The 288,358-nt window shown below is 41.5% G+C and overlaps 1 protein-coding gene across 2 annotated transcripts; it reads left to right on the plus strand.

The window, feature by feature from the left end:
- The first annotated feature begins 28,575 nt into the window (after positions 1-28,575).
- LOC134349062 (anosmin-1) lies at positions 28,576-237,146 on the plus strand. 2 transcript variants are annotated; one of them, XM_063052918.1, is made up of 14 exons: positions 28,576-28,861; positions 46,571-46,618; positions 159,092-159,154; positions 159,494-159,716; positions 179,411-179,595; positions 182,956-183,085; positions 196,487-196,692; positions 197,395-197,539; positions 213,537-213,692; positions 225,534-225,628; positions 226,196-226,367; positions 230,496-230,716; positions 235,765-235,906; positions 236,210-237,146. In XM_063052918.1, the coding sequence occupies exons 1-14, from the start codon at positions 28,676-28,678 to the stop codon at positions 236,260-236,262; spliced, it is 2,025 nt and encodes a 674-aa protein (XP_062908988.1). In that variant the 5' UTR covers positions 28,576-28,675; the 3' UTR covers positions 236,263-237,146. The 2 variants fall into 2 exon arrangements, with proteins under 2 accessions (XP_062908988.1, XP_062908987.1); XM_063052917.1 differs by lacking the exon at positions 236,210-237,146 and having other exon boundaries at positions 235,765-236,196.
- The last annotated feature ends 51,212 nt before the right edge of the window (positions 237,147-288,358 follow it).

The raw sequence follows: 288,358 nt of genomic DNA on the forward strand, positions 1-288,358 counted from the left end.
TCAAACTGATACTTGTCAGTAATCCCCTCTTGACGTCTAAAATCTCATCCAGCCTTGTAACCACCTGCTCCCCTGCACCCTCAGTTTCTTTGACATTTGGCTCTAGTCCTCCTGTCTTCTTGCTCCCCCATTGGCACCATGCCTTCAGCTGCCAAGGGACCACACTCAGGAATTCTTTCCTTAAACTCCTCAGCCTCTTTATGTCTATTTCTTTGAGAACTTTCCTTAAACTAACAGTGTGACCAAGTTCTTGATCTCCCTCTCTCATCCTGTTCTCTTGCTCGGCATCTGTTTTTCCTTAAACCGCTCTGTGAAGCACATTGAAATATTTTTCAATGTTAAATGCAATGTATAGCCAAGTCATTGTTTGTTGTTGTTATTATATTGAATTCATATATATAAAAGTGAAATTGAGACATATGGATTGGAAGTTCACTCTGACCTGTGAAGGAAAATGAGTAATGCAATATTTATAAGTGTGCACAGGCCAGCTTTAGTTCTGTGTTTTCCATTTTTTCTTAGGTGAAATGACTTGGGGCGCAACATGTTAAATGTTTGAGGGTGGGGAAGACAGAACAGAAATAAGACTGCAAAAATTGAAATCAGTGTTATGACACTTCACGTTAAATTGAGCTATTTGATGCAAGTGCCTGTAGTAGCTGCTAGATTGAGGCATAAATTGGATTCATCGTTATTTGGTCTGCTGGAAGAAATGAGAAGAACCCCCATCGGAAACCAGCAGAGCAGTTGACAGGAAATTGAAATGAAATGTGTATAAATGAAAATTAACAGATTAACTGCAGAGTTAGTGAGAAATTGAATCATCTCAAAAGAAGAGCCAGACCAGAGATTGCGTCAGGGGGAGACTCAGCATGACGCGTTCATTGCTGTTACCGCACTCAATTTTTTTCTATCGGAGAAAATATGGGATATTTAATCTTCTATCAAAGTTTGGTAAATGCATTGCTTGAGGATTGTTTATTAACTGTGTTGAGTGAATTTAAAGAATGTCTATAGGATGGAGGTAAAATTGCCTGTTCACCAGGTGATAACAAACTAATAAACATTTTAAAAAAGTATTTAATACATTCCTGCACATAGCTAACTGGATAACTCCTAGCCTGGCTTCTACTACTTAATGAGCTGCTGTTAATCTCTCTTTGTCATGCTAGATATTCCAAATTCTATATCAGTCACAGAGCTGAACCCCTGGCAAAGTTCTGGTCACTTAACAGGAGATTGTGTTCCACTCACAAATCCCATTCAGCTGATAATTGGCCACTATACCACTCAACCACATGCCCTGAAGTGTTTGCCTTTCATCTCATGTGGGGCTGGGGCTCTGTTCATCCCAAAGTGACTGTGAATTGTCTGTTGCTAACACACTAATGAAATTCCAGGTTTAAATATATAAAAAAAGATGTAGTTATGTATGCAAGTGCTATTTTGTTGTCATTTGGGAAGATATGATTCAGTTTGGGTGACTGCTTTTCTGAGTCAGTCTCTGCAGGTCAGCAGTACACTTCCTGGCTCTACCCCTACTGCACCTGCTCCGTCGACATCGCTTAGTCAGAGTCATAAACACAGGAGATTCTGCAGACGCTGGAAATCCAGAGCAACACACACAAAAACGCTGGAGGAACTCAGCAGGTCAGGCAACGTGTGTGGAGAGGGATAAACTGCCGACGTTTTGGGCCAAGACCCTTCATTGGGACAGGAAAGAGGGAGATGCCAGAATGAGAAGGTGGGAGGGAAGGGGGTGAGTACAAGCTAGAAGGTGATAGGTGAGGCCAGGTAGGTAGGATAGGGAGGAAAGAAGGAAGAAGCTGGGAGGTGATTGGTGGAAGGCAAAGAAGGAATCTGATAGGAGTGGAGAGTGGGCCATGGGAGAAAGGGAAGGAGGTGGTTTATTATCTCTGACATTGTCATGAAATTTGTTGTTTTGCAGCAGCATTACAGAGCAATACATAACAAATTACTGTAAGTTACAATAAGAAATATATTAAAAATAGATAAATAGTGCAAGGAGAGAGTAAAGTAGTGAGATAGTGTTGATGGGTTCATGGACCATTCAGAAATCTGATGGCAAAGGGGAAGAAGCTGTTCCTAAAATTTTGAGTATGCATCCTCAGGCTCCTGTACCTCCTGCCTGACGAAGGAGAAGCGGGCGTGTTCTGGATGTGAGCGTCCTTAATGATGGATGTCACCCTATCGAGGCAGCACCTTTTGAAGATGCCCTTGATGACGGAGAGGCTAGCGTTCATAATGGAGCTGGCTGCGTCTACAACTATCTGCAGCATTTTTTGATCCCATGCATGGGAGCCTCAGAATGTTCTCCATGGTGATCTGTAGAAGTATGCTAGTTGTTGGTGACATACCACATCTCCTCAAACTTATTAATTCTGTGCAGCACTCCCTGGTTGCAATGTGGTCAATGGGCTAATCCAACTCTTCACACTCAAGTCTCAACCTCTCTGATGCCCTCCTAGCCCCACCTCTTGCCAAATTGCAATTAATTTGAAATCCTGCATCTTCCCTGAGACAATGTGTACTCCCAGTTCTCTATCTTCTCCAAATACCTTATCTTCTGTGCTCCAATAAAACCAGTTTTAGAATTCTTGTTCTCCCTTTAAAATTGGCTCATTTCTCTGTCTCACTCTGTTTTATAACTTTAGTGCTCTGCCACGTTATCAGAGGGGCCACATTTCAGGAAGCTGGTTAACCTGCTCAGGTGAATGTTAAAGAAACCATGTCAGTTTTACTAGCGATGTAAACTGTGCTTCCTGTGTAAGGATAATAAGTAATCTTCAGTGAACCTATTCAAAAATAGAGTTTCTCATTGTTTAATAGACTGTCTATAGAGTTGTTATTTTATATTGTTGTACAACTACAGTATGTTTGCACACTTCTTTTTCAAAAACACTATATACTTTCTCTTTAAACGTTTATATATTCTGAGCCTGCACAGTTTCCCAGTTGTGTAATAGAAACTGCCGAACTTATTTCCATTAAGCTCGCTGTCGAAGCTTACATTGGTAACAAGGATGAAGGACCGGGGAACGCAGTTGTTCTCAGTGTGAACATTTTGTATGTGTGAGCACTACTTGCTCTTAATCATTTGATCAAAAATCCAATACGTAGGATTTCTTGCTGCTTTGTCTATGACTTTTAGCCCCACAGTTGCTAAGTAGACAATAAATTTCTGCACCTTATTCTGAATTTGTGCAAGTCAACTATTGTCAAAAACCTGTTTACCCAAGCAGCAATAATTTGTCATTCATTTCACTTATTCTATAGTTATATACCGTTAAAATGACAATGTCTATTTGTATCCTTAGGTCATTCAACACACAAATTCTGAACTATCCTCAGTCTTATCCTTAAAATGTTCTTTTTTCGGTTTGAAGGGGCAATGAGAGAAGTAGGAATGTTGGGTGATGTTAGAGAGAAAAGGCACTACTCTTACACTATTGTGGTGAAGAACTATATGATATTTATATTCAATGGCCAATGTCTACATTATGGCTAAAACTGTTTGGCTGGACATTTTACTCCACAACAAATCTGGTAAATGGGAGAATTGTTTTCTGCTGCACAGAACATGAAGCAAAAGAACAGAGAACACTCAGCACATAACAGGACCTTCAGCCACGAAGTCTACTGACTTTTAACCTACTCTAAGATCAATCTAATCCTTCCATCCTACATAGCACTCTACCTTTCTTTCACCCATGTCCCTATGAGGATCTTAAATGTCCCTGATGTATCTGCCTCTACCACTACGCCATCAGTGTGTTCCACGCACCTACCGCTCTCAGTGTAAAAAAAAAACTGACCTCCGAAATCCCCCCCCCCCACTTCTTTCTAATCATCTTAAAATACTACCCCTTTGTGTTCTAAACACTTGTTGGATTATTGTGTTTAGTTTTGATCACCACACCTCAGGATTGTGCTGGAGAGAAGACAGGGAAGATTCACCAGGACGTTGTCTGAACTAGAGCATTTTAGTTATGGAGAGAAATTGGATAGTTTGGGCTTGTTTCCCTGGAGCGAGGAATGCTGAGTGGTAACCTGTTAGATGTATATCAGATTATGTGAGGCAGTCATTTTATTTTTCCTGTGGTATGAACATCAAAAACAAAGGGGCATAGTTATATCATAAACACAACCAATTCTACAGATGCTGGAAATCCGGAGCGATGTACACAAAACACTCAGCAGGTCAGGGAGTATCTATGGAAAGGAATAAATAGTTGACATTTTGGGCTGAGTCCCCTTACTTTCCAGTTCTGTTGAAGGGTCCCGGCCCAAAACGTCAACTATTTATTCCTCTCCATAGATACTGCCTGACCTGCTGAGTTCCTTCAGCATGTGATATGTGTTGGGCATAGTTATCTGGTGAGAAGAAAGTGATCTGAGGGATAATATCTGGAACATGCTGCTGGAGAAGATGGTGGAGACAGATACAATTACTATTTTTAGGAGGCATTTAGACAGACATTTAAATAGGCAAGACAGAGAATGACATGGTCCTAATGCAGGGAAATGGGATTAGTGTAGACAGGTAAGGTGGTAGTGTAGATCCGGTGGCCTGAAAGATTAGTTTCTGTGCTATACGGTTCTATGATTTGGACTCTGTGCATGTGCCTGAGACAACTTGCCATAAAATGTGAATTTTCCGATCTAAATCAAGATATAAAATTGTAGGTAATTGAAGAATGCACAGCATAACATTGGTGTAAAGTGCTTGAAGAGGATATCAAATTTTCCTCACTGCAAAGTTATTGTTACTATGGGAAAACAGAGTGAGCGATGTCGAATGAACACAAGATACGTACTGCTCAGAATGGAATTAGAGGAGGAAATAAACACCAGGTCAGATCTTCACAGTCAAAACAGTAAACAGAAAACAATCAGGAATACCAGAGAGATAAACAGAGCTCAGAGCTGTGTTACTATTGTGGTTGCAATTACTCCCGTGAAGTCAAATGTCTTGCTTGAGGTTGGCAGTGTAAGTCAACTCAGGATTGTCAATCATGCACATCAGAATTCATCTGTTTGTGCAGCCTGTTGCAGCCATTGCTGAGATTAAAAACACATCTGATGGTTTGTGTCTGCTTTTGCTGTTCCCCGCACTCATCAGAACACTCAGCCGCAGATAGAAAATTCATAGTTCACACCGATGTACAAGTTGATGCAAGTGTATCTGTCATGGTGAATGAAAATTCATCCACCTTCTCTGATGTCCTATTTCATAATGAAATAGAGATGAAAGAAAAAATAATATTTCTAAGTAACGTGATGAGGGATGTACCGCATTATGTGCTATGCTGTGTTTACATTTTTCCTTTCTAAAAGCACGAGGATTTGTCCTCTTTTGGATTGCATATTGTTTTGACCTGGCTCAGGCGTGAACAACAATGGGAACAGTCATGTTTAGATGGCACTCAGCAGTGGTCTGGATAATTAATTATAGATACATACAAAGATCAAACGGTTACAATTTACATTGCTGTCTGTAGGGTCAATAGTTTGTGCTGGAGTTATTGTATTGAACTTTCCTTTATTGATCATCGCTGACAATGGATATTTTATTTTTATTTGGACATACAGCACAGAACAGGCCCTCCCGGCCCAACAAGATGCATCGCCTAGCAACCCATCCATTTAACCCTAGCCTGACCACAGAACAATTTACAATGGTCAATAACCCACTAACTGGCAGGTCTTTGGACTGTAGGAGGAAAGTGGAGCACCTGAGGAAACCCATGCACTCACAGGATAGACATACAAACTTCTTACAGAGCATGCTGGAACTGAACTCCAAACTCTGATGCCTCTAGCTGTGATAGCATTCTGCTAGCCTCTATACTACCATGCTGCCCAATCTTGTGTATAGTTTATATACCATAACTTAAAATTGTGTTTTAAAATAACTCATTTGTACAGATGAACAGTAACATGATAAAATAATGTATATAACAGGCATTCCACTTAGCATCTAAATCTCTGAACGCTGGCAAATCAATTCATAAGCACGATCCGTAGGTAACATGGTTGGAGGTTGCTTAATGTGTATAATCATTCAGTCTCCTAAAAGACGTTAGCAAAAATAATCGAAAGTACAATAGCACATTGTCTATAATTACAAGCAGAAACAAAAAAAGTGTGGAAATAATTCTTCCATTGTAAGATTTTAAGAAAGATTGCATTTACAGTTGAAGTCAGAAGTTTACATACACCTTAGCCAAATACATTTAAACTCAGTTTTTCACAATTCCTGACGCTTAATCCTAGAAACCATTCCCTGTAGTAGGTCAGTTAGGATCACTACTTTATTTTAAGAATGTGAAATGTCAGAATAATAGTAGAGAGAATGATTTATTTCAGCTTTTGTTTCTTTCATTTCATTTGTAGTGGGTTAGAAGTTTACATACACTTTGTTAGTATTTGGTAGCATTGCCTTTAAATTGTTTAAATTGGGTCAAACATTTTGGGTAGCCTTCCACAAGCTTGCTGGAAGTTGCTGGAATTTTGTTCCATTCCTCTAGACAGAAATGGTGTAACTGAGTCAGGTTTGTAGGCCTCCTCGCTCGCACACGCTTTTTCAGTTCTGCCCACAAATTTTCTATTGGTTTGAGGTCAGGGCTTTGTGATGGCCACTCCAATACCTTGACTTTGTTGTCCTTAAGCAATTTTGCCACAACTTTGGAGGTATGCTTGGGGTAATTGTCCATTTGGAAGACCCACTTGTGACCGAGCTTTAACTTCCTGGCTGATGTCTTGAGATATTGCTTCAATATATCCACATAATTTTCCTTCCTCATGATGCCATCTATTTTGTGAAGTGCACCAGTCCCTCCTGCAGCAAAGCACTCCCACAACATGATGCTGCCACCCCCATGCTTCACAGTTGGGATGGTGTTCTTCGGCTTACAAGCCTCACCCATTTTGCTCCAAACATAGCAATGGTCATTATGGTCAAACAGTTCAATTTTTGTTTCATCAGACCAGAGGACATTTCTCCAAAAAGTAAGATCTTTGTCCCCATGTGCACTTGCAAACTGTAGTCTGGCTTTTTTATGATGGTTTTGGAGCAGTGGTTTCTTCCTTGCTAAGTAGTCTTTCAGGTTATGTTGATATAGGACTCGTTTTACTGTGGATATAGATACTTGTCCATCTGTTTCCTCCAGCATCTTCACAAGGTCCTTTGCTGTCGTTCTGGGATTGATTTGCATTTTTCGCGCCAAAGTACATTCATCTCTAGGAGACAGAATGCGTCTCCTTCCTGAGCGGTATGACGGCTGTATGGTCCCATGGTGTTTATACTTGAGTACTATTGTTTGTACAGATGAATGTGGTACCTTCAGCCATTTGGAAATTACTCCCAAGGATGAACCAGGCTTGTGGAGGTCTACAATTTTTTTTTCTGAGGTCTTGGCTGATTTCTTTTGATTTGTTTGTAAACTTCTGACCCACTGGAATTGTGATATAGTCAATTAAAAGTGAAATAATCTGTCTGTAAACAATTGTTGGACAAATCACTCATGTCATGCACAAAATTGATGTCCTCAACGTCTTGCCAAAACTACAGTTTGCTAATATGAAATCTGTGGAGTGGTTAAACAATGAGTTTTAATGACTTCAATCTAAGTGTATGTAATCTTATGACTTCAACTATAGATACACTGTCAAGATTTGGCTTAACTTTAAGAATGCCTTAGAGGGGGTAAGGTGTAGATTCACTAGAATCCTTAAGGATAAATTATAAGAAAAAGTTACATAAATTTAGCTTGCATTCCCTTGAGCTTAAAGAGTTAGTTTAATGATGGTGTGTAAATTCACCCTCAGATGTCTATCCAACCCTGTTGGAGACTATTACAACCTGCCCAACTGAGCTGGCACAGTAGCAACAAAGAAATTAGGAGAAACTAATATCACCAGCCTTACCTCTCAACCCCCATCTTGTTCCTCCTCAGTAGATGGCTGGCCAGGAACCCATCCAACCCCTTGTGTTTTGAGGACAGGAATGACATAATTGCCTTCAGTTTTTTGGCTTTAGATGTACTGGCATTAGTAGAGTAGGAAGCATGAACAGGGAAGCTGGTTGGTGCACATGAGACATGGTCTGTTCCTTCCACTGGCCCTGCTGGGCCTCCACATGCCCACAATGAAGAGACTCAAGACACTGAAGTGTCGTCATTAAGGTTCATCTCAATTTTCAGTGGTTAAGTAAGTGAAGGTGTCACATCACTTCAAGGAGCTTTGGGACTATCCTTGTAGCATTTCCTCTGCTTCCTGGCCATCTCTTGTTGTCATGGAGCTCAGAGTAGAGTGTCTGTTTTTGGGCCATCATTCATGATTGCATTCCTGAGTGCAATGAGAGGCTCAGTGCTTGCGATATCGGCCTGGGAGGCAACATTAGTGTTGGTTTGCTTACCCAACCTTGCTGATGAGCCAGTCAGATCTGACACACAACCTTCCTCTCTAAGGCTGCGTCCACACTAGACTGGATAAATCCGTAACCGAAGCTTTTTCTCTTTGGTTTGACCCTCCGTCCACACTGAAATGGCATTTCCGTCCCCCAAAAATGGAGCTTTTCTAAAACGCGCTCCAGAGTGTTTAAATCTGAAAACGCCGGTTGGGCATTGTAGTGTGTATGGGGTAACCGGAGGTTTTAAAAGACCCGTTGTCCCTTTCATTGGTGAAGAGACTATGGGTGTAGGAAATGTTTCCAGGGTGACCTCTGTGGGAGTGGGGAGATGTTGGTGGGGCCACCCGGAGGTCTGTGTGTCCGTATGTGTAGCTATTGTAGTGGCTGTGAGGCTGGTATTGTGGCGGTGGAAAGTACTGGGGTGGGGGGGGGGGGGGAAGAGCCATCATATTCCTCATCATTGCAAATCCTTCCGCAACAAAGTTAGTCAGTTTTTTAATGTTCGTCGTCAGCTGGGTCATACTGTCCGTGAACTCCCTGTCGGTTGCCTCCTTACGCTCCAGTATTTGTTCTTTTATCTTTAAGTCCTCCTGTGTGAGAGCCAACAGCTGTCTGTCATTTGGCAAAGTTTTTTCTAGTCTGTAACTGGACAAACGTGCACCAAGTATACTGTTTCCTCTTCGCTTGTTTTCTGTAGATGTGTCCTGCGCATGCCCAGTAGGAGGAGATTCGCCCAAATACCCATTTTAATGTGGGCGGAGGTATTTTCAAAAACCCCTGCTGTGGATGCCGATCATTTTTACGCGAAACCGGCGTTTTCAAAATTATCCGGTCTAGTGTGGCCGTAGCCAAAATCAGAATAAAATTGAGCTGTTCTGTTCCAACTCTTCCAGCTCATTCACAGAGTAATTTCTCCCCCCTCCTCCGTCCCCATTCCTTCCCTACTCTCAATGCACATTAAGTTCACCCCTTTGAGAATATTTAGAAGCTCACTCCCATACCTGCTAAGACGTTATTCCAATTATAAATGCCCAGCTTTGCTAGTTACACCTTTACTGTTTGCCCGACCACATTCCCCTCCTGATTTCACCTGTTCTCTACATAATTTGCTTTCCCTTTTATTTGTGTCCCAGCCTGTCCCTGTCCTTTTCTATTCTATCCTTTTTGTCTTCTATGCCCCTCCTTCCTTCATTTTCCATCTTCTTGCCTGGCTCCAGATAGAAGGACATTGACCTACAATGTCAGTTTTGGATCCTTCTCCACACATGCTACTCGACTCGACTTACTGCGTATTTCTAGCATTTTGTGCTAATGCTCCATTAACCCAGAAACCACTTGATCTGAATCTTTCTCATGGTCACAACCACCCAAGTGCAACACCATAGCTAAATGAAGGCCACACTGAAGTAATGCTTTCATAGATGTAATTTTAAACATTATGATCAATGAAATACATACTTAATCTGAAAAATACTGAATTCAAATGGCACGATCATAAATGGCCAAACAGAAAATGATAATAACAAGATTTACTTGTTGCAATACTAAATATAAACTTACGACCAGCTGGCTAATAATTGCTTTTTAGACACAAATGTTTCCGTAGATGCTGGAAATCTTGAGCAACACACACAGAATTCTGAAGAAATTCAGATTGCCGAGTTCCTCAAGCATTTTATGTGAGTGGCTTCTATAAGTTTTACTTAACTGAGAATACTTAGTGAATGTAATTGACTGAAATAACAATGGCAACTTGTTGGGCTCATGGCATTCTGTGATCTGTGTACTTTCCATACATAGTGTAGTTATATCATTTATTCAGAATATTGTTGAAATTAGATTATATATTCTAAAAATATATAATTTGTGCAGGCAGTACTATGGAGTAAGATGCCATTTAAGTTTAACATAAGTTAATGCAGGAAGGATTTGCTACCCACATGCATGAATCTTTGCTTTTAATAGAAACATAGAAAACCTACAGAACAATACAGGCCCTTTGGCCCACAAAGTTGTGCCGAACATGTCCCTACCTTAGAAATTTCTAGGCTTACCTACAGCCCCCTATTTTTCTAAGCTCCATGTACCATGAGAAATTAATTTCTCAATTTTTAAAGTAATTGAATCTAGTTTCATTGCTTTTGATTGTTCAAATTTCAAAGTAAATTTATTATCGAAGTCTGTATTTGTCACCATATATTAACCTGAGAATTTCTTGTGCGTTTACACAGAGAAACACAACTGAATCAATGAAAATTTACACACAAAAATGGACAAACAACCAATGTTCAAAAGAAGACAAACTGCAAATACAGAAAAGAAAGCCAAATAAATAAATAAATAAATAAATAGATAGATAGATAGATAGGTAGATAGATAGATAGATAGATAGAATCGAGACCATGAGTTTTAGAGTCCTTGAAAGAGGGTCCATAGGTTGTTGAATCAGGTCAGTGTAGAGGTGAGTGAAATTTTCCATGCTGGTTTAGGAGGCTGATGGCTGAAATGTAATAATGTTCCAAAACCTGGTGGTGTGGGACCTAGGGTTCCTGTACCCCCTTCCCAATGGCAACAGTAAGAAGAGAGCATGGCCTGGATGGTGAGGGATAGTGTGATTTACTTAACACAAACCTTTCTATCTATTCATAAAATTGGTAAACTGCTTTATTATTGTCAAACGTATTGAGATAACGGTGAAAAGCTTGGTTTTGCATGCCACCCACACTGATCATTTCATCACGAGAGGGCAGCGAGGAAGTGCAAGGAGAAATAATAAACAAAATATACCGTTACAGCTATGGAGAAAGTGCAGGGCAGGCAGACAATTCGGGCACTGTTTGTAAGGAGTTTGTATGTTCTCCCCATGAACGTGTGGGTTTTCTCCGGGTGATCTGGCATCCGCGGTCCAAAGATGTAACAGTTAGTAGGTTAATTAGTCATTCTAAATTGTCCTGTGATTAGGCTGGTGTTAAATAGGTGTGTTGCTGGGCAGTGTGGCTCATTTAGAGGTGTGTTCCACATTGTATCTCTAAGTAAAATTAAATAAAAATAAAACAAATAAGGTGTAAGGCTACAAAGAGGTAGGTTGTGCTGTCAGGAGTCTGTCGTGTCTTACTATGGGACTGATCGATATTCTTATAACAGTGGGATAGAAGCTGTCCTTGAGCCTGGTGATATGTGCTTTCAGGCTTCTGTATCTTTTGTCTGATCGGAGGAGGGAGGAGAGACAATGATGTTAAAATAAGTTTCCTTTATAATGATATTTTAACAAGATGTGGATCTTTTTTGAAAAGCCATCATTAGTTGCCCAAACTGCCCTGGAGAGGTTATAATGAGCTGTTGCGCTAAACCACTGTATCTCTGAAGCTACCTAAATGGGCTATTGGAAAGGGAGGTTCTGGATTGAGAGCCAATGACGAGGAAAGAAGAGTCCTACGTTTCTTAGCTAGGGTGAGTAGAAACCTTCAACTGGAGGTGTTCCCATTACTTCCTGCCCTTGTTTAGCTGGTGGTAGTCATTTGTTTGAGGGATGCTATCAAAGAACTCTTGGGAACCAGCCGTAGTGATTTTTTTTTAAGATGATACAGACCACAGTCAGAGTGCAATGGGACTCGAAGGACATGTTTGAGGTGAGTCAGTCAAGATGGCTGCTTTATCCTGGAGGGTGTTGAGCCATCCTCACCTAGACAAATGAAGGGTATTCCTCACACTCTTGTGCCAGAAAAATGGCGGACAGCGTTCAGGGAATCAGAAAGTGACTCATTTGCCACACGATACACAACTTCAGACTTGCACGACTGCCACACTATTTATATGGCCAGTTCATTTAAATCTCTGGTGAATGACGGTTCCCCTGAATAATAATAATGGGAATATAGGTAATAGACACTCCCTTCCACGTAGACATTATGGAAGCGCAGCAGTTAGTGCAATGCTTTACAGTGGCAGCTGTAAGATTGAGGTTCGATTCCCGCTACCATCTGTACTTTCTCCCCGTGACCATGTGGGTTCCCTCCCATTTCCAAAGATGTACAGGTTAAAGTTAGTGTGTTGTGAGCATGCTGTGTTGGCATGGTGGCACTTGCAGGCTGCCCAACATAATCTTCATCGATTTGATTTGATGCAAATGACACATTTCACTGTATGTTTCGATGTACATGTGACAAATAAAGATAATCTCTCATCTATGAGGGTCATTAAATGGGATCTGTGCGGCCCAAATACTGCTTGCCACTTTTCAGTTCCTCCTTGAACGTTTCTATGTCTTGCTGCTTGCAGGCGTGTGATGTAATTTTTTCTGAGGTGTTACAAATTGAATGTTGATCCATTGTCAGCCAACGTTACCACTTCTAGCACAATGGAAAGAAGAGCATTGACAAGGCAGCTGAAGATGGATGGGCATAAGGCACTGTCCGGAGGAACTCTGACCGAGATCTCCTGGGGCTGGAATACCTGATGCCCAATAACCAGAACCTGTAAAGTACGACTCATGACACAATAGATTATATTCCCATTCACTTCAGCTGTACCAGGGGTCTCTGACACTTCAAGCCAGTTTTTATCTCAGTCTGCCTCTGAAATGCAGTGCTTTGGACAATGACTCTATTAATGACAACTTAAACAACATTAATGATGACAGGGAATGATTAACTGGCTAGGACTTGTTCTAGATTTTGGAGACAGGACCTACCCATACAGTTGTCGCCAGTATAGTAGCTTATTTTTGAGGCCAAGCTTCAGGCATCGGATGTTGTCTGATCCCGTAATCTGCAGGTACTCTTAGTTGATTGCACATAACAATCAGGAAGGATGTAATAAAGGAGAATAGGAATACAAGAGTAAGATCAGAACAGCGGAATGATTATAGCATGGAGGACAGCTATTCAGCCTGAGAAATCTGCATCTGGTCTATGTAAGAGCATTCTAGCAATCACTAGTTCCAATATTGTATTGAATACTGAAAAGCCGGGATAGAGTGGATGTGGTGAGGATGTATCCAATAGTGGGTGAGTCTAGAACCAGAGGGTCCAGCCTCAGAATAGAGGGATGCCCCTTTAGAACAGGGATGGGTCTTTCTTTCTTTTCTTTCTTTTTAAATCTTTTTATTGAGTAAGTATACAAAAAAGGTAAGCCATATAAACATTAATACAATGTTAAAGTATAATAAAATTCCAAAAGATAACAATACCAAAAAGAAAATACTACAAACAATGTAATTTAAACATAAGAAACCAAGATAACATAATAGTATACTAGATTTTATATATATCAATGGAAAAAAAAAGAAAAAAAAAACCCCCAAAAAAAAACCCACCGTGCAACTAACTAAAAGCAAAGCAAAGCAATGGGCTAACTTGAAACCAAACAGAGTTAAACTTAAAATCACGTCCTCAATCCCGACCTCCATTAAAACAGTGAAGAAAAAACAAGAAGGGTAAATATTACATTAAATGAAAATATCGAATAAAAGGTCCCCAAATCTGTTCAAATTTAAATGAAGAATCATAAAGGTTACTTCTAATTTTCTCCAGATTCAAACATAAAATCGTCTGAGAAAACCAAAAAAAGGTAGTTGGAGCATTAAGCTCTTTCCAATGTTGTAAAATACATCTTTTCGCCATTAAAGTAAGAAATGCAATCATTCTACGGGCTGAAGGGGAAAGATTACTAGAAATTTTAGGTAGTCCAAAGATAGCAGTAATAGGGTGAGGAGAGATATCTATATTTAATACCTTAGAAATAATATTGAAAATATCTCTCCAAAAAGTTTCCAAAGTAGGGCAAGACCAAAACATATGAGTTAAAGAGGCTATCTGCCCCGAACATCTATCACAGAAAGGATTAATATGCGAGTAAAAACGCGCTAACTTATCTTTGGACATATGTGCTCTATGAACCACTTTAAATTGAATTAGGGAATGTTTAGCACAAATAGAGGAAGTATTAACTAATTGTAAAATCTGCCCCCAATCATCCACAGAAATGGTAAGCCCCAATTCCTGTTCCCAATCTACCCTAATCTTATCAAATGGAGCTTTCCTAAGTTTCATAATAATATTATAAATCATAGCCGATGCACCTTTCTGACATGGATTAAGGTTAATTATCGAATCTAAAATATATATAGGAGGAAGCATTGGAAAGGAAGTAAGTATAGTACTTAGGAAATTTCTAACTTGTAAATATCTAAAAAAATGTATTCTTGATAAGTTATATTTATTAGATAATTGTTCAAAAGACATAAGGGAACCATCTAAAAATAAATCCAAAAACCGTAAAATACCCTTAGTCTTCCAAGTTTGAAAAGCGCGATCCGTAAAAGAGGGAGGAAAAAATATGTTACCTAAAATAGGAATCGCTAACCCGAATTGATTAAGATCAAAAAATTTTCTGAATTGAAACCAAATGCGCAAAGCATATTTAACTATCGGGTTAGAGACCTGCTTAAGACGTTTCGAATCAAAAGGAAGAGAGGAACCTAAAATAGAACCAAGTGTATAACCCTGAACAGATTGTAATTCCAATGCTACCCATTTAGGAATAAATAGTATGTCCCGGTCAAGTAACCAAAATTTCATATGTCGAATATTAATAGCCCAATAATAAAATCTAAAATTAGGTAATGCTAAACCTCCATCTCTCTTAGCTTTCTGTAAATGTATTTTACCCAGTCTCGGATTCTTATTCTGCCAAATAAATGAAGAAATTTTAGAGTCAACTTTATCAAAAAAAGATTTAGGAACGAAAATTGGTAATGCCTGAAACACATATAAAAATTTTGGCAAAAAAAACATCTTAACTGCATTAATACGACCAATCAAAGTTAAATATAAGGGAAACCATTTAGATGAAAGTTGAGTAATATGGTCTATTAATGGTAAAAAGTTAGTCTTAAATAAATCTTTATGTTTACAAGTAATTTTAATCCCAAGATATGAAAAGTAATTATTAATCAATTTAAATGGAAATTTATAATATAAGGGAAGATGTTTATTAATCGGAAAAAGTTCACTCTTACTAAGATTTAATTTATAACCTGAGAAAAGACCAAATTGTGCTAATAACTCTAAAACAGCAGGAATGGATCTCTCAGGATTAGAAATATATAAAAGTAAATCATCAGCATAGAGTGATAATTTATGGGACTTTAATCCCCGAGTTATCCCAGTAATATTTAAAGATTCTCGAATAGCAATTGCAAGAGGTTCTAATGCAATATCAAATAATAGGGGACTAAGAGGACAGCCTTGTCGAGTACCACGAAAGAGAGGAAAAAAAGGTGAGTTTAAGGAGTTAGTACGAACCGAGGCTACAGGGGAGTAATATAACAGTTTAATCCAGGATATAAATTTCAAGCTAAAATTAAACATTTCAAGCACCTTAAATAAATAAGGCCATTCTACTCTATCAAAAGCTTTCTCGGCATCTAAAGAAATAACACACTCAGGAACATTTTGTGAGGGAGTATAAACGATATTTAACAATGTACGAATATTATAAAAAGAGTAACGACCTTTAATAAAACCCGTTTGGTCTTCCGAAATAATAGAAGGAAGTACTTTTTCTAGTCTATTTGCTAATAACTTAGAAAAAACTTTAGAATCAACATTTAATAAAGATATTGGTCTATAAGATGCACATTGAGCAGGGTCTTTATCCTTCTTTAGTATTAAAGAAATTGATGCTCTATTAAAAGATTCCGGAAGTTTACCAAGTTTCAAAGAAGCCTCAAAAACCTTATAGAGCCAAGGAATCAATAAAGAAGCAAAACATTTATAAAATTCAACGGTAAACCCATCAGGGCCAGGAGCTTTCCCCAGATTCATAGAAAAAATAACATTCTTAATCTCATCCATTGTAATGGAAGTATCTAATAAAGAAGACATATCCTGTGAAATCAGAGGGAAGTCTAACTTATCTAAAAAATCATTCATATATTTAGAATCTCGAGGAGACTCTGATTGGTATAAAGAAGAATAAAAATCACAAAAGGTTTGATTAATCCCCACATGATCCAATATCAATCGATCATTTTGGTTATAAATCTGATTGATTTGAGATTTAACATAATTAGATTTCAATTGATTAGCCAGCAGCTTGCCAATTTTATCACTGTGAACATAAAAATCACTTCTTGTTTTCTTTAATTGGTTTACAATCGAGGACGAGAGTAGTAAACTGTGTTCCATCGGATGGGTCATTTCTTCAGCCAGACGGTGGTGAATCTGTGGAATTCATTGCCACAGATAACTATGGGAGGCCAATTCATTGGGTATATTTAAAGTGGAGGTTGATAGGTTCTTGATTAGTAAAGATGTCAAAAATTATGGGGAGAAGCAAAAGAATGGGGTTGAGAGAGATGATGGACCAGCCATAATGGAATTGTGGAGTAGACTCGATGGGCAGAATGGCCTAATTCTGTTCCTATGTCTTATGGTCTTTCACTCTCCGCATAACCCTATATATTCTTTCCTTTCAGGTATTATCCATCTTCCATTTGAATGGCATAATTGAATCTTCCTTCTCTACAACCCCCATTATTCATTCTATCCCCTTACTTCTTGCTGCCCTCATGTTACTTTTGGTTCTTTTGGTAGTGAACTTTATTCTATGTCTTTAAGCAGCACCTTTTCTTCAAATTGAAACAGTTTATCTGTTTTGTTAATTTTAGCTAACTATTTAAGACCTCCTTAACCTCTTCTGTTGCAAGGGAAACAATTTCTGCTTCTCCAGTCTACCCACATAACTAAAGCTCCTCACACCTGGAAACACTTTTTAGAACTATTCTGCATCTCAAATCATTCCTAAATTAGTAAAAACTCATCTTGACTTCCTCATGACTCACACCTGTTAATTATATCCTGCACATCCAATCAAGTTCATCATGACTCATAATCTCTCCCTTGTGGTTCTTAACCACTTTCTTAACCTGTTCCGTCTCTTTCAATGAACAGCGCAAAAAAAACCCTCTAAATTCTTGTGCTCTCAAGCTGCTATTATCTTTTCCTGTTTTTGGTAATGTGGTGAATTTCTTGATGCCACCTCTTACCTGTCAACTTTCCACCAATTACATAGACCATGCCTGCAAGTTTTTTCTGTCATCTGAAAACCTGGTGATTATACGCTGTACGTTGTTGTTTGTCCATCGTTAACGTCGATGAGGACCTCAACACCATTATGATGGTGTCAAGACGAGCGCTTGATTTGGATTTAAGTGAGGGAGAGTTGTGCAGCGTCAGCCTTACTCTCTCTTCCCAATTCCCATCTGGATCCAGTGGCAAGACAGAGTCGAGACGGCTGGAGATGGGACTAGGCGCAGTGGATGACTAGGATGTCTTCTGTGTCTTGTCCTGCTCTACACGTTCCATGACACTTGCAGAGACCACCTTCTTGATCGTTGGACCTTCCGTTGGTCTCGTCCGCTCAATCCGCCGGAGTCTGCCTTCACATGCTGGGATAGACAATTCCCTATCACACCAAGGGTTTGAGACCCGTCAGCTACCCTCACCTGGTTTAGCCGGCTTGTCGAAGCCGTTGCCTTGGGTGTGGCCGCTGTCGCATGCATACAGCTACGAGGAGACACAGGTGAGAGCTGAGTGCCAGGTGGGGACCAAAGATGGACTAACCGCCTTGAAAAGGACGCGACATGTTCCCCCACCAGAGGTGCTACCCCTCCCTAACACCCTGTATATTAATATATCAGAATCAGAATCAGGTTTAATATCACTGACATTGCCATGAAATGTGTTAACATTGCGGCAGCGGACAATGTAATAGATAACAACGGAGAAAAAACTGTGAATTACGGTAAGTGTGTATATATATATATATATATATATAAAAAGTTAAATTAAATAAGTCGTACAAAAATAGAAGTAAGAAAGTAGTGAGGTAGTGTTCATGGGTTCAATGTACAATCAGAAAACTGATGAGAGAGGGGAAGAAGCTGTTTCTGAATCATTGGTAATAGGGCATGACCTGGGTGATGGAGGTCTTTAATGACAGACACCACCTTTTTGAGGCACCGCTCCTTGAAGATGGTCTGAGATACTACAGAGGCCACTGCTCATGATGGAGCTGACTAAGTTTACAATTCTCTGCAGCTTACTTTGATCCTGTGCAGTAGCAACCCCTCCCATACCAGGGTTAGAATGCTCTCCACGGTACATCTGTAGAGATTTTTGAGTAGTTTTGGAGACATACCAATCTTCTCAAACTCCTGATGAAATATAGCTGCTTCTGTGCCTTTTTTGTAGTTGCATCGATATGTTGGGTCCAGGTTATATCCCCAGAGATATTGACACCCAGGAAGTATAAATTGCTCACTGTTTCCACTTCTAATCCCTCTGTGAAGAGTGGTGTATGTTTCCTTGTCTTACCCTTTCTGAAGTCTTCAATTAGTTGAGTGCAAAGTTGTTGCTATGACACCACTCAGCTAGCTGGTATATCTCACTACTCTACGCCCTCTTGTCATCATCTAATATTCTACCAACAATGGTTTTATTATCAGCAGATTTATAGATGGTGTTTGAGCTGTGCCTAGCCACACATTCATGGGTGTAGAGGGAGTAGTGCAGTGGGCTAGGTACATATCCCCGAGGTGCGCTAGTGTTGATTGTCAGCAAGGTGGAGATGTTGTTTCCAATCCAAACAGACTGTGGTCTACTGGTTAGGAAGCTGAGGATCCAGTTGCAGAGGGAGATACAGAGGTCCAGGTTCTGGAGCTTTTCGATCAGAACTGCAGAAATGATTGTGTTAAATGCTGAGCTGTAGTCAGTTAACAGCGTTCTAACATAGGTGTTTGTATTGTCCAGGTGATCCAAAGCCGTGTGAAGAGCCAATGAGATCACGTCCACCGTAGACCTATTGTGGCAATAAGCAAATTGCAGTGGGTGCAGGTCCTCGCTGAGACAAATTAATTCTAGCCACAACCAGCTTCTCAAAGCAGTACTGGAACAATAATTGTTTCCAATATATAGTGGAAAAAAACAATTGTTCCCGTTCTGAACCCAGGATAATTCCACTTTATACATCCTTCTACTCTGAAAATAGCCTTTCATTCACAGAGTTATAGTTATATAGCACTACAGCACAAAAGCAGGCCCATTGGCCCTTCCAGTACATGAAAACTGTTATTCTGCCTAGTTCCATCAACCAGCACCTGGACCATTGGCCTCCACACCTTTCCCATCCAAACTTCCTTTAAATGTTGCAGTTGAACCCACATCTACCACTTCTGCTGGCAGCTGTTTCTTCACTTTCACCACCCTCTGAGTGAAGATGTTTCCCCTCAGGTTCTCCTTAAGCATTTCACCTTTCACCCTTAACCCTTGTCCTCCGGTTCTTTTCTCAACAAACCTCAGTGGATAAAGCCTGATTCGTCAACCCTATCTATACCCCTCATAATTTTGTATACCTCTGAGAAATCTTTCTTCATTCCCCTACGCTCCGGGGAGTAAAGTCTCAACCTATTTAAACTTTCCCTATAACCCAGGTCTGCAAGTCCCAGCAACATCCTTGTAAACTTTCTCTTTCCATTGCTCATTTTCCTATTACTTAGCAAATGTTCATTCCACGCACCTACAACCCTTTTATTCCATGGACTTTATGATGACGAGTCTGCTTTCTAGTACTTCATCAAGCCTGTTTTGGAAGCCTGTGTGCACCACGTTCTTCTCTCTGTCACCTCATCAAAAACTTTATCAAATTAATAACATTTCATTTGCCTTTATCATTATCTCTAGTCAATCAACACTTGTTAAAGTAACTGTAATTCATTTCTTGATCAATGTTTCTGGAACTTCTTCCACCACTGAATTTAAACTGAATGGTTTGTAATTAGTATTTATTCGTATAACTATTTTGCCCCGAACCTATTGATGCTTGGGAGATTGTAGATAATCCTCTGAACTTCCTCTTCATATTCCCTCAGTAATTTCAACCAAGTGATTTATCTACCTTATTCACCTCAGCCAGTCTATCTAAATCTCAATTCCATTTTCCTTGCTCAAACTACAACAGCATTTTCTTCCTTGGTAAAGACTGATAAACACTCAAGTATTCATTTAATATTCAGTAATGTCCTTGATTTAAGAGCTGAGCCGAATAGGTAAAGTCAAGTACTGGCCGTATCAAGGCAGTGGAGCCTGAGCCTGTGGGTAAGGAATGACCCGAGGTTTGGACGATTTAGTTCCAGGCCAGTTTGAAATGATCAGGGTCAGAGGTTCAGCTCGCTGCTCTGTGGGGTTTGCTTGACTCTAAGGCTGTGCCCTGCATCTAATGGACTTCTGAATCAGCTGCAATGATGCCTGGCATGGTGAACCTCAGTTCTGAATGCTGTTTGTTTGCTTTATTGTTTGCACAATTTGATTTTTCTCTCTCTCTGCACATTAGGGGCCTGATGCTCTTCTTTTGCTTTTACTGGGTTCTACTGGGGTGCTTTGTTTCGTGGCTGCTTATAAGGAGACAAATCTCAGGTTGTGTAAAGTATATGTACTTTGAGAATAAAATGTACTTTGAACTATGCCAGTTTGAGTATCCTTTCTGTTTGGTCTCTGACCAGCTTGTCACTTTTTCCCTTAAAATATTTTAGATTCACTTTATGTTTCCTGCAAGTCTTTTCTTATGATCCTTTGTTTCACCACCCTTTGTACTTTCAGCAATTGGCCTCATTGTCACTTTTGTTAATATCTGTCAACTGCTCTTTATTTCTCAGTTCAATCATCCAGAGGCCCTGGCTTTAACTTCCTACTCATCTCCTTCATGAGAATGAGCCTATAGTGTCGCTGAAATATCTCCTCTTTAAGTCCTGCCATTGTTTAAATACACTTGACCTGGATCAGATCAGTCTTCAATACTTTTAAATTTGTCCCTTCTCCACTTATTTATTTTTGCATTTTGTTATGCTTGCTGCTTGACTGATAATTGCTCCGCTAGTGCTGACTTGTTTCTGAGAACCAGTCCAGCACTGCGATCTTCATTAATGAGCCAGAAATGCATTGTCCAAGAAAGTTCTCCTGAAAGCACATCAGAAACTCTTCCTTGCCTTTATGCTACAGTTATCCCAGATGGTATTTGGACAGTTAAAGCCCCCTATGATAATAACTCAATGGTTTTTGGAAATCTTTCTGTTTTCTCTCAGCACTTTCTCTCCAATATTATTCCCACTACAGAATCAGCATCAGGTTTTATATAACTGACATAGGTCATGACATTCGTTGTTCTGCTGTAGCAGTACTGTCCAATACATAATAAAAAAAACTACAAATTACAGTAAATATATAAATACATAACATAAAAAGAGAGCAAAAATTAAAATATATGAGATAGTGTATATGGGTTTATTGACCATTCAAAAATCTAATGGCAGAGGGCAGAGAATGGATCCAGTAATGTAATTGTGTCAGCTTGTTTCTTGACTGTAATCAGAATCCACATAGGGCTGTCTGCTGAATGTTTGCTGGACTCCTTCTTTTGCAGGAATGCTTCTGCTAGTTAAGGAGAATGAGCTGGTAGACAATATTCCAGGTGCAGTCTCACCAGGACTCTCTATAATTGGTATGAGACATCTTCCTTCTGCTCAAGAACTGCAGGCAGAGAGGTAATGGGTGACAGCTACTGTATACAGGCAAAAACAGGAACAAGCAGCTGGTTCTGGAGAGTCGAAAGGATAGAATCTGAATAGATTCTGTCCTTGATTATTCTAGGGTATCCTCATTCTCACTCTCTGGCACTGCAAAACTCTCCCTAATTAAAGTAAAAAAAAGGATGCTGCGAACTGAAATACAAATGGAAAATGCTGGAAACACTCAACACTCAAAAGAAACCTAAAGTCTAGAGCCTTCATCAAAACTGGAAAAAGAGAACAGCTAATGTTTCAAGGAACATTACTTTGTTGTTTAATTTCCCTCTTAATCATTACTGTTTCTTGCTTTTCCATCTTATCTTTTACACTGTGTACTCAGAAACATTTAAAACTCATTCCTATCCTTTTTTTTAACATTCCTATCTCTGTTACTGCCAAGACTTCATGGTAATTGGTCCTATAGTTCACTGACACTATTTAACATGTTTCTTGTGTTTACAGACACCGTAGACCTATCACAGACATTCTTGTTCTCTCCTTTGGTCTAGTCCTATCAAAATAAAACCTTTCTGTTTTTACTTCTCATGATACTTATCTCTCCCAATCACTCTTTCTTCCTCTCCTTTCCAAAATAAGCTTTCTGAGAGCACTTCCCATCTATACTAGTTTATATATGCATGCAAACACATGCATGAGGTTATTGATCCTAACTGCACTGAGAAGCAATCCATCCAGCTTGTACAGGTTCCACCACCTTCGTATTGGCTCCAATAATCAAGGAACTTAAACCCTCCCTTGTAACGATTAATTCAACTTTATATTTATCTGGGCTATCCATCGGTTTTAATTTCACAGTTTGTTGCACAGGAAGTAATTTGGAGATTACTACCTTTGGGGGCTTAGTTCTTAATTTCTTTCTTAACTCATTGAGATCAGCCTTCTTTCCTTTTCCTACTTTGTCTGTGGGACTGATTTGGACCAGAACCTCTAATTGTTAACCCTTCTTGTTAGAATCACCTGCACATGCTCAGTGAGATCCTTTGCCAAGACACTCCCTCATCAGTTCTCAGAAGTGAATACTGATAAGCCCCCAGGAGTCTCTTGAACAACTCATATCTGCACTTTAGGTGTGGTCTGTAGAACTGGGGGAGAGGCACAGTCTCAAATGAAGGGTTTGCCATTTGGGTCTGATGTGAATCTTTGGTATTCTCAAAGCTTCATTCAGCCAAATGAGATCTGCACAAAATCTGGTCCTTCAGCCCACTGAATCCATGCTGACTCAACCACTTGTTTAATCTAATCCTACACTAATCCTTTTTCTTTATTCTCCCTACTTTTTCATTAATTACCTTCAGATTCTATCATTTAACTACACACTAGGGCCAATTTACATTTGTTAAGTAGCTACAAAAGGAGGAAGAAGGTACAGGAGCCTCATGAGTCACTCCACCAGGTTCAGGAACAGCCATTAACCTATTATCAGCAGTTACCAGTGGAATTCCACAGGGGGCGGTGTTGGGACCGCTGCTTTTCACGTTGTATGTCAATGATTTGGACTATGGAATTAACGGATTTGTGGCTAAATTGGCTGATGATTCAAAGATAGGCGGAGGATCAGTTGAGGAAACAGAAAGCCTGCAGGAAGACTTAAATAGTTTAGGGGAATGGGGAAAGAAATGGCAAATGAAATACAATGTTGGAAAGTGTATGGTCATGCACTTTGGTGGAAGAAATAAATGGGCAGACTATTATTTAGTTGGGGAGAGAATTCAAAATGCTGAGATGCAAAGGGACTTGGAAGTCCTTGTGCAGGATGCCCTAAAGGTTAACCTTCAGGTTGAGTCGGTGGTGAAGAAGGCGAATGCAATGTTGGCATTCATTTCTAGAGGTATAGAATATAAGAGCAGGGATGCGATGTTGAGGCTCTATAAGGCACTTGTGAGACCACACTTGGAATATTGTGTGCAGTTTTGGGCTCCTTATTTTAGAAAGGATATGCTGACATTGGAGAGGGTCCAGAGAAGATTCACGAGCATGATTCCAGGAATGAAGGGTTAACATATGAGGAATGTCTGGCAGCTCCTGGGCTGTATTCCCTGGAGTTCAAGAGAATAAGAGGGGATCTCATAGAAACATTCCAAATGTTAAAAGGCCTGAATAGATTAGATACAGCGAAGTTATTTCCCATGGTAGGGGATTCTAGGACAAGAGGGCACAACTTCAGGATCGAAGAACGTTCATTTAGAACAAAGATGCGGAAAAATTACTTTAGTCAAAGGGTGGTAAATCTTTGGAATTTGTTGCCATGAGCGACTGTGGAGGCCAAGTCACAGGGTGCATTTAAGGAAGAGATAGATATGTTCTTGATTAACCAGGGCATCAAAGGGTATGGGGTGAAGACAGGGGACTGGAAGAATTGAATCAGCCCATGATTGAATGACGAAGCAGACTTGATGGGCTGAATGGCCTATTTCTGCTCCTATATCTTATGGTCTTACCCCTCAATCATCAGTCTCTTAAAGCAGAGGGGATAACTTCACTTAACTTCACTTATTCATCTCTGAACTGTTCCCACAACTTATGGACTCCCTTTCAAGAACTCTTCATGTCATGTTCCCTATTTATTGATAATGTATTTATTACTATTATTTCATTTTTCTTTCTTTCTGTATTTGCACAGTTTGTTGTTTTTTGTTCACTGGTTGTCCACCCTGTTGGTGCAGTCTTCCATTGATTCTATTGTGGATTTATTGAGTATTACCCACAAGAAAGTGAATCTCAGGGTTGTATACGGATACGTATACAGTGTGTACTTTGATAATAAATTTACTGTGAACTTTGAATGAACATGTCACTGGAGGAAACTAGAGCACCCAGAGGAATCCCATCATAGAGAGAATTACAAAGATGGCATCCAAAGTCAGGACTGAACTCATGCCTCAGTGAGGCAGTGGCTTATATTGTGCCATCCATTCTCAGCCCAGGAGAGGTGTAGAAGCTTCTTGCTCACAAATTAAGGCATCCGTTAGTCTATGGATCTGCGCCTGGAAAGTCTTCACTCTCCAGGGCACAGGCCTGGCCAAGGTTGTATGGAAGACCAGCAGCTGCCCATGCTGCAAGTCTCCCCTCTACACAACACCAATGTTGTCCAAGGGAAGGGCATTAGGACCCATACAGCTTGGCACCAGTGTCGTCACAGAGCAATGTGTGATTAAGTGCCTTGCTCAAGGACACGACATGTTGCCTCGGCTGGGGCTCGAACTCACGACCTTCTGGTCACTGGTCCAATGCCTTAACCACTTGGCCACATGCTCACAAAACTCGAGAGATTCACTTAATTATATATTTTCAAATACAAAGAAAACCTGGGAATATGGATTCATACATGAATATAGCACTGAGGTACAGTACTGTGCAAAAGTCTTAGGCACTTAGACTTTTTATTTGATTTTTAGATGGTATGGCCTCCACAGAGCCCTGATCCCAACATCACTGAGGCTGTCTGGGACTACCTGGAGAGAGAAAGAGAGACTGATGAGTCAAAATTTGAAATTTTTGTCTCAAACTGGAGGCAGTTTATCTGTAGAAGAGCTAGAGAGCGCCATATGAATGAATTTCTGCAGCCAACAGTGAGGCACAGTGAAGGTTCCCTGCTGGTTTGAGGCTGCATTTTTGCAAATGGATTTGGTGATCCGGTCAGAATTAATGGAATCCTTAATGCTGAGAAGTACAAGCAGATTCTCAACCATCACATGATACCATCATGGAAGCATCTGATCAGTCCCAACTTCATTCTGCAACAGGATAATGACCAAAAACACATGGCCAAGGTCATAAAGAACTATCTTCAGTGAAAAGAAGAACAAAGAGTTCTGCAACAGATGGTATGGTGGCCTCCACAGAGCCCTGATCGCAACATCAGCAAAGCTGTCTGGGATTATCTGGAGAGACAGAAGCAAGCGAGACAGCCAACGTCTGCAGAAGAACTGTGGCAAGTTCTCCAAGATGCTTGGAACAATCTAGCAGTCGATTTTCTTATAAAACAGCACAACCGTGTACCTAAGAGAATTGATGCAGTTTTAAAAGCCAAGAGTGGTCACACCAAGTATTGATTTGATTTAGCTTTTTACTGTTTATTGCTCTATAGTAATTTTTTGATATTTAGAAACTTCAGTATTATTGAAAGCATCGTCATTTTACAGAATTTTTCTACATGTGCCTAACACTTGCGCAGTACTGTAAATGATTAGCGATTAATAAGTAATTGGTTTAATATTGTCACATGTACTGAGATATATGAAGTGCTTTGAATGGCTGGTAATGACACGGTAAGAAAAATTCCATTCCTGCCACATTGAACAATTACCAATATGCTTACCAACAGAACCACTCTACGGCAGATGCCTTAGCATCAGTCCTGCACCTGGCCCTGACACACCTTGAAAATCAGGACACTTACGTCAGAATGTTATTTCTGGATTTCAGTTTGGCATTCAACACTACTGTCTCATGGAACTTTGTGAACAAACTCCTACTCTTTGATCTAAATGAACCACTGTGAACTAGGTGTTGCACTTTATTTTTTTATTTAGCAATTCAGTGAGCAGTAGGCCCTTGATTGGCAAAAGGGATATGAGAGGATCATGGGACAGGAGGCCCAGGGAGACGGAAAAGGGGGAGGGGGGGGAAAACCCAGAGGATGGGCAAGGGGTATAGTGGGAGGGACAGAGGGAGAAAAAGGAGAGTGAGAGAAAGAATGTTTATATAAATAAATAACGGATGGGCTACGAGGGGGAGGTGGGGCATTAGCGGAAGTTAGAGAAGTCAATGTTCATGCCATGAGGTTGGAGGCTACCCAGACGGAATATAAGCTGTTGTTCCTCCAACCTGAGTGTGGCTTCATCTTTACAGTAGAGGAGGCCGTGGATAGACATGTCAGAATGGGAATGGGATGTGGAATTAAAATGTGTGGCTACAAGAGGAGATGGTTGTCGACTTCAGGAACACTCACACCACTCACAATTCTCCTTACCTTGGCAGCACAGCAGTGGAAGCAAGAGCAGTTTCAAACTCCTGGGAGTGCATATCTTACACAACCTCTCTTGGTTCCATAACGTCGTGGCTATCCCTCGAGGTCAAGGACGATGGTCTTCATTCTGAAGAAGTGGCCCACAGAGTGAAGACGCCTGTGCGTGTATTTGTTTAATGTGTAATTGATGTTGCACTCCAAGAAGCACACGATAGTTCGGCACCTTCGGCAAGGTCTTAGGCACCTTGACTATATTTATGTGCTCAAGACTTTTGCACAGTACTATATTTATTGTGTTTTTTTTCTTATTGTCTGATTTTGTGCTGCATCGGATCCAAAGTAACAATTATTTTGTTCTCCTTTACTCTTGTGCACTGGAAATTATATTAAACAACCTTGAATAAAGTGAACAGCTTTTGCTTGGATGCAATCCAGATGCTCATTCCATACATAAATACATCAAGGTAGTACAAAAGGAAAAAGATAGAATGCAGAATAAAGTGTTAAAAATGCAGAACATAAATGGCTGGATTTTGGAACCAGTGCAGAGGTGAGTGGACATGAACAATAAAACTGGGACCTGTATCCCCATGTGGATGTTTGCAGGGAATGAACTAATCTGGTACAGGAAGCTTGTGAAGAAAAGGAGCAAAACAAGGTGACTGGGAGAGCGAAGTCTCACTGGAAGAAGAAACAGTAAGTATTTTTAGGTAGGACCAGACCAAAGGAGAGAGATGCGAGTTTGTGACAAGCCTACAGTGCATGCAATCATATTGTCTTATAGAAAGGAGGCACAGAGGCAAATGAGCAGCCATTATCTCATAGGCAAGGAGTGGAAAGTCTAACTCCTGCTTCTATTCTTAAGGTTTGCTGTTGTAATGAGGGATCATTGGTCGTTTGATATTATTCTTGCAATGCCCCCTGGGATAGCTTGTCACATTAAAGGCACAATGTAAATGAAATTTGTTGTTGCAGGAGCTTCTTGTGGAAACGTTGTGTGATCCATTCGATACTTTATCCCGATTCTTGCTGCCTGAAATGAATTATTTTCTATAATTTAATTACTTTAATTCAAATTGTAATTGAAGTTCCAGTTCCAGTTGTAACCATAGCCTGTCTTGAAGCTTGCTAATGCCCCAGGGATATGAGTTACAACCACCTCGGTTGATTACTAATAGTGGCTTTCTTAAAACTGGTGTATTTTTTGCTTCTCCACTTTTAAACACATTCTGCAGTGCATTCCTTGTGTGTATATGAGAGAGAGAGAGAGAGAGAGAGAGAGAGAGAGAGAGAGAGAGAGAGAGAGAGAGAGAGAGAGAGAGAGAGAGAGAGAGAGAGAGAGAGAGAGAGAGAGAGAGAGAGAGAGAGAGAGAGAGAGAAAGAAAAAAAGAAAAAAAGAAAAAGAAAACACACAACTGGGAGTCCGCTTTATGCCCGCCTCCTGCCTGTCATTCAGACTGCCCTAGGCTAATGGGAGCTTCGTGCCGCCTCCGGGAGGCGGTGACAGGAGTTTTGACTTCAGCCTGAGAAAGGGCTGTGAGCCTGGAGACTGAGAACTGCTCGCGTTCAGGACGGGCTCGTCCAGCAGCTGCAGAAACATCCACCCGGAGTGTTGCCCCGGCATCAGATGGCTCGATGCAGCGCACTGGCTACCCGTGTGGCACTGGCCCTGTGGATTACAGCCGGATGGAGCTGGGCAGGTCGCAAGCAAGAGGAATCGTTCGCCACCGACACTGTTTCCAAAGCTAGGTGTACTTCGCGTTGTCTGAGCCTGCACATCACTCGTCTCTCAGCTTTGTTCAAGAACTTTCAGGTAGATCAGACAACTCCCTCCCCTCTAACTCTTAGAGACAGCTACCCACACACACACACACACACACACACACACACACGACCATTGTTTTGGCTCTTGAGGCTTGAACACAACACGAAGTTTTGATGAGCTTTCGCAGTGAACGAGCAGAGTTCATTAGGTGCTGAAGACAGGTTCAGGTAAGATCGGAGATATCCAACAGAAGTACTAATTTTTGGCTTAAAATGAGTGAGTTTCATTTCACCTGCTCTTCCCAAGAATGATATGAGAACCTTGCACCGTTCGTTCATAAAACACAATCTCTACTTTTTGTGCTATGGAGTTGGATTACAGTTCGGCATTTGAAAGAGGTGAAAGTTAATGCTTCGTTCTACGTTGTAAGGCGCTAATATTGAGTATAATAGCATTTGTGGAAAAAAAAGAGGTTGAAGGTGCTTGTGTCAAACCACGTGAACCGACACAATGTCTGAGTTAGCTCTCTTTTTATACATTTTGGAGTCAAATTCAGAGATTTTGGACACTTGTAAATAAGCTGGCAAATGTATAATGAACGTAACTGTTAGGAATTCCATCAAAAAGGAAACATTATCACTTATTAAAACCGCACATCTCTGGAATTGGCATTTTATTTTATAATGCTACGCCGCGATTTTATTTCGCGTCCCAGGTCAGATTCGATTCGGAATGATTCCCATTCCGACGCATGTTGTCCAACCTTACCCAGTCTCACCATGGAGGTGAGTTCTGCCCTTCTTGGATGCGACGCTACAGCAAGGACAGTAGGTAGTTGCTGAAGTTATCCGTTTCAGTGACGGATGTCGCATCTGTCACCTTGTAACTGCGGTTTATTGAGAGCAAGGTGGTAGGTAACACAATGCGGAGGGTGGGGGTGTTGAGATCTCTAAGTGACCTGAAGCCGTCAGGGTCTCCGCTTTTAATCTCGTGTGTTTTTATTCCGACGTTCTGTAACTTGTGTCTCCCGCAAGCCTACAATGGGAATGGAAAATAGCAACAATGATGCCGGGCAGCGTCCAAGCAAGTCTGGCAGCATCTGCTCACAGGGGAAATACTTCAGACCAGTGAACCCTTAATAACGGAGGAGACATTATTAACAATCGTTTCAGATAATGCCGTACTGCCAAAAATAAGAAGTTATTTGTACCACTGCGATTGTAACAAAACTTTGACACAGAAGGCGGCAGAAAGTCGTCAGAGCGAAAACGGTGCCCGACTTGGACCCTGGCGAGAAGTTAGCAACCTGTAAAAATCTTAACTCAGCATGATCAATGAAAACACTCTGATTCGTTGCAGGGAAATTCCTAGGAATACTTCCATTCACGCTGCTGATATTGGGCGAGTTGATGGCGGGGTGGGGGGGGGGGATCACAATTGTAACTGGGGTGCACCAGTAAGATCACCGTTGTAAATCCTCCCCCGTCCCAACACACATGTCATATAACATCTATGCACACGGAAATCTAGGACTAATGAAATGGGCGCCGAAAATCTACAGCAGTGTGCGCCCTGTGGGACCTAAACATTATTCACTCGGTTGTGATAAAGCGAGTATGTTCTGCATTACAGCCCCAAATGTTATTCAGCGGAATGCAGAACATTGCGAGGTATAGTAGGCAGAAGAGCACGGGCTTCTCCGTTCTGCTTAGGGGCCGAAAGGAAGACTGGCCGTGGGCAATGTGCTGCCACTTCTATGTCGAGCTCTGTGGTATTAACTCACTGGTTTGCCTTTCCAAGGAATAACTTCACAGCGTGACGAGAGAGATAGTCAAAGATTTGGGAATAATGCAGCGTAGAAAAGGACCATCGTAGCCACAGCTCCCGTTTCTAATTACCTCTCCCCTTTTAAATGCCCCCTTATTTCTTAAACTTTTGAACTCGGCCTCCATCAAGACAGAAAATGTTGGAAGTACTCAGCAGGCCAGGCAGTGTCTGTGGGAGTAGAAATGGAGATGATGCTTCAGGAACTGATGTGTTTGGTTGCTGGTGTCAAAAATCAGCATTCATGTCCTAGGTACCGAGTGAGGTTAGAAGTGGCGATAAATTAGAGCTAAAATCAAATGAGGAGGCAGAGGGCAGAGGATTTGTTGGGACTTTACTCATTCTGTCCTCACAGAGTACAGTTGGGGGTGGGGGGTGGGGGGTGATAGCCTGGAGTGCTAACATGTTCCGACCAAGAACGTTTAAACTCAAGACTGACCCGCACTGACATGGACAAAGTTGAGCCAGGATGCAGCAACTCGCAAAGCTGTCCTGGTTTCAGAGTACCCTAGGTGGGAAGCTTTCAGATTAAACACCCTGAGGCTCCGTGACCCTGGACGGTTACTGTGGCTATTGAAGAGTCCGCTGCCATCCCCAACCCATCAAGCACTGACTCTCTAACCAAGCGAGCACGTTGTCGACTGCATGCCCAGCTGATTCATGTTTGCCCGCACGACAAGACCGAGCGCCTGTTTCTCCGCCCCCTCCTATTCGCACCACCAAGCTCTTCGCCCTTCCATTTCGCGATTCCCCGACCCATACCTTATCTTCCAATTTTTTTTCTCTTTCTTCATTTTAAACCATGCGAAAGCCTATGCAATTTTGGATGGACACTAAAACAACGAGGGAACGTCACGGGTATGTCATTTCACCTGTGGACGAAGTTGTTCATCTAACCAACATGATGGTGTATGCCACTGGTTTCTGACGCAGTCTTATGTGTTAATTTTACCTTGAAAGAAGTATTCTTCCACTGTGTGGGTTTGGACGATTATCAAGCGGGAGCGCAGGCTGGACTATACGCGTGTAATAAAGAGAAAGGTATTGGCGAAGATTGAGGAAGTAAGTTCCAAATATTCATCTATGGAGACTCGGGCATGTGAATGAGGGACGTTTTTGAGAGATGCATTGGAATATGCCCAATCCAATGAAAATTCCGCTGCATGTAAAAATCCAGCCAATACCAGACAAGGCCATGATAATAATTGCACAATTTGTCCTTTTAGTGAGGATAACCACAAAGGCTGCCCCAATTTGGGAGTAATTTGTTTTGAACTTTGGAGAGGGCTTTTGACTGGGTAGCTGTGGAGAAGATGTTTCCTCTTGTGGCAAAGTCTAGAATTAGTGTTCTCTGAAAACATAGATATATTTGGAATATAAATATATAGTTATATTTTTGCCCTCGGAAAGTCATCAGTGTTTAAGCTCTTTTTTTTCCACAACGGGCAATGGGAACAGAATCGTTGAACATTTTGAAAGGCAGAACTGGATAGATACTTGATAAGCAAGGGGATGAAGGGTTACTGGGGTAGATGGGAACACAGAGTTGAAGTCACAATCATATCAGCTGTAATCTTAGGGAATGACAGAGCTGGATGGGCTGAGTGGCCTACTCCTGTACATAATGAAAACACACAAAATGCTGGAGGAACTCAGCTGGCCAGGCAGCACCTATGGAAAAGAGTAAACAGTCGATGTTTCAGGCTGAGACCCTTCATCAGGACTGATGTTCCTGCACAAAATCCCTCCGTACAGTAAATGTCATTATCATGCAAAGGAATTTCAATTGACTGATTAAAAATACAAATGAATGTACTGAACACAACACACAGGAAGTTCTTTTGCAGTGAATCCACCAGAAGAATCTCTTCTAGTCCTCAGAGGGAACTTACCCTATTGGAGCTGTTCAGTCCAACAGCGGACAAAGTGTATTTGATTTTTTTGTGCTGTTTCCTGAAGAGGGAGCTAGATTATGATTGTAAAATTCAACAGTGTGTTTTTTTTAAAGACAGACCAACCATTGGATTCAGGATTCTTCCTAGGCTAGTGGGTTACTCTTGAAGATCACCAGAAGGAATGACACACTGTACACTGGCTTATTACCAAAAAAAGTGGAAGAGTGATCATTTTGCTTTTAGAAAGCAAAACTCAGGTATGGTAGGAACATCACTGTTATAATACAGGTCAAGTGGAAAAATGTTATATTCACAGTATCAAGATAAAGTATATACTAGTTGCAATTAAAGTTATATGGAAGTAATAAATTCTGCTCCTATAAAATATATTCAAAAGTATGTGCATTTTTACTCAAATGCACCCTACTGTAAACTGACATCACTTCTCAGTCAATGTGTTTTACTTTTTATTAAAACCCATTTTCTTGCATTTTTCTCACCCTTTTGTTAGTCTACAAACTAAGAAAAGGATGGGAAGGTGTGGAGGGCTGTGGTCCGTGGTCGTCTGCAGTTGATAGGCAGAGTAAGAATTCAGCATGGACTAGATGGACCAAAGGGCCTGTTTCTGTGCTGTAGTTCTCTATGATTCTAATCTATTTACCTGGGGGATTCGGCTGATATCTATTTAGGTGACCAGAGAATTCAGCACTGTCAGAGCAGCTGCCCCCTTCTATCCCTTTCTCTTTTTGGGTGAGTATAAATGACTCTAGGACTTAGCTTTACAAAATAGCAGAAGACTTTTCCCTGGAGTCCTCTCCTTTATTTATCATTCAGTTAACATCTTTAAAACAGATTGCTCATTCTACATTACTGGTTGTGGGATCCTGATGCAAAAAAAGTTAATTTTCTTTCTTTACACAGGAGCTAGATTTCAAAAAACATTTTATTAGTTGTAAATCTCCTTAGGATGCAAGATGCCACTTCAATGCATACTTTGTTTCCCCCACCTATATTATCTTATAAAAAGTATTCTTTTAAAGCACTCCACATTAACCTATAGAGCAAAGTGAATACAAGGGCCAGAAATCTAAATGCAAAATTAGGTAAGAGGTAGAAAATCACTATATTCCCATGCTTTCGGACAGAAGGTCCAAAGTGCAGTTATCCAGGTTTTGGTATCAGGACAAAGTGGAGTTCTCCAGGTTTTTGTACTGGGACAAAGTGGAGTTATGCAGGTTTTAGTACCAGGACAATTGTTGCTTTTCACATACGCTGTTCATGAACACATAGTGCAGAATTTTCAGATGACATAAAAGTTAAACCTATTAAGTAGTTAGAATGGTTGTAATAGACACAGGCAGGCTGATAGAATGCCAGATGAAACTCAGAAAGAAGATTATAAAGTAGAAATAGTGAGCAAGTGAACTAAATGGTATAATTTTGAAATTGATAGAAAAAATTGGGGAAGCTTCTGAAATAATCTTTGAAGGTAGAAAGCATGTTATTAAAACAAGTTAATAAAGTACATTATATTGTTGTCTTTATAAATGGAGATATATCCAGAAAGTAAAGTTAAACTGAAATAAAACCCCAAATGGGCATCACCATTTAGAAATTAAGGTTTTTGATCGGGAACAAAGGGATTTTGCTGAATGATTCTAGTGCTGAGGGCTCACTGATACATTGGAAAATCTTTATTTGTGAATCAGATAAAATGAACAAAAGGATTGAAAGTGGTTTCACAAGAGCAAACAAGGAAAACTTCTATTGGCTGAAGGTATGATAGCCAAAGAGTGGAAGATTGGCAAAATACAGAGGGGACATAAGGACAGACATCTTTATGGAATGAATTATTAGGATTTGGACTTCATTGCTTCACAGGGTTTTGGATACAGAGTATTAGGAGTTTTTAGATTAATATTTGAAGGAGAATCAAAATAATAGGGATATGTAGAAAAAGAAGGGAATAGGGCTAACTGGACTTCTCTGAGAGAGATGGTTCAGTCTTTGGACATCTTTCTTTCCCTGTACTATTTTATGATTCTGTTTTCTTTTTCCTGGACAACATTGGATGATGATCTGGCCATTAGTCTCTCAAACAACGTTATTCAATGTCCTCTGGTCATTATCTCAATGTTTCCCACTTGATATAATATGTCTAAAGAGTTTCTTCAAAAGTAACTAAAGTGGGTAAATTCCTGCAAAGTACTTTGGGGTCCATGTATGAGGAGAGTTATTTTGTGCCTATCTGGATTGAGGCCAGGTGCAAAGCATTTATCCACATCCCAGATAAAACCAGTTCATACCTCTCAGGTCAAGTCTAGGATCTTTCCAATCTATATACTGTGATACTGTAATTGGGTTTCTAATATAAAAAGACCTAGGATTTATCAACTATTTGATCATTTTATCATACCAAAGTATAATACCACGGTGGCATAGTTCTATTGGAGGTAGAGCTGCTGCCTCAAAGCTCTACTGACTCGCATTTGACCCTGACCTCCAGAGCTGTTTGTGAGGAGTTTGTATGTCCTTTTGGGACCTCATGGCTTCCTGCATCTGCTCGTTTCCTTCTATATCTCAAAGATGCATAGATTGGTAAGTTGGATGGCCACTGTAAATTGCCCTTAGTGCATAGATGAGTAGTAGAATTTAGATGGACGATAGGGATGTGGGAAAAATCAAATGTATTAATGTAAATGGGTGCTTGATGGTCAGTACAGTCTCGATGGGCCGAAGATCCTGTTTTTGTGCTGTATGCCTCAATAAGACCAATATTATTCAATTTTCAAACCATCTTAAGAAGTTGAAATCTATAATGTGGGTAACAAATAACAAAAAATAATATTGCTATTTCTTCCTCTGAAAATTGAACAGCTGCATCATAATTGAATACATATTGCGGTGAACCAACTTATTATCATTTGAATTAGAACATAGTGCTGTGTCAGTACTAAAGGTATTATGTAAGTAGGGGGCTAACTCCTATCTGTTAAAAGATATGAACTGAGCAACTTGTGTAGATTTATAGTGAAATGTTTTCTCATAATTTTCATTGATAGTGTAACTGGAATTGAAAAAATATAATCATTTAGTTATATTTTTAATTTAACTTTCAAGAAAGCAATGGTTGTGTAATGATTTGGACTGCAACTCTTCTAAGAGTGCAGTATTGATTTATTTTGATAAATGATCTGAACAATAGAATTTATCTTTGAGTGAGTTATGGGGTCTTCACCATTCATCAAATAAAAGCCAATTTCACACATGTGATGACCTATTGCCCTTCTGTGTGGTAGGTTGTAATATGTCTTTATGTTGTAGGAGGCGTTTTTAATTAGAATTTCTTAAGATTACCAAACCCCTTCAATGGTCATCGAATCTGTTCACCTTTAGATCTTCAAACTGATCCTTGAAGGTATAGTTGTTAATTTACAAGATAGGATAGATAAAACTTGAATTGGAAGCAATTAACTGAAGATATTTCAAATCATCCCTAATTCTCTTAATGTGTGATTTTCAATAGGACTCGTACATCTTTTTTTCCCATTACCTCTAAAATATATGTGCTCAATTTGAATTATTGGTCTTTGTGTGGAATTCTGGTTATGATTGCATGTAGCAGGCATGTAAATTAATTATTTTATTGGAAAATGTAGACTGATTTCAATGATGATCAAGTGACTTGCTTCATTACTTATGCAGAGAATTCTCCCTTCTAATCACATTATTAGATCAGTAAATAAATATTCTCCATACTTTCTATATTCATCATTTGTATACACACAAGCATACATATGCACACAATCACACTCTCTCACACACACACATTCACACTCACACTCACACACACACACAATTATTCCCTTTAAAGTTTTCCTCTTTTTTAAAATTTTCTACTTCTGTCTTCCTATTTTTTTTCTTTTTTTAAATTTGCGTTCTCTTTCTGCTGTATTTTTGACATTCCTGCCATCATTGTATCTTTGAGTGATGTAGCTTCAGTGTGTTCCTTTGGGAGATTTTGCCCTGCTCCTTATCTGTACCTTACGTTACAAACTTGGACATGGAACTAGTCTTTTAATGTGCTAATCAAAGCTGGGTAAAAGCAGCAATTAGAGACTGCGGTCCTTAGGTTGCTGTGTATCTTTTCAGTAGGAAGTCATTAATGGTAAAGTGGTATTTGTGGCAATGTCTCTTCCGACTTGTGTGAAAATATTTGTGGTGTAGCGCTCCCTAATTACCAGGGCCCTTTTAGAGACCTTGAATAATGATTCACAGTTCCTTCATAAAATGTTCAGCGCATCCCTGATTTATGAATAATTCAGAACTCTGCCATGAAGCCCTTTTTGTTTAAAAGTGGTAGAGAAGTTGAACCAGAAAACTGTGACAGCAGTGCTTGGGGCTGGAAGGTGCCATACAAGCTGTTGTATTCACGCTGCTTCACATTAAATAGTAGATCTTGTGGCTTAATGTAATCTTCTCCAAGGCCCTTCACATTTTAGAACAAATGTCTCACCACAGCGAAAGAAACACTACCGAATCATATCTGAGAAATGATTTTATATGATATTGTGGGAGCTAATTTGTGAATGAATGCATATAAACACAGTGATATAAAAAAGACTTGTCTCATGATTGATAAATGGCTACTTAAATGAGATTACCACTAATTAAATTATGGTCATTTATGTAGCTCTTTCTTTAATATTGGAGTGCCAAGGGTATTCATGTCAATTAATTAATCTAGGGAAATGAATTGCTAACACAAGGAAAATGGAACTGACAGCTCACGAAATGTGATGCATAAACAAGATAATCAAAGATTGCTGGTTAGGTCCACTAAATTGCTTCTCAGTTTTCTGTTTCCATTCTTTGTTTGCATGATCCGGCACATTCTTTCTTTTTTGTGGCAGTCTCATTATGTTGAAACCAAAGCCTTTTCACATTATTTGACACTGGCCTGTTCTCTCTCAAGAAATTAATGCAGCAGGCCTTTTTATTTTGATAATCTATTATCACATGAAGTCCAAATTTAGCACCAAATAAATTGTATATCCCTCCGGTCTTTTCAGCTTTGGTGACATCTAGGAGAATGGAACTCTGTCATAGAATCAGACGATCAGAGTCAGAGATGTAGTTCACGGAAACGGACCCTTCAGCCCAATCCATCTCTGCTGCTCCATCTTACTTGCCCATTTTAGATCTGTATTCCTCTATGCCTGTATGACTTTTTTCAAAAGGTATTCCTTCTTCCCTTCTTTTAATTGTTCTCATGTTTTTCTTTATGACACAGACAGGGAAGGTTCAGCTCATCAGGGCTATGCTGACACACAAAGTATAGTTTCAGTTCCACCTCTTATCTCCCTGCAACCAAGTTTCCATCACATGCCTATAAACTCTCTCTTAACTTTCCTGCCACCTTCTAAACTTGAAGAAAGTCAGAGGAGTGGACCAACCCATCAGCATGTTTCTGGGATGTCGGAGGAAGCTGGCGCACCCAGGAGACACTCACCTTACCACAGGACATATGAACCCCACAAACACAGAGTGCCCAGGGCCGGGATTGATCTCCTCAGCAACTCCACCTACTGCGCCACCTCCTTTTTCTTCTTTAGTGGACCTTCAAGATCATGGAAGACTTGCTTGCATGTTGGTTCTGTAGATTTTGAGCTGACTGAAGAGACCAACGTGGGGTACACAAAACAGACACACCAGAACACAAAATACTCTGCAGATGCTGGGGTCAAAGCAACATGCACAACACGCTGGAGGAACTCAGCAGGTTGAGCAGCATCCATGGAAATGAACAGTCAATGTTTTGGGCCGAGACATTGATTGTTCGTTTCCACGGATGCTGCCCGGCCTGCTGAGGCACACCAGAGACTGTAGACAGTGGAATCCGGAGTGATACTCAAGGTGCTGGAGGAGCTCAGCAGGTCAGACAGCATTTTATGGAGGACAATGGACAATTGACATTTCGGATCAGATCCTTCATCAGAAAGACCTCAGTGCAGAATGCCGACCATCCGTTATTCTGAATCGATGCTGCCTGACCCTCTGAAATTCCCCAGCATCATGTATGAGAACTATAAACTCTCCCACACAAAGGGCAGATGGAACCTTAGTGATGGACTGGTGTGTCGCTTGTGAGGTCCCTTCTGCTGCTTAGAGTGGGCTTCAATTAGGTTTCGCACCTGAACACTGACGACTGCATTTTACTTCTTGTTTTAATTTTAAAGTGTGATTCTTTAATTGGTGACGCCTAGAAGCAAATACTGTGTGTTTTCACTGTTGTATGTAGTTGTGTTACATTAGTGATCTGGTTGGATGAGCATCTGTACATGTGTAAAGGGGAATTTGGCACAGCAGATTGGATTTCTGTTTTTAGCTAAGTATGCAACACTTTTTCCCTCTAAAATAGCAGCTTGTTGTTATTATCCCTAGTCACCTCAAGTATGTGTTATGTTGCTTATCTTCAGGAGAGAAGGGAAGGCGATGCCTTATGTTGCAATTCTGCCCCTGTGGGAAACCTGGGTGTCCATAGTGCCTCATTCCATCCCTTTGAAAGCAGCAGGAAGCCAACCGGCTGGTTCGTAGTCAGCTGCACAAATACATGGAGCCTTCCAGCAATAAACGAGATCCTGACGGGAAACCTGGTGTGTGCAGGGGTGACATTTATGCTCTGCAACCTTCTCAAACTGCGTTCTTGTCATTTTCCTGTTGGCAAGTCATGAGGTAGCTAGATAAAAGCAAATGCTTTTTCAAAATAGAACCTCAATAACCATGAAAAAAGAATTGATATTATAATTGTGGCAATGTTACTTTAGTTTCAATAATTATTTGAATAAAATATAATAAGTGCTACCCTGACATTAAGGCTCGTTTAAACAAAGAAAATGTGTTCATCATCAGCCGACTTTGTTAGTTAAGATGTGACGAACTTAATGCACAGACTTTAAATTGTTTCTTTACACTTATCAGGACAAAACAAAACAAAACTTTCTTCACGGTGTTCATTGATGAGTTTTTTCTGAAGTATCAAGGAAAATCTATGGGCATGGTAAAGCATTTTCATCCTTGCCACCATCTGTCCTATGACTTCAGGAAGCAGGATGATCTAATTACTGATAGCTTGCTGTTTGTCTTTTAAAACAGTATTCATAGGGAATGTAATGAGAGTTTTAAAGCTAATTTCATTTGGTACCCTTAGGATTCACCCAAAAGGAAAGACGCTTGTCTTGTTTTCTGGGTTGAATTTGAACTCAGGTCTCAGGAGGTGAAAAGTACAAGTTTTCCAAAAGCCCTTTCATTTTTTTAAATTGGATTCTGCAGACACTCAAAGAATCATCTGTCATCCTCATTGTATTGCTAATGTAGTTTTCACAGTCTACTCACTACAGAAATATCATTTGTGGCAACAGGCTTCCAAGTATATTTGGAAAAAATACACAAATTTGTTTACAAAGCTGTTGTTATCTTAGTGATCCACCGATAATTAGAAATAAAAAAAATCAATTGCAAGTTTACCATATATCATCATCCATTAAGTATTTGTATAAGTATATAAATGATATCATTTCTGAGGTACAGCAGCCTGAAGACACATACTCAACATTTTGGGAACAGCTTCTTCCCCTCTACCATCAGATTTCTGAATGGATAGTGAACCAACCCATGAACACCATCTTACTGTTTTTGCTCTCTTTTTGCATTACTTAATTAATTTAATTTTTTATATATCTTATTATTATATACAGTTCTTTATGTCTTGCACTATACTGCTGCAGCAAAACAACAAATATCTGTGATATTAAATCTAATTCCGATTCTGACTCTTATTTACTCCATAGCAAAGATATCACGTTTAACTGGAAAGAGGTGCCAGAAGCCTTGAGAGGAACAGCATTGTCCCCTCTACCATCCATTTTCTGAACCTAGTAATTCCTCTTTTGCAATATGTATTTATTTTTGTAACTTATAGTATGTTTTTAATGTCTTGCACAATACTGCTATTGCAAAGCAACATATTTCACAATCTATGTTAGTGATAATAAACCTGATTTTGATCCAAATTCTGATTCTGCATCTTGATTTGTTTTTCTCCTGTCATCAAGGAGGCTGGCATTCTTTAAACAGTTTAAAGTGCAGGAAAGGGGACTTGGTTTTGGTGTAGCAGACACTGCAAGATTAATCGACAAATTAATTCAAGATCTTTTGAATTTTCAAAGCAGCCACATATATATATATAAATTTGCTTCCCTAAAGGAATGGAAATCTAAGTCACTAAGGTTAAACAGGAGCTGAGACACAAAATACTTAATGCTATCTCTAGTGCTTACTACCATTATGAGGGTGTTAATGGAGACCCCATTTCAATTTGAAGTACCTTTTTCTTTTCAATGTAACAAATATTAGCTTGTTTGAGGACATCTACTCCAATGTCTTTTGTTCTCTGTCCACTCTACAGTGTTTACCAAATACACATGATCAGATAAAGAAGTAACTTGCTTGCTTGCTGGAGGATGCTCTAATTGAGAGCTCTATGTGTATTTGATGTATGTTTAAAATTCTCTCTGTAAATTTGATCAATTGTTTAAAATTATGCTGCCACAAATTTTATGGTGTTAACTTCCTTCCCCTAAGCATCTAGAATCTTATAATTGACGAATCCTTTAGAAAGATTACATTTGGTTTGGGATAGTTTCATTAGAGTCATTTTTAAAAATTGCTGAGTCCTAAAGAAAGTAAGGTCTTTCCCAGATCTTAAAGAACATTCTATAATTTTTGATTTGTAATGTAAACCTAATTTTAAAATCATTTTGTACAAACACAATTCATTTTTATTGGCTGTTAATGAAAAGTTCGAGCCTTATTTGGATTAACAATTTTCATAAGCATTAGACAGACTAAGTCAACTGAAATATTACTTTTCACATTTTCAATTTATGAAACATAGCTGCTCTAATTATCTAACGTGGTGAGTCTGAGAGAATGGAAATGTTTTTGCACTGCTCTGCTGAATTATGTGAATGTAGCGAGATGTCACATTGATTTCAAAGCCCCTAGGCTAGACAAGGGAACAATTAGCTATGTTCACACTCTTCTGATTCCCCACCAGTGACCTCTCCTTAAGAGTGTGTGTGAATGTGCATGTGAGCATGAGTGAGGACAAGTTTGTGCTTGGCTATGATACTTTCCAAAGGCAGCATCACTGCCGAATCCCCTGTGTGACATGTCGGATCTCCAGAAGAGTTTACAGCATCTTAAGGTGAGAAGAGAAATAATTTGAAAAATTAAGTAAGACTATTACTTCTGTACTTAATATCTACTACAGTCATTGTGTCATACATTTGATGGAGAAATGTTTTATTTGTATGTCATATAGAAATCAATTTAGAATGGCAACATAATGACATATGTGACAGAAGTAATTTACCTTTAAGACAGAGAGAGCAGAAAAGCTGAAATCATTTATAATTAGAATTTGCTAGTGCTGATTTCATTGTAATCAATAGCGCTCAGCAAGAGAGCAGCTCCTATGATTTTTGACTTAATATTTGTTAACATATCTGCTGCTGTGAGACTGTTTGCCTTTTGTGCTCTACTTATGGAAACACCCTCCCTAAATATCCCACCTCCATCTTGCTTTAAGATGCTTCTTAAAACCTACCCATTTGCCAAAATAGACAGGAAATATTAATTATATTTTTCCAGTCCAAGTTTAAGGAAATCACATTTTGTTTGTGAGATTGTCAGTATCAAGGTAATTAGCCACAGATTATAGCATGGTAGATATTTAAATCGACATCTGTTCATGGTCAGAACTGGAAATGGAAGTTACACATTGCTCCCAGAGTTAACTGGTTGTAGGATTTTTACTGGAAGGCATTCAAGTATGCTTTAAACACAAAAGTCCTATTAACTAATGACTTCTATGTTGTTATCTACCAAATTGCCAATAAAGGGGCATTTATAGAAGCAAGTTTACCAAAATAAAATATAATAAAAATAGTAGCATTTCTTTTATTTCATGGCAAAAAATGTCAAAATACTTCAAATTGTAATGGCAGCATCTGTTGCTATGAGACTGTTTGTCTTCTGTGCTTTAATTTTGGAAACAATTATCCCAAAAGTTTCCCACTTCTGTCTTGTTGTAAGATGCTCCCTAAAACCTACCAATTTGCTAGAAATTTTGAACACTTGTCCTTCTCGGGCTCAGTGTCAACATTTACTTGTTAGCGCACCGTGAAGCCTTTTAGGGCATCTTTCCACATAAAAAAACTGTAAAATACAAATTGCTGTTTTGTAGTTAGCAGCACGTTCTGCTATCACTGAAACTGCAAGTGGCCTTTCAATTAATTAATAATAATGATTGTCTTATTCATTGAAGGAGTAATGTTGTCTGAGGATATGGATGAAAAGCTAGCTCTCCTTTTAATACTATTGAGAAGTCTGTGGTGTTCGTCTGAAACGTAAAACAAAAAGCTGGTCTCAACAAAAATTGAAGAATTTTTAAATATGCATTATATCCCCAACACTGCACTGGCTTATCAGTATATTTGAAATCAGATGCTCTACTAGTTAACTCAAGCAGGCAGCCCATTTTGTTATCATTCCACCTATCAAGAACAGTGCTTGAAATAGTCAGTAAATGCTCGATCTATGCATCGTATTTTGGCAGTCAGACACTTTGCACTGCCAGCTGTCACCCGCATGGGAACCACTACTTATGGCTTTTTAATAACTTTTGTCAAGTGTTAGTTGCTAGTTCGGTGAAAATAAAAACGCGAAACTGAATAAGAGTAACCTTCGCTCTTGTTTGGAATGATTATCGTGTTTATTATAATAACATGTTAGGAGGCTGTTCAGCTCATCGAATCTATACCAGCTCTCTGACCACCCCATCAATCCTGTTTCTCCATTTATATCTCTATCACATATACTCTTTCACATACCCATCAGCTCCACACTAATTCTCCTGCTATCCTACGACTTTTAGGGATAACTTACAGTAGCCAACTAATCTCCCAACCAGTATGTCTTGGGCTGATGGCATCATAGTCAGATATACCATGAAAATAAACCCTGTGGCCTATTGAGTCCATACTGATCATCAAGCATCAAATTTTACATTAATCATACTCTCTACCCCATTTTATTCTACCTGTATTCCCCGTTGATCAACTTCCCCTGATCCCAACTCTCATATACACACTGGAGCTAATTAATCCACCAATCCACACATTTTTGGGATGAGGGAAAAAGCCAGAGCACCTGTGGGAAACTCAAGCAGTTATTTGAAGAACACGTACTCTGCACAGATAATACTGGAGGTCAAAAGTGAACTTAGGACTCTAGTGCTATAAGACAGCAGCTTTAACTGTGCATTACCTTGTTGCTCTTGGCATAACATGACAGTCTGATCAAAGCAAAATAATCTAACTTGCGAAAACTTCCTTAGGTACAACTGGTGTGTATGCAGATGTAACATCTTTGACATTATTAATTCTGGCAGGGATCCCAATGACTTTCATCTACAGACATTCTGTTTGTCCCAGCTGCAGCAATAAAAGTTCGAAGTTGTTGGAGAAGACCATAAGATTATAAGACATAGGAGCAGAACTGGGCCATTTGACCCATCAAGTCTGCTCTGCCAATCGGCCATGGCTGATTTATTATCCCCTTCTCCACTCACACCCCCCTTTACATCAGCAACACAGCAGTGAAAACTGAGCAGTTTCGAACTCCTAAGAGTACACATCAAATACAACCTCTCATGGTTCCAGAACACGCCCGACACAATCAAGAAAGCTCACCAATGCCTCTACTTTTTGAGGAGGCTGAAGAGAGCTGGACAATGCACATCAGTCCTCATGTCCTTCTACAGATGTGCAGTAGAGAGCATCCTAGCATGCTGCGTCACTGCATGGTATGGAAACTGCACTGGAGCGGACAAGAAGGCTCTACAACAAGTAGTCAAAACTGCCCAATGTATCACCGGAACCAGCCTACCCACCATCAAGGACATACGTATGTACAGAAAGGTGCCAGAGAAGGGCCAGCAACATCATAAAGGATCCCATCCATCCTGCTCATAGACTGTTTGTCCCACTCCCATCAGGGAAGAGGCTACGTAGCATCCACACCAGGAGCACCAGACCCAAAAACCCAATACTCTCCCCAGGCAGCGAGGCTGATCAACACTTTCACCCATTAACCCACCCCACCAGCTCTATTATATCAGTAACAATGATTTTATTCTCCTTTACGCTTGTGTACTGGAAAGAACAATAACAATAGCAATCATGAATCTTGAATTCTCAACCCCATTCTCCTGACTTATCTTGCTCAAAGGGTTTCTTTACTCCCTGGGATGGGACCTAATGATAAGATTGCTTAGTTATAACTTCATGAATCATTTGCACTTCCTCTTTTTTTAATGTTTCTTTTTAGCTTTTCGTAACAGCGCTTTCTTGATTTAATGTGATAAATATCAAAATACACAAACCTATGTTCCACACAAGGCAATGTGAGCAATTAATGCAAATCTGTAATTTGGCTTAGTTAAGTTTTGTTATTGTGTTCCATAACTTTCTCTGGATAATTACACATCCCAAAGGAGTGATTGGAGTTAAGTAACGCTTCCTGAGAGAGCTGACTTTTTGCAATGTAAAGCAAAACATGTATAGAAGCGTATGAAAGGAATAGACGGAGAGAAATATGCAGAAGGAAAGAAAATACATGGCTAAAATCGCACAAAGTATTTCATAAGAAACTATTGGCCAGTTTTATAACTTTTGTGATTTGACTATTATTAAAATAATCTATGATATGGTTTTTAGAAAATGGAAGGGGTCATGTTGTATCAGATCTATTGACATGTTGACCATCAGTTTCGTATCCAATTGTAGGATGTTACTGTCCCTCTGTTTTGACACATTAAAACAAATGTCTGGTATTTTAGCTCTGTTGTACATTCAAAGCACAGTACTGTAATTGGATGTAAAAAATTGCATCATGAAATTTTTGCATATTCACAGTGCTTGTTCACGTCACCATATAGCAAATACGAAAATAAAATGTAATGTACCCACTGTTAGTTTTCAAAACTTTTAAGTTTGAGCTATCATTGTCAACTGTCATTCCTGTGGTATCTGCAGATGTTTAGAGCCTCTGCAGGCTTATTCATCGGTTTAGATAGGACACATTCTTGACTACTTGACACGACGGAGTCATCCAGCCAAAACTGAAAGTGTTTTAATCTGATATCTGTGTTTATGCACTTAATCTTCTGAACCACTGAGCAGTTGTCAGGCCTGGTGACTTTTCTCTCTGAATGTTGTCGCACTGTTTTTAGATAAACACTATTTTTCCTTCCCTTGTTTCACACAGTTGTTCTTTCTGTGTTGGTTGGTTTCGCATCTTCCTTCTGAGTGGAGGGAGGCTTGCCGAGGTTAATTATGTCACTCTCCCCCTCCTCTGCGGTCGCTGCTGCTCCGGCTTCAGACCAGCGACTTTGCTTTTTGCCGATCCCTGTGATTCAGCGAGAGCTGCAGACCACTTGTTGAAAAATTGCACGGGACATAATGTCATTGTTGAATGATATCAAAATTAAGGGTAATTTCTCACCTCTGTGCTCCTGATATGGAGCCTCACTCACCAGGATCACGTAATAAGGCCAATGGAAGGTCATAGGTCTCAATTTACAAGTGACAAAATTATGGGTTCTGCTTGTTCAATGTTTTGATATGTCCTTGAGGCAAGAACAACACGAAAGAGGAAAATTTACCCTGCAATGTCAATGTCTGCAGAACATTTAACTAGTACCTCCGACCTGCCACTAGCCTGCAGAACTGTTACAGGAATCATTACAAGAACCGTACTGAAACTATTGTCTGTCCTCTCTGTAGGAGACTGCCAATCTCGGGAGCAATTTTCTTCCTTTGCATACATTAAAATAATTACACAATAATAATCGTCTTTGATTTGAGATGCAAAGTAATGCAGGATTTAACAGTTTCTTCATTTTATTTTGCAGAACAATGGATCTTTGAACTGGTGCCAAAATCACAAGCAATGCTCAAAGGTGAGTACGTGAGAAACAAGAATTATAAAAGAGTGTATGATGTAAGTATTTTCCACATTAATTTTCACCTAGGTGAATACTAAATAGAGCACAGCACTCAAAGTAGGCCAATCTACAACTGAACCTTAACCATTTCTTCTGCTTCTCTCTTGTTGATGCTGGTTTTCCATCAACCACCATTAGCAGCCAAATCCTGAACAACCATTTAAGTGTGTGAGACAATGTAATGATTGCTGGCAAACTATCTGATTTTAGCAGAAAAATACAGTCAAGTCTACTGTTGCACTCACCCAGTACTTCTCAGCGGTCAGTGCTTTTCACCCGTGACTGAGAACCAGCGTGGTTTGCGAACCAGCTCCTCAGATCTCTGGAGGGACTCAAACCGGTCAGGCAGAATTTGTGTCAAGATTGAGGGTCTCGACCAGAAACGATGACTACCCATCTCCCTCTACAGATGTATCGCTGCTTGATCTGCTGAATTCCTCCAGCAGTTTTTGCTGCGGGTTTCAAAATCTGCAATCCTTTGTGTCTCCAGCTTTACACCAACTGAGGGTACTAATTGTGGTCAATCTGGACAACTAACCACATAGTCTGCTTCTGCAGCCCCATAACCATAACCTTTTGGTATTATTTTACATTAATCACTGCTAACTTTACTTTTTTATGTAATTCTTTATTTTTTAATATAATAATTGAATGTTGTTTTCCATTGCATGCCATACCAACACACCACAGCAAATTCCTGATAGATGTAAATGCATTTGGTGAATAAAGTTGGTCCTTGACATGTTAGGAGGTTACTTTTTGCTATTTTCAGGATGTATAAGGTATTGGTGGAAAAGAAGGGTGTTTTTTAATCAAATGATTGGAATTGATTTGCACAGCAGCAGAGACCTACATCAGCTATTCTGTGTCTGGCACTTCCTGAGTAAAGTGTTCATCACCTTTTGTCCTGATCCTAGCTGACTCTTTGACCCCAATAGATCACACAGCAACAAAGCCCATATCTTCCCGGTCAGGTTGTGTTCAAGATCCCTGGTGAGAGGGGACAATGTACCGGCAGTGCCCAAGGTCAGAATAACACTAGCAACTGCAGGCCTGGATTGTTCCTTTCACACTCATACAAAGGGCAGGATTGCCCTTCTCCAGCCCGAGAAGATTATTTAACTCAAAGCGATGAAGAACAAGTGAAGACGAGCTGTCAGCTTTGTATTCATATCTCTTGTGTAGCACAGCACATCAGTGACAGCCATTGCAAAGCGCTGATTGAAAAATTCACCTCTTCGATTTGAGGAGTTCCGGTACGCAAGTGTAAAGAATTTATCATTTCATTCCGCTTTCTACCCTGTATATTCAGATTATTTCCTTAATAGGTCTGTGCCTAGAAATTAGATTACAGAATATTATTACGTGACTGAACATGGTAGTGTGACAGTAATTCTGGGCGTTTTGCATCTGGTATTTCGATGTTTGCCATACTTTTGGTGTTAGGCAGGTATCAAGATTCCAGTGCAATTCCTGAGCACTGCCGGGAAATTACAAAATTTACCTGTAGTGAGTCCTATATTCCACCTTGGCCCCCATTCCACTTATACCAACTCCCCCCATCCCCTCCCGAACCAATCCACTGCTTTCCCTCTCAGCCCCCTGAGTTCCTGACCCTGTTATTCCTGAGAGGTCTGAAACCTTTGTTTTTATTCTAATCTTTCCCCCGACTCCCAGTAATGCTCCGCACCCATTTTGCCCACTTGTATGATTGTCAAGCCTACCCCGCATCCAAGGAGTCAGGCCTTCACTGGATTATTCCTCCATGTTGTTCATAGTCTCACGCGGCTCATTTCCATCCCCAGAAGTGCACAGTGTTCATTCATAGCAAGGCTTTGAGTTGGGCATCTGCAGAATCACTGGTATTTATGATTTGCCGCACCACTGAGAAGTCTCTTAGAGGTGTGCCTATCCTAAAGGAGTTTAAATCTTCTCTTCAATGGGAATTCAGTGAGATCCTCGCTCATAGCTCCGACCTCTCTGATTGCTGCTGCTCTCCAGCTGTTTGCACCTATCTCCTGCCAGCTTGTACTCCTTCCCCTCCTACCCTTCTTCTTATTCTGACTTCTGCCCTCTTCTTTTCCTGTACTGATGAGGGGTCTCACCCGAAACATCGACTATTTTTTCCTTCCCTCGATGCTGTCTGACTAGTTGAGTTCCTCTGGCATTTTGTATGTATTTATGGGGACTATTGACGTTTGCATTGGTGGGTCCACGACTACCTCAGCTGAAGGAGCTCTTCTGCTTCGATGGGCTACTACACCTGTTACGGCGCACTAGCGTTTGTTTCTTTGAAAATGAATAATTCATAAATACATATAATTATTTATTTATTGAGATACAGTGCAGAATAGGCCCTCCTGGTCCTTCAAGCTGAGCCACTGAGCAACCCCCTGATTTAACCGTAGCCCAATCATGGGACAATTTACAATGACCCATTAACCTCGTAACTGTAGCACCATTGGACTGTGGTGTGAAAGCACAGCATTCAGAAAAAAAAACATGCATTCCATGGGGAGGATGTACAGACTTCTTACAGAGGAAATCAGAATTGAACTCTGAACTCCAACGCTCCAAGCTGTAACAGTGTCTATATACCATATACTATAATTTCATAACATTTGCGGGCATGAGGTTCAAAAACACTTAAGGCTAAATAGAAAAGTGACTTGCTACCAGTCAGAAACTGAGCTTAACAGTTCCCTGTGTTCTGACACAAACAGACAAATTGGAGTAATAGATGCTTTTCCTATGGGTGTTATCCTGTCTAAATATTTTAACATTTTTGTATAACACTCTCTTTAGGTATAACAGCATGTAATTAAACTTCACTTGTTTGAAATTGTGCTGAAACTGTTGAGAGAGAATGAAGGCAGTTCTGTTTGTGGTTCTGGCAATTTGTTTTCTGGCATGATTTTTATTTGAAAGAATTTTACTCCCTCATTCATTACTTGTGATAGGGATCACATTAGGAAGTTCATTGTTAATTGAGAAATAGCGTACGGTTTACTCATTTCTTATATATCTGTACAGTTCTTTTTTTGCGGCATTTTACAGTTTTGAGCTAGAGGTCATAGTTTAAAGGTGAAAAGTGAAATATTTAAGGGGAACACAGGTGGTGTGAAGGTGGAACAAGCTGCCAGCAGAAGTGGTAGATGTGGGTTTGGTTGCAGCATTTAAGAGAAATGTGGACAAGTATATAGATTGGAGGGGTATGTAGGGCTACAGTTCAGGTACGGGTCGAAGGGGACTAGGCAGGATAACAGTTCGGGGTAGATGGGCCGAAGGGTGTATTTCTGTGCTGTAGTGCTCTATGGTATATATTCAAACATCTGGAATTTTATAGTTTGAATAATTCCCCCTAACAGGTTTTACTTTTAAAAAACCTTTGTGTGAATGCTGTTTTATTGTAGAATCTGTACTTTAGCGTGAAGCTACACTGACTGCCCACATCAGCTGCATCTATACCTCCACAGCCACCGTTCTGCTCTTTGAGCACTGCCAGAGCAGTTCACAGCAGGCACCACATGTTCCCAAAACTTGGAATGAATTAAGGCTGGTGAGGGGTCTGAAAACAGAGGGAAAGGTGGCAAAGTCCGGCCTTGAGGCAGTGGCTGTGGAGATTTGAGCTGAAGAATGTGAAGCCACAAACTGAGAGCACAGGAGGCTGATTGATCCAATTTAAATCAGTTGAAAGGAGGCCTATTAGAGTCAGAATCGGCTTTGTTACCATTGATATATGTCATGAAATTTGTTGATTTGTGGCAGCGGTACAGTGCAATACAAAAAAACATAAAAGGCATAATTTTTATGTCTTGTACTACACTACTGCCACAAAACAACAAATATTTTACACAAATAAATAAACAGTGCTATAGGCAGTGTTGATGTGTTCATGGACCATTCAGAAATCTGATGGCGGAAGGGAAGACGCTGTTTTTAAAAGTCTCCAGGCTCCTAGTCTCCTCCCCAATGACAGTAATGAGATGAAGGCATGTCCTTCATGATGGATGTTGCCTTCTTGAAAATGGCAGAGCTGACCCAAATGTTGCATGCTTACTCCTGCTCTTACTTCCTGTGTTTTCTTGTTCTTAAGAATGCAGATTCTTTGTAGGTTCGGAGTAATAGAACTCCAGGAATCCCAGGTGTTGAATGAGATGATACAAACCCGCTTGGGGGTTTTCAGGAAGGAAGATGTTGAATGTCAGCACGGAGGTGTAAACTGGCCAAGAAATGAGTAAGAAGATAATGATTATTGAGGAAAGTACATTGATAGAACAGAAAATTAGAGCATTATTTAAGAGGTGAGCAAATAACTAAAAAAAATGTAGAGCTGCAACATGGAACAGGCCCTTCTAGTCCAATGATAACCAGCCATCAACCCTCTAACACAAACATAATCACAGGGCAATTTACAAATACTTGCTAATTGGTACTAATTGGACTGTGGGAGAAAACTGGAGCTCATGGAGAAAGCCCGTTCAGTCACAGAGAGAGTATACAGCCTCCTTACTCCAAACTCCAGAACACCCTGAGCTGAAACAGTGTCGATCTGACTGCTATTCAACCATAGCGTGGCCAGTGTCAGTGAACCGCGTAATCTGGAAGGGTAGACGCACAAAATGTAGGCAAGGAACTGAGAATTATTGGAAGCAATTAGGAAAAAAAAATCTTATATAATGCCCTTTATATAATGGGAATGCAGTTACTGAAAAATCGTGGAGAATTTTAATGAGAGCGCATCTGAAAAGTTGAGTGCATGTTAATTACCTCAGAACTACAACAGAAACAAGTCATCCTCAAGCCTAATGGAATATCTAGAAAGGCTGAGATAGTTATACTATCTCTACCTAAGGACTCACATATTTGCCTTTGAATCCAGTCAGTGTATGCTCAGTGGCCACTTTATTAGGTACACCTGCTCATTACTGCAAATACCTAATCAGCCAGTCATGTGGTAGGAACTCAATGCGTAAGAGCATCCAGATGTAGTCAAGAGGTTTAGTTGTTGCTGGAACCAAATGTCGGAATGGGGGAGGAAATGTAATCTAAGTGACTGTGACTATTGACTGTTTCTTGGTGCCAGACAGAGTGGATAGAGTATCTCAGAATTACTAATCTTCTAGGAGTTTCACGCACAGCAGTTTCTGGAGTTTACAGAGAATGGTGCAAAAAAAACCTGTTACTTGCCATAGTGATAGACAAGGCTTATTTCATACTTTGTCATAGATGTAGTCGTAGAAGTAATTTAAAATGTAACATCTGATATAGCAGGTTTTTGTTGGGGAAGAGGTCTGTTGTAGTTCAGAGCATTACGAGATATTTGAGTTGTCTTTGATTAGAAATGTGTCCTGTGTTATTACTCACAATGTGTTCAACTTGACATAAAGTTTCGATCCACAAGTGAAGAACGGAAGTGCTGAATTCAGACATCTTTTTTAAAAAAATCCCAGAAGTGGATCATTATTCAGACTAATCTACAAATAATGTCTACTGCCTTAGTGGGCCAGAGATTGGTGAGCCATTTTGAAATTATCATTTATAGATTGTTGTGAACATAAACTGCAATTCTGATAAAAGTATCGGAAAGAACGAAGACTTAATTCTGATTCACTGAAGTTCCACTGGGAGTGAGATTATATGGTTATACACAGAGTGAAGTGTGATGCTATGATAAATGTGGGATTGGATTCAATAAGATGACCAACATAGATTCAAAAGATTGTTGGTCATATTAATCTATGTTATAAAGGCAGATGTGTCGAACAGTCTGTTCTTTATATTTCCTCAAGTCACCTGTTTTCTTTTGGCCACCAGTCACTTTGATTTGTTGATTTTTCTGGAATTCCTGATGAGAAAACTTCACTTTGATGTATAAAGACAGCTGAAAAGTGAAGTAATTAAAACGTCAACCTTCAGAAATGGGACATCTCTCAAATTGTACTTGCCTCAACATTTGTGGAGGTGTTTTCCAACTGTGATGGCACTTCTAATAACGGACTGACAAAACACCCAACAAGCAATTTAACACAGGGAATGTATGCCTGTTATGCCTAACTGCTAAATCATTGCATCAGTTTATTAATAGCTACAAATCGGTTATGTTCTATAGTATTCTCAATTATGCCCTTTATCACTTGTGTTTTATTATGCGGAGATAATAAATTTGCTTTAAGAATTTGCAGCCAGGAAGGTGTTGATTATTATTTACTGTGACTTGTATGTAAGAAGTCGTTATTTAATTCTATAAACTGAATTCAGGTTGCTGAAAGACTGCATCTTGAGGCTGAGGTTTCCACGTGAAGGGATCCTGTATTAAATACCTCCTGAGATTATCTTGAAGCATCACTGACTCTTCTAATTAGTTGAAAACAGAATGATTAACCAGATGTACGATGTGTTCTTGTATTTTTTTTTTGGAAATGTGTGCTTTAATAATCATCCTCGAACTAATTTATCACAGACTATGATAATTATCTACTCAACTTCTTAGTCCAATTTTTATATTGGAATCACACTCTGCAGATTAGTTAAGGATATATGAGGATTTTACTTTTTTTTATTATTTTGGATATTATTAACTAAATAATTTGCTGCTCCTCACTTATACTGTACTTTTCCAGCTTGACGAAATGAACCTAAACTTGTACGCAGGATATAGTTTCACTTGCCCTGCCTATGAACTATGACTTTGACCCTTTGGTAATCACCACCACCCTCTCCCTAATCACGTTTAATCAAAAAGCTTACCGGTTTTAAGTGTTGCAGCTGTACTCAAAGAAAGAGCCACAAGATTTTCTAATATTCATTGCATCTGATTGATCATTATGTTTTAAACTTGTTTGAAGAGGCTGAGTTATCTTTTGAGATTATATATAATGTTCTTGCAGTTTATGCTTGGTATTTAATAGCCATCATTAGAGCGCTAATTTTGGAAATCCTCCTAAATGCCTGCAGTCTTGCATACAAGTGACAGCTAGTAAGGAGCAGATTATTGAAGTACCATCAATTCCCTTTTTATCTTTTATCAAGCATTGGCATCACCTGCAAGTTAACTTGGTTCCGACAAACTTTGTCATACATCAGACAAGTCATTTATCTTAGAAACTTTATGCTCTAACTAGGCAGATGGATCGTTATGCTGAGAAACTGTTGGTAGTGTGAAATGGACTAAAGTATATTTAGTAAAAGGGCTACTGTTGGTCAACTCCAAGGTCTCCAATTTGTTTGGAATGCAAAGAAGCAAAAACACAGCCAAGCGAATCCATCAGTTATGGCTATGAAAGTCTGTCAGTGTTAATCCAGTCCAGGGGAGGATTCTGAATGACAGCTGCCCACTCTCAGTAACAAATGGGCAAATCACTGTCCATCTCTGCCTGTTATTTCTAGGGCAGAGGTGATTAACTGGCTTTCCATCACTGTCACATTCAAAAAAATAATTCATTTTGCAGGGAGAATTTGTAATGCACGATCCATCTGCCCAGATTTATTGACTAGATGAAATGTTTCTTATATTTGTGTTAAACATACTGACACTGAATATTTTAGAATATTTTTAAAATGGAAAATGAATATAAGCAATTTGAAAAATCATTGCTAGGCAACAACATGCAACATAAATTTTAGTTGAATAGCAGGATCATTGTTTAAAATGATTGAGTAGTACTTTTGCAGAATAGTTTATATGCAGGTGATATAAAGTTTAAGTTCTGACAGCCATTGACATATATGTTTATTTATGTATACATTTATGAATAAAATATGTTATTCACATGCTAATTCCCGCTATTATAGCCAAGGCAGCATCTTGTCATTACATAGAACAGTGATGGATGTGTTCACTCACTGACACAAAGACAGGTAGAGGAGGTGCAGTTAGAATACCTGAGGCTTTCCTGTATCCCTTAAAGTAAAGATCACTTTTATTTAATAATAAACTCCTAGGAATAGAATGTCCTCCTTTGAAATGTACACTAAGTTTTTCAATATTTGCACATTGGTCTTTTGAATATTTTCAGTGTCAAAGAGCTCAAACTGAATTATTACTAAATCATACTTTTTAACTTCAATTTCCTCCTTGAAAATTTCATTCTCATTGCCTTTGTCTAAACATCAGGCTGATTCAACCATTATATTTTAAACCTCTGGGTTCAAACTTTTAAGAAATATGAATAGAAATAGACATTTACATTGCCACTCACAATATCCTCCGTCTGAAAGCTGCTTTCCCACTTGAGTGGGGCGGCACGGTAATGTAGCAGTTAGCGTAATGCTATTAGAGTGCCAGAGACTCAGGTTCAACTCCTACCACTGTGTGTAAGGAGTTTATGTCCTCCCCCTGACCACATGTGTTTCCTCCCACAATCAAAAGTAATATGGATTAGTATTACTTTTATTGGTGTGCAGATGTAATTGTCTGGTATAGGCTCAATGGGCCAGAAGGATCTGTTACCTTGCTCTATCTCTAAATGAGATTTTAAAAATTGAAAAGTCCTTATATTGCTTTATTCTCTTATTGCCCCAAATTTATTCACTCTGATAAATAAACATACTGACTGACTAACCACCATTATCCTTCAGGGACAGAGAATTGTAAAGATTCACAGCCTCTGAGTAAAGAAATTTCTCTTCCTCTTGGCCTTAAGCAGCTAAGCACTTTTCCAGGCAGTGAGTTCCCACACGTTCCGACCGGAGAAAACACCCTTTCAACATTAGATCTACCAATCGTTCTCACCCTTCAGTGAGGTCGTCTCTCATTTTTTTTCTCTAGACTGCAATGACTGTCGACCCCTCTCAAATAAATTCCAAATCACAGGTCAACACTGTCATCTAGACCCAGAGAAAATACACTCAGAAGCCATTTTATTATTTTATTTATTTATTGAGATAGAGCAGGGGCCAGGTCCTTCTGGACCTTCGAGTCACGCTGCGTAGCAATCTCCTGATTTAACCCTATCCTAATTACGGGACTATTTACACAGACCATAGACCCACTGGTAAATCTTGGGACCATGGCAGGAAACTGGAGCACCCAGAAGAAACCCACGCAGTTACCGGGAGAACATACAAACTCCTTACAGACAGCGGCAGGAATTGAACCTGGGCCGCTGGTACTGTAAACCATTGCACTAACCTCTATGTTACTGTGCCATGGTACCTCCTGTACCTACCAAAGTGGCCACAGAGTGTGTATTCATGATCTGCTGGCTGCTGTAGCCCACCCACTTCAAGGGTCGAAGTGCTGTGCGATCAGAGATGCTCTTCTGCATGCCACTGTTGTAATAGTTTTTTGAGTTACTGTTGCCTTCCTGTCAGATTGGACCAATCTGGCCATTCTCTTCTGATCTCTCTCATTAACAAGGTGTTTTCACCCACAGAACTGCTGCTCAGTTTTTCACACCATTCTCTGTAAATGCTAGAGACTTTTGTGTGTGAAAGTCCTAAGAGATCACCTGTTTCTGAGATACTCAAACCACCCTGTCTGGCACCAACAAACACTCCATGGTCAAAGTTATGTAGGTCACATTTCTTCCCCGTTCTGATGTTTGGTCTGGACAACAACTGAACTTCTTGACCGTGCTGCATGTTTTTATACATTGAGTTGCTGCCAAATGATTGGCTGATTAGATATTTGCATTAACAAGCAGGTGTACTTAATAAAGTGGCCACGGTGTGCACACTGACTGGATGCAAATGCAAGTATGGGAGTCCTTGGGTACAGATTGCTTAACTATACTCAACTTTCCTAGATATTCCATTGGGCTTGAGGATGACTTGTTTCTGTTGTAGTTCTGAGGGGACTAACATACACTCAATATTTCAGTTGTGCTCTCAGCAAAATCCTCCACAATTTCAGTAACTGCATTCCCATCATATAAAGGACGTTTTTTTTTGTAATTCCTACAATTCTCGTTTACTTTCCTACATTTTGAGCATCTATCCTTCCAGATTACACTGTTCACCTACATAGGACACTACGGTTGTGTAGCAGTTAGTGCGAAGCTATTGTGCTCAGGGAATCCTGGAGTCTGTACGTTCTCCCTGTGACTGTACGGACTTTCTCCAGGAGCTCCCATTTTCTCCCACAGTCCAAAGATGTACCAATTTACCAATTAGCAGGCCATTGTAAATTGTCCTGTGAGTATGCCAGTGTTAAATAGGTGGGTTTCTGGTCGATGCTCATTGGGCCAGAAAGCCCCTTTCCATACTGTATCTCTAAATAAATAAAAATAAGTTTACTCACTTTCCAAAATTAATAACATTGTACTTTTCCTCAATAATCATTACCTTCTTGCTCATTACTTAGCCAGTCTACACCTCCATGCTGACATATAACATCTCCCTTCCGTATCGTTATACAGCTTGGAGGCAAATACTTCAACAAAAATGAAAACAGAATTCTTTAGCAGGCCGGCCTGCATCTGTGGGAAGAGAAGCACAGTTATCCTTCTAGGTCAGAGTCTGTTCATCAGAACAAATGTGATTAGCTGCTGGAAATAAGTTAACAACTTCACTAGTTTGATTTGCCTTGTCCATGTGGCGATTAGAATCCCAATGGTTATTGAGGGCAGATGGGGGAGGTGGAAGACATGATGGGTACAGCCAGATAAGCAAAGAGAAAAGAAGGGTAGATGGAGTCATATGGGGAAGGGGATGTGAGGATGACATGTATAGACAAATAAAGAAAGAGAAAAGAAAGGCAGATGTAGCCAGGTTGGTGTTGGTGGGGGTGGGGGGGTGGTTTAGAGACACAGGCTGGATAGTGATAAGTGGAAACACAAGGGGTTGCAAATCCAGCTCACTGCTTTTCCATTTGTACGCCTTCTCTAAATGTTAAGTACCCTAGAATATTTAGTTCTCAGTTTTGGTCACCAAACAACCAGATTTATGTTAAAGCTATCATTATCAACCTCATTTAAGCCATGAATTTATTTATCTCGTATTTTTTGTGTAATCAGGTAATGCATCTTTGATTTTAGTATCCTCTCATTTTTCTTTGATTTGCCAATAATTTCATTAAACTTAATTGTTCCTTTTGCACTTTGCTTTCCATTTTTCCAAATTGCCATTTTTCTGTGACAGATTTGTCCTTGTTAAGTCTGAGGTGGTATGCACAGGCACTTCACCAGGCCATTGATCCACACAGAGCAACACCTTGTCACAACAATGGTGCCAGTGTCCCTTGAACTGAAAGCCCTCAGCACTTCAAACTCACAGCTCTCTTATCCCCTCCACCCTCCTTGAAGCAAAATTGAGCACGTCTAAGGTAACAATTCAAAGGCAGTTGCCCATAAGGTACAATTAATGTTAACCCTGTCTTCATAGGTGTTGTATTTTGTAACTTCAAACCATTAAATTAATTCAGGAGAGTCTGACATGTGAATCTAACTTTGAGTTTGCTTTAAGGGAGGTATGCATGTATCACGTGGAAGGGTGATGACGTATGCAATCAATGTATTTTTACACATAACCTGTAATTAATTATGTAAATGAACAAGAATTCTTAATCGAACTATATATATATATATATACACACACACCAGAAATATTAAATACTCACCAATACAGACACTGAAAATAGGATCAGGATTGGGTCATTTGGCCTTTTGAACCTACTCTACTGTTCATCAAGTTCATGTTCGGCCAGAAACGTCGACTGTTTACACTTTTCCATAGATGCTGCCTGGCCTGCTGAGTTCCTCCAGCACTTTGTGTGCGTTGCTTGGATTTCCAGCATCTGCAGATTTTGTTGGGTTTGTACGGAATTAGTCTGCCTAATCTTTCCTAATATGCCAAACCCATCATCCCTGAAACTAGACTAATACATCTTTGCTGCACTCCCTTTAAGGCATGTATAACCATTTTTGGGGAAGTAAAGAAAAAATGAAAACAATACAACAGGCAGGGTCACATTAAGGCGCTGTGCAATGGAAGTAAGGCATCTTTACTCCTGAACTCAAATCCTCTCATCATAAAAGTCTTTCCAATTGCTTATTGCTCCTGCATATTGGCTTTCAGTGACTTGTATACCAAGATTCCCCCTCAATGTCTCCACTTAAAAAATACAGTATTTCTCTTTCTCTGGTTTGTGCATCACACCAGATAACTTCACATTTCACCTACCACGTTCTTGCCCACTCACTCAACATGCATGCATTCCTTGAACCCTCTTTACATCCTCCATCCTACTCACACTCCCATTGGTTTTACACTTAGTGGCCACTTTATTAGGTACCTGTTATATGTAATAAAGTGGCCACTCAGTGTATGTTCGTGATCTTCTGCTACTGTTGTACATCTGCTTCAAGGTTCGACATGTTGTGCATTCAGAGGTGCTCTTCTGCACACCACTGCAGGAATGCGTGGTTTTTTTGAGTTGTCACCTTCCTGTCAGTCTAGCTATTCTTTCTGTTCGTTCTCCTTAACAAGGTGTTTCCACCCTCAGAACTGCACTCTGCTTTTTGCACCATTCTCTGTATATGCTAGAGACTATTGTGCATGACAATCCCAGGAGATTAGCAGTTACTGAGATACTCTGGCACCAACAAACATTCCATGGTCAAAGTCAATACATCGTGTTTCTTCCCCACTCTGATGTTTGGTCTGAACTACAGCTGAACCTCTTGCCGCTCACTGGGTGTTTTCTTGTTTTCCACACCGTTCTCTGTAAACTCTAGAGACCGTTGTGTGTGAAAATCCCTAGAGATCAACAGCTTCTGAGATACTCAAACCACCTCATTGGGCACCAACAATCATTCCACAATCAAAGTCACTTAGATCATATCGCTTCCTCATGCTGATGCTTGCTCTTGATCATGTCTGTATGCTTGTATGCACTGAGATACTGCCATATTATTCATTTATTAGCTATTTGCATTAATGACCAGTAATTTCTTGTAAAAATAAGACAAAGTAGCAGTCATTAAAATACGTGTCTTTTCCCAGATATTACAATAGACAATAGACAATAGGTGCAGGAGTAGGCCATTCGGCCCTTTGAGCCAGCACCATCATTCACTGTGATCATGGCTGATCATCCACAATCAGTATCCAGCTCCTGCTTTATCCTGATAACCTTTGATTCCACTATCTTTAAGAGCTCTATCCATTTCTTTTTTGAAAACATCCAGAGACTTGGCCTCCACAGCCTTCTGGGGCAGAGCATTCCATATATCCACCACTCTCTGGGTGAAAAAGTTTTTCCTCAACTCCGTTCTAAATGGCCTACCCCTAATTCTTAAACTGTGGCCTCTGGTTCTGGACTCAACCATCAGCGGGAACATGCTTCCTGCCTCCAGCGTGTCCAATCCCTTAATAATCTTATATGTTTCAATAAGATCCCCTCTCAGCCTTCTAAATTCCAGAGTATACAAGCCCAGTCGCTCCAATCTTTCGACATATGACAGTCCCGCCATCCCAGGAATTAACCTTGTGAACTTACGCTGCACTCCCTCAATAGCAAGAATGTCCTTCCTCAAATTTGGAGACCAAAACTGTACACAGTACTCCAGGTGTGGTCTCACCAGGGCCCTGTACAGCTGCAGAAGGACCTCTTTGCTCTTATACTCAATTCCTCTTGTTATGAAGGCCAGCATGCCATTAGCTTTCTTCACTGCCTGCTGTACTTGCATGCTTGCTTTCAGTGACTGATGTACAAGAACACCTAGATCTCGTTGTGCTTCCCCTTTTCCTAACTTGACTCCATTTAGATAATAATCTGCCTTCCCGTTCTTACCACCAAAGTGGATAACCTCACATTTATCCACATTAAACTGCATCTGCCATGCATCTGCCCACTCACCCAGCCTGTCCAAGTCACCCTGCATTTCATAACATCCTCCTCACATTTCACACTGCCACCCAGCTTTGTGTCATCGGCAAATTTGCTAATGTTACTTTTAATTCCCTCATCTAAATCATTAATATATATTGTAAACAGCTGCAGTCCCAACACTGAACCCTGCAGTACCCCACTGGTCACCGCCTGCCATTCCGAAAGGGACCTGTTAATTGCTACTTTTTGTCCCGTTTCGCTACTCTTTGTTTCCTGTCAGCCAGCCAATTTTCAATCCATGTCAGTACTCTGCCCCCAATACCGTGTGCCCCATGTGCCCATTACTGTTTGGGTCTCTGGAAATGTGTAGATGGAATAGTTAGAATGATTGCCAAGAAAGCCATCCTGATTGTGAACTGCCTTGATTCTCCCTCCTGAACTGTTTAACTCTGAAAAAACAGAGTATTTCCAGGCAATTCAAGGATCCTGTTACAACATCACTCTGTCTCAGGTGTCTATTGAGTGAAAAGTGATTCAACATGATGAATTTGTATTGAGGTTCAAATGGAATGCTGGGACTGCATAGGCTGAGCTAGAATCCTTAATGATCAGAAGTTGAGGTGTTTTATTCTTTGAGGCAGAATTGGTGATCCTGACACAGTCTTCCAGGTCACTGTTGATAATTTCCCTTTTAACACGGCTTTTGATGAAGGGGAAGTCTCTTCCCCCTGGATTTGACATTGTTACAAGTCACTGGAAAGTAAGGTAATTCAGTTCTCTACGCTTTACGTCCAGTCCTGGTACTCTGAGCCTGAAACCTACGTACTACTAACCTGTAAAAGCCAAGACATGGCACAATGAATAAGCAGAAAATGCCATGTCTTTGTTCTTAAGAATCTGTACATAAATTGTCTGAATCTAAGTAAACTACTCAAAGAAACAAACAGCCAATATTCTTTGGGTCAATATTTAAATGGTTTGGCTTGGATAAACTGAGGTAAACTTGGTACATTAGAATCAAGTTTATCATCACTGACATACGACATGACATTTGTTGTTTTGTGGCAGCAGTAGAGTACAAAGACACAATATCTATACATTAAAATAAATATATAGTGCATGGGTTATAACAAAGCAGTGTTCATGGACACATACTTTATGGACTGTTCAGAAATTTGATGGCAGAGGGTAAGAAGATGTTGAGTGTGGGTCTAGACAAAATTCATTAAGGTTATTGGCCTAGGAGGCCTTCTGAAAATTAACCTTTCCTGTAACTGGTCTGACTGAGTCCCCGGCAATTTATATTTTTTCCTCAGTTGACTGTTAAGCCTTGCAGTTTGGGAGCCAAGCAGCATGAACATGATGTCAGCATTGTAATGAATTCCTGTCTTAAAAATATCCAGGTCTATTTTCAAAGACATCTTTTTTTTCCGAATAGACATCCAAACAAAAGTTAATCCCTCTTGACCAACCTTCCCCTTTAATTATTTTAAGTGTTTGCACATTTTACATCCTGTTAGCGTAAGAGAATGATTGCTCGTGCAACATCAATAAAATCAGTGTGATTAGGATTGTCCATTGTCATCCTTTCATTGAGTTTAATATATTACCTCTAGTGGCCTCGAAAGAACTGCTACAATCAAGGTTTTTATTTAGATTAGACTGGAGAGCGATTCATTTAATCACCGGTGGCCGAGTCAATGGCATAGATTAAAGCTGTAGCACCATTAATACCCTTTTAATATCTCTTCAGACATCACCTCAAACAGTCAAGGGATCTGTGAGCAAATTAGTTAACCGAGCAGCTGTTTCTGGATCACTTTGTGTTTACACTCCTCCAGAGACGTATCTTTACCCTCTGACCTGAACGGAAAGCAGAGAACTTGAGGCATCCATTAGCGAGTGCTTTGGAAAGAGCTTAGGTGCTGCTGGATGATTTAAAATTCCCATAGATTCCCCGGGGATCAAGTACAAAAATTGGGAAGGCTTTTTATTATTGAACCTGCCAAATGCGTGTCCCTCCCTCCCAGGCAGTTTTGATCAAATCTGTACCATTGCTGGAAAGGAGTCTAGCAATTTAACGGAGAGGTACCCATTGTTTTTTACAGAATGTGTTACTTTACGTTTAGTGTTCATATGATGTGGTTTATATTTTGCACTGTCACAAAACTGTGTACATACATCTATTGATGCTTCTGGAGACATCGTCAGTGATGTTCCTGGAATCATCGGGTGTTTCGGGTCTTACAACATCATACAGCCTCCTCCAGGTGACCCAGCCGGGGCTGATCAGACCCCAGCTTGTGTCCAGATGGCTAGCTACTTATGACTCCATGGCTCCCCTCTTTTGAGCCACAGCCATCTTGAGGCCCTCTCTGCCACATCGGTGGTACTGCGGATGGCTCTCCTCTTCCTCTCTCCCTCGATGCCCAAAATGCTGAAGGCCATGGCTTGCAGCTTCCTATCAACCCCTCCCTTCGCCGTTGTCTCCAGAATTTGGCTAACATCGTCATCAAACTGCTTCCACAGTGAAGTCATGTTAGCTGCAGGCCATTTGATCCGCCTCCTGTTAGACTTCATGTTCGAGGGATTAGTTTGCAACACTTGGAAGTTCCGGGCACTATGGGGTGACTCCGGGCCTGGCCCCTCCTTCGTCTCACCAATAATATTCCGGTATTAAACAAAGCAAAACTCCCTCCTCTGGGCTATCATATGGCTGAGGGTCAGATTAAAATCCTGACTTCAAATTCAGACTGCATTTACTTTCTGAATGCAACTTGGCATGCTTTCGTGATGTATATAGGCCACTCTTTAAAACTGAACTCTTCTCACTGCTGCCATCAAGAAGGACATACATGAGCCTAGGTCGCACACAATCAGGTTCAGGAACAGTTATTACCCTTCAACTATCAGGCCCCTGAACCAGTGTGGATAACTTCAATCACCTCAACACTGAACTGATTCCACAGTCTTCAAGGTTTCACTTTCAAGGTCTCTATGACTCACATTCTCAGTATTATTTATTTATTTACTATTTCTCTCTCTTTTTGCTTATTTGTTTGTCAGTCTCTGTGTGTAGTTTTTCATTGATTCTAGTGTATTTCTTTGTTCTACTGTGAATGCCTGCAGGAAAATAAATCTCAGGGTAGTATATGGTGGGTGACATGTATGTACTCTGATAATTAATTTATTTGAACTTTGAAATAGGACTGGAAAAGTTAGAAATTCACAGCTAGCACCATGTTGTTTAGGGTTTGCTGCACTAACAGCGAGGTCATTTTTTAGTTCTTTCATTAATATTATTAAGCTGTTTAAACCCCAACCCAGAGAGTAATACCATGGTTGAAAATTGAGAGAGACACACTGTTTAGCTGGCAGTTAAATATCAGCTCCATGTGAAGAAGTTCAGTATTTTTCCAGCTACTCGTCAGATGTCCTGCGTATACGTGACCGAGGGCCAATTTACTCCTGTGACAAAAATTGTAAATTGAAGTGGCAATTCGCAATACTTGATGCTAACTAGCCATGCTACTGTTTGTCCTCAGCAGTTTGTTTTTGACATGAGTTGTGAGATTCTAATTCCAGCCTTTAGAGTTGGCAACAACTGGTGCATTTGACCCCTTTTCACTTGTTCTAAAAAAAAGTTTGTTTATCTCCAGCAGAAGGGTATATTGCAAATGGTTCAACCCCCTCATCTGTGAAACACTAGATAATTATTCTCGTTAAATTCAACATGATTTTTTTTTACTTGCTTTCCACAAGCCCTAACCAACTCATCTCGATGAAGGTTGATGTCTTACTTGGGGTATTTCTTGTCAGATTGGCTCATATACGTAACTTCTCCTCAGGGACATAATATGACTCACAAACAAGAACAGGAACAGTTTGATGATTTGAGACACAGTTAGAGGAAGATGCCAAAGTGTAGCAGTTAGTGTAAAACTATGACAGCGGCAGCGAGCCGGGTTCAGTTTCACCCCTGTCTGTAAGGGGTTTGTACTTTCTCCCCATGACCATGCGGGTTTCCTCCGAGAGCTCCAGTTTCCTCCCACAGTCCAAAGATGCACAGGTCGGGGTTAGTGAGTTCTGGGACGCTATGTTGGCGCCAGAAGCATGGTGACTCGCAGACTGCCCAACGCAATCCCCGCTGATTTATTTTGACGCAAATTACGCACTTCACTGTATGTTTCAATGTACGTGTGACAAATAAAGATCTTTAAATCTCTACATGTTTAAGTAGAATGACCGAACTCACAGTCTATTCATTCCACAGATGTACAGTATATCCCATATGCTTCATTAGCATATTCAGATGTTTTCTGCAATTAATATAAAGCAGTAATAGAAAGCTTGAAATGTTGTTTTATGGTATTGGTATAATTTCTCCCTATTAATTCATCTCTTATACTTTTGTTGTCAAAACAATTTCATGCTTAAGATAGTTGTTGCCTCTATTTGTGCTGGATTTACTTTGAAACTGCTGGCAGAAGTTATTTGCCTTTGCAGTAGTTTAACGCAATTGGCAACATATGGCAGTCAGTGGTCAGGATCACCGTATTTGTTGACACTATGCACGGACAGTGATAGTTTGCAGATAGCAATTAGAACTACTTCCCTTGCTGATTAAAAGGAAAGAGGGTGTGAAAGAAGAGATAAACAGGATTACAATGTCTTTCAGCTCAGGAAATCTACACAGCATGGACTTGCTTTGCTGGGAGTGCACTAATGTGGTGGTTTTCTGCAGTCCATTTCACAAGTTGTTATGTGCTGTGAATTTTGTTAATCATTGGCACAAGTACAGATTTTCTACGCTGCACCATCTGTCATTTTGATGTGTAAGTATTTCCACATTTGATGTGAAGTTCGAGCCTCACACCCAGATTTTTTTCAGATTTGATATTTTCACCCAGGGCTTCAGATTTTTAGGACCATTAGGCTCTCTTCCAGGGAAGGTGGTACCTGTACAGAAAGGTTGCTTTGCACATGAACTGGAGGGGAAGTAATAGCTTAGTGGGAAGGTTTGCTAGTACTGCATGGGGTGGGGGTTTAAACTAGAGTTGCAAAGGGATGGGAACCAGAACACCAGAACATATAGTTGTGGAGAAAGATGCTGCTAAGCTTACATTCAAGGTCAGGAATCAGAAGCTCGAGTGTGGTGGGACTGATGTTCTGAGCTGTGCATGTTTCAATGCAAGGTGTACTGGAGGGAATACGGATAAGCTTAGGGCATGGATCAGTGCGTGAAATTATGAGACTTGGTTGCAGGGGGCCAGCCTGGCAGCTCAGTGTTTTGGGGTTCCGTTGTTTTAGATGTGATAGAACAGGAGTGATTAAAGGGGGAGGGGTGATATTACCAGTCAGGGAAAAGGTTACTGCAATACTCAGTCCAGCCAGACTGGAGAGCTCGTTTAGGGAGGCTTTATGGGTAGAATTAAGAAAAAAGAAAGGTATTACCTCATTAATGGGTTATATTATAGACCACCCAATAGTCCATGGAATTTAGAGGAGCAAATTTGTACGAGATCACAGGCTGTTGAAAGAAACATAAGGCAGTGATAGTAGGTGATTTTAACAATTGACAAATTGACTGGGACTCTCATGCTGATAAAGGGCTATAATCATAGAGTTCCCAACGAGAGAGAATGTGATACCATATCTCCTATTAGGGAATGAGATGGGGCAGGTCACAGAAGTCTGTGTGGGGGAACACGTTGCTTCCAGTGATCATATTGCCATTAGTTTCAATGTCATTATGGAAAAGGGTAGGTCTGGTCCTTGGGTTGAGATTCTGGGAAGTGTGGATGGCGATAGGTTGCTTTCTGGCAAAGGTGTACTTGGTAAATAGGAGGCCTTCAAAAGTGAAATTTCGAGAGCGCGAAGCTTGTATGTTCCTGTCAGAATAAAAGGCAAGGACAACAGTTTTATGTAACAATTTTTTTTCGAGAGATTGAGGCCCTGGTTAAGAAAAAGAAGGAGGTGCATAGCAGGTAATAGGCAGGCAGAAACAAATGAGGTAGAAACATAGAAAACCTACAGCACAATACAGGCTCTTTGGCCCACAGTGCTGTGCCGAACATGCACTTAATTTAGAAATTACCTAGGGTAATTACATAGCCCTCTATTTTTCTAAGCTCCATGTACCTATCCAGGAGTCTCTTAAAAGACCCTATTGTATCCACCTCCACCAATGTCGCCAGCAGCCCATTCCATGTACTCACCACTTTCTGTCTAAAAAAAAACTCACCCCTGACGTCTCCTCTGTACCTACTTCCAAGCACCTTAAAACTGTGCCCTCTCGCGTTAGCTATTTCAGCCCTGGGAAAAAGCCTCTGACTATCCAGAAGATCAATGCCTCTCATCATCTTGTACACCACTATCAGGTCACCTCTCATCCTCCGTCACTCCAAGGAGAAAAGGCCGAGTTCACTCAACCTATTCTCATAGGCACGCTCCCCAATCGAGGCAACATCCTTGTAAATCTCCTCTGCACCCTTTCCATAGTTTCCACATCCTTCCTGTAGTGAGGTGACCAGAACTGAGGAGGTACTTGAGGGGAATAAGAAATGCAAGAGAACACTTGAGAAGGAAATCAGGAGGGCTAAAAGAAAACATGAGGTTGTTCTTGCGGGCAAGGTGAAGGAGACTCCTAAGGGTGTTTGCAGATATATTAAGAGAAAAAGGATAGTGCGGGATAAAATTGGTCCTCTGGACGATCAGAATGGAATCTATGTGTGGGGCTGAAAGGGACGGAGATAAATCTAAATGAGTATTTTGCATCTGTATTTACTCGGAAGATGGACAAAGAGTCTATAGATTGAGACAATGTAGCTGCTAGGTCATAGACCCTATACAGATTAAAGAGGAGGGGGTACTTGATGTCTTGAGGCAAATTAGAGTGGATAAATCCCCAGGGTCTGGAATGATATTTCCTTGGATGCTGCGAGAGGCTAGTGCAGAAATTGCAGGGGCCCTAACAGAGATATTTTAAAAAACCTTAGACATGGGTGAGATGTAGGAGGATTGGAGGATAGCTAAAGTTGTTCTGCTGTTTAAGAAAGGCTCCAAGGGTAAGCCAGGAAATTATAGGCTGGTGAGCCTGACATCAGTAGTGGGAAAGTTATTGGAAGGTATTCTAAGTATCTGGATAGACTGGGACTGATTAGAGTTAGTCAACATGACTTTGTGCATGGTAAGTTGTATCTAACCAATCTTTAACAGAGTTTTGTGAGGAAGATACCAGGAAAGTTGAGGAAGGCAAGTAGTGGATATAGTCTACACAGACTTCAGCAAGGCTTTTGACAAGATCCTACATGGCAGGTTGGTCAAGAAGGTTCAATGGCTTGGCATTCAAGATGAGGTAATAAATTGGATTGGACATTAAGTTTGTGAGAGAAGCCAGAGAGCAGTTGTAGATTGTTGCCTCTCTGACTGGAGGCTTGCGAATAGTGTTGTGCCGCAGGGACTGGTGTTGGGTCTGTTGTTGTTTGTTGTCTATATTATAATCTGGATGATAATATAGAAAACTGGATCAGCAAATTTGTGGCTAACACCAAAACTGGAGGAGAGTGGACACCAAGGAAGACTATCAAAGCTTGAAGTGGGATCTGGACCAGCTGGAAAATAGACTGAAAAACAACAGATGGATCTTAATGCTGATAAGTGCAGAGCATTGCAATCAGGGTAGGTTTTACACAGTGAGTGGTAGGGCACTGAGGGGTGCAAAAGAGCAGAGGGACCTGGGAATACAGATCCACAGTTCCTTGAAAGTCATGTCACAAGTAAACAGGGTGGCAAAGGAAGCTTTTGGCACACTGGCCCTCATAAGTCAATGTATTGAGTACAGGAGATGGGATGTCATGTTGAAATTGTATAAGGTGCTGATGAGGCCTTGCCTGGAGTATTGTGTGCTGTTTCGGTCACCTACCTACAGGAAAGATATCAATAATATTGAAAGATTGCAGAGAACATTTACAAGGATGTTGCCAGGAATTGAGGACCTGCATTATACGTTAAGGTCGAATAGGTTGGGACTTTATTTCCTAGACCGTAGAAGATTGAGAGGAGATTTGATAGAGGTATACAAAATTATGCGGGGTATAGAAAAGGTAAAGGCAAGCAGGCTTTTTCCAGTGAGGTTGAGTGAGACTACAACCAGAGGCAATTGGTTAAGGGTGAAAGGTGAAATGGTTAAGGGGAATATGAGGGGGGACTTCTTCACTCAGAGGATGGTGGGAGCACCAGTGCAAGTGGAGGATGCGGGGTCAATGTCAACATTTAAAACAAAATTGGATAGGTACATGGTTGAGAAGGTTATGGTCTGGGTGTAGATCAATGGGTCTAGGTAGATTTATGGTTTGGTACAGACTAGATGGGCTGAAGGGCCTATTTCTGTGCTGTAGTATTCTATGATTCAATGGCTATGACCCACCATGAATGGTCATACATGTTTTTAAGCCTTTGCATCTTCTGCTTTGTAGAAGAGGGGAGGAAAAAGAATGTCTGGGGTGGGAGGAGTCATTGATTATGTTGGCTGCTTTTCCACGGCAGTGAGAAATGTAGGCGTACATAGTCCATGGAGAGGAGGTGGGTTTATGTGAGTTACAGAGTCATATAGCACAGGAACAAATCTTTTGGCCTATTGAGTCTGTACTGACTGTCATCCATCCCTTACACTCATCCAAAAGTTCAAAGTATATTTATTATCAATGTTTATATATGTCACCATACACAACCCTGAGATTCATTTTCTTGCAGGCATACTCAATAATTCCAATAAATATGTTAAATTAGTGAAAGACCACCCTAACAGGGTGTCAACCAGGGTGCAAAAAACAACAAACTGTACAAATACTGATAATAAATAAATAAGTAATAAATATAGAGAACATGAGATGAAGAGTCCTGTTTTATTTCCCCCACATTCCCATCATCTCTCCCAGATTCCCAATTTACTCTCTGGAGACAATTCCCATCATCTCTCCCAGCAGTACACTGCATACATATAGTGGATTCCAGTTAATTCAGACATATTGGGACTAATACATTTTGACCCAATTAAGTGGTTGCCCCAATTAGCCAAAGTTTCAAGGAAATAGGTAAAAAGGTATAAAAAAAGACAAACTACCATTTAACTGAGTAACAACTTGTGCATTTAAATGGAATACAGGACAAATTAGAACACTACCAATGTTACTACAGTAGTATAAAATGTTGTATTTGTTCCTGATAGTTACCGATGCAGGAATTCATCCAGTGTACTCATTCGTTAGATTGATTACAAATGACCAAAATCAGTGTAGACACCTAATATAGAAAATGGACTGATTTCATTTAATGCCATCGCGATTGTGTCCTCCAATTCCTCACTTTCATTGTTACATCAAAGGTTCAAAAGGCTCAGAAGTTCACTTTATTGTCGAAGTATGCATGTACTTACAACTCTAATATTTGTCTACTCCAGACAGCCATTAAATACCGAAAGACTAGGGGTGTTGATGAAAGGAAAGACACCAACTCCTCCCCAACCGGCATGAAAAGGAAAAGAAACAAAACTTGCAGACCCCAAAATTCCCCCTTGCTCGCAGCAAAAAACAGCGGCAAAAACAATCAGCGATCCTCTACACATAACAATCCCTGCCCCCCTCACTCGCAGGAAAGAACAGCAACAGTAGCACCAAATCCCCAACCCCCCCGCACACAAAAAATTAACATCACCCACCCACCAATCATCCACAAGAAAGAAAACATTGAAAAACTGAAGGAAACCCATATAAAATACAGTCCAATAATCAAATAAATCCCACGATATGGGAAACGTCTTTTCACTGCATGTGAGGAGAGCAGCGATATGAACTCAGCCCTTCCGTAAAGAGTGACCACCGACCGGGGTCCTAACACTGCCGATCCAGGGCTGAACGGTGCCCAGCCGGGTCTAAACGCTGCCAATCCAGTGCCAAACAGCGCCCATCCAGGGCCAATCGTGCCGATCCAGGCTGAACACCTCCTGGCTGAGGCCAATCGTGCCGATCTAGGCCAAACACTGCCCAGCTGGGGTCGATATTCAAGATGATTGTCAATAACTTCAAACTCTTCAAGGTTCCCAACTTGTTGAATTGGTGAAATGGTTTTATTTTCACGCCTAGCCATTTCTAGCACCTCCAGGCCTGAATGCTTGAAACCACAGAGAGCAAAATTGTTCTGAATTGTCTTGCTGCTTATTTCTCACCAACAGTCAGTGACAAAAATCACGCTTTTTTGAGCACAAGTGCTCGCAACTGATGCTATATAAAAACTGTTCACTCTAAGCACGGTGTAGTGTCTAACAGTCACGCAAGTGCACTGTTAAATTAACAGTGCAAAAGGAGAACAAAAAGAGTGAGGTAGTGTTCATGGGTTCATTGTCCATTCAGATGTCTGATGGCAGAGGGGAAGAATCTGTTGAATGTGTATCTTCAGACTCCTGTACCCATGATGGTAGCAATGAGAAGAGGGCACATCCTGGGTGGTGGGGTTCCATGATTTTGGATGCAGACTTAATGAGACATTGCCATTTGAAGATGTCCTTGTTGCTGGGGAAGGGGTAATAAGATAACTAGCTTTATATTGCCCTCTCCATTTTCTTGGTATGTCCAAAGCTCTTTACAATAAATTAGCGACATCTGATCTACTAACTGTTGTAATAGAGCAGCACAGCAAGCAATCTACACAAAGCAAAGATCCCCTAAACGAACAAGTTTTAAGTTAAGAAACTTAAAAATTATGATTCTTTTTTGCACACGTACAGAGAACCTTGGTTTAACATTTACACACTTTCAGAAGTGTAGCAGTCATTCAATATTGCATTAGAAATGTTTATGGAGTGGAACATGGACCCAAAGACTTTGGATTCAGAAGTATGAATACTTTCTCTGAACCACAACGTCCAGGATAAATACCTCATAGATTTTGCCATTAGATAGTTTGAAGACAATAGCTGTCATTGATGATGTACGTTAGCTGTTAAAATGTGACATGTGTAACGAGGCTTTTTACTATGGATTAATATCACTGCATCAATTGACACATAAAGTTTGTTAAAATTCAGAACTATTTGGATTTAAACCAGGTGAGCTCCTTCCAAACTGCTTATGAAAGTTCAAACCTTCTTGTTACAGATTCAAAGTGCAAACTATTTTTTAAAATCTGGAGTTCATCAGCCATTAGCATGCAGCTGCCTCACATAGGTATGTTTCATTGAAACTATCACATCATAAATTAGCTGCACTAAGTAACCTATTAAAATGACACTGCCTTCATAATGTGCAAGCCATGTATTCAATATCAGAAAACTACTGTAACTGATTTAGTTGCAACTGAGTTATTGTGAGCACAAGTTTAAATGGGACAGTAAATCAACCTGAGTACAGCTGCAATTGAACACAAATCTGAAACGTGCTCAGCTAGCAGCCGTTTCTGTAGAAATGAATCCATGTTTGAAGGCAAGTGACCAAATTGTCTCTCGTTAGAGGTTTGATGACCTCTCCTCTCTCACCACTTCCAAAATCACTTACTATAATTAATGAACTCTTGCATGGACCCCTCTTTCACTATGCTTCACAATTCCAAATTAAGCTCATCCAAATTTCTGGCAGCTCTTTAGTATCCTATACCATGCCCCCACCTATCTATCACTACTGTTGTCACAAGCCCAAATTTGGCACCTGAACACTTTGGGCTTAAAATTCTTTTCCTTGCTCATCTGCTTTCACCGTAATCTTTCCATGTCTTGTAGTCAACTATTGTTTTGTTAACGCAAACACGAGGAAACCTGCAGATGCTGGAATTTCAAGCAAAACACATAAAAGTTGCTGGTGAACACAGCAGGCCAGGCAGCATCTCTAGGAAGAGGTACAGTTGACGTTTCGGGCCGAGACCCTTCGTCAGGTCCTAAACACTGTCAGGGTCTCGGCCTGAAACGTCGACTGTACCTCTTCCTAGAGATGCTGCCTGGCCTGCTGCGTTCACCAGCAATTTTTATGTGTTTTACTGTTTTGTTAAGTCTTCCAATTCTACAGTCTCATACTTCCTGTGTGCCTCATCTCTCTGTGACACAGTTTTGGTTATTGTATCTTCAGCCATCTATCCTTTGCTTTAGAATTTACTTACATACTATAACAAAGAAGGAGACTACTTCGCTGATGAAGTCCATGTGAGATCTGAGGGGGGAGAAGCATCCCATTCCTCTCCATTATTTCCTTCTAGCCCTACAACTTATTCTTTCTCATATGCCCACCATGCCAGGACCACTGAACTCAAAAACAGTTACTCTCCCTGATCAAGACCTCCAACACATTAACCCACCCCACCACCACCCCTGTAACTACTGCAAACAAACCTAGCATCACTTTAAGTACATCCAATCCATCTATGTATATAACAGTTAGTTCTACATTGTGACTACAGACAATAGAAAATCTGCAAATGCTAGAAATCCGAGCAACATGCACAAAATGCTGGAGGAACTCAGCAGGCCAGGCAGCGTCAATGGAAAAAGTACAGTCGACTCTTCATTTCTGATGAAGGATCTTGGCCCAAAACATCGACTGTACTCTTTTCCATAGATGCTGCCTGGCCTACTGAGTTCCTTCAGCATTTTGTGTGATTATAGAATTGCTTTTATATTTGTATTTTAAAAACGCAAACACGAGGAAATCTGCAGATGCTGGAATTTCAAGCAACACACATAAAAGTTGCTGGTGAATGCAGCAGGCCAGGCAGCATCTCTAGGAAGAGGTACAGTCGACGTTTCTGGCAGAGACCATTCGTTAGGATGAAGGGTCTCGGCCCGAAACGTTGACTGTACCTTTTCCTAGAGATGCTGCCTGGCCTGCTGTGTTCACCAGCAACTTTTATGTGTGTTGCTTTATATTTTAATGTGTTTTTTTTGTTTTTTATTATTGTTTTCTTTATGTATATTATGTGTTTCTTTATGCTGCATCCGATTGGGAGTAACAATTATTTTGTTCTCCTTTCACACTTGTGCGCTGAAGAATGACAATAGACAAAGTTCACTCTTCTCCTCCCCTTTGAGTTTGCAACTCTCCAAGAATAAAGGTAATTCCAAGTAGCTGGTTAACCTACCAGCATGTCATAGGGATGGGGAAGGAACTAAAGGAAACACACAGACAGGGAGAATCTGCAAATTTCAGATGGATAGTACCCGACGTCAGGAGCTATGAGGTAGCAACACTCATAATTTACCACAGTTCTGCCCCAAACACTAACCCTAATTCTTCCACTCTATCTTAGCAACTGCCTTTTAAAACTAATTTCTAAGAACAGCATTAATATGGTTGTATTCTACGAAATTTCTGTAAGCAAATTAGGAGATGTTTCAATATTAGAAGTACAATATGAAAGTAAATAGTTTTTACATAGTGTGTTTCTTCCTAATAACTCCTCTGAGTAAACTAATTACAGACAGAACCAGGGTTACTTGACTTGACCAGCATCATCACTGCATTGTAACATTAATCTGAGTTCCCTGCTTCAGATTTGATGTCAGCTTCATTTCTTATGTGAAAGATTTATGTAGGTAAAGGGAGAGATTTGTCCAAAGAAGAAATAAGAGGTGTGGTGGGAGGTAAATGGGTTATTTGCCTTTAACGGGCACTTACCTAAATGAGATGCTTGTTAAGACTGAATTTTAAATTTAAATTGAATCTCAGAATTTCTGCAGTAGTCAATATATCTGAACTGACTTCAAAGGGTGATATCAAATTATAAGGTCTATTAGTATGTTTGTTGATAGTGCATCAGCAACTTGAAAGGCTCATTGGCACTTGTTTTAAATTGAAAGCAGTGAGAGCTTTGCTTCTCATAACTTTAACCCTTTGACGATCTAAATACCCATTTCTTTCTAATGAAGGAAAATACAATTTGTAAACCATCTGTAGAAAGTAGTTTAGTGAGACCTGTGCACTTGCACATTGACAGAATGTTCTATAATCAAAGGTAACTGATATAAAAAAACACAGAAATAACAAAAGAGAGAAAAAAACTGCAGAGTGGTGAAAATCAGAAATAAAAAGTGAAAACTTCGGGAGCATTCAGTTGGTTAGCCAGCGCCACCAGAGAGGAACAAAGTTTAATGTTCTGAACAAAGGTTGATTGGTGAAATCAGATTTAGTTGAAAAAAATCTTGCCAGAGGGAATTGGGTAAGGGAAAAAAAACTGTGGAGCAATGAGGAAAAAGCTGAGAGTGGGACAAATTGGATGATTTGCTTAAAGTGCAGAGAAGAGCACAATGGTCTAAAGGCCTCCTGCTCTGTTCTATGATTCTATATTTATGCAATTCCACGTGGTATGGAGCTCATGACATTCTCCAGGTTTACGGTGTAGTGGGATTCGATAGCGATATGTAACGTCATTGCTCACATTCTTTGGAAGCAATGAGCTCAATGTCATTTGGTGGGCTAAACTTGAGGAAATGTTACAGGAAAGGTGTCTATTTTATTTATAATTTGTTCATGAGAAATGGGCTTCACAGCTTTAGCCAGCATTCAATTGCCCTTCTCTGAATGCCCCTGAGAAGGTGGTGATATGTTACCTTCTTGAACCTCTGAAGTCTGTGAAACACTGTTAGGTAGAGAGTTCTGGGAGTTTGACCCAGTGAAGGAACAGCAATATATTTCCAAGACAAGATGCTGTGTTGTTTGGAGGGTAATTTACAGGTGATTGTGTTCTCCTGCATTTGTTGCTCGTAGATTTGGAAGGTGCTGCCTAAGGAGGCTTGATGAGTTGCTGCAGGGTACCCAGTAGATCGTACTATGTGTAGGTGGTGGAATGAATGAATGGTTGTGGATGAAGTGTCTATCAAGTGGGTTGCTATAGAACACATAACATAGAAAAGTACAGCACAGTACAGGCTTTTCGGCCCCCAATGTTGTGCCGACATTTTAACCTATTCCAATACCTATTTAGCACTTTTCTCCCAAATAGCCCTCCATTTTTATTTCATCCATGTGGTTCTCTAAGTGTCTCTTAAATGTCCCTATTGTATCTGCCTCAACCACCATCCCTGGCAGTGTGTTCCATTCTTTATGTAAAAAACCTATCTCTTACTTTCCCCCAATACTTTCCTCCAATCACATTAAAATATGTCCTCTTTTATTACCTCTGCTACCCTGGGAAAAAGGCACTGGTTTTCCACTCTGTCCATGCTCTTCTTATCAGCTTGTACACCTCAATCAAGTCACCTCTCATTCTCCTACACGCCAAAGAGAAAAACCCTAGCAAGTGCAATTTAACCAGCGTGTTATGGAGCTGAAACATTACCTCATGGCTCTTGAACTCAGGCTCCTGACTAATGAAGTCCAATACTCCGTTCACCTTCTTAAACACCCTATCAACTTGATTGGCAACTTTGAGGGATCTATGGACCAGGACCCCAAGATCCCTCTGTTCCTTCACACAGCCATTAAACCTTGTACTCTGCCTTCTAGTTGGACATTCCAAAGTGAATCACTTCACACTTTTCTGAATTGAACTTCATCCGCCACTTCTCAGCCCAGCTCACCATCCTATCAGTATCCCAATGTAACCTATGGCGACCTTCTACGCTATGCATAGTACCACCATCCTTCATGTTATCTGCAAATTTACTAACCCACCTTTCCGTTTCCTCATCTAAGTAATTTATAAAATGTCCAGTATTGTGTAGACCTTCTCGGAGATTAATGAAACTGTCCTCACCCAGGCAAGTTTTAGAGCATTCTGTCACAATATAATCCAATAATAGAATTTCAATATAAAATACAGCTTTTTGATCATGACTAGAATCATATTGCAAGTTATCTATATGATGAAAATTAGAATGATCTAATTACCTTCAGTGAGAATTACAAATATTTCTCACATTGTTTAAGAAAGCATGTCCTGAACGTTTCCCTTCTGAATTGAGTTTATGACTCCGGCATCTTATCTATCAACAGATCACGTCTTCTTTGTTTGTAACCACCATCTTTATCCCTCTGTTAAAACCACACTCCAAGTCTTTCTCACGTCCAAATTTGACAATGCGCCAAAGCTCCCTTGGCCAGAGTCTCACCCCCCCCCCCTTGTTACATCAATATCAAACGTTACACCAATATCCATCAACCATGTAATCACTGTCCAATACTGGCTGCTGGTTTTAAACCGCACACATTTAACTATGCATCTTGTGTTTAAATTGGTTAACGATGCAGCCATTCCCTGTCCCTGTAACCTTGACCAGGTCTACATCTCCCCTGCATATTCTACACCAGCCTCTTTTGCACATTTTCAATGTAAAACACTCTCAAAACCTCCTTTGCAGCAACTACGTTAAACCCATTAATGCTGTGTTTGGTTGTTTTACCATATTAAAATGATTTTCAAGTGCAAGATGTTACAACCTGTTAATGTACTCAAGCTATACTTGTTCTCATTGCATAATCTCCTAAAATTCTGTCATCAGCTCATGTATTTGTATCACATCTCTTGGCAATTACACAGAGTCTCACTAGGGAATTGGAAAAGCGTCTGTCTGCCTTTAGTTTTGGTGCATTTTCAGCATTGTTAATCCTAAAGATCTCTAGGGGAGACTCGTCTGTGCAATCATGCAGGACAACGTTCAAAGGCACCCTTAAGACCAGCATATTGAGGCATTAATTGTTCCTTGAAATTCACTTTATCTGCATCAGTGAATACAGTGTGTGGAGTTAGGAAAATACATGGAGTGACTCTTTTTTTATACAGCTCTTCCATTGACTTTTAATTTATCCAGTCAGAAGTCATTGCTTGAAAGAAGTCTATACTGATGGACCTGAGCAGGTTAATCAACTGTAAATTCCAGTCAAATGGCATGAAGCTGTTGATTAGCCAGTTCTGAAGTACCTGCCAAAACTTTTCACTTCCTTTTCCCTGCATTACCACCCAAGAGAAAACACAACTATGAAATTTGACGAAGAAAGCTAATTTAATAAATACTTTCAAAAATAATTATGATGTTTCTTAAAACTCCTTTCATATTCTTTTCAAAAGCTAGTCAAAGAAGGAAATTTCTTACAATATCACTACAAAGCAGATTTCTTTCTCAGTTATCTCCACATATCTCCACATTCTTTCAACTAGAAAGATGCCTGAGGGAGAGAGAAGCCAAACATGGTATGAACACCCATGGCCTCAGGAAGAGACAAAGCATCAGCTAAGGTTTCTGTATCTTTAGTTGTCTCCTGCTAGAAAGAAGGATTGAATGTGAGGTCAGATTTAGCAAAGAATTTGTCTGTCTAATATCGCTATCTACACTTACCTTGACATGATGTTCACTAAACTAGGTATCAATAGACCATTAACATAAATCAGTGCCTTCGGGATCAGAGAGGAGAGAAATAAATATCTCACTTTGCCCTGTGAACATTTTGTTTTTATCATATGAATCATTTAGACTCAATGTGATTTAATTTCTTCCATCTGATTCTTTTCTGGTAAATAGTTGACCTATTTTTCAATTCTTTCATTTTAAAAAGCAGCAGCGATTAAACAAATCAAACGAGAGCCTGCATACCAGAGGGAAAGTTTACACATAAATGATTGCCGCTGCAGGAATATTCCAAGGCATTTGGGAAGTAGGATTGCAGTACCTACTGGGTAGAATTATTGCAGTCTACTAAAAAAAGATTAATTTTTTAATGAAATTTCTTTTTCTGATGTTTTAATGAGAATTTTAAATGACACAACTCCTGTTAAAATAACAGAAATGGAATTTCATATGAACATGTTAACATTTATGAAACTGAATAATAATTTGACCTCTGTAATTTTATATATAATTGAAATAGTGTCAATAGTGATCGCATGACTATGTGAACAGTATTGAAAATGGCAGGATACTTTAAAGAGTTTCTTAAAGCTCCCTGACTTATCTCCTCTTCTCTCTTAAAGCCTGATTCTTTGACAAATCCACATTCACACCTTTATTCACCATTTTTATTCAGTGCCATTTTCCACATGGCTGATTCTGAAGTGCCTTGTGATGATTCCTATGTTCTAGGCACATCAACAATAAAACAAATGATGCCATTGATTACATAGAAGATTTTTTAAATCATATTATTATTCATTCACAGGATGCAGGCATTGTGCACTCTTGTTTTCCCTTTAAGAATGTAGCGATGAGCTCAATTCTTAACCGTTAAAGTTCAACGTAAATTTATTATTAAGTATGCATATGTCAGCATATACTACTCTTGCGATTCATTTTCTTGTAGATATTCACAGCAGAATATGACTGGGCATGACTTCAGGATTGAAGGGCGCCCTTTCAGAACAGAAATGCGAAAAAATTTTTTTAGTCAGAGGGTGGTGAATCTATGGAATTTGTTGCCACGGGCAGCAGTGGAGGCCAAGTCATTGGGTGTCTTTAAGGCAGAGATTGATAGGTATCTGAGTAGCCAGGGCATCAAAGGTTATGGTGAGAAGGCGGGGCAGTGGGACTAAATAGGATAAAATGGATCAGCTCATGATAAAATGGCGGAGCAGACTCGATGGGCCGAATGGCCTGCTTCTGCTCCTCTGTTTTATGGTCTTATGGTCTTAATAAAGAAATACAGTAGAATCAATGAAAAACTACACAGAAAAAGACTGATAAAAAACCAATGTGCAAAAAAAGATAAATTGTGAAAATACCCTGCTATTCTGTTTTCTAGGCATTGGGAATCACGGGTTTCAAAGTTAAGAAATGCTAACACTCCTCCCTACCCCTCAACTAGGGATGCTAACAGTGAAGCACTGAATCACTTACACTTCTTCCAACCCAATTGTGTTTCTGATTTTCCACCTTATATTTTACGCTGTAGTCTTCGAAGGCAGGTGGTGAAGATTTCACATGAATATTGGGAAGAAGGGATAAAGGGACTGTAGAAAAACTGGAGTTAAAGGAATGCAGAATTGAATAGTGGAGGTAAGATTGAAAGAGGTTGTGAGGTGAAGATTGAGGAGTTAATGGAAAGACTTAGAGCAAGAAGGAGATGAAAGGCCTATAAATTGTAGTATTTGGACAAGCTACAGTTAGTGAAGGTTGACATGCTGATGCCAGCTTTTCACCTTTAGAGTAAACGGAGGGTGGATGTTGAAGGTTTTTTTTGTGGTGAATGTACTCAGCTGGATGTTACAGAACAGAAACGGGTTGATGAGGAGGACCTGTTGTCTGGAGTTCAACTTACATCAAATACTCATGTTGGAAATGAGAAATAATAGCTGAGAATAAGATGAAATCTTCACCTTGGACGCAGAGTAAGTGGCAGGCCAAAGTCAATGATTTTGACAACTCTTTTTATGTTACACGCTTTGATGGTTTTACGTGTTGCTTAGAATGCCTTCATCCAGGTAAGAGTCATGTATGTTCACCTGCCGCTATTTTTTCTTCAATGGCCCTGGGCCACTTGTGGTTTTTATAATCATTTTCAGTGATCCAACCAGAAGTAACATCCATTAATATCATATAACCATATAACAATTACAGCATGGAAACAGGCCATGTCGGCCCTTCTAGTCCATGCCGAACGCTTACTCTCACCTAGTCCCACCGACCTGCACTCAGCCCATAAGCCTCCATTCCTTTCCTGTCCATATAGCTATCCAATTTTACTTTAAATGACAACATCAAACCTGTCTCTACCACTTCTGCTGGACTATCCCAGCATAAAGGTTTGTTAATGCTGCACGGGGGTGGGGTTTAAACTAGAGCTGCAGTGGGATGGGAACCAGAGCGCTAGAACAGTTAGTGGAGAGATTGTGGAGGCAGATGTTGATAAGACCTCAGACAAAGTTAGGAATCAAAAGGTTGAGCATGGTGCGACTAGTGTCCTGAGCTGCGTATATTTCAGTGAAGGAAGTATTGTGGGAAAGACGGATAATAGTGCTGAAGGTGAGGTAACTGGTTTGCAAACAGAGGCAATGTGTAGTAAGGAAAGGTTGTTGATAAGGCAAAATGGCAATCAATAGGATGAGTTGCAAAGTAAATGGCGGACAAAATTGAAAAGAATGAATACAGGATTGAAGGTGTTGTATTTGAATGCGTGCAGTATATGGAATAAGGTAAGTGAACTTGCAGCACAGTTGTAGAATGGCAAGTATGATGTAGGCATCGCTGAATCATGCATAATATAGCATCCAAGAAGCATATGTTTTAAGCTGAGGTACCTGGTCTTGCTTATAAAAATGTCATCTGCATTAAGATAGAGGAATGTTTGGAAAGGATGCCTGATGAGATGGTGTAGGTTATTGAAAGCTGTCTAAAATCGGACTTAACTGAGAAACTAGACGACCATTTTGTGTGAATGGGGTTGAGAGGTAAAGTGCGACTGAGGGCCTTGGCGTTCTAAAGGACCTAGTGAATCCAATTATCTATCCAAGTCCTCACTTGTAATCCAGCGCTGCACAATGCTGCAGCTGGAAGATCCACTTTCTCATAGCACCAGAGACCTGTGTTCAACTCTGACAATGAGTGCCGTCTGTATGGCTCTTGGGTGCTCTCCCTGTGACATTGTTGGTTTCCGTTGGGTGCTCTGTTTCCTCCCACATCCCAAGGGTGTGCAGGTTGGTGGATTAATTAAGCAGTGTCAACTGTCCGCAGTGAATGGTAGAGTTTGGGGGGGTGGGGGTGCAGACTGATGAGAAAGCGACTGGATTATGCAATGGGTAATTAGATTAGATTAGATTATGAAGACACGCAGTCCTCTTTTATTGTCATTTAGTAATGCCTGCATTAAGAAATGATACAATATTCCTCCGGTGTGATATCACAGAAACACAGGACAGATCAAGACTGAAAAACTAACAAAAACCACATAATTATAACATATAGTTACAACAGTGCAACAATACCATAACTTGATGAAGAACAGGCCATGGGCACAGTAAAAAAGTTTAAAGTCTCTCAAAAGTCCCACATCTCATGCAGACGGGAGAAGGAACAAAACTCTCCCTGCCATGCCTGACCACAGTCCGACTCTGAGTTGTCCGAAAACTTTGAGCTCCGATCAGCCCTCCAACTCTGAGTACTGAGCACCATCTCTGCCGAATGCTTCAACCCCAGCCTCGGTCGCCAGCAGCAGGCAAAGCCGGGGATTTTGGGGCCTTCGCTCCGGAGATTCTTGATAGCACAGTAGCAGCGGCAGCGAACCGGGCATTTCAGAAATTTCTCCAGATGTTCCTCTGTGCCTTCTCACGTCTGTCTCCATCAAATCAGAATTGTGCACAGCATCCTACTTACAAATACGATATCATTTCACTGGAGAGCTGCGGATGGTGAAATGATGGTGAGCACGGATTAGTAGGCTGAAGTGCTGCAGGACCCGATGACTCTTTCATCGGAATGGAATATGGTGAGCCTCTTCTTTTCTATGTATTACCAAAAACTGCTTGTTAACCCCACCCCAGCAAAGAAAGCTCCAAAAGATTCAAGAACACAAGACTGACAACATTAAGGGCAGCTAGGATGGTTTGTCATCACAAATTAAAGGACGCATTTTAAAGCAGCCTACTTAAATTGATCTAGTGATGGGCAGCAGTACCACTGGTGGGGTAGGTGATTGGAAGTGACCGTTGGAATCAGAAGAGGAAATGCTACAACTTTAGAGGTATCCAAAATTATAAGCTTCCCTGCTGCAGTTATGAAAAGATTGATTACTTTGGCAATACAGACATTTGTACTTTCTGTAATACAAGTGATTCTGCAGATGCTGGAAATCCAGAGCTACACACAAAATGCTGGTCAGCACTAAGTGGTCAGCAGGTCAGGCAGCAACCATGGGGGGGAATAAACAGTTGACGTTTCGGGCCGAGACCCTGCATCAAGAGTCAGATGCTGCCTGATTCTCTGAGCTCTTCCAGCATTTTGTGTATTGCTTTGTAGTTTCTGTACTTTTATTGGACTGAGGGCAAAGAGACACAGTGTTATCTTCACTTCACTCAACAGGTGGTGAATCACTGGAATTCTACATCCAAGATGGTTGTCAAGGTCCAGTCACGGAGATCAGTAGATTTTTAGATGTTAAATGTGTCAAGGGTTAGTGGGGGGTGAGGTAAAAGGTCAGGCACAAATGGTGGAGCAAACATAAAGGGCTCTCTGCTCCTTATGTTTCTTCTGTCAACTGCAGAAAAGATAGTTTTCTTTCTCTTTCAATTCAAGGTGACATTTTCATAGACAAGTTTTAGATTTAGGAAGTGACCACTCCTATCTAGGTTAGGAGTGCTACTTGTATTACCTTCAGCACTATTCCTTTTACCCCAGCCACAGATACTAGAACCAAATATTCTTATCTGGAACAAAACAACACAAAACAGCAATGCAAAATAACTTAAGCAGAGATCTCAATAAAAATGGGAACTGACTCAGCCTGCGCTCCTTTGCAGAGTGACGCACCAGTTCAGCTTCTGGGTGGTTTGAGTGCTGATCGGACGCTGTGTGAATCCCAGCAGGAAGACCTGGATCTGTTTACGCTTGTTAATTTTCATTTGGTCTTGGGTTTTATTGCTGGCTGATATCTGTGAGACTCATTATTCACACTCTGGGAGGTGGGCATGGATGTAGTCTGTGTTGGAACCCTGAAGACTAGAACAGAAAGCAGGACTACAGCTGAGAAGAATGCACTGTGGGGAAAATATAACCTGGAAATTGAAACAAAAATCATTCGTGTTTTTCTGAATCTGAGGAGGCAACTTGTTCCTTAGGATGAAAATAAAACGTGAGTGGAATCAAATCTGCGTGGATGTTGTTCAGAGAATAAAACAAACTTTTACCAAGTGTGTAATAAAGTAACGTTGTATATGATGCACTAGATATAAGAAATCAGCAAGCCACTCAGTTCAGTACGACCTTGACAATGTTGTGAACGAACAGAAAAGCTCCTTTATGAAAGAATTCCTGAATGCACACAAATGACCAGAGTTAATTTTGAAGGCATAATCACAGGACCCTATCATTGTTGTTGTTTATGGACAAAAAACTTTCTGTCACATGTTCCATTCTTGCAACGTGCAGAGATAAAGCACCAAAAGTGTTTTAACTTGCAGCTTCTGACAGAAGAAAACAAGTCAGAGCTGTGAGTGAACAGCTTCTGATGAAAGGCCCAACCTTTGCTCCGTTCAAATGCTAACTGTCTTTTGTGTTTCAAATTGATTTTGTTTGAGCTTCTGTCTTCATGAAAAATGCTGCGAATTAATTTACTGCAAGGATCCAAGAGTTCCTTGCAGGGTTGATAGTCCAAAACTGATCTCTGCAACTAACAGAGGTGAATAAATGCCTCCAGTCTCAAGAACATAGATATTTGTACACAAACAAATTACAATGTTTTGTGAAGTAGGCAATTTTCCAGATATTGTTAAAAACATGACAATAAAGGTTTCAATTATTCCACTTACATTGGTATCCAATATAGCTGCAAGAAGCCTTCTTCCAGGTGCCATTATGACATTGACAGGAGCTGACCCTTCCCAGTAGGGCAGGATGAAAGTTTATGGTTCAAACTGAGCTGGGGGACAGATGCCTGGCAAACACCAGTGGGGTGATAACCAGAGTTTAAAGATGTCATTATGCACTGGTGCCTCAGCTGCCTGTTAACAGCAAGGGTTCTGATAGCTCTATCAAAGCTATGTCACAGGGCTTGTTTAGACTGCCTTGTTTCCTACGTAACGCTGGCACTGTATCCATGATGGTGGTATGCTTCATTTACACTTCTGGCAGAGCTTACTATTGTAAATTTGGGAGTTCCAAACGGGGCTCAATGCTGGCCTTTCTTTATGGTGAGCTCCACAATAGCTTCAACTTCAGGAAATAAAAAGCTTCTCTCAGCTGCAAGAGATTTGAAGACTGAATGGTGCAGGGAAATCTTTTAACACTTGTTAAACTCCAGAGTCTGAGTGGAATAAACACTGTCTGATTCAATGGGAGACCTGGGATCAGCTCAGGCTATCTAGATTGCCTTGATTTTTTTTAAACCTGCCTCACATGTATTGAAATTCCTACCATCAAGTTACACTGACCACGTTATTCATGAGACAAACATTGTGCAGTATTCGCCATGCTTCAATAACCATTGATATCCAAATAACCAAAGATAGCTTCCTTTTTTATTTCCTTAAAACAAAACCAGCATTCGAACAGTTTGAGAAGGCTGAGGAACTTGTTTGTCTGTTTCAGAGCCAACTGCACTATTGTGGGTCTTGATTCACATAGAGGTCACAGAGCAAACAAAGGCTTTTGCTTCCCTAAACGTAGACTAGATGGACCTTCATGACTGTCCATTGGATGCAATGGTCAAAGTTACAAACACTTTTTAAATTCCAGCTACTGAATTTAATTTCCCCATTTGTCATACTGAGGTTTGAGCTAACATCTCAAACTCATTATCTAGAACCTAGGACTGGAAATGTACCAACTATGTTATAGTTTCCCATTCATCCATCAAGCCCGTATGGGAAACTAATGAAACCATGACTGCAGGAACACATGCCAGGATATTCTTGGTAATAATGCCAACAATGGGCCCTTTTACTGCTCATCCCTCCAACATCATTTGGTTGGTTTAAAATGGAAAACTGGCTTTATATTAGTATTGCACCTAATACTCACCAGACATTAAACAAAGTTAGAATCGCTTGATTTGTGCTGGCTGGTTTATTCAGTGGTTTCTTGGAACTGGTTTTGTGTTTTGAACTGTTAGATAATGGCATTCAGATGTTTTCGATGTCTGTTTGGATTAAAAAAGGGTTCTGCAGTGAAAAAAATTCCATTGCTGAAAAAGCAAATAGGTGTGCACAAACACATTTATTTATTTAGCAATACAGTGTGGAGTAGGCCCTTCCAGCCCTTTGAGCCACGTTGCCCCAGCAACCGCACAACCCTGATTATCCCTAACCTAAATACGGGACAATTTTCAATGACCAATTAACCTACTTGCTACATCTTTGGACTGTGGGCGGAAATTAGAACTCCTGGGGGAAAACCCATGCGTTCCATGGGGAGAATGTACAGGGACTCCTTACAGAATGGCGCAAGAATTGAACTCCCAAGTCCGGAACATCCTGAGCTGTAATCGTGTCGCACTAACTGCGATGCTACAGTGGCACCAAAGAACAACTCCTGATTCAAGCTATTCTTTAAATACGTACATTCGAGTTCAGCTTTCATCTGAATTTTGTGATAAAATTGCAGTATACTTTTAAATAACCAGCAGTTTGGAAATCCCGATACTTTTAGAGTGTGGTTCCTGACATGTCCAAATATGTCACAGCCAGTGAGTGATTTTGAATAGTAGTTACCATATTAGATAGATAGATAAATGGATACTCTATTGATCCCAAAGGAAATTACAGTGTCACAGTAGCTTTACAAGGGCACAGATATGCAAATATTAGAAGAGAAGAAAGAAAGAATACAAAGAAAAGTTATCTCAAACAGTCTACAGGAGGGGGTCATCATTTCTTGGTGATAGGTTGACTCATTATAGAGCCTAATTTCTGAGGGTAAGAATGACCTCATATAGCACCTACACCTGTCCCTACATCTCCTCTCTTGCCACCATTCAGGGCCCCAAACAGTCCTTCCAGGTGAGGCAACACTTCACTTGTGAGTCTGTGGGGGTCATCTATTGCATCCGGTGCTCCCGGTGCAGCCTCCTCTACATCGGTGAAACCCGACGCAGATTGGGGGACCGTTTCGTCGAGCACCTCCGCTCCGTCCGCTGCAACAGACAGGATCTCCCGGTTGCCACCCACTTCAACTCTGCTTCCCATTCCCATTCGGATATGTCCATACACGGTCTCCTCTACTGCCGTGAGGCTAAACTCAGGTTGGAGGAGCAACACCTCATATACCGTTTAGGTAGTCTCCAGCCCCTTAGTATGAACATAGAATTCTCCAACTTCCGGTAATTCCCTCCCCCTCCCTTCCCCTATCCCTATGTCACTCTGCCCCCTCCCCCAGCTGCCTATCACCTCCCTCATGGTTCCGCCTCCTTCTACTACCCATTGTGTTTTCCCCTATTCCTTCTTCGCCTTTCCTGCCTATCACCTCCCTGCTTCCCCCCCCACCCCGTTATCTTTCCCCTTACTGGTTTTTCACCTGGAACCTACCAGCCTTCTCCTTCCCACCCTCCCCCCACCTTCTCTATAGGGCCTCTGCCCCTTCCCTCTACAGTCCTGACGAAGGGTTCCGGCCCAAAACGTTGACTGATCGTTTCCATGGATGCTGCCCGACCTGCTGAGTTCCTCCAGCGTGTTATGAGTGTTGCACCTTTTGGAGTAGCACAGTTGTCTTAGTCTATTACTAAAAGTGCTCCTCTCTTCAGCCAAGGTGACATACAGAGGATAAGAATCGTTGTCCAGAACTGCCAGGATTTTCTGTGGGTCCTTTGTTCTATCGCAGGGTCCAGTGTGTCCAGTTTGACTCCAATAACGGAGCCAGCCTTTCTAATCAGTTCATTTGGCCTGTTGGTATCACCATTGCCCCAACACACCACTGCATAGAAGATTGTAGTGGCAACAACATACTGGTAGAACAAGTGAAGGACAAGCCTGCATATTCCAAAGGACTTCAATCTCCTCAGGATGTAGAGTAGACTCTGGCCCTTCTTGTACAAAGCCTCTATGTTGGTGCTCCGCGCAAGTCCGTCATCCAGTTGTACCCCCAGGTACTTGTAGAGGGTTCCTGTGAAGGGGCGTTTTGGATGCACTCAAACTCATGCATATACAGTATTTCAATTAGCACAAGCACATGCAGGAAATAATTTTTGAGTGAAGTGTTAGAGGAAGTATAGAATTAAGTGTGAAGTGAGGAATAGGTACCAAATTTGGAAAATCTTCAGAAAATTGCAGAAGACTTTGGAAAGTTGGTTCTTTGGTTGTTAACATAAAACATCCATGGAAGCAGGTGTTGGGAAGTGAGTTCACTTGGTAGGCAATCCTCTCAAAGGGAATTCTGAGAAACGAGATATGCAAACACTAGAGGTTGATTAGAGATAGTCAGCATGACTTTGTGCATTGAGATCATGTCTCATGAACTTGTTTTGAAGAAGTAACCAAAAATATTGATGAGGTTTATAGATGTAGTCTACATGGACTTCAGTAAGGCCTTTGATAAGGTTCTGTATGGTAGGCTGCAATGGGAAGATATAGTGCATAGGATCCAGGGTGTGCAGGCTAACCAAATACAGAACTGGTTTGATGCTCGGAAGCAGAAGGTTCCTACCATCAAGGTTACTTTTAAGACTGGAGTCACATGACTAGTGATGCTTCCCAGGGGTTGGAGATAGGCCCATTGCTATTTGTCATCTATATCAATGCTTTGGATGAGAATGTACAAGGCATCGTTAGTAAGTATGCAGATAACACTAAATTGGTCTTGCCATTGACAGTGAAGATAGTTATTGAGCAGCTGGGTAAGTGGAGCAAAGAATGAAAAATGTTCTTTAACATGAATAAGTGTGAAGTGATGCACTTTGGGAAGACAAATGAGGGTAGAACTTTCAAAGTGAATGGTAGGGGCCTGAGAAGTCTTACAGAATAGAGAGACCTCGTTTATGGTTCCCTAAAAGTGGTGTCACAGGCAGACCAGCTGGTTAAGAAGGCTTTTGGTACATTGGCTTTCAGTCAGGGCATCGAGTACAGAAGTTGAGATGTCACTTGCAGTTGTACAAGAATGTGTTGGGGTTCCATTTGGAGTATTAGGTTCAGTTTTGGTCACTTTGCTATAGGATAGATTCTATTAAGCTAGAAACAGAGCAGAAGAGATTGACAAAATTTCTGCTGGGATTCAAGGGACTGAGCTATGGAGAGAGGTTGAAGGGTTGTGACTTTTCTCATTGGAGTGTAGGAGAATGAGGAGTGATCTTATAGGGCAGCATAAAATTTTAAGGGTTATAGATCTTATTCCCCATGATGGGAGTATCAAGAATTAGAGGGCATAGGTTTATAATAAGAGGAGAGAGAAGGACAACATTTGCACCTGGAGTGATCAACACATGGAATAAGCCATGAAACGTTGTCAATGTACATTAACGATATTTAAAAGATACATTTATAAGAAAGGTTTAGAGTGATTATGGGCCAAACACAGGCAAACGGGATTAGATTAGATGGGAATCTTGGTTGGCATGGACCTGTTGTGTCGAAAAGCCCCTTTCAATGCTGCTTGAGTCTGAATGCAGTTAGTTCTCAAGACTATTTATAGCCTTTCATTTCAGGAATGGAAACCCAAAGTGGGACACGAGTCCACTGGTAAGCGATTAGTGTCAGTAACCCACCTGGAACACCCTGCAAAATCTAGGAATTCTAGATCAATCTTCACAACTAGAGAGGAATAAACTTTGATTACTCAATTTTTATGGAATCCTTTCAATTATTAATGATGAAATTATTGAATGTAGGGAGAAAATACTGTTTGGCTAATTGCCTAGATAAATTGAACTGCTTTTTAATTGGTCTGTGTAAACAAGGAGTTCAGAGTTTGGGCCAATAAGCATCAGGTGTGGAGCCAGGAGATGAAACCTTTCAGGATGCACCAAACCAACGCAGGAATGACAGAAATGTTGTGTTTCATTCTCTGCTTGATTAGAGGCTCAAGCATAAATACAGAAAAACTGGTCATTCCAATGGGGGAAACCAAAACACATGGGCAATCTTTATTTATAATTAGAAATATGTGATTTAGGAATGGAAATAGGAAATGCACTTACACTCATACGGTCATGGAAATCCTGACTGAAAAAAGTCGCGATGCCTTTTCTGTGAAATAAGACAATAAATCTTTGTTCTCCTCTGGAATTTTAGCCTGTTGAAGAAAATTAAGTGAATGATGAATGTTACTTTTATTTAGATTTCCATTCCTGTTGCAGTATATCAAGCAGTAGGAAGTCAAGGCAACTGGACTCGCTATGTTGTCCAGAAAGCATTTTGCCGCTCATCCCAGAGGCCTCTTCAGTTCTGATCCATGGTGGGTAGTTTTCCAGTTTATAAACTCTGTGCGTTGTTTAATGAGTGTTGTTCAGAATTGTAGAGGTAATGAGAGGGTCATTAGTCTTACCCTTGCATGAATGGAGGTGTGAACTGTTGTGGAGATGCTGGAGTAGAGATGTTAGGACTGCATTGTAAGTAGCTGATAGGTGGTGTTGTACCCCACTCCCTCTGAGCAGGAATGGGTTTCCAGCTTGATAAGAATGGCTTCTTTAACCCTCTTTCAAACCCCCATGGATCAGAACTGAAGAAGCCTCTCAGATGAGTGGTGAAATGTCTTCTGGACGACACAGCAAGTCCAGTTACCTTGACTTACCACTGCCTTATATACAATGACCTGGGTGACAGAGAACCTTCAAAGACATTTCTGTCACAGGTTTAACAGAGATAAAAAATCACTGCATTGCATTTGAACCAACAAGGCTGGTATTACAGAATAATAGAATATAATAATAGTTTATAATGTGCTGCGGACTGAACTAATGTACTGTAGGTGAGCTGAATGCCACTTTGAACAGGGTACAAATGATAACAATTAAAAGTTGGTGAATATTTCATTCTAGGAATTATTTTAATTTTTCTTTTTGACAGATTTTTTCCCTGTGCCAGTTTTTGTCTGTTGGATGTAGCAATATGACAGAGATAAAGGGAATAATAAACTTTTTACAGTACAACATTGGCTGCTATTCGGCAATATGGAAAACTGCCCAGGTATAAGTGGTCCACCAAAAAGCAGGATAAATCCAATTTTGTGAATTACCCAAATCAATCAATCATCCATCATCACCACAATGGTGGGCAGTGTCACCAACAGTGCATCAGGCAGTATGCACTCTCCAGTGGCTCGCTCGCTGAAGTAATTTTGGGTTTCACCAATAGCAGTTGATTCCATTATTGTTTCCACATCTCTTTGGTACAAATTTGAATTCCAGAGGCGAGATGGGAGTTAGTTACCATAACATCAATACATTATTTGACCAAGTGTGATGGCATATTGATACTGAAGTCAAAGAGTATCAAAGAGAAAGCACTCTGGTATCTAGAGCCATTCTTTGAACAATAGGTGGTGATCATAGATATCACACGACCATAGACCATATGATATAGGAGCAGAACATCACCATTCGGCCCATCAAGTCTGCTCTGCCATCTGGTTAGGCCTGATTTATTATTCCTCCCAACCCCATTTCCAGCTTTCTCCCAGTAACCTTTGATACCTTTACTGATCAAGGACCTGTCAACCTCCACTTTAAATATAACGAACAGTGCCCTTTGTAGCAATGAATTCCACAAGTTCACCATCCTCTGGTTAAAGAAATTTCAGAATTAATCATATAAGCCTCAATACATTGGTGTAAGAAATGTTCAGTGAAATGTCCTAGGCCCCACTGTCTTCAGGGCATCTTCAATGTCCTGCCTTTCTTCATAAGATGAGAAGTGAGGATATTTGCTCATGATTACAAAAGTGAATTGCATATCCTTGCTTGTACGCAGCCAGACCTAGAACACATTATAGCTTGGACTTACTTTTGGCAAGTAAAAATCGTGCTGTAAAATTGCAGGCAATGACCATCTATGACCTCAGATAGTTTAGCCTTACACCCTTGTTATCCCATAATATTCTGCACCATCTATATTCTGGGAATTACAATCACCCGGAAGTTCAACAGGACTGTCTACAGAAACGTGGAGGGTAGCTGAACAGTTGGGAGGCTGGTTGTCCTGTGACCAACTCCTGAAATTCTCTCTATTATTTACAAAGCTATATGATGCAATTCTCTCCATTTGTCTGGATGAATGCGGTTCAAAAGAAGTCAATACCATGCAGGACAAAGTAGCTAATTTGTTTGACACTTCATCAACCATCTGAAGCATTCATTTATTAGCAGAGCAGAGTGGAGGCACTGGTGTCACCATTCATAAAATGTCCAGCATTAATGCCTAGGCTTGTCCGACACCACATGCCAAACCCATAACCTCCTGCCTACAAGAAGGGGAGGGACAGCAGGCACACCACCTGCAGGTTCCCCTCCAAGTTACTCACTGTTTTCTAAAATGCATTGCTGTTCCTTCATCATCACTGGGTCAGGTGCTTGCATTTCCTACCCAACCGCACAGCGGGGGTAGTACCTCTGGGAGGGCTGCCACCGCCTTCTCAAAGGTTGTTAGGAACGCAGAATGAATGCTGGTCTTACCAGGATGACCTTGTCCTGCAAAATGAATAAATGATAAAGCATAGTGGAATCAGACACATTTCAAATGGCCCACACAGGTCACCACGGGAATTTGTTTTAGGATATCAGCAGGTCAGGCAGCATCAATGGAAGGGAATAAACAGGATTCTGATGAAGGGTCTCGGCCCAAAACATCGACTATAGATGCTGCCTGACCTGCTGAGATCCTCTACAAATTTGTATGTGTTGCTCTGGAATTCCAGCTGCTGCAGAATTTCTTGTGTTTATAATTTTAGGATATCATTCTAACATAGTCCCTTTTGTACATTGATCGCTTTATTTCACACCGTTACTCTCTGAAAATTGTCAATATCAGCCCAAATTTCTTTTAGTAATTACCAGATATCAAACACAGAGTACTTTGATTTAAACCAAGTCTTTCATGATTCCAGCTTGCCTCTGAGGGCTAGGCAGTCAATAAAGTGTAATCATTGCTGTAACAACAGGCAGACTATACATGGGAAGACCTCACCCCCACGACAGCTAATGCCAGAGGACATCCTTACAAGATGAGTTGAGGAATGTTTAGGGGAGACGTCAGAGGCAGGTTTTTGAAAGACTGTTAAGTGCTTCAAATGTACTGCTGGGGGGGTGGGTGATGGAGGTAGATCAGGGGCATTTAAGAGACTCTTAGATAGACAAATGGATGTAAGTAAAATAGAGGGTTATGGGTTCTGTAAGAGAAAGGGCTTAGATTGACTATGGAGTAGGCTTATTTGGATCAGCACTACCTCGTGGGCCAAAGATCCTGCACTACAGTATGTTGTACTGCTCTAAAAATTCTGTAAAGTTTTTTTTTCAATTACACCAGGAATCTCCAGTTTGATGTTGTTCAGTTCTTCTTAATTTAGCATAGGCAGAGTTTTTTTTAATAGCTGGAATTAACAGGAGGAATAAATACTTTCAATTTTCTTTTTGTTTGCTGATGGAGAGCTTGAAGAGGTATGAATTTCTTCCGAAGCTAATGGAACCGATCTTCATTGCCACTCTGACAAGTTTGTTCCCAGGGGTTGCCTTCTGCTGGGAGTCTGTCTCAGAGGCAACGTCCACACTGCGCCGGATAATTTTGAAAATGAAGCTTTTTCTCTTCGTTTTGACCCTCCGTCCACATTAAAATGGCGTTTTCATCCCCCGAAAACAGAGCTTTTCTAAAATACTCTCCAGAGTGTGTAAATTTGAAAACAATTGTTGCGCGTTTTAGTGTAGACACGGTAAACAGAGATATTTAAAAACGCTGTCATGACAACACCACAACAATGCTTTTTCTGCTTCTGCTTGGTACTGTGCAAGCACTGCCGGACGGCTGTTATAACGCGCAGTCGGTGCAAACGGCGTGAGAGTTAAATTGTAAAGTAAGCTTTTTTGATTAGATCCCCTAAATTGATTTGATTGAGTCTATCTTTAAAAATAGTAATGTCAGAAATACTGCGCAGGTCTGGCGGCAGAAGATTCCATTCTCTTGTTGATCTTGGGTAGAGGATGGCTTCATGTGTGTGTTGTTTACTTCATTGTCTACGTTAATAGTTTGTTTGGAATTAAACATCTCCACGTTCTCCACTGCTCTGCTGACTTTGTAGTCGTTTGTAACTTGCAGAAACAGCTCGACTTCATTGTCTGTCTAAACGAAGAAGTCCGGTCTGCTTTTTCCAGTGGAGGTTTTCTTTGTATTCCTCAAAGACATTGTTGAAAACTTTCTTTCGCTGTTGTTGTTGGTACTCTAGTTTTTGACCAATGGAAATAACACAACGCTGCCGCAGAAACGTAAATATTATATCGTTTCCTCTTCGCTTGTTTTCTGTAGATGTGTCTGCGCATGCCCAGTAGGAGTAGATTCACCCAAATATCTGTTTTAGTGTGGACAGAGATATTTTGAAAAACGCCTAGTGTGGGCGCTTGTTGTTTTTACTCGAAACTGGCATTTTCAAAATTATCCGGTCTAGTGTGGATGTAGCAGAATGCTCTAGTCTTAAAACAGGTAACCTCCCCCTCAAAGAATGGTGTTGACAGTGGGTGGGACTCCACCCTCAGACTTACTGATTGTGAAATGTCAATGTCATTCAGTGTTGGTAAATGTCTTTGACATTCATAAACATTAAACACCATTTGGAATCTATTAGAAACTAAAGAGCGCTTTTAAAGATAAAAAAATATTTTTGTTTAACATTGACTAAAACATGTTCATAATAAAAAGCAATGTGTAACAAATTCAAGTTAACTTAAGGGCATGGAAATTATACGGAACATAGAAGAGTATAGCACAATACGTGTCTTTCAGCCCATGAAGTTGTGCTATCCATTATAAACCCTATTCTACAATCAATCTAACCCTTCCCTCCTAGATAGCCCATAACCCTCCATTTTTCTTGCATATATATGCCTGTCTAAGAGTCTTTTAATTGTCTTTAATGTATCAGCCTCAACTGCCACATCAGCAGTGTGTTCCAGACACTTAACACTTACCGTGTAAGGTTGTGAAGGGACACACTCAAGGATTCAAAAACAGATTCTTCCTCTCTGCCGTCAGGTTTCTGAATGGTCCGTGAATACTCCCTCATTATTTTTGCACTAGTTACTGGATTTTCATATACATATTCAAATTGTAATTTATAGTATATTTTGTAAACATGAGATTCTGCAGTTGCTGGAAATTCTGAGCAACACACTCAAAATGTTGGAGGAACTCAGCAGATCAGGTACTATCTATGGAAATGAATAACAGTCGAGACCGTTCATCAGAAGTGGAAAGAAAGATACTACTACTGCAAAGCAACACATTTCACAGCATATGTCAGTTATAATAAAACTGACTCTGAAAATGAAACTTTAACAAAGGCCCCACTCTGTGCTCCCAGGAAACATACAGGATCTAACAGGACTATTTGAAGGAAGATCAGGTAGTTTCTGCTTGATATTCTGGGCATTATTTGTCCCTCAGTCAACATTAGTAATAGTGATTTTCTGTTTATCATGACAATGCTCTTTGTGGGGAGCATGTTGTATTTTCTATATTACATCAGAGGCTATACTTTGAAAGTACTTGCACTGGTTGTCCTTAAAGAAGATGTGAAAGACACACTGTAAGTGGAGGTCTTTCTTTCAAGATCAAAGGAGCAAATCTTTGACAAAAACTGAATGTGAATTGCTGCCAGTAGACCACAAATCATGAGTAACCAAGAGTGTATCCCCCCTACTGATTTCTTGAGTGCATTTTCTTTCACTTTTCACAATCTGAATGGACACTCAGCATGAGATTACAATAACTATTTTGAATGAATTGAGTTCTCTTTCCAGGAAAGCCAATTGCCTGAATGCAATGCAAGTTCTCACCTCTCACATCTTTACACTTTCAATTCCCTTAGTGTTTGCATTTGTGAAGACATCAGAATTGTGAGCACAATTGCAAGGATTTTGCAGTGCATTAAGGTACCTGAGGTTATGCGGATGACCCAAGGGTGTTTTAAAAGCTTTTGACTCATGATGATTTCACATGGAAACTCCAGTTATAATTGAAAAGATCCACTGCAAGAGTTCCTAGTGGGCCATGAAATGTAGCATTCTCCGGGTTCACATATCTGGTAATCATTGAGAATAATGATATACTTGACCTAGATTGCAGTGCAAGCATCCATATGTGGATTTTGATTGCGCAGCAGAATCTGATGTTATTTTATTGCAAATGAAATCACTCAGTTAAAAACACACCAGGTTTCATCAAAGTATATTATGTGATCCAAGGGGAAGGTGAAGCAATTTTGGCAAATGCTTTGAAGTAAACATTACTGTTTGGAAGATAATGAAGATAAGTTTGCATAGCTAAAGATGAATGACAGTGAAGTTCAAAAATGAACAAAATATGCAGAGAATGGGAAGCATGAGAAAATGGAGAAGTAGAAAGATATCAGGACACAGAACCCTTTGTTATTATTTTTATTTTTAGTGATGACACCAGAAGCACAGAAATGTGCTGTTTAAATTCAAACTTCAAAGTAAATTTAATATCAAAGTACTTGAATTTCATTTTTTGCAGGCATACGCAATAGAATAAAGAAATACTATAGAATTAATGAAAAATTACACACAAACACTGTGGAAATGACTTACCAGAATGGTTGCTGGGATGACGGATTCAGCTGCAGACATAAATTGGAGAAGTTCAGCTCTTTCTCATTGGAAGAGGATGCAAAAGATAGAACTATGAGGGATAAGAATTTTTAAGCTGAATTTGGTTATGGAATGGAAGTGACTGATTGGAGGCTGGTAAAAACAAGCTGGTATATGAGAAGGGATACTTTCAGTACTGTGCAAATATTTTAGGCATATATACAGTGCCCATAAAAAGTATTCCCCCTTCTCCCTGGAAGTTTTTGTGTTTTATTGTTTCACAACGTTGAATCACAGGAAATTTAAATTCACTTTTTTTAACACTGATCAACAGAAAAAAGAGACTCATTCATATCAAAGTGAAAACAGATCTCTACAAAGTGATCTAAATTAATCACAAATATAAAACACAAAATAATTGATTGCTTAAGTATTCAGCCCCTTGAATATGACACACCAAATCATCAATTGGTTTTGGAAGACATATAATTAGTTAAATGGAGATCACCTGTGTGCAGTCAACATGTTTTGATTGATTGTTGTGAAAATACACCTGTATCTGGAAGGTGTAACTGCTGGTGAGTCAGGATCCTGGCAAAAACTTCACCATGAAGACAAAAGAAGATTTCAAGCAACTCTGCAAAAAGGTTATTGAAAAGCACAAGTCGGAAGATGGAAATAAGAAAATTTCCAAGTCACTGAATATCCCTTGGAGTACAGATAAGTGAATCATTAAGAAATGGAAAGAACGTGGCGCAGCTGTAAATCTGCTTAGAGGAGGTCGTTCTCAAAAACTGAGAGACTATGCAAAAAGGGGACTAGTGAGGGAGGCCACCAGGAGATCTATGACAACTCTGGAGGAGTTAAAAGCTTCAGTGGTTGAGATGGGAGAGACTGCATATAAAAGTTTTGCTCAGGTGCTTCATTAGTCACAGCTTTATGGGAGAGTGGTAAAGAGAAAGCCACTGTTGAGAAAAAAAGCTCACAGGAAATCTCACTAGAGTTTGCCAGAAGGCATGTGGGGGACTCTGAAGTCAACTCGAAGAATGTTTTATGATCTGATGAAACCAGAATTGAGTTTTTGGCCATCAGACTAAATGCTATGTTTGGCATAAGCCAAACACCGCACATCATCAAAAACATACATTCCCCACCGTGAAGCATGGTGGCTGCATCATGCTGTGGGGATGCTTCACTGCAGCAGGCCTTGGAAGTCCTGTGAAGCTAGAAGGTAAAATGAATGCAGCAAAATACAGGGAAATCCTGGAGGAAAACCTGATGCAGTTTGTAGAAGAATTGCAATTTAGGAGAAAATTTGTTTTCCAGCAAGATGACCCCAAGCATAAAGCCAAAGCTATACAGGAGTGCCTTAAAAACAGCAAAGTTAATGTCCTGGAGTGTCAGAGTCCATACCTCAATCCAACTGAGAATTTGTGGCTGGATTTGAAAAGGGCTATTCACTCATGATCCCCATGCAATTTGACAGAGCTTGAGCAGTTTTGTAAAGAAGAATGGGGAAAAATTTGTAGTTTCCAGATGTGCAAAGCTGATGGAGACCTACCTGCCTATATCTGCTTTTATATCTGCTTTTATATCTATCTGTCTATCTAATTTATTTCTTTTTCTCTCTCTCTCAAATTTATTGTGAAAGTACATATATGTCACTATATAGTACCCTGAGATTATTTTTTTGCAGGCATTCACAGTAGAACAAAGAACTGCAAAAGAATCAGTGAAAAGCTGCATACAGACTGACAACCAATTTCTAAAAGACAATATATGCAAATACAAAATAATAATGATAATAATAAATAAATAATACTGAGAACATGAGTTGTAGAGTCCTTGAAAGTGAGTTCATAGGTTGTGGAATCAGTTTAGAATTGAGGTGAGTGAAGTTGTCCATAGTAGTTCAGGAACCTGATGGTTGAAGTGTAATTATCCCTGCCATTGTTGAAGCATGTTTCTACATGGACTATGTGAAATCTAATCAAGGTCAATTAGCCTTAACAGACTGGATACCTAGCCTAAACGGGAAGTGTCTGAGATCTGCTTGTAGCAATGGAGCTGTTCTCATGCTTGAGTCAATGCTTTATGTCATGGTGGCTCAGCTGGTTAACTCAGTTGCTTTGAGACACACATCATGAGCTCTCAACCTGAACTGCCACTCTGTATCATTTTTAGGAGATGTCGTATTGTCAGAAATACTCTTTTTTTAGGTATCAACTTAACAATTTGCCGTTGACGTTGATTACTGAAATCCCTGAATCCAGCCCAAAATTCTTTTCTCAATTAACACTGCCAGTATTGCATTAATTATTCATTCATCTTGTTTCTGCTCCTGGGACCATTGGAATTGCCTTGTGCCAAAAAGTAATTTATTTGTGATTTTTAAAAAAATATCTCATAGATGTAAAAAGACATTATGTGACTGTAAAAATAATAGATAAGTGTGTGCCTAATAATTGACGGGTGGCATTATGTTTTGTCCATTGTACAATCCAATAACCATGAATAATCAAAGACACTGCTACATGGATTGAGAAATATGTGATCTTCGTTCCAGATCCTCTATGTGTCACATTTGCTAAAGTACAGGGAAATGGGGCACCATCCCACTCTTCGATTATTTACCTCCTTCTTTTGCGCATTGACTGCTTGTCAGTCTTTATTCTTCATAAATTCTATGGTATTTCTGTAAATGCCTGCGAGAAAAAAATCTCAAGGTAGTATATGGTGACATATATGTACTTTGATAATATATTCAATTTGACTTTGACTGCCAGCCACCCTTCCACGAAGCTGGCAAACCCCAGTCTACCATACTAACACTCACCTGCGTCATAATACAGATGTGTCATCCCTGATCTTCCTCTCCAACTCAGGACTCAAGTTGGTGCTCATCCTCAGACCCTTACTTCACATGAGGTGAAAACCTCAGCTGATAATAGCTTTTCTTTATACATTTATACATCACTGCATAATTTTTGCAGCACCTTTGCAGAAGCCAAGGTAATCTTAGACTATAATCATTCCAGGGGAAAAGCTGGAAACCATAAGGAAAGAAAAACAACTCTGGGTATATCATTGATATAATACTGTGTGCTTTATGCAGACTAAAGGCTGGTATTTGAAATGGCAATTTAATGTCCTAGTGCTTCTGTCCATGGTGTTATTGCTCCATTGAGGAGACTTAACTTGGAAAATAAAGTGGAAAATTATGGCTGCTTGCACTTATCTGCTTGAAACCATTTTACGGATCTTTATACCGATTCAAACAGAATTGTTAAATATTGACACTGTTCCTTGAAATATTTTAAGATTTATGAATTGGCAACACATGACTGACAAAAATAGTCTCCTAAGCGTCAGAGGGTCACGTCACTCAGCAACCGCACTGCGCAGGCTGGTCTCTAATCCCCTTCAAGATTGACTCAGATACTTTTCATTAATTCAGTGAATTTGCTTGCTTAAATGATCATCCCAAAGGAATTAATTCCAGCAGTTAGCAGCGAATGATAGCAATAAATCACCATTAAAAATGTCTGGGCATTGGACAAAGTAGTGAAACCCGAGCCAGTGTTCATAAGATTTCCTGCAGGATTCAAAAGGACACACAGAAAATGGAATGAGATCATTGTATATAAAAATATTTGTTCGTACAATGACTGCAAGTATTTGAAGAGGCATTCTTGCACGGATGCACATATAAAAGTAGAACCAGGTGGTCAAGAAATATACCAAGTTCAATAAGCAGTCATGTGAAATTACGACAAAAATCTCTTTCTGATATTTAAAAAAAATTACATCATCTGTCATAAACAGTTTAAAGTCCCACTTGAGATAGATGGGAAAGGAATGCTTAGCTAGTATGTTATAAATTCCTATGATAATTTCAGATGGCATAACTTTCAGATGTATGAATAAAGATATGTAGTATTTTTGTCAAATACATTCAATTTTCACAAAAGCTAAGGTTATACAAAATCAGCAGTACATTGTTAGCATGAAATCACAGCTTTGAGTTAAAATGGAATTGGTACCAAATCATTTATCTCTGAACTGAATTATCAACTATCAGATAGTATTCTCAAATGTTTTCATTTCAGGACTGTTTCCCTAAGAATCCTCCTTTCTGGACTTCTGAAATTTATCCCTGTTACAAGCATTAAATGCCCAAACCAATATCAGCTTCACTTTATACTCTAGCTCAGCTGAAAAATTCAGGTCAATTTATCTCAGTGGATCTAAATTTCATACGTATAGTACAACATGTAGCCAGTGTAAAGCATGTTTACCCATGCAGCCAAGGACAATTGACTTAATTTTGGGATATAAACATTTCCCAAAGGCCTGCTACCTGCAGTCTGTTCAACACTTGGCCTTCCAACCCTCCTTTTCTTTCTTCCAATGGCTCACCGTACTCTCGTACTGCTGTATTCACCAGCATGTACCCTGCTGTGCCCTGTTTGGCCCATTGACCTCAGATACCTCTGCATCTGATCTTCCACTAATTTCTTTATGCCAGAACCTGGAACTCTCTCCCTGTGAATTTCCTTTCATTCAACCTGACTCCCTGTCATTAGAAAAATTACTTACTGAAAAAATATTAAAAGTTTGCTTTGCCAATATCTTTGACAAATACTTCAAAATATGTCATTACTTTTTATAACACTTTACTCCTTATTCTTTTACTGTTTCCATTTGTGTAACTCTGTTGTCATCGAATGATCTGTACAGATCACATGCTAAGCCAAGTTTTTCACTGTACCTTGGTATATGTGTCAATAATAAATCATTTTTCCAATTTTATGATGTAACTTAGATGCCCACCTGAAGTAAAGACCTATCATTTATCCACAAAAGTTAATATTTGTAACTCATCCAATTTAATATCAACTACTGGTCTCTGAAAATATAGTGAAATGGAGCTTCTGTCAGCAACTAAGGAGATGGATTGGCTTGAGTTTTTGACAAGACCTTTCACCAGCATTGAGGTTATGTTTTCATTTCAGATTTTTGATAATGTACTTCTTGTTGCCATCCATTTTTTGATTGGCTTCCAAATCCTAGAGAAGCTGAGGCAAAGAGCCAAATACACCGAGTCTCCTGAATTCCAAACACAGAGCCTTATTATCCTGAACTCTGGGTTGCAAGAAAATATAGAGTTGGAGCACTTTAGAAGTATGCACTGCATCTGTGCAGTAATATTGCCTTATTATATCACTGTCCTTATTACATACACCTAGTGGACACTTTATTAGGTACACCTGTACATCTGCTCATTAATGCAAATACCTAATCAGCCAGTCATGTGGCAGCATATCAATGCCTAAAAGCTTGCGGACACGGTCAAGAGGTTCAGATGTTGTTCAGACCAAACTTCGGAATGGGGAAGAAATATGATCCAAGTGACTTTGACTGTGGAATGATTGTTGGTGCCAGACAGATTGGTTTGAGTATCTCAGAAACTGCTGATCTCCTAGGAATTTCACAAACAATAGTCTCTAGAGTTTACAGAGAGTGGTGCGAAAAACAAAAGACATCCATTGAGTGGCAGTTCTGTGTGCCTTATTAATGAGAGAGAACAGAGGAGAATGATCAGACTGATTCAAGCTGACAGGAAGCCGAGAGTAACTCAAATAGCCGTGCATTCGAACAGTGGTATGCAGAAGAGCATCTCTGAACGCACAACACGGCGAAACGTGAAGTGGATGGGCTACAGCAGCAGAAGACCATGAACATACCGCCGGTGGCCACTTTATTAGGTACATGAGGTGCCAAATGAAGTGGCTAAGTGTATAAAATTTACAGCGATATTTGGTAATAGATGGTAATCTGGAAAATTAGGGATTTGTGTGTGGAAACAGGCATTAAAAATCATTGAGATGCATTTACTTCACTTCATCTGCTTTTGACGCGCTAGACGCAAGGTAGTATCGTGGTTAGCACAACAATCTATAGTACAGGTGACCTGGGTTCAATTCCTGCCACTGCTTGTAAGGAGTTTGTATGTTCTCCCTGTTCCTCCAGGTTTTCCAGTTCCCTCCCACAGTCCAAAGACCTACTGGTTGGTTGATTAATTGGACATTGTAAATTGTCCCATGATGAGGTCAGGATGAAGTCATGGGTTTGCTGTGCGATGCGGCTCAATAATTATGTATATCAGTAATTAAATATTTTGATGAACTAATTTTAATCTGCTGTCCAGTGACGCAACTAGGATTAATCAATTACATTTTCAGAATATTTTGTCTCTTCAACTGTGCTTCAGTTAAATTGGATTGTTCACATAGTAATGAACAAAGGACTGTTAAATCAGTAGTTAATCTGAACGAGCAGTCAAACATCCCCTCCTCAGTTTGTCCTTTGCAGGCTGAACTTCACAGAACGTTAAAACCTTTAAAAGTTAATAGTCTGTGATCAGAAACAATGAGCTCTCTCAGTCTGAAGAATGATGTATGCCCCTACTGCACCTGCCCAAGATGTACAGTAAACCCACATCTCTGCACATGCAGCATACCCATGTTGATTCTCGACATCTAAGATGTTGATTCATAGCAATTACGCTCCTGCATTTTAGGTTCAATCTGCTTGTTAGTCTCCTTTCAAGTGAAACATGAAATTTCCATCTGGTCTATCACAAACAGAGATTGTGTTGTAAATCAATCTACAGTTAAATATTAAATCTTTTATGCTTGAGAAACCCTAGCAGCTAACAGAAAACCTGGTATTCCATGCCTTGCATAGCCAATATTGTATTACTCTCAGAAAACACACAGCTTTTTGTCCTTACTATAACAACAAAGATAATGCTTTTGTAATATATATACACCAAATACAGGAATTCCAGGATTATAACAGTGGATTATTGAGGAATATCATTGAGATTGTCTGGAGTTTAATTATGTTTGATATAAACTTGGCATTGAGTTTCAGCAATAAGGTAAGATAATATTAGCTTTATTTGTCACGTGTACATTGAAACATCGAAACATACAGTGAAATGCATTGTTTTGCGTCAATGACCAACACAGTCTGAGGATGTGCTGGGGTAGTGCTCAAGTGTTGCCATTCTTCCAGCACAACGTAGCACGCTCACAGCTTACTGACCTGTACGACTTTGGAATGTGGGAGGAAGTCAGAACGCCCAGAGGAAACTCGCACGGTTATGGGGAGAATGTAGAAACTCTTTACAAACAGCGGTGGGAAATGAGTCCCATTTGCTGGCTCTCTAAAGCATTGTATGACCACTATGCTACTGTGCAGTTGTTTCTATGAAGCTGTAGTAATGATTGTGTGGCTGCTTGTCCTGTGGTGCCTATCAGGAGGAGGAAACGAATGGACAGCTAGTTGGCATTCCAGTAGTTACCTCAGGCACACTAACTTCTTAGAAACAGATTGACTGTCTCAAAATACAACAAAATATGATACATGATGAGCAATAACACATGTCTGTGAGGGATTTCATTACTCCAGCCCCATATAAGAGTTCAAAGAATAACTGGAAGTCACTGGAACAACCTAGCAAAGAGGCAGTAGATGTTGTAGCTTAGCACAACAGCTCTTGGTCACCTACCTACAGGAAAGATGTAAATAAGGTTGAAAGAGTGCGGAGAAAATTTACAAGGATGTTGCTGGGCCTGGAGGATCTGAGTTATGAGGAAAGATTGAATAGGTTAGGACTTTATTCTTTGGAATGTAGAAAAATGAGAGGAGATTTGATAGAGGTATACAACATTATGAGGGGTATAGATAGGGTAATTGCGAGCAAGCTTTTTCCAATGAGGTTGGGTGGCTCTCCAAGTAGAGGTCATGGATTAAGTGTGAAAGGTGAAAAGTTTAAGGGAAACGTGAGGGGAAACATTTTCACTCAGAGGGTTGTGAGAGAGTGGAGTGAGCTGCCAGCACAACTGGTGCATGGCAATTCGAATCCAATGTTCAAGGGAAGTTTGGATAGGTACATGGATGGTAGGGGTATGGAAGGTCAAGGCCTATGTGCAGGTCGATGGGATTTGGCAGTTTAAATGGTTCAGCATAGACTAGATGGGCTGAAGGGCCTGTTTCTATGCTATACTTTTCTATAACTTTATGACTCTTGCAATGACTTGTAATGATGCTGAGTGCCTAAGAGTGTAAAACTTCACACATTGAGCAATTGAACTTGCTAGTTAGAATTACTCTGAAAGTTGAAATAATTGTAGGGGAATTGTAGGGGAAGTCTAGGAATTGGAGTTTTAGCTATGGCTCTCTTTAATATAATGCCAATGAGTAGAGTTGCTTTTGCTGCAGGGAAATCTCACCTATTGTTGAGGGAAGGATACAGAAATTATGACTGGTTGGTTGGGAGTGCGAGAACAATTGGGAATGGTTCTTTGCATAGAACATTGAACATTACAGCACAGTACAAGCCCTTCGGCCCATGATATGGTACTGGCCTTTTAATCTACTCTGAGATCCCACATAGCCCTTCATTTTTCTATCATCAATGTGCCTATCTAAAAGTCTCTTAAATGTCCCTAATGTATCTGCTTCTATCAGCAACCCTGGTAGCATGTTCCATGCACCCACCACTCTCTGTATATAAAAAAAACATTTCAGTGACATCCCCTACTGTATTTTCCTCCAGTCACCTTAAAATTATGCTCTCTTGTGTTAGCCATGTCCACCCCGGGAAAAGGTTACTGGCTGCCCGCTCAATCAATGCATGTTGAAGAACTTGGAAGACCATTTTCAAGAGAGAGTTGGCTTCAACTAGAGCAGGTGATTGCGAACCCAGCAGTCTTGACTTATTTGTGCTTTGGATCCTATTACAAACAGAAGGCTGCTTGAAGTAAATACAAAGGAGGTTATACCTTTATTATAATTGTCAGTGATACCACAAATATACTGGATTTGTTTCTGATGAATACAATTCAATTTAGTACCTTCAACTGAACCTGTTTATATTATTTCTTGTCTGTTAAGCAGTACAAAGGAAGTGAGGGGCATGAGAGGTAAGGAGTGCTGAGGCTGAGATTGCATCAGCCATGATGGTGATGAACATTGGAGCAGACCTGATATATAATTAATATCAACCTCAGGGACTTCATTATTAATAAATCTAGCAAAAAAATTGTTCATCACTGATTATCAGAAAAACACCTAACAAAATTGATGGAGCCTCATGCATTTAGGGTTGGGCTCATAGATGAGTGAAGCCTTGGGGTCTGAGGAGGCTTGGGGCTCAGAAGGTTGTTCATTAGGCCAGGACTAGGAGTTTGACTGGGAAACTGATGCAGGGGTGAGGCTAAAGATTGGGGGAATTATTGGACAGGGAGGTTGCACGAGGAATTATCTCAGGAATCAATGGAGAGTTTTGGCAGTGAGGCTGGCTGAGGGGTCAGGCCATGAACTGGGGTGTGACACATTTATGGCAGAGAGATTAACAAGTGGGTTAGGCCTGGTTGACCGATTGTCGGTGTTGGTAGATCAGTAGTCGGGCAGGGTGGGATCAGCTGAGTGTTGCAAATTGGAGAATCTAGTGGTCACGGGAGGGGAAATGGGTTCTGAAGGAGAAACAGCTATGACCATTACTTCTGCACCAATTTGCCTACCAGCACAACAGGTCCCCTGCAGATGACATTTCATTGGCACTTCACTTAACCCTGGAACATCTGGGCAGCAGAGGCAAACATCAGGATGTTCTTTTTCAACTACAGCTTGGCAGTCAGTACTGTTATTCCCCCAAAACTAATCAATAAGCTTCAAAAGCTTGGCCTCAATCCTTCTCAGCTTACTCCTTTGCAGACCCCACTCAGTTCAGATTGGCTACAGCATTTCCTTAACAATCTCCATCACCACAGGTGCACTATGACTGTGTGGCTAAGCACAGCTCCAATGCCATATTTAAGTTTGCTGATGACACCACTGTCATTGGCCGAATTGAAGTTGGTGATGAATCAGCATATAGGAGGGAGATTGAAAATCTGATTGAGTGATGTCACAACAACAACCTCTCACCCAATGTCAGCAAGACCAGGGAGCTGGTTACTGACTTCAGGAGGAGGAAACCAGGTGCCCATGAGCCAGTGCTCATTGGGGTATCAGAGGTGGAGAGGGTTTTATCATTTCATCATCTCTTCACCATTTACACCTCGGACTTGAACTACTGCACAGAGTCTTGTCATCTTCAGAAGTTTTCGGATGACTCTGCCGTAGTTGGATGCATCAGCAAGGGAGATGAGGTTGAGAACAGGGCTACGGTAGGAAACTTTGTCACATGGTGTGAGCAGAATTATCTGCAATTTAATGTGAAAAAGACTAAGGAGCTGGTGGTAGACCTGAGGAGAGCTAAGGTACCGGTGACCCCTGTTTCCATCCAGGGGGTCAGTGTGGACATGGTGGAGGATTACAAATACCTGGGGATACGAATTGACAATAAACTGGACTGGTCAAAGAACACTGAGGCTGTCTACAAGAAGGATCAGAGCCGTCTCTATTTCCTGAGGAGACTGAGGTCCTTTAACATCTGCCGGACGATACTGAGGATGTTCTATGGGTCTGTGGTGGCCAGTGCTATCATGTTTGCTGTTGTGTGCTGGGGCAGCAGGCTGACGGTGGCAGACACCAACAGAATCAACAAACTCATTCGTAAGGCCAGTGATGTTGTGGGGATGGAACTGGACTCTCTCACGGTGGTGTCTGAAAAGAGGATGCTGTCTAAGTTGCATGCCATCTTGGTCAATGTCTCCCATCCACTACATAATGTACTGGGTGGGCACAGGAGTACATTCAGCCAGAGACTCATTCCACCGAGATGTAACACAGAGCGTCATAGGAAGTCATTCCTGCCTGTGGCCATCAAACTTTACAACTCCTCCCTTGGAGGGTCAGACACCCTGAGCCAATAGGCTGGTCCTGGACTTACTTCATAATTTACTGGCATAATTTACATATTACTATTTAACTATTTATGGTTCTATTACTATTTATCATTTATGGAGCAACAGTAATGAAAACCAATTTCCCCCGGGATTAATAAAGTATGACTATGACTATCATTTCAGGGGATCTGTCCTGGGCCCAGTATGTAAGTGTAATTACGAAGAAAGCATTGCAGCACCTCTACTTCCTTAGATGTTTGCAAAGATTTGGCATGATATCAAAAACTTTGACAAACTTCTATTGACGTGTGGGTGAGACAATATTGACTGGTGGCATCACGGTCTGGTATGGAAACACCAATGCTATTGAACAGAAAATACTATGAAAGTAGTGGCTATGGTCAAGTCAATCTTGGGTAAAGCCCTCCCCACCATTGAGTAAATCTATATGGAGCGCTGTCACAGGAAAGCAGAATCCATCATCAGGGACCCTCATTACCCAGGTCATGCTCTCTTCTTTTTGTTCCCATCAGGAAGAAGGTTAGGGAACCTCAGGAATGTCACCACCAGGTTCAGGAACAGTTATTAACACTCAGGCTCTTGAACCAGTGGGGATAACTTTACTCAACTTCATGCCTCATCATTGAACTATTCCCTCAACCTATCAACTCACTTCATCTCATGTTCTCAATATTTATTGCTTCCTTATTTATTATTATAATTTCCTTTTCCTTTTGTATGCGTACAGTTTGTAGTCTTTGGACATTGGTTGTTTGTCTGTCCTGTTGGGTACGGTCTGTCATTGATTCTATTATGGTTCTTGGAGTTACTGAGTATGCCTGCAAGAAAACGAATCTCAAGTTTGTACATGGTGACATACACTTACTTTGATAATAAATTTGCTTTGAACTTTGAACCCTACCTGATGTGGGCTTGCGTGGATTACATGGATGAGGAAATGCTAACATAATGATTAGCATTAATGAAGTTGACACAAAGATCAAAAATTAAAACTCTGGAAAAAGGTTTTTAGATAATTAAAGCACATCTTATTATGATTTTAATAAATGTACAGTGTGTATGAAGTACTCTTGGTCCAAATCCAAAAGGAAATCTCTGTACAGGTATGAACAAAGAGCCTTGAATAACTTATTCTCTAGGACTAATGTTCCAGGTTTCTCTTTGTTCCACTTCAGTAAGGCTACTGATGTGGTTGGAGAGAGGAAGCAAATGGAAAATCCAGGTGGAGTTACTATAAATTTTTGCCATTACTCTGATCTCAATTATCATCAGAGGAAATCCACAGTACTTCAGTGTTAAAAGAGGAAACCACCAATAATGTCACCTGGCAGTCAAATTGCTTTGTAACGTGATGCTCTATCTACTCTTCCACCCCACCCCCATGCACTGCAAAAAATAAACTGGATTCAATTGACAGTGAATCTATCATTAATCACCAGTATTGGTTTACTATTTCCATGGCGATTAATGCACAGAACAATGGCCATAATAGGGTTTATTATAAAAGCTCCATATAGACACCTTGGAGTCATTAAAAGGAAGTGATATTTACTACTACATGAATGTAACTTATTCTATCCTACCACTATGGTCTGTGCGCATTCCTGGTCTGAAATTGCCGCTTTAATAATGTAAAAGTTTAATTTTTCTTTGTTGTTAGAAGTGAAATGATTTTGTAAACTTAAAGGCCAAATTAATCTGATATTTACCAGCAGACACTTATAGGACAGCAACACACATCAAAGTTGCTGGTGAACGCAGCAGGCCAGGCAGCATCCGTAGGAAGAGGTGCAGTCGACGTTTCAGGCCGAGACCCTTCGTCAGGACTAACTGAAGGAAGAGTGAGTAAGGGATTTGAAAGTGGGAGGGGGAGGGGGAGATCCAAAATGATAGGAGAAGACAGGAGGGGGAGGGATAGAGCCAAGAGCTGGACAGGTGATAGGCAAAAGGGGATACGAGAGGATCATGGGACAGGAGGTCTGGGAAGAAAGATGGGGGGGGGGAACCCAAAGGATGGGCAAGAGGTATATTCAGAGGGACAGAGGGAGAAAAAGGAGAGTGAGAGAAAGAATGTGTGCATAAAAATAAGTAACAGATGGGGTACGAGGGGGAGGTGGGGCCTTAGCGGAAGTTAGAGAAGTCGATGTTCATGCCATCAGGTTGGAGGCTACCCAGACGGAACATAAGGTGTTGTTCCTCCAACCTGAGTGTGGCTTCATCTTTACAGTAGAGGAGGCCGTGGATAGACATGTCAGAATGGGAATGGGATGTGGAATTAAGATGTGTGGCCACTGGGAGATCCTGCTTTCTCTGGCGGACAGAGCGTAGATGTTCAGCAAAGCGGTCTCCCAGTCTGCGTCGGGTCTTGCCAATATATAAAAGGCCACATCGGGAGCACCGGACGCAGTATATCACCCCAGTCGACTCACAGGTGAAGTGTTGCCTCACCTGGAAGGACTGTCTGGGGCCCTGAATGGTGGTAAGAGAGGATGTGTAAGGGCATGTGTAGCACTTGTTCCGCTTACACGGATAAGTGCCAGGAGGGAGATCAGTGGGGAGGGATGGGGGGGACGAATGGACAAGTGAGTTGCGTAGGGAGTGATCCCTGCGGAATGCAGAGAGGGGAGGGAGGGAAAGATGTGCTTAGTGGTGGGATTCCGTTGGAGGTGGCGGAAGTTACGGAGAATAATATGTTGGACCCGGAGGCTGGTGGGGTGGTAGGTGAGGACCAGGGGAACCCTATTTCTAGTGAGGTGGCGGGAGGATGGAGTGAGAGCAGATGTACGTGAAATGGGGGAGATGCGTTTAAGAGCAGAGTTGATAGTGGTGGAAGGGAAGCCCCTTTCTTTAAAAAAGGAATACATCTCCCTCGTCCTAGAATGAAAAGCCTCATCCTGAGAGCAGATGCGGCGGAGACGGAGGAATTGCTAGAAGGGGATGGCGTTTTTGCAAGAGACAGGGTGAGAAGAGGAATAGTCCAGATAGTTGTGAGAGTCAGTAGGCTTATAGTAGACATCAGTGGATAAGCTGTCTCCAGGGATAGAGACAGAAAGATCTAGAAAGGGGAGGGAGGTGTCGGAAATGGACCAGGTAAACTTGAGGGCAGGGTGAAAGTTGGAGGCAAAGTTAATAAAGTCCCTCCTGGCACTTATCCGTGTAAGCGGAACAAGTGCTACACATGCCCTTACACTTCCTCCCTTACCACCATTCAGGGCCCCAAACAGTCCTTCCAGGTGAGGCAACACTTCACCTGTGAGTCGACTGGAGTGATATACTGCGTCCGGTGCTCCCGATGTGGCCTTTTATATATTGGTGAGACCCGACGCAGACTGGGAGACCGCTTTGCTGAACATCTACGCTCTGTCCGCCAGAGAAAGCAGGATCTCCCAGTGGCCACACATTTTAATTCCACATCCCATTCCCATTCTGACATGTCTATCCACGGCCTCCTCTACTGTAAAGATGAAGCCACACTCAGGTTGGAGGAACAACACCTTATATTCCGTCTGGGTAGCCTCCAACCTGATGGCATGAACATCGACTTCTCTAACTTCCGCTAAGGCCCCACCTCCCCCTCGTACCCCATCTGTTACTTATTTTTATGCACACATTCTTTCTCTCACTCTCCTTTTTCTCCCTCTGTCCCTCTGAATATACCTCTTGCCCATCCTCTGGGTCCACCCCCCTTGTCTTTCTTCCCGGACCTCCTGTCCCATGATCCTCTTGTGTCCCCTTTTGCCTATCACCTGTCCAGCTCTTGGCTCCATCCCTCCCCTTCCAACTTTCAAATCCCTTACTCACTCTTCCTTCAGTTAGTCCTGATGAAGGGTCTCGGCCTGAAACGCCGACTGCACCTCTTCCTACAGATGCTGCCTGGCCTGCTGCGTTCACCAGCAACTTTGATGTGTGTTGCTTGAATTTCCAGCATCTGCAGAATTCCTGTTGTTTACTTATAGGACAGGTTTGCTTTTGTTACAAAAAAAAAGTTTTGTTACTAATTTCACTGGCTAATTTTGAAATTAATTTAAACTTTAATTCTTGATATGTGGACTTCACTCTCATTTGTAATTACCCATGAAAAAAGGTGGGTTTTGTGGACATGACCTACCTAAGAGGTTCTGTTGTATAGAACTGAGTTGACGGGCAGAGTGGCCTAATTATGCCCCTATGCCTCATTATCTTATATGATGTGCTGTATTTGTCCACATATAATCTATTTTGTGCCTTGGTGAAGCTTCTGTGTTTCAAAATCAATATGGACTCAGTGGCCACTTTATTAGGTACATCTGTACACCTGCTTGTGAATACAGATATCTAATCAGCCAATCATGTGACAGCAATTCAATGCATAAAACCATACAGACATGGTCAAGAGGTTCAGTTTTTGTTCAGACCAAACATCAGAATGGGGAAGAAATGTGATCTAAGTGACTTGGACTATGGAATGATTGTTGGTGCCGGAAAGGGTGGTTTGAGAAGCCGCTAATCTGGGATTTTCATGCAGAGCAGTTTCTGAGTTTACAGAAAATGGTGCAAGATCCAAAAAACACCCAGTGAGTGGCAGCCCTGTGGGTGAAAACTCCTTGTTAATGCCAGAGGTCAGAGGAGAATGGCCAGACTGATTCAGGATGACAGGACGGCAACGGTAACTCGAATAACCACATATTACAATATGCGGAAGAGCATCTCTGAACTCTCAATATATTAAACCTTGAAGTGGATGGAGCACACCAGAGGTAGACCACAACCACACACTCAGGAGGTACTTCATAAAGTGGCTACTGAGTGTCCATGTAAATCTTTCCTCAAAAACTTTACTTAGCAAACCAGACACCTATTTCAGTTTGAACTGCTTTTATAATCATTGTAAATCTAGCTCCTTGGTTTGACTTGGGGAATAGTTCTGGCTTTAAATCGACTGCACAATAGTGCCTCTGCTTTCTTGCTGCATTTGAACTTTTATGATCCTTATCATTCATCTCCATTTGAGTAGTGAGCCCTACGACAGCCGTTGCAGTTATTACTGTTCATGATGAATATACTGTGGTTGCAATCCATGTTTTGGTGACTACAGATAGAACTGCAAAAGGCATGTAAGCCGAAGCTTAAACTCCATCTCCAACTCTTTCTCAGTTTCCTATTGAGATTTAATTAGTGTAAGATCAAAGGCGGCTTTTCTGAGATGAAGTGACTTTTTTGTGAATAGAGATATAGAAGGACCCTGGGTCAAAATGGGCACGGCAGTTGTGTACCACCTTGTCTTATGGTGCACTGATACCAGAGGATATCAAGTAGTAAGAAAATCTTTTATGAGTAATTAACTTGTGTTTTATAAACATCAAGGCTATTATTAGAACATTTCCCATATTTCAGATAAAGGCAGCAAAATTCCTGCTCAAAAACCACACACACATATTTGTTATTACGTTTCTAAGTTTGTGCAAGTGAATCTAACGTTTTTTCCAGTCTCTGGAGCAAGCCCAAAATTCATGACATTATCAGAAATCAACTTCAAGACATCACAGACCATTATCAATCTCTCCATAGTAATTTAGACCACACACAAAATAGAGAAATGTATTTTCTGAATGCAATACATGTGTGAAAATATAGGAATGAGAGAAGGCCACTCAGCCCATCAAGCCTGCTGTCATTCAACTTCAACTTTATAGTATTCCTGTTCTCCTCCCTCCCCCATGCTTATCAAAAATTCATTGAAGTCCACCACCTCTGAGATATCTTCAAAATCTAAAGTTCAAAAGCTCAAAGAAAATTTATTATCAAAATAGATATACAGTATGTCATGATATAAAACCCTGAGATTTATTTTCTTGTGGGCATTTACAGTAGATACAAAGAAACACCAAAGAATCAATGAAAAACCACACACAATAAGACAAACAACCCATGCAGAAGACAACAATGAGTGCAAGTACAAAAAGAAACATAAAACCAGATAATGACAATAAGTAAATACACAATAAATATCGAGAACATGAGATGAAGAGTCATTGAAAGTGAATCCATAGGTTGGGTGAGTGAAGTTATCACCGCTGGGGTGAGTGAAATTATCCTCTCTTGTTCAAGAACCTGATGGTTGAGGGGTGATAACTGTTCCTGAATCTGGTAGTGTGGGTCCTGAGGCTCCTGTATCTCCTTCCTGATGGCAGCAGTGAGAAGAGAGGATAGCAAGGATGGTGGGGTTCCTTGATAATGGATGCTGCTTTCCAGCGACACCACTGCTTGTAGCTGTGCTCAATGCTTTCCCCGTGATGGAGTGGACTGTATCCACTACTTCTAGTAGGCTTTTCTGTTCAGGGGCATTGGTGTTTCCATAGCAGGTCATGATGCAACCAGTCGATATATTCTCCACTGCACATCTGTGGAAGTTTGTCAGATTTTTAGATGACATTCTAAAAAGGCGATCTGCCATGCTTTCTTTGTAATGGCAATTACATGCTTGACCCAAGACGGATCCTCTGAAATGCTAACACCGAGGAATTTAAAGTTGCTGATCCTCTCTGACTCTGATTCCCTGTTGAGGTCTGGCTCATGAGCCTTTGGCTTCGTAAACACAAAATAATCTGCAGATGCTGGGGTCAAAGCAACATTCACAACATGCTGGATGAACTCAGCAGGTCGGGCAGCATCCGTGGAAATGATCAGTCAATGTTTCGGGCCGGAACCCTTTGTCAGGACTGTAGAGAGAAGGGGCAGGGGCCCTGTAAAGAAGGTGGGGGGAGGGTGGGAAGGAGAAGGCTGGTAGGTTCCAGGTGAAAAACCAGTAAGGGGAAAGATAAAGGTGTGGGGCAGGGGAGACAGGGAGGTGATAGGCAGGAAAGGTAAAGAAGGAATAGGGGAAAACACAATGGGTAGTAGAAGGAGGCGGAACCATGAGGGAGGTGATAGGCAGCTGGGGGAGGGGGCAGAGTGACATAGGGATAGGGGAAGGGAGGGGGAGGGAACTACCTGAAGTTGGAGAATTCTATGTTCATACCAAGGGGCTGGAGACTACCTAGACTGTATATGAGGTGTTGTTCCTCCAGCCTGAGTTTGGCCTCATTGTGGCAGTAGAGGAGGCCATGTATGGACATATCTGAATGGGACTGGGAAGCAGAGTAAAGTGGGTGGCTACTGGGAGATCCAGGCCTTTGGTTTCCTACTCCGGTAGTCAATAATCAGCTCCTTGGTCTTGCTAGCATTGGGTGAGAGGTTGTTGTTGTAGCACAACTCTGCCAGATTTTCAGTCTCCTTTCTATTTGTATGCTGATTTGTCACCACCATTGATTCGGCCAATGACAGTAGTGTTGTCAGCAAACTTAAATATGGCATTGGAGCTGTGCTTAGCCTCATAGTCATAAGTATAAATCATGCAGAGCAGAGGCCCAAGCGCACAGCCTTGTGGTTTACTTGTGCTGATGGAGATTGTGGAGGAGATGTTGTTGCCAATCCAGACTGATTGGGTCTGCAAGTGAGGAAATTGAGAATCGAGTTGCACGAGGAGGTATTGAGGTCTAGAACTTGAAGCTTATTGGTTAGTTTTGAGGGGATGATAGTACTGAATGCCGAGCTGTAGACAATGAAGAGCATCCTGATGTATGCATCTTTACTGTTCAGATGTTCCAGGGTTGTGTGAAGAGCCAGAGAAATGACATCTGCTGTGGACCTGTTGCTCCTGTAGGCAAACTGGAGTAGATCAAAGTCGCTGCTCAGGCAGGAGTTGATATGTTTCATCAGCAACCTCTCAAAGCACTTTGTCACAGTGGATGTAAGTGCTTCCTCCTCCTAAAACAGTTGCTTTTCCCTATCAAAGTTGACCAGAGTCTCCTCTATCTCATGCACATCTGCACCATCTCTTCTCTCAGTCAGAGCAAGCATAGAATTCTCCTTTGCCTCACCTTTATGCCAATAGCTTCCATATTCTATTGATGTCTGACCACCTTCAACGAGATTCTGGCCTAAGGCAATCATCCTCTTCCCTTCTGTTTCAGCACTCTTTTGGGCCTGTTCATTGTGTGACTCCTCAGTTTGCTCTTCTGCCTTTATCCCTCATTTCCTCTCTCACAACATTTTCCCATGCAACATCAGGAGATGCCACCCTTGTCCTGTTACTTTGATCCTTCTCATCACACAGGGACCCTAAGAGTCCTTCCTGGTGAATTAATGAGGTACTTGAACTTTCAATCAAGTCTATCGCAATCAATTGGGGAAGGAGAACAATGCAGAGAAAATTTACAAGACTGTTGCTGGGACTTGAGGACCTGAGTTATCGGGAAAGGTTGAATAGATTGGGATTTTATTCCCTGGTATGTAGGTGAGTACGGGTACATTTGATAGAGGTATACAAAATTATGAGGGTTTTAGATAGGGTAAATGCAAGCGGGCTTTTTCCACTGAGGTTGCAGGAGAACTGGAGGTCATCGGTTAAGGGCGAAAAGGTGAAATGCTTAAGGGGAATGTGAGGGGAGCTTTTTCACTCAGTGGGTAGTGAGAGTGTGGAATGAGCTGCCTGTGGAAGTGGTGAATGTGGGTTCGATTTTAATATTTAAGAGGAGATGGGCCTGAGGAGTTGTAAATAGGAGAAGATGAATAAAGATCTGAAATTGCCAGCGGAAAATTGGAGAAATTGTGAATCATGCAAATGTGAGATACAAGGACTGGTACTGCTGATTATCGGAAACTGTGTTAAGCCTAAAAAGCTGAATAAGCACATAGTGACTTTCTTATTTCAGATCTCTAGAAACTACACCATTTCACTTTAGGCACAGACATAAATAGACTAAGAAAAGAAATAGATGGAGCAGGAGCAAAATCTTTAACGCAAGGATTTAGAATGTAGTTTTCCATTGGAAGGATGTGGAACGCAGATTTGAAGTTGAATTTTGAAAAAGGATTGCTTAAGCACTTGAAAGAGGAAAAATACAGGATATGGAAAGAGAATGGGAATGCTGGATTCACTGAATTGTTCTTTGAACAAACATAGGTTCGTTGAGTTACATAGACCCCCCCATGTTGATAGTTTATACTCCTTGCCTATGGAACGTGTCGCGTCTAACACGATGCTATTACAGCTCAGGGTATCAGAGCTTGGAGTTCAATCCCAACACTGACTGCAAGAAGTTTGTATGTCCTTCCCATGAGCACACGGTTTCCTTAGATGCTCCGGTTTCCTCCCACGTTTCAAAGATGTACCGGTTAATAGGATAATTGGTCTTTGTAAATTGTTCTGTGATTCGGTTTGTGTTAATAAGTGGGTTGCTGGGCGGTGTGGCTTGTTGGGCCTGAAGGCACTGTATCTCCAAATAAATAAATAGATAAATAGATAAATGCCTGGCAGGCAAGTGTTGACAGTAGTTTATTAAGATCTCCCCTTACTTACCAGTAATAATCAGATACATTAACACAAACTTTGGGCTGACCATTTTTCCTAATTTCCTGTGTTTTTTATTCAAACAGTGTGGGCATTGACAATTATTATGTGATCACCTAGGACCTTAGGCACAAAGAAGTGAAAAGGGATCTGTAGCCAATCAGTGACTTTTAAAGTCAGGTCACATGGAACCAGTGAGCCTTACAGCAAAGGTGACTTTTTCTCACTCAGAGAGCAGCGCAACTCGAGAATTCCAGAGATTTTAAAGGATGGATTATTTAAAGGAGAAATAGATTCTTTTATGACAGATTATTGCAGACATCTCACCCTGCAAAAACTCATTTCAGGGAGGTAGCACCATCAATTTGCGGGAGACTCCTGGAACTTCCAGGAGAGGTGGGATGTCTGCAATAGAGTAGCTCCTTAGCAGCTAGCCAGCTAGTTTAAATAACGTTAGCTATACTAATGAACGAATGACACCTGTTAAACTCACCTCAACATGTCTTGTACAGTCTTAACCCATCATGGGCAATAGAAAAGTCACTGTTGCAAACAGTGCAGTGAGCAACACTGTCATTATTTTGACCCCTATTAGGCAGGGGTACACTTTAGTGTAGTCTGGGGTGACGTACTTTTTATATTTTCTTTTTTTGGAACACATCTGCCCTGGTGTGTTCGTTCTCTCTCTCTCTCTCTCTCTCTCTCGCTCTCTCGCACTCTCACTCTCTCGCACTCTCTCTCTCACTCTCAAAAAATTGATTTCCGTGATATCGTATATAATTTGCGGGCATCAGGGAGCCACTATTAATATGCGGGAGACTCCCGGAACTTCCGGGAGAGGTGGGATGTCTGTTATTGCATCAACTAGGTGAGCTGAAGAGCCTTTTTTTCTGTGCTGGAGTGTTTAATGACTCCATTAAGGAACTGGAAGCAATAGAAAATTGACACCAAAGAGGAGGAGAGGCCTGGGGCAGATCAATTGAATGGCGGGATAGACTTTAGAGTCCAAATTGCCTACTCTTGTCTTCTATGTTCTTATATTCTCACTTGGGCTACTATGCCTTGTCAGCTCTTTGAAAGGGCTATTCAATTTAGTCCCAAAACAAAGCATTCACTACCCAGTCCCCCAGTGATAGAAACTGTGAGGAAGTTAATGGGACTGTGGGAAGAATAGGTTATAGAAATGCATAGCAGAGACAGGAACTGATCTGTGAGCTTGACTAAGCTTGATGGGCTGAAATAGCATGCTTATGTGTTGTAAGAAAACATCAAATCTTGCTGATGCACTTTTCAAATACACTGCCAAATGCATTTTGAAACTACAAAGAAGAAATTATTCCATTATCTTTGCAGATTATAACAGCACTTTAGGTAAAAAGGCTTTCTTGTCAATTGTCCATCAGATTTTTTCCAGTTATGTTAAAGCTACAACCTCATTTGCCGGAGAAAGCAGTTTCTCCCTGAGTGAGAAGTTAAGGAAAATGCTCAGCAGGTCAGGTAGCATCTGTGGAAAGAGAAATAGTAATGTAGTTTCTGTATGCTTAGTCTTTAAAAATCTCATCATTTTGAATACCTCTGCTAATACTCATGTCAATCTTCACTTTGATAAGGAAATTCATCTCCCCCTCCATTACTGAAGTCTGTTTGGTAGCTGGGCCCCTTCAGCCTCATTTCCAGGCCTTCCACATTGTTGGCCTTCAGGACTGACACTTAACAATTTGTAAAGGTTATACTTACATTCCTTGTTTTGTTTTAATCCAACCTGTCATTTTGGGACTTTAGCCTAGTTGTCTGGCAATTTACTTATCCTTCTACATCTCTCCCCTCCTCCTTAGATCCAGGACAACAAAAGTGGTCTTTTCTTTATTGGGGTGAAGACACATATGGGTCCAAGATACCATTAGGGCTCATCAATTTGTTTGTATCCAGCAGAGAAATAGGGTTAATTGACCGCATAGCTCACTAACTTAGAAGTTAATGTGTGCTGAAAATTGGTTCAGGATTTGTATTCTGTGGGGATGGGGTTTGGAGGGGAGAAGGGATATATTCCCTGTCAAGAGCAAGGAAGGTAAATAATAATTTCTAGACATTGTTAAAACAAGATTGAGGTCCTGACGGCCTGAAACGTTGACTGCGCCTCTTCCTATAGATGCTGCCTGGCCTGCTGCGTTCACCAGCAACTTTGATGTGTGTTGCTTGAATTTCCAGCATCTGCAGAATTCCTGTTGTTTGAGACTAATATATTTTTTTAAAGCATTTCCATCGCATAGTACATAGAACAGAAGAGTACAGCACAGTACGACCCTTCTGCCTACAATGTTGTACTGACCCGTGCAAACCTACTTTATGATCCAGCCAATCCTTCCCTCCTACACAGCCCATAACCATCCATTTCTCTCTCACCCACGTCCCTTTCTAAGAGTCTCTTAAATGTCCCTAATGTATCAGCCTCTACCATCACCCCTGGCAGTGCGTTTCAGGCACTTACTTCAGTGAAAAAATCTACCTCTGACATCTCCACTAAACTTTCTTCCACTTGCCTTAAACATACGTGGGATACCTTTGAGCCAAGGACATGGCATAAAGCTTGGTGGTGTTGTGGATAGTGTAGAAAGTTATTGTAGGTTACAGCGGGATATAGGTAGTTTGTGGAATTGGACAGAGAAAACTATTCTGCATCCCGTCTGTATCCCATTGTAACTTTTTACAATGTTCCACACTATCCACAACATCAACAACCTTGGTGTCATGTCCTTGTTCATCATGTGATCTTTGCTGAAAGATATTCTATATATTAGAATAGATCAGAGTGACAAAGTCACCATATTATACACCATTAAAGAAAGGCCCTTCACTCCAGCAAGTCCATACCAACCATTAGGTATTTATTTTTACTTAGCCCATGTAGGCCTTGGTGATTCAATAAAGAACAGTGACTTTTTAAAATATTTTGAGAGTCCCGTCTACACTAACTTCTCAGGCAGTGCGTTCCAGATTGCAACCACCTTCTGTGTGGGAGAAAAAAAATTCTCAGGTCCCCTCTAATTCTTTTACTCCTCAGTTTAAACCTATACACTCTCTAGTTTTCAATGGCTTCATTAAGGGGAAAACATTGCTCAACATTCATCCTATTTATAAATCTCATAATTTTACATACATTCCCCCCCCCGCCCCCACCGCTTCATCTGGACAACAAGCTGAGCCTAACTGGCTTCTTACAGTTATTTTGCTAAGATTACTTCTGGCCTACAGTTGGACAATTGAGTTATTATTAATACAGTATACTGTACCTGGGTTATAGGGAAAGTTTGCCTAGGTTGCGACGTTATTCCCTGGAGCATTGGTGAATGAGGGGACATATGATAGAGGTATGCAAAGTTATGAGTGGTATACACAGGCTAAATGCAAGCAGGTTTTTCCACTGAGGTTGGATGAGACTAGACTTAGAGGTCCTGGGTTAAGGGTGTGTGGTAAACCATATATATATATGTTGTAACCGGGTTACCTGTCTGGACACGCCCCTCTGCTGACTGCTCCTGTGGCTCCTCCCACAGACCCCTGAATAAAGGCAATTGTGTCACTGCTCCTCCCTCAGTCCAGGGCAGATACTCAGCATGGACATTGGACTATTTACTGTTTCAGTATTTACTCTACTACCAGTCTTTTGGAGTAATTGATAGTGCATCAGGGTGAAAGGTTTAAAGGGAATATGAGGGGTTACTTCTTCACTCAGAGGGTGGTGAGTGTGTGGATCGGGCTGCCAGTGGAAGTGATGGATGTAGGTTTGATTTCAACATTTAAGAGAAATTTGGACAGGTACATGGATGGCAGAGTATGGAGGGCTATGGTCTGGGTGCAGGACAATGGGACTGGGCAGAATAATAATTTGGCATGGACTAGATGGGTTGAAGGGCCTGTTTCTGTGCTGTGGTATACCATGACTCTAATTACAAGCACAAGGTTACCTCACTATGACCATTAACTTCAAATTGATGTCTGGATCTGATATTTAAAACAACTAAAGTTTAGTGGCCTAAGGAGCTCATAAAACGCTATCGCAGTCTAACAATTGAACTATAGACCATAGTGTACTCTATATCTCAAACTGTGATCACAAGCAAATCACACAATATACATAGTAACACTCTATCTCAAAATAGTACATTTAACCCAGTCTTCAATTTACGATATTTTGCTTTACAAAACATTTTCCATAATGCATCCATGTTACCAACCAAGGAATGGCTGTGTCCAACTTACTATGATTTGCTGTCACTCATCGTATTGTTAGAAGCTGACAGCAGTGGAAACTCAAAACTTTTCATACAGGGATTACAAACCACAGAAAGTGTAATGTGACTTTACCCGAAAAGCTTTTCGTCTCTCATCCTGAAAATCTCACAGTATGAACCAAAAAGGCCAATAGTTCAGTTTTTTTTTGCGCAGAACTTTTTGTTACCCTTGCCTCCAGTGGGGAAGACAAAAAAATGTTTTCTTACTACCAGGCCAACAGTCATGCATTCTAAATGAAGACAGATACCATTATTGGTTCCATAAATAATGTATCAGTTTTGACTTTCCAGTTCTATCAGCTTCTAACAAGTTGATGAGTGACAGTGCAAATATTTTAACAAGTGTTTTGCATAAGGACCTAAGGAAAAAATATCATGCATTCTATTCCATTTTGAGTAAATTTTAATACATATTTAATAGCTTCAAAAGTGAAATTTTTTCATTGTGTTTGGCTTTGATGACCATATCCATATGAAGCATTGAATATACACTTTGTACTTTTGTGGGTGTGTGAATGGTGATTGCTTTGTATCCCAGCACTAACATAGTCGCTGAAAGTCATTAGGGGTGATCAAAAGGCATTCTCTCCCTTGACACCACTTACTGTAAGGATTCTCATTTCAAAGAAAACACTTATTTTCAGAACATTACTCATCAGCTTCAATGAGATTATATTTAGGTAATTATTCAGTGTCTTGTCTTAGTGGGTTTATAGATATCTTTGTAGTTTTTAAATTTGCATTAATTCCAACCTCATTCATCAAGCTGCAGTATTTAAACAATGCTTGTGTGTGTGTGTATGCTTTCAGAGGACAAGCTTCTAGTCGCCACTGTTTCACTCATTGAAACATGTAAGAAACTGAACATCTGTAAAATAAAGGTCGTTGCAGATGAATATAGATAGGTCAACCACTTGGACAAAAATTTGTTACGGGAAGAAAGGGGGCAAATTTTTTAAAAACTTTTTTTGATTCCAGTAAAATGGCAGCTTGCTGATACACAGCAGCTTTTACGGGGCCAACCAAAGGTGTTGCTGTCTTTTTTAAATACATTTTTTTACGATTGCAAGACCCTGCTGGACATTAAGAACTTCAAATACCGCAGGTCTATCCCATCAGCAAGTTGCCTGTTGGTGGAGAAGCTGGTCTTGGTGCGGACTGTGCTGCTGCCTGCGTCAGAGAGTCAGAGTCCGTGTGTGATGGCGGGGTGCAGTCTAACAGTGATGCATCATCTTGTGACCGCAAGGCCCTGTTGGACATCGGTAATGTGGTTTGCAGCAAGTCCGATTCACTGGTTTATTAGCGAAAGGTGGGAGGAGTTGCATGGCTTCAGTCGTAGAGAGGACTCAAACCACGGTGTTGCCTGCTTACGGCTGCCGAAGACAGAGAAGTCAGAGTTGGTGCACTCCACCGCATTGCCAGAGGCGGTGTGGCGTGGTGTCCGTGCAGAAGTTGGTGCCGCTCTCTGGTGCTTGCTTGACAGAAGACAAACTGTATTTTGTTTGACTGCAGACTGCACCATTCATGGACTCGGGGATTAGGACTATACTTTTTGCGTGACTGTATTTTACTGCTATCTTATATGTGTTGTATGTGCCTTGTGCCGTGTATGATTGTTGGTATTGTGTTTTGCACCTTGGCCTTGGAGTAATGCTGTTTTGTTTGGTTTTATTCATGAGTATTCATGTATGGTGGAATGACAATTAAACTTGAATATATATAGTGAAAGAGTTGGAATGTAATGTGACATCATACTTGGAGATTTGCCTCTGGTTTTGGTTTCCTTTTTTAAAGGAGGGATCTCTTTCTCTCAGGCAGTACTTCAGGGTCAAGGAAACTTGCTTTCACTCCAGTTCACTGAGCTCAGAACTTGCTGATGAGGACAATGTGGGATCCACAGACGGAGCGGGAATGATTGGATAAATAATGTATAGCTTGGGAGGTGACGTGTAGCTTCTGTGCATTCCCTTCAAATGGGAAAGGTCATTTGATAGGTCATGGCTCAGGTATACCTACAAGGCCACGACACCTTGCCATTTTTTGTTAAAACATTGAAGATAAATTTGAATTGTTTTATTTATCCTTCTGCTGTGACAGAATAGAATAACTTGTTTCAAGTGCCTGCTGATGAGTATGCAAAGAAATTAACGCAGACCACCTATTAAAGCCAGCTGAGTGTATTAGATCCTCAAAGCTGGGTATATTAGCTCAGAAGAGGGTACTGATGTTGTCCTATTTATCCTCCTAATGGAGAAGCTATATTATCTCCAGAGCCTTGTGGTGCCTAACGTGAGTTGTCTGTGACTTGGAGATGTGGGGAGGATGTGATCTCTGCTAGCTGGTAGACCATAAGCTTTGTGTCATGTTTGAGGTCTTGACCTTCAACACTCTCCCTCAGAAAGCAAAGATTGTATTGTCATAGTAGAGGTAAAGGCGAATTCCCATCATCATTGTCTACATTCGTTGAAAGCTGGATCCTGAGATGTGGAATTCCCCACTTTTCCAGGATGCTGTATGAATTATTATTGTAGTAGAGAGGCAGTATTGTGAAATAGAGGTCGAATGGTGGAGGACTTTTATTTTAAAGACTAACACATAGAAATTGCTGGAGAACTCAGCAGGCCATGCAGCATCAATAGAGAAGAATCAACAGTTGACATTTTGGGCTGAGTGCCTTCACCAGGTCTGGGAAGGAAAGGGGAAGAAGAGATAATATAATTGGGTGGGGTTACCAGTAATTTGCTGGTTATCATTAAAGCAAGTCTTTAAATTTAATTAATAATCTGGATTTTTTGAAGTTAACGGTTGTTAAGGTAAAATTGAACTCCAGGTGCCTGAGTGCAGTAACTGAACCGTTACACTACCATCACACCAGAGCACTACGGTTGAAGTACAATTATGAGTGCTAAGTTTGTAAAGCCCTTAAAAGAAAAGGGAGGTTTAACGTGTTTAACTTCTGTTCTTTTTATTGGGGAAATCGGAGACATTGCTGTTTTTTTTAGATGTTTGTTTTAAATTTATTGATGCTAATCTGGTGTGCTCCAGTCAAATTTCTAATCGTTTCTGGGAATGGTAGCACAGGTGGACTCTCAGATATTGCTTCTTCATTGTTTCCTGATGTGGACATTGACTCTTGCTCGTGTTTGGCCTCAAGGACAGGGAGATCTAATGCATGAATTGAAAAGTTATCATAATTCTCCAAGTCTTTTCTGCCAGAAGGGAGATAACTCGCTATGCAACTTAAACTTGCCTGCATGAAATAGAAATTGAGTTTCTTCCTTCAGCATTAATATTCAGTGCTGAGTGCACAACTTACAAAATAAAGGCACAAAGATATCCCTAGGCACTTCTGGCAATTAGGAAACTTTAATTGGACCAATTCAACTAAGAAGAAACATCAGCAATGCTAAATTTATATTAAACAATATTCACTGGAGCCCTTTACGTTGTTAATGTTTACTTATTGCTTCTATCATCGAGACTATATTCTCTGTCTCAATATCTTGCAAACAATTACAAAAGTTCTTTTTTAAATAGTTGAAGGAAAGCTGCTAGGGTAGTAGGACGCTTTACAGCAGGAGTCCCCAACCTTTTTTGCACTGCGGACCGGTTTAATATTGACAATATTCTTGCAGACTGGCCGACTGGGGGTGGGGTGGGTAGGGTTGCCAACGGACAACAGTAGCAGTCAAATATGTTGTGTTTACCCTAAGAAAGACTACAATCCCCTTCTTGTTTTTTTTCACTGTTTTTAATGGAGGTCGGGATTGAGGACGTGATTTTAAGTTTAACTCTGTTTGGTTTCAAGTTAGCCCATTGCTTCGCTTTGCTTTTAGTTAGTTGCACGGTGGGTTTTTTTTTGGGGTTTTTTTTTCTTTTTTTTCCATTGATATATATATAAAATTTAGTATACTATTATGTTATCTTGGTTTTTTATGTTTAAATTACATTGTTTGTAGTATTTTTTTTGGTATTGATACCTTCTAGAATTTTATTATATTTTAACATTGTATTAATGTTTATATGGTTTACCTTTTTGTATACTTATTCAATAAAAAGATTTAAAAAGAAAAGAAAGACTACAATGACCATGAAGCCTTGCGCGGGCACCAGTGCGCATGCGTGTATGTGCCGTTTTTTCCCCCTACAAATCATTTTTGGCGATTCTGTTCCGCTGGGGGGGGGGGAGGTGTTAATCACGACCACAATATAGATGATAAGTGGCTAATACAGTCAATTTTGTTTCTAAAAGGGTTTGTCTAATGAATTTAATATTAAGCACATAGCGCATATTTTCCTCGCATGAATATAGTGATAAGCCAATTATCAGGGGAGGACGGGAGCTTGAAGTAAGTGTTGAACGAGCTTCCAGTAGAAATGGCAGAGGCAGGTTCGATATTATCATTTAAAGAAAAATTGGATAGGCATATGGACAGGAAAGGAATGGAGGGTTATGGGCTGAGTGCAGGTCGGTGGGACTAGGTGAGAGTAAGCGTTCTGCATGGACTAGAAGGGCCGAGATGGCCTGTTTCCATGCTGTAATTGTTATATGGTTATATAAGTCACTTATAAATCAATAGCATCATAACAGTTTAAGTAACATTTGGATATTAAACACACAGCGCATATTTTCCCCAAAATCATTGCAACACACCAATATCGTTGAATCAGTGGGAGCCCTGGGTTGAATACTTGTTTCCCTGCAATGAGATGATCCTATCGAGGGGTGATGGGAGACAGCGATACTCGAAGGGGGTTCCTTATGTCCAGTCTACTCCGCAATTCATTGCAGAGATATGTTGGAAATGGAAGCAACGTTTTCAGTGCTTTTGTGGCTATCTCAGGATATTTAGCCTTGACTTTGATCCGGAATGCCAGCGGAGATGTTATGTCAACCATACTTTTCAGCCCGCCGTCATTTGCAAGCTTGAGGAATTGATCTCCTTCCTGCGCTAACACGGATGACCATGCATAATGACCTCGCGTGCGTTCAAACTCAACAGTGCGTGACAGGGAATGAGGAAAGGTGCAGCTGACCCATATCGCCAAATCATATCATTTCCTCGCGGCCCGGTAGCACATTGCTTTGTGACCCCAGTACCGGTCCGCGGCCCGGTGGTTGGGGACCGCTGCTTTACAGCACCAGTGATTTTGAATCAGTGCACAATTCCTGCCGCTGTTTGATAGAAGTTTGTACATTCCTAACCACACATTGCTCTAGTGTCTGTGCGAGGAGTGGCGCCCCACACGGACTTCCAACTTGCGCCTTGTAAGGCATGGAAATGCCCGCCACAGGCCTCTCATGGTCTGAGTTGGCGTTCCCCTCCCCTTGTACGTTCTCCCCCTAACTGCATGAGTTTCCTCTGAGGGCTTTGGTTTCCTCTGACATTCCAAAGATGCACGAGTTAGAGTTAGTAAGTTCTGCGCATGCTACGTTGGCATCAGAAGCATGGTGATACTTACGGGCTGTCTTCCAACACATCCTTGGACTGTGTTGGTCGTTGACACAAGGGACACGTTTCAATGTAAATGTGACAAATAAAGCTAATCTTTTAAGAATAAGGATCATTTAAATGTTTAATCCTTAGTTTTGGCTTCTAAAGCATGTATCAGCTTAGTGCTCTTTAAAGCCTTTGTTCTGAATAGTGGGCTTCAAGAAACATTGGCCAGAGGGAAAGAAAATAACAGAGTAATAAAGGTCAATCATAAATGCAACCCACTGTTCCAACTTGTTCTACACATTTTATAATACTAAATAGATACTGTATAAGCAAAGATAATTTACATAATAGAAAATGGCCATTTGTCCTAATTGGCACACTTCAGAATTTCTGCTGCAGGCAAACCTCCAGTCCCTTTCTCACTGGCTCACTGAATTAACAGACTGAGGCTTGTCTACTTTTGCAGGTGGACACAGAACATCCCTTGGTATTGAAGGAAGACAGGCAAGTCATCCCCAGTCTCCTAGCAATATTTATCCCCCCAACAAACTTCTAAAAGGGTCACTTTTGCATTGCTGTTTGTAGGAGTGTCTGTGCTCACATTGGCAGTCCACGTCACAGGTTATGACAGTGATTACATTTAAAAAGCACTTTATTGGCTGAAACATGACCCAGGATTTCCCCAAAAGGATGCAAAATCTGCATTTAAATCTCCCTTACAAACTGCAATTGTAAATTAGATGAAGCAGTTTGGAAACCTGGGTTCTTTGTTCTTAAAGTTCAGTCACATTTCAGTAATGAGCCCCAGAAGGAACTTTTGGCTCATTATTTAATTACTATCAGGAATTACAGGCAATTATTGATGTAAGTTTTCATGGCTTTGTTTGACTAACTTTATGTCAAGATGTTGCAGTTGAAATACCAAATTCAATAGATGTTAACTGCCACTAGTCTGGCATCATCTTGCATACTGTTATCATCATGGGCAGCACATCTCAATGCTATTGTGGCCATTTATTAATACAGCCCAATGAAAACACTATGGCAATGGCCCCTTTATTGGAAGCTTCATATGGATGTGCAAGTCATTTTACTTGGGAAGAGTACTACCTTAAACGGAGGAACGGGAATCAAATACAAGATCTTTACATGTTGCAGTTTTCAATTTCCTTCTGATTTTTCGGGGATGGTAACTCACAAGAACAATTTCCATTCACTGTTTAACAATGATCCACTGCAAATCGGTGAGCATGTTTGAGCTAGAATGTAGTGCAAATTAGGACACGGGCTTTGCATGACCCCCAGTTCACACAGAATATACATAGGACATAGAACAGTACTTGAATTTCATTTTGGGATCAAATATGATATGAAGCTTGCAAGCAGATTGTGAGAGAGGGATGCATGTATTGACAAAGGAACTGATTTTTAATTGAGGTCTGTAGACAGAAAATTTAGTTGTCCTAGTATTTAGTTAATACTGCTTCAGTATTAACATTGCACAAGAAATGTAGGTATTTCAGAATTGTAATTGTAAGGTAGAGCTATAGTTGGTGATGTTCTCATTTTGTGGATACAGGTTTTCTTTATTACCCTGTGGAAAAATTAGACTTAGTTTTGTGGCATAGTGGGCATTGCTGGGAAGTCCTACCCTAATTCCCATGTCTAACAGATCTAAAGATGGTGGTTCTGGGCTTATCTGTACCATTACAGTTCTTATGGGGTAGATATTCCTAATAGTCGTAGAACTTAGACAATTATGAAAAGAGCAGTGTTGTGTTTCCAAGTCACTAATGCAGCAAGTCACCAAAGTAAGCTTCATGTTGATTTGCCCCAAAGCGCTTCACTAACTGCACGATATGGTAACCAACGGGCCAGTTCTGTAAGGCATACACTTCCACATTAGATACAGACCCAGTGAACTGAAGGCAGGGACATAAGCAGCCCAGCAGATTGCTTCATTGTGTCTTTTAGCTTATTAAGGCAACAACGCCTGGAAGCCTGTGAGAAACACTCACCATCACATCTGTATTTCACCTTTATCAACCGCTTTGGGGAAAAAGCTTGCTGTCCAGGATGGCTTAGATTCTCAGACCACCTAATAATGCCTCAGCTGTATTTTGGGGTCATGTAAAGCTAGAACTGGTGTTGATAAACCTGGTTCTCTTACAGAAAAATATAAAGGTTCACTTTGTCGTATGTACATTGAACCATACAGTGAAACACATTTTACATCAAATCAAAACGAGCATTATGCTGAGCAGCCCACAAGTGTCGTTACACTTCTAGCACCAAAATAGTGTGCCCACAAATGATTAATCATAACCGTACATTTTTTTTGGAATGTGGGAGGAAACCGGAGCATCTACATAGAACATAGAATAGTACAGCACAGTACAGGCCCTTCGGCCCACAATGTTGTGCCGACCCTCAAACCCTGCCTCCCATATAACCCCCCACCTTAAATTCCTCCATATAACTGTCTAGTAGCCTCTTAAATTTCACTAGTGTATCTGCCTCCACCACTGACTCAGGCAGTGCATTCCACGCACCAACCACTCTCTGAGTAAAAAACCTTCCCCTAATATCCCCCTTGAACTTCCCACCCCTTACCTTAAGGCCATGTCCCCTTGTATTGAGCAGTGGTGCCCTGGGGAAGAGGCACTGGCTATCCACTCTATCTATTCCTCTTAATATCTTGTATACCTCTATCATGTCTTCTCTCATCCTCCTTCTCTCCAAAGCGTAAAGCCCTAGCTCCCTTAATCTCTGATCATAATGCATACTCTCCAAACCAGGCAGCATCCTGGTAAATCTCCTCTGTACCCTTTCCAATGCTTCCACATCCTTCCTATAGTGAGGCGACCAGAACTGGACGCCGTACTCCAAGTGTGGCCTAACCAGAGTTTTACAGAGCTGCATCATTACATCGTGACTCTTAAACTCTGTCCCTCGACTTATGAAAGCTAACACCCCATAAGCTTTCTTAATTACCCTATCCACCTGTGAGACAACTCTCAGGGATCTGTGGACACGTACCCCCAGATCCCTCGGCTCCTCCACACTACCAAGTATCCTGCCATTTACTTTGTACGCTGCCTTGGAGTTTGTCCTTCCAAAGTGTACCACCTCAGACTTCTCCGGATTAAACTCCATCTGCCACTTCTCAGCCCACTTCTGCATCCTATCAATGTCTCTCTGCAATCTTTGACAATCCTCTACACTATCTACAACACCACCAACCTTTGTGTCGTCTGCAAACTTGCCAACCCACCCTTCTATCCCCACATCCAGGTTGTTAATAAAAATCACGAAAAGTAGAGGTTCCAGAACAGATCCTTGTGGGATACCACTAGTCACAATCCTCCAATCTGAATGTACTCCCTCCACCACGACCCTCTGCCTTCTGCAGGCAAGCCAATTCTGAATCCACTTGGCTAAACTTCCCTGGATCCCATGCCTTCTGACTTTCTGAATAAGCCTACCGTGTGGAACCTGTCAAATGCCTTACTAAGATCCATATAGATCACATCCACTGCACTACCCTTATCTATATGCCTGGTCACCTCCTCAAAGAACTCTATCAGGCTTGTTAGACACGATCTGCCCTTCACAAAGCCATGCTGACTGTCCCTGATCAGACCATGATTCTCTAAATGCCCATAGATCCTATCTCTAAGAATCTTTTCCAACAGCTTTCCCACCACAGATGTAAGGCTCACTGGTCTATAATTACCCGGACTATCCCTACGACCTTTTTTGAACAAGGGGCAACATTCGCCTCCCTCCAATCCTCCGGTACCATTCCCGTGGACAACAAGGACATAAAGATCCTAGCCAGAGGCTCAGCAATCTCTTCCCTCACCTCATGGAGCAGCCTGGAATATTCCGTCAGGCCCCGGGGACTTATCCATCCTAATGTATTTTCACAACTCCAACACCTCCTCTCCCTTAATATCAACATGCTCCAGAACATCAACCTCACTCATATTGTCCTCACCATCATTACCTAGTACTAGATCTACTATGGCATTCCCCCTAGTCAGCCTGTCCATATACTGTGACAGGAATCCGTCCTGGACACACTTAACAAACTCTGCCCCATCAAAACCCTTGGAACTAATCAGGTGCCAATCAATATTGGGGAAGTTAAAGTCACCCATGATAACAACCCTGTTATTTTTGCACCTTTCCAAAATCTGCCTCCCAATCTGCTCCTCTGTATTTCTGCTGCTACTAGGGTGCCTATAGAATACCCCCAGTAGAGTAACTGCTCCCTTCCTGTTCCCGACTTCCATCCATACTGACTCAAAAGAGGATTCTGCTACATTACCCACCCTTTCTGTAGCTGTGAAGGTATCCCTGACCAGTAATGCCACCCCTCCTCCCCTTTCCACCCCCCCAATCCTTTTTAAAGCACTGAAATCCAGGAATATTGAGAATCCATTCCTACCCTGGTGCCGGCCAAGTCTCTGTAATGGCCACTACATCATAATTCCATGTATGTATCCAAGCTCTCAGTTCATCACCTTTGTTCCTGATGCTTCTTGCATTGAGGTACACGCATTTCAGCCCATCTACCTTCCTACCTTTACACCCTTTATTCTGCTTCTCTTTCCTCAAAGCCTCTCTGTATGTTAGATCTGGCTTTACTCCGTGCACCTCTTTCACTGCTCTATCGCTCTGGGTCCCGCCCCGCTTGCAAATTAGTTTAAACCCTCCCGAACCACGCTAGCAAACCTACCTGCAAGGATATTGCTCCCCCTCGAGTTCAGGTGCAACCCATCCAATCTGTATAGGTCCCACCTTCCCCAGAAGAGATCCCAATGATCCAAAAATCTAAAACCCTGCTCCCTGCACCAACTCCTCAGCCACGCATTCAACTGCCATCTCCTCCAATTCTTACCATCACCGTCACGTAGCACTGGCAGCAATCCTGAGAACGTCACCCTTGAGGTCCTGTTCTTCAGCCTTCTGCCTAGTTCCTGAAACTCACACTTCAGGACCTCATCCCTCTTCCTGCCTCTGTCGTTGGTACCAACATGTATCACGACTTCTGGTTGCTTTCCCTTTCGTACCAGGATGTCGTGCACCCGGTCAGAGACATCCCGGACCCTGGCACCCAGTTTGTATGTTAACCCTAGACCAGCATGTAGTGACGGAGATTGTACAAACACCTTACAGACCGTGGTGGGAATCGAACCTCAATCTTATAGCTGGCTGCTGGAAAGTGTTGCACTGACTGCTAAGCCACTGTGCTCCCTGTGGTACTCCCTAATGAGGGAAGGACCTAGGCAGGATAAGAGAGCTGATTTTTAATCATGGAAGTGCCCAGAATGTAGTGGATATAAATTGTGGGAGTACAGTCAGCCCTCCGTATCCGCAGGGGTTTGGTTCCGGGACCCCCCGCAGATACCAAATTCTGCGGATGCTCAAGTCCCATATATAAAATGGCGTAGTATTTGCATATAACCTATGCACATCCTCCTGTATACTTTAATTCATCTCTGGATTACTTTATAATACCTAATACAATGTAAATGCTATGTAAATAGTTGTTAAACCGTATTGTTTAGGGAATAATGGCAAGAAAAAAAGTCTGTACATGTTCAGTACAGAAACAACCATCGTAGCTCTTCTGGGAACACTGATGCTGCCTCGGCATCAGCCAGTGCCGATTCTCCCGTGATCTTTAAGTTCTTGAGGCTGTAGCGCTTTACATAGCTAGCCAGTCATCCCTTACTAGCCTTAAACTCCTTCCTCTCACTCGCAAGTGTGGCGCGTGGCCATGTGGTTGGGGCGTTGGACTAGCGATCTGAAGGTTGTGGGATTGAGTCTTGGCCAAGGCGGTGTGTTGTGTCCTTGAGCAAGGCACTTAACCACACACTGCTCCAGTCCACCCAGATGAAAATTAGTACCGCCAAAATGCTGGGGGTTAACCTCGCAATAGACTGGCGTCCTATCGGTGGGGGGGGGGGGGAGTCTCATACTCTCAGTCGGTTGACGCCATGGAAACCAGCATAAGCACTGGCCTGATGAGCCTATAAGGCTTGGGACAGACTTTAACTTTAACTTTTCTCGTTCACAACACAAGTAACAAACGAACGAAACATGAGGCGAACAATGCTCAAACAATGAGTAATACTTTTAATCATCTCTAGATTACACTACTTTACACTCCCTCTTAGCCTTTGATGAATTGCCTTGACCACTTAATTGCTTTTTAGTAGCCATCTTTTCACAGAAACAAAGGGTGCACACAACACAAGTAGCATCCGAACGAGACGCAAAGCGAACAATGCTCAAACAACGAGTGCTGGAGAGAGAACTTCCGTTTTTTTTTTCTCGATCCCGATCCGCGGTCGGTTGATTCCGCGGATGTGGAGGGCCGACGGTACTGATGATTGAAGTGCCCTTGCAGGAGAGAGAGAGTCTGTAACTCCACAGCTGGGCACTTCACGCTGGCATGGCCAACCCACTATTCTGCTTTACCACAACACTGCTGAAAATAATTCATCCCACGTTCCCACGTGAAGCCACCCACCACTGCATTTTACTGGAGGCACAGTGACACATGCTGACTGACTCCTAAATACTTTCGAGATCTCAGCAGTCCTCAGTCAAATGAAACAGCAGATGTTGGGCAATACGTGGGATCCTTCTAAATGCACCTCATTTCCATTCACCATAGTTTCACTTGCTATGCTGCTCAGAATGGAAGGCACCAGTGTTACAGTTTCCAGATTTTCACTCGAGTGGCAAAATATAATTGCATCCCCATGGGAAGTGTACTCAGAGACAGCTGCTCCTTCCATGCCATTGGTATCAGAGGAGGCACAGATGCCTGCTGCCACGATGTATCATTTAATCTGACCATCAAATTTAACGTACATAATGCACACCATTCAGGTTCTTTTCAGTGAGGTCACCTCTGCAATTTGTTGTGGTGTGAAATCCAGAGTGAATAGCCTCCTTTGGTTCGTACTCCTTGCTCAAACGGAATATATTGCTCTGGGGGAAAAAGGAGCAAATGGTGTGTTAGTTGTGGACATGTTCAGCGGCATGATAAACATGAACTGCATCCCGGTACGTTCCCAGTGAAATGTGTGGCATTAACAGATCCCCTAAAGTGTCCGGGCAAATTAGGTAAGCACTTGCTTTAGTCTCGAGGTGTAACTCTGCACAATGAAGCTACTGTTTTCTGTTTGACAGTCCGAATGAAGTCAAAATCAAAGTTAACATTTATTGTCAAAGTACGTATATGTTAGCTTGAGATTCATTTTCTTGCACGCATTTACAGGGAAATAAAGAAATACAATAGAATTTATAAAAAAATATATATATACACAAAGGCTGACATGCAACCAGTATGCAAAGTAAAACAAATTGGGGAAATAAAAAGAATAAATAATGCTGAGAATATGAGTTGTAGAGTCCTTGAAAGTGGGTCTGTAGGCTGTGGGATCAGTTCAGGTCTGTGGTGTGTGAAGATGCCTGAAACACTGCTTCAGGAACGTAATAGTTATTCCTGAACCTGGCTGTGTGGGCTCCTGTACCTCCTCCCCAACGGTAGTCGCAAGAAGAGAGCATGGCCTGGGTGGTGGGGGTCCTTGATGATGGATGCTTGTTTCCTGTGACAGCGCTCCTTGTACGTGTTCTCAATGACAGGAAGGATGGATTGGGCGGTGAGAAAGAAAACCCTTTCTGTAGGCTTTTCCATTCCTGAGCACCATACCGGACCACGATGCAACCAGTCAGGATGCTCTCCATTGTGTGCATTTATAGAAAATTGTCAAAGTTTGCATACAGAGGAAGTCTGAAGGGGTTGCATGCTGCTAGTCCAAAGTTTAGAAAGTACGGACGATATTATATGTTATCATATTTTGAACTCCAGGATGTTACAAACATATTTACCTTTTTAGAAGTAAAACAGAGGAGAAAATACATCCTTTGGAAATATTGGAGAGAGAATGTGCACTTGTCTCTGGAACAGCTGTAGATCTGAAAGGTTAACCTATAAAAGGCACACATCTATTCAAATTGCTGAAAAGAAAACGTAGCTCTTTGGATGTGTCGATACAACAGCCGGTGAAGTGATGAGAAAAGCAAAATATAGTCTAGAAGGGAAAAATCAACAAACTGCTGGACGAAGTCAGTGGGTTGAGCAAAATCTGTGGAGGAAAAGGCATGGACAACATTTTGTGTCAAGGATCCACATCAGGACTGAGTATGTAAGGGGATGATAACAAATATAATGACATCTATGGAAGGATGAGGCATAGGCTGATGGGTGATAGGTGGAACTAGATAAACTGGGGGCAGGGGTGATGGGCAGATGGAGATAGTAGGAGGAGGAGTAGAGGAAGGGTAGAGAACAAAGCTGGTAGATAGTGGTGGAATGAGCAAAGGGAAGTATGATAGGCAGTGGACCAGGTGGGCAAAGGTAAGAAAGGTGAACCAAAGGACAAGACACCTAGTTACACAGGTGACAAGCAGAGGGAACCAGGTGGGGGAGGGTGACAAGTTCTGCTGATGAGGCAGGGAGGGACAGAAAAAATGAACAAAGGTAGCAAGGGTGGGAAAGGAATATAGAAGAAGTTGATTACCTCAAACTGGAAAATGAAGATGCTCAAGAAGGGTCTCCGCCCGAAATGTCAATTATCTATTCATTTCCTTCGATGCTGCCTGACCTGCTGAGTTCCTACTTTGGATTTCCAGCATCTTCAGACTTTCTCGTGTTTATGAAGAATAAAATGTTCATGTTTGGGCTGCAAGTTGTAGGCTACCCAAGTGGAATATAAAGTGTTCTTCTAGTCTGCATTTGACCTCATGGTGGCAGTGGGCAAATCTGATTGGGATGGGAATGGAGAGTTGAAGTGACATGCTGCTGGAAACTCAAGATGGCTGTTCCTGACAGGGTTCTGGTGCTTTGCACAAATAATCTGATTCCAAGTGCTGAATCAAAGCCCAGTGCAGGGCAGAAATGCGAAGACTTTCAGGAGCTCACCACTTCTGGTGGATGTGTCAGAAAAAAATACCTCTTAGCACATCCTATTCATGAACCCCGCTGATGTGTATTTGGTATTTCAGTGATATTGGAGTGGTCTTGTGTATATGTTGGTTGAATAAGCATTCCTCTTCATTTAAATAATTTATTACCGGTTATATGTAAGAATATGTTAACTGCATACATTATCACACTACTACGTGATGCATGGGCACCTCACTTTAACTACACCCATATTTTTGGACTCTCCATATCTTTCTTTGAATTAATTTAATGTTTTGAAGTGACAAAACTTAACACTCGCCTCGCGTGTATGTTTGTGTATGTGTGTGTGTATGGGTGTATCTTTTTTCATACTTGTGTTAAGGTGTATTCGTGTGTGCATGACGTGTGTGTTAATATGTGTGAATTCACACATGAATGTGTGTTGATATGCACCTGAATGAGTGTATGGACAGTGATAGACCTCCATTATGACCGCTGTTCTCTTCTTCCAAAAACATGGCAAAAACAACCTCTTATTTTCTTATAAGCTAACAAAAATGACACCTATTAAAGAAATGGCACCCTCTGCTTGCAAAATAGGCAGGGTGGAAATATTATTTACGCGAAAGTAGCCTCATAAGTGTATACACTGTACTTAAATATAGCCTTTGAAATTCATGCAGAATTATATCTGTTCCACATCTGTCTAGGGTTAGTGCTTGAGTGGAATGCTTTTGGGACTGCGACTTGTACATTTGAAATTGTTTCCCGGAATAGGGGTGTAGTGAATTTAGCCATCAGCAAAATATTATCATGAAATAAAACAAGAACGTCCAGGAATTAACTTGTCGAAATAGTAGTCAACAAGACATCAAAACTGCCTGCCTCAGAGCAGCTGGGGTTCTGTCATTGCGGATGATATACATATTAACATTAGGACTGACATGTTCAATTCTGCTCTTATTAGCTGCTGTCAAAACAGTGGTGTCATGGAATAGAATCCACTGGTTTTGTTTTGGACCAGTGTTCTGTGTCTCATTCGAGAGCATACTCTGGCAACTGTTTGTATTGAATAGAAAATGGGACTAATAGACCACATTGATGTTCTTGCAATGTACAGCTTTGTGCAGATAACCACATCATTTCTGGAATGGATAATTTACAGATGCATATAATTGAAAAAAAATTAAAATTGATATTTCAATCAGGGAAGTAATAATCCAAGATCATTGTCAGTTCATGAGTTTGGATTACTTTATGAGCAGTCTGAAGGGGCTAGGCTCCTCTAGAACTGAGGCAGTTAGGGAGAGCTCCATTAACCCCACAAGAGCGCGACCTTTGTTGGAGAAACAATTTGTGCCTTGTGCACTTACTGCAGAACTGCCAATAACCCAGACATCAGATGCCCACTGCGTCCAGCAAAATGGCACCACCAGCTAGAGACAAGGGGCCTTCTATCTGGTATGCTCCCCTGGTCCCTCGTTCCAGTACCTTAGCCCAATTCAGTCTCTCTGTCCTCCTTTACACCTGATAGTTCTGCACACAGGAGGCGCAGGTGGATTCTGGTGCAGCAGGCAACTTTCTGTGCTGGACTCTATGCCTAAAGCTTGGACTCCCTGCCGAAATGATCTCTCATCCCTTCTGCATCATGCCCACTGATGGACGTCCCTTGGGGTCTGGGATGGTTAGAGCGTGCACACGGCTGGTATACGTGAGCATCAGAAAGCATCATGAGTGCATCCAGTTCCTCTTGATCGACTCACCCAACACTCCTCTCTCTCATCTTGGGTTACCCTTGGCTCTCTACTCACGACCTTCACTTTTCTCCTGGTCATCTGGTTCACCGCTGAGTTGAGGACCCACCTGCCTGCAACATCAGTTGGTCTCGCCCTGTAAATTTGTGGAGACAGAGGAAACCCTTGATCTCACCAAACTCCCACAGGAATGCCACAACTTAGCCATAGTTTTCAGTAAAAGCGAGGCCAGCACCCATGACTGCCTTGCAGGCACCAAACCTCCATGAGGTCCTCTATTCTCCCTCACCCCTCCTGGATTCTTTTTTGTCAAGAAGAACAATGGGAGTTTTCATCCCTGCACTGACTACCATGGTCTCAACAAAAGCAACATTAAGAACCACTGTCCTCTCCTCTTGATGGATTGTGCAATTCAAGAAGTCTGCAGGGCCCAAATAATCACCAAAATGGATCTTTGCACAGCCTGATCTGTATCCGCTGGGGGGATGAGTGGAAGATGTCCTTCATAACATCCACTGGTCATGACAAATACTTGCTGATGCCTTTTGATGTTTCAACAGTCCAGCCATTTCCTTAGCTTTCATCAATGAGATCCTCCAAGACATGCTACACTGGTATGTGTTTGTTTATCTCGATGACATACTCATCTTCTCCAAGGACCTTCAAGACCATGTCTGTCACATCTGATTAGTCCTTCAGTGTCTCCTCGAACACCATTTGAGAAATGCAGTTCCACACCCCAGTCATTTTCATAACACCATAAAACCATAAGACATAGGAGCAGAATTAGGCCATTCAGCCCATCGAGTCTGCTCCACCATTTCATCATGGCTGATCCCTCACTCAACTCCATACACCTGCCTTCTTGCCATATCTTCTGATGTCCTGACTGATCAGGAAACAATCAACCTGCCTTAAGTATACCCATGGAATTGGCCTCCACTGCAGTCTGTGGCAGAGCATTCCACAGATTCACTACTCTCTGGCTAAAAAATTTCCTCCTTACCTTTGTTCTAAAAGGTCACCTCTCAATTTTAGTTCTGGATACCCCCACCATTGGAAACATCTTCTCCACATCCGCCCTATCTAGTCCTTTCAATGTTCGGTAGGTTTCAATGAGATCCCCACATTCTTCTAAATTTCTTCCTGGGTTATGTCCTTTTATCCCAAGACCTAACCATTGACCCAGAGAGAGTGTGTGCCATCATTGAATAGCCCCGACCACACTCCATCAAACAGCTACAGTGTTTCTTGGGCTTCTCCATCTTCTACTGCCAGTACATCAGAAACTACAGTCGAGTTGCCACTTCTCTCATCTCCCTCATCAAGTCAGCTACCTCACGGATAACTTGATCTTCTGCTGTGGGTCACGCTTTTGAGGAGCTCAAGAGATGCTTCTCTACTGCTCCCATTCTCCGCCATTCCTCTGGACCTTAGCGGTTAGCACAATTCTATTACAGTACCAGTGACGTGGGCTTCTTTCCTGCCACTGTCTGTAAGGAGTTTGTACATTCTCCCCATGACAGTGAGGGTTTCCTCCAGTTGCTCTGGTCTCCTTCCGCATCCCAAGGATATATGGGTTTATAAGTCAATTGGTCACATGGGTGTAATCGGGCAACAAAGGCTCATTGGCCCAGAAGGGCCTATTATCGTGCTATATCTCTAAATAAAAATGAAAGTAAAGTCAAGCAGTGTTAAAGGTCACAAGAGACAGAGGAAAGCTTCCACATCTACTCATCCCTCCCAGATACTAGGCTTAGTTTGCTTCTTAGGTGATCCCAAGGTTTTTTCTCTACGATTCAGTCTGGGAAACCAGATATTCTTCATACAAACAAGGATTATCTGATACTCCTATTGAAGTTAACTTCGATTTGATCCCCTGCTTCTGTGTCCTTATCTAATGCTATTGTATTGTGAAGAAATAAATCCCACTTTTGCCAGTTCTTTGTCCTCTCAGAGAGCTGACTAGAGAGATCAGCCTTGTGGGTGTTCTCTACACAGTGTCCAGTGTTTGCAAATGTGCATGCTGCCAAGTTGAACCAAACCCAAAAAATGATGCAGCTGGTCAGCTGGCATCCGTGGAGAAAGAAGTACTAAAGTTCCAGGTCAATGATCTTTAATCCGAGTTCTAATGAAATGGCACCGGCCTGAAACATGAACTCCACTTCTTCCTCTGTAGCTGAGTATTTACAATATTTTCATTTTAATTCATATGTCTGTCTAAATTCATCAGACATGATGCTCAAGGACAACCTGGCCAGAAAACTGGACATTTGATGCATACTTCCTCAGATACTTTTCTTTGCTATTTTGATCTCCAATGTGATAATCTATTGGCTAATTTAGTGTTGGCTGGTTGCACATGTTGAGTTTGAGGTTCTCGACAAATATTAATTTACTACAACATCTTTCCCAACTCCAAGACTGATAATACTGTACTACAGTCTCAATATTCTCCTCACTTGACCTTTCCGCCTTTTCCACACCCTGCCGACAGTAAGTTATACTTTATCATTCTATATTGCCGTGTCTACATTCAATGTCACTCGCTGTTTTCTTTGGCTCATTTTATCTTATGTTTGGCTAATTCAGTAATTTTTATGCTGTCATCTGTAAATTGAGCTTTTGCATCCCAGTTATTGATGAGATGTAAATAAATGTGATCTGAATCCTGAGTCTTGGAGCAACCCTGTCAGCACTTTGCCAATATTATGTCCTGAGATAACCCCTCCAATCACTTCTTTACTTATTCTTTAACCAATCTCTTACGGACAGTATACTGTATCTGGGCTGAACTAATGCCATTTCACATGGAACTTTGTCATTCCTTTTTACTGTGGTTTTTCATTGTTTATGAATAGGAGATCCATAAAGAAATCTTATTTCCAATCTACAGATACATCAGTAGTGATCATTTTCTCTCCTTTAAGGTCGCAGATTCTTCATAAAATTTCTCACTAAGCTTTTTCTGCAGCCCCTGAGAAAAATGTTGTCCAATTTTCAGCATTTCATCAGTAGTGAGAGTAAGAGTTCGGCACGGACTAGAAGGGCCGAGATGGCCTGTTTCCGTGCTGTAATTGTTATATGGTTATTTATTGGTTTTAAAATGTTTCAGAAATTTACTAGACTTTTCAAGAATGTGATGAAGTGTTATTCAAAGCTTGTCTATAACTGGAGGAAGCTGTATTTGATACCAATTTATACTAATCCCACTTAGTTTCAGCAGGTGTGGCGTGTGGCCAAGTGGTTAGGGTGTTGGGCTCATGATCTGAAGGTCGTGGGTTTGAGTCTTGGCCAAGGCGGCGTGTTGTGTCCTTGAGCAAGGCACTTAACCACACACTGCTCCAGTCCACCCAGATGAAAATGGGTACCGGCAAATGCTGGGGGTTAACCTCGTGATAGACTGGCATCCTATCCGGGGGGGAGGTGGGTGAGTCTCTCACTCTCAGTCGCTTCACACCACAGAAACCGGCATAAGCACTGGCCTGATGGGTCACTAGGCTCGGGACAGACTTTAACCTTTAACTTAGGGTCAGCAACTTTAAATTCCTTGCTGTTATCATTTTGGAGGACCTGTTCTGGGCCAAGCACATAAGCACAATTCTGAAGAAAACATGGCAGAGACTAGTTACTTATGAGTTTGCAAAGATTCAGAATGACAGATTCGTAGGTTGAATGAAAGGTTTTGACGAATCAACATATAGGGGAGAGACTTAAAATCTGGCTGGGTGGTGCCATGGCAACAATGTCTTACTCAATGTCAGCAAGAGCAAAGAACTAATTATTGACTTCGGGAAAAGGAAACCGGAGGTCCACGAGTCAGTCCTCATTGGAGGATCAGAGTTAGAGAGGGTCAGCAACTTTAAATTGTTCAGTATGGCAATGCCTCTACTTCCTTAGGAGTTTATGAAGAGTCAGCATGACATCTAAGACTTTGAGAAATATCTATACCTGTTCGGTGGAGAGTATATTGACTGGCATTACATCCTGGTGTAGAAACACCAAGGTCCTTGAATGGAAAATCCTATAAAAAGTATGGATATGGCCCAGTCCATCATGGATAAAGCCCTCCCCACCTTTGAGCAGATCTACATGAAATGTTGTCACAGGAAAGCAGCATCCACCAGGTTCAGGAATTGTCATTACCCCTCAACCATCAGGATCTTGAACCAAAGGGTCAACTTCACTCAACTTCACTTGCCCCAATCACTGAAATGTTCCCACAACCTATGGACTCACTTTTAAGGACTCTTCATCGCATGTTCTCAATATTTGTTGCTTACTAATTTTTCTTTCTTTTTGTATTTGCACATTTGTGCCTTTTGCACACCAGTTGAATGCCAAGTTGATGCAGACTTTCATTCATTGTATTATGGTTATTATGCCCACAAGGAAGTGAATCTCAGGGTTGTGTATAAGTGACATAAATGTGCTTTGATAATAAATGTACTTTGAACTTTGAACTTACCAGTGTTTGGCCCAAAACCTACAATGGCTTGGCAGTTCAAAGGTTGTGACAGACTTTGTCTTCCGTATCCCCTGATCCTTCTTCAACCAGTGTGTCCCATATTCCTGTCACTAAGTATGTGTCAAAGTCAAAATCAAAGTAAATTTATTATCGAAGTACATCTTTGTCACCATATGCTATCGAGAGATTAATTTTCTTGCAGGCATTTACAGGAAAATAAAGAAATTCACTAGAATTTATAAAAACTATCCATAAACACAGATGGGCAAACAACCAATGTGCAAAAGAAGACGAATTGTGCAAATTATAAAAAATAATACTGACAACATGATTTGTGGAGTTCCTGAAAGTGAGTTTGTAGGTTGTGATGAGTTCAGTGTCAGAATGAGTGAAGTTATTCATGCTGGTTCAGGAGCCTGATGATTGAGGGGTTATAACTGTTCCTGAACCTGGTGGTGTGGAACCTGAGGCTCCTGTATCTCCTGCCTGATGGTAGTAGTGAGAAGAGAGCATGGACAAAACTCTTCAGATTCTTAACTCTGGCTTTGGACTTTGCCGCTAGTTTTAGGCATAGCTCTCACCATCGATCCTATACATATCTTTATAATTTTGTATGCCACATCAAGTCCCCTCTCAAGTTCCTCCTCTGTACATGGAAGTCCCACTGTTCCACAATATTTCTGAGGGCCTATCCTTCATTGTGTTTATCCTATCCTTCTTCATCCTACAAAAGTGGCCCTCATCAGGATTAAATTCCATCAGCCATTACTCTGCCAGATCACCATCATCCCTTAGCCTGAGACTATCCTCACTATCAACAAGGCTTTTGTTCTAGATATAACGTTCCTACATTATTTACTGCCTGTTGTAGAGAAATAGCAGTGACTCACATTACAACCTCAAAGAAAATTCTTAGTGAGGATGGTTTTGCTGCATACCAGAATGCTACTGTATATAGTTGGCATTGCAGAATTGAAGTGCAGCTCAATGTTTTGGGAAAGGCTGCCTTGCCTAGTGTAGCCCGAGGCAAATTTGTATATAAATACCGCATGTGCGTTGAAGTAGACTGAAATAATGACCAAGGTCGAAGAAAAGAAATCCCATAGGCAAAGATAACAATCAAGAGCCTTCATTAACATGCTTATAAATTAACCAAGTGTGTGGGGTAACTGCCACTTACTGACGCTGTTAGGCTACTGATCAAGTTACAACAGGAGCTACAGTTGACAAACTGGAGTTCAAGTTAAGGAACTCCTTTTTTTTCTTACCATTAGGCAGACATGGGATTGAAAATAACTTATTTCTATTAAGTTTTGTACTTCTGAGGTGACTGGTGAACCAGTGTTGGACCTGTGCTGTTACAGGTGGAGCAGAAGGTTCTTAACGATGCTGTTGGGCAGATTAACTTGGGAGGTGATGTGCTCTGTCCACTATATTTGCAAGGTTTGTGCAATGCTGTCAAAGCGATAACTTTGTGCCATTCCAAATGTTGAAACTGCATTCTGAGTAGTCATTTGGCCCAGTACATCACGGGTAAAGCCCACCCAACTATTGAGCACATCTATATGAAACAGTGACGTGGGAAAGCAGCATCCATCATCAAAGATCCTCACCACCCAGGCCATGCTCTTTTCTCGCTGCTGCCGTCAGGTAGAAGGTACAAGAGCCTCAGGACTCACATCACCAGGTTCAAGAACAGTTCCTACCCCTCAACCATCAGGCTCTTAAACAAATGAGGATAACTACACTCATTCTATTTCTAGTGTTACCACAAACAATGGTCTCACTTTAAAGACTCCTTATCTTCTTATTTCATACTCATTATTTATTGCTATTTATTTATATTTGCATTTGCACAGCTTGTTGTTCATTGATCCCGTTTACCTTTCCTGTTCATAGATTTGCTAAGTATGCCTGCAGGAAAAGACAATCTCTGGGTTGGATGTGATGACTCGTATGTACTCGGATAATAAATTTGACTTTGGACTTCTTATTTCTCTTTAATTAGTGCAGAGGTTAGACTTTTTTTTTAGGACTTTGAGAACATCTTTGAGTCATTTTTGCCATCCACCACACAATCTTTTGTGATAGAATTCAGAGTAAAATGCCTGGTTTGGGAGTCTGGTTTCTGGCTTGTGATGGATGTGACTATAGTCAGACAAGGATAATTAAAGCCTCAGTGCTGTTCATTTTGGCCTTGGGGGGGACGGTGACATTTGTTGTTTTATCCTGCATTGTCTAGAAACTGCAGCTTTCTAATGCCTGTTGAGTGTACTCGATTCTGGGACAGAGTCAATAGAGGTTGAATTGTTTCCCACTAACTTCACTTGGGGGTAAAGTGGAGTTCTCTCTGTAGTGGGAAAGACAGAAAAATGTTGGACAATGATGCAGCCTTGCTTGATACCAGTCTGTAATATGACTGTGGCTGTTGTGAAAGTGAACTCAGTGATTATGATTATGGCTCGTACACAATTATGTAGAGGAGATGGTTTGGAAATGAACTTTATGGACAGGGAAGCTTGTCTGATGGAGTGAAAAGTTGTCAGGAAGTCAAACAAAGGCCATGTATGGTGGTTGATGCCACTCCCGGCTTACCTGTTAGATATACATCACTGTGCAAAAGTCTTAGGCAGCCTAGACATTTCATATAGTTTCCGATGGTACGGCCTCCACAGAGACCTGATCTCAACATCATCGAGGCTGTCTGGGATTACCTGGAGAGAGAGAGAAGCAAATGAAACAGCCAAAGTCTGCAGAAGAACTGTGGCAAGTTCTCCAAGATGTTTGGAACAACCTTTTAGCAAATTTTCTTATAAAAGTGCATGACAGTGTAACTAAGAGAATTGCTGCAATTTTAAAGACAAAAGGTGGTCATACCAAATATTGATTTGATTTAGTTTTTTTTTACTGTTTACTGCTTTTGTAAATTTTTTGTTATTTAGAAATTTTTCATTATTTTTGAAAGCATCTTTGCTCTACAGAATTTTTTTACATGTGCGGAAGACTTTTGCATAGTACTATAGCTTGTAGTTAAGGAATTACCCTTCTTAGTGATTGTAGCAACTAAATGATTGATGTTCAGGGTGTAAGTATTGGCCATGACCTCAGAAACATTGGAAAGGCCAGCCGTTGAGGACATGTTCCATGGTTCAACTTCTGTGATGCAATCACTGTTGGGAACTTGATTTGAGTTTACACTGGTGTAAAAGGTAGTCACATTTTCCTGTGTGTGGTTAGTATCTGACTTATTTATTTGAGACACAACGCAGTATAGACCCCTCTGGCCCTTCAAGACATGCTGCCAGCAATGCCCCGATTTTATCCCAGCTTAATCACAGGATAATTTACAATGACCAATTAACTGACCAACCGGTACATCTTCGGACTGTGGGAGGAAACTGGAGCACCCAGAGGAAACACACGCAGTCATAGGGAGAATATATATACTTCTTACAGGAGGCAGCAGGAATTGAACACGGGTCATCTGTACTGTAAAGCATTGTAACCACTACACTCCCATGACATCCCCAAATGGAGGGCAGCCGAGGCACTTTTCCTGGAACCTATTCTATAAGATCTCTGTTTGTTCACCCTTCCTTCTTAGTACTGAACAAGGGGAATCATTGAAACATATTTTTTCCTAGCATCACAAAGACTCTGAAAATATTACTGTATTTAATAGAGTCACAATATCAGGCAATGCCGAAGATATTAATAGACATAGTCAATTACTTTGTTTAAAATAGAATGCCTGTAATTTAATTTATAGATCATCCATAACTTGAAATGTTTGTGTTAATGAGGTGTAAATGCATGAATTAGTGAGTGATTAAAAAAGAATAATCTCTGGGATTCTGATCGAGTTATAGAGAGTGGGCAATGATTGAATCTTACTTTTGATGAATGCACTTCAACTTGTATATAGGCTGTATAGTTTTGAAAGAATGATCAAGAATTTATAGTCTTTTGTATCATGGCAGATATCAGATGCAAGGTCACTGCATTCTTCTCGTGCACGATGATGTCTTCAGTGAAGGATTACATTAGCGATATTAACACTGCAGGACTAGCGCAACTCGATCAGGTGTGAATTAATGGGAAAAGGCATGACAGGGTGGCATAAATTTTACGATGTAGCACTTCGGGCATAGTGCTTCAGATGACAAGTGTGTGTAATAGGAGCTCAGGCATAGAGGTCAACATGTCTAATGCATTGCTCACTCAGTGGACACTTTATTAGATACACCTGTACACCTGCTCATTAAGTCAAGTTTATCATTTAACTATATACATGTATATAACGTATATAATGTATATAGAAATTAGCCAACCTTTCTCCGAACTAGGGTGTAAAGCACCGTTGTACACATAACACGTGACACACGATAATTTATGAAGGTAAGGATAAAACCTACTGATGAATCGCGCGTAAATAATGGACTAAAGTGCATAAATTAAATATTGTAATGTACAGAACAGATTAACCGGTGACACTTCGAAAGTGATGTGGCAGGGAGTTCAGAAGCCTAATGGCCAGGGGGAAGAAACTGTTTCTCATCCTGACCGTTCTTGTTTTTATGCATCGGAGTCTCCTGCCTGATGGTGGGAAGTCAAAGAGGATGCTGGATGGATGGGTGGGATCCTTAATAATAATAAGGACCCTGTGTATGCAGCATAGCTGATAAGCATCCCCAGATAGGTGGTAGGGAAATCCCTTTAACTTTTCAGTCGTTCTCACAGTCCTTTGTAGGGACGTCCGGACCAATGCTCCCATACCAGATGGAGATGCAACTTGCCAGGACACTCTCAATAGTGCTCCTGTAAAATGCAGTTAACATGGAAGGGGGTGGCGGAGTGGAGAGAAGTCTTGCATGCCTCAAAATCCTTAGGAAGTGGAGGTGCTGCTGTGTCTTCTTGTTCAGGGAGGTGATATTAAGGGACCAGGTGAGGGTCATCCGTGATGTAAACTCCCAGGAATTTGGTGCACTTAACTCTCTCTATGGAGAATCCATGTACTTACAGAAGGGGTAGTGCAATATTCACAGAAGGGGGTGGTTCACCTGCACCTTCCTGAAGTCCACAATGATTTCCTTGGTCTTCTCCATGTTCAGGCTTAGATTGTTCTTCTCACACCAATCCACCAGCTGCTCTACCTCCTCTCTGTACTCTGTCTTGTCATCGTTGTTGATGAGGCCAACCACTGTTGTGTCATCCGCAAACCTGATGACACAGTCTGAGCTGAGTCCTCTTCTCTTTCAATATTTTTATTAATTTATATATCTATAAGAATACAGAGTACAGGAAAAAAACGTGTCAATACATTGAGCTAAATTGCGTATAAAGTCTCCTTACCCTATATTCGTACAAGTCAATTAGTTCGTTACATTGAAAAATAATAATTTTATTATATTAAAAAAATCTAACCCACTATCAAGTCTGAAGCTGATTAGTAGAAAAAAAAAGAAAAAAGATTGTTGGTTATCATCTGTGCTTTAACAGCAAGTCAAAGGTTTTTAAAATAATTCAGAAAATGTCCCCACGATGTTTGGAAGTCTTGATTAGATTCAAAGATTGAAAATCTAATCTTCTCCAAATTTAAACATGACATGACATCACATAACCATTGGGCATGAATAGGAGGGGCCACATCTTTCCATTTAAGCAAATGTGTCCTTCTGGCCATTAGAGACATAAAAGCCAAAATGTGCAAATCAGATGGCTCCAAAATAATATCCTTTCCTCCAACAATACCAAATAAAGCAGTCAAAGGATTAGGCTTGAAATTTACTTTAAAAAGTATTGAAAAGGTTTGACATACTTCTTTCCAATATTTTCCAAGACTCGGTCATGTCCAAAACATATGAATGAGTGAAGCTTCTCCAACGGCTTTCTGAGAGGCGGGACTGCGCAGGCGTGTGACGTCGGACAGTGCAGCGCGGCAGATTTAAAAGGGCAGACATCCTGCTTCGGATTTGATTCGAAGAAGGAGTCTGAGAGTCTGAGTGGGAGTGCCGAGAAAGAGATTTTTAAATTTTCGTTATTTTTTTTCTCCAACGGCTTTCTGAGAGGCGGGACTGCGCAGGCGTGTGACGTCGGGCAGTGCAGCGCGGCAGATTTAAAAGGAACAGAGCCTCAGAGAGGGGGCAGCGTAGTTTGCGGGCAGCGGAGTGAGCCGGGAGCAGAGTGAAGACTTAAGGGCTTCGGCTCACCGGGCTTAGGCGGAAGCGGGCGAGGCGAGGAAGGTTTGACATTCATTTTCTGTTGCTATTTGAGGAGGGGGCATTATGACTGTGAGGGCAGTTTGCTGTTCTCGGTGTTGGATGTGGGAGGCCCTGGAGTCTCCAAGCCTCCCGGACGTCTACATCTGCGCCAAGTGCATCGAGATGCAGCTCCTAAGGGACCGCGTTACGGAACTGGAGCTGCAGCTCGATGACCTTCGTCTGGTCAGGGAGAGCGAGGAGGTGATAGAGAGGAGTGGAAGGCAGGTGGTCACGCCGGGGCCACGGGAGGCAGACAAGTGGGTCACGGTTAGGAGGGGGAAGGGGAAAAGGCAGGTGATGGGGAGTACCCCGGCGGCTGTGCCCCTTAACAACAGGTACTCCTGTTTGAGTACTGTTGGGGGGGACAGCTTACCCGGGGGAAGCGACAGTGGCCCTGCCTCCGGCACAGAGTCTGGCCCTGTAGCTCAGAAGGGTAGGGCAAGGAAGAGGAGGGCAGTTGTGATAGGGGACTCGATAGTAAGGGGGTCAGATAGGCGATTCTGTGGACGCAGTCCAGAGACTCGGATGGTAGTTTGCCTCCCTGGTGCCAGGGTCCGGGATATTTCTGATCGTGTCCAAGATATCCTGAAGTGGGAGGGTGAAGAGCCAGAGGTCCTGGTACATATCGGTACCAATGACATAGGTAGGAAAAGGGATGAGGTCCTGAAAGAAGAATATAGGGAGCTAGGAAGGGAGTTGAGAAAAAGGACCGCAAAGGTAGTAATCTCGGGATTACTGCCTGTGCCACGCGACAGTGAGAGTAGGAATGCGATGAGGTGGAGGATAAATGCGTGGCTGAGGGATTGGAGCAGGGGGCAGGGATTCAAGTTTTTGGATCATTGGGACCTCTTTTGGCGCAGGTGTGACCTGTACAAAAAGGACGGGTTACACTTAAATCCTAGGGGGACCAATATCCTGGCAGGGAGATTAGCGGGGGCTACTGAGGTGACTTTAAACTAGAATGGTTGGGGGGTGGGAATCAAATTAAAGCGGCTAGGTGTGAGGAGGTTAGTTCACAACAGAGGGATGGGAACCAGTGCAGAGAGACAGAGGGGTGTAAAGTGAGCGTAGAAGCAAAAAGTACAAAGGGGAAAAGTAAAAGTGGCAGGCCGACAAATCCAGGGCAAGCATTAAAAAGGGCTAAGAGAGTTGTAAAAGAGCGCCTGAAGGCTTTATGTGTCAATGCAAGGAGCATTCGTAATAAGGTGGATGAATTGAAAGTGCAGATTGTTATTAATGATTATGATATAGTTGGGATCACAGAGACATGGCTCCAGGGTGACCAGGGATGGGAGCTCAACGTTCAGGGATATTCAATATTCAGGAGGGATAGACATGAAGGAAGGGGAGGTGGGGTGGCGTTGCTGGTTAAAAAAGAGATTAACGCAATAGAAAGGAAGGACATAAGCCGGGAAGATGTGGAATCGATATGGGTAGAGCTGCGTAACACTAAGGGGCAGAAGACGCTGGTGGGAGTTGTGTACAGGCCACCTAACAGTAGTAGTGAGGTCGGAGATGGTATTAAACAGGAAATTAGAAATGTGTGCAATAAAGGAACAGCAGTTATAATGGGTGACTTCAATCTACATGTAGACTGGGTGAACCAAATTGGTAAAGGTGCTGAGGAAGAGGATTTCTTGGAATGTATGCGGGATGGTTTTTTGAACCAACATGTCGAGGAACCGACTAGAGAGCAGGCTATTCTGGACTGGGTTTTGAGCAATGAGGAAGGGTTAATTAGCGATCTTGTCGTGAGAGGCCCCTTGGGTAAGAGTGACCATAATATGGTGGAATTCTTCATTAACATGGAGAGTGACGTAGTTAATTCAGAAACAAAGGTTCTGAACTTAAAGAGGGGTAACTTTGAAGGTATGAGATGTGAATTAGCTAAGATAGACTGGCAAATGACACTTCAAGGATTGACGGTGGATATGCAATGGCAGGCATTTAAAGGTTGCATGGATGAACTACAACAATTGTTCATCCCAGTTTGGCAAAAGAATAAATCAAGGAAGGTAGTGCACCCGTGGCTGACAAGAGAAATTAGGGATAGTATCAATTCCACAGAAGTAGCATACAAATTAGCCAGAGAAAGTGGCTCACCTGAGGACTGGGAGAAATTCAGAGTTCAGCAGAGGAGGACAAAGGGCTTAATTAGGAAGGGGAAAAAAGACTATGAGAGAAAACTGGCAGAGAACATAAAAACGGACTGTAAAAGCTTTTATAGATATGTAAAAAGGAAAAGACTGATAAAGACAAATGTAGGTCCCCTGCAAACAGAAACAGGTGAATTGATTATGGGGAGCAAGGACATGGCAGACCAATTGAATAATTACTTTGGTTCTGTCTTCACTAAGGAGGACATAAATAATCTTCCAGAAATAGTAAGGGACAGAGGGTCCAGTGAGATGGAGGAACTGAGCGAAATACATGTTAGTAGGGAAGTGGTGTTAGGTAAATTGAAGGGATTGAAGGCAGATAAATCCCCAGGGCCAGATGGTCTGCATCCCAGAGTGCTTAAGGAAGTGGCCCAAGAAATAGTGGATGCATTAGTGATAATTTTTCAAAACTCGTTAGATTCTGGACTAGTTCCTGAGGATTGGAGGGTGGCTAATGTAACCCCACTTTTTAAAAAAGGAGGGAGAGAGAAACCGGGGAATTATAGGCCAGTTAGCCTAACGTCGGTGGTGGGGAAACTGCTGGAGTCAGTTATCAAGGATGTGATAACAGCACATTTGGAAAGCGGAGAAATGATCGGACAAAGTCAGCATGGATTTGTGAAAGGAAAATCATGTCTGACGAATCTCATAGAATTTTTTGAGGATGTAACTAGTAGAGTGGATAGGGGAGAACCAGTGGATGTGGTATATTTGGATTTTCAAAAGGCTTTTGACAAGGTCCCACACAGGAGATTAGTGTGCAAACTTAAAGCACACGGTATTGGGGGTAAGGTATTGGTGTGGGTGGAGAATTGGTTAGCAGACAGGAAGCAAAGAGTGGGAATAAACGGGACCTTTTCAGAATGGCAGGCGGTGACTAGTGGGGTACCGCAAGGCTCAGTGCTGGGACCCCAGTTGTTTACAATATATATTAATGACTTGGATGAGGGAATTAAATACAGCATCTCCAAGTTTGCGGATGACACAAAGCTGGGTGGCAGTGTTAGCAGTGAGGAGGATGCTAAGAGGATGCAGGGTGACTTGGATAGGTTGGGTGAGTGGGCAAACTCATGGCAGATGCAATTTAATGTGGATAAATGTGAAGTTATCCACTTTGGTGGCAAAAATAGGAAAACAGATTATTATCTGAATGGTGGCTGATTAGGAAAAGGGGAGGTGCAACGAGACCTGGGTGTCATTATACACCAGTCATTGAAAGTGGGCATGCAGGTACAGCAGGCGGTGAAAAAGGCGAACGGTATGCTGGCATTTATAGCGAGAGGATTCGAGTACAGGAGCAGGGAGGTACTACTGCAGTTGTACAAGGCCTTGGTGAGACCACACCTGGAGTATTGTGTGCAGTTTTGGTCCCCTAATCTGAGGAAAGACATCTTTGCCATAGAGGGAGTACAAAGAAGGTTCACCAGATTGATTCCTGGGATGGCAGGTCTTTCATATGAAGAAAGACTGGATGAACTGGGCTTGTACTCGTTGGAATTTAGAAGATTGAGGGGGGATCTGATTGAAACGTATAAGATCCTAAAGGGATTGGACAGGCTAGATGCGGGAAGATTGTTCCCGATGTTGGGGAGGTCTAGAACGAGGGGTCACAGTTTGAGGATAGAGGGGAAGCCTTTTAGGACCGAGGTTAGGAAAAACTTCTTCACACAGAGAGTGGTGAATCTGTGGAATTCTCTGCCACAGCAAACTGTTGAGGCCAGTTCATTAGCTATGTTTAAAAGGAAGTTAGATATGGCCCTTGTGGCTACAGGGGTCAGGGGGTATGGAGGGAAGGCTGGGTTCTGAGTTGGATGATCAGCCATGATCATAATAAATGGCGGTGCAGGCTCGAAGGGCCGAATGGCCTACTCCTGCACCTATTTTCTATGTTTCTATGTTTCTATTATTACATTTATCATGATACGGTGATATATCTAAATAAAAACAAGACAACTTATCCTTAGTCATATGGGCCCTGTGGACCACTTTAAATTGAAGGAGAGAGTGACAGGCACATAACGATGAAGTGTTGGCCAATTTAAAAATTTGATTCCAAGTTTCCTCAGAAATTGAAGTCTGTAAATCTTGTTCCCAAAGATTTTTAATTTTATCTAAAGGAACACTTCTCATTTGCAACAGCATATTATAAATATTAGATATAGATCCATCATAAAAATTTTCAGATTAAAAATTACATCTAGTAGACTCTTATCAGGACTTTTAGGAAATGTACTTATTTCAGACTATAAAAAATCTCTTATTTGTAGATATTGAAAAAAATGAGTTTTGGGTAAACTATATCTAGTTGACAATTGTTCAAATGAAAAAAAGACTTGCCTCTACAAACAAGTCCCAAATCCATTTAATACCTAATCTATCCCATTCCTTAAAAGCCACATCAATCATAGAGAGTTAAAAAAAAAATTTAGAAAAAATGGGACTCAAGAGAAAATCTCAATACGCCAAAATATTTTCGGAATTGTATCCAAATTCTCATAGTGTGTTTAACTACCAGATTATCAGTTAACTTACTCAAAGACAAAGGAAGTGAGGATCCAAGAAGAGAAATAATAGAGAATGTATTGACAGAATTAGGTTCTAAGAAAACCCACATTGAGCAATCCTCACGATTGATGTAATATAACTAAAATGTAAGATTTCTTATATTAACTGCCCAATAATAAAATCTAGAATTTGGTAAGGCTAATCCTCCATTCTTCTTACCTTTCTGAAGATGAATTTTATTTAATCTAGAACGTTTATTCTTCCATATATAAGAAGATATAATAGAGTCAAGAGAATCAAAAAAGGATTTAGGAATGAAAACCGGCAATGCCTGAAAAAGATATATAAATTTAGGTAATATGTTCATTTTGATAGAGTTAATTCGACCAATTAACGATAACGAAAGAGGCGACCAATTTAATAGTATTCTTTTCACATGATTCAATAGAGTAAGAAAATTTTCTTTAAATAGACACTTATAATTTTTAGTAATTGTTACACCTAAATAAGTAAATTGGTTTCTTACAATTTTAAAAGGAAGGTTAGAATTTGTTGGCATCAAATTGTTCAAAGGGAAAAGTTCGCTTTTATGTAAGTTTAATTTATAACCTGAAAACTGACTAAAACAGGAGAGTGAAGAAAACACATGGGGTAATGAAGTCTCAACATTAGAAATAAATAGCACCAAATCATCAGCATACAATGAGACTTTATGAATGGTGTCTCTCCTTAAAATACTGGTGATATCATTAGATTCTTGAAAAGCAATGGCTAAGGGTTCTAAGGCCAGATCAAAAAGCAAAGGGCTCAACGGACAACTTTATCTAGTGCCACAGTCCTGTGACAGTCATTAATGCAAATATCTAATCAGCAACTCAATGCATAAAAGCATGCAGACATGGTCAAGAGGTTCAGTTGCTGCTTAGACCAAACATCCGAATGGGGAAGAAATATTATCTAAGTGACTTTGACCGTGTAATGATTGTTTTTGCCAGATGGGGTGGTTCTCTGAAACCTCTGATCTGAGATTTTCATGCACAGAGAGTCTCTAGAGTTTGCAGAGAATGGTGTGAGAAGCAAAAATAATCCAGTGAGCGGCAGCTGTTAATGAGAGAGATCAGAGGAGGATGGCCATACTGACAGGAGGGCGACAGTAACTCAAATAACCACTCATTACAACAGTAGTGTGCAGAAGAGCATCTCTAAACTCACAACATGCCAAAACCCGAAGTAGATGGGCTACAGCAGCAGAAGACCACAAACGTACAGAAATATATTCTGAGGCAACTTTATTGGGCACCTCCAGTACCTATTAAAGAGGCCACCAAGTGCATAGAAATGTCAGGTGGATTTACTGCTGCATAATGTTTTCTGTTATAATCTAAAGGGAAGATGAAATGAGAACAGGGCATATAGCTATACAGCAAGAAAATAATATGGACCACCTGCTTCAGTATGAACTCCACCAACTGTTCTCATTCACCTTCCTCATGCTCCCCGAGGGTAAACTGTGTAAACCTCTGGATGTCAGCCTGTCCATATACGCTGCAGTATAATTACCAAACCCAGTTGTCGTTCTTGGTATGACATTTCCATAGTCCCAGTAGCTTAGATTCCAATACTTTTCATGCAGCTTTTAATTGTCCTTATAATCCTTAGTATTTAAAACTCCCAGGATTCATGAAGCTCTTTTTAGAGCAATATTAATCAAGACAGGATGAGCTGTGTTCGTTGGGTGTCTCTGCCATATACCCATGACTCTAGGGGAAAAGAAAACTCTTCTAATCTCAGACTTGCCTAACGCTTGTTAATTTTATACTTGTGTCCTTTAGGTACTCATGTTCTCCAAATGAGTTTTATAAATGGCTTTTGTGGTTTACAATGTCATCTGAACCTTCTGATTAGATTACAGTGTGCTAACTTGCTCAGAGATGTAATATTTTCAATGCCTTTCACATGATGGTCTGTATTGGGAGGCCAAATATTTTTTGACTCTCAGGCATTCATATAAATAGGGATATCATGCACTCTGTATCAAGAAATAAAGATGCTAGCAACAGGTCAGAATTATGGCTAGAAATTGATAAAATTACAATGGAGCTGCTTTGGCCTACTGTACTCAGACTGAAAAATGGTTATTCAGACTTTATTTATATGTCTGAATATTTTTATAATTTCTTTCAGTTTTCTGAAGGTACCAGTATATGATTCTAGTATATAATTCTAAGATTTATGGACTAGATTGCAGTTCAAACTGACTGTAGATCGTATTGGCCTCTTTCAGTTTTTTCATGTTCTCGCCCATTCTTTCTTGTTGCTGATTGGTGGGCTGGGCGTTTGGGGTTTGTTTCTGATTGGTGGGCTGGGCGTTTGGGGCTTGTTGCTGATTGGTGGGCTGGGCGTTTGGGGTTTGTTTCTGATTGGTGGGCTGGGCGTTTGGGGCTTGTTGCCAATTGGTGGGCTGGGCGTTTGAGGTTTGATGCCAATTGGTGGGCTGGGCGTTTGGGGTTTGTTGCTGCTGTTTCTCCATGTGAGTGATCTGTTAGTTTTTGTGTGAGGGAGAGGGAGGGGTTGTGGAGGTCTGGGGTTTGTGAGTTTTTGGTTCTTTTCCTTTTTGTGCGGGGGTGGGGGAGGATTGATATCTTTCTTTCAACTACTTCTATGGTTTTCTATATTTTATTGCTCTCTGGAGAAGACAAATCGCAGGATTGTTTTCTGCATACATACTTTGTTAGTAAAATTAAAGGTTTGAACCTTTTGAACCTTGGATATACTTCCACTAGTGCCAACATTCTTAAACCTCACTTGGGCTATTATTCATATATTTCCCCTTTTAAAATCACTGTGTAAATTCCTATAAATCATAGAACAATAGAAGATACAAATGGAAGCCATTTGGTCCAAGCTTCTGGTCAAGAAAGAACTAGCTTTCTGAATCTGGCCGTCTATAAACCTGGAGGTGGTGACTCTTCATTTACAGGGGAATCAATGTCCTTCTCCAATGACCAGTGTAACTAAGGCCTTTAGGCATCCCACCAGAGTTTTAGAATCATACCCGACCTTCTTGCTTCTCTGTTTGTATATCTTGTTGCATCTTGTGCAGAGCTGTGAAATTTGCAGAGATCGTGAAACAGGGTTGTGTTAGTCGACTCCCTTCGGTTGGATTTGGTTGCTCCTGCAGACTGATAGCTCGCACCACTTAAACCTGCGTTGTTTTTGCAGCTGTCTGATGAGAGGAAATGATAAGCAGAAAATGGTGTAACCATGATCAGTTATATTTAACTGGCCGGAATGTGAAATAAATCCCGACATCAGGAAGCAATGAATCATTGATTGACATTGTAAAATAAACTGCTTTGATAAAAATAATTTACTGCAAAATAAATCCAAGGTCACGTTCTAGAAGCATTTCCAGAATCTTACTATTGTTAACTTGCCTTGGTTCCTGGATTATACGTCCACAGAAACCCTCAAAATTTGCGGCTGTTTTTCTTCAAAAGTTGATTTGAAATATTTAAGACATTAAGACATTGAAGCAGAATTAGGCCATTCAACAAAAATGAGACTGCTCTGCCATTCCATCCTGGTTGATTTATTATGTTTCTCATCCCCATTCTCCTGCCTTCTCCCTGTAATCTTTGATGTCCTTACTAACCAAAAACTTATCAACCTGTGTTTTAAATGAGCTGTCTGTGGGAAAGAATTTCACAGATTCATCACCCTTTGGCTAAAGAAACTGCTCTTCATCTCTGTTCTAAAGGGTCACCCTTCTACTCCGAAGCTGAACCCTAGACTCTCCTACTATAGGAAACATTATCTCCCCATCCACTCTACTCTGGCTTTTCAATATTCAATACGTTTCAAGGAGAAACCCTTCTTTCTTCTGACAAGTACAGAACCAGAGACATCAAACTATTAAGTAAAAAGGAAAGGAAGGATGCAATAAGCTTTAACAAGATCAGACATGATCTGTTCAGTGCCATTGGAAGTAAAATGTGTAAATGTCAATTGAAGAGCAAGAGATGATATGCCTCTTCCTCTAACTGTGCTTTCAATTGTAGAGTGTGGACATTTTGGGATTTCTACCTTCAAAGTGTCAAAGGTCATAGAAAGTGTAGAAGTTAACCATATGGCCATTGAGTCCATGATATGATCTAAGTGACTTTGACCATGGAATAATTGTTGATGCCAGACAGGGTGGTTTGAGTATTTCAGAAACTGATAATCTGCTGAGATTTTCACTCACAACAGCTTTTAGAGTTTACAGGGAATGGTGTGAAAAATGAAAAAAGACATCCAGTGAGCGGCAGTTCTGTGGGCGAAGACACCTTGTTAATGAGAGAGGACAGAGGAGAATGGCCAGATTGGGTCAAGTTGAGAGGAAGGCGACTGTAACTCAAATAACTACGCGTTACAACAGGGATGTTTTACCTCATGTAACTGTTTGCTATTTTGCCAATGTCTTCATTCCATATCCATGGCCTTTCCATGGGAGCAGTTTCCGACCATTTACTGTGGCTCTCCCCAGTGTCTCCCAGAATTTAAAGTTCTCTGTAACCAGACTCCCATCAACATTTTCTTTTCTAAAGAGAACAGCCTCAGCCTCTGTAGTCTATCCATGGGATTAACGTCTCTTGCTCCTGAAATAAATCTTGTAAGAGAGTAAAAAACTGCTCATGGCACCTGAGAAAAAAGACCCATTTACTGCTCAATGCCTTGCGTTGATTCACATTAACATGTACAGTCAGTCCCCTGTTAATTTCTAGCATGGCCATAGTTCATCCTTAATGCTAGAGCCTCATCCTGTCAGCATCAATATCACCAATCTTATGTGCGTCTCTGCCAATGTCTGCTATAGGTGTAGGTGGGAAAAATTAGTGCTGAAACACTTGGTGCTGTAACACACTTTTCCATGCTCCTGGAAGCTAATAGTTACCGTGCAGTAACTCAAACAGGCATTGCATTGTCCTGTTGTGAAACTGACAACATTGAGATGAATTTCTGTTGTAATAGTGGTAAAAATGTCAGCCTTTGCCATGGCACCTTGATGGTCTCTAGCCCTGACCCTCTAATCCTCGAGAACATGACTCCCCCAATGCCCCTGTAAAACTGACAGCAACCTCAGCCATCTGAGCCTACGGTCACGTGGAGCCATCAGAAATTGTCTGTGACATCCCAACCACTCACAGGATCCATTGTTGCAGACTGTGCTGAGGAAGTGGGCACCAAAATACTTGAGTGGAACATATTATCAATATATTTAACATCAATATGCTTACTCAACTTACAACATAGACCATTGCATATGTTTTTAATGCAGCTCATATCAGAGACTCTATTTTCTAATGGAGAACAGGAAGTTCTGGAAGAACACAGAAAGTCGGCCAATAAGTGTAAAGGAAAGGACATGTTGTGAGCAATATGGTAGGCGTCACCTTCATCAAAACTGAAAGATAAAGAGACATTTATTCAGGTTAAAAGAGGGCAGTGGGGAGGTCAGCAAATCAGTCAAGAAACAGAAAAGGTGCAAGGCCTTTAACAGATTGTTTAATCAAAGGATTTAAAAATATTTAGTTGATACAAAGATATAAAAGGCCAAAGGATTGTAAGAATGCTGATGAATATCACAGGTTTGTGGCAGGTAGTTGAAGCATTGTTAAGCCCCTACTTAAACTGTGAAAATGCAGATATTGTGGGTTGGGGAACAGTTAGTCAATCTACCAATCCACTCCTGCTCCCAGACCCTCTTGCTGCTGTCTCCACAATTTCTGATCTCCTGGGGTTGCTGGTCACCATAGGGTAGCTTCAAGGTTCTCCCATCCTTCTCTTGAATGCTCCCAGGGCTTGCAGCTACCCACACAGTCGCTAGCTCCAGATTCACCTGTTTCAGCAGCAAACCCTTTGAGATAAAGCAATCACGTTTTGTTTGAAGCGGTGACCTATAGAGAGAACAGCAGGAGATGTGAATAAAAAAAACAAGTCAGGTGAAACACCTCACACGGGGGATTTAATGCATGACGTAAATATCACAAATAAAATATAATAAATATTTATATTATTTAAGCTATTTCCCCCCCAGAAACAAACTTGCCCACTGATTTCTGCAAGTTACTACAATTAATGAAAGTAAATAATACTTATCACTCTGTTCTATCCACAATTGAGCCACAGCTTTTTGAAGTTCAAATATAATTTCGATATGGTTGAACCCATTTTACTTTATCTGCTAAATTTCCTCCAGTAGGATTCTTTTTAAGACAGAAGCTTTTATTTCTGCTCACATCAAAGTTAATTTCCAGTGACTTTGCTTCCCTTGTTCCCTAAAGTTCTGCACGCAGAAGAGTTCTCTGTCCAAACGACCGTCCATTTGTTAATAAACTTCTAAAAATTCAATCTGGCACCAGGAATGCATACTAGGCTCTGGAAGCATTTTAGAAGAGGAAGAGATTTCCACACCTATACTCTTTGAGTGAAGGACAGCCACTGGGGGTGACTCACTCACAAACAATGCAAGAATCCAGTCAATGTGTTGTCAAAGGAGCTTTGGACTCAGAACATTGAAACCATTGATCATAAATTCCCTGCTAGGAAATTAAATTTGTTGTCGGGGTTTGTTAGTTGGAAAGTCAGCAGAGTTCTTTTAAGTAAATTTCATGCCTGCAGGATAGTTCTGGGACTATTTAGTATGAATGGAACACATTCAGGTTTGGAAAAGAACATAATACCTGTTTACCATGAGCTTCTAGTTAAAGTAAGGATTATATTTAAAAAGTGGTAACTCATTGGGTGGCCAGGAAATTTCCAACATTTTGAAAAACCAAGCAAAAATATAAAAATTTATTTAATCAAACTGCAATTCCTGCAACTTGATTTGAAAATTGCACATTTTTTTGAGAAGGTTTTAATTATTCAGTTTAAAATATTATAATTATTTCACTGAAAATATCTATATTGAAGAAAACGCCACAGTATCTGCAGCCATATTGGATTAGATTTGATATTTGACATGTTCCGGTATAGTTGCTGAGACTTTCCAACTTATCTGAAGATGCCATTTAGTTGTTTGCTGTTTCAGTTATGTGAGAGTGAGCCAGAGGCATGGCCAGACATGGACTTTAATGCATCGCATCCCTTTGATGTGGCTTTTGACACTAACAGGCACTTTGTTCTGCTTGACAGTGCCTAGAGCCGTGCAAAGAATCCTGGGACATACAGGAGACTCACTGTCAAAGCAAGTGTGAGGTAAGACCTGGCCTTGAGCTATTTATTTTAGTTTTTAACATCTTTGAAGATAATCAAATGCTGCTTCAATTTGTAGGATTAGTCAACTTGAACATATTAGTGACAGCAAGAAGGTTATGAAACCAGTCTGCAGCCAAAGATGGTACAGTAGATTTAGTCAACTGACCCCTGTGTTTTTATGTGACTTCAGATGTTCAATAAAGCGAATGTTTAATTGTAGCATTTCTCCAGCCACGGAGTTTACCACATAGCATTTTAGGTAGTTTTAAAAATCGTATAGCAATTGTTTGAGAGCTTTTATGCAAATGAAGTAATTCAGTTCTTTTCATTTTATTCCAGTTTCTTTTCCCAAAGAAGCACTATGAGTGCCTGACTAGCTGTGAGTTCCTCAAGTCGATCCAGTCAGCGAAGCAGGGGGACTGTCCGGCTCCAGAGAAAGCCAGTGGATTTGCTGCTGCCTGCGTTGAGAGTTGTGAGGCAGACAACGAGTGCTCGGGTCTGAAGAAATGCTGCTCCAATGGCTGTGGCCACACTTGTCAAATACCACGCAACCTGTTCAGGGGTAAGCACCTGCCTCGTTCATTGAAAAATGCTTGTATGTCAAACGTTTTTCATTGTGCTCTGTAAGCAGTTATGGTGACACAGCACCAGCACAGAAACAGGCCCTTCAGCCCATCTGGCCTTTGCTGATCATCAATCACCCAATCACACTTGCTCTGCTTAACTCCTGCTTTTTATCTTCACCACGTTATTATCAACTCCACCCAGACTTCATCACTCATCTCACTAGGTAGAGTTTACTGTGGCCAATTGATCGAGGGGCCTGCAAGTCCTGGGGACATGGGATGAAACTGGGGCATGCAGAAGATGCCCACTCTGTCACAGGGAGAACATTTAAATTCTGCACGGATCACACCTGAGGTCAAGATTGAACGGGGACTACTGGAGCTGAGAGGACGCAGATCTACCATCAGTAATACTGAGCCACAATGATTACCTTCAACATTTGGTGCCAGCATCTTGCTTTAGTATTTAAAGACTAGCTTTATTTGTCACATGTACATCAAAATAACCAAACATGCAATTTTGTGTTAAATCAAATTAGCAAGGATTTTGCTAGGGGCAGACCACAAGTGTTGCCACGCGTCTGGCACCAACATAACATGCCCACAATTCACTAACCATAACCATACTTTGGAATGTGGAAGGACGCTGATGGAAAATCACACTGTCACGGGGGGAATGTACAGAATCTAGCACAGAAACAGAGTTACACCAACTGCTATGTTACCTTGCTGTCCGCAACAGGGCACCAATTAATATCCCAAGCTGCTTCACAGAATTTGATATTGACATAAGGGAGTAACTAAAACAATGATTGCATTATTCAAGTGAATGTACATTGCATCCACTGAAAGGTCAAAGCCAAAGTCAGTCAGTCAAGTTTATTGTCATATCCACAGGTGCAATGAAAACTTATTTGCAGCAGAATAGCAGGCACGCAGCATCATATAAACAGCAATCACATGTAAAATATAAATTACACACAACATTTCAAGAAGGAACACAATTAGAAACAGAACAGTAAGTCCATTATAGAGCAGTGATCAACGGTAGTCTTGCTATACTGGGGTAGTGATTGAAGTTGTGCTGGTTGGTTCAAGAAGTGAATGGTTGAAGTGAAGTAGTTTGTTTTTAAAATCTGGTGGTGTGGGATTTCAAGCTCTGTACCTCCTGCTTGATGGTAGCTGGAAGAAGATGGCATGGGCCAGATGATAAGGATCTTTGATGATATATGATAGATTTTCTGTTCCTTTGATCTTTTCCCCTTCTTTCTTTCACGCATTCCTTCCCTTCTTTATATCTTCCTGCACTGTAAATTAATTTTTTACCAGACCAGTACCAACCCTTTGATTTTCTTTTCCTTCTGCTGATTATCTGAACAGGCTTGAGCTGATTTCTTACTTCTGTAAAGAAGTAATCATAGTCGACTTCTCTCACTCAGCACTTTTCCACTGAGGAAGGACCAAAAACAGCAACTCCTTCTCTGTAGGATTATCAATCACAATCCCAATCCATTGTTCAGAGCTATATGGCAAGCTTTCCAACCTACCAGCAACACAGATTGAAAGCAATAGGTAGAAGGATTGGAGATATTATTTATCAGAATTTTATTTCTTACATCCATCTCACAACATGAGGGAGTAAAAATTTTTATGTTGCGTCTCTGTTGTTATGTACAAGCAATAAGGTAGGGAAATGGGGGAGGATATTGTCCAAACACTGAGATTGTATACAGAATTGTTTTGCGTACATGTATGTACAGTCGGATACACAATCAGATCAGTGTACAGTCAGGTATGCAATCAGATCAATGTGTATTGATAAATCTGATGGTCTGGTGAAAGAAGCTATCCCAGAGCCTGCTGGTTCTGGCCTGAAGGCTGCAGTCCCGTTTGCCACCGGTAGCAGCTGAAACAGTTTCTAGTTGGGGTGACTGATGATCCTCTGGGCCCTTTTTACACACCGGCTGCTGTAAACGTCCTGAATAGAGGAAAATTCACATCCACCGGTGTGCTGGGCTGTCTGCACCACTCTCTGCAGTGCCCAGCGACTGAGGGTAGTACAGTTCCCATACCAGGCGATGACACAGACAGTCAGGATGCTCCCAATGGTGCCCCTGTCGAAAGTCCTGAGGATTTGGGCACTCATGCCAAATTTCCTCAGATGTCTGAGGTGAAAGAGATACTGTTGTGTTTCTGTCACCACACAACCAGTATGTATAGTCCAGGTGAGATCTTTGGAGATATGTATAACAGGGAACTTGAAACTGCTAAGCTTCTCAACTACTATCCCATTGATGTCAATAGGGGCTAGTCAGTCTCTGTAATCCACAAACAAGGTACTTAATGAATAATTTGGTTTTGTATTCACCAGGGAAAAATACCTTGGCAATTGTGGGGATGACTTACAGTGGACTAAAATGCTTGAGCATCCAGACATTAAGAAACAGAATGTGCTGGAGCTTTTGAAAAGCATTAAGTTAGATAAGTCACTGGGACTGGATGAGATATAACCCAGGCTACTGTGGGAAGCGAAGGAGAAGATTGCTGAGCCTCTCGCGATGTGCGATGATCTTTGCATCATTAATAGGATCGGGAGATGTACTGGAGGATTGGAGGGTTGCAAATGTTATTCTCTTGTTCAAGAAAAGGAGTAGTGATAACTCAGGAAATTATAGACCAGTGAGTCTGTCTTCAGTGGTGGGCAAGTTGTTGGAGAAGATCCGGAGAGGCAGGATTTATGAGCGATATAATCTGATTAGGGATAGTCAGCATGGCTTTGTCAAGGGCAGGTTATGCTTTACGAGCCTGATTGAATTCTATGAGGATGTAACAAGACACATTGATGAAGGTAGAGCAGTGGATGTAGTGTATATGGATTTCAGTAAGGCATTTGATAAGGTTGCCCATGTAAGGCTCTTTCAGAAAGTAAGGAGGCATGGGATCCAAGGAGACCTTGCTTTGTGGATTCAGAATTGGCTTGCCCACAGAAGGCAAAGAGTGGTTGCAGGATCTCCCAGTGGCGACACATTTTAATTCTACATCCCATTCCCATTCTGATATGTCTATCCACGGCCTCCTCTACTGTAAAGATGAAGCCACACTCAGGTTGGAGGAACAACACCTTATATTCTGTCTGGGTAGCCTCCAACCTGATGGCATGAACATTGACTTCTCTAACTTCTGCTCATGCCCCACCTCCCCCTCGTACCCCATCTGTTATTTATTTATATACACACATTCTTTCTCTCTCTCTCCTTTTTCTCCCTCTGTCCCTCTGACTATACCTCTTGCCCATTCTCTGGGCCTTTTCCCCCCTCCCCCTTTTCTTTCTCCCTAGGCCTCCTGTCCCATGATCCTCTCATATCCTTTTTGCCAATCAACTGTCCAGCTCTTGGCTCCATCCCTCCCCCTCCTGTCTTCTCCTATCATTTTGGATCCCCCCTCCCCCTCCCACTTTCAAATCTCTTACTAGCTCTTCCTTCAGTTAGTCCTGACGAAGGGTCTCGGCCTGAAACGTTGACTGTACCTCTTCCTAGAGATGCTGCCTGGCCTGCTGCATTCACCAGCAACTTTGATGTGTGTTGAGTTGTTGTAGATGGTTCATACTCTGCATGGAGGTCGATGACCAGCGGTGTTCTGCAGGGATCTGTTCTGGGACCCCTCCTCTTTGTGATTTTTATAAATGACCTGGATGAAGAAGTTGAAGGTTGGGTTAGTAAGCTGGCTGATGACACAAAGGTTGGGGATGTTGTGGATAGTCTGGAGGGCTGTCAGAGGTTACAATGGGACATCAGTTGGATGCAGAACTGGGCTGAGAAGTGACAGATTGGAGCTCAACCCAGATAAGTGTGAAGTGGTTCATTTTGCTAGGTCAAATTTGAAGATAGAATATAGTATTAATGGTAAGACTCTTGGCAGTGTGGAGGATCTGAGAGATCTTGGGGTCTGTGTCCATAGGTCGCTCAAAGCTGCTGCGCAGGTTGACTCTGTGGTTAAGAAGGCATACGGTGTATTGGCCTTCATCAACCATGGGATTGAATTCAAGAGCCGTGAGGTAATATTACAGCTATATAAGACCTTGGTCAGAACCCACTTGAAGTACTGTGTTCAGTTCTGGTCACCTCACTACAGGAAGGATGTGGATACTATAGAGAGAGTACAGAGGAGACTTACAAGGACATTGCCTGGATTGGGGAGCATGCCTTATGAGAATAGGTTGAGTGAACTCGGCCTTTTCTCCTTGGAGCGATGGAGGGTGAGAAGTGACCTCATAGAGGTGTATAAGATGATGAGGGGATGTGTAGATAGTCAGAGGCTTTTTCCCAGGGCTGAAATGGCTAACATGAGGGGGCTTAGTTTTAAGGTGCTTGGAAATAGGTACCAAGGGGATGTCAGGGGTAAGTGTTTCACACAGAGAGTGGTGGGTGTGTGGAATGCACTGCTGGCGGCGGTGGTGGAAGTGGATACAATAGGGTCTTTTAAGAACCTCTTAGATAGGTACATGGAGCTTAGAAAAATAGAGGGCTGTGCGGTAGGGAAATTCTAGGCAGTTTCTAGAGTAGGTTACATGGTCGGCACAACATTGTGGGCCGAAGGGCCTGTAACGTGCTGTAGATTTCTATGTTCTATGTTCTAACTCCTTTGTTTTTTCGACATTGAGGGAGGGGTTTTTTCTTCACACCACTGTAAGGATGTTGACTTCTCTGTAGGCTCTTTATCACTAGAGGGTGGTTGGGGCCAAGAATAAGTATGAACTTGTAATAGAAAAACTAAAGCAATGAGACAGATAGTTCTGCTATAGGGTAGGTTCCCATAATGTTAATTGGTTCTAATGCGATTAGTGCATGATGGAACATTTCACATTATGTGGGCCACATTGATCAGGATCGGGAAAACTTGTACTTCGAGAACAACTACAATCTGTCTTGTCATAATGTGGTTTTTCTATAACATGAGGTTTCTTAGGAACACAACTATCAGGTTACAGCAGAACTACCTAGACTTCTGACTCAGTTAAAACCATGAGCAAGAATCTATGTAGAGAGTCTGATGCAGTAACCAAGGAAATACTGCATTACTGGAGATACTGCTTCTCTGAGGAGATGTTAAAGGTCCTCTGCTCTCTCAGCTTGTGAAAGATCCCATGATGTTATTTTATGGAAGGGCAGTATTATGGCCAATATTTATATGATAGCCATGGCAACTAAAGTAGATAATCTGGTTAATATCACATTGCTGTTTGAGAACGTTTGCACCGTACAAAGTGGCTGCTCTTCTTCCTGCACTTGTAATAGCGTCTTATTTCAAAAATTCTCCTTTGACTCTAAGACTTCTTGAAACATTTTAAAATGAGCATGGCCGAGAATATATACTGTAAGTACAAAACTCTTTCATAAGTGCTCAAGGCATTTCACAGAAGATTAATTCTGTAAGGTTGCACTACAGTTACACGAGTTATAGAGAAGACAGCAGAACTGTGGATCTGGTTCTTTGATCCTGTGCTATTTAGTGGGAGTGTATAATCTCAGATTTGGACTTTGAATGCTTATGGAACTCTATATTTTATCATCTGAGACTTCTGGTCAATGTTAGTCCATTACAAAGCCATCTAGCCATCAGTGTAGGAATAATATAGGAACAATAGAGAGGTTAGGAATACTGCATGAATGTTGGAAATGTAGTTAACATAACAGGGAAAAAGGCAGCAAAGACTTGGTTGTACAAGGATGTTTGAGAATGAGGTCAGATAAACTATTTCATACAAACTGTCAGGACTGAACGATATTCTGCTTTATCATAAAGGATTTTAAACAATCCAGTCTTCAAATTTTATGTGCAAAATGAAAATATCTATGGCATCCTCGATGACTTGGTGGATGAGAATACCTGAACCACATAAATCAGAATTGATCCTTAGTTAGACATCTGTTCAGCTAAACAGTAGGAGTGGGACGCAGGCTGACATTAGAGTCAATCATTGTCTTTAATGACTATTTCCTCCTAGGTTTATGTTCACTGTCAAAGAAGCAGGGGCACTTAATAATACTGGAAGGATAAAACATATGCCGTTTGTAACCTTTCTTGTTTACAGTAGTTTTAAGGATACAAATTTGGTAATCTATTTTTTATAATATTTGGAAGAGATAATTTTTGGAAATAATTAAGGTATGTCAAGGGCATTTTGTATGATTGAGAGTTCCACAAAAATGATGGATTAGAATAACTGTTTACATTTCATGGCTGGATTGAAACAAAATCATTCATCAATCTGTAACAGTTATTGGTGCTTCTTGTACATGTAAATTTATTCACTAAATCATTTTAAAAATGCGAGAACTAAAATATTTTTGGGAACTGTTCCACATTGATGTAATTAAGTCTGAATGAGATATTTCTTCCACATTCATCAGAAGAGAATGGGTGAAGATGAAAATGCGTTCAGTGTTTGGGTCTGTGTTCTGAGACTCCTGTAGTATTATCTTCACATTATGACTCAGTTTTGTCACAGGCATCAATCACTTTGGGTAGGACCAGAGTTATAGCGTGTCTAATTACTTTTGTTCCTCACCCAGCAGAACAGATCTTTGTTCCCTAAGACTTAACTACTGTAATGAATAAAAGTGTAATCAGTCGAAAATTGACATAGAACCAAAGGAAATAGAAATGGCTAAAGCTTAATCACAGGCACTTGTTTAATTTTTCAATGATCTTTGCGGGACTGCGCTGTACACATACAGACTACCACACTTTCCCGTTAAATAGCAGTGATTATACTTCTACAGTACTTTGGCCATTCGGAAGATAAGCAACCCATCAGAGAAAGGTCTCCTGCCTAAGATGAGCTTGGAGAAGGCATAGGAGAGGAAAGATACTGGGAAAAAAAGTGCTTAGGACAAATTGGAACATTGGGAAGGGTTGGCTTTGAGGTCATTTGGAAGTAGGGATGTGGAGAAGGCAGCTGAGTAGCTGGTCTCAATATTAAAAGTCCACAACTTGAACGTAATGGTATGTTGCATTTCAGAATGAGGGCAAGGCAAAGTGGGCTGTGTGGTTGTCAATGACTCTAAGATGATAACCTTGAAAGTCACTGCAGAGGTGAAATAACCAAGCCGTTTTGTACACACAAATAGCGTATGATGGATGATCCATTAATCTTCTTGGTGATTTTGGATGAGGGAACTCCATTGGTCAGAACACATCTGCATTGGTTCATCTGCATTTTCTCTATAGTTGTATGAGATCTTTAGCATAGGGCTGAAGTGGTGGATAGAGTATGCAGGAAATGATATTTTTATGCTTAGCCACACTGTATTTTCAAGAAGTGATATGATATGTTAATCTGTAAAATAATGGCCAGTCTTCTGATTCTGCTCAATTCTGTTGAGAATAACAAGTACTTCCTTTCTGCTGAGTAATTTCTTGGTGACATCTCACCTCGGCTGTTCACATAATACAAAGGCAATCTTTTTTACCCTTAGCCACCATATCTGGGGTTTTCTAAGGTCAAAGCACTTGCTTTATTTGGGTACATAATATTTAAACATCCTTTTAAAAAGTCCATCAGTGCATTTTCTGGTGAGAATCTAATTTGCCTGATATGACTGTGTAATTACATAGATGTTAAAAATATATCTTAATCCAAATCTACGGTGTTATTAAGATTTCTGCCAATTTATGCTAGCTATGCCATGTCTTAGATTAAGAACAACAGAGCATAAGAAATGGGGATAGGAGTAGGTCATAAGGCACCTCAAGGCTGTTCTGGAATTCAGTAAGATCACAGGCAGCCTTGTGTCATGTCTCTTTTCTACCTAATCTCCAAATCACAGAATCATATTGCAGCAACAATAGTTTTTTGCAGAACAATTAATATGGTCCAAAACATTTTCCCTTTATCCATAACCCAGTAAATTATTTCCTTCATGACCCCATCTGACTCTTTCCTGAATTGAAAACCATTATCATTCTCTGTATCAGAAGATCTTACTCCTGCCACCCAAGCGTCTTCTGCCCATCACTTGAACCCGTGTTTCTTTTTCCTCAAATCATCTGCAAATGGAAACATTTTCACTCTGTTTACCTTGCATAAGACCATTAGATGTGCCATGGCATGGAGAGCATTCTGGTGGGCTGTGTCACCATCTGGGGAGCTACAGCACAGGATCGAAAGAAGCTACAGAAAGTTGTAAAATTAGTCAGCTCCATCAGAGGTACCAACCTCCATAGTATCCAAGATGTTTTCAAGGAACAGTGCCTCAGAAAGGCAGCAACCTTTATTAAGGACCCCGATCACCCAGGACATGCCTTCTTCACAAGACAAGACAAAGGAGCATAAGTAGGCCATTCGGCCCATCGTATCTGCTCCGCAGCTCCCCCATGAGCTAAACTATTCACCCATCTAGTTCCGATTTCCAGCTTTTTCCCCATATCCCTTGATACCCTGACTAATTAGATACCTGTCAATCTCCTCCTTAAACACCCCCAATGATCGGGCCTCCACAGCTATATGTGGCAACGAATTCCACAAATCCACGACTCTCTGGCTAAAAAAATTTCTCCTCATCTCTGTTTTAACTGGGTACCTTCTAATTCTAAGACTATGGCCTCTTGTCCTGGACTCGCCCACCAAGGGAAACAACCTTTCCACATCTACTCTGTCCAACCCTTTCAACATTCGAAATGTTTCTATGAGATCCCTTCTCATTCTTCTGTACTCTAACGAATACAATCCAAGAGCCAACAAACGCTCCTCATATGTTAGCCCCTGCATTCCAGGAATCATCCTCGTAAATCTTCTCTGAACTCTCTCCAACATCAGTACATCCTTTCTAAGATAGGGGGCCCAAAACTGCACACAGTATTCCAAATGAGGTCTCACTAATGCCCCAAAGAGCCTCATCAACACCTCCTTACTCTTATACACTATTCCTCTTGAAATGAATGCCAACACAGCATTCGCTTTCCTTACCGCCAATCCAACTTGGTGGTTAACCTTTAGGGTATCCTGCACGAGGACCCCCAAGTCCGTTTGTACTTCCGATTTTTGAATTTTCTCCCCATCTAAATAATAATCTGCCCGATTATTTCTTCTTCTGAAATGTACAACCATACATTTGTCAATGTTGTATCTCATCTGCCATTTCTTTGCCCACTCTCCTAAACTGACTAAGTCTCTCTGCAACCTTTCCATTTCTTCAACGTTTCCTGCTCCTCCACCTATCTCGGTGTCATCCGCAAATTTAGCCACAAAACTATTTAATCCATAATCCAAATCATCAATATACATCGTAAAAAGAAGCGGCCCCAACACCAACCCCTGCGGAACACCACTAGTAACCGGCAACCAATCAGAATAGGATCCCTTTATTCCCACCCTTTGCTTTCTGCCTATCAGCCAATGCTCCACCCATTTCAATATCTTTCCTATAATTCCATGGGCTCTCATCTTATTAAGCAGCCTCATATGCGGCACCTTATTGAAGGCCTTTTGAAAATCCAAATACACAACATCCATAGCCTCTCCCTTGTCAATCTTACTCAAGATTACCTCAAAAAATTCCAATAGGTTGGTGAGGCAGGATCTTCCCTTCATGAAACCACGCTGGCTTCTGCCTATCTTGTCATGCACCTCGAGGTATTTCATAACCTCATCCTTGAGGATTGACTCCAATATCTTTCCAACTACCAATGTCAGACTAACAGGTCTGTAATTTTCTTTTTGCTGCCTCCTTCCTTTCTTAAATAGCGGAACTTCATTTGCGACCTTCCAGTCCTCCGGAACCATTGCAGAGTCTATTGATTCCTGGAAGATCATTTCCAATGCTTCCACAATCTCCAAAGCCACCTCCTTCAGAAGCCTTGGGTGCACCTCATCCGGACCGGGAGACTTATCTATTTTTAGTCCACTTAGCTTCCCAAGCACTTTCTCTCTAGTAATCTTGACTGTACTTAATTCTATTCCCTGATACCTCTGGCTATCAGGTATATTGCTCATGTCTTCCACTGTGAAGACTGATGCAAAATACTCATTCAGTTCCTCTGCCATCTCTTTGTTATCCATTATAATTTCTCCAGCATCATTTTCAATCGGTCCCGTATCTACCCTTGTCACTCTTTTACTCTTCATATGTTTAAAAAAACTCTTAGTATCCTTTTTTATATTAATTGCCAACTTCCATTCATAATTCATCTTTTCTTTCCTAATGACTTTCTTAGTTTCATTCTGTAAGTTTTTAAAAGTCTTCCAGTCCTCATTTTTCCCACTAATTTTTGCTTGTTGTACACTGTTTCTTTTGCTTTTATTTTTGCCTTAACCTCTCTCGTTAGCCACATTTGTGCCATTTATCCATTCATGATTTTCTTTTTTCTTGGAATATATTTTTCCTGCATTTTCCTTATTTCTTGTAGGAATTTCATCCAATTCTGCTCTGCCGTCCCTCCATTTAGCTTACTTTTCCAATCGACTTGGGCCAGTTCCTCTCTCATACCACTGTAATTTCCCCTGTTCCACTGAAATATCGATACACCTGACACCAGCTTCTCCTTTTCAAATTTGAAATTGAACTCAATCATACTGAACTCTTCTCATTGTCACCATCAGGAAGGAGGTACAGAAGCCTTGAAGGCACACACTCAGCGATTCAAGAACAGCTTCTTCCCCTCTGCCATCCGATTTCTAAATGGATATTGAATCTCACTATTTAAAAAAATATTTCTGTGTTTGCACTACTATTTTTAATTTAACAATTTAATATACATATATACACTCATTTATTTTTCTATATTTATCATGTATTGCATTGTACTCCTGCTGCTAAGTTAACAAATTTCACGGTATGTGCTGGTGATACTCCATAGGTAAGTACATTTAATGTCAGAGAAATGTATACAATATACCTCCTGAAATGCTTTTTCTCCTCAAGCATCCACGAAAACAGAGGAGTGCCCCAAAGAATGAATGACAGTTAAACGTTAGCGCCCCAAAGCCCTCCCAGCTCCCCCCTCCCACGCACAAGCAGCAGCAAGGCCACCCCCCCACCCCCACCAGCAAGAAAGCATCGGCACCCCCACCGAGCACTCAAGCGTGCAGCAAAGCATCACTAAAGACACAGACTTGCAGTACCCCAAAGACTACTCGTTCACCCGGTAATTTGACATGCCACAGGCTCTCTCTTTCCTTAATAAGAGAAAATGAGGTGTCCTGTTTCACAGCGAGAAGGGAGACATAACAAACAACTCGCTGATTTATGGTGTTAAAAGTCTGTTGTGTCGGTTTTTCCGAGCTCTGTGCCCAAAGAACTCAGGTCTCTGGGCACACAGCCAGCAGCCAGCTCGCAGTTTCTGATCTTGCGTGTACTCCCACGATGCATCAGGCAGCGGCACCAGCCTTGAATCAACCCGTCTCTAGGGCCACGAAAATCTGGCATCCTGGAGGCACCCTAGTCTTCCAGGCTGCAGCGTTGGGATACCGAAAAGCAGCCGGTTGTGGGGCCCTAAGAGGCCCTAAGCGCAGAATCAAATATCGCTGTGATGGTTGTACACTCCAGTATCAATTGTTTGGCGACTATAAAGTATAAAGAATTCTCCAACTTCCGGTAATTCCCTCCCCCTCCCTTCCCCTATCCCTATTTCACTCTGCCCCCTCCCCCAGCTGCCTATCACCTCCCTCATGGTTCCGCCTCCTTCTACTACCCATTGTGTTTTCCCCTATTCCTTCTTCACCTTTCCTGCCTATCACCTCCCTGCTTCCCCCCCCCCACCCCTTTATCTTTCCCCTTACTGGTTTTTCACCTGGAACCTACCAGCCTTCTCCTTCCCACCCTCCCCCCACCTTCTTTATAGGGCCTCTGCCCCTTCCCTCTACAGTCCTGACGAAGGGTTCCGGCCCGAAACGTTGACTGATCGTTTCCACGGATGCTGCCCGACTCCAGCATGTTGTGAGTGTTGCTCTGATCCCCTTTGTGTCTGTCTGTCAGACCCTCTCCGAATTTATATGCTCAATAGGATTACCTTTTATTTTTTTGAAATCCCAAAACAAAGATTTTTATATAGAGTTTAAGCCCCCTCTTTCAAGACTGAAGATTGTTTATTCTAATTTTTCAGCACACGAGTGTAAAGAAGAATGAAATGATTATTACTCTGGATCTGCTACAGCATAAAGAAAACAATAAAAAACACAATAAAAACAAGTAAATAACATGTTTCAAGTCTCCCGCAAGTATAAAGAAATTTTCTGGATGTTTGTTTTGAAGAGAGCTGATGATATTGTAAACTCTTTGGTGTTGGCACTTGGTGGGATGTAGGCAGCAGTGATGAACATGTTATTTTGCTGTAAAGAGACATGAACATTTTTTTAGCTATATTTTCCGACTACATTTATTCTAATTGTCATGGAAGTTGATAAAGTACATCATGTCTAAAGTGGTTGGAGTACAGCTTGGAAATATTTGTAGCCTGTGAGGACATGGAAATAGCCTTTATAACTGGACAAATGTGAGTAGAATAGTATATAAAAAGAGGACATACTAGAGATACTCAGCAGGTCAGGCAGCATATGTGGAGAAAGAAACAGTTATCTTTTACCAGGACCTCTCTTTGGATATTTACCCCATCACTGAATATCAGGCTGCTATCTCCTAGACCAGGGGTCGGCAACCTTTTTGCCTCTGAGGGCCAGATCGCTTATTAGTGAGTGGACGGTAGGCCAGATAAATGCCATAAAAAAAACTTGAATATGGGAATTACCCATTTAAATACATCTAGTTATGTTTTGCCTCAAATTAAGAATCCCACATGCTGGAAAATAATTTGTGCTTAACCAAGGATGCCAATTAGTAATCAAAGAACTCAGATTAGTTGCAATTTATTTCAATCAAGGCATCTTTTGAATCTATTAAAAGGGCACAAGGAATCTTTAAACATAAAATGTATGAACATGATGTATTGATTGGTGGTAAATTAAGTATAATAAAAAAGAAAAAAAATAACAAAAAAGAAAATTTTAATGCAAACAGTCGATAAATCAATATTGCTGAAATAAGCCAGGTCCCCATATTCTGCCTCCGTATCCAACAAAAACTGCTGAAATTGGCGATGATTCAGTCCACGAGATAGGATCAGATTCACTGCCTTCACAACAATGTCCATAACATCCTTTAATTTCAAAGACTTGGCACATAATGCCTCTTGATGCATAATGCAATGAATTTTAACCAGTTTCTATGCGATTCCAAGGTCCTTGCAGCAATGCGATGATGCCTTTTTTCTGTCCCACCATTGCTGGTGCCCCATCAGTTGTGATGCCAATTAACTTTGACACATTAAGTTTCATTTCTGACATCATTTTCAACAAAGCTTCAAAAATTCTGCTCCAGTAACCGTGTCCTTCATAGGAATTAATTGAATAAACTCTTCAAAAATTTGAGAAGTTGAGGTCACTCATCGCACAAACACTGCAAGGTGAGCAGTGTCTCTCAAGTCTGTGCTCTCATCAAGTGCAATTGAAAAAAATTGCAATTCGTTGCAGGCATCCCTTAAACGACTTTTAACATCTGCTGACATCTCTTCAACTCGCCATGTGATTGTTCTTGCTGACAGGGCTGATAGATGCAAATGAAGATTTCTTTTCAGGACAAACAATATCCACCACTGCCAGTAAACGTTCTTTGACAAATTCTCCATCTGTAAAAGGCTTCATCTTTTCTGCAATACGTTTTGAGACTTCGTAGCTGGCACGGGTATTTCCTTCATTTTCACTGCTTTTCTTGGCAAAAAATGACGTTTGTTTTCTGAAACAACTTCATTCGCTCAACTTCATCTTTCCTTGCTTGCCCAGTAAACTTGTTAAAATTTACACTATGGTGGATCTCGTAACGTCGCCTGATATTTGCCACCTTCTGCACAGCAACATTTTCTAGGCAAATGAGACAAACTGGTTTCCCAGCTTGCTTGATGAAGAAGTATTCGAGTGTCCAAGTGTCTTGGAAATTTTGGCACTCAGTGTCTACCTTCCTGTATTGTGCATTCATTGCCATTGGAATTTTTTTTGTCGATTTTATTTTGAAACGCGAGTTATTCAACAAGTGTCGTAGCACAAGTAAATATCTGGATATTTAGCGTGGATTCCTTGTTAAAACACAGTGACGCTGTTTCTGTTTACAAATTTGAACGACCCATCTGAAAACCTGCGCGCGCATGGAGAGTATCTAATACATATTAATAGGGTAGTCTGCCTTCCCGTCATTCATATATACCAGTGTTTGGTTTGGAACAAACCAGAACCTGGGCCTGTGTAACAAGACGCCATGCATATCCATCAGTGTGGTTGCGTGAAACACTCAGAATAAGGAAAAGTCTCTCGCGGGCCGGATAAGCATAGTATCCCAATATTTGCTCGCGGGCCGGTCAAAATACCTTCGCGGGCCGTAGGTTGCCTACTCCTGCCATAAACTATCAAAGACCTCATTGTGACCGGAATCCTAAAAATAAATACTGCTATACTTTGACACACAAAAATTACACTTTCAATGCACACTGCAATTAACCTTGTTTCTGAAGCTACAGTTCAGGTTGACAGGAAGGCTAACACAATAAAAATTACCTTGAGGCAGTTAAGTTGCTTGAAGTATAATTGGTAATTAGAAGTGAATGAAAGTCAGTCAAAATTACATAAAATAATCTATTGAAACAGAATATCAAAGCATATCAACTGCTTTGAGGACTTGTCCTGCCTTGTATGTATTAACAACCAGGAATTAACTGCCTATTTGTTTGATGCTTACTGTGGAGAGTGTACTAGTATATTCCTGAAAGGATTTTATGGCAGAGTACGTGTCAAGCCTTAAAGAATAATATAATTTTCTCTGTAAAGGTGTGTCTTTATAATATATTGAGGCGACAAGGTTAGCATAACAATTTACAGTGCCAGTGGCCCGGGTTCAATTCCTGCTGCCGTTTGTAAGGAGTTAGTATAGTCTCCCTGCGACCGTGTGGGTTTCCTTCGAGTGCTCTGGTTTTCTCCCAAATTCCAAAGACCTGCAGGTTAGCTGGTTAATTGGTCCCATGAGTGTAACTGAGCAGGGAAGGTGCATTGGGTCAGAAGGGCCTGTTACCATGCTGTATTCCTAAATAAAATAAAATACGGAATGGAATTTTGTGCATTAATAATCATCAAAAGTGAAAAACTCAAAAGTCAAGCTTATTGCCATAAGCACAAATACATGTATGCACTGATAGAATGAGAAACTTGATAATATTGATCATTAACAAGAGGCCTTTGAAAGGAAGCTCTCCAAGTACGCAGAACTGGTCAGCAACTGTCAGCAGGCTAGATGGAGAGCAAGGTGTCTCCCAGTGGAGGTTGGTTGTAGGGGATTCATAGCCCATTCTTTAGTTAGAGCCTTCAGCATTTTGGGCATCGAGGGAGAGAGGAAGAGGAGAGCCATCCGCAGTACCACCGATGCGGCCGAGAGGGCCTCAAGATGGCTGTGGCTCAAAAGAGGGGAGCCATGGAGTCATAAGTAGCTAGCCATCTGGACACAAGCTGGGGTCTGATCAGCCCCGGTTGGGTCACCTGGAGGAGGGTGTATGATGTTGAAAGACCCAAAACACCCGATGATTCCAGGAACATCACTGACGATGTGTCCAGAAGCATCAATAGATGTATGTACACAGCAGACAGTGAGCTGTTCATCTCCCCTCTCACTGGGGAAGGAGTGATTCCTCTCTTTCCCGTGTGTGTGTGTGTGTGTGTGTGAGAGTGTGTGTGTGTGTGTGAGAGAGTGAGTGAGTGAGAGAGAGAGAGAGACTCTGCCATGTCAAACTGGAGAACAATAGTTTTTGATGGATTGTAGATTGGGACTTCTGTTGCTTTCATGGTGGGTAGTGGGCATGCTCATGCTTTCTGCTGGAATAAGTGCAGGAGGAGGAAGGGAGAGGGTTGATGCTTTGCTGCAGCTTGTGCGTGGGAAGGGGCTCTTGGTTTCTTGTTTCCTGTAAGTCATTCTTTGGGGTATTTCTGCTGTTTCATGGATGTCTGCGGAGAGTAAGAATTTCAGGTTGTATATTGTATACATTCTCTGATATTAAATGGAACCACTGAAAAAATGATGTTTTGTTAATGCAGATATTTCAGATTATTGCACTGGTATGAATTCATTTGTAATAATATAACATATTTGGATTAGCGAAATATGAATACATTGTTCCTGATGTTTCCCGGTGAACCAGATGAACTAAATTCAGTTCTTAGGTTAATGTGTTATTTCGATTATTGATGGAGCACCAACTGAAGGCAAACCTGTTAACGTTTCTTAATTTAGCATTAAGTTTGCATAATATTGGTGGGTAAAGAAAACCAAATCACTGGAAATCTGAATTAAAACTGGAGGTCAGTGACTAGTAGTGTCCTATATAGCTCTTTCCTAGGATCCCTACTCTTTGTGACTTCTATAAATGGCATGGATGAGGAAGTAGAGGGGTAGATTAGTAAGTCTGCAGAGGACACAAAGGAAGGAAGTGTTGTGGATGGTGTAGAATGTTGTCGCAGTTTACAATGGGATATAGACAGGATGCAGAGTTGGGTGGAGAAAAGGCAGATGGAGTTCAATCCGGAAAATTATGAAGTGATATGCTTTGGAAGATAAAACTGAAGGTGGAGTGCAAGGTAAATGGCAGGGTTCTTAGCTGTGTGGAGGAATCGAGGGATCTTGGGTCCAACTACATAGGTACCTCAAAGTTTGTAAAATGGTTTTGAAGGTGTATGCTGTTCTGGTCTACATTATTTGGGGGATTGAGATCAAGAGCGATAAGATAATGTTTCAGCTCTAGAAAACTCTGGTTAGGACACATTTAGAGTGTTGAGTTCAGTTCTGATCACGTCATTATAGGAAGGATGTGGAAGCTCTAGAGAGGGTGCAGAAGGGATTTTTCTAGGATGCTGCCTGGATTAAAGAACATGTCTTATGAGGAAAGATTAAATGAGCTAGGTCCTTTCTCTTTGGAAAAAAAAGGATGAAAGGAGATTGGATAGAAGTATATAAGATTATGAAAGGAATAGATAGAGTGGATAGCCATATTCTCAGGGTGGCAATGGCCATTACCAGTGGAGGAAAGTTTGTGGAGATGTCTGAGGTAGATTTATATAGAGTGGTTGGTGCCTGGAATGCACTGCCAAAGGTAGAGGCAGGGGCTGACACATCAGGGACATTTAAGAGACTCTGAGATAGGCCCACAGAATCACAGGGAGAATATGCAATGTCACCATGCTGGGTATTCTCCTCCAGTAGTGCAGCTGCCTGAACATATTTACACATCTCTCCACGTCACTGATGTAGTCCAAGGGAAGGGCAAGTGCTGATACAGCTTGGTACCAGTGTCGCCGCAGAGGTTGCCAGAGTGAAGCTGTAAGCAGCATCAAACTGCCTCAGGGACACCGGCTTCAGATTTCTTCCTCAGGGTTTACTCCTGAAGCCTTTCCCATGGGTGGGTAAGGCTGCAAGGCAGTGGAGGTTTAAAATCAGAGTTTTCCTTCTCCTAGGCGGGCTGCTGTCCAAGGCCGATGAGCCCCGCCTGCCTGAAGCGTCTGATTTTGAGGTGCCAGTGGTTCACCTTTGCCCCTTCGCTTGTTAGTAGAAGTATTTCCGCCGGGCCTAGTAGCTAAGCCACACATGAAGGCCAAGATTTGGATTGGGTTGTCAGAGGCTGTGAGAGTTGCATGCCATTTGGAGCACTTTACAGGTAGTGGGAGCTACCACCCCCAGCTACGACAACCTTAGATGCAGCAGAGAAAATACGAATGATCTCATGCAATCCTAACTGCTGCTGAAAAGCAGTATCAATATTATCATATGAATAGAATGTTTGTAAATATATTAACACCCCCTAATATTCAGCAGTGACAGGAGAGAGTAATTGTCCTATTGACTGGAAACTTGTTAATCTACCTTTCTGTGCTGCTTCATGGAAATCATCACTTGATAAAAACAGGTTTTATGTGGCTACCATACATTATTAATGAATGCAACAAATGAAAACAGGGCCTTCGGTCAATCAAGACGTCCCTTTTACTCTCCTCTGTCTTGTCCCAGTCCTGAAAAGGCTTCCTCAGCACTTACCTCTGAATGTGCTGTGTGCAAACTTTTCTAATGCTTGGATGAATACGCATTTCATATGTTAAAGGTGCACTGGAAATACCTTCTGTCGTGCAGTTTAGTGATCTAGCAGTATTCTTCATTGAGGACATCTGCCACAAGAAAGCATCATTAATCACCAGGGACTCCCACCACCCAGGCCGTTCTCTCTTTTCACTGCTGCCATCGGGAAGCAGATCCCACATTAGCAGGTTCAGGGGAAGTTACTACCCCTCATCCCTCTACCCCTGAACCACTGTGAATAACTTTACTCACCTCAATGCAAAAGTGTCTCCACAACCTATGGACTCAATTTCAAGGACTCTGTAAGTCATGTGATCTGTATTACTTATCTACCAATCTATCTATCATTTATTTATTTATTCATTTGTATTTGTACAGTTTGTCTTGTTTTGCACATCAGCCTTTGTTCAAAGTAAATTTATTACCAAAGTACATACATGTCACCAAATACAACCCTGAGATCCAATTTCTTGCGAACATACCCGGTAAATCCATAATAGAATTCTGTAAACATAACAGAATTAATGAAAGACTGCGGCAACCTGGGCATTCAGTCAGAGTGCAAAGAACAGCAAACCGTGCAAATACAAAAAGAACGAGGACGAGTCCTGTGAGGGGAGTCTATAGGTTGTGGGAACATTTCAATGATGGGGGCAAGTGAAATTATCCCCTCTGGTTCAGAAGCCTGGTGGTTGAAGGGTACTAACTGTTCCTGTTCCTTCATATACTAACGTCCTATGACGTCGATGGTTCCCCTCCCCCACCCCTTTGTCTTTCAAATTACTGGTCTTTCAACCGAACCGACAAGCATTCTTCAAATCCTTCCCCCTCCTTCATTCTTCAGTCCTGATGAAGGGTTCCGGCCCGAAACGTCGACTCATCGTTTCCACTGATGCTGTCCGACCTGCTGAGTTCCTCCAGCGTACTGTAAGTGTTGCTTTGATCCCAGCATCTGCAGATTATTTTGTGTTTATTAACTGTTCCTGAACCTGGTAGCTCCTGTACCTTCTTCCTGATGGCAGCAGTGAGAGAAGAGTGTGCAGTTTGTCACTGGTTCTTTTGTACTACTTTGTTCTACTTTGAACGCCCACTAGAAAAAGAGTATCAAGGTAGTGTATAGCGACATACTGTATACTGTATGTACTTTGATAATTTACATTGAACTTATAGGACTTACTTTCAACTTGCAGAATTTACTTTGAACTTATTTTTCAATTGATTACACATTATGGCTTTTATTGTGCTCCCTAACTGAACAATTCTGTTTCAAGGTATGGTTGTGCACTCCAGCAGGTGTCTTCAATTAAGATGTGCATTTTTGCAGGTACCTGTTCAAATAACTGAACCTGGTTTTATTCCTGAGGAGGTTTGTATGACATGCTCAGCCACGTATTAACAAACGGGAGTTCATATCATTTTGATCATTTTAAAATCCATTTATCAGTCATTATTATCAGGTACTTTATATACACCTGATTTAGTTGCATCTTTGTGTGCAATTTTCAACCATTCTAATGATATTGCACCCTTTTATGTAGGAGTTCCGCTGAAGCCTAGAAAAGAGTTAAGTTTTACCGAGCTACAGACTGGGAACCTGGAAATCAAGTGGTCATCGAAGTTCAACGTCTCTGTTGAACCAGTTATTTATGTGGTGCAGCGGAGGTGGAACTACGGGATCCATCCCAGCGAAGATGATGCTTCTAACTGGCAAACAGTTGCACAGGTCAGCAGTAAGAAGTTGTTTATTTCCCAGTAATTGCTTAAAATTTTCAAACGGCCCATCAGCCACTGCCCCTTAGGGTAATTAAGGCCCAGATTTGTATAGAAAATGTACTTCCTAATCTCACTCCGTGATGGTATTATTAAAGCAAAGTGCTCCCCATGGCGGAAATCTGAAATCGAAAAAGTGGAAATATTCGCCAGGTCAGATAGCCCCCATGGAGAGTGGATCAGATGTTGGTGCTTCAGGTTGATTTTTATTTTTGTTTTAATTCGAGATAGAGAGGTAACAGGCCATTTCGGCCCAGCCCGTAATGCACAATTCTATCTATCTGACACATCGACCTGCTAACCTGTACATCTATGGAACATGGGAGGAAATCGAATCACTCGGAGGAATCACATGCAGTCCTGAGGAGAGCATGCAGACAGGGATGGGAATTGAACCCAGGTCACTGGCGCTGTAACAGCTTTATGCTAATTGCGAAGCTACCCTTGATGATAAGTCACTGATATGGAACACCAGCTCTTTGTCTCTTTTAACATTTGGTGCCTGCCTAACCGGCTGAGTATTTCTGTTCCTCCCACTCCTTAAGGACCCTGCTCTGATTCTTACGTTATGGATTTCCTGTGCATTTGAATAGTAGGCACACTGCTGAGCGCTGAGGGGCGCCACGATAGCGTAGCAGTTGATGCGACACTATTGCAGCTCGGGGTGTCGGAGTTTGGAGTTCAATTCCGACGTCAACTGTAAGGAGTCTGTACCTTCCTCCCCATGAGTGTGTGGGTCTCCTCTGGGCGGTCCAGTTTCCTTCCACAGCCCAAAGACGTTCCAGTTAGGAGGTTAATTGGTCATTGTAGATTGTCCTGTGATTAAGCTAGGGTTAAATCCGGGGTTGCTGGGCAGTGCAGCTTGAAGGGACAGAAGGGCCTGTTCCACGTCGTAGCCCTAAATAAAAATAAATAATTGTCTGATCATTCCTCTGTCCCGATAAAAGATTGAGTTAGATTTAGGGGTAATCAAAGATGACTGTATATGACAGGCATAATGCTTAGTTCTTTAGATACCATTGCAACTAAACAGAAGTTCAGTGTACAACAAACAAAAGTTCCACAACTGCTTTGAATTTCAATTGTGGTCTAGTTTCATGCTGGCTGTACTTCATGCTGATGTTTTACCAATTTGTAACTGCAGTGTTATTTTAGTTAAAGCTTCAATACAGAAGTAATATCAGTAAGTATAGTAACTATTCTGTTGACTGCGATGTAGAATATTTTCTCAGACGTTTTGGGAGAATCAGAAAAATTATTTATGTTAATCAAAAGGTTTGCGGAAAATGGCGCTGATTAATCATCAGCTAATTAGAAGCTCTTATGATAACGTTAATGTGCAGCTCAATGACAGTAATTAGGTTACTAATTACAAATATTTTCATAAGGATTGGGAGTAATTTTTATTTTGAAATGTGAAGTACCATTCCAGACTGAATGGCAACACTTTACAATCAGCTTTCCCGGAGTTTCCTGCTGGTGAAGCAGAGCTGGGGAGCTTGTGAGTTCAAGGAAATAAAATACTGATTCAGTGATTGGCACTAAGCAACATGTAGCCTTCCATGTCTTGCCAGAATAAAGGAATAATGAATAGAAATCACAGAAGTTCTTCCTTTAACTCTGTGGTTAAATACACCACCTGATGGCCTGTGAGCTTCAGTCGCCTGCTCTTTATAGAGAACAAGTTCCACCAACTCTCTTCTACTGCCTCACTCTCCACCTTCTGACGACAATTTCAGGCAACATCTGCATCATGTCCAACTCTGAGATATGTATAAGGTCTTGTACCTGTGTCATTGTTAAAGCCCCCCAATATCACCTCTACAAGTAGCTTTCTATTGCTGGAAACATCAACCCACACCTTCATCAGCTGTAGTCTCAATTATCCCAAACCTTCCTGGCTGACCCCCACATTCTACCAGAGGACATTCCAAACATTGCTGGTGGTGTTCCAGCTCACGCCAAGCTCGGACCATTTTTGCTTTCAATACTCTGCACTCCTATGTTTATCACTAAAAACACCCCACACCCAATATTTGCACTACCCACTTAGGCTATTGAGCATCCTCCACTATTGTGCCTTTGGCTGTTGGTCTCTAAAAGCCTGGAATTCCATCTCTGGACTTCTCTACCCCTTTAACTTCCTATCTTTCTTTCCTCCTTGAAATTTATACCATTCTCCAGTGGTTTTTCATGGAATTATGCTAAAGTTACTCTACAATTGTATATATTATATTTGATGTTCATAGAGCCATATATTCAATGTCTTCAGCAACAGAGAAACAGGGACTTTGTCTCACTATGCCCATGTCACCCTTCTCACCCATGTACACAAGCTACATTACCACACTAGGTCAGTGGCCTTCTGTGCTTTGGAATTTGTGCAGATGCCACTGAAAGCTGTGAGAGTGTCTGCCTTCAAAACCCCTTCAGCTAACATATTCCAGACCCCACCCTCCGTGTGAGAATGTTCCTTTCAGTTCCCCTCTAAACTTCCCACCTCTCACTCAAACTATGCCCTCTTGTCTTACAGTACCCCACCACTGGTGAAAGAATTTTACTATTTAGATCATAAGAGATAGAAGCAGAATTAGGACATTTGACCTATTTAGTCTGCTCTGCCATTCAATCATGGCTGATTAATTTCCCCTCTCAAGCCCATTCTCCTTCCTTTTTCTGTAAACTTGGCCACTATCTACCTTATTTATCCTATCTATTTGTCCTTGTAATTTTATGTGTTTATCAGATTACCTCTCAGCCTCCCTCTGCTCCAAGGAGAACAAATCCAGCCTATGAGGTTGCTGCTTATAACTGATATGCACCAATCCAGGCAGCATCCTATTGAATCTCCTTTTGTTGTGATTGCTTTTCTCAGTGAGGGCACTGTCATTAGCGTTACCTTCCCTAAACCAGCTGAAGAAAGAGGCGGCAATTATTTTTTTTCCTCGAGTGACATTAGATAGAGTCAGCAAACTGGGAGGGTGTGAAATTGGGTTTAGATGCAAGAAACTAAACTCTTACTCCTCAGTAGCCACTTTGACAAACGATGTAAGCAGTTTCCAGAAATTACTTAACAATTGCACCAGTGAAAATTATTTACATAGATATGGTAGATGAAATAATACATGTCACACTGTGTCACAATCAGGAACACTGCTGAAAGCCTGTTATTTACTAAATGCTCAATATTTGTAACAAAATTTAGAAGTGGTGCCATATGGATAGATTGATGTGTTTTTTTGCTAGAAAACATTTGGTTCAGATTGGAGTTCTTAAAACTGTTTCTCACAAAAATCATTCTTTTTTTCACCAGACTACCGAGGAGCGAGTGCAATTAGCTGACATTCGCCCTAGTAGATGGTATCAGTTTCGAGTGGCTGCGATTAATGTTCACGGAACACGGGGATTCACTGCTCCCAGCAAACACTTCCGTTCCTCAAAAGGTTTGTATTACTTTCTACCTCCCTCACCAGCTCGGAGTTTGGCTAAAGATAAAAGCTGCCTTCATCTATTTGCTGAGACGAAGTCTCAAAGCAGGTGGAATTGCCCAGATTTAGCCAAGTACCTGAAATAACTGTGGTTTCTGTGGTGAATATAGTTTATAGTCTAGCCAAAATGGGGCATTCTTTTTAACTGTGCTCATAATCCTCAGTAAATCTACACTATACAATGAAAACCATGTGGTCCCATTATTGTCTTTGCGATTTGCACTATTAAACATTAACCTTTCAAGTACCAGTGAATCCAGGAAAATTCACAATTCCCTGATCCAACTGTTTTAAAAAAGATTTCAGTTCATAAACACAGAAGCTGAAAAAATAGAACAGTTGAAATTAAAACCCTTGCATTTAAAACAAACTATTAAGAATGACTACAATTAAATGTTTGATAGTCTGCTATTGAGAGCAAATAAAGCAGGTGGAAAAATATCCTTGGTCTAGCATTAATATCCCGACACTACGAACAACTGTTACTTTGAATAAAAGATTGCTTTAAATTCAAGGCCTTATAATGAAATAAAGCTTAAGAATTGCAATTTTTGTCAAACATTTTTTGATTTGTTCCACATCAAAGCAGTCAATCTATATAGGAAGACTGTAATGTTTTGTTTTATAATGAATACATTGACTAATTTTACAGTCAAGTTGCACTCATGAATGAGTGTATTGAATCCAATATTAGCATAAAAACATGCAGATATGGGAATAAGAACGAGAGTAGACCATTTGACCCCTTGGACAACCTCTGCTATTCATCACCATTTTCCTATTCTATCCTTAAGTTCCTTGACTCTTTTAACATGCAAAAAGAGATAATCAAAGTTTTAATAAGTGTGAATATTTTATAAAAAAAAAGAGAATTCCAAATTTTACATCCTTTGAGGGAAGAAATCTCTTGTTATTTCCAACCTATTATTTTGAGGCATCAGCCTTTTTTCCAAGACTCCCCAGTCAGGAGATCATGCTCTCCATGTCAATTCTGTCAAGTTTTCTATGAATTTTGCATGTTTTAAAGAGGTCTCATTTTCCTAAACTCTAGAAAATAGAAAACTATCCAACTTGTAGGACATGCCTGCCATTCCAGAGGCCAGTCAGTTGAATCTTTGTGCATTCCCTCTACTAAAAGTATATATTTTCTTAGGTAAGGAGAATAAATTTGTACACCAGAACCCAGGTACGTCCTCACTAATTAATTATGGTTAGATAATAAACTTTACTCTTGCACTCAAGCCACATTGCAGTGAAAACCGAATGAACCATTTGCCATTAATTAAAATTAAATGTAGTTGAGGTGGGCGCAATAATGACATTTAAAAGATATTTGGATTAGCAAATGAAAAAAGAAAGCTTTAGAGGATTATGGGCCAAATGTGGGCAAACAGGACTAATTTAGGTGAGCACCATGGTTGTCATGGATATGTTGGGCCGAAGAGCCTGTTTTCCTGCTATATTACTCTATGACTCTGTTATTTTCTGAGCTTTGTTCACACTCAGATCTCTTTAAATATCCTCATTTCCCCAATCACTCACTTTTTAATAAATAATCAGCCGTTCTATCTCTCTACCTGTGTAAGATAGTGTTTGAAATCATATATGCAGTAAGTACATCTAATTTTTTATTTATATATATATAAAAAAAATATATATATATGCGCCATGGTAACATAGTGTTACAGCGATGCTAGTACAGCTACAGCTCAAAGCAATGGAGTTTGGAGTTCAGTCACAACATCCTCTCTAAGGACTCTATACTTCCTCCCCATGGAATGCATAGGTTTCCTCCAGGTGCTCTGGTTTCCTCATACAGTCCATTGACTTACTGGGTAGTTTACTGGGCCAGAAGAGCCTACTCTGTGCTGTATCTCTAAATAAATAAGTTATTTATTTATTAACAAAGCAAAGAGGCAGTGTGCTTGACACCAATAATTATTCTGACAATCATCAGGGACCAACAAAGCCCAAACTAGACTTTGAATAGGACTTTATGACGTTAAATCTTCAAGAGAATGCTGAGAATTACTTTTTGTTGAATAGGACTTTTTGTTTGAATAGGACTTTATGACGTTAAATCTTCAAGAGAATGCTGAGAATTTCTTTTTGTTGTTCAAATTTCAGAGAACAATTAATAGTTTGGGGAATATTTGCACTGTACTTAACAAAATAGTCAATTTGTATAGGCGGGACATATATGATTATATAAAGTGCAGGACCAAACTTCCCTCACACTCGGAAGCAAATTCCGTCAATATTATGACTGCTGATCCACTAGTAATACCAGGCTTCTTCTGTTCAACTCAGACATCATCAGTAGACTTTTGTGCTCAGACACAGCAGAAAAGTTAAGAAAATTTTGAAATATGAAGGGTATGTTAGCATAAAACTTTGCATCTGGGTGTCCTTACTAGCTGCATGGAAACACTTAAAAATAAATTCTCTTGATGGCACTTCTGAAGTGTTGTGTATTTTAAGCTATTCACAATGTTTTTTTTGAAACTAAGAAGACTAAAAATTCCCAAAAAACTGAAAACATTTAATGATTGCTTTTGTGCCAACAAATTACTTATATGTATATGTAAATATGTTGTATATCATTTAAGTACACACTCTTCCATAAGTGTGTTATTGTGTTCATGCACAATTTGTGCAGAATTATTGAATAAACTGCACACACGTTGTTTGAACTCCAGATGTATCATGAGTGCTGCATTGTACTTGCAGCAATGAAATTCATCGGAGGCTAAGAAGCAGAATATTCTACCTCCTGCTTCCCTGTTTCTCTGATCTAATATATTCATAAATTTTACATATTAACTGTGTCACTTTTGCACTCTCCGTGATCGTCACTGAGGTACTGATTCACCTCCTGTTGTTTGAGTAACATTCAGCTTTGGATTCAGTGATGTTTTCTTATTTTGAGTCTTGTCTTATGAGTGGTCTCTTCTTAATCAGTCTGTGATTCACTTCTGAACCATTTATAGTCACAGTCTACTTGTTCTTCTCCCAGTTATTGTGTGGTTAAAGCACATGATCTCTCTGAACTTTTCTAAAACTCTGAATTCTTATAGTGTAATTTTTAGAACATCTCTGTTCCCCTGATAACTCATCTTCTGTTCTCTGATCTGCAGGCCCCAAGCACAATCTACAGAGTGTATACTTTCTCCATGTGGCTAGGGGCAGTGTGCTTACCCTACTTTACTGCCCTTCCTCCAGTTTACCTTCAAGTTGGGCTCAGTCATGTTTCATGTCTCCTGTACAGGAGTAACATTCTGTTGTGTAGTCTGGTGTTATCCTACATTTTAGAAGAAATGATGCGAGTTGGTGTGTCTTGGTGTTTGATATAACTTTCCATAACCTGTTTCTTTATTGCTTCCCACTGACTTGTCAGTTAGGCAGGTTTTAGTACACGGATAATGTTAGAACGTATGGTATAGAAGGCTCTACTGAAGCATTTCTTGCGCAGGGTTTGCAACTAAGCAAGTGTAATTCATTTTTCTTAAATATTTAATGAAGTGGATTCATCAACACCTTGACACTGTCAGGTAGAAATCCAATGCAGAATTAGATCATATCTCAGAATAGCAGAACTCAGTAATATTTAAAATTAAACTCTTAAGGAGAAAGAAACTGTCTGGTTCCCTTGTTCCTCATTACTTGTTCCAAGTGGAACTATGTTGTGGGCCATTATCTAAACAACTACTTCCAGATGTAAATCGTTGTTCCTTTATTGTGTGTTCCATGCTGGTGTACATGCTTTATTCTAACCACTTTCAATGGATGTTGGTTAACACTAACAATTTACCTGCACAGTAATTTATTCCCATTTGCTGGTCCAGTCTTGTGGAAGTTGTGTTCTGGAGTCCAGGGGTCTCGTACATTTACTTGCCTGGTCTTCTGTACTTTTGTGTAAACCAGGTCAATAGATGTATCTTGGAACCAGTGCCTTTATCGTCTCTACACCTAAGGTTTCTGCATTAGATCCATAATATTGAGGTGCGGTGTTCCTCTTTAGGCAGTCTTGGCTGGCATGTTAATGCTGTCATCATGTGAATAGCAGAATCTGACCCAGGAATGGTCATCAATGATTTGTGGTCTGTAACAAGTGTAGTAGCCCCGGCATGAAATAGTGAAGCCTCGTAATTCTTTCTGTTATCACCAATGCCTCATTCCCTCTCTGAGCATCGTGTTTCTTTCACTTTTGGTCAGGATGTATGACACATTCAGATGCAGCGACTCAGCCTGGTGATTGGTGATTGTCCACTTCCCTCCACAGATGTTGCTTGATTTCCACCAGCTCTTTATTTCATACTTTACGTAAACTGTATACTGTAGACCTTGCTGCCTTTATGGTTAGACACGTGGCAGGTGGGTTTTAGCACATGCCCAAAGTTGTATACGATAAAGGACCCGCTGTTTATGCATCTTTTGCACAGGTTATGCTGTGGTTCATTTTTTAACAGTTGATGAAACAGAGTCAATTAACCCTTTGGCAATGTAAGTTCGAAATCCAGTGTGGGTTTAGATTGTACCTCCCAATACCAGAACTCAGTGATATTTTCAGATTTTCTCCTCTTGACCTTTGCTTGCATTGGCTATTGCCCGTTTACAGACACTCAGACGTAAATAAATTACTTTCTTCTGCACAAATTATTTTCAGCTTGACATTGCGTTAATGGAGCCTTCGGCGCGATTTCTCAAGTATCCCAAGGAATGAATGCGACCTGACAATTAACACCCACAAGGTCCTCCTCTGCGTCACCTGCACACTAGCGTGATCCTAATTGCATTGAGAGTGATGGATCCCCTGCAACATCTTACTCATAGATGCCTGGAATATTTTCAGTGGTGATTTTAACCATTCTGTTATTCATTATGGAAGTGCTACACCTTGTGAGTGTTAATTGCCAAGTAGTGTTAGAGTCAGAGAAATGGTCATGATACATCACAGAAACTGACCCCAATATGCCTCAAACAGCAAACACCTCCTCCTCTGTAATATTTATATGGTCTGTGACCTCACTGCTGTATTTCCTCACATCTATCGCCTCTGTGTCCATCTCCTGAGTAAACACAGATGCAAAAACTCCATTTAAGATTACCCCATCACTTTTGGCTCCATGCATAGATTACCACTCTGGTCTTCCAGAGGACCAATTTTGTCGCTTGCTATCCTTTTGCTCTTAATACAGTATATCTGTAGAAGCTCTTGGGGACGTCTTCTTTTAGTCCCCTGATTTCCTTCTTAAGTGTTCTCTTGCATATTTTAAACTCTTCAACTACCTCATTTGTTCCTGCCTGCCTATGCCTTCTATGCACCTCCTTCTTTTACCTAACCAGGGCCTCAATATCTCTCAGAAACTAGGTTCCATAAATATGTTACCCTTGCATTTTATTCTGACGGGAACATGCAAACAATGTACTCTCAATTTCACTTTTGAAGCCCCCCCCCCCATTTATCAAGTACTCCTTTACCAGAAAACAACCCGTTCCAATCCACACTTGCCAGATCCTTTCTGATAACATGAAAATTGAACTTCCTCCAATTTAGAATCTCGACCCAAGGATCAGACCTATCCGTTTCCATAGTAACCTTGAAACTAATGTCATTATGATCACTAGATGCAAAGTGTTCCCCTACCCAAATTTCTGCCATCTGCCATCTGCCATGTCTCATTCCCTAGTAGAAGATCTAATATTGCTCTCTCTCTTATTGGGACTTCTATGTGCTGATTAAGGAAACTTTACTGAATGCATCTGACAAACTCTTTCCCATCTAGCCCTTTTACAATATGAGAGTCCCAGTCAATATGTGGAATGCTCAACTCATCTACTATCAAAGTTTTATGTCTCTTGCAACAGTCTGTGATCTCTCTACAAATGTTGTCCTTTAAATCCCACGGACTGTTGAGTAGTCTATAATATAATTGCATTAATGCAGTCATACCTTTATTATTCCTTATTTCTACCCTTTAAGCCTCTTTAGACAAGCTCTCCAGTTTCCTGTGCTATTTTACCTGATTAATAATAATACCCTCCCCTTTTAATCCCTCCTGCTCTAAAACATCTAAAACAATGGAATCCCAGAACACTGAGCAGCCAGTCCTGCCTTTCCTGCAAACAAGTCTCACTAGTGGCTACAATGATTTTAGATTTAGATTCAACTTTATTGTCACTGTGCCAAGTACAGATACAAAGCCAATGAAATGCTGTTAGCATCTGACCAGAAATGCAAAGAATAGTGTTATTTACAAAATAACTGCAAATAAAAAATATAAAAGTACTGAGACAGCACAATATGGGTGCAATATTGCTTAGCGCTGTGATGTGAGGTTCAGCAGGGTCACAGCCTCAGGGAAGAAGCTCTTCCTGTGCCTGCAGGTGGGGTAGGGTAGTGGCTTTGTAAGCGTCAGCCACATTTGTGTAGACATGATCTAAGGTTTTATTTCCCCTCATAATATCATAATTTCACATGCTGATCCATGCCCTAAGCTCATCTGCCTTTCCTTTTACTCCTTGCATTGAAATATATGCAGCTCAGAACATTTGTCTAGCCACGCTCAACTTTTTAATTCCTGACCTTGTATGTAGGCTTAACAATATTTTTCTCTGCAACCACTCCACTACCTATTCCGGTGCTCTGGTTCCCATCTCCCCGGCAACATCTATGGAAAAGAGTACAGTTGATATTCCAGGCCGAGACCCTTCATCAGGACTGGAGAAAAAAAAGTCTTGATGAAGGTTCTTGGCCCAAAACATTGACTATACTCTTCTCCGTCAATGGTGCCTGGCCTCCTGAGTTCCTCCAGCATTTTGTGTGTGCGTTGCTTAGATTTCCAGCATCTGCAGACCTTCTCTTGTTGGTTGTTGCTCCACTGGTATAGTTATACATTTTGTTCATAGATTTTCTTCCCGCATATAAGGCTATTTGATCCATTGCGTTGATGCTGCCTCTAAGCACTTACTTATTTCCCTGTAATCTATTGTCTCTTCCCTTCTCCTGGATTACCTGCCACTCATCTACACAAGGGGGCATTTATAATAGCCAGTAAATCTATCAGCACTTCTTTACACTTGGGAAGAAATCGGAGCAGCCACGAGAAACAAACCCAGATTGTCAAAGGGTGAATGTGAAAACCCTGTACGCTGCACATAAGGTTAGAATTGAACTTGGGTCACTAGCTTACATACCATTATGAAAGGTCTATCCCCATCATTCTGGTACACTTTTACCAAAACGCTATGTTGCTCCAGCTTAACTTTACTTTGATCTGAGTGTTCAGGGTGTAGAGAGCTCAGTTAGGCATTTGGTTTCGTGCCAATATGATCTGGGAGCCCTTTCGTGCCCACGTATGAATCCTTCAACATACCATCATAATGTTCCAGAAGCTTCTTCATGATATTCATATTAAATAAACTTTTCCAATTCAACCACATTGCTATCAGCCCATTTCTCCTCCCAGCCAGTTTGGTCTATTCAGATAATCAACCACTATAATCAGCAGCCTTGCCTTTTTCCCATTATGGAAGATAATTTCCCATTTGTCCTAATTTTTCTAAGATTCTTGCCAGGACATGTTCTCAACTTTAATATGCTTCTCACTAATAGCATCTTCCTAAACATCTGGTTACACTTACCCATACCATAATGGTGCAGTCAGCAACAATATCAATATTTATATAAATGTCTTGACTATCAATGTTTATCACTTTGAAATCACATTTTATCTCTGCAAAATTTACCATTCACTCATGTTGTCTTTATATTTTGCAAACCTGCATTCTGACAAGAACTTAACGATGAAACTTCTACTATTGCTTCTGCCATTGGTCCGTATTTCAAATTGTCAGTCATTTTCAGTTCCCGTTAAAATCATTTCCAATTTTCAGAAATCACTTCCATTGGTGAAATTTGTATACCCATTTATAAGTTAATGAACTGTATTTAGTAACTTAGACAAAACATGGTCATCAGTTAGTCCACACACAAACGTAACTCACTGAGCATGATTGAAAATCAGTGTTATTGCTCCACCTCAGCAAATTCTTCAAAACAATTGTATGATCTCTAATTTTCCCTCTCGACTTCTGATACTGTATCTCAAACTTGTAACTCTCCGCTGTTACCAGCACTGAGTTGAAATGGTTTTAGTCTTCTATGACTTAAATCAGACAATGATAATTTAGTGGGCCACAGGTATATTTACCAAGATTGTTTAAGTACAATGAATAGACTGTCTTCATGCATGTGGCCTTATTCCAATCCTTTTTTCCCATACCCTCAGTTTGGACAATGTTACTTCCCCTGCAAATATTTCCATAGATGTACATTGGATTGCTTCTTGTGTTTGGATGTAACTTCTAAGATTTCTTATGCATCCGATCTCGGATAGTTTATCGATTATGGTATTAAAACAGAAAATGCTGAAGGTAGTCAGCGGTCAAGCAGCATCTGAGGGAAGAAAGAACATAGCCAGAGTTTCAGGTTGACGAATTCACTAACTCTGTTTCTCCTTCCACATGTGCTGCCTGACCTGCACAGTACTTCCTCTTTTTGTTTCCTATTTCCAGTATTTGTGTTTAAAAAAAATCCTGTTATCTGTACTGTTTCTACTTCAACAGGTGCTAGGCTTATCTTAGCGTTTGCAGGAGCTACTTCTTGTCATCTTCAAATCTGTACCTGCTACTTGTTGTGATTAATCATGAACTTCTCAGGTTCATGCTACCAGTATAGCCATGTTGTCATAGTGTCTTGAACGACCCTGCTTTGCTTTTGATGGGCACTGTCCTGTCCTTGTCTTCAGTATAGCCTATGGACAATTCTATGATGAGTTAACTTTATCAATGGCTTTTGTGAGGTGTTTGGACCAATACATATGAGACATAAGGAGCTCAAACGAAGTATGTGCAATTTATTACAGGGTTTTTCACAGAATATCCAAAGTGCACACATGTGCTTCTACAGTGCATGCATGATATAAAACCAATCTATATATTCCAGTTGTGCAAGTAGTTTTGTTGCCTTAACGCTAAGGGCAGTCTGATCTCTTTCCATTTCAGAGCTCTGAAATATCTCACCCTTAGGGTAATATGATTTGAATCATTTTTTTTCTGCCAGTTTGATATTTCCCAACATCATACATCAGAGTTGCTGGTGAACGCAGCAGGCCAGGCAGCATCTCTAGGAAGAGGTACAGTCGACGTTTCGGGCCGAGACCCTTCATCAGGACTAACTGAAAGAAGAGCTAGTAAGAGATTTGAAAGTGGGAGGGGGAGGGGGAGATCCAAAATGATAGGAGAAGACAGGAGGGGGAGGGTTGGAGCCAAGAGCTGGACAGGTGATTGGCAAAAGGGATATGAGAGGATCATGGGACAGGAGGCCTAGGGAGAAAGAAGAGGGGGACGGGGGAATATACTGCGTCCGGTGCTCCCGATGTGGCCTTCTATATATTGGCGAGACCTGATAGAGCAAGTGAAATTGGCAATCACCTCTGATCTGGGCTGACATTTACATGCCAGGCGGCACCTAAATAATTAGCTTGCTTATTTCGGCTTTTTTCTTAAAGATGTGCTAGGTGTGTCCCGGCTACCGCTGCGTCCCTGCATGCTTCACGGCCCGGTATCAGTCCGTGGCCGGAGGTTGGGGACCACCGGTTTATGCAAATGACCAAATTGACAAATTACCATTCAGGAAAAGACCCATTTATGCCTTCATTGCATTTCCTATCAGCTAGCTAGTCTTCTGTCTATGCCAGTGCTTAATGTGACAAAGAAAATAAACAATAAAAAAAGACTTATTTTCAAAATCAGCCCTGTAATTACAGAAAGTAGAGCATCTGTCATTGTAGCCCATTGAAGCTATCTTTGAGAAGTGTATAGAAAGGAAACTATGAACTACCGCTATTACCACTCAGAGTGTCGGAGTCCTGAGTTCATTTCTGACGCCATCTATAACGAGTCTGTATGTCCTCCCCGTGGAATGGGTGGGTTTTCTTCGGAAGCCCGCTTTCCTGCCACAGTCCAAAGACATATAGTTTGGTAGGCTAATTGGTCATTGTAAATTGCCCCGTAATTAGGCTAGGGTTGAATTGGGGGTCGCTGGGGCGGCACGGCTCAAGGGGCTGGAAGGACCTCCTCTTTGCTGTGTATCTAATTAAATAAATGGCCAGGGAAAGGTAGCGTGTCAAATAGAGCAGTCATATTTCATTGGGTTGTCAAGGTAGAGGTCTCCTGGATTGAGCCTATTACTCTCTTATTACCAGAAAAAAGTAGCTCCTGGCAGCAGGCCACATTCATGTTAGCCTTAAAACATTTAAAATCTTATTTTCATTGACACTTCCATTTTATAAAACCTTTCGTTTTGTCTTCTATAAAAAAACTTACTGTTGTTTGTAAAAGAAGCCACTCTCCCAGTCTGACTCTGAAGTCCTGCAAACATTTTGGCGGCGCTGGGTGAGATGACTCCATATGATTGTTTCAGTTTATATCAAAGGGAAAATATCGTTAAACATTTGTGTTACAATTAGTCAATCAATATATGTCTATTATTGTCAATGTTAGTTGATTCAGGGTTTGTTGTTTTTAATTTAATTTATTTATTTAGAGAAGCAACACAAATTAGGCCCTTCTGGCCCAATGAGAACCACCCAGCAACCCTGACAATCCCGCTTTAGCCCATAAGACCACAAGATATAGGAACAGAATTAGGCCATTTGGCCCATCAACTTGGCTCCGCCATTTCATCATGGCTGATCGATTTCCCTCTCAGCCCCAATCTCCTACCTCCTTCCCGTGTCCGTACATGCTCTGACTAATCAAGAGTCTACCAAACTCTTCCTTAAATATACCTAATGACTTGGCCTCCACATTCTGCCTGTGGGAAGGAATTTCACAGATTCACTACTTCTTGGCTAAAAGAATTCCTCCTCATGTCCGTTCTAAATGGACATCCCTCTATTCTGAGGCTGTGTCTTTGGTCTTAGACTCTCCCACCATCTCCACATCTACTTTTTCTAGGCCTTTCAACATCTGATAGGTTTCAATGAGATCCCCCCTCCGTCTTCTGAATTTCAGCAAGCATACACCCCGAGTCACCTCATATAGTAAGCTTTTTATTCCAGGACTCATTTTCATGAACCTCCTTTGAACCCTCAAAGTATGTATATAGATGAAGTAGATTTTAACCCTAACCTAATCAATTTACAATGACCAATTCACCTACCCAGTATGTCTGGACAGTTGGGGGAAACTAGAGCATCTGTGGAAAAAGCATGCTTTCTACGGGAAGGACGTACAGAGATTCCTCACAGAGGATACCAGTATTGAACTCTGAACTCCAACACCCTGAGCTGTAATAGCATCACACTATCCACTATTCTACCATGGCCATTTTGAGTGCACAAGGATTTTGAGTGAAAGAGGATAAATTAAATATTTCTTTTTTCCTCCGCTGAAAAGCTTTATGTTGTCAAAATTACTTTACCATTATATCTGGAAGTCTTTAAAATGGGAAAACCTATCAATTATGATACATAATTCAAGATGATCATAAATGAATATGGATTATTTTTTGTTTTAAAATATCCAACTCAGATGTTCATCAAAACTTTCGTTCCCTGAAGTTCTAGAACTGTATATTCAACAATGTATATAGATAAAGTAGATTCTAATTAAATCAGACTTTACCTGCAAAAGTGCTTTTGATCAGCACTAAACCTTTGTGAAACAGAAGATCTGTTTCCAAGCAAGACGCAGAAACAACAGTACTTCGGAATTTTAGTTGAGAGTGACTATCTCACAGGAAAGTGGCATACCCAAAGAAAGCAGAAATCTTGACTGCCTCAGTATTCTGAAAGTGAATCTAAGCTTGAATCAGTGATGCAATCAGGAATACTTTCAAAGTTAAGGATAGCATAAACTAATGGGTTGATCCCTTTAATGGTAATCCATAAAATAAGGAGGCTTACTTTAATACATTCATGCATTCAAATGTTTGAGTTTAAATTCATGGTAAGATTAAGTTAATCATCTTATTTTTCTCTGAACTGAATGAATTACCTGACTCCTGAGATTTGTGCACCTGGATGGCTTGGAAGATCTCCCATGTCTGCAATAAGCTTTGAACGTTTACAGGAATTCAGCTAGTAGAACTACCATATAGTAATTCCAGCAGGAAAATGGGGGAGACATGGCTGTGTGATTTCTAGTAGTGTGACTACTTTGTTCTGACAGGAGAGGTCTGGGGATGGGAGTGGAATTTGGTGAAGAGAAGCACAACAGAGGAAGAAACTCCCATAACAGAGAGTTTCAAAGATCCAGAAGAAGTCCCTACATTTCCACTCTCCAAACCAGCTAATGTGCCAAATGGTCTATATTTGGCAAAAATATCTGGGATCAAGACCACCAATACAGCTAGTAACTTTGCTGATTCACCTTCTTGCTATTGAGATTGTGGGGAATGGGTCTCATGTTTTGGAGGAGATGTTGGGGGCCTGGAGAGGTGTGTAGTAAGTGGTAAGCAGAAGTAGGATCAAGTCAGGTCATTTTGGGGTAGATGAATATTTATTTAGCATTAAGGCAGTGGACATTGGAGATGTTGCCAAAGAAGCCTTTGAAGTGTGACATACTGAAGGTGAACCTCACAGATCCTGGGAAGGTCAACGAAGGGATCATGTCCCACGGATTCTGCCCTCATTATAGCACAACAAGTCTCACTCAACTGACTAATGGGTGCAGAACATCAAATCTCCGGTAATTGATTGGAGAAGTCACTGGATGGTCAGTGTGATGTTGCGTTTGCTGTAGCATGACAATTTATTCCTCAGCTGAGCTCTCTGGAGTGGTTAAAGTTGATCAAGAGAAAATGTTCCATTTCCTCAGCCTGAGATAGGACAGAAACAGATCTGACAATTAGTACTTCCTGCTTTTTGGACAATAAGTAAGATAGAAAAAGGGGATTTTAATTTTGAGATCAGATGCTAGAAGGAAATATTGAAAATCTTGGTGTAAGCTCTGTAAAACAGTGGCTACCAACTCTGTTGTACCTTGCTCATTACAAACATCACCACATTAAGCTCATATATTTGCTGATAGGATGGTTAGCTGCAATAGGGAAAGGTATTAATTGCCCTCAGTAAGATAAGTAAGCCTGCAATTACATTTTGATCTCCGTATGTACTTTGGGAATTAATGGACATTTATAGGAGATTACCGAGGCACAGCACATGTTAAAATGAAGCCAGCTTGAATTTTTTTTGAAGTCAAGCTTCTGTTCAATTTTTGACGTCTGGAGGTTGACAATTAAGCACTGAATAATTAGCTCTCATTGATGCACTGTCTACCTGGTTTCAGATCCTTCGGCTCCACCTGCACCATCGAACGTGAGAGTCAGCAACTTTACTGCCAACAGCGATGGCACCATTACCACAAGGATCCTGTGGGACTTGCTGGAAGAACCGGACATTCCTGTTCACCATTACAAGATTTTTTGGAGCTGGACAGTCAACACAAAGTCAATGGTGCCAGCCAAAAAGAAAAGAAGGAAAACCATAAATGGAGTGAGTGCTTGAATATTTTATGTTACAAATACCTTGCCTGGCAAGTCAGTCCCTATGCAGTGAAATCCTTAATGTAACAAACCTCGTAGTGGTCAGTGCAATGCTACTACTGCTCGGCATGACCAGAGTTCAGAGTTTAATTCTGGCACCGTTTGTAAGAAGTTTGTACGTTCTCCCCGTGATTGGGTGGGTTTCCTCCAGGTGCTCTGGTTTCCTCCCACAATCCAAAGGTGTTCCGGTTAGTAGGTTAATTGGTCATTGTAAATTGTCCTTTGACTGATGTTAAATCAATGGGTTGCTGGGCTGTGTAGCACATTGGGCTGGAAGGGATTGTTCTGAGCTATAACTCTAAATAAAATAAAATATTTGTTGTAAGTCCATCTAAAACTAGATTATCTTATTTGTCCTTTATTCACATAAGCTCTGTTGCAAATGGACATGTCACTTCACTGTGCTAACTAGTTGGGAATGCAATAAATTATAACTCTTTCACTCATCACTTACGTTTTGCTTGGAGATTGAAGGTTTGATTTTTATTTTAGTTTGCAGATGAAGAATGGATTTATTGAGTCAAGAGCAGACATTTTTTTTGAATGCCGTAATTGAATTTGCTGCATGAATTCTGAGCTGGAAACAGATTTTGGAGTTTGTGATAGGACCAGATATTGTACACATGTCAATGGTGTTTCCTGTTCCTTATAGAATCAGAACCATGTGGTCTTGGAGGGTCTCCAGCCTAACAACAGTTATATGGTGGACCTGCAAGCTGTAGCATATTGGAGCCAAGTACGTCTAAAAAGTGCCAAGGTCTCTCTGTATTTTGGCACCCCTCGAATTCCCAGCATGAGTAAGGAATCATTTTATTTTCTGACAGTTATAGCATTAATTGTTAAAGAGGCATTTAGACAGATGCATTAGCAAACAGATGGAGGGATACAGACCATGAGCAAGTTAAATTGGCATCATGGTTGCTGGGCTGTTGTATGTTAAAATTTGGTACGTTACCAAAGGCACTTGCAAATATCTACAGGTGTACAGGGAGCTTTCTAACTGGCTGGTATGGGGGTGGGGAGGGGTTGCTGCTGCACAGGATTGAAAAAAGCTGCAGAGAGTTGTAACTTAGTCAGCTTCATCATGAGCACTAGACTCCGTAGTATCCAGGGCATCTTCAAGAAGAGATACTGTCACCCGGTTCAGGTATGGCCCAAGTGCGGAGTGAGAAGCACTGAAGTGGGTCGATAGTTCACAGACTTTAAGGCCAACCGTGTTAAAGGGGAAAGAAAACAATAAACACTAGGCCAAACAGGGCCGCTAACTAAAACTCTCAAATGGAAAAATGAAGCCTACACTGCAGCTGAAAAGAACAACTAAAATATAAAACGAATACCGCTAGTCTTCAGAGTCAATTACCTTGACAATCCAATTTCTCAGGCAAGACCGAATGCAAACTGGCAGCAAAGCATTGCTGTGCCGTGTCCAAGTCTCGACAAGCACTATGATGACAAGTATGGAGTTAAATACTATCACAATGAAATAATAATTAGCTGACACATGCATATTCACAAGAGTAATTGCCGTTCCTACTGCGCTGCCGATCCGTGGATGTGACAGACCCCCAAACCCTCTAGGCGCAGCCCCTGAGGCGCCACAGACCTGTGTCTGCTGGAAGTCCCGGATCAGCAACTTGTCCAACAAGTTCTTCTCCGGGATCCAAGTATGTTCTTCTGGACCATACCCTTCCCAGTTCACAAGGTACTGGACCTTACCATGTACCCGGCGAGATGCCAGGAGGCACCGCACAGTATAGACAAGGGAACCATCTACCAGGCAGGGAGGAGAGGGAGGTGGGGTGAGTGAGGCCCATGCAGAGGTAGTACAGGCTTGAGCTGGGAAACATGGAATACTAGGTGAATCTTCAGTGATACTGGTAGACGCAATCTATAGGACACCTTGTTGACAAACTTTTCCACTACAAACGGTCCCACGTAGCGCAGTGCCAATTTCTGGCTTTTGACTTTTAGGGGAAGATCCCTTGATGCCAACCAGGCCTCCTCTCCTGGTTTGAATGGCCTTACCTGTCGATGGAGCTGATCAGCCTGCCGGGAATGCTGTTTCAGGGCACGCAGCAGAGAAGCCCTGGCTCGTCTCCAGGTACACTTGTAGTGCTGGATCAGCTGTTCAGCAGCAGGAACTTCTACGTCAATTTCCTGATCAGGGAAGAGTGGGGTCTGGAATCCCTTCTGGCATTTAAAGGGAGACATACCAGTGGAGGACGACTGGAGGTTATTGTGGAAGATCTCTGCCCAAACCAGTTGGGAGCTCCAGGATATGGGGTTGGAAGAGGCAAGACAGCACATGGTTGTCTCCAATTCCTAGTCCACTCTGTCAGTCTGGCCATTAGATTGGGGGTGGAACCTGGACGAGATGCTGGCAGTGGCTCCTACAGAGCAGCAGAAAGCCTTCCAACAGCGGGAAGTGAACTGTGGTCCACAATCAGACACTGTATCTTGAGGAAAACCATGGAGCCTGAACACATGTTGAACCATGAGTGCCAGAGTCCGTGACAGCTAGAAGCTCCTGGTTCCCAACATCGTAATTCCTCTCGGCCGGAGTCAAGCGACGATAAAGAAAGGCACAAGGGTGCAGCCGGCTATCTGCAGATGAGCGCTGAGAGAGGACAGCTCCGATGCCTACATCGGATGCATCCGCCTCGACGATGAATGGCTGAGATGGTTCTGGGTGTTGCAGCAGCAGGGCAGTGGTGAAACGTCGCTTTAGCTCTGAAAATGCTTGGTTGGCATTGTCCGTCCAATGGAATCCTGCTGAGGTGAGTGCACTAACTGGAGCCGCGGTAGAGCCGAAATTCCAGATGAAGCGGCGATAAAAGTTCGCCATCCCCATAAAACGCCACACCTGTTTGACTGTAGACAGTTTGGGCCACTCTACAGCTGCCTGAACTTTACTAGGGTCCATTTGAACACTGGATGGGGTAAGTAAGTAAGCCCAAAAACGACAGCTGGTCTTTATGGAATTCACATTTTTCACACTTGGGGTACAGGTAGTTTTCAAGAAGCCACCTGAGGACTCTGTGGACATGCTGGATGTGCTCCTGATGAGAGCGGGAATAGATAAGGATGTCATCTAAATACGCAAACACAAACTGGTTCAATGTGTCCCTGAGTACCTCGTTAACCAAGGCCTGGAATACAGCGGGGGCCTTGGCCAGACCAAAAGGCATCACCAGTCATTCATAGTGGCCATTCGAGGTGTTGAAAGCCGTTTTCCACTCATCCCCTTTTCTTATGCGAATCAGATTGTAAGCATTGCGCAGATCAATTTTGGAAAATATGGTTGCTCCCTGGAGATGTTCAAACAGACGCCAGCAAGAGAAGAGGGTAGTGGCTTTTCACAGTGTGTTGTCCAGGTGCGGATAATCGATGCAGGGATGGAGCTTGCCATCTTCCTTGCTCACAAAAAAGAAGCCTGCTCCTGCCAGCGAGGTTGACGGACGGATGAACCCCATGCTTAATGCCTCCTTGATGTCTTCCTTCATGGCCACAGTTCCTTTTACTGAAAACATCAAGGAGATCCGTATATTCAGCTGGAATCCCAGACAGGTCCACATCCTTAACTGACACAGGAGGCGATTCATGGGATGGAGCTTGAGCTGGACCCAGACAGGTAGACGAGCATGCCGGTCCCCACTCTTAGAGTACCTTCAGAGACCAATTGATCCATGGGTTATGTCAGAATAACCAGGGTAGAACAAGTACCAGAGGCAGTTCAGGTGGATTAACCAGATAGAAAGATATTTCTTCATGGTGGTCGCCTTCAAGCACCAGTTGGAGGGGTTGGGTGGAAAGGTGGATCCGGCTGATTTCCAGAAGTCAACCGTCCAGCACCTTGATGTTGATCTTTTCTCTTAATTCCTGAGTTGGAACTCCCCATCTTTGAGTGAGAGAGATGTCCATAAGATTCCCAACTGCACCAGAGTCAATAAACACCTTAAGTTCATGGGTCTGAGACCTCCATGACAAGGAAGCTATGAGCATCTCAGGGGAAGCTGACTGAAGAGAGAACCGACCCGTCAGGATTCCCCTCCCTGCTGACGGGTATTCTCTTTTAATGGATGCCTGGAACGTGCCGCCCGGAAGTGGCCTGGATCACCACAGTAGAGGCAGGAACCTGTCCTCCAACGCTGCCCTTTTTCCTTCTGAGACAGGTGCATGCACCCCATTTACATAGGCTTCTCTGTGTCCATGGTCTGGGTGCTGGGTGGTGCGGGAGGGAGAGAAGGTGAGGAAAGATGGAGATCAGGTGGCATAGGAAGATTGAAACTTTCTTTCCCTGCGCCACTCAGTCACCTAGTCGTCAACTTGGATAGCCAGATTAATCAGGTCATCCAGACAATCCTCCTCGTCCTGGACAGCGATCTCATGCAGGACCCCTGTGTTCAGTCCATGCTGGAAGGCAGTGATGAGAGATTTCTCATTCCAACCCATCTCTACTGCAGTGGTACGGAATCTAACTGCATAGGCTCTCACCGTTCCTCTGCCTTGGTGCAGCTCCAAGAGTTGGTGGGCAGCCTCCCGATCCCGTACTGGAAGAACAAAAATCCTCCTTAACTCCATCACGAAATGTCAGAACAACTGGGCTGCGGGGTATCCTTGCTCCCGTAAAGCATTGAACAGGCTGATGGAGGTCCATCAAGAAGATTGACCATGTACACCAGCTTTCGCACATCATCACCAAAACGACCAGGCTGGGCTTGGAATGTTAGCTCGCATTGGATAATAAAATTATGCATCCACTGGCATCACCAGAATATCTGCCTGGAGGTGGAATACTCCGTTCCTTTATGGATGCAGGACTCTGAGGGTCCGAATGAGGGAATCAGCTCTGGTCTGGACACTTGAGTCCGATTGTCTGCGGTGAGCTGATGAACAGTTGCGGCTAGGGACAATACCTGTTGCTCCAAGTGAGACTGGGCTTGTTGGTATGAGATTATCTGTGTCATTGCCTCTGTAACTTCACTGAGAACAGATTCCATTGCCTGTAGCTTGTCTCCCACCTGACCAGTGAATCTGACAGCCAAGGTCAGCTGCTGTCTCTCTGCTGGGTCCATCTTTGTGTTGGTCGAGACTTGCTGTCAGCAAGTTCAGATCTGGCCCAAGTGCGGAGTGAGAGACACTGAAGCCGGTCGATAGTTCACAGACTTTAATATAAACAGTGTTAAAGGGGAAAGAAGATAATAAACTCTGGGCCAAACAGGGCCGCTAACTAAAACTCTCATGGAAAAATGGAGCCTACACTGTGGCTGAAAAGGACAACTAAACATTAAACGAATACCGCTGGTCTTCAGAGTTAGTTGATTCGACAGTCCAGTTTCTCAGGCAAGGCTGAATGCAAACAGGCAGCAAAGTGTTGTGCTGTGTCCAAGTCTCGACAAGCACTACAACTCCAAGTGTGGAGTTAAGTACTAGCATGATAAAATAATGATTAGCTGACATGTGCATATTCACAAGCGCAATTGCTGTTTCTACTGTGCTGCTGAATCCGTGGATGTGACAGGTGCCTCAAAAAGGCAGCATTCCTCATTAAGGACCCCCATCACCCAGGTCATGCCTTGTTCTCATTGCTACCATCAGGAAGGAGGTACAGAAGCCTGAAGGCACACTCTCAGCGATTCAGGAACAATTTCTTCCCCTCTGCCATCCGATTTCTGAATGAACATTGAACCCATAAACACTACCTACATCATACTTTATTTCAATTTTTGCACTATGTATTTAATTTAACTATTTAAAAATATATACTACATAACAATAATTCACATTTTTTTCTGTTATTATGTATTACATTGTACTGCTGCCACAAAGACAACAAATTTCACGACATAGACTGGTGATATCAAACCTGATTCTGATAGAACAATCAAGCAGAGAAACAGGCCTTTTAGCCCACAATGATCTATATTAACAATAAGATCTATACCCTATATTAATAGCTGCAGTGAAAATAAATGAGTTTGTGATTTAATACCCAATATGCTCATTCTTTCAACATTTTCTTTAACTTTGTAATAATGTGAGATTTCACTCATTGAGTGAAGGCTCCATTCAGTCGTATGAAATTTCTCTCTCTCTCTCTCTCTCTCTCTCTCAGCTATTTCACTCCGTTCGTAAATGTGATGATGTCTGTGCTAAGATAGCAGAGAGAGCAATTTCATGCTAGTTTGTCAAACGTTTTGCATAATTTCTAATCTAATTCTCATTTTCTATAAGTGTGAAATGTATTAGATATTATTGTGCATTCTCATACTGGAATAATGGACTATTTCATCTTTATTTCCTCATTGGAGCCCCACTGCAAGTGGGAATGTCATTTCATTATGTTAACTATTTGGGAAAGCAATAAATTACAGCATAACTTCTGTTTCTCTCTTAGCGCTGTGGCATCTTTTTGAAGGCAGTATATTTCTCAGAAACCACTACACTATGCACCTCTTCCCCATATTTATTGCATACATAATTTCGTAGGACTGGATAATTTTGGAGAGGAGGAGGAATAATGGATGTGCATCTCATATTTCATTAATATCCTCTACAGTTGAAAACCTTTTAGGTTTTTTTCCTGTTTACAGACAGCCTGGTTGATTGTTTGACATTTGTAGTTTGGGAATATTTGAAGCAGATGGGCACAATAGAGGAGGAGAAAGCTTTAGCTGAGAACATGAGAGGAGATTTTACAAGAGGGTGTGAGGAGGGACTCAGGCAGTGAGGCATGGGCGACAAGGTGGGGTAAGGTGGGATCGGACCAGATTTCAGGTGAAGCGTTTGACAGCGCAAACATGAGGAAATCTGCAGATGCTGGAATTTCAAGCAACACACACAAAAAATGCTGGTGAACGCAGCAGGCCGGGCAGCATCTCTAGGAAGAGGTACAGTCAATGTTTCGGGCCGAGACCCTTCGTCAGGACTAACTGAAAGAAGAGCTAGTAAGAGATTTGAAAGTGGGAGGGGGAGGGGGAGATCTCAAATGATAGGAGAAGACAGGAGGGGGAGGAACGGAGCTAAGAGCTGGAAAATTGATTGGCAAAAGGGATATGAGGCTGGAGAAGGGAGAGGATCATGGGACGGGAGGCCTAGGGAGAAAGAAAGCATTTGACAGGATCTGTTGGGTAGACTCCTGTGCCTTCTAGTTCAGAAACGGCTCTGTAAGTGCACCCAGCTTATGGATCCAGTTCTGTTCCTCTCCTTACACATTCCAAAGATTCCAAAGTTTCAGGAAGCCCAGTTGATGTCAAATATAAATCTAAAAATGCATTATCATGGAGGCATGTGGCCTCCTTAAAAGCTACTTCTACCCAGGCTGCATCTGGCTGCTTATTTACTTACCTTTGAATATTTACCTCAATCTTAAATCTGGAGGATTTGATTCTTACTGAAGTCAAGCTAGAATTTTTTTTTACTTCATCTGACCCATAACCATATATTCTTCTCATTAAAATCAGAATGCTTCCTACTTCCCTGGTTCCTTCCCATAGCATTTACAGCAAAGAGAGTCCAGCTGCTTTGTACTTTTTACATAGCCAACCATACCTACTTATTCAATCCAGTCAATGTTCTCTCCCTTTCCTCTTCACATGTTTGTTCAGCCTTTCCTCTATGTTGTTCTCTTTGTTCTTATCTGACAACACTTACCACTTGTGAGAGAGCCTGTAAAAGTAAATCAGTCTTGGATTATTAAATTCATCAAAACCAAATGCAGCTTGCTAGATCCAAGGAAACATGACCATTTGATTGTGGAGGGATTTTGAAGGATGGTATTTGGAATGTACTGAGGAATAAAGAGATTCATATGACTCCTGATCCCTCAGTTTCCTTCTCTAGCTCCCTATCCCTCATTTCTTTTGTTTACCTTTGTGGTTGCACTGGAATGGTTTCATTACCTGCTTTCTGTTAGTTACAGTGCCGTACGGCCATAGAGTAATACACCATGGAAGCAAGCCCTTCAGCCCAACTTGTTTACGCCAAGCATGGTGCCCACCAAGCTAATCCTATTTGTCTGCATTTGGACCACCTTCCTATAAACCTCTGCTATACATGTACTTCTACAATGTCTTTTGACTGTTGTTAAATCGTATCTGCATTAGTTATTCTCTCTGACAGCTCATTCCCTACACACACCACTCTTTGTGTGATGGAGTTGCTCCTCAGGTCCATTTTAAATCGTTCTTCTCCCACCTTAAACGTATGCACTCTAGTTTTTAGTTTTCCTTTCCTGGAGGAAAAAAGAGTTTGTGTATTCACCCTGTCTATGCCTTTCCTGATTTTATACACTTTTATACGATCACCCTTTGGCCTCGTATGTTAGAAGGAATAAAGTCTTAGCCTGCCAAACCACTCTAAGTCAGGATCAAAGTAAATCAATGAACAAAGTACATTTATTATCAAAATACATATACTGTATGTCACCATATATTACCCCAAGTTTCATTTTCCTGTAGACATGTACTATAAAACAAAGAAATACAATAGAATCAGTGAAAATCTACACAAAAAACAAAACTAACAAACGACCAATGTGCATTCTGTGTGAATAAATAAATAGATAAACAAACAAACAAATAATGAGAATGAGTTGTAGAGTCCTTGAGAGTGAGTCCATAAGTTGTGGAATTAATTCAGAGTTGAGGTTAGTGAAGTTATCCTCACTAGTTTAGGAGCCAGATGGTTGAAGGGTAATAACTGTTCCTGAACCTGGTGGTGTGGGACCTAGGGTTCCTGTACCTCTTTCCTGATGGCAGCAGACTTGAACCCATGAGTTTCCTCCAGCTGTTCAGGTTTCCTCCCATATTCAAAAAACAAACAGATGTTGTAGACTTGCTATGTTGGTGCCGGAAGGGTGTAACCCTTGTGGGCTGCCTCCAGCACATAGTCGGAGTGCATAGTCATTGATACAAATGACGTTCACACCGTGTGTTTCGATGTAAATGTGACAAATAAAGCTAACCTTTATATAAAGTCACAGCCTACTTGTTGTCGCATAGCAGGTGCAAGTTGGAGATGAGGTTCTGTGGAAACTCTGAAATTGAGAAGGATGCTTCACAGTCCCTCATGAGTGATGGACAGATAGAACATCGAACATAGAACATAGAATAGTACAGCACAGTACAGGCCCTTCGGCCCACAATGTTGTGCCGACCCTCAAACCCTGCCTCCCATATAAGCCCCCACCTTAGAATCCTCCATATACCTGTCTAGTAGTCTCTTAAACTTCACTAGTGTATCTGCCTCCACCACTGACTCAGGCAGTGCATTCCATGCACCAACCACTCTTTGAGTAAAAAACCTTCCTCTAATATCCCCCTTGAACTTCCCACCCCTTACCTTAAGGCCATGTCCTCTTGTATTGAACAGTGGTGCCCTGGGGAAGAGGCACTGGCTATCCACTCTATCTATTCCTCTTATTATCTTGTACACCTCTATCATGTCTCCTCTCATCCTCCTTCTCTCCAAAGATTAAAGCTCTAGCTCCCTTAATCTCCGATCATAATGCATACTTTCTAAACCAGGCAGCATCCTGGTAATTCTCCCCTGTACCCTTTCCAATGCTTCCACATCCTTCCTATAGTGAGGCGACCAGAACTGGACACAGTACTCCAAGTGTGGCCTAACCAGAGTTTTATACAGCTGCATCATTACATCGCGACTCTTAAACTCTGTCCCTCAACTTATGAAAGCTAACACCCCGTAAGCTTTCTTAGCTACCCTATCCACCTGTGAGGCAACTTTCAAGGATCTGTGGACATGTACCCCCAGATCCCTCGGCTCCTCCACACTACCAAGTATCCTGCCATTTACTTTGTACTCTGCCTTGGAGTCTGTCCTTCCAAAGTGTACCACCTCACACTTTTCAGGGTTGAACTCCATCTGCCACTTTACAGCCGACTTCTGCATCCTATCAATGTCTCTCTGCAATCTTTGACAATCCTCTACACTATCTACAACACCGCCAACCTTTGTGTCATCTCAGCCTTCTACCCCCATATCCAGGTCATTAATAAAAATCACGAAAAGTAGAGGTCCCAGAACAGATCCTTGTGGGACACCACTAGTCACAATCCTCCAATCTGAATGTACTCCCTCCACCATGACCCTCTGCCTTCTGCAGGCAAGCCAATTCTGAATCCACCTGGCCAAACTTCCCTGGATTCCACAACTTCTGACTTTCTGAATAAGCCTACCGTGTGGAACCTTGTCAAATGCCTTACTAAAATCCATATAGATCATATCCACCGCACTACCCTCATCTATATGCCTGGTCACCTCCTCAAAGAACTCTATCAGGCTTGTTAAACACGATCTGCCCTTCATAAAGCCATGCTGACTGTCCCTGATCAGACCATGATTCTCTAAATGCCCAGAGATCCTATCTCTAAGAATCTTTTCCAACAGCTTTCCCACCACAGACGTAAGGCTCACTGGTCTATAATTACCCGGACTATCCCTACTACCTTTTTTGAAGAAGATGTATTACAAACCTGAATGATATCACACTTCAGTGCGGCACATTCACTGGCTGAGAACCACTGCATTCGTTACGATTCACTGTCAGAAGTTAGTATAACAGTGAACACAATAGAGTGACCTCTTTCACATTGTCCCATGGTGTCCTTATTGATCCATGGTGACCTTATTTCGTGCGGGTCACGAGTTAATAATGAATAGAGCCAGAAAAAGTATACATAACTAAATGAAGTATTGACTTCATTGGCAGCAAGCATTCAAGCGCTGTGTACTAATAAGAGTGATTGGCTAAAGGTATGATAATATGCCTTAAATCAGCTTTCTAGTCCATAAAGCAATATGTATAACCTTGAATACAGGCAGCATTTGTGTAATTTAACAAAAATTTGCCACAAATTTACTTACCAGTTTATAGTGAAATCCATTTGTACTGAACTGCTATTGAGCTTAAATTTGGGATACATGGAGCAAATGGACAGGTTTTAATTTGTTAATCAAAGTGTAGTTACTACTGTGGAACATTGCATTTTTGTATTGGCCTGAAAGGTTAAACCAGTTTGGAGGGACGATTGGACTTGCAGAATACTAGGTCTCTGTTAGTGGTGAGCTGGACAAGATTACCACTTGCATGTGGCCCTGATACAAGTATAGCTTGTTTAGATTTACCAGTCCAAATCTCCTGACTGAAGTCATTCTAATTCAAGTTGACAATGTCCTGAGTGGTGGCAAGTATTGATATACAGATAATGCCTGCCAATTTACATGCCCAATCTCTGCACTCTGTAATAATTCATAATTCATAAGTAATAATGTACTGTGTAATGTTCTTCTGTGAGTGGGCTGCTTTGCTTAGAACATGGAACATTACAGTACATGATATCATGTGGAACTTATAACCTACTCTAAGATCAATCTAACCCTTCTCTCCTACATAGCTCTCTTTTTTCCTATCATCCATGTGCTTATCTGAGAGCTGCTTAAATGTCCCTAATGTATCTGCCTCAGCCATCACCTGGGCAGAGGGTTTTGCACCCGCCACTCTATGTGTAAAAAAACGTACCTCTGACACCATCCCCCCATACTTTCCTCCAATCTTGTTAAAATTATGCCCCCTTGTACTAGCCATTTCTGCCCTGGGAAAAAAGTCTTTGGCTGTCCACTCAATCTTTGCCTCTTATCATCTGTACACCTCTAAGTTTATGTTGGACTTTTGATAAAGCTGAACTGGTGGCATGGTATTTATCCTGAAGGCTTATGGAGGTTAGATTATTGGAGGTATTTAAAGAGGAACAAGTTTCATTTTTGGATGAAAATCCAAAGGATTCAGGGCTATGTGGCCACAGAAGAGGTGATGGGGCTGAAGTTAGATCAGCCATGATCATATTGAGTAGCAGGGGAAGGACTGAGTGGCCTACCCATTTTCTACTACCACCTTTTTTCTTCTGTTCTTATTGTTGTATAACTTTCAGCCTCATAAACTCTTCTGGGGCATTCAGCCGGGTACAGGTGTTGAATTTAACTGACATTTCGATGACAAACTCTGCCATCTTCATTAGAAATGATGCTTAGACACGTCTAGCCTGGTGGTATATACTCAATATATACGAAGGTCTCAGTCTAACTAAGAATTGGAATATTATTTTAAACAAGGTGGGACAGCGGAAACCTGATTGGTTGAGGACTGACCAGTCAGGAGGGACGGACGATGGGAGTTGACGATACAATATGTACCACTGGGCTAGAAGTGCCTAGGCATTATCCCTGATGAAGATGCTGGACAACAGGAATTCTGCAGATGCTGGAAATTCAAGCAACACACATCAAACATCAAAGGCGACTCTCTCCGCCATGAGGAGGTACTTGGTGTCCCTATCCCAGACCCTTCCACACCTTCGGGACACTTTCTTCGCCGTCTGTAATGGTCCTACCCGTTATTTCATCCTCCGTCGGAATCACGCCTGCAATCGCCGTTTTTTTGACTTTGTCATGTTAGGCAAAGATTGCAAGATTCTACATCTACGGACTCCAGAGCCTGCCGGCCCCGACACTAGCAGGCATGAACTTCAGATTGTGTCCCCTGCCATTGATCTCGGCGGCTCCAACACCTCAGGACATATTCAAAACCCGGACTCCAGCAACGACCATGGACACCTTCACAGGGATTGCGCAACCACCAACTGCGACTCCAGCCTTGAACTCCAGGCCGGGTCTTTATGTGCTGCTGTTGTGACTCCCGTCTCCCCTTCCCCCACCAATACTCTGCAATCCCGTCTCCCTCAGATCCCACCGTCAACTCCTCGGCCCTCAGAGGCTTCATCTTCCTCTCACCCCAACCCTCCCCTCTCCATTGACACCCCCAGCCTCCCCCCTCCCCCCTCTGATCCCAGCTCTCATCCGTGCCGGGTCTTTACCATCCCCTCCGACCTTCAACTGTCGGAGGCAGAACGCTCTGTTCTCAGTAAGGGCCTCACGTTTGTCCCCCTTCGCCAACACCTCAGCGAGTTCCGTGTTCGCCATGATGCGGAACTTTTCTTCCGCCGTCTCCGTCTCCGAGCCTACTTCTTCGGCAAGGACTCTTCCACCCCCACCGATGACCCCTTCTCCTGTCTTCAACCCTCCTCTTCTTCATGGACACCCCACTCTGGTCTTCTGCCTGCTCTGGATCTCTTTATTGCTAACTGCCGACGGGACATCAACCGTCTCGACTTCACCGCACCTTGTCCCCATTCCAACCTCACTCCTTCGGAACGCTCTGCTCTCCACTCCCTCCGCACTAATCCTAACCTTATTATTAAACCCACCGATAAGGGGGGTGCTGTTGCAGTCTGGCGTACTGACCTCTACCTTGCCGAGGCACAGTGACAACTCACGGATACCTCCTCTTATTTACCCCTCGACCGTGACCCCACTAAGGAGCACCAGGCCATTGTCTCCCACACCATCACTGACTTTATCCGCTCAGGGGATCTCCCATCCACTGTTACCAACCTTGTAGTTCCCACACCCCGCACTTCCCGTTTCTACCTCCTACCCAAGATCCACAAACCTGCCTGTCCTGGCCGACCTATTGTCTCAGCTTGCTCCTGCCCCACCGAATTCGTTTCTGCATAGCTCGACACAGTTTTATCACCCCTTGTTCAATCCCTTCCGACCTATGTTCGTGACACTTCTCACGCTCTTAAACTTTTCGATGATTTTAAGTTCCCTGGCCCCCACCGCTTTATTTTCACCATGGATGTCCAGTCCCTATATACTTCCATCCCCCATCAGGAAGGTCTCAAAGCTCTACGCTTCTTTTTGGATTCCAGACCTAATCAGTTCCCCTCTACCACCACTCTGCTCCGTCTAGTGGAATTAGACCTTACTCTTAATAATTTCTCCTTTGGCTCCTCCCACTTCCTCCAAACTAAAGGTGTAGCTATGGGCACCCGTATGGGTCCTAGCTATGCCTGCCTTTTTGTTGGGTTTGTGGAACAATCTATGTTCCGTGCCTATTCTGGTATCTGTCCCCCACTTTTCCTTCGCTACATCGACGACTGCATTGGCGCTGCTTCCTGCATGCATGCAGAACTCGTTGACTTTATTAACTTTGCCTCCAACTTTCACCCTGCCCTCAAGTTTACCTGGTCCATTTCCGACACATCCCTCCCCTTTCTAGATCTTTCTGTCTCTGTCTCTGGAGACAGCTTATCCACTGATGTCTACTATAAGCCTACTGACTCTCACAGCTATCTGGACTATTCCTCTTCTCACCCTGTCTCTTGCAAAAACGCCATCCCCTTCTCGCAATTCCTCCATCTCCGCCGCATCTGCTCTCAGGATGAGGCTTTTCATTCCAGGACGAGGGAGATGTCTTCCTTTTTTAAAGAAAGGAGCTTCCCTTCCTCCACTATCAACTCTGCTCTTAAACGCATCTCCCCCATTTCACGTACATCTGCTCTCACTCCATCCTCCCGCCACCCCACTAGGAATAGGGTTCCCCTGGTCCTCACCTACCACCCCACCAGCCTCCGGGTCCAACATATTATTCTCCGTAACTTCCGCCACCTCCAACGGGATCCCACCACTAAGCACATCTTTCCCTCCCCCCCTCCACCCCCCCCGCATTCCGCAGGGATTGCTCCCTACACAACTCCCTTGTCCATTCGTCCCCCCCATCCCTCCCCATTGATCTCCCTCCTGGCACTTATCCGTGTAAGCGGAACAAGTGCTACACATGCCCTTACACTTCCTCCCTTACCACCATTCAGGGCCCCAAACAGTCCTTCCAGGTGAGGCAACACTTCACCTGTGAGTCGACTGGGGTGATATACTGCGTCCGGTGCTCCCGATGTGGCCTTTTATATATTGGCGAGACCCGACACAGACTGGGAGACCGCTTTGCTGAACATCTACGCTCTGTCCACCAGAGAAAGCAGGATCTCCCAGTGGCCACACATTTTAATTCCACATCCCATTCCCATTCTGACATGTCTATCCATGGCCTCCTCTACTGTAAAGATGAAGCCACACTCAGGTTGGAGGAACAACACCTTATATTCCGTCTGGGTAGCCTCCAACCTGATGGCATGAACATCGACTTCTCTAACTTCCGCTAAGGCCCCACCTCCCCCTCGTACCCCATCTGTTACTCATTTTTATGCATACATTCTTTCTCTCACTCTCCTTTTTCTCCCTCTGTCCCTCTGAATATACCTCTTGCCCATCCTCTGGCCCCCCCCCCTTGTCTTTCTTCCCGGACCTCCTGTCCCATGATCCTCTTGTGTCCCCTTTTGCCTATCACCTGTCCAGCTCTTGGCTCTATCCCTCCCCCTCCTGTCTTCTCCTATCATTTTGCATCTCCCCCTCCCCCTCCCACTTTCAAATCCCTTACTCACTCTTCCTTCAGTTAGTCCTGACGAAGGGTCTCGGCCTGAAACGTCGACTGCACCTCTTCACCAGCAACTTTGATGAAGATGCTGGAGTTTGTTATTGAAACGTCGGTTAAAATTGATACCTGTACCTGGCTGGAATCCCAGGAAGAATTTATGCATCATATACGCCAGGGAAACACTAGATCCTTTTTAACTTTAAGTCTGGTTGAAATTAGAACAAAAATACAAGTGTATTGCAGCTACTGCCAGAATGGTAGTCAGTTAGTATTGCCCTATAGATACATTTTCTTTCTAAAGTAAATGTTCAAGGTAAATTTATTATCAAAGTGCATATATGTCACCATATACAACCCGGAGATTTTTTGTGGGCATACAATAACTCTATAGAATAATAACCATAGCAAAATCAATGAAGGACTGCCCAACTAGGGCATTCAGTCAGAGTGCAGGAGATAACAAACTGTGCAAATACAAAAAGGAGAAGTAATAATAATAAACAAATAAGCAATATCTATCGAGAACATGAGATTGAGATTCCTTGAAAGTGAGTCCTTTTCCAAAAGGAGGTTTATTGAGTGATTGAAGCATCACATCATGACAGTGCTATAGTATTTCCACAATTCACATTACTTGCAGTCAATAATTGCAAAATATAAACAGTAATCTCTATTCAAAGCACACTTGAGCCTCTGAGGCATCCACTGATCCCAGAAAACCCCCATTCTACCCATGGATACCATCTGCTCATTCTCCAGGGACACATGGGCCTGGGCTTAATCCTGCAAGAGAGGCAGGTAATCAGCTCAGGCAGAGTGGCCATCTTGGCCAGGTCAGGAGCAATGTGACCAGGAAGATCACTCAACTGACCCATCCACCTCCCCCCTCTGCACTAGGGTTGCTGAAGATCAGGAGCCTGGGCTAAAGTGCAGCCAAAGTTTGAGGAACAGGCCCTTCAGATATTCAAACAGAGACTGTAACCTCTCACGTTCCATATACACATGATACACTCTCTCCCCACACCCACAGAAATGACAGGTTGTTGGGGAGTCTGTAAACCAACAAAAATCTGTTACATGTGTAACACTTTGCACCCCAGTCCCTATATATACTGGGGTATAAAGTTATTTGAGGTGATTCAAGAGGTACTGGAGGGATGGAGTATCCTGTATTGGTCTAATAAAATTAGGCTGATGGGAGTCTAATATTTTAAAGTGCTATTGCTCAGGTGACAACAGCAGTGTAATGCAGTGAGTTTAATGGTTTAATAATAACAATAAGTAGATCATTACCTTCATTCTCTGGTGGATTTGGGGACATTCTAACTAAGTCTAAATAAATGAATGGGGCTTGCACTTCGATGGGGTAATCCATCAGTTGCTCTAGACTAGACGCATTATTTTGAAGTAGTCGCCTTAAAGTTGACATTATTTCTTCAAAGGAGACCTTTCAGCTTCAACAACAAAATCCAGACCTGGTGTTGTCAATGCCCTCCCATCATCTCACGGGAAAAGAACTATGCGTCTCATTGATGTCGGGGCCCCTTTCTATCAGGACAATCAGCTTCAGGTTAAAGTCTACTGGAAGAAAATGGAAGGTATGTGTTACTCACTCTATGATCTATATCTTCAAGATGAAGTACTGTAAAACTGATACATGTTTACTTTCAGGAGATATTGGGAAGGGGGTAAGAGAAACTTGGTATGCTTGCAACTTAGACATTAGTGTTTATCTAATAAAATTTGACTGGTGGAACTTGATACTGATGGTACTTGTTAATGCCTGTATTTTTATTTTTATTCCTATTTTGCTAATGTTCAAACAATATATCTGTGCATTAATGGAACAGGCAGGGTTTCAAAACCTGATATTCTGTTTCCCATTATTGATAAAACTTATGGAGAGCTGAATGCATTTAAAATCTCAAAAAAAGCCGTTTTCTTAAATTGAAGTTTCCAAAAATAAGGAGCATCAAATGTGAAAGATCCTCCCCGTATTATGCCACCCAGCTTGTTGACAAGCTGTACACGTGAGCGAGGGTTTGGGAGACCTGCACGTTGATGGGGATAGATTTGCCGGCTGATGCGGAGCTGCAGGCATCTTCTGCTGGATGAGAATGGGAATTTCCATACACCATCTTCCGCTCCTCCCCTCTCCATCACCGCCCCCCCCCACCCTCCAATCTTCCCCTCCACAATCAGTAGCTGGGTTGAACCCAGCGCACCTGGCCGTGGTGAGCAGACTCGCTCGCTGAGCAGTGAAGCCGGCAGCTCGAACCGCGCTTGCTCACTCTGAATCGAGTCTGTTTCTCTGATGCTCTGCCAAACACTGTTTTTGTTCATTTTTCAACTTCAAAGGTTTGGTTACAAAGAGTTCTCAGGAGCAGAACTCTGCTTTAACTTGGGACACTGATTTTCATGGTACCTGATTGTATTTCCCCTCCCCCAAAGTCCTGTTTAGGATTACTCAGTGTAATATTTAAACATCAGATCTATTAGCTATAATTGGAAGGGGAGAGTTAAATGATGAAATATCTTTATTGTCATTGCATAGTACAATTTGTCATGCACCAATACAGTGAAAATGAGTTTGCAACTCTCGTACTCAATGCTATAAAACAACAAATAAAATAAATAAACAATAAATAAAATCAAGTAACCAGCCAGTACAAGCCATGTCCAGCAGTACACCTAGAAATTAATACTGTTGTCAAACTCTGTCAAACTTTTCCATAAAACATTGGCATGTTATCCTTTACACCTCCTTAACACTTGCTCTTTACAGAATTACAAGTGTAATGTCGATATGACTTGCTGATAAGCACCCTAGCTTTCCACCCGCGAGCTATGGATTTGAATCCTGCAGGAAAGCTTTCCTTGGCACAAAGGCTGGACTTAGAATGAGCTTGGATAGTTTCATTCCAGCTTCAAGCACGGAAACAGCAACAGGTTCTATCTAGAGCCGCACGGTTGTGTAACGGTTAGTGTAACACTATTATAGCGCTAGCTGAGGTTCAGTTCCTGCTGCTGTCTGTAAGAAGCTAGTTTATTCTTCCCGTGACCATATTGGTTTCCTCCGGGTGCTCCAGTTTCTTCCCACAAGACATGCGGTTAATATCACTGAGTTGTGGGCATGCTATGTTGGTGCCCGTAGCGTGGGGAGACTTGCAGGCTGCCCAGAGCAGTTCTCCCTGATTTGATGCAAATGATGCATTTCATTGCATGCTTTGATGTACATGTGACAAATAAAGCTTATCTTTAAAAGATCCTTTATCTTTATCTGACATTCTCAGTCTACAAAATGTACCAAGTCATTTATGTAGATGGAGTCTGACACCAGACTGAATTTCAGAACATGTAATGAAAAGCCTGAGGTGGGTTTTAAAGGGGTAATCCTAAAGGAGTGGAGGAGCATAAATTAAAATATCATTTATAGATAAGGAGGTGAGAAATGACCCAATCCTATCCAATTATAGGCTAGGTGTTCCCACATGAATTATAACAGGTATGGAGCCAAATGTATGTCCGTAGCTCTGATAGGATAGGGCTGTCCTTCTGGCTGTAGTTCATTATGAACACCCTCAAGTCCCAGTAATTATACTTTATAGTTGCCAAACAATTGATACTAGAAAGTACAATCATCACAGTGATATTTGATTCTGCACTTCATGCTCCCTGGAGAACAAATCGATAGTAAATGTTAAAAATTTAAATTATAAATCATAAATAGGAAATAGAAAAGGGTAAGTAAGGTAGTGCAAAAAAACCGAGAGGCAGGTCCGGATATTTGGAGGGTACGGCCCAGATCTGGGTCAGGATCCGTTCAGCAGTCTTATCACAGTTGGAAAGAAGCTGTTCCCAAATCTGGCCATATGAGTCTTCAAGCTCCTGAGCCTTCTCCCGGAGGGAAGAGGGACGAAAAGTATGTTGGCTGGGTTGGTCGTGTCCTTGATTATCCTGGCAGCACTGCTCAACAGCATGCGGTGTAAAGTGAGTCCAAGGACGGAAGGTTGGTTTGTGTGATGTGCTGGGCTGTGTTCACGATCTTCTGCAGCTTCTTCCGGCCTTGGACAGGACAAAGCTATTTATAACAAAGCTAACAGCACATAAAGTATAGAGAGATCACAGGGGCATAATGGGAAATAATAAGGTGACACTGAATAGTAAGGGGTGCTGCTCTGATGCAAGGGACAATAGTTCTCAATGCAGGTTAGGACATTCATTTGTCTGCCGACCAATTCAAATCGAAGGCTGGATGGGATATATTTTATCACAAGGAGTCTGCCAAGTAAGGTTGAAGAACCAAATACCATAATTAACATACGTTATTTGTGGCATTTAAAAAGTCATACAGTAGTTGAAAGAACAGCCAGACTGGCAAATTCCAGAGTATAGAATCTTCATGTGGGATAGGAGATGGGAGGGCAGACTTACAAAAGAAGACCTGGAATTGCAATATTGGTTAAGGAATCTATTACTGTGGTAATGGGGCAGGACATGGGTAGGACTTGGGAACAAAAAAATTGCAATTACTTTGCTGGGGTATAGTACAGATCTCATAATAGTTAGCAGGAGATAAAGGAACATATTATGGACAATTCCCAGAGTTTTATGAATAATAGAATTATAATTACGATTAGTCATATTACTTAGTAATATGATTTATAGAAGTGAATATTTCAACATATTAAGTGGGAATGCTTCATTGTGAAAGGTATAGAAGGGAGTTTTTAAAGAGAGTCCGGGAGAGCTTTAGGAATGACTAGAGAAGGGATTCTGGAGGAACATTGTATCATTTCTTAATGCATGCATTACTGAATGACAATAAAAGAGGACTGCGTGTCCTCATAATCTAATCTAATGATATTAGCATAAATAGTTAAATGGAGGAAGAATCAGTGGGAGAACATTTTGGAGACCATGGCTCTGTACGTGTTAAGGTTGTTGTTGGAGAAGGACAAAGATATATTGGAAATTAGGGTCCAGAACTTGGGGGTGGGGGTGGGGGGAGCTGATGACCTGTCAATATGGACTGGGAGCAGCTTCCTTCAGGAAGTTTATAGGCAACTATTGGGAGGATTCAGAATTAAATTATCTTAGACTGTGGGAGGCATGGGTGGATAGTCAAAGTGTTCTTCCATGGTAGGGGTATCAAAACCAAGAGCACATAGGTTTAAGGTGAGAGAAAACACTTTAAGGAGTATCTAAGGGGTAAGCTTTTTTTACATAGGGAGTGATTGATATCTGGAACATGCTGGCTGAGGAGGTGGTGGAATCAGATATGATCACAATGATTAAGAAGCATTTAGATAGGCACTTAAATGGGGAAGGCATTAAAGAATATGGTTCTAACGCAGGCAAATGGGATTAGTGTAGATGAGCAAAAAGGTTGGCATGGACGTAGCAGTTCAAAGGGCTCAGTATTGTGTTGTGCAGCTTCAACTCTTCTGAAACGTTGCTGCACTCTAGGACTTGATGAAATAATGGAAGTTCAGAGTCAATGTGTTAGTTTAATGATGAAAGGTGAGGTTGACAAGTCTAAGGAACCACAGCTGTCAAGGGACATGGGCAATTGGATAAAGGGTAAGGGTTAAGAAGGCAAATAGGATACATGACAGCATAGAATATAAGAGAAGGCAGGTCAGGGTACAACTGTATGCAACCTTAGTTACACCACAGCTGGAGTACTGATTACACTTCTGGGTGCCACTCCATAGAAATTTAGAGAAACAGTGCAGAATAGGCTGTGCTGGCCCAACGAACTGCTCTGCCCAGCAACCCACCTATTTATCCCTAATCACAGGACAACTTACAATGACCAGTGAACCTACTAACCGGTATGCCTCTGGAATGTGGGAGGGAACTGGAGTGTCCGGAGGAAATCCATGCGCTCACGGGAAGGACGTGCAAACTTCTTAAAGACAGCGTCGAACTCCGATGCCCTAGCTGTATTAACGCCGCTCTACCTCGGTTGCACGACTGCACTGGAGTGGCCACAGGAATTCATGGAAAAGCTGTCTGGGCTGGAGTGTTTCATTAATGAAGGGAGGCTGGATTTGTTTTCTTTGAAGAAGGGAAGGCTGAACCGATTGAAATGTTCAGAATTATGAGGTGCACAGACAGAGTAGGTAATGTGAAACATTTCCTTTTAGTGTAGGTTTAAGTCCAGGAGTGGGGGATTTAGAGAGGATTTATGGAAGAAGTTTTTTTACATAGAGGCTGGTTGAAACCTGGTGCTCACAGCTTTAGTGGATGGTAGAAGCAGGTGAACTTACAATACTTAACAAGTATTTAAATGAAACTAGAAGGCTATGTATTAAGCGGGATTAATGATGTATAGGGTTGGCTGAAAAGTCTGTTTCATGTTGTATGACACGATGGCTCTGTAATTCTGATATGGGCCTCAAAGGAGAAAACAACCCCCTGAAGCAGGGCATAAAGCAATACTGTCTGCAGTTTACTTTCCATTGTACAGTATTTCACTGAAAAGTTTAAGTATACCTGATATATGTTATTTTATAGATTATATAATCTTGAATAAATATTATTGGAAACCTGGAATGGAAAATATTCTATGAAGTGCTTACTCAGAGCCGTCACTGTTGTGACACCTGTATTAGTGGCCCAGCTTGTTCAGACAAATCTGATCGTTTCTGATAACTTTTTAGTTTGTTATCGTCAATTTCAATCATTGTCAGACCATTGATTACTTCTCAGTAACTTAGAAAACTGTGCAGAGTATTCAGATAACAGAGAGTTTTTAACGTAGTAAGTTCTTGAGGCAGGAGAAAGCTTAAGAACATAAAGTGAAAGGGAGTAATTCCAAAGAACAACATAAAATGATAATCCATTTCAAGTTAGATATGGGTCGTAGGGAGGGGAAACTATGCGTGATATCCTTGCCGTTGACGTGTTCACCCAGTATTTATATACAGTAGTTTATTGATGGTCTACCATGTAGTTAGCTGTATTTCAATCCTCTTCTGTGGCAAAAGCATATTGGAATTTTCCATCATTTAGTCACAATTACAGTCACCTGCACCGGAATATCTAATAAACAGTTATATGAGATTAGAACAAATAATTGTCCAGCTGTCATAACAAAAAAATGGGTATGTAATTAACCTCAACATCTCAGCAGTGTTGTAACTGGCTGGCTTATATAATATGGTCTCTCAATATTTCCCATATTATAATATTCAACTCAGCCTTCTTTTAATATGCTGCCATTGTATTCTGTTGTTTATCTTTGATGAGTGGCTGTGTATATTATTTGGAGAACTTATTGCCTTTAATGTTATCTCATCACAATGTTATAAAGCTGGAAGGTACTGGATACTTAATACAGAATCAGAATCAAGTTTACTATCACCGGCATGTGACGTGAAATTTGTTAACTTAGCAGCAGCAGTTCAATGCAATACATAATCTAGCAGAGAGAAAATTTAAAAATAAATAAATAAACAAGTAAATCAATTATGTTTATTGAATAGATTAAAATGCGTCCAAAAACAGTAATACTGTATATTTTTTAAAAAAGAGAGGTAGTGTCCAAAGATTCAATGTCCATTTAGGAATCGGATGGCAGAGGGGAAGAAGCTGTTCCTGAATCACTGAGTGTGTGCCTTCAGGCTTCTATCCACCTACCTGATGGTAACAGTGAGAAAAGGGCATACCCTGGGTGCTGGAGGTCCTTAATAATGGACGCTGCCTTTCGGAAATACTGCTCCCTAAAGGTGTCCTGGGTACTTTGTAGGCTAGTACCCAAGATGGAGCTGACTAAATTTACAACCCTCTGCAGCTTCTTTCAGTCCTGTGCAGTAGTCCCCCACCCCCCCATACCAGACAGTGGTGCAGCCTGTCAGAATGCTTTCCACGGTACATCTATAGAAGTTTTTGAGTGTATTTGTTGATATGACAAATCCCTTCAAACTCCTAATAAAGTATAGCCACTGTCTTGCCTTCTTTATAACTACATTGATATGTTGGGACCAGGTTAGGTCCTCAGAGATCTTGGCACCCAGGAACTTGAAGCTGCTCACTCTCTCCACTTCTGATCCCTCTATGAGGATTGGTATGTGCTCCTTAGTCTTACCCTTCCTGAAGTCCACAATCAGCTCTTTCATCTTACTGACGTTGAGTGCCAGGCTGTTGCTGCGGCACTATTCCACTAGTTGGCATATCTCACTCCTGTACGTCCCCTCATCACTGCCTGAAATTCTACCAACAATGGTTGTATCGTCAGCAAATTTATAGATGGTATTTAGGCTATGCCTAGCCACACAGTCATGTGTATATAGAGAGTAGAGCAGTGGGCTAAGCACACACCCCTGAGGTGCGCCAGTGTTGATCATCAGCGAAGAGGATATGTTATCACTAATCCGCACAGATTGTCTACATCACCATTTCCAAAAAATGTTCAAGCTAAGACTTGTTCCACTTGTCGTCCTATCTCCAAAGAGTTGGGTAGATGTTTTGTATAGACTGGTATTGTGCTAGTGATTTTGGCTCAGTCTGTGGTATGTGTAAGTAGAGCTTGGATCAGCTCTCAACTTCCCTGGGCTGGAGTACCCATTGGTGATCTTTGCCCAGTTCAGATTGATAACTGGTTGCAGAGGACAACAGATTCCTCAGCCTGCAGACATCAAGATCAACCCACCCTTAGAAAGAGATCATCTGGGAATATTACAAATCATTTACCTATCTTTTGAAGCTCAGTCAATAACACGGAAACTTCAATCAATAAAAGACTTAGCACATCAAAAGGTTGTTTATAGCTTTAGAATAAAAGCAATTAGAAGAAAGGAAGTTTTTTTTGCAGGAATTGCCGCAAACAATATTCTGTAGCAAGAGATTAATCTCCTGACTCCCACAGCCCTTCCACCATCTGCAAAACACAAATCAGGAGTGTGATGACATACTTCTCCTTTGTCTGGAGGAGTGCAGCTCCAACAACATTGAAGAGGCTAGAATTCCATCCAAGAAAAAACAGCCTCCTTGACTCACACTTGATCCACAAATTTAAATGTTCATTGACAGTGATGAAATGCTTTCAGAGGTTGGTTATGACTAGACTGAACTCCTGCCTCAGCAAGGACCTAGACCCATTGCAATTTGCCTGTCATCACAATTGGTCAACAGCAGATGCAGTCTTCATGGCTCTTCACACGGCTTTAGACCACCTAGACAACACAAACACCTATGTCAGGATGCTGTCCATCGACTATAGCTCAGCATTTAATACCCTCATTCCCACAATCCTGATTGAGAAGTTGCAGAACCTGGGCCTCTGTATCTCCCTCTGTAATGGGATCCTCAACTTCCTAACCGGAAGACCACAGTCTGTGCGGATTGGTGATAACATATCCTCTTCGCTGACGATCAACACTGGCACACCTCAGGAGTGTGTGCTTAGCCCACTGCTCTACTCTCTGTATACACATGACTGTGTGGCTAGGCACAGCCTAAATACCATCTACAAATTTGGTGACGATACAACCATTGTTGGTAGAATCTCAGGTGGTGATGAGAGGGCATACAGGAGTGAGATATGCCAACTAGTGGAATAGTGCCGCAGCAACAACCTGGCACTCAACGTCAGTAAGACGAAAGAGCTGATTGTGGACTTCAGGAAGGGTGAGACGAAGGAACATATACCAATCCTCATAGAGGGATCAGAAGTGGAGAGAGTGAGCAGTTTCAAGTTCCTGGATGTCAAGATCTCTGAGGATCTAACCTGGTGCCAACATATCGATGTAGTCATAAAGAAGGCAAGACAGAGCCTATACTTTATTAGGAGTTTGAAAACAAATACACTCAAAAACTTCTATAGTTTTACCATGGGGAGCATTCTGACAGGCTGCATCACTGTCTGGCATGGAGGGGCTACTGCACAGGATCGAAAGAAGCTGCAGAAGGTTGAAAATCTAGTCAGCTCCATCTTGGGCACTAGCCTACAAAGTACCCAGGACATCTTTAGGGAGCGGTGTCTCAGAAAGGTAGCGTCCATTATTAAAGACCTCCAGCACCCAGGGCATGCCCTTTTCTCACTGTTACCATCAGGTAGGAGATACAGAAGCCTGAAGGCACACACTCAGTGATTCAGGAACAGCTTCTTCCCTGCTGCCATTGATTCCTAAATGGACTTTGAAGCTTCGGATACTACCTCACTTTTTAAAAAAGTAGTTCTGTCTTCTCACATTTTTAAATAATCTATTCAATATATGTAATTGATTTACTTGTTTATTTATTATTATGTTTTATTTTATTTATTATTATTTTTTCTCTCTCTCTGCTAGACTATGTATTGCATTGAACTGCTGCTGCTAAGTCAACAAATTTCACGTCACATGCCAGTGATAATAAACTTGATTCTAATTCTCTACTACCAGCACACCCTGCAGTGTGTACCGTCTTCAACGCACAACAGCAAGTCTCTAATTCTTCTGCAATAGCACCTCCCTAACATGGTGGCCCTAATGCTTGAGGATAGTGTGTAACTTGGAGAGGAGACAGTAATTGGTGATGATTTGGTCCCTTTTGGTGGAGAGTATGGTGATCACAGAAGACCTGGCAAGTTACTGTGGCATATCTTGTAGGTTCTAACCACGATGCACTGGAGTGAATAATTAGGCAGGTGGAGAGAGTGTTAACACCTAGCTTTCATGGTTTGTCCTAGCTGGTGCTGATTAGCTCCAAAAATACTTCAGGGAATTGAGTTTGACCTTGCACGACTTGATCCTGGCTAGTGCGGAGGTTCTTGAATATTGTTGGAGCTGCACACATTCTGAAAAAGATAATGTATTCCTCAGCCTCCTACGTTGTAAAAGTTGGGAGTGCATGAAGTGTTTACTTGCCGCTGAATACCAAAACTTTAACTTATTCTACCTTATGTTGGTACTGCATTTGGAAAGCACCTGGTGCATACCCTTCAAACATTTTTGTTTATGAATTTGAACCACCATAGCGTTCAAGTGTCAATTGTTACAAGAGTGTTACAAAATAATGGAAGACTGTGTATTGTTCACAGAATCCATGGCTATAGTTTTAATGACTGTTCTGATGAAGGGTCTCAGCCCAAAATATCATGTCTGTTTATTAGAACATAGAACATAAAACATTACATCACAGTATGGGCCCTTTGGCCCACAATGTTGTGTCATTCTTTTAATCTACTCTAATTTAGGTTAGAATCGGAATTTGCTTCAACCCTGACCATTTCTATCTGATATTGGCCCTTGATGCTGAAAGGGCAACAATGAGGCTGTTCGACTTCAATTCAACAATTCTATATTCCTACCTGACCTCTTAAGGCTCAGGAAACTGGGCAGTTACAAAGAGGCAAGGAGGAATGATCTCCCACTGATCAAGAATAATATTCACACACCCAACCAGTAAATATATTCGCTCTTCCACCGTTGACCATCAGATAGAACAGCACCATAAGTAGGTAGCCTTCTGACCTCCCTTTGACCTCTATGACAATATGACGGCTACCTTTAAGGTCCAGCAGTGTCTGTATGTTCAGTAGTGTGCAGTTGTGTCATCTCAAGGTATCTCACCCAATTCCATATAGAAACATAGAAAACCTACAGCACAATGCAGGCCCTTCAGCCCTCAAAGCTGTGCGGAACATGTCCTTACCTTAGAAATTACCTAGGGTTACCCATATCAGTCTATTTTTCTGAGCTCCATGTACCTGTCTAGGAGTCTCTTGAAAGACCCCATCGTATCTGCCTCTACCACCGTGGCCGGCAGCCCATTCCACGCACTCACCACTCTCTGCATAAAAAAACTTGCCCCTGACATCTCCTCTGTACCTGCTTCCAAGCACCTTAATGACTTGTACCATCATCAGTTTGCTCCTAATCTGCTGCCATCGTCAATAACACCCGCTGATCTTCATCTGACCACCGCCACCATAAGATAGCTCCCCACTTAATCATCGTCTATGCAATAGGTGCCCAACCCCATCTGAACCGGCACCTTGACCATGCAAAGGACCAACTCTGCGACTGAGAACTCCCATTTGACCATTTACCCCATGGTTCAGTCCCTACTTCATATCAGCATTCCTCATTCCCCCACCGCTACTCCAACATCTTCTGGATATAGAACACTCTGCAGTTTCTCACCTCTTTTCCACTCGGCCTAAGCACAGGATCTCTTATTCTCATTCATTCCTTCCTCCCTCATACTTGCCTAAGATTCATATCTGGGGAGGCTATAGCCTTTCAAGCAGGGTACACGTGACAGGGAACCTAATGGAAAATAAAATAAACCAATCCCTGAAAGATATTTGGGATGCCTTTTCCAACACATTCAGTCCCAACTCTGGATGTCTCCAATACATATCTCTTTCTTCTTTTAAACACTCTCCGTCAGCAAGCCATCTACACTAAATTCTCCACACACGGCTCAGAGTCAAACTCTATATGATAACCCTTTTATGAAGCCTTTGAGATGTCTTCCAGTGATATTGACTGTACTGCTGTTGCTGCAAAAAAAAATCATGACATATGCGAGTGATGATAAACCTGATTCTGATATGGGTTTCTATTGTGGACTGAGAGCGGGAAGGAGGCAGGGAGAAAGGAATCAAGGTTGGGAAAATGAGAAGGGAGAGGGGAGGGAGTGAGAAGCACCAGAGAGATTCTGTATTGATCAATAAACAAATTGCTTGGAACCAAATGACCTTGCCCGGTATCTCAGGACCGGATGTGTCTGCATCTGCACCACATTCCTCCCGTCCCTGGCACTCATTCTCTGCTACCTGTCACACACTGCTCCCAGGGGTGTTCAACCTTGCCATTCCCAACATCCTTTGCTCTTGCCAGATTCACATTGGTAAATCGATAGTTATAGATATCGTTAACCAAAGTTGCTTTCCACATTTTGCAATGAACACACTTCAAAATATCAAATGCAAAGCATCTTAATATTAAGATGAATGGTTGGTGCATTCCTCCCAGGATGGTCCAGGTTTCCTGTGCAGTGCTATTCAGTTTTAGGACACCATATCCCTGCAATGACTCCAGTAAAACGTATTGTTAACTTCCATATAACCATTAATCCAAATCATTGGGCAGAATCAAATGTGATCTTTGAGCACATTAAGGTTATTATTAGTAATCTTCAGCCGTCTTTATGCCAATAATGAGTCCAAATGGCCACAGGTGAAATATTCTGAACAAGTCTGCAATATTTATCTTCATGCTTTCAGTGCAATTATGACAAAATGATCTTGAGATAGAGGAATAGATTTGTTTGCAGTTGTTCCAAACAAAGAGAATTGTCCAAATATTTGGCAACACCAGAGCAATTATATCCTTGAACTTTCCTGACACATCTAATTAAAATATGCTTGGCATTACTAAGTGCAATGTGAATTCTGTCAAGAGTATTGGCTGATGATAATATGTGAATTACATTGTCCCTAGATCCTGGTGGCATTGCAGAGCGATACCTCGTCCAATGGATGCCAGAGTCTTGCAAGCACAACGAGACAAAGATTTCCAGAAAAGTCATAGCCCATGTATGTTCCAATGTTTCTGACTTCCATTTTTTGCAATTTGATCCTGTGAACTTAATTAAAGAGCTTCTGTGACAGTAATACCATCAATCAGAATTTAGTTGATTGTTCTGTTGACTGATTTTTTTTCTCTTTTGCTGCTTAAAGCATTGACTTGCTGACAGGTACCTGGAATCCTTCATGAGCTCATCACAGTTATCATGCAGTCACCCTGGTATAACGCAGAGAAGGGGGCAGGGGGGTCCGATTTAATTCCTTGAGCTGTTTCAGATATGGTATCATAACAAAACGTTGACTATTTCTTAAAAGCAGATGGATTGCTGTCAGGTTATAAATATTGTAATGGAGTAAAAGAGATTTTAAAAAAGTTTGATACTACTGTACTTAACTCACAGAATGTCAAAAGAAAGCAATACAATTTCTTAAGACAGAAGCTTTATGGATTTATGAAAAAAAACTCAAATTCTTTACCGTTGTTAAAATCCTTTAAGATTCAATTATGGTCCATCTCATAGAAATAATTACAAGGCAAATTCAATTTGTTAAATTTCATGCTATCTTTTTCCATAGGAAAACTATGTAATTCTCCCAGGACTGATTTTCTCATGCAAATATAAAGTTATGGTCCAACCAGTGATGGCCAGGGGCCAGGGGAAAGCGGAAGCGGTGATCTTCACAACACCATCATGCTCATCTCTTCGAGGAAAAGGTCCAAAACATAGCAGTTGTCCCAGTGATGGGGGTGAGTACAGCCACATGGAGGGAATTATACTCTTTAATTAAGCATGCTATTCTATTTGCAAGAATGTTTCAGTGGCACGTATGTGACAAGTAGACGTAAGTCATCCCAAAGACTGTGCAGTATAAAACGTAGACTTCAAGTAGAAAGTTATGAATTTGAATGCTTATGGGAATAATTGCTAGCCTTCTTCGGTAATAATAGAGCCATTTCTAGTTAGCATAAATTCCTGAATTTAAGAAATTCCTGAACCTTTGAGCTTCCTGTTCCCTGACCTTAGTTTATATGAAATGGTTTTGTTGAAGACAGTTGACAGAGAAATTGGGCTAAGACTTAGCAAAGTATGGGGAAAAGTAAATTGGCAGCATTGTCTGATTTACTTTTTTAATTGACATCAACACAGCATTGCTTTGCTAAGTTTAGAATTTATAGAACCTCAGACAACTTCTAGCTGAGTTATGTGGTAGCGTCACAGAGATAAAAGTACCTGAGAAAGCAGGCTTACGGCAAAAATGACGTGAAAAATGGATATATAGGTTTCATAAAAAGTATGGAACGTTTCAATACATCACCATTGTCTCTTGAGTCAGACAATTGATTTAAGCCCCACTCTTGTCAGGTAATACTGTGGGATTACTGCAGTGTTGGTGATGGTGACTGTCAGATAAAATATTTAACCTAAATCTCATCTCTTCTCTTACTGGACATATGAGATTCCAAAACACTCTTTGATGAATTGTTCCTGATAATACGGAACAAAATTTATCATTCAATTAGCACAATAAAATGGGAGAGAAATCGATCAACCATGAGGAAATGGTGGAGGATGCTCGATGGGCTAAATGGCCTAATTCTGCTGCTATATCATATGGTCTATTAAAATTTAATAAAACCATTTTGCATCATTAGTTTTCACAAATTGATAGACATAGTCTCAACAGTGGCCATAGAACAAATATAAGTTAGAGTCATACAACATGGAATCAGGTCCTTCAAACCATCATATCTATGTTAACTATCAAGAATCCCATCTGTACCAATCCTAATTGCCCATGCTTGGGCCATAGCTTTTTCTAACTTGGTGATGCAAATATTGAATTGATACTTGTTACCTGTTGTGAGGGTAGGCTCCCTCCACCATCCACTCGGGTAGTATGTTCCAGGTTGATTTTTAGCTGTGAGACTGAGATATCCTGAGGGTGCGGGGGCCAGCTTACTGGAAGATGGAGGGGAGGGATGGGAGGGATGGGAGGGGGTAGTTGTGTCATCAATCAATTAAGAAATGAGGATGGGTTAGAAGTATTTTATAAATTTCCTTAAAATAAATAAGATCCATTAAAAACAAGAGAAAATCTGCAGATGCTGGGAATCTGAGCAACACACACCTGTGTCCTGCTGAAGGATTTTGGCCCTAAATGTCGACTGTACTCTTTTCCATAGATACTGCCTGGCCTGCTGAGTTCCTCCAGCATTTTGTTTATGAAGATCCATTAAACATTGAAAATCTGTTCTGAACTTTACAAATGAAATTTTGCTCAACAAGAAATAAGACTGATATATAACAATTTCCCCAAGGATTTTTTTTCTCTACTACAAATACTATCTGTAGCAAATTTTCCTTAATTTGTAGACCGTAGCACAAGGTTATGTGGGATTTAGTAATGTTTCACTTTGAAGGCCCATGTGCAACTCAGGCTTCATTAAAGTCTCATTCTGATGCCTCTCTGTGCATATCATCTGGAACTAGCAGGAGATGTACTTCTGGTGGAAATTTTCAGTCTCAATAAAAACTGGTATTTGAAACAGCAAACACAGTAGAAACTAACAACTGGTAGAACCTTGATTCATGCAGGCCTGTGCAGATTATTGCAGCAGATCCTTCCTGAACCTTATTCATAATGGATGATGCAATTGGTTTGTTGGGACCTTTCCTCTGCATACTGCAGTTTTCCATCTTGTAATCTATATATACATAGTAACTGATAATAAATAAAAAGATGTTTGTTATCATAGTAAACCTATCTCAGAGCATGACTAAGGATAGTATAGACACTACTTGTCATTCTTAAGTCACAGGCATGGTTGAAGGAGAAATTGTTTCAAAAATAATGTTGATGGTGTGTTGCGTGATGTCAATATTAATCTTGTACTGACATGCATCCTGTCTATATTGGCGGTTGGAAAACTATATCACTCAAACTATTCTCCTTCCTCCTACTGGGAGAATATTAATATTTAATCTGCTTTCACCACCATTTCACAAGGTACATTCCAGAGCACAGCAAATTGCTGCACAAATATTTATTTCTAAATCTTCCACTAGCGGAATTTCTGCCAATCATCTTAACTCTGCTTATTGACCCTCATTCTAATGGAAACAGATTCTATTTCAAAGTCCTATTGAATTCTGAACAGCTTCATCAATTCTGCTCAACATTCACTGAGAATAATTAGAATAATCATGGTCTCTCCATACAATGGAGTTTTTCAGCTATTCCTGATACTTCTGCTCTATTTTTGCAGTGTTATTTAATTCAGTTTTTATATAGTTCTTAACTGTAATTTATAGTTTTGAATATTGCTGCCGCAAAACAAATTTCAAGGCATACGTCAGTAATATTAATCCTGATTCTGATTCTGCTCTGCATTTTATTCAAGGCCTTGACAACCTTCTTACATCATGGTAACTAGAACTGGATATGAGCTGATACTTAACGTATTTACTCTATTATTAAGCTCCACGTCTATTATTAAAGCTGGGTGTTGAATTCTCTTTTTAGTACAGTGTATGAATTTATACTAAACACAGACTCTTTCATTGTCGTAGGTTTTGTTAGCTCCTGGTTGTTTGCCAACTTTATGATTAGGTTTCAGTTTTCGATGCAATATTATTAGCCAGAGGATCTTTTAATATTGATGGCAATATTCTTCATTTCAAATCCTAGTTAATTTGTAGCTCCAGAAACAATTCAACATTGTCCAATTTACATATTTCTCCAATGAAAATGATCCAGGAAAAACATACAATAACAATTGGAGAACTTGTTCTAAAATGGACTGTTTGGTCAATATGGATATCTGCCAACCCTAATTGTGGGTAATATTAAGTAGCACACAACACACACACAATGCTCTGTTTCCTATATACAGACACCCCACCCTGCAAAAACTCATTTCAGGAGGTAGCACCATCAATTTGCGGGAGACTTCTGGGAGAGGTGGGATGTGTGCAATAGAGTAGCTCCTTAGCAGCTGGCCAGCTAGTTTAAATAATGTTAGCTATGCTAGTGAATGAATGACACCTGTTAAACTCACCTCAACATGTCTTGTACAGTCTTAACCCACCATGGGCAATAGAAAAGTCACTGTTGCAAACAGTGCAGTGAGTAACACTGTCATTATTTTGACCCCTGTTAGGTAGGGGTACACTTTAGTGTAGTCAGGGGTGACATAATTTTTATATATTTTTTGGAACACTCTGCCATGGCGCGTGCTCTCTCTCTCTCGTGGTCGCTCATGCGCTCTCAAGCGCTCTCGCTCTCTCTCGCTTGCTTTCTTGCTCTCATTTGCTTTCGCTCGCGTGCTCTTGCTTTCGCTCTCACTTGCGCTCTTGCTTGCTTTCTCACTCGCTCGCTTGTGCTGGCTCTCTCGCGCGTGCGTGCTCTCTCTCGTGGTTGCTCTTGCTTTCTCTCGCTTGCTCTCAAAAAATTGATTTCCATGATATTGTATATAATTTGCGGGCATCACGGAGCCACTATTAATATGCGAGAGACTCCCGGAACTTCCGCGAGAGGTGGGATGTCTGTGTATATTGGGTTATCTTTCAGAAATAAGTTCTGCTAAACCATAGATTATTTGTTTAGGTGCCTTCACTCTTTCTTTTCTTCTTTGTTTTACATCCCAGATGTAATACAATTATGGATTGTTCTTTACACTAGCAAAATATCAGTACTGTCTTACTGTGCCTGAATTGTAATATAAGAATCCCAATTAGGATTTATCAGAGTTTACAGAAAAGTGTCAGCCATCAGATATATTACCATAAGTGACATAGACATAATTTGGAAAAGAACTGTTAGAGATATGAGCACTCAAGTTTGACATTTTGTGAACTATGTTCCTCTTTTGCAGTGACAACCATTCCCAAAGTACTTGTCAAACCTGAGAATCTGTCAGCATCGTTCATAATTCATGCAGGAAACATTACAGGTCACTTCCACTGGAGGATATCTAAAATACAGCTTCATCAGCCTGTAACAGGATTTCAGGTTACCTGGGCAGAAGTGACTACAGAAAGTCGTCATAACAGCTTGCCGAACAGCATTATTTCCCAGTCTCAGATATTGCCACCGGTAAGTCAGTGATTGCAATTATGTTCACTCATGTATGTTCTAAACATGGAGCTGGGCCATCTTAATACTGGTTAGCATTTAGGGCTTGTGCTATGTTTCTATGACTTTGTGTGTGTGGGTGTGTGATGTACTTGTGAGGGAGGTGAGCAGGTTGGGTTCGGGGACACATACATACCAGGCAAAAGCATGCTATAGTCTGGCATTAAATGTAAAGAACATGGTGCAGAGGGAAGGTCCTTAGAACTATACTGCTCTTGAGAATTCAGATATGGACCACAGCTGGGATGCTTTCATAGAAACTGTGGGTATATAATCCGGCTTTCCTGACTAACTGCAGTAAATGATAAGGAGCATGAAGGAGTCCGTCTTCGTGCTCTAGCAGGAAGATGAGCAGAGCCTGGAGACCATAACCTGGAGGTTGTAAAGGCTTTGGAACAATTCAGTGGCAATGCCTCTGCACAGAGCCCACTGAACTTCTGGTAAGATGGTGACATGCTTGGACGCAGCTGCCACTAAGGAGCCGACCAAAGTCGTTAGTGTCTTTTCTTAAACATCTTTTTTATGATTGCGAGATACTGTTGGATGTTAAGAACTTTGAGTAGGGCAGGTCTACCCTGCCAGTGAGTTGCTTGTTGGTGGAGGAGCAAGAGAGCTGGACCGTGCTGCTGCCTTCTGCAGTAAGGCTTCGAAGTCAGTGTGCGGTCTGAGAGCAAGTGATTGTCTTAGTTGTGTTTCTTACGATCACAAGATCCTGTTGGATATTGGTAATGTGGAATGTTGCAACCACTTCACTGGTTTATTGGCTGGATTGATGGCGGGAGAGCTGCATGGCAATTGTACTAGGCCTACATTTAATGAGACTAGGCCTCATGCTGCAGTGTTGCCTGTTGCAGCCATCCAGGAGAGGTGATGCCAGAGCTGGTGTGGTGTGGCATTCATATTGGCATCAGTGCTGCCTTCCAGTTTTTGTTTGGTGGAGGACAAGCTGGATTATGTTTGTACACAGACTGCTGCGGCCTTGTTCTTCTTCACAACATCCATGGACTCAGGGATTTGGGCTACATTATGTTTTTGTCTGTGACTGTATGTTTACTGTTAACTTATGTGCTGGATTTGCCTTGTGCTGGTGTGACTGTTGGCATTGTGTTTCACACCTTGGTCCCAGAGGAACATTTGGCTGTACTCATGGATCTTCACGTATGGTTGAATGACAATTAAACTTGAACTTGGTGCAGGTGACAGCTACTGTGAAGACACACAAATGTCATGAGAAGTCTTTTTTGATTCTCCAAGGTCTCACTTTGATCCAGCTAAAGCTCTTAACCCTGCCCTGTGGTGGCAACCAAAGTTTCCTCAGGACAATTACACCAGGCAGCAACCCAATGCCCTCATTGAGCAGGCAGGTGCCATTCGAAAGCAGGCTACTGCTTCCCTTGGAACATAAATAGCTTGCAGTTCTCCAGGAACAAAGTAATACTGCATGTCATCTCAGACTGCTCCTTCATTTGGCCGGGCCATCTAAGGGAAACTAGCCTATTTAGGGGAAATATCTGTTGTGGCCATCAAGCCATCTGTGCAGATCCAGAAGTAAAATGTTGCACAAGATTGCAGCCAGCAAGTGTCAATATACATCCAGAGCATAGAGACTCTTCTACTGGATTCTAAAACTGTACCTTAATGGAAGATCATGACATTAAATGCATTTTTATAATGAAATATTTTCAATATATTATCATAGATTCAATGTAGTCTCATTTTAGGTAGAACTTGTACACCTGCAGAGACAAGTCACACAGCTGATGTGGCAGCTGCTGGCATCAGTGATTCTCTACTGTAAAAGTTACAAATATGCTTAAACTGAAACCTTATCACAACTGAGCATAAATTTCCCCTCTAAAATGTGAATGGTTGTCATGGGATTGTGAAATATTGGATTTATGCCAAAGTTGCCGCGTTATTCTGGCAATGACTGCTTCTGACCAATAATGCGATGTTGAGAACTATTTCACAATTTCATCCCCTATTTGTTTTGCCACTAAGAAATTCGTTATTTCCACCTCTGGAAAAGGGTCTCCGAAGTGAGGTAGTAAAACGATAAGCTGATCACAAGAACAATAAGGAAAGTGTGATACCACATTGATCTGATCCCAATGCAAACTGAGAGAAATATGATGTTTTAATCTCTGATGCATTATCAGATGTGCAGCATGGCTGAAAATGAACCCCAACTGAAATCTCACAAGGATTCCTTATTGTTGAGTGATTTGAGTTTTATTGGCTTAAAATGATAGTACCTCAATGCATCTCCCTCTCCAGTGAATGATCAACATATGTTTATTCTTTGCTGTTTTGGCTACAATACTAACCAACAGCAGTCCCGAGGGCTCAAGATCTCCATGCTTAGAATATGCAGGCTTCTATGTTTCCATTTTAATTCTACCTCCCAATCCCATTCTGACCTATCTTCCAAACATTCTCCCCATCTTTTTTTCCATTCCATATTCTAGCTCCCCTATTACCCCTTTTCTTTTCCTCACCTTCCCATCACCTTCTTCTGGTGCCCCTCCTCCTTTCCTTCTTTGGTCCACTGTCCTCTCCTATCAGATTCCTTCTTCCTTAGCTCTTTACTCCTCCACCTCCCGGCTTGGCACTTCATCTCCTCTTCCTCCCCTGCCCACCTACCTTGCCCCTCACCTGGTTTCACCTATCACCTGCCAGCTTGTACTTACCTCACTTTCTTATTCTGGCTTCTGCCCGCTTTCCTTTCAAGTCCAAGCTTGGCCTAAAATGTCAGCTGTTTATTCCTCACCATTGATGCTACGTGACCTGGTGAGCTCCCCCCAGTATTTTGTGTGTGTTGTTCTGGATTTCCAGAATCTGCAGAATCTTGTGTTTCCATTGTTTGAGCAAGGTGACACTCATTTAAAAAAGAGGGATTTGTTAACAACTCACTTGAAGTTGATCCTTGTGGCTCATTGGGTGACATTTTCATCATTTCTATAGCATTTCACTGTTTTTTAAGAGGCCAAGTTGCTAGCTTGACGCTCAACCCAGCATGGATGGAAAGTGTTCAACAGGCTGGCTGGATTCAAATTCAGGACCACTTGCTTCAAAGTCCAGTGCTGATGCCATTACACCACCAGCGGGCCAACAAGCACTTACATTATAAGATAATGGAGTCATTCAGGTGTGTGTAATATAGCAGAGAGATGGACTTGCAAATCATGATGTGAAGAGATTTTATACATTTCCTGGGATCCCCAGCTGATTATTAGTGTATTCTGCTGCTGTTGAATATTGTAGTGTAGAGAAGATCATTATGTTTGTATTGGGTATCACGGTCCTAGTGCAGCATTTTCCCTCTACTATATCCATTACCTGCCTCCTCCATTTACCTGAGAGACAAAGCTGTGGATGCTAAGCTGAGGAGACCACCTTACTCTGCTGTTGTTCTTGTTCCGGAACTTCTGCATGCTCTGCGATATGACCCCTACGCACTGGGTTTCTCTCTCCTCATTCCGGTGGCACTGGTTGCTGCTTTGATTGGCGAGGTCATGTGGCATGCAGTCGACAACATCGGTGGATGTGCTTTGAGTACCTGCAAGACTTTCCCGCTTTCCTAATGCAGTCAAAACACCTCATGATTGAGGCACCACATTTGTTTTCAGGACGAAGGGTCTCGGCCTGAAACGTCGACTGCACCTCTTCCTACAGATGCTGCCTGGCCTGCTGCGTTCACCAGCAACTTTGATGTGTGTTGCTTGAATTTCCAGCATCTGCAGAATTCCTGTTGTTTCCTGTCATATATAGATCTGGATTATTAGTGGGGTCTCTTTATTTATCTTATTTACTTATTTCGAGATACTGCCTGGTTGCAAGCCTCTCTCACCCAACAAGCCAATGCCTCCCAATTACACCCATGTGACCATTTAACCTACTAACCCGTATTTTTTTGGAATGTGCGAGGTAACTGGAGCGTCTGAAGGAAACTCATGCGGTCATGAGGAAAACATGCAAGCTCCTTACAGACAGCGGCAGGAACTGACGCAGGGTTGCTGACGATGCAAAGCATTATGTTAATCGCTGCATTATCCTGCACTTCTGGATGCATGGATGCAGTCATGGCAAACCAGTAATCCCTGAAAATCCCAGGACCCATGGTACCACCAGTTCCCCACTGAAATTTAAAGTAAATAAGGTCAGTTCTTTGGGAACACTGTGCCTAGGCCTGATGCAGCTGACAGCAGTCAATTGGGGAATGCAGCGAGAGACTTGTTGCAACTTGGAAAGATCCTGTGGGTGTCGAAAGTCAATATGGCCTTGAGTGCGACAGAGAGAACTGTCTGAGCATGAGGGCTTTGCTCAGGACATCTGCCATCTTTTATTGTAAAACTGGTGATCATGTGAATTTTTAGTTAATCCACACTGTCAATCTGTCACTACCTTTAAAGGAGACCAGCTTCTACCTTGGGAATAGGAGAACTTTGACTTTATATAATAGTTCTAGAAGAGAAGTGAGCTTCTGCTCCAGAGCTATGAATTCAGATCCCCACAGGTCAATTCATATTCAGTGAATGAAATTAATGCTGAATTAAAAGCTCTCACTAATGGTGACTGGGCTGAAAAAAGGGTCTACCTGGATCAAAAATGCCCTTTTGGGAAATCTGTAGTTTGTGTTTATTCAGTCTGGCCACATGATGACCTCAACTCCAGAGTATATAACACTTAACTATTCTTTGAAATGGCCAAGCAACGCTTTCAAAGCAACACACACAAACTGATGAAGGGTCTCAGCCTGAAACATTGACTGTTTATTCTTTTACATAGATGCTGCCTAGCCTGCTGAATTCCTCCAGCATTTTGTGTGTGTTGCTTTGGATTTCCAGCAGCTGCAGATTTTGTCACGTTTGTGAAGCAACACATTCAGTTCAAAAGCACTTTGGATGGAAAATCACTGTTGGCCTGGTCAGCAATGCTCAGATTTCTCAAATGAAAAAAAAATTAAATACGGATCCTGATTTTGATAATACTGTGTTTTTCTTCCTCAGGACCACCATTCACTGATTGTGCCCAATCTGAGGCCATCAACCTGTTATAGGCTGGAAGTTCAACTATTGACTACAGCTGGAGAGGGACCAGCAGCTGTCAAAGCATTTCAGACACCTAGCTTATCTTCGTCACTTCCGCACAGTAAGCTTCAGTATCTCCGCCACCCTAGCTGTAGTACAGTTCCACGCCGCGTATTTCAATCTGGTCTAAACTTGGAACACAAAAGGAAACTAATGCTTAAATTGTAAGATGCAGGATTGACCTTAATAACAATAATATTTATTGTTAAATTACTTCGTGCTTATTGCTGTCCGACCACTTTGTTTCTGATGTCTTCCTTATTGACCTTGAACCCTGTCACTGGTGAAGTGTTAAAGTGGCTTTGAAACCCTTTCTGTACCATGGTTGTTTATGCATGCCCATCTCTTATCTGCTTTACTTTAGGCTCCAGGCTGAGACATCATCATCAACAGAAGCCAGTATCAGTAAAACACTGAAACAATTATAATTACATTATGGAGGTTGTTTAAGGACTATTGATGTGAAACAATTAAAAAAAAGACTCATCTCCCTGTCTGAATAGAGAAAAGAACAGAAGAATGTCTCCCTCCAACACATCTTTTAAAATTTGATTATCAAACCAGTGCCATAAAAAGTTATATACTTCAATGATATCATCCCTGTATTGTGTCTTTGGAGGATGGCTTTGAAATTGTGCTATTTATTAACCTGTTTTGTTGAATGTGCTGATCCTGATATAATGCGATATTTACATTTTTTTCCTGTGGATACCTGTACTCGGCAGACTGCCAGGAAAATATGTCTGAAACCTGCATATTTTAACTGGGAGTGAGAATTGTGTCAGTTTATTAATCTATTGCATGTAATAAAGTTATTAAATTATAATGTAAATGAACCTTATCAGATGTTGGCAAAGTACGGTTGCATGGTAGACCTGTCAGTGTCGCATATAGGCATGATCTGTATGTCTATGTTACCTCCACTGAATATATTAACATGATGCAGTTTACAAAATAATTAACAAAGTCTATATGTACAAATTATTTACTTTTTAATATTGGAATGATAATGTAGTATGGAAATATTGGTACTGTTTTGTCCATTGGTAAATTGGCTGTAGAAATCACTTTCCACATTGCAGTCATTTTTAGATCAATATTTATTACTGTATACACCATTTTGTTTGGTCTGTTTTGTGCAGCTTTGTCATATTTGGGATAACAAACCTCTTGTAAAGACATTTTGTAAAAATGGAATTTGTAAATAGAGTTTGTTGTAAGTTACATTACCCGATATTTTCCTGTTAGACTTTGTACATATTGTTGACGTATTAAAGAGCTCCCCTAAACATGTACATGGAGAAAATGTCTGCAGATGGAATTCTTTTTAAACTTTCCAACATGTACTTATATATCAGATTAATTCAATTATAATTCCATTCAAAATCCTTTGTACATTAATATCTTACAGATGTGTTTTGAGCTTCTTGGCAAGGTTACTGTGTCTGTTAACGAGAGGATGGAACAGAGCTTTGGCTGGGCTTTAGAGGAGGTAGATGAATCTGAGATGATGAGTGGTAGCGTAGTAGTTAAATGATTGGACTAATCCAGAAGCCTGGACCGGTGAACCAGAATTCTGGGCTCTTGGGTCAGAAGGGCCTGTTACTATGCTATATCTCTAAATAAAATGTCTAGTTTCAAGACCCATTATAACTCAAGGGAATTTAAACGCAGTGAATGAGATAATCTGTAGTTTTACACAGCAAAAGGAGTGACCAGGAAACCACATAGTTGATTTCCACAGAGGGAAATATGACTCTCCTGCTTGATCTTCTCAGTTGTATTTTTAAAAATTTATTTAGAGACGCGGCATGGAACAGGCTCTTCCATCCAAAAAGCCGCAGCACCCAACAACGTACCTCTTTAACATTAGCCTAATCAAGACAACTTACAATGACCGGTTATTACTCCTGTTGGACTGTGGGAGGAAACCAGAGTACCCAGAGAAATCCCTGGGGGTCACAGGGAGAACGTAAAAACCCCTCACAGGCGGCGCCAGAATTGAACTCTGAACTCTGAACACCTTGAGCTGTAATAGCATCGCACTAACCGTTACACTACAGTGGCGCTCTTGGTTTTGTGGTTTCAGTAGCACAGCATTGTGTTCGCCTTTTAACTGCCTGTTGAAGTTATCTAGCAACACATTTACGATCTAACAATGATGAAGAATAAGTACTGACTTTTCCAGTAACAAACACTCTTCTAAGTCATTAAAAACAACACACCCCCTCCTCTGGACAGCTTCGACTGGGATATCTGGAGGCACAGTTCTTTGTATCCAGGATTTGGTCTTTTTAAGTGCAGCATGGCTATGGCCAGTTTATTTAATCTGTGCTGTGATGACTTCATGAATTCTGCAAGCATTGGTTAACGGGAAGAGAGCCCTCAGTTCATCTAAGCACACAAGGTATCAATTATTACTTAAAATAGATGCACAAAATGCTGGAAACACTCAGCAGACAAAGTAACATCCATCAAGAGGGAAACAGAGTTGAGATTTTACTTGATGACTTTTCATCAGCTCTTCTGATCATGTGGAGGGATGATTATAACAATTGCTCTCAGGCCCACAAGGTCTGAACTCAAGTTCAGAGCATAATTAAAATATTCAACAAAGAGTTTAATGCTGTCCACACCTAATGTCCACACGTATAAACCTTCTTTCAAAAGTCATTGGATATTGAATTAGTTTTACTTCCTTCACTCTAAGATCTAGCAGGTCAGTCTCACTGCCTAATCTTAGCTAACTCAACACTCAATATTTCTGATGAGTTTTGCAGAATGTCGAGCACTTTAAGTGAACAGTTGAGTAGTTCTCCTTAGCGATGATTATGCTACTGTTCTGTTTGAAATTTTCCCACATATATGTCGTAACATTTTAGTTCTTTCCCACTCTTTTAGAAGAATGGTGAATAGATTTTTTTAATGTAAAAAGAGAAGTAGAATAGAGTGGATTCTGATTAATTAGTCCATCAGTTAATTGGGGCAGCCATTTATTTGGTTCAATGCCTAATGTACAAAAACTAATTGAGAAAATAGCTGGGATTCCCTTCATTTATTTGGGACAGGAGAATGTTGCACTTGCCTGACAGTTTCTGACTAGCATCAGTCGTGTGAACTTGTGTGGCCATTAGACACTACACTGTGCTTAGAGTGAACAGTTCTTAGTGTCAATTGTGTGAGTTTGTGTTCAAAAAGCAATAATTTTTTCACTGATAGTTGGCGAGAAATAAGCAGTAAAACAATTTAGAATTGTTTTGCTCACTGTGGTTTCAAACATTGAGGCTTGGAGATGGCAGAAGTGGCCAGGAGTGAAAATAAAACTATTTCACTACTTAAACAAGTTAGGAACTATGAAGAATTTGAAGGTATTGCCAAACAACTTGAATGTACAAGGAAAGTGAAGATTTGGAGGATGTAGTTGTCAGAAGTATTGTAGAAGGCAGTGTATTATCTGCACTAGGTGCCTGCACTAATTTTATTCATTTACAGTCAATCAAAAGAACACGTCCATGTGTTGGTTGTCTGTGGAATCCAACGACGACAATGAATCCTGTGCAGGAGTTTTTAAAGTGGAAAAGCCACTGCACTGGGACAGTTCCATGCTCTTCACCTTGAAAGTCTGCGTCTAGTGGTACAAGCAATCATCACAAACTGGGGTTTTCCTTGGTTGCAGTGGATAACCATGAATTATCATGCCCTTCGCTTTTCACAAAACGTTGGGGTACCACCATCTTGACAGTTGGATCTCACTATTGATCACATCTGCCCGGTCCCCCAGAGCTGACTTCACATACAAGGACAGACGTGTCCTGATTTCACCAGGGTATGAGGCCCTCTGTCTACCCTCACCTGGCTTAGCCCACCTGTCAAAGTGGTATACCAGGGCACGGCCACTGTCATATGCAAACAGCTACTTGGAGACACAGGTGAGAGCTGAGAGACCGGTGGGGCCAAAGGTGAATGAGCTGCCCCAGACTGGATACAAAAAGCCCCTTCACCAGAGGTGTTACCCCCTCCCTGAACACCCCATACACAGCAGCATATGCTGTGTCAGTAACTGTTAGGAACTAATACACAGTTTTATAGTACAGTGTATTGTGGTAGTATTGGTAGTTTACTACTTTATTCCATATTTCATTTAAATACATAATTTATTACTCAGTTAAACTGTAGTTTGTCTTTTTTTTAATGTCTTTTTAACTATTTCCATGAAATTTCAGTTAATTAGAGCAGCCACTTAATTGAACCAAAATGCATTGTTCCTGATGTGTAACAATTGACTGGAATCCACTGTAATTTTGGGAAAAACAATGAAAGTACCATCAGAGATTGAGTGCTTTTTCAGGCTACTTTCGGAGACATGAAACTCTTTTTCTTAAAAAGAATGCCCTCTTCATTTTCTTGTTGGCATTCACAGTAGCATCAAAGAAAAACACACGCAAAAAGACAAGCAACCAATGTGCAAAAGAAAGACAAACTGTTCAAATACAAACAGTAATAAACAAATAAATAAATGGTACTGAGAACTTGAGTTGTAGAGCTCTTGAAAGTGAGTTCATAGGTCGAGGAGTCAGCTCATTGTGAGGGTGAGTGAAGCCATCCACTCTTGTTCAGGAGCCTGATGGCTGAGGGGTGATAACTATTCTTGAACCTGGTGGTGCAAGTACTGATGCTCCTGCACTTTCCTATACTATCACAGAGTAAGAAGAGAGCGTGGCCTGGATGGTAGGGGAACCTTGGTAATTAATACCTCATTCTTGCAACAGTGCTCCTTGTAAATGTGCACAATTGTGGAGAGAGCTTTACCTGCGATAGACTGGGCTGGATCTATCACCTATTATAATAAATGCTCTAAAACTGTGATTGAAAGTGATGTGCAGAGAACTGTAGAGACTTACATTCAAGATATAGCGCAGACATCATGTTCTTCATAATAATCCGCTCAAAGCTCTTCCATATAAATTTAACAGTAGCTCTTTAATACTGTAAGTAAAAAGATGGATTGTTTGAATTCTGGAAGTATCACCTGAAAAGTCAACTGGATTCAATAATTTCAATAAAAATGCTAGACTGATATCACTCAATTACCTTAAGATGCCATCAATTAATTCCCCTATTGTTACTCTCTAAATTAGATGCAATAAATAGGTGGGAATTTCCTCTGCATGAAAATTGCACGTGATCTTAGATGAATACTTATGATATCAGGCTGACTCTCTGCAGGTGAATTAAGATTCTTCCTGGAATTCAGTGACCAATCAGAATTCGTCAGGATATTTCTGGTTCAGATAAATGACTGCATTATATGATTTCATTAACTTTTGTTGTATTCCACTTGCTATCTTCAGGCACTATTCAATTCAGTGATAGTGTAGGGTAACGTAAGGGGGGAGAAACACATATAATTCACAACCACCGACATTGAACTGGGGCTTCTCTTTAAGAGCATGGTTTGACATGATGACGTAATGATGTCAAGTGTTTTTTTACTGCACTTCATGTTCTGAGTTTGGTTGACAATAAAGGGAGCTGTTATTGTTTCCCTTAAACTTAAAACATCTCTGCCATTTTATGGCAGGATATGTAGTGTCATATCTACTGTTCAAAACCTTTGAGATAGCATCACCACAAGATCAGCTGGGCAGGAATAACATGCACCAGTGTTTATTCAAAAAGTCCTCAGTAAATCAGTTTAAGATGTTGGACTGGCAAGATGTATCCAATCAGTAAGAGGTAATATTTAAGGAACAAGTATCAAATTAAAAAGTGAACATACTTTCAGAGACAGGAGACGTTATTTGTCCGAAATATCTAAAGAAGAAATTCAGAATGCTTTTTGTTAGTCTGAACCTTCTGCAGAAAAGCCTAATATCCACATGGAAGGAATAGCATTTGCCCTCATAACTGAAAGAACAGCAACATTAATATGGGCAGCACATTAGCGTGGCATAACGCTATTGCAGCAGCAGTGACCCAGGTTCAATTCCTGCCACTGTCTGTAATAAGTTTGTAATGTTAGAGCCAATTGTTTAATTCATAGATTAGAATGTTTAATTGTCGTTTTATTTCCAGCGTAAGAATTAATTGACTGCTTGTATTTTATATACATGTAATAGTTCAGTATGCTTCCTCATGGTCACAGTATGTCTATGGAATTGTTCAATGTACCCCTAGTGGTTTTACTGGTATAATTCTGGAACATTGCTGAGGATGCTGAGGATGTTCTACAAGTCTGTGGTGGCCAGTGCTATCATGTTTGCTGTTGTGTGCTGGGGCAGCAGGCTGAGGGTAGCAGACACCAACAGAATCAACAAACTCATTCATAAGGCCAGTGATGTTGTGGGGATGGAACTGGACTCTCTGACAGTGGTGTCTGAAAAGAGGATGCTGTCTAAGTTGCATGCCATCTTGGACAATGTCTCCCATCCACTACATAATGTACTGGGTGGGCACAGGAGTACATTCAGCCAGAGACTCATTCCACCGAGATGCAGCACAGAGCGTCATAGGAAGTCATTCCTGCCTGTGGCCATCAAACTTTACAACTCCTCCCTTGGAGGGTCAGACACCCTGAGCCAATAGGCTGGTCCTGGACTTATTTCATAATTTACTGGCATAATTTACATATTACTATTTAACTATTTATGGTTCTATTACTATTTATTATTTATGGTGCAACTGTACCGAAAACCAATTTCCCCCGGGATCAATAAAGTATGACTACTACTACTATTGTGGAGCTTTTCTTGGTGCTGCATCATTTGAATAAGAGCCTTCACATTGGTTAACTCTTATCTGTAAATTTGAATGGAATTTTCCTCAATGATGTAATATAAAGGAACTGCATTGCAAGGCAGTACCCTCTTAGTCTCCTAGTCTTTAAGTTTTTCTTCTGCCTTCTGCTACTAGTTTCTGCTCCTGTTGCTGTCTGTTTCAATTTTCTTTTGTTCTATCAACACTTAATTAAATGATTGTGAATGAACATGTTTTGTTCCTCTATCTTGACTTCTGAAAGAACCCTTGGATTAAAGCATCAGAATCCGACAATATGTTCTCCCAGTTGTTGCATGGTGTTCTGGTTCCCTCACATGTTGCAAAAACATGTGGATTAGAAGATCGCATGGGTGTAATTGGGAGACTTGTGCTTTTTGGGCCAGAAGGTCCTGTACCTCTAAATAAAATAAAATTAACATGATGTGGAGACAAGATTCATACAGCATAGAGACGCTGGCTTACTGGCCATCAAGTACCAATTTGAACTTATCCTACATTTATCCAATTTTATATTTTCCACACGACTCCTCCCAAGTTCTACTATTCAGCTACACATTGAAGGGCAATTTATCAAGCTACACATTTTGGGATGTGGGAGGTAAGCAGAGCTCTCAGGGGAACCCCATGCAGTTATAGGATAAATAAGTGAATTTCCACACAGGCAACACTGGGGTTCAGGATTGAACCCCGGTTCCTGAAACTCTGAGGTAGCAGCTCTTCAAGCTGTGTCTCTGTGCTACCTTTACTGCTCCTCACTTGCTCTAGGCTTGATGTAATGTTGCAGTTTCTGTTAGTTTATTTTGCTTTATTTCTTAATTTCATGAAAACAGTCTTAGTAACAACACACACTGACACTGGAAAACCATATTGCCACTTTTAAATCATGAGTCTGTCATTAAGACCAACTTGAAATGTGATGTCGTGGATTGTTCATAAGACATAGGAACAGAAATTTGGCCCGTTAAGTATGCTCTGCCATTCCATCATGGCTGATTTATTATCCCTCTCAACCCCATTCTCCTGCCTTCTCCCTACAACCTTTGATGCCTTTAATAATTACGAACCTATCAACCACCACTTCAGATGTCCCAGGACTTGGCCTCCACGATCATCTGTGGCAAAGACTTCCACAGATTCCCCACCCTCCGTCCAAAGAAATCCCTCCTCATCTCTGTTCTAAAGGGATGTTCTTCTATTCTGAGGCTGTGCCCTCTGGTCCTCGACTCCCCCACTGTTGGAAACACCCTCTCCACAATCACTCTGTCTAGGCCATTCACCATACAAAGGGTTTCAATATGATCCCCATTATTCTTCTAAACTCCACCAAGTACAGGTCCAGAGCCATCAAACTCTCCTCATGCACCAACTCTTTCATTCCTGGAATCATTCTTATGAAATTCCTCTGGACCCTCTCCAACCAGTACACCTTTTCTTAGATAAGGGGCCCAAAGCTGTTCACAACACGCCAAGTGCATGTATTAGTCAGACTCATATGCCAGAAGCTGTCTTCTCACATGATTTTACCCAACGTTTCCACAATGTTAATATTATATCACCTTTCTTCAATTACTTAAGTAATATCCAAACTAGACTTAATGACCTAGATGGCTTCTATGAAATTATCTTTGAATAACTGAGGTCCATTTATAGTCGAACTGCACTTAGAAGTAGAGGATAGGGACAATTATCATAATATTCATGGAAGTTAGAAATGCTGAAATTATAGATCAGCCAGGCCAGCATTTTACAGGACCCTATCAATGTTCTTCTAATGTGTTAGTGGCCATCAGGAGCAGTTAAAGTAGTGTTCAAAGCAGTAAGTCATGCCTCATGAATTTACTGGAATTCCTTGAAGAGCTTACAGAACTGCAAAGAAGAACCAGTCAATAGCTAGAGTAAGTTGAATTACAGAAAGAATTTAATAAAAAAGTATTGTGTGTAACTTCCGTGATGCAGGTAGGAGAGATGATTGCTGGCACATTAATGAGATATTGTATTGTACACATATACATAACTAGGGTACCTAAGACTTTTGTACAATACTCTATATTTGTTAAAATAATAAGGTGGTTGGGAAACAGGAATCAGAGTACTCAGCCTTCTTATAACTCAGGAGTATTAAGTATTATTTTGTAACTGGAAATACATAATATACAATGCTGGTCAAAAACCTTAGGGACCCTAGCTATATATATCTGCCCAAGACCTTTGGACAGTACTCTGTACAGTATTGAAATATGATTTAGTGGTAGAAAGCGTGTTGTATTAATTGACAAACATATGTTGATGAATGGTGCACTGTTTCAGTGATCTGAGTTCCCTGTAGTGATGGGGAGTATTGTCCTGTTAGTGTTATCTCAGTTGTGCTAAGCTTTTGAGCACAGCATTTACAAAGGCTACTCCTGTAACTGACAAAAGATTGATATAAATGGTCCATTATATAGTTGCACCGGGACTTCTGTTAGAAGATCAGCTGAATGCAAAAGTGTTTAGCACCAAGGGTGATGTGAGCTTAACACGGAAAGTTTAGAGAAACTTGTTGAGGGCTTTATATACCTAACTAAATGGATTTTTTGTAAGTTAACCAGGAATGTTTTGGTAAGACAATGTGATACAAATGCAAATATACTTTCAAAAGACTTATTCAGAAGATGTGGTCTAGTAATAAAACACTAATCCACGTTATATTACAGATTATATTGCTACGAAGAATGAAAGAAGGCCAAGGTAGAAATTGTAACCCCACACCTGTTGAAAAGAACGAGAAGGAGAGTAAGCGAATGGCAACATATTGATATTAGGGTAGGTTAAAAAGCTGGCACAACTTGGTAAGCTGAAGGGCCTGTATTGTGCTGTGCTGTGGCATTCCATGTTCTACGTTCTATGTTGATGATATTCTGCTAGGACTGGTTTAACTTATAAAGATCATTTTTTGGTCTTTATAGGAAGACAGGGAGAGGAGAATAAGATGTGTCTATAAGTCCATCGTCAAAATGATTTGGAATTATGATCCAGCTATGCAATCAGGGGATATTTAAAGATAAGAAGCCATGTAAACAGTTATCTATCAGTACAGCACATTACACTGATTTATAAACGTAGTATTAAATTATTAATCAATATTTTCACATCGGCTTTATTTCCTCCCACTCACCTACTGACTCCCACTGGGATTTCATTCTACAGTCTGTGTAATTTTCATTATTACACCATATGTGCGATTAGACTGTCAGGCAAACGAAATTATTGGCCCCCACAGCAGACCTGAGAAAGAATCTGCAATGCCTCCCATCCATCTTCTATTTAATGTTATATAAGTATTTGCGTTTCTCTTAAGTAGGAGCCAAGGAGTAAAATTTGGAACTGACTGAAAACTTATGGAAAGCAATGGTAGATTAGCTGAACCGGCCTTAAACTGTCTTTACGGAACTGAGAGTAGAACAAGAGAGAGAAAAGGTTGATCAAGGTGAACACTTGATCCATTCCAGCAGAATCAATCTTCAAAATGTTCTTGTAACTTTCATCTTGGTTATAAAATCTTACTGATGTGTGGACTCAGCTGAGTCCAACCTGTTACCCAGCGTGAGTCCAATATATATCATACATTTGACTCAGGCTTTAACCTGAGGCTGTTCTTTTGTTTATTTTCGCCTATTTTAAAATACAAAGTTAAATAATTGAAAACATGATGAAAATAATTACTGTTACATGTTAAGCTCGTATCCAGGAACGTATGAAAGTGAAGACAGCTGCAAAAGCAGAAATACTGGAGAATTGGGCAGCAAGAAGAGCAAAGTAGCTAAAAGCACAGATTTACTCTTTTCAAAGGTAAAATATAATCTAGAAAATTATACAATCATTGCCCCATTCCCAGGTATTTCAATTATCCATATAGTGTTAGTTAATAATATATATGGGCCACCTTCTTCTATTCTTTCTATTTTTGGAGGGGTTAGTTTATCCTCTTTCCAAAGATAGACAATCAGCTGATATCATAAGGTTTGTCTAATTACTATTTACTCTATAATTAGTGGTTGTCTATCAGAACTGATGTTGGTATCTGCAAAACTCAACAATTTTTAAAACTGAGTGAGCAGTAAGGCTGATCAACACCTCCACCACTACTTCATTATTTCTGACCAGACACTTTAAGTACAGCCTAGCAACCATTTATGGACATACAATCAATCTATGTGTAAGCTATATTAGCTATCTTACGTATTTGTATTTATTGTGTTTTTATTATTATTATCATGTTCTTTATCTTTATTGTGTTTTTCTTGTACCACATCGTATCCGGAGTAACAATTATTACATTCTCCTTACACTTGTGTGCTGGAAATGACTTTAAATAATCTTGAATCTTGAATTGAATCCTACAATACTAAAAGGTCCCTTTGTAGCTGTGTAGCTTTGAATGTGCATGAAAGATGTTGCATCAGGGTTAGAACAGATAAATCATGTTGTATAAATAGGTGCCACATTCCTTAGATGTTGAAGGGATAGATTGAGAAAATACTTTCCTAACAGGAGATTACAAAATAAAGGGACATATTCATGAAGTGGGACGCATTTACAGTGACACAAGGAAGCAGCTTTTTACACAATAGGAGATTCACAACTTGCTCCCAATAATAGCAGGAGAGGATAGGTTAACTTGGAATTTTAAAACTTAGGCTAAAGGCCCTTTGGTAGGCAAAGATGTTAAACTTTGGACCCAAGGTGAATAGAGTTAAGACTCCTATCAATCACTCTGCTTGAATGATGGTGCAAAACTGAGAGGTGGAATTGCCTAGGAAGATACAAGAAACTGCAGATGTTGGAATCTGGTACAACAACCAACCTGCAGGCAACTCAGTAGGTCAAGCTGCATCTGTGGGAGGAAAGGAATTGTAGATATTTCAACCCAAAATATCAGCATTTCTTTTACGCCCACAAATGCAGCTCTATCCATTGAGTTCCTTGAGCAGATTGTTTGCTGCAGGTAGAAGTGTCTTGCTGTCTCGTGCATATACATTACACAGCAGTTAGAATTTGGGAAAACTCATGAGCTGTAAATGGTTACTGGAAAACAGTTGTGTGGTGCCTAAGACATTTGAAATGGCTGCAAGGGAGATCATCAGTCACTAGCATGTACTTGTGGCCCCTGAAATTCATGCATGTTGGTACCGCTGGCATGGCCAATATTTACTCCCCCTTCTAAAGTGTTCCCTTGCGATGGCTCTTCAGAAGGCAGTTTCCCCTCAGAAGAAAGGAGTTGCTTTTGAAGAGCATTAACTGAGCATGGAAAATAAGTAAATCCCAGTGCATGATTTATAAATTCAATTGTGCAATGCATTTTTCTTTAGGTGTTACATAACTGAACTGAAATCAACTGCTGAATGTGGTCTGCAGTTCTGAACACATCGAACTTGAACAATGAAACTGTTTCACTAGCTTCCATGTGTAAAATCAGTATATGCACAGAAGTCATTAGGTCCTCAGCAGTGATGTCTATTGGAGCAAGGTCGATATCATTATTGCAAATTTGAAGCCTGCACCCAAACACAAAGGAATAGTGCAGGCCTTGATAGGAAGAGCAAAGCAAAAAAGGGAAGATGAAGGACTTCTTGAGAATGAGTTAAAAGGAATTTATATGGGTGGGAATTTAAGAAGACTACGGATTACACGTCTCTTAGTGTTACAGGTGAAACCCTTGCTGGTTATAGGAAACAGGGAAAACTAAGTTCTGTGGTGCTTTTCCAGGAATTCATCTTCAGACTCATGATGTCAGATCACCTATTGGAATAATGAATTGTATATTCCTATGGCACTCTAGTTAGGTCAGCAGACTTAGTCCGAATACTTAAAGCCACTTCTCTTTGGGGAAATTAAGAGTGCTGTATGAAAACTGCCAAGTTAAGAGCACTGTACAGAGTTTGAATGCACTGAAGGTCTAGATTCAAGTGACCTAAATGGCTTCTTACACGTTGCACATGTAAGAAAATTCCTCCCTGGATCGTGGAATATTTGGAGATTTGTGTGCAGTTCTGGTCCATACACTATAGGAAGGATGAGGTTTACCAGCATACTTCCTGCATTGGAGTGCATACATTCAGGGAGAGGTTGGACAAACTCAGATTGTTTTCTCTGAGGCATCAGAGACTGGGAAGCCTTAAAATAATAAGAATCATACATGGTGTGGAAGGTGAGAGTCTTTATCACATGCTGGAAATGGCAAATACCAGAGGTTGTGATGCACAGCATGCACAGAAAAGGATGAAAGCAAGGTGTTCCCTCTAACAAGCCGATATGCAAAAGCTATCTAGCTAATCCCCGGACCTTACCCTTCCCTCCTTGCTCTGCAAACCCTTTTCACTCAAGGGTTTAACCAGCTCCTTTTCAATAGGCAACACTAAATCTATTTCCATTCCTTCCCTACCAGTGGTGTCTCAATTCTAACCACTCATTCTTTAAAAAGGGATCTTCTTTTGTCATTTTTGGGATGAAAAAGAAGCATATGTTTCAGGTGTTGTAGGTTGAAGAATCATTTTGGCTATCGTATGCATGAAGGCAACAGGAGAAGCACTGATAGGTTACAATACAGAAAACAAACCAAATCACCAGATCAGATTTTCCTTTTGAGTAATTTCATATAATCTCACTCTTTGACTTCCTTTTATCCTTCAGCTTTTAAAGTACTGACTAATTTGTGTTCTTGAGTTTCGCTACAACAACCTATGGTTAATTTAAAATTCACCTGGAGGGTTTGGGAGGTGCTGCTAGATGTGAGTGATAAACTCTCCCACTGCTCTTCAGACTGAATGAGACTTCTAACTGCAGTGGCAAGGACATCTGCTCCAAGCTGACAGGGTCCTTGTCAAAAATGCAGATTAAACTCTGATCTTTGATCATAAGAAGGACAGGGAGCAAAAGGAAAATCATATTCCTCACCCCGCCACCCCTTATGATTAAAGAGGAATAAAAGGACAAGTGGATCAGGGTGAAGGGTGTTATAAAGATTAGATCTATTTATAACATGTACATCAAAACATACAGTGAAATGTGTTGTCTCCGTCCACGACTAACACAGTCTGAGGGTTAGCCCTCAAGTGTTACCATACTTCCAGTGCCAACGTACCATGCCCAAAATTTATTAACCAATATGTCTTTGGAATATGAGAAGAGACCAACTCAGTCACAGGGAGAACATACGCTACAAACATTAGAGGCAGGAAGTGTGCAACTGGGTTTATAGTAGCCATTATTTGGTGGCCAATGTCTTTTCTTCCCTTCTTATGAGATCACTCAAAATGAACAAGGTGGCAGTTTTATTATGGGGGGGGAGGTCATATCACAGATGTACAGAGATAATTTATGAAGTGCTCAGCGGCTAAATGCAGTAATAAAATGTTCTCATTCCGACACAGCGATTGGAAGCAGTCCCAGGTTAAACACATAGCCTGAAGAATCAAAAACTTGGTATATATTTTCAATTGTAAAGCTTTGAACCAATATCAGGAATGCAATATTTTCTCGCTCAGCTGAGTGTTCACTGTAAGTGAACCTGAACCTGGTGCCTCCTCCACTTTATCAAACTGTCAGTCATCAGCATTCAATCAATGGGCTTATGAAATAGTACAGCTCCTAACGTAGTAAAACATTGTCATGCCAAATAATAATATATTGTTCAAGAATTTCAAATAAATTCCACCTACTCTTAGATGTTAAAACTAGTGTTTTACAGAGTGTCTTATATGTCTGTAGAAAAGATGACAATGGTTCAGTACCTTATCACAGCCACTTTTAATCATTGCCAGAAAATAGTTTGTATTCCATTCCTATCAGTCTCATTTTTCACCTTCATAACTACAAAAATCGCAATAGGTAAGAGAATTATGGAGCAACATACATCAAAGTTGCTGGTGAACGCAGCAGGCCAAGCAGCATCTATAGGAAGAGGCGCAGTTGACGTTTCAGGCCGAGACCCTTCATATGGAGACCATTTTTGCTATTTTAATATGCATTTGGTGTAGACTACTAAAATGATTTAATCTCTGCCATGCATCAGGCTTTAAATTTTGATTGCAGACCTTCTGAAATGTATTACCCTGTTTGATTAATGGCTTTATCTAACGTTTCATTATTTATTGAAACTTTTAATTTGCAGGTATCACTGATGTGATCCTATAGATACAACTGCGGATCTTCTGAGCGTTGTGTGCTGTTACTGGCAAATATGTTGCTTACGTTTCTTTTATTTTCCCGTCACCACTGGAAATAAATATTCCCGATTGCATCAACATTTTCCTTCAATTTTCTTTCTTTATCAGAATAAAAATCAGGTTTAATATCACTAGCATATGGTGTGAAATTTGTTAACTTTGTGGCAGCAGTTAATGCAATACATAATAAATATAGGAAAAAATAGAAACACAGTAAGTGTATATATGTGTGTGTATAATTAATAGTTACATGCAGATAAGTTATGCAAAACCAGAAATAAAAAAAAGTAGTGAGGTAGTGTTCATACGTTCAATGAGCATTTAAAAATCAGAAAATGGGGGAAAAAGTTGTTCCTGAATCGCTGAGTGTGTGCCTTCAGGGCTTCTGTACCTCCTACCTGATGGTAACAGTGAGAAAAGGGCATGTCCTGTGTAGTGAGAGTCTTTGATGATGGAATCTGCTCCTTGAAGGTGTCTTGGATAGTATAGAGACTAGTACCTGTGACAGAGATGACTTTATATCTTCCTTCTGGAAGATAGTAGCTTCCACAGCATTACGACTTGATGCTGAGAGCCCTTTCCTAACTGTTTCGAATTATCACTGTTATGTACATGTGTACATGCGCTATGATTCAGAATTTAATTTTGCATTATCTCATTCCGGAGGTTTTATAGGGATCTCAAAAGTAGTATTTGATCCCTCAAGAACTGAATATTTTGTTATATTTGTGTTTATAGTGCTATCAGTAACGCCATCAGCAAAAATATGTATTTTGGAATTTATACATGCTGCCTTTAGATTCACAATGTATTTTTAATCATTATACAGTGATAGAGTATCAAAGCCTGATTCAACGATTGAAGCACTACAGTGTTGAAAGAAAAGCAAGAATTCAGCATACACTTATATATCAGAGATGTGTATAAAGCAACAGCCAACCTGCTGGAGGAGCAGTGTCTGTTGAGGGCGGAGGTGTTGAAGAAATAGTTGATGTTTCAGGTCCAAAATCCTGCATCAAACTAACTCCTTCCCCATTGAGTTCCTCCAGCAGTTTGTTCATTGCTCTAGATTCCAGCATCTGCTGAGTACTGTGTCTTCACTTGTACAAAGCAGATGGGACGTGGTAGATGGGTGTTGTCTGGGATATTAGTTATCAATTATATGCAACAGAATGTGCCATTGATGCAGAAAATCTGATAAATGACAGAAATGCAGTGAGTATTCAACAGATCAGGTAGAGAACGAGGGAAGAGCACCAGAGCTAATGCTTTAGATTGATGAATTTTCTGCAGATCAGTGAGGTTATCAATGAAACAAATTAAAAGCAGCAGAGAAGTGGACAAGGTGCAGAGAAACCAAAGGGGACGTTTGTGATAGGGTGGCGATCAGGGGGTGAGTGGTGGGTGATGAAGGCTGTGATTGCACTGGCTGAAAGAGGATAGTAAAGGTTAATGAATAACACGCAAGCCTGGAAGACGTACAAGTCAGAAGAGATGAATGAAATTTGAAATTAAAGGAGAAAGAAAGTGAAAAACAAACTGAGTTTTGTAAATGTGAGATACAAGGCTAGAATGGTCAGTTATCTGAAATTGTTCAATTTCATGATGAGTTCTGCAGGTTGCCATGTTCCCATTTCAGAACTGAGGTGCTCATCCTTGAGCTTTATTAGAGCAATATGGGAAGCCAAAGACACAGAAAGAAGAAGCAGGTCATTAAACAGTAAGTACATAATTGATTTGTGTGTATGTGTGTGATTTTATCATAGTCTAAATAATTCAGACTTGTGCTCATTCCTATTGCTAATCTATTGGAATACTTCAATATATTTAAAATGGAATCATTTCAAAACATTTAAGGAAGACTCATTTTAGACGACCTTTTTTTAAGCACAAATACCAAAATCAATTTCTTCATTCCACTTTGGGTTCTCTGCTCTCTCCCTAGTTCTCTATCACTTTCAATTTGTTTCAATGATAACTTCATTCCACCACCATTTTGTTTGTTAAAATGTGAAATATGGAAAATGCTGGGTACAACTGAGAGACCAGATAAAATAATATCGTAAAATTAATTCACTGATCTCTTGAATATTTATTTAATAATGTATTTTTATGTAGTTTAAGTGACAGAGGAGAGTTCCAGACATGCCAATATAAGTCAAAGATTCAAAGGTTCAAAGTATATTGATTATCAAAGTATGTATATAGAATACATCTCTCAGGTTTGTTCTCCTGTAAGCAGCCTCTAAACAAAGAATCACAATGGAACCCTTTCAAGAGCACATTGAACACCCAACCTGCATAAAAAGAACAAGTGGTGCAAATGGCAAAAAGCAAGCAGACAGCACATTGGATATCAAATGTCGAACCAGGTAATGAGTAGTAATCAGTTTAGTTCAGTTCAGTGTTGCATCGTCAGCTCAGTGCAGGCTGCAGGACCATTCTTCACCGAAGAGCCACAATCAATCCACTCAAAAACAACGAAAAAAAAGCAACCAGAATCCAGAAACACATGTAACATGAATCTCCAAGTCCCCCAAAATGAGCCCACAGCCTTGCTGATCAATCCTTACAACGTGGATCCCAAGACTCATGCACTTTCCTATGACAGCGTCTAGCGAGAGGGAGAGGAAGACTGGTGAAATGCTGGCAGAGGGCACCGAATGCCCGCCTTGTCCTCCACTCCCATCTTCGTTGACTTCAACCTTGCTCGACGCTTCAATTGGAGGAAAGCAATGCAGCCTATCATGGGCTCGTGCCCCGTCTCCAGGCTTCCAGACCTCCAGCCTGCACACTCTGCCCCAAACCTCACCAAACTCCCTCAGAGACAGCAGAGCACCAGCTCGAGCAATCAGCCCCAAAGCACACCAGCAAAACATAAATCACAGGTTCCAATCGCACACAGCTTAGAACCAAGATAATATTGGAAAGGAGAAGAAATAAAAGAAGTAGTTTTGTGAACTGTCTGCAGGATGTCACCACTGATCATGTTGTTCACTGGCACCATCTTGAAGATGTTCTCTCTTCAGTTCAAAAATTAGTGAAAATCATTAAATGTTAGCTATGTTTATACCATATGAACCATTAGATAAATAGTAACATTCTTGTTTCTGGGGTAGAGGTTTTCTGAGACATAATCATGGTTGCTAAGGAGAGCTGCACTGTGGAAGTGACTGCCCAACAGATGAGAAATTAAACTTCATTAAATTCATCTGGCTTCTCAGACTGATGGGTTTCACTGCTCTTTGAAGAACAGTTGAGGCACTGACTTAGCGAAAGCACGATTTCTAATCAATATTGACAAAAACAAGTCCAGTCTACATTTACTTTTGGTAGGACTTCAGTAATACCAAACTATAGTACAATGAATGTGATGCTCTTTGCCAAATCCTGAGTGTGTAACCACATTGAAATTGTGGGCACTTTCCATATTACTTTGAGATGCGTAGTCATGTACCTTTTTGCAAATGTTACGTACCCCATAACTGGGTTGCCAAACCAGCAGAAATGGAACACTCGTTGGAGTCTGGATTACTAGGAACTAATAAAGTTTTATTAAAGAAACAAATAATACAGTACTCTAATTGTAAGGATATAAATGTAACAGGTTAGCAATGATAATACACACCTATACACAGAACTAGGGTGATAGGAATCAACCAAGCTCTATCACTGTCTAGGGGTAAAATGATCAGTCTTACAGTGACGCAGAGTTCATTTCAGCTTAGTGCAGTTCGCAGTAATCACTGTTGTACCATTGGAGAGAGAGAGAGGGGGATGCAATTTGGTTCAGGCAGACCTTTGATGTCTTCTATCCCACTGTGGTCACCGACTGTGACCCCTCCGTTCTGGATACGATCATTCTTCTGCGATGAACCCGGCACCCAGGCAAGGGCGGACACACACACCAGGTTCCCACGGTTCCCACCAATCGTACCTTTACACCCTGTGAGCTTATGGTCGGTTCCCATGAACCGGACCTCCAAACTCCCACCACTTGTGGGGGCACACCGCTCTTTCCAGGGTTTCGTTGTCTTGTGGTCTCGTGCTGTGCCGTGCCTTAGTGAACCTGCTCTTTTTATCCCCCTGCTGGGGTATCACCTGCCCATCAAACTTCAAACAGTTCAGGTTCAAAGTAACCGGTCTGTCAATATTCTGAATTGCGTTTCTTTTCCGTTAATCCCTCTCTCCTCTCTTATTAGCATTTTGAATGTTTCTCCATTGTCTCTCTTCTCTCTCATTAGCATCAATCGTCCGATAGCTTGGTTTGGCGTCACACAAAGTTCTTTATTCTATTGGGTGGTATAGTGGTTCTTTAAAGTTGTTATAGCCTAGGGTGGTAATGGGGACAGGGTCCAACTATCTATTAAATGCTCCCAGTGGAGTGCACCTCAAATAGGTTCTGGCAACCAGCTCCCGGCCTGCACATGTGGCTTAGCTACTTAGCCTGGCAGAACTATTTCTACTGATAGGAGAGGGGGCAAAGCTGGGTTACCAGTGCCTTAAAACCAGTCGCTTCGGGCAGATAGGGCTCGTCAGCCGTGGTTGTCAGCTCACCTAGGAGAAGGAAAACTCTGATCTCAAACCTCCACTGCCTTGCTCATGGAGAAGGCTTCTGGAGTAAACCGCAAGAAAAGAATCTGTAGCTGGAGTGTCAAAGACAGTCCTATGTTGAGTTCACCACTGACTGGCAACTCCTGCGATTCTGCTAGTACAAAACTGTATGGGTCCCTGCCATTGCTTTGGGTTCTTCAGATGTGTGAAGAGGGGGAGCATGCTACATGAGCAACAGCTTGCTCTCCACATCGTAGTGCCCAGCTTGAGTACCTAGACAGCTTGGACGCTACATCTAAGGTCACCCCTGACTGACGGAGGCCAGCAGAGACAGAGATGATTCCTGGGTGACACATAGCAGAGCTGTTGCTTTGTAGCCCCAGTGGGTTCAGAATCAGAATCAGGTCATTTGTCATTCACATATGTCATGAAACTTGTTGTTTTGTGGCAGCAGTACTGTGCAAAACATAATAATTGCTCTAAGTTACAATAAATAAACAGCATAAAGGTGTCATAGAGAGGCAGTGTTCACCAATTCACGGACCGTTCAGAACTCTGATAGTGGAGGGGAAGGAACTATAACTAAAACATTGAGTATGTGTGTGTCTTCAGGCTCCTGTACCTCCTCCCTGATGGTAGCAATGAGAAGAGGGCATGCCCTGGGTGATGGGGCTCCTTATTGATGGGAGCCGCCTTTTTGAGAAGGTGTCCTTGATACTGGGGAGGTGAGGTCTCATGATGGAGCTGGCTGAGTTTACAGCACCCTTTCAATCGTTCACACTGGTGATGCATCTGTAGAAATTTGCTAGATTGTACGGTGATATATACTAGTGAAGTATAGTCACTGGCAATGACAGTTGCATGGAATTTGCGTTTTCCCCCATGACCACGTCAGATTCCTCCTGTATCGCATGGATTTGTGGACTGTACAGTTATTTGGCTATTAAATTTACCCCAAGTGTGGAAAGCAGTTTATGACAACGTGCATATTGAGAGAATGGGATTCACGTAGAGTTAGTGTAAATGGGTGACTGATAGTTAGGTGGACTTGTTGGTCTGAGGAATTTAGCTCCATGCCACATCTCTCTGTGGTGCTATGACAAAGCTCCAGTGGCCCAGGTTTGATCCTGTCTCTGGGTACTATATGGAGTGAGTATGTTCTTCCAGTGACGAGCTGTATTTCCTTTGATGGTCTAGTTTCCTCTCACTTCCCAGTCATGCTATTTGGTACAGCAATTGGTTATTATGGATTACATTGGCAGGAGAACTGGGAACAGATAAGACCATAAGATATAGGATCAGCAGCCCATTTAGTCAATACCGCCATTTTTCTCTCTGTCCCAGTCTCCTGCTTTCCTGCCATATCCCTTCAGGGCATATTTGAGGTAGAAGTTGATTATTTCCTGATTGGTCAGGGCATCAAAGGATATGGTGAGAAGGCAGGTTATGGAGTTGAGTGGGATCCAGGACCAAGCATGATGGAATGGTGGAGCAGACTTGATGGGCTGAATGGCCTAATTCTGCTCCCATGTCTTATGGTGTTACTTCTTCTTTTGGATGTACCTTTCCTGCACCTTCTGAATTGCTTAACCATTGCTGCTCTGCCATCATCCCTCCCTATCAACTTTGGCCAGCTCCTATTTCAGGTATTTCCATGTATTCCACTGTAAAACGGATACATCTGACTTTAGCTTCTCCTTCTCGAATGGCTGGGTGAATTCCATCATATTATGATCACCTTCCCTATGGGTTCCTTTACCTTAAGCTCTCTAATGAATTCCAGTTCAATGCACAACACCCAATCCAGAATAACAGATCCCCTAGTGGGCCCAACCACACACTGCTCTAAAAAGCAATCCTGAAGACCTTCTACAAATTCCCCTCTTGGGATCCAGCACCAGCCCAATTGTCCCAATCTACCTGCATATTTAAATCCCCAATAACTATCAAAACATGCCCTTTTGACATGTCTTTTTAGATTAGATTAGATTAGATTCAACTTTATTGTCATTGTGCCGAGTACAGATACAAAGCCAATGAAATGCAGTTAGCATCTGACCAGAATTCAAAGAATAGTGTTATTTACAAAATAACTGCGAATAAAAAGTAAGTGTTACAGCACACAAATATAAACATACTGAGACAGTACAATACGGATGCAATACTGCTTAGCGCTGTGATGAGAGGTTCAGCAGTGTCACAGCCTCAGGGAAGAAGCTCTTCCTGTGCCTGCTGGTGTGGGAATGGAGGCTCCTGTAGCTCCTACCGGATGGGAGGAGAGTAAAAAGTCCATGGTTAGGGTGAGATGCATCCCTGATAATGCTTTTTGCTCTGCCCAGGCAGCGTTTATGGTAGATGTTCTCAATGGTGGGCAATTCTATCTCCTGCTGTAATTTGTAGACTACATTCTGGCTACTGCTTGGAGGCCTGCATATAACTCCCATCAGCGTCTTTTTAGCTCTACCCACAAGGATTCTACAGCTTCCGATCCTATGTCACATTTTTTTCTAAGGATTTGATTTCATTTCTTACCAGCAGAGCCACCCTGCCACCTCTACCTACCTGCCTGCCCTTTTGAAACCATGTGTATCCCTGAATGTTAATCTCCCATCCACAACTCAGTGATGCTCAAAACGTCACACACTGTCACAAAACATCACAAATCTGTAACTGTGCTACAAGTTCATCTGCCTTATTCCATATACTGCATGCTGTAGGCATCACACTTTTTGATTTTTGGCTCCCATTTGCATTGCAACTCATCCTGCTGACTACAATTTTTCGCTGTTATCAGCCTGCCCTTACTAGCACACTGCCCCTGTTGTATACCAACTGCCCCATCCCCAGCTCTTCCACTCAGTTCCACTCAGATGATGGACTAAGAGAGAGAATGGCTTATAGGGAAATAAGTGGGAGAATGGGACCAATATGTATGCCATCATGAAATATTAAATATTATCTTTATTTGTCACGTGTGCATCAAAATAAGCAGTGAAATGTATCATTAGCGCCAATTCAAGTTAGCCAGGAATGTGCTGGTCAGCTCGCAAACATTGTTATGCTTTCAGCACCGATAGCAACATGACCACAACTCACCAATCCTATCTGTACATCTTTGGAATGTGGGGGGAAACCTGGATCACCCAGAGGAAACACATGGTCACAGGGAGAACATACAGACAGCAGTGGGAATTGAACCCTGATCTTACAACTGGTGCTGTAATAGCATTACATTTATTGCTATGTTACCATACCTGGGGATGTTCTACGAGTCTGTGGTGGCCAGTGATATCATGTTTGCTGTTGTGTGCTGGGGCAGCAGGCTGAGGGTAGCAGACACCAACAGAATCAACAAACTCATTCATAAGGCCAGTGATGTTGTGGGGATGGAACTGGACTCTCTGATGGTGGTGTCTGAAAAGAGGATGCTGTCTAAGTTGCATGCCATCTTGGACAATGTCTCCCATCCACTACATAATGTACTGGGTGGGCACAGGAGTACATTCAGCCAGAGGCTCATTCCACTGAGATGCAACACAGAGCGTCATAGGAAGTCATTCCTCCCTGTGGCCATCAAACTTTACAACTCCTCCCTTGGAGGGTCAGACACCCTGAGCCAATAGGCTGGTCCTGGACTTACTTTATAATTTACTGGCATAATTTACATATTACTATTTAACTATTTATGGTTCTATTACTATTTATTATTTATGGTGCAACTGTAACAAAAACCAGTTTCCCCCGGGATCAATAAAGTATGACTATGACTATGACTATGACTATACCACCATAGACACAATGGGACAAATAGTATCTTTCTATATCATAAGATATGAGATATAATTTACCTTCAACTCAGGAAGGGTTAATTGTTCATTCTATTCTTAAAATATTTAATAGATAATCAACATCTGTTGATGTTGTGCAGCTATTTTTTCTTATGATAATTGGATACTAATGCTGCCAACATTTAGTTCCTCTCAATTTGATGCCAATGTAATCTTGCTGCCGCTGTAGTTTTGCCAGTATATCTGCCACAGGCACTTGATTCACTCTGAAGCAAACATTGTGCAATTCAGCAAAGTTTTGTGTTTGTGGAAATGCATCTTCATGAAATGCCACATTGCAAGCCAGAAAGCAGAACGGATTACAGCCTGCTGTTTTCTACACTGAGAATGACTGATAGCAGTTAGAAAGCATCCAAGAAAATGATTCCAATTAATCCAGTTCCACTGCATCAAATCAGCCTCCCTTTTCCCTCCAATATACAGACTTTCACAGGCTGAAGTTTGGCATCAGCTTATCAGTACTACTTATAATCTTGTCCTATTACTTGTTCTTTTTTTATCCAGGACTTCTTACCTTGCCATATGGATCATAAACCTACACTCAGTAGCCACTTTATTAGGTACACCTGTACACTTGCTCGTTAATGCACGTATCTAATTATTCAATCGTGTGGCAATGCATGAAATCATGCAGACGTGATCAAGCGGTTCAGTTGTTCAGACCAGATTTCTGAATGGGGACGACAGTGATCTAAATGACTTTGACCATGGAGTGATTGTTGGTGCCAGATGGGGTGGTTTGAGTATCTCAGAAACTGCTGATCTCCTGGGATTTTCACAATTGTCTTTAGAGTTTACAGAGAATGGTGTGAAAATCAAAAAAAAAAAGATCTAGTGAGTGACAGTTCTATGGGTGAAAATCACTTGTTAAAGAGAGATGTCAGAGGTGACTGACCAGACTGATTCAAGCTGACAGGAAGGCAACAATAACTCATAACTACTTGTTACAACATTGGTGTGCATAAGAACATTTTTGAACACTCAGCAAGGCAAACCTTGAAATGGATGGGCTATAGCAAAGAAGTCCACAAACGTAAACTCAATGGTAACTTTATTAATTACCGCAGGTACCTAATAAAGTGTACATATTTTAACAATGGGAAATTGACATTTTAACACTTATAACCAGGCCTAGCAACTTTTAAGATGGCAAATTTTCCATAAAAAGAAACATTGTTTGAAGGGAAAGAAGAACCCAGAGCTAAAATTGGAGGGACTGTTTAGTAATGAGAAAATCTGAGTATTTTTTTGTTTGTTGTATAATAACCGAACAATAAATTTGATCAGCTTTGGGAATATTATTGTGGCAAAAATTCCAACTGGTTTTAATTATACACCATGGCAAACAGAAAATGCATCTGCTAGAACAAAGCAAACACGAGGAAATCTGCAAATGTTGGAAATTTAAGCAGCACACACAAAAAATGCTGGTGAACGCAGCAGGCCAGGCAGCATCTCTAGGAAGAGGTACGGTCGACGTTTCGGGCCAAGACCCTTTGTCAGGACTAACTGAAAGAAGAGATAGTAAGAGATTTGAAAGTGGGAGGGGGAGGGGGAGATCCAAAATGATAGGGGGAGACAGGAAGGGGAGGGATGGAGCCAAGAGCTAGAAAGTTGATTGGCAAAAGGGATATGAGAGGATCATGGGACGGGAGGCCTAGGGAGAAAGAAAGGGGGAGGGGGGGAAAAAGCCCAGAGGATGGGCAAGGAGTTATAGTGAGAGGGACAGAGGGAGAAAAAGAGAGAGAAAAAAAAGGGGAAAAGAAAAAAGAAAGAAAAAGAAATAAGGGATGGGGTACGAAGGGGAGGTGGGGCATTAACGCAAGTTAGAGAAGTCAATTTTCATGCCATCAGGTTGGAGGCTACCCAGATGGAATATAAGGCATTGTTCCTCCAACCTGAGTGTGGCTTCATCTTGACAGTAGAGGAGGCCGTGGATAGACATGTCAGAATGGGAATGGGACGTGGAATTAAAATGTGTGGCCACTGGGAGATCCTGCTTTCTCTGGCGGACAGAGCGTAGGTGTTCATTGAAACGATCTCCCAGTCTGCGTCTGGTCTCGCCAATATATAGAAGGCTGCATCGGGAGCACCGGACACAGTACATCACCCCAGCCGACTCACAGGTGAAGTGTCGCCTCACCTGGAAGGACTGTCTGGGGCCCTGAATGGTGGTGAGGGAGGAAGTGTAAGGGAATGTGTAGCACTTGTTCCGCTTACAATGATAAGTGCCGGGAGGGAGATCGGTGGGAAGGAATGGGGGGGACGAATGGACAAGGGAGTCGCTTAGGGAGCGATCCCTGCGGAAAGCAGAAGGGGCGGGGGCAGATGTGCTTAGTGGTGGGATCCCATTGGAGGTGGCGGAAGTTACGGAGAATTATATGTTGGACCCAGAGGCTGGTGGGGTGGTAGGTGAGGACAAGGGGAACCCTGTTCCTAGTGGGGTGGCCAGCCTCCTATCCCTTTTGCCAATCAACTTTCCAGCTCTTAGCTCCATCCCTCTCCCTCCTGTCTTCTCCTATCATTTTGGATCTCCCCCTCCCCCTCTCACTTTCAAATCTCTTACTAGCTCTTCTTTCAGTTAGTGCTGATGAAGGGTCTCAGCCCGAAACGTCGACTGTACCTCTTCCTAGAGATGCTGCCTGGCCTGTTGCGTTCACCGGCATTTTTTGTGTGTGTTGCTAGAACAATGCTTTTATTTTATAAAATATACTTCCATTTTATCACGCACATAAATGTAAAGTCAATTCTGAAATGCCAGCGACAAACTGAAATTACATATGCTATTTTAACACAAGGATAAATTTTTCACACCTAAGACCCAGTCTTTGGTGTTTAGGACTCAGATTAGAGGTGTAATTGCCCATATGGTGGAATTTCTAAATCTCCTATAAGCATGCTGCTTATTGTGTTTTTACCTCACTCAGCTTCAATAACAGCATCCCGAGGCTAGAGCTTTGGATGCTAATCCTCTTAGAAGTCATTCATGGCTTTGTCCCTATCCACTCATCAGTCACTAGGCAATATCTCAACTTCTGGCTTCAACCTGGTTTCAGGTAGAAAATTGTCTGTATCTAAAGGTGAACATAGAATTAATCCCTTTCAATTACAAGGTATGCCAAGAACAAAGTAGTAGCCAGTTTGCTTTATCTTTTGATGGGAAGATCTTCCACGCGAATGGAATGCTCCAAATGGAAGAAGTTGCCATGAAATGAGTGATCCCAGAAACAGTTAAAGTACTTTGCTGAATTCTTTTCCAAACCTGTCCTCTGTCCAATTTAAAATAATCCTGTCCTATTTGACCTTCTTGTTTATGTTTTGGGCAAATGCATTTGTTTTAACATCGGAGAACTACACAACTTGTGTGGCAGTGTCTTTTCAGTCCTGCAGATCTCAGTACAGTTCAGTCCCTGTCAACCACATGGAGCTTAGACATATAACGCTGTCACTTCACAAGCAGCTGACAACAACCCACTCTGCAAATTGCCACTGTTTGCACTCAACCACAAGCAGTGAAAGGATTGAAAGTTGAAACATAATAAAAGTGGAGTGTTGTTACTCAGGCACAGTTTGTACGGCAACAGTAATTGCAACTGCAGATGAACTCCCAGAAGTTTTTCCTCCAAATCCCGCATAGCTGGCTCTCACATGTCCCTCTGCTATCCAGCATAGGACTGATTTGCCTCAGCTGGTTCAAAGTTCAAAGTAAACTTTATTATCAAAGTATATATATGTCACCATATACAGCCTGAGATTAATTTTCTTGTGGACATACTTAATAAATCTAAAGAATAATAACCATGACAGAAGCAATGAAAGCCTGCCAACTAGGGTGTTCAACCAGAGTGCAGAAAGCAACTAACTGTGCAAATACCAAAAGAAGAAATAATAATAAAAAATAAATAAGCAATCAATATCAAGAACAAAAGATGAAGAGTCCTTGAAAGTGAGTCCATTGGTCGTTGGACCATTTCAATGATGGGACAAGTGAGGCTGTGTGAATTATCCCTTTGGTTCAAGAGCCTGATGGTTGAGGGATAGTAACTGTTCCTGAACCTGCTGGTGAGAGTCCTGAGGCTTCCTGATGGCAGCAGTGAGAAGAGAGCATGTCCTGGGTAATCGGGCTCCTGATGATGGATGTTGCTTTCCTGCGACAGCATTTCATGTAGATGTGCTCAATGGTGGGGAGACTCCTCATTCAGCACTTGTCTCTCTGTCTTTAGACCTTTGAAGTGGGCAATATGGTGGAACAGCTTGTAGAGGAGCTGCCTCAGAGGGTCAGAGACCTGGGTGCTGTCTGTAATGAAGCTTGCATCTTCTCCTTGTGACCTTATGGTTTCTTCCAGATGCTTTGATTTCCTCCCACATCATAAAGATTTTCAGGTTTGTGTGTTATTAATCACTGTAAATTGACCCTTGTGTGTAGCTGAGTGGTAGAACTATAAGACATAGGAGCAGAATGAGGCCAGTTGGCCCATCAAGTCTGCTCTGCTATTCCAACATGGCTGATTCACTATCCTTCTAAACCTTATTTTCTTGCATTCCCCCTGTAAACTTTGATGCCCTGACTAATCAAGAACCTGTCAACATCTGCATTTAATATACTCCGTGACCTGGTCCCCACAGCAGTCGGTGGCAATGAATTCCACAGATTCACCACACTCTGGCAAAAGAAATTCCTTCTCATCTCTGTTCTAATTGGTCATCCCTCTATTCTGAGACTGTGCCCTCTGGTCCTAGGCTCACCTGCTATAGGAAACATCCTCTCCACATCCACTCTGTCTAGGCCTTTCAATGTTTGATTGATTCCATTGAGATCCCTCCTCATTCTTCTAAACTCCAGTGAGTACAGGGTCAGAGCTATCAAACTCTCCTCATATATTAACTCTTTCATTCCTGGAGTCATTATTGTGAACCTCCTCTGGACCCTTGCCAATGCCAGCACATATTTTCAAAGAGAAGAGGCCTAAAACTACTCACAATACTTTAAGTGCAGTCTGACCAATGCCTTGTTAAAGCCTTAGCATTATTTCCTTGCTTTTATATCCTAGTCCTTTCTAAATGAATGCTAACAATGCATTTGCTTTCCTTACCATCCACTCAACCTGCAAATTAACATGTAGGGAATCCTGCACAAGGTCTCCCTAGTCCCTTTGCACCTTAGATTTTTGAAATTTTCTCTCCATTTAGAAAACAATCTACCCTTTTATTTCTTCTCCCAAAATGCATGGCCATACACTTCCCGACACTGTATTCCATCTGCCACTTCTGTGCCCATTCTCCTAATCTGTCCAAGTCCTTCAGTAGCCTCTCTACTTCCTCAAAATTACTTGCCCTTCCACCTATCTTTGTATCATCCACAAATCTTGCAACAAAGCCATCAATTCCATCATCCAAGTCATTGACATAGAACGTAAAAAGAAGCAGTCCAAATACCAAGCCCTGCAGTACACCACTAGTCTCTGGCAGCAAACTAGAATAGGCCCCCTTCAGTCCCACTCCTTGTCTCCGGCCAGTCAGCTAATTTTATATCTCTGTTAGCATCTCTCCTGTAATACCATGGGATCTTATCTTGTTAAGCAGCCTCATGTGTGGCACCTTGGGACTAAAGGACTTCTGAAAATATAAGCAAACGACATCCACTTACTCTCCTCTGTCTATCCTTACGGAAACCATGCCTACTTTGGCCTACTTTATCATGTGCTTCCAAGTACCCTGAAACCTATCGTTAATAATGGACTCCAACACCATTGGAGTCCCATCTACTGGTCAGGCTAACAGGCCTTTAATTTCCTGTCTCCTGCCTCCCTCCCTTCTTAAAGCGTGGAGACCAGCTAGCTGATATTCTCACTGACATCTTCAACATCTCCCTGAGCAGCACCGTCGTTCCTACATGCTTCAAGGCCGCCACCATCGTCCCCATGCCAAAGAAGTCTTCAGTGTCCTGCCTCAACGACTACCGTCCTGTCGCACTCACATCCATCATCATGAAGTGTTTCGAGGGGCTCATCATGAGGCACATCAAGACCCTGCTGCCCTCCTCACTGGACCCCCTGCAGTTCGCATACCGTCCCATCCGTTCAACAGACGACGCCATTGCCATCACCCTCCACCTGGACAAAAAAGACACGTATGTTCGAATGCTGTTCATAGACTTCAGTTCAGCATTCAACACAATCATTCCTCAGAAACTGATTGGAAAGCTGAGCCTACTGGGCCTGAACACCTCCCTCTGCAACTGGATCCTAGACTTCCTGACTGGGAGACCTCAGTCAGTCCAGATCGGGAGCAGCATCTCCAATACCATCACACTGAGCACGGGGGCCCCCCAGGGCTGTGTGCTCAGTCCACTGCTGTTCACTCTGCTGACCCACGACTGTGCTGCAACACACAGCTCGAACCACATCATCAAGTTCACCGATGACACGACCGTGGTGGGTCTCATCAGCAAGAACGATGAGTCAGCATACAGAGAGGAGGTGCAGCGCCAACAACCTGTCTCTGAATGTGAACAAAACAAAAGAGATGGTTGTTGACTTCAGGAGGACACGGAGCGACCACTCTCCGCTGAACATCGACGACTCCTCTGTAGAGATTGTTAAGAGCAATTGGTGTTCACCTGGCGGAGAATCTCACCTGATCCCTCAACACCAGCTCCATAGCAAAGAAAGCCCAGCAGCGTCTCTACTTTCTGCAAAGGCTGAGAAAAGTCCATCTCCCACCCTCCATCCTCACCACATTCTACAGAGGTTGTATTGAGAGCATCCTGAGCAGCTGCATCACTGCCTGGTTCGGAAATTGCACCATCTCGGATCGCAAGACCCTGCAGCGGATAGTGAGGTCAGCTGAGAAGATCATTGGGGTCTCTCTTCCCGCCATTACAGACATTTACACCACATGCTGCATCCATAAAGCAAACAGCATTATGAAGGACCCCACACACCCCTCATACAAACTCTTCTCTCTCCTGCCATCTGGCAAAAGGCACCGAAGTATTCGGGCTCTCACGACCAGACTATGTAACAGTTTCTTCCCCCAAGCCATCAGACTCCTCAATACCCAGAGTTTGGACTGACACCAACCTACTGCCCTCTACTATGCCTATTGTCTTGTTTATTATTTATTGTAATGCCTGTACTGTTTTGTGCACTTTATGCAGTCCTGGGTAGGTCTGAGGTCTAGTGTAGTTTTGTGCTTTTTTTTACATAGTTCAGTGTAGTTTTTGTATTGTTCATGTAGCAGCATAGTCCTGAAAAACATTGTTTCGTTTTTACTGTGTACTGTACCAGCAGATATTGTTGAAATGACAATAAAAAGTGACTTGACTTGACTTGAGTGACATTTGCAATTTTGCAGTCCTCCAGAACCATTCCAAAATCTAGTGATTCTTGAAAGATCATTACTATCTCCTCCACTATCTTTTCACCTATCTTTTTCTGAGCCCTGAGTGTAGTCCAACTGGTCCACCTATCTGCCTTCAGACCTTTCAGCTTCCCAAGCACCTTCTCCTTAGTAAAAACAACGCTAACATTCTCAAATTTCTGGCATACTGCTAGTGTCTTCCACAGTGAAGGCTGATGCCAAATACTAATTAAGTACATCTGCAATTTCTTTGTCCTCCATTACCAACTATTCAGTATCATTTTCCAGTGGTTCAATATCCACTCTCGCCTCTTGTTTACTCTTTATATCTGAAAAACCTGGTATTCTTTTTGATACTATTGGCTAGTTTATCTTCATATTTCATCTTTTCTCTCCTTACGTTTTATTTAGTTGCCCTCTGCTGGTTTTTAAAAGCTTCCCAATCCTCTAACTTCCCACTAATTTTTGCTCTTTTATGTGCTTGCTCCTTTGCTTTTGTGCTGTCTTTGACTTCCCTTGTCTGCCACGGTTGCCTCATCCTCCCTTTAGAATAGTTCTTCATCTTTGGGAAGTATCTATCTGGCGCCTTCTGAATAGCCTCTAGAAACTCCAGCTATTGATGCTCTGCCATCATCCCTGCTAATGTCCCCTTCTAATGAACTTTGGCTAGCAACTCCCTCATGTCTCTGTAATACCCTTTACTCCACTGTAATACTAATACATCTGACTTTTACTTCTGAAACTGCAGGATGAATTCTAACATTTTATGATCACTACCAATCCAGAATTGCTTTCCCCCTAGTGGGCTCAACCACAAACTGCTCTAAAAAGCCATTTCGTAAGCATTCTACAAATTCCCTCTGTTGGGATCCAGCACCAACCTGATTTTCCCGATCTACAATACCTATATATTGAAATCCTCCATGACTATTATAGCATTACCCTTACTACATGTCTATTCTCTCTCCTATTGAAATTTATATCCCACATATGGCTGTAGCGTATTAGGTAGGTCATGACAGCTGAGATCAGCCCCGTGCTTTGTTCATCCTGCTGCATGTGGGAAATCAGGGATACATCCAGTGTCCCTGATGACTATGTGTGCAGGAAATGCGTCCAGCTGCAGCTTCTGGCAGACCACATTGAGCAGCTGGAACTGTGACTGGATTCATACTGGAGCATCCACGATGCTGAGAAAGTCGTGAATAGCACGTTCAGTGAGTTGGCCACACCACAGGTAAAGGCTACACAGGCAGAAAGGGAATGGGTGGCCACTAGACAGCGTAGCAGTAGGCAGGTAGTGCAGGAGTCCCCTGAGGTCATCTCCCTCCTAAACAGATATACTGTTTTGGATACTGTTGGGGGAGATGTCTCATCAGGGGAAGGCAGCAGCAGCCGAGTTCATGGCACCATGGATGGCTCTGTGGCACAGGAGGGAAGGAAAAGGAGTGGGAGAACTATAGTGATAGGGGATTCGATTGTAATGGGAATAGATAGGCATTTCTGCGGCCGCAAACGAGACTCCAGGAGGGTATGTTGCCTCCCTGGTGCAAGGGTCAAGGATGTCTCTGAGCGGCTGCAGGACATTCTGGAGTGGGAGGGTGAACAGCCAGTGGTCGTGGTGCACATAGGTACCAATGATATAGGAAAAAAATGGGATGAGGTCCTGCAAGGTGACTTTAGGGAGTTAGAAGATAAACTAAAAAGTAGGACCATAAAGGCAATAATCTCTGGATTACTACCAGTGCCACGTGCTAGTCAGAGTAGAAATAGGAGGATATTTCAGATGAATACGTGGCTTGAAAAATGGTGCAAGGGGAGGGATTCAAATTTCTGGGGCATTGGAACCAGTTCTGGAGGAGGTGGGACCGGTACAAACAGGACGGTCTGCACCTGGGCTGGACTGGAACCAATGTCCTAGGGGGAGCGTTTGTTACTGTTGTTCAGGAGGATTTAAACTAATGTGGCAGGGGGATGGGAACAAGTGCAGAGAGACAGAGGGGTGTAAAATGAGGGTAGAAGCAAAAAGTAGTAAGGTGAATAGTAAAAGTGGCAGGCCGGCAAATCCAGGGCAAAAATCAAAAAGGGCCACTTTTCAACATAATTGTATAAGGTCTAAGAGTGTTGTAAGAGCAAGCCTGAAGGCTTTGTGTGTCAATGCAAGGAGCATTCGTAACATGCTGGATGAATTAAAAGTGCAGATTGTTATTAATGAATATGATATAGTTGGGATCACAGAGACATGGCTCCAGGGTGACCAAGGATGGGAACTCAAAATTTAGGGATATTCAATATTCAGGAGGGATAGACATGAAAGAAAAGGAGGTGGGGTGGCATTGCTGGTTAGAGAGGAGATTAACGCAATAGAAAGGAATGACATTAGCTGGGAGGATGTGGAATCGATATGGGTAGAGCTGCATAACACTAAGGGGCAGAAAACACTGGTGGGAGTTGTGTACAGGCCAGCTAACAGTAGTAGTGAGGTCGGGGATGGCATTAAACAGGAAATTAGAAATACGTGCAATAAAGGAGCAGCAGTTATAATGGGTGACTTCAATCTACATACAGATTGGGTGAACCAAATTGGTAAGGGTGCTGAGGAAGAGGATCTCTTGGAATGTATGCGGGATGGTTTTTTGAACCAACGTGTTGAGGAACCAACTAGAGAGCAGGCTATTCTGGACTGGGTTTTGAGCAATGAGGAAGGGTTAATTAGCAATCTTATCGTGAAAAGCCCCTTGGGTAAGAGTGACCATAATATGGTGGAATTCTTCATTAAGATGGAGAGTGACATAGTTAATTCAGAAGCAAAGGTTCTGAACTTAAAGAAGGGTAACTTTGAAGGTATGAGACGTGAATTAGCTAAGATAGACTGGCAAATGATACCTAAAGGGGTTGACGGTGGATATGCAATGGCAAGCATTTAAAGATCGCATGGATGAACTACAACAATTGTTCATCCCAGTTTGGCAAAAGAATAAACCAGGGAAGGCAGTGCACCATGGCTGACAAGGGAAATTAGGGATAGTATCAATCCCAAAGAAGAAACATACAAATTAGCCAGAAAAAGCAGCTCACCTGAGGACTGGGAGAAATTCAGAGTCCAGCAGAGGAGGACAAAGGGCTTAATTCAGAAAGGGATAAAAGATTATGAGAGAAAACTGGCAGGGAACATAAAAACTGACTATAAAAGCTTTTATAGATATGTGAAAAGAAAAAGATTGGTTGAGACAAATGTAAGTCCCTTACAGTCAGAAACAGGTGAATTGATCATGGGGAACAAGGACATGGCAGACCAATGAATAACTACTTTGGTTCTGCCTTCACTAAGGAGGACATAATTAATCTTCCGGAAATAGTAGGGGACCAAGGGTCTAGTGAGATGGAGGAACTGAGGGAAATACATGTTAGTAGGAAAGTGGTGTTAGGTAAATTGAAGGGATTAAAGGCAAATAAGTCCCCAGGGCCAGATGGTCTGCATCCCAGAGTGCTTGAGGAAGTAACCCAAGAAATAGTGGATGCATTAGTGATAATTTTTCAAAACTCTTTAGATTCTGGACTAGTTCCTGAGGATTGGAGGGTGGCTAATGTAACCCCGCTTTTTAAAAAAGGAGGGAGAGAGAAACCGGGGAATTATAGACCTGTTAGCCTAACATTGGTGGTGGGGAAAATGCAAATTCAGTTATCAAAGATGTGATAACAGCACATTTGGAAAGCAATGAAATCATCAGACAAAGTCAGCATGGATTTGTGAAAGGAAAATCATGTCTGACGAATCTCATAGAATTTTTTGAGGATGTAACTAGTAGAGTGGATAGGGGAGAACCAGTGGATGTGGTATATTGGGATTTTCAAAAGGCTTTTGACAAGGTCCCACACAGGAGATTAGTGTGCAAACTTAAAGTACATGGTATTGGGGGTCTGGTAGTGATGTGGATAGAGAATTGGTTGGCAGACAGGAAGCAAAGAGTGGGAATAAATGGGACTTTTTCAGAATGGCAGGCGGTGACTAGTGGGGTACCACAAGGCTCAGTGCTGGGACCCCAGTTGTTCACAATATATATTAATGATTTAGATGAAGGAATTAAATGCAGCATCTCCAAGTTTGCGGATGACACAAAGCTGGGTGGCAGTGTTAGCTGTGAGGAGGATGCTAAGAGGATGCAGGGTGACTTGGATAGATTAGGTGAGTGGGCAAATTCATGCAGATGCAATTTAATGTGGGTAAATGTGAGGTTATCCACTTTGGTGGCAAGAACAGGAGAACAGATTATTATCTGAATGGTGGCTGATTAGGAAAAGGGGAGGTGCAATGAGACCTGGGTGTCATTGTACACCAGTCATTGAAAGTGGGCATGCAGGTACAGCAGGCGGTGAAAAAGGCGAAAATAGTATTCTGGCATTCATAGCAAGAGGATTCGAGTACAGGAGCAGGGAGGTACTACTGCGGTTGTGCAAGGCCTTGGTAAGACCACACCTGGAGTATTGTGTGCAGTTTTGGTCTTTTAATCTGAGGAAAGACATTCTTGCCATAGAGGGAGTACAAAGAAGGTTCACCAGATTGATTCCTGGGATGGCAGGACTTTCATATGATGAAAGATTGGATCGACTAGGCTTATACTTGCTTGAATTTAGATGATTGAGGGGGGATCTTATTGAAATGTATTAAATCCTAAAGGGATTGGACAGGCTAAATGCAGGAAGATTGTTCCCGATATTGGGGAAGTCCAGAACGAGGGTCACAGTTTAAGGATAAAGGGGAAGCCTTTTAGGACTGAGATGAGGAAAAACTTCTTCACACAGAGAGTTGTGAATCTGTGGAATTCTCTGCCACAGGAAACAGTTGAGGCTAGTTCATTGGCTATATTTAAGAGGGAGTTGGATATGGTCCTTGTGGCTAAAGGGATCGGGGGTATGGAGAGAAGGCAGGTACAGGGTTCTGAGTTGGATGATCAGCCATGATCATACTGAATGGCCGTGCAGGCTTGAAGGGCCGAATGACCTACTCCTGCACCTATTTTCTATGTTTCTATGTTTTCACATCCTGGCTATGTTTGGGGACCTGTATATTATGTCCATCAGGATCTTATTACCCTTCTTAACTCTATCCACGAAGATTCTACATTACCAATCCTATGTCACCTCCTTCTAAGGATTGATTTCATTGTTTACCAACAGAGCCTCGCCAACACCTCTGCCTACTTGCCTGTCCTTATGATACTAGGTATATCCTTGGTTCTGAGCTCCCAACTATGATCTCTTTCACCCATGTCTGAGTAACATTTACAGCATCATACCTGCCAATTTCTAATTGTGCTACATGAACATCTCATTCTCTCTTCTGTGTGGATTCAAATATAACACCTTCATTCCTATATTTATCACCCTTTTCAATTTCATCCCCATGTTACACTTCAACTCATCGCACTGAATGCAAGTTTGCCTTATCATCTGCTTGTCCTTCCTTATAGCCTCACTACACACTGCACCGATTTGTACACCAAATGCCCCATCCTCAAACCTATCACCTCAGTTCTCATCCTCCTGCCAATTTAGTTTAAATCCACCCCAACAGCTCTAGCAAACCTGCCCGCCCCCCCGCCTTTGGTTCTTGGTACAGGTCATAACTTCCCCGTAGAGATGCCAATGATCCAGAAATCTGGTACCCTGGTCCCTGCACCAGTTCCTCAGCCAAATATTCATCTGTAAAATCAGCCTATTCCTGCCCTGATTGGGAGTGATTCAGAGATTACGATCTTGGAGGCTCTGTTCTTCAGCTTCTTCCCTAACTCCCTATACTCACTACTCAGGACTTCCTGCCTATGTCAATAGTGCAGCTATAGACCTATTGTGGGAACAGGTAAATTGCATCGGGTGCAGTTTCTTGGTGAGGCAGAAGCTGATTCTAGCCATGACCAACCTTTGAAAGAAAGCACTTCATCGCAGTAGAGATGAGTGTCACTGAGCGATAGTCATTGAGGCTGTTTACCTTGCTCTTTTTGAACACTGTTACGAATGTCACTCTTTTGAAGCAGGTGGGATCCTTCGACTGCAGCAGTGAGAGACTGAAGATGTGGTGGTACGCTCCTGCCAGTTGGTTGGCACAGGTTTTCAGAGCCCGACGAGATAGAATATCAGGGCCCAAAGCCTTGCGAGGGTTCTTCTTCTTGAAAGGTACCTGAGACAGAGCAGATGCTGCAGGAACGCATTTGGAGGTTATCAAGTTGCAGAGTCATATATTCATACAGCATGGAAACAAGATCTTTAGCCCAATTGGTTCATGCTAACCTATATTCCCATCAAACCTCGTCCTACTTGCCAGTGTGTGGCCTGAATCCCATGTGCAAGTACCTTAGCTCATTCCATATCATCAATCAGATTCAGACTGATTATCATTGACATAAATGATGTGAAAGTTGCTGTTTGTGGCAACAACACAGTGCATAAACATAAAATTACCATAAATAACAAAAATTAATAAATAGTCCAAAAATACAACAATAAGGTAGTAAATTTGCAGATGACACGACATTGATCGGTCTTATTTCTAGTGGCAATGAGGCAGCCTACAAAGGAGAGGCTAACACTCTGACACAATGTTGCAAGACGACAACCTCTCCCTCAATATCCAAAAAATGAAAGAGCTGGTTTTGGATTACAGGAGGAACAGAGACAGGCTCACTCTGATCAACGTCAGTGGGACTGCAGTTGAGATGGTGAGTAGTTTCAAGTTCCTCAGTATACACATCACTGAAGATCTCACCTGGACTGTACACACTGGCTTTGTGGCAAGAAAAAGCACAACAGTGTCTCTTCCACCTCAGGCAACTGAAGAAGTTCAGCATGGGCCCCCAAATCCTCAAGACCTTCTACAGGGGCACCACTGAGAGCACCTTAACTGGCTGTATCACCACCTGGTACAGGAACTGCACCAACCTTGATCACTGGGCACTGCAGAGAGTGATACAGACAACCCAACGCATCTGTGGATGTGAACGTCTCTCCACTGAGGACACTTACAGCAGCCAGTGTGCAAAAAAGGCCTGGAAGATCATCAGGGACACCAGTCACCCCAGCCATAAACTGTTTTAGCTGCTTCTAGCTGGCAAACAGTACTGCAGTATTAAAGCCAGGTCTAGACTTATAAATTCACATGTCTGTACATTGCGACCGAGTCATAATGCAAAGATTTTTACTCCCTCACGTTGTGGGATGGATGTAAGAATTAAAATAAATTCATTCAAATTTAATTCATTCAGAACATAAGCACAAGAAAGTCTGCAGATGCTGGAAATCCAAATCAGCACACACAAATAATAATAAAGTAGAGTAATGTTCATAAATCTGATGACGGAGGGGAAGAATTTGATCCTGAGTTGTTGAGTGTGGGCTTTTAGGCTCCTGTACATCCTCCCTGATATTGCTAAAGAGAAGAAAGATGGTAATATTTGAAAGATTGTTAAATAGGGTACCGTGCACAATTCTAATTTGATGGAGACAGCCATGAGAAGCACAGAGGAACATCTGGAGAAACTTCTGAAATGCCTGGTTTGCTGTCGCTGCTCCAGTGCGATCAAGAATCTCCGGAGGGAAGGCCTCAAATCTCCGGCTTTACCTGCTGCTGGCGACCGGGGCTGGGGTCGAAGCGTTCGGCAGAGATGGTGCTCGGTGCTTGGTGTCAGAGGGCTGGTCAGAGGCTCGAAGTTTTTGGATGACTCAGAATCAGACCGTGGTCAGGCATGGCAGGGAGAGTTTTCTTTCTTCTCCCGCCTGCGTGAGATGTGGGACTTTCGAGAGACTTTGAACTTTTTTACTGTGCCCATGGCCTGTTCTTCATCAAGTTACGGTATTGCTTGCACTGTTGTAACTATATGTTATAATTATGTAGTTTTTGTCAGTTTTCCCGTCTTGGTCTGTCCTGTGTTTCTGTGATATCACACCGGAGGAATATTGTATCATTTCTTAATGCATGTATTACCAAATGACAATAAAAGAGGACTGCATGTCCTCATAATCTAATGGTACTTAGTGATGGATATATTGACTACCCTCTCAGTGAAACAGTTTCTCTTAAATTCCTGTTAAGTCTTTCCTTTTATCCTCAAACCTCTGCCATCTTGTTCCTTATTCCCCAACCATGCAAAAATGACTGGGTATGTTAACCTTACCTACACTCCTCAAGGTTTTATGCACAAGTGCTTGAGTGAGATTCCTTGAGGTTGTCATAGCCGCTGGTGGGGTTGGGGGTGCTGTTAGTGGGGGTAAGCTCCCACTACCTTATGAATGCTCCCAATGGTGTGGGACTCAAATAGCCTCCGACAACCAAGTCCAGCTCCTGGTCTTCACGTGTGATGTAGCTACTGAGCCCGGAGTAACCGTTTCTACTGACAGGGGAAGGGGCAAAGGCGAGTTACTGGCACCATAAAACCAGTCACTTCAAATAGATGGGGCTTTTCAGTGTGGTTGGCAGCTCGTCTAGGAGAAGGAAAAGTCTGATCTCAAACCTTTGCTGCCTTGCGGCTGTACCCACTCATGGGGAAACTCCAGGAAAAATCCAGAGCTTAGTCCCTAAGGCAGTCCTATGTTGAGTTCATTGCTAACTGACAACTCCTGCAACGCTGCTGGTGCCAAGTTGTATCAGCCTCAGCCGTTCCTTTCGGTTCATCAGCTGCATGGAGAGTGGGAGCCTGCTGCACGGGCAACAGCTTGCTCTTCATAATCGCACTGACCTGGCTTTCATATTGACTTAGACAGCTAGGATGTACCATCCATGTTTGACCCCCGGCCAACAGAGTGGGAGGTGTTTATAGTAGAACAAAATGTGGTACGCATATAAAGTCACTCCTGCTAACTACACTCTTGCTTCCAAACTGTAACCATAAATATTGTCTTTATTATGTGAATCACCATGGATACCTATTTTACCTGGTGCTATCTTATTCAAAGAAGGTATAACATGTTCAATTAAGTCATAACCCTACAGTGGTATGCAATTGCATGTATTGTCACCCAAAGGAGATAATTACACTGATAAAGCTTCAGTAGATATCTCTTGGGCATGTCCGAATGTTAATATTGAAAAGATTGATTTAAGAACAAGCTTGTTCAAGTACTCTGGTAACCACAGTAGCGGAACATTGAAGTACATCTGTAGTGTTGACTTACTCATTATCCCCCCTGGTGAATTCTTCATGAATGTATTTCCTACTGTTGTAATCTTTCACAGATAATAATTTAACAATGGTTAACTATACTTTAACCAATTAAGCTGACCTTTCATCCATTAATCCTATAATTTTTACCTTTTTGTGAAAGTAAGAGACTGAAGAAGCACAAAACAGCTCAATGGGCAATGGTCAAGATGACGCCAGTGTACAATGCTCCCTTGGTCGACATCTTCCAGTTAGCATATGGAATTAGCTTTTTTGCTTCTTTTACATCTGTGTTTCACCTTAATTCTGTTTCTGGGGCTGTTAGAGCCTGCAATTTACAGCTTGGAGATTGTTTGAGTGATCCAGTGCTCTGCTGGCTCCGAGAAGATTCCAGGAAGCGACCGCATACTCAGACAACCTCGATGTGTAGAGACTTCGAGACAGGGCACAAGCCAATGTTCGACTCTGTATCGCCAATTAAAGCACTGAGGAAGACAGAGACATTGAGACGAATGCAGAAGGTGAGCGACAGTTTCAGTACCAACTGTTGGCCTTTCAATCGCTGCCAGCGAAGGAGTCTGTGAGCGGCCTATTGCTGTGGCAGGCGGGTAGGCCTCTCTGCCTCATGTGGTGTCCCTCTCTTTCGATGAACGCTGGTGATATTGTAGGATGGTATCATGGTTCTGCGTTTATGGATTGGACTATTGTATTTATGGATTGTGGACTTTTTCAGACCTATGGTTTTTATATTGTGTGTTTTTTATCACCCTTTTCGTTTCCCTTTTTTTGTGCAAGGCGAGGGAGCCTGGGGGCTGATGTTCTGTTGTGTTCTGTTTGTTTTTTTGTGCGGGAGCGGTGTTTTGGGGGGGGGGCGATGTTCCTGTTCTGTTTTGTGTAGGAGGAGGAGGTTTTAGGTGGTTGATGATCGGGATGCCATTCTTTTTTGTAAGGGGGAGTGGGTGCGGTGGGTTTGTTGTTTCTCTCTGAATGACTTTCATATTCTTTCTTTGTTTCATGGCTATCTGGAGAAGAGGAATTTCAGAGTTGTGTATGGATACATTCTTTGATAGTAAATTAACCCTTGAATCTTTGAACAAGAATAATTTTCTTTCCACACTGACATTTCTTCACTTTTTACTGATCAATTCTAAATCCCAGCAGAATTCGAGACACAACTTTTCTGGAGCATTGGTTTCCATGGCCACATGCAACTTATAATCTGTCTGATAATCCTTTGCCAAGAAAGCAAGCTTATTGAGCTAACAGAACTGCATCTGAATGAGGGCCATTACTATAAACTCAAATATCACATAACTCGTTGGGAAAAAGCAGGGGAATTATACATCCTGATACTCTGTGTTCCAAAATTTCTTGCATGACATATGGAGGAAATATTTTGTTTTATGCTTTGTCTTGGATGAGAGCCAGCCCCACCTCTGATAGCCCTGGGGCCTATGAGATTGCTGAGAAACCCTCGGCCACATGCAACAAGAACATTGTGAGTCATTTGTTGGATTCCCAATGAACATTTGCTTGTTCCATGTTTTGAAGGCGATTGAGGAGCAGTACAAAATGGAAGAAAGGAAGAATAGATACTGGAGGAGTAGGAAAATGGCTCTGAATTAAAACGTCAGCTAAGATCTTACAGAGTGCTGCAGTAGACTCGAGGGCCAAAAGGCCTAATGCTGTTTCTCATTTCTCAGGTTATCTTCCACTGACCAATACCCATCCAGCCAGCCCAGCCAGGGACAGCACCTCAGACTCTGCCTGGTAAAACCTCCAGCAGCTGATCCCTTTCTGTCCCTTTTCCTCTGTGCTCCTAACCCAATCTGTCCCCATCACCTTATCTCTTTTTCTCTCCCTTTGCCCCCTCCCTCTTGCTCTCACTCTCTCTCTGATTATCAGCAACACACTCCTCCCACTAGTTCAAGTCCCCACTTCCCTCCCTTTCTTCCGTGTCCCACCATCCTCTCCAATCAGATTCCAACATCTTCAGCCCTTTGTCACTTCCTCCTATCACCCCACAGCTTTTGACATCATTCTCACTCTTCCACCTCCCTCATCTGCCTATCAGCCCCCTTCCCTGGATCCACCTATCACCTACCAGCCCTTGCTCCATGGTTCCTCCCACCCTTTTGACCTCCCCTCCCCTCTTTCTTTACAATTCCGATGAAAGGTCTTAACCCGAAACGTTGAATGTCCATATCCCTCCATTGATAAATACAAGAGATTCTACAGATGCTGGAAGTCCAAAGCAACACACACAAAGCTGGAGGAACTCAGCAGGTCAGGCAGCATCTATGGAAATTAATAAACAGTCAATGTTGTGGGCTAAGATCCTTTATTAGAACTGGAAAGGAAGAGGGAAGATCCTCCCTTCATTGATGTCGCCTGATCTACTGAGTTCCTCCGACACTTTTTGTGTTGCTTAGTCTATCCGCCTGTCAGACAGGACAATGCAGTTTATTGCATACATTCTCTAGTATTAAATGGAACAAATGTCAGAGTGGAGTGGAGAGCAAGTTTGTAATTCTGGTGGAAGCAAAGGATATTGGGAATGGTGAGGGTGGACCACAGCAGGAGGGGCATGGGGGACAGGGGGCAGAGAAGGAGTGTCAGTGATCGGGGTGGTATGGGTGCAGACACACCCAGCCCTGAGACACCAGGCAAGGTCACTTGATTCCAAACATTTGGTTTAGTAATCATTACAAAATGTCTCTCTGGTGCATTCCCGCTCCCTCTTCTCTTCCTTCCCCTTTTCCCAACCATGATTCCCCTGTCCCTGCCCCCTTCCCCACTCTCAGTCCACAATAGAGACTGAAATCAGAATCAGATTTATCATCACTCACTCACAGTATGGTATGAAATTTGCTTTGTTTTGTGGCAGCAGTACAGTGCAGTACATAAAGTTACTACAGTACCATGCAAAACTCTTAGGCACTCAGCTATATATATGTTCCACAGACGATATTGTATTCCATTTCACAAGCTCATCATAACCTCTTTTACGCCTTTGCCACTTACCTACTACAGGAGTCATTAACCTACTGCGACCTCTTTGGGATGTGGGAGGAAGCAGAGCTTCTGAGGGAAACTCAGGTGCTGATTGGGAGAACGAATAAACTTCACACATACAGCACCTGAAGTCAGGTTTGAACCTCAGTCATTACAGCTGTGAAACTGTCCTTTCTACAGCTTTCTGTTTTATCCTCACATCATGATCTGCGCTATACAGATGCATTTAAGGAGACCAGAATTACCTGGGCAAAAGCAGGTTGAAAATGCACACAAAATGCTGGAGGAATTTAACAAGGCAGGCAGCATCTTTAGAGGGGAATGAAGTCAATGTTTCAGGCCAAGACCCTTCATCAGGACTGGAAAGGAAAGAGGCGGAAGCCAGTAAAAGGAGGTGGGGGAGTGGGAGGAATACAAGCTGGTGAGACCAGCAAATAGGGAAGGAGGATAAGTGGACGAGTGGGGGATAAAGTAAGAAGCTGGGAGGTAATAGGTAGAAGAAGTAGAGGATTAAAGAAGAAAGAGTCTGATAGGAGAGATCAGTGTAGTAAAGGGAAGGAAGTGGGGTTCTGGAAGGAGGTGACGGACTGATCATGAAGCCGGGGAGGAAGAGAGAAGAGGTGAGAAGGCTACTAGGATGGGATAGGAAACAAAAAGGGGCAGGGGGAATAGAGGGTATTGGTTACCAAAGCATAGGGAAATCTATGCTCATACTATCAAGTTGGGGACTGCCCAGATGGAATATGAAGCCTCGCTCCTCTAACCTGCATTTGGCCTCATCATGACAGCAGAGGACGCTATGGACAGATATGTTGGTGTGAGAATGTGAAGTCAATGTGAAATGTGTGGTCAGAGGGAGATTCTGCTTTTAGCAGTGGACAGAGTGAAGCTGATGTAGAGAAAGCCATACCAGGAGGGCTGGATACAATAAGTGACCCTGACAATTTCCCATTTATCGCCCTAAATATTTGCTCCATCTACTTAATAGGGCTTTAGTTCCTACATTCCACTCATCAATGCTGAGATTCACGTATTCCCTTCTCGCTCGGGTTCCCAGTTCCCATGCTCTCATTTTCAGCTAGTTCTCATGGCTGTGCTCCCTTGAAACTATCTGGTTCTTATTCCCACTCCCCCTGAAATTGGGGTTCATTGTAAAATTTGTCTTACTGTACAACACTTGAAGAAAAATGGAATTAAATAGGTGATGGGTTACTGTTCTAATAACATCCAATAGGTTGGAAAATCTGCTAGTCCAGCAGCACCAAAGTCCTCGGTATGCCAGATTAAAGGAACTTTCCATTAATAGAATCTGTGGATTTGGGAGGGGCACTTGAAGAAGTGAGTGAAGAGGTGGAGATATGTCTCTGCTGAAGGAGGTGTAAGGCACTCATTCCCTTCGCTAGCCTGCAGGTCACCTTTGGGGAAAGTGTAACGACTGCTTAGCCCCCTGATCAGGGTCATGTGAAACCATGGTGGACGGCCCTGTGAGCAGCTGGTGCATATCACAAGTACAGGTTATGTGACCACTGACTCCAGGCAGACAATCTGTTGATAATGGCTGGGCTCACCTGTCTTGTATTGACTCTGCTAAGAAAGCAATGGCAACCTACTTCTGTAGAAAAATTTACCAAAAGCAATCATTGTCATGGGACCATGATCGCCCATGTCATATGACATGGCAGATAATGACGATGACGTGAAGAAGACTTGCCAAATTTCTGCAATGCTCTATGTAAATGGTGCGCAATGCAGCCACCACTTCCTAATGCTGGTGTGTGCCGAAGCAAAGTTCTCTGGTATGGGATTATAGGTGGAGAGGTTGTTACTGGAAATATAAACCTGGAATTCCTCTACTTTTGTCCCGATTTTTTTCTGCAACTTCAGTGCAAGATCAGAGAAAAAGTGCGCACTCAACTTTTCGGTAATTATGTCATTTCTTTAGGATTTCTGCAGATTTTCCATCAAGGTTGCAGTCATTGAACAAGAGAAACCCATGGAGAGTTTCCTAGAAGCTTCCAGAAATCCTGAATCTTTGGAGAACCCATTACTGTCAAAAAGTTTGATGAACATACTTCTGACTCACTCTCAAGAGACCTGGGTAGCTGTTGCTAACTGCGCCCTCCAAAAATTTATAGCAATCTACATCACCCCATTTTCCACAGCCTCATACTTCACAAACCTTTTGATCTCTGCTCTTCTACTCTGCAACCTCTCATCTCCAGTATTCCAACTCTCTCTGCCTTTCACTCAACCATCCTGCAGCACTCTGATCTCTGACTTCCCACTCTTCCTGGCTTGCAATCTTCTGACCAATCCCCTCCTGTAACCGCCCCCGCAACCTCCAAGTGCCCACTTCTACCTGCCTTTGCTCTTATCTTTCTGATTTTTTTTCATCTCCCGAACCTCAGTGATAAACTCCTGTATTTCTAATCACTCAAATCTCGCAGCCTGATAGAAATAATTTCTGAGTCTCATAAATTCAGTGATGTTGTGATTTTCCTTGTGGCTATTAGAGCAATGAAAAATAGAAATAATAAAATAAATATGAAGATTAATTCATGGAAAACCAGTAGTATTGGCCATTTATTTAGAGTCATTGAGTTATATAGCATGGAAACTGGCCCTTCAGCCAGTCCACACCAATAATATTACCAAAAAGAGCTAATCCCATTTGCCAACATTTGCCCCACACCCATCTTAACCTTTCCTATCCACGTACCTGTTCAAATATCTTTTAAGTATTGTAATTATGACTGTGCCCACCACTTCCTCCAGCGGCTCATTCCACATACCCGCTATCTTCTGTCTGAAAACATTTTACTTCTGGTCTCCTGTGATTATTTCCTCTCTGATCTTCTACCTTCTTGTTTTAGATTCCCCTATCCTACCCACCATACCTATTTTCCTTATGATATTATAAACCTCTGTAAGATCATCCTCTGCCTCCCATGCTCCATCCTCACCCATTACATCTTTTCTTAAAGCACGGTTTAAGATGGCGTTGGTGAAACACAGTGATGCCTTACTGGCAGCAAACAAATCTACTAACTACTGCATTAACAACACTTTTTTCTGAACAACAATCACGGCAGTCCCTGTAACGTCCCTTTCAGAGTCGAGCTTTTGAACTGCCTGTAGGATTTGGCATTTTTGCGGCGTGAACTGAAGTTTCAAAGATGCAGGATGGATGCCGCGTGGCCAAGTGGAGAGGGTGGGGCCCAGGCCTGAGAATGCGGAGCAAGCCAATGTTTGGCCATTGCTGGAGTAGACTTGGAGCTGATACGAACTGGCAGATCCAAGGCGAGGCAGAGTCGAGACGGAGGGCCTGAGAGTGAGGAATAAGCTGATGTTTCATCCATTTAAGCACCGGGCCACATTGTAAAGGTTGGGTACAGGCCGAATCGAGGCGACAGGGTCCAAGCCCAAGAGCATATAAAAGCAGTAGGGTCCAGCTCCAAGAGTGAGGAACAAGCCAATCTTTGGCCAGTTTAAGCAGCAGGCCAGATTGAACTGTTTGCTCTTTTCCATAGATGTTGCCCGGCCTGCTGAGTTCCTGCAGCATTTTGAGTGTGTTGCTTGGATTTCCAGCATCAGCAGTTTTTCTCTTGTTTGAATAAGTCAGGGTCTCAGGGTGGGAATTGAGGGATGGGCTGGTGTTCAGATTGCTGTTCGGTAAGGCTTACCCATCCCTGCACTGAACTGAGGATATGGCCTGCAACTCACGGGCTCCTGGGCTGGCTGCAGTGGTGACTGGATACGTGGTTGTGAACCCTCTTTTGTGAACTTTAGTTCTGAATGTTATTTGCTTACTTTTTATTGCTTGCGCAATTAGTTTTTTTTGGCACATTGGGTATTTGACTGTCTTCATTTTTAATGGTTCTGTTGGGTTTCTTTGTTTTGCAGTAGCCTGTGAGGTTGTGTATAGTATACCGTATACTCTGATAATAAATATACTTTGAACTTTGATTACGAACATACACTTAGTGGCCACTTTATTAGCTTCAAGAAATACCTAATGAAGAGGCCACTGAGTGTATGTGTCACACAGGCACTCTTTCGCTGGTTTTGGACCAAGTCCAAAGCCAGGGCCAAGGTGCTCTCCCACTCAGAGGATCAGAGGATTGAGATGCAGCCCAGCGATTCGATGTGCATATGGACGATAACGAGGAGTTCATGCCCTGGTTGTGCAGCTTCAGCTTTTAGCTAGATTTAGCATGGCAGTAATGATATGTGGGAGGACTGGATGAACCCCTTCACTGACTCGTCCATGCTGTGAAATCTGCCATCACCATCCAACTAATGGGTGAGAATCACACTGATCAGAAACTAGATGGTATATGCTGAAAATATTTATGTTGTTTGAAGTCACTGGGACTTTGTTAACACACCTGCAACTTGTTGGTCTTCCATCACAGAGAAATGTCTGTAGGGGAACGCTGCTGACTGGCACGTTCCAGACTGGAGGAGTACGTGACGAGGGATGCACTGATGCTTGGTGTAGCCAGTGCAAAGACTCCATGAGTGAGAACTTTCTGCTAAAGGAGGAGCTGAGTCAGCTTAGGAAGATCTTCAAATATTGAAAAATGGTGACACCCCAGTGAGCCGCATAAGTGGCAATGGCTTGTTGGTTTTAAAAAGTTTACACGACATAATGTAATGACTATGAATGCAAAATTCTTTCACTTTTGCTTCTTTGTATATAAAACATAGAACATAGAACAGTACAGCACAGTACAGGCCTTTCGGCCCACAATGTTGTGCCGACCATTAAACCCTGCCTCCCATATAACCCCCCCCAACTTAAATTCCTCCATATACCTGTCTAGTAGTCGCTTAAATTTCACTAGTGTATCTGCCTCCTCTAATATCCCCCTTGAACTTCCCACCCCTTACCTTAAAGTCATGTCCTCTTGTATTGAGCAGTGGTGCCCTGGAGAAGAGGCGCTGGCTGTCCACTTTATCTATTCCTTTTAATATCTTGTATACCTCTACCATGTCTCCTCTCATCCTCCTCCTCTCCAAAGAGTAAAGCCCTAGCTCCCTTAATCTCTGATCATAGTGCATACTTTCTAAACCAGGCAGCATCCTGGTAAATCTCCTCTGTACCCTTTCCAATGCTTCCACATCCTTCCTATAGTGAGGCGATCAGAAATGGACACAGTACTCCAAGTGTGCCCTAACCAGAGTTTTATAGGCCTGCATCATTACATCGCAACTCTTAAACTCTATCCCTCGACTTATGAAAGCTAACACCCCATAAGCTTTCTTAACTACCCTATCTACCTGTGAGGCAACTTTCAGGGATCTGTGGACATGTATCCCCAGATCCCTCTGCTCCTCCACACAACCAAGTATCCTACCATTTACTTTGTACTCTGCCTTGGAGTTTGTCCTTCCAAAGTGTACCACTTCACACTTCTCCGGGTTGAACTCCACCTGCCACTTCTCAGCCCACTTCTGCATCCTATCAATGCCTCTCTGCAATCTTCAACAATCCTCTACATTATTCACAACTCCACCATCTTTGTGTCGTCTGCAAACTTGCCAACCCACCCTTCTACCCCCACATCCAGGTTGTTAATAAAAATCACGAAAAGTAGAGGTTCCAGAACAGATCCTTGTGGGACACCACTAGTCACAACCCTCCAATCCAAATGTTCTCCCTCCACCACAACCCTCTGCTTTCTGCAGGCAAGCCAATTCTGAATCCACCCGGCCAAACTTCCCTGGATCCCATGCCTTCTGACTTTCTGAATAAGCCCACCGTGTGGAACCTTGTCAAATGCCTTACTAAAATCCATATAGATCACATCCACTGCACTACCCTCATCTATATGTCTGGATTTCTTGGAATGTATGCGGGATGGTTTTTTGAACCAACATGTCGAGGAACCAACTAGAGAGCAGGCTATTCTGGACTGGGTTTTGAGCAATGAGGAAGGGTTAATTAGCGATCTTGTCGTGAGAGGCCCCTTGGGTAAGAGTGACCATAATATGGTGGAATTCTTCATTAACATGGAGAGTGACATAGTTAATTCAGAAACAAAGGTTCTGAACTTAAAGAAGGGTAACTTTGAAGGTATGAGACGTGAATTAGTTAAGATAGACTGGCAAATGACACTTAAAGGATTGACGGTGGATATGCAATGGCAAGCATTTAAAGGTTGCATGGATGAACTACAACAATTGTTCATCCCAGTTTGGCAAAAGAATAAATCAAGGAAGGTAGTGCACCCGTGGCTGACAAGAGAAATTAGGGATAGTATCAATTCCAAAGAAGTAGCATACAAATTAGCCAGAGAAAGTGGCTCACCTGAGGACTGGGAGAAATTCAGAGTTCAGCAGAGGAGGACAAAGGGCTTAATTAGGAAGGGGAAAAAAGATTATGAGAGAAAACTGGCAGAGAACATAAAAACGGACTGTAAAAGCTTTTATAGATATGTAAAAAGGAAAAGACTGATAAAGACAAATGTAGGTCCCCTGCAGACAGAAACAGGTGAATTGATTATGGGGAGCAAGGACATGGCAGACCAATTGAATAATTACTTTGGTTCTGTCTTCACTAAGGAGGACATAAATAATCTTCCAGAAGTAGTAAGGGACAGAGGGTCCAGTGAGATGGAGGAACTGAGTGAAATACATGTTAGTAGGGAAGTGGTGTTAGGTAAATTGAAGGGATTGAAGGCAGATAAATCCCCAGGGCCAGATGGTCTGCATCCTAGAGTGCTTAAGGAGGTAGCCCAAGAAATAGTGGATGCATTAGTGATAATTTTTCAAAACTCGTTAGATTCTGGACTAGTTCCTGAGGATTGGAGGGTGGCTAATGTAACCCCACTTTTTAAAAAAGGAGGGAGAGAGAAACCGGGGAATTATAGGCCGGTTAGCCTAACGTCGGTAGTGGGGAAACTGCTGGAGTCAGTTATCAAGGATGTGATAACAGCACATTTGGAAAGCGGTGAAATGATCGGACAAAGTCAGCATGGATTTGTGAAAGGAAAATCATGTATGACGAATCTCATAGAATTTTTTGAGGATGTAACTAGTAGAGTGGATAGGGGAGAACCAGTGGATGTGGTATATTTGGATTTTCAAAAGGCTTTTGACAAGGTCCCACACAGGAGATTAGTGTGCAAACTTAAAGCACACGGTATTGGGGGTAAGGTATTGGTGTGGGTGGAGAATTGGTTAGCAGACAGGAAGCAAAGAGTGGGAATAAACGGGACCTTTTCAGAATGGCAGGCGGTGACTAGTGGGGTACCGCAAGGCACAGTGCTGGGACCCCAGTTGTTTACAATATATATTAATGACTTGGATGAGGGAATTAAATGCAGCATCTCCAAGTTTGCGGATGACACGAAGCTGGGTGGCAGTGTTATCAGTGAGGAGGATGCTAAGAGGATGCAGGGTGACTTGGATAGGTTGGGTGAGTGGGCAAACTCATGGCAGATGCAATTTAATATGGATAAACGTGAAGTTATCCACTTTGGTGGCAAAAATAGGAAAACAGATTATTATCTGAATGGTGGCCGATTAGGAAAAGGGGAGGTGCAACGAGACCTGGGTGTCATTATACACCAGTCATTGAAAGTGGGCATGCAGGTACAGCAGGCGGTGAAAAAGGCGAACGGTATGCTGGCATTTATAGCGAGAGGATTCGAGTACAGGAGCAGGGAGGTACTACTGCAGTTGTACAAGGCCTTGGTGAGACCACACCTGGAGTATTGTGTGCAGTTTTGGTCCCCTAATCTGAGGAAAGACATCTTTGCCATAGAGGGAGTACAAAGAAGGTTCACCAGATTGATTCCTGGGATGGCAGGTCTTTCGTATGAAGAAAGACTGGATGAACTGGGCTTGTACTCGTTGGAATTTAGAAGATTGAGGGGGGATCTGATTGAAACGTATAAGATCCTAAAGGGATTGGACAGGCTAGATGCGGGAAGATTGTTCCCGATGTTGGGGAGGTCCAGAATGAGGGGTCACAGTTTGAGGATAGAGGGGGAGCCTTTTAGGACCGAGATTAGGAAAAACTTCTTCACACAGAGAGTGGTGAATCTGTGGAATTCTCTGCCACAGCAAACTGTTGAGGCCAGTTCATTGGCTTAGTTTAAGAGGGAGTTAGATATGGCCCTTGTGGCTACAGGGGTCAGGGGGTATGGAGGGAAGGCTGGGTTCTGAGTTGGATGATCAGCCATGATCATAATAAATGGCGGTGCAGGCTCGAAGGGCCGAATGGCCTACTCCTGCACCTATTTTCTATGTTTCTATGTTTCTATGGTCACCTCCTCAAAGAACTCTATCAGGCTTGTTAGACACGATCTGCCCTTTACAAAGCCATGCTGACTGTCCCTGATCAGACCATGATTCTCTAAATGCCCATAGATCCTACCTCTGAGAATTTTTTCCAACAGCTTTCCCACCACAGACGTAAGGCTCACTGATCTATCATTACCCGGACTATCCCTACTACTTTTTTTGAACAAGGGGACAATATTCGCCTCCCTCCAATCCTCCGGTACTATTCCCGTGGACAACGAGGATATAAAGACCCTAGCCAGAGGGTCAGCAATCTCTTCCCTCACCTCGTGGAGCAGCCTGGGGAATATTCCGTCAGGCCCCGAGGACTTATCCGTCCTAATGTATTTTAACAACTCCAACACCTCCTCTCCCTTAATATCAACATGCTCCAGAACATCAACCTCACTCATATTGTCCTCACCATCATCAAGTTCCCTCTCATTGGTGAATACCGAAGAGAAGTATTCATTGAGGACCTCGCTCACTTCCACAGCCTCCAGGCACATCTTCCCACCTTTATCTCTAATTGGTCCTACCTTTACTCCTGTCATCCTTTTGTTCTTCACATAATTGAAGAATCCCTTGGAGTTTTCCTTTATATATTTATTATAAATAAAGTTTATTTTTGAAATAATAAAAATAGATATGATAAGAATGCTGCCCAAAACTAAACCCATTTTGTAGAACCTCAGATTGATTTCAGAATCAGGCAGGCATGTCTGGCATGAAAAAGAACAGTCACCCATAATCATTTGGGATAAATTATCACTGTGTATTTCTGATTATTGTGTTACCGAGTCAATTTAAGGCTTTGTGATTTTACTTTTAAATATCATCCCTGCTTTCAATTTTCCAGTACCACTTGTATTTTGCTGGGTCACCAGTCTTTAACAAATGCTATAACTGAATTTCCTCCATTACTACCCACAAGGGCTTGTTCCATTTTTTAACCTCTTGCTAAGTCAGTAGATTTTGCCCAAGTCATTTTTAGCTTCATTTTTTGTTTCCTGTCTTAATATCTTCACCAATGCAACTATTTCTATTTGTCTATACCCTTCATGATCTTATGTACCTCTATCAGTTGCCTCCATATCTTCTTTCTTTTCCAAGCAGAACAACGCTAGCTTATCTACAAAAGTCCCTCAACCCTCGAATACTTTTGGTAAAACTTTTCTGCGCCCGTTCAATCTTTCTTCAAGTGGGATACCCTGGTGGACTCATTTCTCCAGGTTCTAGTGTTCTGGTTGGATTTGGGATCTCCCTGCGAATTCCCCCAGGGTAAGTGGATCAGTTTTTGTGTTTTGCA

The sequence above is a fragment of the Mobula hypostoma genome, chromosome 7, assembly GCF_963921235.1.
Source record: "Mobula hypostoma chromosome 7, sMobHyp1.1, whole genome shotgun sequence".
NCBI lineage: Eukaryota > Metazoa > Chordata > Chondrichthyes > Myliobatiformes > Myliobatidae > Mobula > Mobula hypostoma.

Bases quoted from the DNA above. Each gene is read 5' to 3' on its own strand.
- LOC134349062 (XM_063052917.1), top strand. From the start codon at position 28,676: ATGGCTCGATGCAGCGCACTGGCTACCCGTGTGGCACTGGCCCTGTGG. The intron at 159,717-179,410 runs GTAAGCACCTGC...CCTTTTATGTAG, and splicing joins ACCACGCAACCTGTTCAGGG to GAGTTCCGCTGAAGCCTAGA. The intron at 196,693-197,394 runs GTGAGTGCTTGA...TGTTCCTTATAG, and splicing joins GAAGGAAAACCATAAATGGA to AATCAGAACCATGTGGTCTT.